General features: G+C 37.7%; 1 protein-coding gene across 1 annotated transcript; it reads left to right on the top strand.

The window, feature by feature from the left end:
* Window positions 1-121,624: 121,624 nt before the first annotated feature.
* Window positions 121,625-269,112, top strand: LOC128855463 (uncharacterized). The gene is made up of 4 exons (XM_054090388.1): window positions 121,625-122,511; window positions 176,679-176,776; window positions 234,721-237,848; window positions 263,781-269,112. Exons 3-4 carry the CDS (start codon window positions 236,556-236,558, stop codon window positions 268,638-268,640), a joined length of 6,153 nt encoding a protein of 2,050 aa, XP_053946363.1. The 5' UTR covers window positions 121,625-122,511; window positions 176,679-176,776; window positions 234,721-236,555; the 3' UTR covers window positions 268,641-269,112.
* Window positions 269,113-288,358: the final 19,246 nt, after the last annotated feature.

The following is a 288,358-nucleotide window of genomic DNA, read 5'->3' as shown; positions in this document are numbered from 1 at the left end:
TTGATTTGCTATAGAAGGGGTTCTTCAATCGGTGATCTCGGACACAGCACGTCGTTGCTGTTGGTGTTCGGCCTGAATATTCTATAGATGATGCAGAGGCCTTTATTGACGAAAGATTGCAGCCTCTGCGTGATGATGTTAGAGACCGCCGTGTTTCACTTTCGTACAACAATACTGACTTCACACATGAGCTGAATATTCGCAGTTTACAGCATCTGCAGATTTGCGAACTCCCCCATACATTAGCCCGAACGCCGCCCTTGCTTTTTTTAACCTGCAATTGACGTCTTCATCTACTCCGACGTCTACTGTGATAACACAATCGAAGTAGCGGAAGCTTTCAACAAACTCCACCGGACATCAGCCAATCATTGCACTTCTTGCTTTACTGTGATTTACTCTCATAGCCTTCGTCTTCGCGATGTTGACCTCCGATCCGACAGTACATGCCAGCGTGACTAGTCTATCCGCCTTCGCTTATATGCCCATGAGTTTGTGCGAGAGTCGACAGATGTCATCGGCGAAGTGCAGCTCGTCAATACGTCTGCTGAATATCCATATGATGCCTCTTTAGTGCAGAGTCAATCGGCTCATGACGTCGTCTAGGACGATGGCGAAGATAAAGAGCGACAGGAAACAACCTCGACTTACGACTGTGTTCGTGGTGTATGTCATAAAGAGCTCTGATGAGGCTCTGATTATCTTAGCGGCAACTCCGCGTCTACTCAGCGCCAGCCATTTTGGGTATCAGTTGATTGTGTCTATTGCCTTCTTAACGTCAACGAACTGCATAAAAAGGGGTGAGCGCCACTCAACTAGTTCTTCTACTATGATGCGAAGTTGGCTGACTTGGTCAATACACCTTGGGTGAGGTGAGGGCGAAACCCAGTTAGTCCGTCTCTTAAAGAGCGGTCAATACATTGGAGTCTGGTTTGAATAATCTTAACACCAGGAAGCATCAAAAAATCTGGAATATCGCTTTGAATGGCCGAAAAGTAAAGTTGCTTGGGTTAGCTGGCATCGTAGAGTTATCGAAAAAATGTTTCGGCTTTATATTGTATGAGCTCTTGGCTATGACAAAGCTCTGTTCAAAGTGGTGCCGCATTTGCTCACTTTCAAGACAAAGCACCGTGTCAGAAGTCAATCAAAACAATGACAAAACTATATGAATTGAGCTTCGAATTGTTCCCACATCCTCCGTATTCGCCAGATTAGGATTTCAGTGACGATTGGCTGTTCGCAGACCTAAAAAAATGCTCGTCGGTAAGAAATTTCGCGCAAATGAAGAGGTCATCCCTGAAACTGAGGGCTATTTTGGGGCAAAAGATAAATCGTTCTACAAACGTGGTGTTGATGGAAATAAGCGCTTTCTTTGTTTGTTAACCCAGGACTTTTCAGCACATTCGTTTTTGAAGTGAAGTTTTACTCTTGCCAATAATTTGATAAACAAAAATATTTGAATTGATTATATACCGGCCTCGGTAGTCTAGCGTAAGTGCACTAGCCTACCATCCCGGAGGATTCGAATCTCACGTAAAGCCCGATCTTCGCACTTTTCCAAACTTACATACTTTCGTAGTTTCTAAAACGAAAAAAAAACCCTATCCTTCCAATCCTTACTCCCGCACAAAAAGTCAGGGCATTACTTGCATTGAAGCTGCTAAAACACAAGAAAAGGACACAGCTACACATTGCATCTGTGGCGCCCGCAAGAGGAAGCGGGCAGCCGCGGTAATAGCGCAGACATACCAAATTTAGCGACGTCCTCAACCATCTGTGCGATCCTTCTGAGAAAAAAATGTGAAACACAGATGACGCTGCAAGTAGTAAGAAGGCGTTGGTCCTACGAGAGGTGGGTCTTGTCGAGACCCTATGCTCCCGCCTGGAATGAACAAGGAAAAAAAATATTTATTTATAGGCAAATTTAATTGAAGTAGCAACTCGGCCATCCTGCATACCTATAACTGCAACAGAGAGTTGTAAATAATAAAAACCGCTTTAAGAAACGGTACTTATATTATTTTTACACAGTTGAAGGCCTGCAATAAATTTTGTGCGTGCCATTTTTCAATCCTACTTCAGTCACGCTGCGGAGTGTTTTAAAACGAAATTAAGGAAAATTCTCCACTGACTGCCTTTGCTACTTCAACAATTTCTGTATCACTTTTGTATTGCGTTGTCAACTCATTTTGCTTGTTTAGGTGTTGGTGTGTATGTATGTATGTTTGTATGGCATGAGAAATAATGGCAAAACTAATGTAGCGCAAAAGGTAATGACATTGAATAAATCACACTAGATTAACTTGGATATCGCAGTGGGAGTCTACAAATGCTTGTACACCGTTAGCTGAAGGACCAACAGCGGAAACGGAAACCGTAGTCAGCAATAAACAGCGAGCAAATTAAAATATGCGGAAAGCTATGCAAAACTCACAAGGCTGAGCAAGGAAAGCAAAGGTTTGTGGATTTTCAAGAGGATCCCAAAATAAGGAGATCGAAAAATTTGTATTACGAAATGTTTACCTCTTCATGTACAAGAGGCAAAAATACTCAACAGCACCCAAAGGAGTGTTTGTTATGGGGAATTGTAGTTTATCATAAAGTTCTAAAAAGTTTTTGTACTACGAAGTTCTTCAAAATAGCTATCGGTAGTATTAAAAATAACTCTCGATATCTCGCGCCACCATCATTTATGACGATTTCCAAAGGGAAATGAAAAGAGACAAAATATGTATGTCGTTTTCATATTTTTATATTGTGAGCCCAAGGTGGGCTAGCAATGAACTACTAATTAGATAGTTGGGCTAATAAAAATGCATCGCGAACAGGTTCGAAGTATTTGAGATTGTTTTTTCTTTCTTCAAAGCCAAAATAAGGAAAATCTGTCTCTGCTTTCCAAGTATAGTACTTTTGTGAAAACAAAAGTTGTTTAAGGGGATAGGGGTAGTCAGAGGCCCGAAAAAATTATGATTTTCAATCATTTTTTTTCGTCAGTCAGTTGCTTTATTTTATAAAAATAAAAGCATAGCTTTACAGCGTCATGTTTCGGCTTGATTTTAGCAAAATTTCAAAAAAAAAAAAAATTAATAAATTTGAAAGTTATCGCTGATTGTGTGGAGCCCGTTTCTCCAAAAGTCCTTGCGGTGATCATCACAAGTCCTTGGAGACTCATTTAAAATCAATCGGACAAGAGAAACTAGTTTCATTAATAGATAATCTTGTGCCTGATCGAACCTTTTTTTCCAAATTAACAATATGGCGGCCTCAGGAACAATTTTTCAGATTTTCGAGAAAAAGACCGACAATTAATTGTTTAAAAAAAATCGAAATTTTTGATCAGGCACGAGGTTTTTATGCTTTCCAAAGAAGTATACATTTTATTGAAATCTACCAAGCGGGTTTTAAGTACAGTGACCACCCGTTCAAAAAACATAGTTTTGAGAAAAACCCATTTAAAGTTTTGCAATCTGATCGGAGAGAACAAGCGCCATTTGTTAATTGTTGAATAACTCGAAAAGTGCTTGTCAGATTAAAATTTTCACACAATATTTTTAAGATATTATATTTTAAGAAAATGCAAAGAAAATCCGAAAAATCCCTTAACTACTTAATGAGAAACCATCAAATTACCAAACTATTAACTTAAAATAAAACGTGTTTAGAATAATACAAACTTGTGTTTTAAATGATAAATATCGCAAAGCAATAAGTTTGGTAGCTATAAATACAGTAAAACCTCGCCCAACAGATCCCTCTGTTAGACGGACATCTCCATTGGGCGGACATTTTTTCGTATACCACGTTTTAATTATAAATTTCGGAACAAATTACTCTCTCTTAAGCGGACACTCTTTTTGCCGAAAGGGGACAGTCATTTTTTTCTTAAATTTACACGAAAACCTGTATTGAGCGGAGGAGAGCCTCTTATCAAAAGACATTAAAATTTCTTTTCATAACAAATCAAACAAAAATCTCTGTTCAATGGACATAAACTCTTCATGGGGGAGAAAGGGAGTTACCGAATAAGGCGAGATGTTTTTCCATACAAACATTTAGGTTGGTTTGTGATGGGTTTTTTGATAATTCAAGGGAGAGGAGATCAAACTTTAGTACGATAGAGAAAATTTTAATTATTAATACTTAAAAAGCAAATCTTGCAAACATAGGTTTTCCAGATAAAAAATATTTAATTCAGAACATTTGGTAAAATCCCATCACTGTATAGTGCTGATGAGACCGTCCCTTTCTTCGGGGTATCGCCAAACTCAACTGTGGAGGCAGCTACAGCCACTTATATGTATGAATGCACATTAGAGCGGGTAAATTTTGTTCGACATCGTTCTTAGCTTATTCGGATTCTACGAAAAATTTTACGAAAAAAAGCCCACAGAAACATAGCTCTAAAGTCAATTTTGTGACGCAAAATTTTAAAAGTAGCGATCTTCTCATTAGCGCATTAACAAAAAAACCCTTTAGTACTCGATATGTTATTGCACTGTGTGAGCTATTGTGAGCCACTGTTATGTTAATGCACTTTAAGCTGTTGAGCTATTTGAAAGAGAGAATTCAACTGTATATCGCTTCACTTATGTATTTACTCATATGTATGCATTCCGTTACCTTGGTGCATTATCCTTCACTTCGAATTACCAGAAAGCAGTCGTAGTCTACTATGCAGATCTCTCGCACTTAACAGTACTTACAGCATTAACATAGTTGCTGGTATGCAAAGCTGCCGCTTATGTGCTTAAACATTTTCTCTTTCATGTTTTCTTCATCTTTTCTCATGCTTTGTTGTTGCAATTTAAGCATTATTACACTTCATTGTAGCAGCTTCAGTTTTCGGCTGCACCTTTGCATTAAAATAATTCGCCTCTGCTGTTTCACTTTCGAGTAATTCGTTGTGCACCTAGTCCCACGCAGTTGTTCAACGAAATAAATTATAGCGGGCGTTGCTGCAGTGCTACGTAGCAAATTATTACTGTTTTCTATGCCTGTAGTATTAACGAAAATTTAGGGAGGAAAATTTGCAATGGCGTTCACAGGTCACAATGTTAAAACGCGAATCAAAATATAAAGTAAACTATTTAAATTTTTTCTTACACAAAGGAAGCATTTTCAAAATTTTAAAACACGAATGGAAAATAATAATTATTGCAATTCAAAAACTACGTCAATAAAAATGGCGTAGTTTTAACATTTGTGTATAGCAAAGCGATGCTTGTTAGCCAAGGAATATTTCAGCTATATAATTCAATTTTTAAATAACCTTTTCTTAAATTTAATTATAGTTTTTTTTTTAAAGCTTACTCGTTTTTTTGGACCCACATTTTTTTCAATCATAAATAAAATCCGGTCAAAAATAAAAGTTAAAATCTGATTCTTAATGGTTTTTTTGGAACAAAAATAAAAGTTAATATCTGACATGTTTTTGTGTCATAAACAAAAGTTAAAATTTCAGTTTGATTTTTTATTTGTGTTTTTATCAAACATAAAATTTAAAATCTGACTTTTATTTATTTTTATCAAAACTAAAATTTAAAGCTGATGTATGCAGCAGGAATCTGCATAAACCCCCCTTTAGTTTAAGTTATAGAAAATACTTTTTATTATTCCTACAGGCATTCTTTCTTTGTTATACCTACAGGCATTCCTTCTAAAATAACAGTAGAAACATCCGATCTCTGTAACCGTACCAAAAATTACCATGTACATACTTATAATATTGTATTTTTCGTTAAGCTAACAGTGCCTGCTTTGCAGATTTGATGCTATAAATAAGGTTGCGAAAATACATACATTGCACCCTCTTCTACTTGGTGCGTGAACAAATCCACACATTGTTTTTCACTCGGAAAAAATAATTAACAGGATTAAGAAAATACTTAATTCCTCAAAACAGCTGACTTTTATTTGTTTTTTTATCAACCAACCATTATTTGTTGTTTTTTTATTACCAAAAATAAAACTTAAAGTCGGTCGTATTTATAAAACCAGATTTTAAATTATTTTTGTTTTTTATAAAAAAAAGTTAAAGTTTGAGTTTTATTTTTTCTAACAAAGAGGAAAAGTTAAAATCTGACTTTTATTTGTTTTTTTTTATCAACCAACCATTATTTGTTGTTTTTTATTACCAAAAATAAAAGTTAAAGTTAAAGTTTAATTTTTATTTTTTCGGTCGTATTTATAAAACCAGATTTTAAATTATTTTTGTTTTTTATAAAAAAAAGTTAAAGTTTGAGTTTTATTTTTTTTTAACAAAGAGGAAAAGTTAAAATCTGACTTTTATTTGTTGTTTTTTAGTTTGGTCGTATATATAAAATCGGATTTGAAACTATTTTGGTTTTTTATTAAAAAAGTTAAAGTTTGACTTTTTTATTATTTTTTAGATAAGAATTACAAATTGAGTATTATTTTTCGGTCAAAATAAAAGTTAAAATTGTACTTTAATTTTGACGGTCGAATATATATAATCTGACTTTCGTGTTTTTGATCAAAAAGTCTTCTTCTTGCTTTTATTTATTATTAGCTTATTTTTTGATAAAAAATTAAAGTTAAATTTTTACCATTATTTTTTCGATTAAAAATATATATAAGGCGTTTTTCAATAGGTGCGTTTCAACTTTTTTCCGATAGGGAGGGCGAACGACGCAATATTTTTTATTTTTCGCTTGTCATTTGTAAACTTCATTAGTATACATTTCGTCATGGAACGCTACACACTTGAGCAACGATTGCAAATCGTGCAAATTTTTTATGAAAATTTATAAATTTTCCAAAAAATCATCTTCAGTGCTGAAGCTCACTTTTGGCTCAATGGCTTTGTCAACAAGCAAAATATGCGTTACTGGGCAAAAAGCAATCCACACGTGATTCATGAGGCACCGTTGCATCCCGAAAAAATCACTGTTTGGTGCGGTTTACATGCCGGCGGCGTAATTGGCCCATATTTTTTCGTTGACGAGAACGATCGCCACGTTACTGTGAATGGAAATCGATACCGCGACATGATAAACGATTATTTTTGGCCGCAATTGAATGGTATGGACTTAGACGACATGTGGCTTCAACAGGACGGGGCCACAAGCCACACAGCACACGCTACAATTGATTTGTTGAAGAGTAAGTTCGATGAGCGCATTATTTCCAGAAATGGACCGGTCGAATGGCCGCCGCGCTCATGTGATTTGACGCCTCTAGACTATTTTCTTTGGGGTTATGGGAAGTCATTGGTCTACAGTAACAAGCCGGCGACGATTTGTGAGCTCAGAGCCAATATTGAACGCGAAATTGCTGGAATTTCGGCCGATTTATGCAAAAGAGTGGTCGAAAATTGGGTTCAACGATTGGACTTCGTAAAACGTGCACGCGGTGGTCATGCAAAAGAAATCGAATTTCATACTTAAATGTATATGTTCAAACTCGATAATAAAAAAATTAGTTAAAAAAGTCAAACCGTTTGTGTTTTATTCAAAAAAAAAAAGTTGAAGCGCTCTTACTGAAAAACGCTTTACATATGTACATATTTGCATAACAAGTTTTGATACAAAAAACTACTCTAGTTTACAATCCCCTTTTGGGCTCATTTGAATCGATTTTACGCATCGGCGTTTTAACTTTTATTTATAACTAAAACAAAAAAATAAGAGCAAAATATTCACTTTTATTTTCGAACGAAAAAATCAAAGTCAGATTTTAAGATTTATATTGTATTTCACGGAGAAATTAAAAGCCAATTCTTTATTTTTACTTTTGATAAAAAAAAACAAAACCGGATTTTACATTATATTGGGTTGGCAACTAAGTAATTGCGGATTTCACTCACAGATGGCTTCAGTTTAATTTTTTGAGGTTTGCAGACGTAGTACAAATGTAAAACACATTTTGTTATTTGATAGTAGGCTATTCTGCTGTCAATCAATAAAAAAAGATTTTTGATGGGCTGCGTAGCATGGGTTCCTCACGAACTGCAAGAAATGCATTAACACCTGCGATTTGCTAAAGAAACTTAATGAAACGGATCCATTTTTAAAACGACTGATAACTGGCGATGCAAAATGGGTTATTTACAACGAAATCAAGTGGAAAATATCGTGGAGCAGGCCAGGTGAAGCAACTCAAAGAACATCAAAAGCTGATATTCACCAAGAGAAGCTTTTGTTATCAGTTTGGTGGGATTACAAAGGAATTGTCTACTATGAAAATTACACTGTTTGAAAATATTTTGAAAAATAAGAATCGAATGCCTACTCCTAACCAAATGCAAATAAAAATCGAATACCTAGCCCTAAATTCTAACCTTAATCAAGTGTGAAGCAGCCAAAAAAAAAATGCAACTGAAAAATTATATTGTTTGAAAATATATAGGAAAACTTCAATAGATTGGAAAAAAACTGATTTTTTCAATAAAATTCAAACTTGTAATTAACCCAAATAAATACCAGATTATTACTTACACATTTTTATCAGTCCAACTCCCCTCAAGCTAAATCAAATTTGAAATTGTAAGCAAAAATGTGTGCATGTGCTTGAAATTATGTTCGTTTTTTATTTTGATACACTCGCATTCCGCTTAAACTATAATTTGCCACAATTGTGAAGTATTTTTGCGGTTAATAATAATTTTATTTAAGGCATTACGGCGTTCATTATTTGCAAATCCATTGAGCTGTGTGTCATATCAACGGAATCCCTAAGTATTTTATGGCATACGCAGGCTCACGTTTGCCTATATACATACATACATACATATGTACGTTCCATAAAAACTCATGCAAATAAAAACACCTGCAGAATTGTCGTCTATTTTATGCAAGCAATTAATTTAAATTATTCACATTCAATTTTCGCGCGCTGCCTGTTGTTCCGTGGAATTTACAGCAACAGAATATTTTTAAGCGTTTTTCAGTTATTTTGACATATATCACAGTAACGGTATATACATATATGGATGGATGTTCTGTTCATTGTTCAAATAAGAAAAAAATACCAAAAAAAAAATATTTCTGTGTCAGCGCAATATAGCCACTGGTCGCATATGTATGTATGTATGTCGCTCTGAAAATGCATTAAATCTGTACACTATGTCAAAAAAGTAGTGGAAAGATGCTAATCTAAGAGCCTGTTAAAGAAATTGCGAAATTGAAACACAAAATTTTTTCTCTAGGTTAAGTTTAGGTTTGAGGAAACTTATTATCGTGACTGTATTGCTAGCCAAGAAGTCGAAAACTTTTATTGAGAAACCAATGTATTCACCTTAAATGGCTACGGCTGACATATTTTTTTCTTTCCAAAACTAAATTTACCACTTCGAGGCACCTGTTTTCATTCGATAAAAGAAAATTCGTTGAGAAATGATTTATTGATTTCTTTATTCGTTGGGCGTCCTCGGGCTCGGGTCATTAGACCATTCGTTAATAAAAAAGATTTTTGGGGGTGGCTGTCTTCCATGCGCACAGTGTGCTCTAACTATCGAAGCCTTTGGGATTTAATATATTTCACGACGTCTTCTCCCTGTAGCGTATTCGGTACGTTCCATCGTTGCAGCGTATGGGGCCAAACACCCTTCGGAGTACTTTTCGTTCGAAAACTTTTAACCTACTTTCGTCTTTGCTTGTCAATGTCCAGCATTCGCAGCCGTAGGACAGCACCGGTAGTATTATTGCCTGGTAGAGGCGGAATTTACATTCACGTGTGAGCAGCAATTTTGTGTGGGCGTATAATGCTTTGTTTGCTACCATTATTCTGTCTTGTATTGTGTCGTAACTACTGTTTTCATTTTTTATTATCACTCCCAAATATTTGAAGTGTTGAACACCTTCAAAAGTTAATGTCCCGATTTGGATGTTTTCAGGACTTCGTCTTTCTTCGCTGCGGGAGACCTTCAGATATTTAGTTTTGCCTTCATTTATTCTAAGGCCTACTGATTTTGCACGAAATTCAATATTACAGAAGGTTTCAATGAGTATATTTTGTTCCTTGCCACTATTGCGATATCATCCGCGACGCGATTGTTATTCCTGAGCGACTAAAAAGGTTTCCAAACTTTACTTCTTTTTTTATCGCATTGTGAAGAAGGAGATTAAATAAAGTGGTGGAAAGCGCGTCGTCTTGTTTTACGCCACAGGAGATTTCGAAGGGCCTTGACACTGCTTGTTGTACAACTACTTTTTGAATGGTGTTAGTTAGTGTTGCCCTAACCAGCTCAATAAGTTTGTCGCTGATACCCCAGTTGGAGAGCGCTTCTGGGATTTTGTCTCAAAGGCTTGATTGAAATCGATGAACAGGATGTGTACGTCTAAGTTGCATTCATAGCATTTTTCAAGATTTTGCTTTAACATAAAGATTTGATCTGTTGTTGATCGACATGGGCGAAATCCGCTTGGTATTCGCCCAGATTTCCGGAATGCTGCCTCGGTGCCATATTCTTAAAAAGAGGTGTAGCAGAACTTGAAGTCCGTTGTCGTGGAGGTACTTCAGCAGCTCTATGGGAATGCCATCTTCCCCAGGAGCCTTATTGTTACTCATATGAGTAATAGCTTTATCAAGTTCCATCAAAGTTGGTTCCGGCTCCGCCGCATTATTGTTGGGCGTAAAGTTTATGAGAGATGATGTGCTTGCTGTAACGGGGTTATATAGATCTGAATAGAATTCTTTCCACCGTTCGATAACGCTACTTTCTTCAGATAATATAACTCCGTTTTTATCCTTACAGATGTGCGACTGCTTTCTCTTGGCGCGGCATAATTTAGTGGTGACAATTCTCTCGGCTCTGTATGCCTCTTTACTTGCTCTGGTGGGCCTTCTTAGCATTCTTTGCCGAGCTTCATTTTTCTTAGCTATTGCCTAAGCGCATTCAGCGTCGAACCATTTATTGTTTTCTGTTTTAGTCAGCTTTCTTACGCTTTCAGTAGCGGCGTTAGTAAGAGAGAGTTTTATATTCTCCCACTCTGCATCGATATTTTCATTTTGAGCGTGCGGCTCATACTGGTGCAGAAATAAGTTTTGAAATATTTTGGGGTTTGTAGGGTATGCAAGTTGTCCTGTGTTCCATTTCCTGTTTCCCTTTTTCTTGCTTGTGCATGGTTATTATATTTTATTTTTACTAGAAAATGAACGCTATCAATATTTGCACTGCGGCATGAGTGCACGTCTGTTATTGAGGATTTCCACCGTCTCGATATTAAAACATGGATAGGTGATACAACAAATTTGAATGCAAAAAAAATTCGAAAATAAATTTGAACGCAAAAAGAATTTTTTTTCATTTATTTTTTTAAATTTAAATAAAAAAATTAGAATAAAAAATCAAATATAAAAACATAAAACAAAAATTAGAAATAAAAATTCATTATAAAAAAAATAGTAAAATTACAATAAAAAATTAAAATTTTTTTATTACTTATCAAAAATCAAAGTTTTTTTTTAATTTAAATTTTTTAATATTTTAACAATAACAATTAACAATAAAATTATTAAATAACCTAAAAACAAACCACCGGAGGCATTCGGATGGGTATAAAAGAAAAACAATTTTTTGTTTGGATGTATAAAATGTATTCGTTACCAGGTGTAAGAGTATTATTTTGAAAGCGACCCACCTTAAAGTGAAATAACAAATTTGAATGCACAAAAAAAATTTTTTTTATTAAAATGGAAAAAAAAAATTATAATAAAAAATTAAAATAAAAGAAAAAACTAGAATAAAACATAAATTCTATTTACATTATTTATAAACAATCGAAATTTTTTTACTCAAAAATTTGTTTTTTTTAATTTTAATTTTTTATTCTATTTTTATTTTAAGTCTAAGTAACAATAAAATTAATAAATAATCTAAAAAACCCAATGAAGGCTTTGGGATGGGTATAAAATAAAACCAATTTTTTGTTTCAATGTATAAAAAAATTTCAATTTTTTTAAAAGCGTAAATAACAACAATTTTATTAATAATCTAAAACCAACATCGGAGGCTTCCGGATGGGTAAAAAAGAATTTTTTTTGAATGCATAACAAAAATACAATTTTTTATTTAACTTTTTTTTATTTTTTTAAAGTCTAAACAACAAAAAGAATTATTAAATAATCTAACAACAGCCATCGGCGGTTTTCGGCTGAGTTTAAAAACCCAAAACAAAAGTTAACATTTTATTGAAAAATCGTATCAATACTTTCGTAACTTAGTGTCGATTGATTCTACATTAAAACAAAATCCGCACACTGGCATTAGCAGTGATAATACAGACCAAAGCGAAGTTTAGAAAGAGGGTCACCCTGTGGTGGTTTTGGATAAAACCACATCATTATCGGAAGCATTCAAAATGTTGACTGTCAGTTATACTCGTGCAATGAATGAATGCTTCATTATATATACACACACACACTCACCCATGCAGTCAGATTCATGTGCATTTGTGTGCGTGCGTGGACGTTAATAACCACATTTCGTTTTGTGTCCGTATCTATGTGGGATTTAACTTTAAACCGCAAAAGTGTCATCGTTAGCAACTGCAACTTTCACGCAGCTATCGTATACCCGCACACATATGTATGTATATAGGAGGGTGGGTCAAAAGGTTTGCCGAGTGAACAAATTGAAGAACGTAAGAGGGAGTTTCATTGGATACAACAATGGATCCAAAGTTATAATTAAACCGACCTTGAACTACATTCAGGCCTTGAACGACTATTTTACAGACCCTAGAGTGCGGTTTAGAAGCAACAAAGGCCTTGAGGTGTACATCGTGCCACCAAGGGTACCTACCCCAAGCATCAGTTTTAGGCACACTCCTATGGAACTTAATGTACGACGTTGTTCTAAGACTGGATATGTCCTTTAGAAACAAAGTTATTGGATTCGCGGTGGTAAGGGTTGCAAAACATATCCAAGAAATTAAGAGAATCGGTAGCGAATCGCCAAAAAGCAGTATCAAGGTCCGGCTGACGTCCATGAACCTGGAATTAGCTGGGCATAAAACTAATGTAGTCCTAATAAGCAGCAGGACGGCAGTGGAATTTATGAACGTAAATGTTAGGACAGTAACGATAAATTCAAACCTCGCTGTTCGATACCTAGAAGGGGTTCATTGCTTAACGTTTAGACTTTAAAAAGCACCTAGAATTTGCACAGTTCCACTATTGCAGAAGCTGCAAGAATGAGTAGGAGGAAGAGTCTGTCAGACATCTTCACTGTCACTGTCTTGTGTGCAATGTCACTGGGACTAGATATTTTGGCTCATGGATCTTGAATGATACTGATGAACTTAGGGATATATGTAAGCCACATCATTGGGTTTGCACTCAAGATAAAATGGTTTAACGAGGAGTAGCAGGTAAACTGGTATTGACATGTCACAATGGACCGGTAACGGCCTAAAAGAGTTTGTTTAAGGACCGAATGCCAGTTCTACCTACCTGCGCGCTTACCTACCTGGCATATGCTATAAAGAAGGCATCGAGAATGCAGTCAAGAATAATGCCACGCAACGATGACCCAAGCAGTAGCGAATAAATTGCTATATAGGAAAGTCAACTGGGTCCTTGTGTAGGCTGTAGCGATGCATTGAACCTAAATAGCTAGGCAAGAAAACTGAGCGCTTTGCGAACTGTGTGCGGCTTCCGTGCAATTTCTGATGTCACTTTTTCGTCATTGCTGAACATTATACGTTCCTCTAGACATTTTAGCAAAGAAATACTTTAAGGCTATCCGATCACGGTGGCAGAGCAAGGCATTCTTTTTGTTTTTACAGATTATTATGATTTATAGCTTTAGGCGTATTTCTGTGCAAGTTGATTGTGAAAATTTCTCATAGATACAAAATTATGGTAGAAAATTTAACTGCCAAACGAGAGTTTGATGCGCACAGGTAGCTGTCCTTCGTTTGAAACACTTGAAAATTTATACTCGTTTTTCTCGAAACTACTTTTTTGCCATGGTCTGCATGATAACTCATACAGTTTTTAATATTTGTTGGTACGGTTTTTTTTAAATATTCGAAAGTGTTTTCGCTATAGTCTGTCGAGCCGGATTATTGAATTTCAAAAAATTTTGTAATTTACGACAAAAGAAAAATTTTGCGTCATAAATGTCACACTTTAATTACATTTATAAAAATTTTTATTAAAAATATCAAAAATTCAACTTCATTTTACAACCATTTTTTAACTTTTTACAGATCCATCTAGATTTCAAGGAGAAATGAGCCGTTTTCTTTTAACCTTTACCGGTCACACGGGGTAAATAGTTACCCCAGGCTCAAGAAAAGTGGAATAACAGGTCTAATAATTTCAAAATTGATACAAGTAACGACATCTGTCAAGAGTGAACAAGTGTGAGATTTAACTCCATTACATAAGAACATATTTTGAACTTACGGCACTTGTTTGTTGTACTCTGCAGCTGTTCACAAGGCTCAAAAATTGATTGACTGGTATTTAATCTGTAGGCTTGTCATTCTGGCATGTGCTACAATGGGAACATTTTTTTTTAAATAACAAAATGGCGGACTTTTGAAAAAAAGTCATGTTTTTCGAGTGGAAATCAGACTATAGTATGGAAAGTTCGGGCTGAAAAGAAACAAAAGTAGCACCTACCAGAATGACAAGCCTACAGAATAATAATCAAGTTAACTTTTTCGTTTCAAAAGTCCTGAAGAGCCAAAGTCCCTTGACCAGCAACCTAACTTTTTTTTAAGACGTTTGCCTTGGCGCCACATTACTACAAAAAAATATGTAAAAAAAAAAAAAATTGTTTTTGTATACTATTTGTTGGCAATTACAACATACTACAAAATCAAAACGATCGCATTTTATTAACCTTAAAAAAAATCCTAAAAAATATCTATAAAATATGAGTCTACTTATACGCGTACGAGTTCACTCACATTTCAGCACCACCAAAAATAATCTGCGTGCCTGTTTGTTGCCGTTTGTGATCAAATGCCAAAAATGCGAAGTGCCAAAACAGCTAAATATGAAAATCGGAAAAGCCAACAATAACTGCAGCAAAAAACTGAGCAAAAGCTAAACTACACTCGCCTCGTTGTTGAGTGGCATTTGCCATACGAATCGAGTTCAAAACCATGCAGAAAATACGGCAAAACCAACTAAAGCAATCAATAGAAAACCGAAGCAGAATGCATGAAACGAGTTGATTAGAAATGAAATTGGAATGCAATTGAAGCCAGAAGTCAAAAGCTATGGTATACCAGAAGTTAAAGCTATCTAACAAAATGGTATAAAATTTTATGCTGCATAAAATGGCAAAAATTGCGTTACTGTTACAGTTGGCGAAGGCGCTGTGAACCGCAGCTTTGAAAAAAAAAATTAGGCAGCCAACGAGGAAAGAAGCTGTTGCAGAAAGCAAATGTGGAGATTGAATCCAAATGCATGTGTGGAAGGAGTGCTTTTTTAGATTTAAAACCTTCACGTTTTAGAATATTTCTCTGATATGAAATTATAATTTAAAACTAAATTTTATTCGAGTCACATGCAGCTTTTCGTTATGAGTTTTTCTTCTACAACTATGGATTTAATTTTACAATAATTTCCGGTTAAACATAACTCAAAGTTTTGCTAACTAAAAAAACAAAACAATAAATTTCGCTGAGTTGTTGCGTATTTTCCCTATTTAACGAACGCACAACATTATTTTTGTGAAAGAAAATTCTCAAAACCTCACAGAAAATTTGTTTGAAGTGAAACTTCTTTACGCGCGTCGGCCCGCTGAAGCGGCTATTCGAGTTATTGTGACTAAATTTAGAATCAAATTTACATTATTGGACATCAAACCACCAACACTGGTGTTAGTTATGCCTAATTTATATAGGTGTTTGTTGCAGGTGAAGTGACCCGTGAGGGCGCCTGTGAGAGTGCGAATGCTCTTTTTGTTTAACGTGAGGGCCATGTTAGCACTTTTAGCATTGAAACTTAAGAAGTGTGTTTAAGACCCTCTACTTTGTTCCAATGCTAATTTATTAGAGTTTTGGCCCAGTATTTGACTTTTTGTTTTAGGCTGTTTTTTGTTAAATCCGAACATGGGACTAGGTCCGCTGAAATTTACATCTGCCACTTTTTTGGCTTGAAAGTCTACCTTTTCGTTGCCGTCATATCCCTCTGGTCCTGGTACCCAAATTAATGAGACATTGTTTTTGGATGCCAGATTATTGAGTGACTTGTGGCATTCTAAGAGAGTTTTTTGAGTTGCAGGTATAGGTATCTAAAGCTTTTAGAACTGATTGGCTGTCCGAGAGTATTCTAATCTTTACCCTCTTGTAGTTTCTACGTTGCATGATGTTTGCTGCTTCCATTATTGCGCATAATTCCGCTTGGAAGATGGTGGTGTCCCGGGTGAGAGTGAATGATTTGAGGATTCTGGGCCCCACTACTCCTGCTCCTACACCATAAGGTGTTTTTGATCCATCAGTGTACCATTTTTGTGAATCATCATTCATCCATTTTGGGTTTGTTTCCCACTCGTTTCTCTCAGGAAAGGTAACTGTGTATCGTTTTGTGAAACAGAGGGTTGGGTCAATGTGGTCTGAAACTTGAGCCATGCTTATGGTGTTTTTGACTTTGTTTAGAATACTTAGGTGACCGGTGATTTTGCCTAATTTGAAATTTCTTTCATGTGTAGCATGAGTGCTTGCGTAGCTGCTTGCTCTTGGATTGCTATATATGAAGTGGTGGGAGATTAAGGAGTGCTTCCATGCCAGCTGTTGGGGTAGTTATCATAGCCCCTGTGATGCGTAGGCAAGCAAGCCTTTGTACTTTTCCCAGTTTGGTTACCGCTGTTTTTTGAATAGATTTGCTCCACCATACTAGTGCCCCATACAGTATGATTGGACTAACCATTTGGGGGTATATCCAGAGGGCCATACTAGGGCTGAGGGCCCAGGATCTCCCTAGCAATTGTTTGGTTGGCCACAAAGATTTCGTGGCTTTTTTTGTTATATTATTTATATGTGACTCCCAAGTGAGTTTTTTATCTAAGGTTAAACCTAGGACTAAAGGAAGAGGTAAAGTACTCTTCCTTTAGCTCTATCACTGTTTCATTTAGTTTCAATACAGGAAATTCCAACTTTCTTTTTCTTGTGAAGGGGATAATTGTGGTTTTGTTATCGACAGCCCTTCCTTTTTACACCATTTCCATGTTGTGTTCAAGGCATTTTGCATTATGTCTGTTACTGTCCTTTCATGATTGTCTTTTATTATAACAGATATGTCATCTGCATAGCCAATGGTTATAAATCCCTTATTGTTTAGGTGCTGCACGACCAGTAGGGACCATAGCAGTGGAGAAAGAACTCCTCCTTGCGGACATCCCTTTACTGTTGTTGGACTGTACTATCGATTTAAATAAAAATTTCATGCATTTTTCTGAATTATACGTGTCCTTTTTTCAAAAACACTTTCCTATAGCTCTTAAAAAATCACCCTTTATTTGTTATAAACTTCAATATGCCAAAAACGCCTGCTGAACGTGCACGAGAATACAGACCTCGGAAAAAATTTGTCGAAACAAGAAGCACAACGCAATCGAAAATGTAGAGCTCGACAGAAGGCTCGAAAGAAATACAGTCGCCACTATCGAAGACGAATCATCATTCACGAATTTCTTTGGGCCAAGTGAATTACCCATAGTCAATCCAGACAATCCACAACCCAGTAGCAGTTGAGACGATGGTAACATAGTGCATCAATATTTATCACAAACGAGTGGCCAAGCTGAGCAGGCTCAAGTTCCTGTTGGAAATACTAAGGGAAGAATAACTGTCGTTCAAGCCGACGTGCATCAGGCCAATTCAGCGCAAAGTCCAATGAGTCCGACCTCAACTACATCCACAAAAACGAGGAAATCAGTCGCTCAGCGGTGTCGTGAATATAGACAGCGCAAAAAAATGCTGGAAGATGCCAATACTATTGTCGTCCAAAGACCAGTTATTTCTCTAGTTATTGTGAATGTGTCTTTGATATTTCATATTAAATTCAAATAATTACAATGGCATGAAAGTTTCACTTCAAATATGGGCATACCTTTTTTTCAAAAATCAACGCGAAATTTGACCAACCTCTAATTGTAACAATATTAAATTAAAATTTAACTGTATTTACAGAATTTTTTTTGAAAGATTAGATTTTAGATTTTATAGAATTTTTTTAGAAATTCTGACTAAAAAGTTTGAAATTTTCATGAAATTTAGCTGAATTTTTTTTTATTTTGTGAAACTTCGTATGGTTGTGTGATTTTTGTAGAAGTATTTACAACAATTAAATACACACAAAATTGCCAAAACTTTGCAAAATAATGCTGTGCTATTTTTTTCAACACCCCTACTCATTCAGGCGTCACATGCAAGATCTCATTCTACACTCCGCCAAAGAAAACAAAATACCAAAAATAAACGTAATAAAGCACTACTATGAAATTTATCAAGCACAATCACTTCAGCCATTCATTAGCCATTTGAAATATTTAGAAATATCAATAGCACAAAACAAAAAAATTATAAAAATAAAATCAAATTTATCTATATTACTTAAAAGACTTTTTAAATTTTCTACTCTTAAAGTCACAAAAGCATCAATGATACACGCACGCAAGTCGTTGTCATCGCGTCTTCATGCGATACTTCAAAATATATGCCAGCCGAGTGTTAGCTGAGCTGCGTTGAGCTTCTGCTGAGATTTGAGTACTCGTACCTTGATTTGCGCACTTCATGCGGCACTTGAACGTCTGTTTGACACCGCCTTTTTTTCTCCAGCTCAAAAGCACTCGTGCTGCAACTTATGACATTGCAAGCTGCTAATTGCGCGCTTTTCATGGCCGGCAATGAAAACGCGTTGCAGGCGAACACACCAAAGAGATACACATACAAGTGCATGTACATATATATAGACGAGTAGTAGGTGAAAAATGGAAAGTGAGCGAAAGGCGAAGCGAAAGCTGCACTTTTTCGCATTTTGCATATTTAATTAATAAAAGCAATCGTAGAAATAGTGTGGGCTAAATGGAAACAAAAGAGAGAAAGAGCAATTTAGGTAAAATTGAAGCAAAATCTAAATTTGCTTAAGCATTTTGTGTTTATTTAGTATGTCGCCACTCGCGCAATAGCGCAAGTCATCTATGTCATTGTGGTGATATGCAGGTAATGAAATAACCAGACGACCTTTGACATTTTGAACTATTCTTAGGCAATGAAATGAGTTTATATCTAAACACAAAACTTTTAGTTTTCTTATCAAAGTAATTTTTTAAAGGACGTAAAAGCTTGAAAAGAATAAAATTTTTGTAAAAAATAGTTCGAAATGATAATGATTTGAATATAAAACGAAAACGTATATATACAGCCATTAAAGAAATTTTTATTTGTTCTTATTTTTTGCCATATACAAAAATTCGAGCATATCCTTTGCATGAAAGAAAAGATGTCACACTCCGCCAAAAAAAATTGTCAAAAATCAACGGTGTTTTATAGTCAATTGAAACTTGCACTTTATTGTGGGCTATAAAAGTGCATACCCAGAAAAAAACTTGCACTTTCAATGGGCTATAAAAGTGCATACCCACAAAAATTCTGTGAATTCTAGTTAAAAAATTCAAAGTTCTGATACAACTTTGAAAAAATTTTAAAGTTTGAAACCTTGGGTCTATGATTTTTGTTGTACAAAGTGGCGCAAAACTAATCAACCTATCGAAAGATATATTGGGTTGGGGAAAAAGAAAAGTCGTATTTGTCATCGAAATTTGACGCTTTATTTAACGTACTTAGAATTATCGGATTCAAGTCAAATATGCCCCGTTTTGTTCACAAACTTGTTGCCATTTAGAAGGCAACTTCATTATGCCCCCTTTATAAACCCCCCTCCCCCGCCCCTCCTTATTTGCAAAAAACTCAGACAACCAGTTTTCGCAAGCCTCTTTTGAGGCCGACTTGGTATCACCAAGGGCGTTTTGCATGGGCCGGAAGAGATGATAGTACCACTTATTTGGTACTAGGTACCAGGTCCGGACTATATGGTGGGTGCGATGGGACATCCCATCCGAGCTCCCGTAGCTTCTGGCGGGTCATCAAAGATGTGTGCGGACGAGCGTTGTCCTGGTGGAACACAACACCTTTCCTATTGACCAATTCTGGCCGCTTCTGGTCAATCGCCTGCTTCAAACGGTCAAGTTGCTCACAGCAGAGGGCCGAATTAAGGGTCTGGCCATAGTTGATCAGCTCATAGCGGATAATTCGCTTCTAATCCCACCAAACACACAACAAAACCTTCCTGGCGATGCTTTGGGCCGGTTCGCCGCTTCTCGACCACGATCTTTTTCGCTTGGCGTTGTCGTACGTGATCCTCTTTTCATCGCCAGTCACCATCCGCTTCAAAAATGGGTCAAGTTTGTTCCGTTTAGAGAATCGCAAGCGTTGATTCGGTCCAAGAGATTTTTTTGCGTCAACACGTGTGGCACCCAAACATCCAGATTTTTTTGGAATCCAATCTTCTGCAAATGGTTCCAAGCGGTCTTGTTGTCTACACCTAGTTTCTGACTAATCGAGCGAATTCTCACATGCCGGTCTCTTTGGATAATTTCAACAATTTTATCAGTCTCTACGACGATTGGCCTACCAGTACGGGGTGCATCTTCGACATCTACTACACCAGAACGAAATCGATCGAACCAACGATGTGCTGTGCGAATCGTTACAGTATCAGGCCCATAAACTTCACAAATTTTTGCCGCCGCCTTCGTTGCATTTTTACCTCTAAGGTAGTAAAAACGTAAAATATGACGCATTTTTTGCTTGGTGGACTCCATCTTTGACGCGCTATAACTTAAGACTGAAACGTACGATCTCAACACTGTCAAAGAGACACTTGTAATACAGATTGTCGTCTTGAAATCGCCGTTTAGTGTGACCCGATGCAATAAGTACAACGCAAGGTATGTTTAAATGTCGCGCTCAATTGACAAAATACGACATTAGTTTTTCCCCAACCCAATATAATTTTTGCAAATGGGTACCTAAGTGTACCTAATAGTGATTAATAGTAAATTACTATATCGGGTGTTATTTTAAAAGCTTGCGAACTTAAAATGATAATACAAAACCGAAATATTTTTGGTGGAACTTTTTTTTTATTATACTCTAAACGATAATTGCGAGGCATTTGATTTTTGAATATGATGTCCGGCATCTATCTGAATTCTTTGGTCCATTCAAGCAATGCAAGTTTTGACAAATTTTTCCAATAAATCCGAATAATAAATTTAAATGAGTCCAATCAGCGAAAATGCGAGGCGAACTATCGACAATTGGCTTCAATTCTTGCATGAGCTCTAATTTAAAGACACGTAAGCCAATATTTTTACGTAAAATATTGCACGTAGTCGGAGGACAAAGGCCAATAAGTTGAGAATTACAGCGAATCGACATTTCCGTGACTTCTTCAACACTTCGCTTTATGAACTTTGCGACCTGATTTTTTTTCGAAGTAAATTTCCAAAATTTGGAAACGCAAAAGGATTCTTGATGACTTGCCTAACTTTGCAGAACAGAAATATTAGGAGGTTAGGGGTAGTCAGCGGCTAGAAAAAATGATGATTTTCAATATTTTCTCTCGAACACTCCGGAGCGCCTGAGCGCTCTTTGTTAAATGTTGAATAACTCAAAAAGTATTTGTCAGATTGACTTCATATTTTCACACAGTATTTTTAAAATATTATACTTAAAAAAAAAATGCAAAAACAAAAATACAATTTTTTGAAAATTCTGACTACCCTTAACCCTTTAAAACAGTTTGCCATTCTCAGAGGTCAAAACATAGTTATCGATACCGATAGTTCTCATGCAGCAACATTAGCACTCGAAAGAACATTTTCCTGCTGGAAATTAAAAAATTCATTTTAATAGCTGTATATATCAGTTTATTCAAGCGCTCTTGAGGTGGACAGCTAAAAGATGGAGCGAAAAAATACTTTTAGACTAACAAGGGCTACATCTTTCTATATACTGGAAGAGCATCCCGAATTTCTGCCGTTTAACCGAGTTTCCTTACGACGTTATAGACATAGTGCAGCGAATAAAGATCCAATTAACAAGAAGAATAGAAGGACTTTATGTTGTTTAGCTGTTGATAAAATAAAAATCAAAAAGACCAAGGCAGTAAAGTTCTAATTTCATCATGCCACTTAAACTGTCATGCAAACTGAATAGTTTTTCTCTATTAAAAAAAAGTTTTGGGACAAACTTAAATAAAATAATATTAATAAAAAATAAAATTTTCTTTTTTGCAAAAACACGTTTTCTCAAACCCACTTCATGCTTCCATGTGTTGTAGAAGAAATGCCGCTAATTTGGGGAATGCCCCAAGAGGAGGATCCGAAGCTTTTGCTCAAAGCATATAGCCCAAAAATGAATCATCTAAGTTTGGCGGATGCCGGATAGCCGCAGAGACAATGGATCTATACTATTTTCAGCCTAAAAACAAAATACGCGTAGTGGATTGTCCATTGTGCCTATGGTCACCATATATCGTACCCATAGATTATTCCCCGTAATTAGTCACATCAAAGCTCGAAGCTCACTCCTCCTCTGCCTGAGAAGGAATGTTGCTTGCAACCTGTCAGGACTTTTCAGGAAACACTTGACTGTTTTGCAGGTGTAAGTACAGCACCAACGGTTCTCGTGAGACATCTTACTGAGCGTATTGAACAGTCGGGTTGTTTCCGCTGTAATTGATTCTAAAATTGGTTCGGGTCCAATTGAATACTCCAAAAAACCGCAGCTTGCCAATTCATCATCCAGTTTATTGCCTTGAACACTACAATGTCGCCTTGCGAAAAGTTTAGCCTAAGCTTACATTCCTATACAATTTTTGAAGGGGTGCGAGCGGTGTCTCAGCCATTTAGAGCGGCCTGGCTGTTAGTACAGATTCTGATTTTAATTTCTCGCCAGCTTTTGCTAATTATTCAGTCGCCTACTTAATGTATTGGAAAGGCTTCCGAGTGAAAGATTTATGAAATTACCTAAGTAGTAAGTAAGTAAGTAGTAAAGCATCTGAAGTTACTTTCCAACTAATATACTATCGCACTACAGCACCATTTTCAGTTTTGAAGCCGTGGGTTTAAAAAGTTCTACTTGTGGCCAATCCCCAATTTTATGCTTTGCATTCTTTATATTTCTTTAGTTTCCCTCATTTCGTCTGTTGGTGTTATTTTTTGGCCAGTTTTGAGCGCTCTCCATTACTTTTATTTAAAATATTGTATTTTTCAAAGGCGAATTGAAATTATTGAGATTAGCTGATAAACACTTTTCGCGACATTGTAGTTTGTCGCACGAAAAGTGTTTCATATCAGGAGCACACACCGAGATTTTTTTATTGCCTGACGAGGCGTTCACTATGAGAAACAACTTTTCCTTTAATTTAACTTTTCATGTCTACGATAGGCATCGAACCCAGTCTCAGTTGAATAGTAATCACGCACAAACTCTCACACGATTACAATGGTACCAAAATCATTAAAGCCGTACGTGAACAAATCACCTAACCAAGGTAGCTCCCAGCCATAAAACATTTGCTCAACCAGGCGTATGAGTAATCAATGTTGTTGCGCTTTTTATGAACAACTGGAAAGTGAGTGTGCGCGTGTTTTATGACAGCCACAATGAAGTCTTCTCAGCTTTACGTTATAAAAATCTTTAACTTACTTGCTCACATCTAATGTTTCACTCACATCTTTGTATGCAGAATAAAAAAAAATTATAATTTCTATAAGCAAGCGGGTAGACTGCCATGACAGGCCGCCGCACAAAACTATTAATGACAAAGGACAAATTATAAAAAAAACAACATATTCTCTTTTAAATCTTCAACTACACACATAAAATGTCAACACACTTGCAGATTTTCTTCTGCTTGCTCTTTTAATGAAATATAAAAAAATAACCTAAACGCAGTAAATACTCACACAAGCAATGCCTACACATGTATGTGCACATACGTGTATGTATATGTAAACGCACTTTTCCGCGCTTTTATTACGATCTGCCCCATTCGACAGGGAACTAAGAACAACAAAAACAAATTTTAAATAAAAACTGGCTGTAGGGATGAAAGGAAGTAAAACATTCTTGAGCGTAGTTTATGAAAAACATTTTATGTCAATGTCGTTTGCATACAAACAAACAAGCATTCAAACGTAAAGCTGGGCAACAACGTATACGAGTTTGTATTAGTACATCTGCGTCCTGGTTGATGTGTTAAACGCGTCTTGAATTATAAATTAAATCACATGCCATGCGTGTATGTGAATGTTGTATACATAAGTATACATATGTGTGTGTGTGTGTATGTGTGAATACATACTCGAATATGCTTCGTGCATATTTATGATACTTTAGCAAACGCATAGGGGTGTACCAAACACGCACTTATGTAGAGAACCCACTGCATATGAGCACATTAGGGTACCTTTGCCTTTTTTTCTTCTTTTTTTCTTTTTTCATCATAATAATAACACATATATATTTAAAAGGACGATAGCCTCAGCTTCTAGTTGCCTTACTCCTGCAATGTAATTACTTATAATTATATTTTACACAAATAAAAAATAAATAAATGAAGAAAATGCACAAGGCCGCGCCCGAAAAATTCTTAAAAATAAGTGTCATTTTTGATCCACCTGAAACTGGCACTTCAGTGAATTAATGTATTTAATGATCTATAAAACTGCACGCCGGAAATTTTTCTAAAAACTCTGAGTAGGAGCCTTGCAGTTTTTGCCGAATTCTACAAATTTTATACAAAGTTCGAAACTTTGCTTTTTATGGTAGTTGTTGCATCTATTTTAGTATGAACTATATTTTTATAAAAAAATAATTGAAATGTTATTTAAATAAATAAATATATAGTGAAAACTTATGGTGTTCACTTTCTTTTGAACCTGACTGTATAACTCTTGCTCTTTTCGGGTGTGATGGTTCGGGGAGTATAAAATCAGCAGCGGAATTTTCGCTGTTATCAATATCTGAGTCATACATGTTCCTCACTTTTGATTCCAATGCTCACTCTACTGTTCCATCTTCATATTCTTCATGAGCACGATCCTCAAACACGTGCTTACTCCACCAACAACTTTTTGTTATGTTATGTTTTGTTATGTTATGTTATGTTATGTTATGTTATGTTATGTTATGTTATGTTATGTTATGTTATGTTATGTTATGTTATGTTATGTTATGTTATGTTATGTTATGTTATGTTATGTTATGTTATGTTATGTTATGTTATGTTATGTTATGTTATGTTATGTTATGTTATGTTATGTTATGTTATGTTATGTTATGTTATGTTTTGTTATGTTATGTTATGTTATGTTATGTTATGTTATGTTATGTTATGTTATGTTATGTTATGTTATGTTATGTTATGTTATGTTATGTTATGTTATGTTATGTTATGTTATGTTATGTTATGTTATGTTATGTTATGTTATGTTATGTTATGTTATGTTATGTTATGTTATGTTATGTTATGTTATGTTATGTTATGTTATGTTATGTTATGTTATGTTATGTTATGTTATGTTATGTTATGTTATGTTATGTTATGTTATGTTATGTTATGTTATGTTATGTTATGTTATGTTATGTTATGTTATGTTATGTTATGTTATGTTATGTTATGTTATGTTATGTTATGTTATGTTATGTTATGTTATGTTATGTTATGTTATATGTTATGTTATGTTATGTTATGTTATGTTATGTTATGTTATGTTATGTTATGTTATGTTATGTTATGTTATGTTATGTTATGTTATGTTATGTTATGTTATGTTATGTTATGTTATGTTATGGTATGTTGTGTTATGTTATGTTGTGTTATGTTATGTTATGTTATGTTATGTTATGTTATGTTATGTTATGTTATGTTATGTTATGTTATGTTATGTTATGTTATGTTATGTTATGTTATGCTATGTTATGTTATGTTATGTTATGTTATGTTATGTTATGTTATGTTATGTTTGGGAAAAATATTTCGGAAACATTTTCAGATTTACGTTGGTTCGATAGAAAAATACTTCCAAAAAATGTTATACAAAAAATATTTGTTTTTTCAAAATGACCTCAAATGTTAGAAGCGGACATTGAGACTAACGGACCTACTTTTCTAAAAATTACATAAACGGAATGAAAACAATGAGATGTTTCATGCTATTATTGGCTTTTTTGGAATATAGATTTAATGAAGCCTTGAATAAAAAACTTATTTAAAGTTTTTTGGTATCATAACGCGGATGGCTTTATATGTTTTGCACGCTTTTTCAAAATATTTTCCTTGGAATTCAATACATCTCTGCACTCGCTAGCAGCAATTTTCTAAGCGGGTTTTTTCGACGGGTTGAGTCAAGAGGGAGAGGGGTGTTAGATCAGTGGGTTTTGAAGGGCATGTGAAAAGGTGGTTAGTGTCGTGCTGGGTGCCTTCACATTCCCATGACGGCCGGTTCTACGTTACCGGAATGACTCGGGTTTTTTCCGACCACGGGCTGCCGCCCCAGTAAACTAGCCCTGTCCAATGAATCGTTTAAGAATGATTTCTCTTCAGCTTTGGTTTGTTCTTGATTCTCCGAAAACTTCTGGCCAATAAATGGATTTGTACTACTCAGTATTGACTGTCTTGCGTTTATCTGCCCCAGGTGCTTCTTCCGCGAAGAACTTTTGTTAGATCAAACTGCATAGATTCAAGATTTGTCACCTGTTACGATGTCATAGACGTACTTTGCATCACTGCGGCTGTGTTTCTTCAACATTTTTTTACACCAATCGACACGAGTCTTGTTTGAATCAATTGCCAAATTATGCGGTATCCAATGAGAACAACGACTAGTTGACGACTAAATGTTTCTGCGAAACTGAAAGTATGCTGATCTCGCTATTGCCCAGAGATGCCTCTATCTCGCGTTATGTCACATGACGATCTTGCGCTATCAATTGACGATTGATCAATCCATTGTTTCTGGCAGAACAACCGTTTTTGGGCAACTTTTCCGAAATTCATACTGCAAGTATCGAGGACCACTTGGAACCGCTTGTACCAGCGTAGCGTTTGACAATGACTGAGTGTGATGATTCAACGCCAAAAGTCGGAGTAAGTTGATCAGTGCACTCTTGCCTTGCTAATCCACGCCGAAAATCGTAATACATCAGCACACGAAAATTTTTGCGAGTCAGTTTCATCTTTAGTTCCACAAACTCAATGAGAACGTACCAACTCAAGCTCGTAAGTGAAAACATTGTATGTAAGTTTATTCTCAAAAATGCCAAACTTTTCGATAAAAATATCGAATTACAGCTCATCAGACGTAGACTTAAAATGAGAAAAACTATAAAGCATAAAAAGCAACACTCATAAAATAGTATTTTCCTACCCTACTAACCTACTCAGTGCCAAAATTCTTATCGCTAATATCATTATTTCCGTTCTGTTGATGAAATTTCTAAACATTATTAATCACACTTTTTAAGCTTAAACCCCCCTCTACCATTGAGGTTATTAATTTTTTTTTTTTTTTGCTTTTGTAATATTGTTACAAACTAATTTGATTTATAATAAACTCTATTTCTCAGAACTGTGGAAATCAGGAATATTCTAAAAATCTTAGTATGCCCCACAGTGGACAACCGCTTCAACCTAACCTAACCAAAATCTTTTTTTGGAGGTACTTTCAAATTGTCCAACTCACATGGACTTTGACATTTTTCAGAAAATCTTAGCGGCAGTCTAAAAAATATAATAAATTATATAACCGCAATATGAAGAGTGATACACCCTAATGCACTGACATGTGTACATACATTGTATATGCTTATGGCTTTTATGTGTATGTGTCCGAGTATTGTTTGGAGTTTACTTGAGTACCTGTATGTTGACTCCACAAAATATGCATGTATAGGTGAATGTGTAAGTATATACTATACATACACACATACATATTAAACGTCGCAGTTCGAAGTGATGAATAGCACAGAGAACCCTGCAGGAGCGCAGATTTCTAGTTCTTGTATTCCGCAAATAGCAGTGTAATATTTTGCTCGTCAATAAGGCTCGTTTGTGGAAGAACGTGAAAACTTAAAAAATGAAATATGCGGTAAAAACGGTTTTTTATTTTTTAATTTGCTTTGTCTGTCTGAGTAAAGGTAAAGAAACACATTCCCATCTAAGGAGATATTATTAATAAATATCATACAGCTGAAGCTGACTGTCATTACTGCATACTTATCAAACAAACATGGGTTTTAAGTTATGACGTTCTTGCAGCAAAGAGCCATAGGGGACCTTATGCGGGTTTTTTCAATAACATAAATTTAAATGCTTGTGGCACTTTCGATTTATATAAAAAAGTGTATGACTAAATATAGTAACAGTAAAAGCATATCAAGAAACTATTAAATTCGGTCGGCTTTGAGCTCTATAAGCTCAGCATATACTTTACTTCAAATATCATGTCTAGCCATAGCAAAAATCGTAAACGCCTCAGATTTATAACTTTAAGGGTGTATGCTGGTCTACAAATTTGAAAAAATCAACTTTTTTTTGCATATTTCCAAAGTTAAGACCTTAAAAAATATGCTCTACAACTGATTTTTCAAAATTCGAATTGTTTTCGGAGATAGAGCAGATTTTACGCCGTGGCGTCTAAGCCGGCCGAGTGGAGCGAATCACACAATGAACGGCGGATGTTACCGGACGACTTGCGGACTCGTTCATTCCAGAAAATCTTTTGTATCCCACACAACCTTTATTTATTCTATACATATATATATACTTTATACCGCTATAATATATACTTGGAAATATATCGCCGATTAATCCAGAGCGAGTAGTAAATATTACGATCTAAGTTATTCTATTGGAATTACTGCTCAAACTTCAAACGCGATTTTCTCAAAACGACTTTTTTGAGATGGTCGTCATGATATCTCAAGTTCTACTTGACCGATCGCTTTGAGGTTTGATAAGAATTTTTTATTATACATCTGTATATCGCACCTGCCTCGGATTTCGAAAAATCTAAGTTTGAAGTATTTTTAAACATTTTGAAAACGTAAAAAAGAGAGTGAAAGAATTTTTTTTTCAAGTTGACGACATTTTGTGAATTATTTTTTTTTTTTCTTTGATATGGCGTAATCCGATAGCGACATCCCAACTAATGAAGAATTTTTTTAATTTGTTTGTTTTAGATCACTACAAGGGTTGGAATCATGTCAACCATGCATCACCGTTTTTTTATGTAGCCCCCACTCCGCCGGCCTGCAATTCCACGATTTTTTTATTTTTTTTTTTTTATACATTTTTTTCTATACCTACTTTTCCAATATTAATAAAAACCATAGAAAAATGGATGGTAAAAATGTTTTTCATTTTTTCTTTATCGTAGTTTTAAAAATACCTAAAATTAAGGCGTCTACACCAGAAGGTACAGCAACTTACGTGAAGCCAACTTATCATCCACTAACACTTTCGCTCGACAGTCGGCTCCATGCTATCGAAAAGTTCCAGATTTACATCTCGCCAAAAACTGTGAAATCAAATAACAACTATAACCTACTGCCAAGTACGAGGGCGGTTCAATAAGTACCAGTGTTTGATGACAGAGGGCATTCCTGAGGGCAGTTGGTGTTAACATCGTGTGCTGTCATCTATCAAACGAGGGCAAAACATATTTCAGACTGATTGATAGGTTAGTTTGGATTTGGCTGCTTTCGAGTAAGACGTGATTCGGGATTTCCGCTAAGATGCAAAAAGAGCGGCATCGTTCCGTAATTCGCTTTTTGTTTTTGGATGAGAAAAAATGCGACGAGATAAAAGCAAAGATGGATGCTATCTATAGGGAGGCCCGCTGGGTGCCGCGGTTGCTCAGAAGCAACAACAAGCGGATGCGGCTGTTAACTTCATAGCAGTTTGAAGCAATTTAAGCGAGATCCGAAGGAATATTTGCATCGAGTTGTCATCGTTAATGAAACCCGGATTCACTATTAGACAGCAGAAACTAAGCAACAATCAAGAAAATGGTTTTCAGCAGGTGAATCCACTCCAAAGTGGGTGAAGACAATCCCGTCAACCGGAAAGGTCATGACGATTGTCTGTGGGCTGCGAGGGACTTCATCCTCATGGAGTTTTTAGAAAAAGGAGATACGACCGCATTTGGCGAAGAAGAAGGTGCTGTTTCACCATGATAACGCACCAGCACATTCAAGCCAGAGTTCTCGTCGCCAAACTGCGTGAATTATGTTATGAATTGCAGCCGCACACCCCGTATTCACCCGATCTGGCTACCTGTGACTTTTACTTGTTCCCCAAATATGAAGAAATGGCTCGCGAGAAGAAAATTTAGTTCAAACGAGGAAGTCATCGCCGAGACAGAGATGTATTTTGGAGAGTTCGTCAAATACTATTTTTTGGAGGGGTTAAAAAAGTGGCCGGAGCGTTGGGTGAAGTACATCTTTCTAAAAAGGGTCTATGTTGAAAAATAAAACAGAAATTTTTGAAAAAATGGCTTTCGTATTTTCGGTAACCCCCACTGAAATTCTGTGGCAAATACTTTCGTATAACTTTTTAACTATGAACTGTTGTACTGAAACTGATTTTATGGGGATTTTAGACTTTTTTTAAAAAAGGGGTCAAAGTGACCCTGAAAAAGGAAGGTTAAAGGTTTGAAAATTATTTGCAAAATTGATGCTTGTAAATTTCTTTTGTCACTAATATTTACAATAAGGCTCTTTTTGTACGCTTTGTACATCTAAGGAAAGCTAATTGGGGAAAAATGGGGTTGGAACCCATAATAATGCATTGGCTTCTTACTGTCTTCTATGGCACTGTAATGTGGTTGATTGCCCTTGAGAAGAGTGTGGACATTAAAAGGGTTGACAAGGTTCAAAGGCTCGCATCTGTTCCCATACCCAGTGGAATCTCAACTACACCATCAAAAGCACTAAATTTCCTTCCGATAGATCTGCTGGTAAGATATAAATATCGCTCGCAGTGCGGCAATAAGGTGGAACTCTTTATGTAAGTAGTCAAACACGGGCTACAGCCACGTTAAAATCCTAGCAGCTTCCCAGATTAGTGGAGTATGCACTCCCGCCTACACTTGCCATTACAACTTTCACGGCCTTCCTTCCTTCGAGGGAAACGGGACGATGTACTACAAGGCGAGTCCATCCATGCATACATAGTTGGCTCAAAGCCCGAGGGCAGGGTGAACGCTGGTGTGTATTCTGAACATCTGGGAGTCTCCTTCAGTTTTGGGCTCCCCGACTACTCCAGAGTCTTTCAGGCTGAACTGTGTTCAATAATTAAAGTCGTGTCACTGGTAAAGAGTGCTGCGATCCTTGAAGATGGTATCTCCATTTTGATTGATATAGCCAGGCGGCACAAAGCAGTCGACAACTTCTAAGGTAACCATGAACTGCCGCACATCTCCTAACGAGATAGCTGAGCCTTTTGACTCAAAGGTCACAACACTCACAGATAACATGGGCTCCTGGTCATTGTGACATTGAGGTTAGGGCTGATGAAATAGCGAGACTCGGCTCCAATACGTACACAGTCTATGACATGGGCATGCCATTACAGACATGCAAGCTACTTACAGTCTGTGTCAGAAGAAAATAACCGTTGCTTTCTTGTAACTTCATGATATATTTCGTTCAGCTTTTTATTGCATAATAGTCCCACTCAAGGCTTACGACGCCGGTACTAACTCAGGTTACAGTAAACGCAACCAAACAAAAATGGCATTCGAAAGGGTCGAACTTATCTTACGCTGTGGCTGCAAAAGTAATTAAAAAATCAAAAAAGTTTGTTATGATGTGGAATCAGCAGTATAAATGGTACAAAAATGTTGATGACTTTTCCGTGCGCGACTTGAAGCGAGTGATGACAAAAAAGTAGGATAAAGTGATCTTCCAACTTTTTAGGCGAGACCCTTCTTTGCGACTTCACCAATCACGCACAATTCTTGCTAAAAAGGGAATAGATGTGAGTATTCGAATGACAACTGAAGGAGGCGAACATATCCTACCGTCCCACATCATCAGAACCACTGCTCTCAGAAGAACACATTGAGAAACAACAAAGCTAGAAAATGGCGTCATAGTTTTGAGCTGTCCTCCCCAGTCCCCAGACGCCAACCTCATTGAAAATGTGTGGGGAACTATAAAAACGCATCTTGCCGGAAGGGAAGTCCACGATTTAAAGCAACTCGTGCGTCAAGTTCGTAAAATCTAGCCCTGTTTGTCGGCAAGCTACGCAGAAAAGCTGGTTCACAGCATGTCGAGACGATGCCAGACTATACTCGACAACGATGAGGACTACGCGGTTTATTGAGTGATTGCGACTCGTGGTTTCATGTAAAAGAAATTTTCTTTCATGTAAAAAAAATTAAATATATATCTTTTATACTTCATGAATAATGGCGGTTACTTTTTTCTGACACAGACTGACATTTTTGAAAAGATTGTAAGAGCCGATAATGAGAGATGGCGTAATGAACCCACCTGCAGAATTGACCGAAAATTATGGATGATTCCCACTGCGCAAGGCACAGAACCTCTGCTAAACCAAAATAGGCATAGTCTTGGCTTAGTGATTTCCTACGCCTGGACGATCCGCCTGTAGGTATATGACTTCTGTAGAAGTTATGCAAATAAGGAAGAGCCAATCCTGCATCTTCTTTGCCATTGTCCTGCTCTACCCAGACGTAGATTTACCATTTTAGGTAGACAATTTTGTAATGAGATCTCATTGCTGTGGAAGTTAGCGATAAGAGAGATAAGGGTAAGTTCCCACACAATATCAGAATGGACTACGAGGATGAATGTGTCCCACAATGGACAACCGCTGCAACCTCTCTTAACATATACCGAGCCAGTCGATTAAAATTTACTCTGTTGAGCGATTAGAAGTCCAAAAATATAGGTTGTCAAAAAAGTCTTGCTGTATTTTTATTGAATTTTCAATTGTTCATAAAATTGGTTATAATAATGCGATTTAAGTCAAATATGCGCCGTTTTGTTCGATGACAAGTTCCCAACGAGATGCCAACTTCATAATGCCCCTCTTTTAGAAGCTCGCTTCCCTATTGTCAAAAAACTCGGAGAGCCAATTTTCACAGGACTCTCTTGTGGACAACTTCCGACTACCAAGCTCGTTCGCCATGGACAGAAATAGGTGATAATCACTTGGTGCGAGATCCGGACTATACGATGGATGCAAAAGAACCTCCCATCCGAGCTCCCGGAGCTTCTGGCCCGTCACCAAAGATGTGTGTGGCCTGGCGTTGTTCTGATGGAAGACAATTCGGCCTCTGTTGATCAAAGATGGCCTCTTCTGCATGAGTGCTGCATTCAAGCGGTCCAGTTGTTGGCAGTACAGGTCCGAATTGAGCGTTTGGCCATAGGGGAGCAGCTCATAGTGGATGATTCCCTGCCAATCCCACCAAACATACAGAAGAACCTTCCTGGCTGTCAATCCAGGCTTGGCCACCGTCTGGGTAGCTTCACCGCTTTTCGACCACGACCGTTTGCGCTTCACGTTGTCGTAAGTGACCCACTTTTCATCGCCAGTCACCATCCGCTTCAAAAAACGGGTCGATTTTGTTGCGCTTCAGAAGCGATTCGCATGCATCCATACGGGCAAAAATGTTGTTTTGCGTCAAGTCTTGTGGCACCCATACATCGAGCTTCTTTTTGAATCCAAGCTTCTTCAAATGGTTTATAACGGTTTGATGACTCATGCCCAGCTCTTGGCCGATGCTACGGCTGCTACTATGCCGGTCTTTTTCGATCAATTCAGCGATTTTATCGCAATTTTCGACGACAGGCCTTCCGGACCGTGTCGAAAACGTTGAAACCATCGTTGTGCGGTGGAAATGGAAACTGTATCGGGTCCATAAACTGCACAAATTTTATTGGCAGCATGAGATGCATTTTTGCCTTTATCGTAGCAGTACTGTAAAATATGCTGTATTTTCTCTTTATTTTGCTCCATGTTTGCGACACTATAACTCACGAACGGCTAAAAGCAAACAACAATTAATCAAACACGTGTTAGCACGTGAAAAGAGCTTTCCAAAAAGCTCTAGCGTGAACCGATGCGACGAATACAACTACGCGCTTGCAAAGACAAGCTTGCGGAAATACCGCAAGACTTTTTTGACAACCTTAAATTTTTCCATAACAAGTTTTCACAGTTATACCATTTTCGTATCCGATCCTAATTTCTTCTATAAAGTTCTTGATTAAAGCCCCAATTTATTTGTGGAATTTTTTAGTAACCATCTTTTGCGCGGCCGCCGTAGCCGATGCGTGATTACATTCGGAATTCAGAGAGAACGTAGGTTCCGAGTCTCGGTGAAACACCAAAATTAACAAAAAGTTTTTTTCTAATAGCGGTCGCTCTGCGGCAGGCAATAGTAAGCCTCCGAGTGTATTTCTGCCATGAAAAATATCCTCTAAAAAATATCTGCTTTTTAGAGTCGGCTTGAAACCGTAGGTTCCCCCATTTGTGGAACAGCATCAAGACACACGCCACAAATAGGATGAGGAGCTCGCCCGAACACCCAGCAAGGGTGTACGCCCCAATTATATACATTTTGTTTTGTGCTAAATATGTACGCCATGGCACTGTGACAGCTGTCAAACAACCAAAGTATTGCTCAAAAGGAAGCTCACACATGAAAGACCCTGCACATAAATATTTTATTAACCTTCTTCTTTCCTTCTAATATCAGTAATAACCACAAAAATTATTGTAGTCGTAAGAACCAATGATGTCATTAGGCGGTGATGTACCCTTCCCATGCCACCGCAAGTGTAGAGCACAAGAGCAAGACGACTAACAGCACGACGACGACGTCGACGACGATGACGACAACATTAATGATGCCAATGGCAAAGCGCAAATATTGAAGAGTAAGAGCCGAATGGCAATAAGGAAAAATGTATACGTTGGCGACATATTGTGGATGCAATTACTTTGCTGAAGGAGTGTGTGAGGCTACGAAACTCCGCTCACTTGGGCGAGTGTGTCTGTGTATGTGTTTGTGTGTGTGTGTGAAAGGTCACAACTATGTTTGTGTACTCATTGGCACATTGGCATCAAATTAATAAACTGCGTGCATTATTGTCTACACATGGCTGCCAGTATTAGTATGGCTGCGGACGTTGTTGTTGCCGGGGACGGCGACTCTATTCCGTGTGTGAGCTGGAAAATTAATAAAAGGTTCATTAAAAGCAAAGTAAAAATAATTAAATGCCTTTTATGTGGTGACTTCAGTATTTAAAAAGGAAATTATATAAGATTTTAATGGCATCATTTCGTGGCATATCGACATCATTTCGAGGAATTTCGAGGAAGGGAAACGGGCGAGGGGCATATCGCATATTCGAGGAAGTCAGCGAATCAGCTGAGGAAGTATGAATTTTTATCGCGGAAAAGATATAAGCTTTTTATGTTTAAATTTAATTTGCTGATATCGGCGGGTAGCGTAGAAGATAGAACAATGAGCTGTAAGATCTCTAAAGGGGCATAACGCAGTAGGTAGTGTAGGGAATTATAAACAAGCGGCTCCGGTGGATAGGTCAAGTTTTATGAATGCCTAGGAATATTCCAACTCTGAAAGTATTCGATTCGATGGTGGATACCTTATAACAATAAGCGGAGGAACCTGCAAAACTGGAGCAATACAAAATCGCATCCAGCTCATATGGGTACCGGCAGACAGGTGTTTAACTAGGAACAAACTAGCGGATATATTGGTTAGAGAAGCTTTGGCTTCGTTGGTAATAAGACCCGAGTCCTTCCTTGCCTTGAGACAATTCTGCATGAAGAAGTAGCTTGAAAGCGAACAGCTAAGATGATGAGACGTCAGCTGTCATCTAACTATGAGGCTACGCTAGATGAAGCCCCGTCAAAAGAAATTCAGACAACTCATATCCCTCTCTAAGAAGAGACTGCCCGTTCTGTCACTCCCTTCTGCAGACATCAAAGCTACGCTTAACAAACGGGTTAGTCTAACCTACAAACGAGCCTGGCAGGCTGAGAGAGGCTGCAGATGGACAAAACTGATGTTACCTGTCAAATGCGATCGACTGTCGATAATTCTCCTGCCCCGGGGACTCTAGGAGGCTGGTTGGACTGATGATGGGACACTTTCTATGGGCAAAGCACATGGAAGACGTAAGCATCTCAGACAGTGCAATCTGTCCAGCATGTGGAGAGGAGGATGAGGCGGCGAACCACTTTCTCTCTGTATGCCTGCCGGGTCTTCGCTCAAATCAGGCTTGAGGTCTTTACCACTGGTGTGTTAAGAAGCGACCACCTTGGCTTCTTGGCAGCACAAGACCTACTCAGATTTCTTCTTTCACATTTTATTATAGGGAGTGTAAGCTGTCGTTTAGTTTTGCGTTTATCAAGTACGGATACACAAACCTTTATTTTGTATCACAATACATTGACTCAAGTATCTGCTCCAGGAGTTGTTTCGAAAGTCGAGGGGGGTCGTGTTACTAACATTATATATATGTATAGTAGGTTGTCGGGGTCAGCTTTTATAGTACGACAGTTACACCAAACTACAAAGTTGTTTCTGGGAATTTCTGACTCAGAAAATAATAGTAAATAACATAACAAGTATAGTTGCGAGGTGTTTCTTAATGACCCTATCACAATCTCATCAGTGTATAGCCCACCAAAGCATGCTATCAAAAAACCAGAGCAGTATGAAAAGTAAATTAATTAATTTAATAGCCTTGGAAACAGGTTTCTAACTAGGAGATACTATATAGAGACCAAACACACTCATTGGGGATCCCGTCTCGTTACCTCAAAAGGTTTTCCAAGTATTGGCAGCCGTCACGAAATTGAACCTAATCACATTCTCCTCAGGCTCTCCAACTTATTGGCCCACTGACACAACTAAAATACCAAATCTCATCGGCTTTTGTGTAGCGAAAGGTGCTCCAGCTAGTGAAATAACCTGCAGTTCATGTTACGAACAATCCTCTAATCACCCTCTCTTATACTAAATAGATATTCAGCTGAATCACTTGCACACTGCTGCCTCCACAGCAGTAAAACCGACTGGACGCATATCCGAACTTTGAAGACATTACAAATGCTGCCGAGCATTTCAATAGACACAATTATTGATATACAGATATCTCTTGAGGTAAAAGAAAAATTCACAAACAATGACAAGCCAGGAAAATATTGCAAAGACGCAGACACGCTGAGGACAGGGAAAGCAACAAAAGGGCAAAAAAAAAAGGCCAACTCTAGTCAAATCATCCACTACAATGGAAATTAACAAATGAGCTAAAATAGATCTCGAAAAGACCAATACATTTGCTCGTCACTTAATCCCGAGTATTCTGCCCCCACGAACTTGAAACCTCTCCAAGAACTGTGAAAGATACTCCAGAGCACACGCACCAGATGGATGCACCCATAAATAAATCCTCGAAAAATAAATTCAAAGAAGTGATAAAAGACTTAAAAAAGAAGGCCCCTGGATATGACCTCATAACCGGAGAAGTACTGAAACAACTCTCGGCAGAAGGACTCACTTTCCTTAAGTATCTACATATATAATTCTATTACATTATCTGGTTTTTTCCTCCTCAATGGAAAGTAGCTCAAGTAAAAATAATCCTCAAACTAGGAAAAAGCGCTGAACAAGTCGAATTAGACCTATATAGACAATAGGGTGGGTCTATTGCCTCTAAAGTAATGGAGAGATTCCAAAGGAATGATGTAATCCCACACCACCAATTCGGTTTTAGGAACAAACACAGTACCATCCAACAAGCCCATAGACTTATAAACAGCATACACAAAGCATTTGAACAAGAAAAAATACAGGGTGGCTGATGAAAGCCGCTACCAAAAAAAAATTGAATAACTTTTTTTCTTTTTAAGTTATCTGTTCCATTTTTGCTTTAATTTGCAGATTGATCTTTAAAATTTATTAAAATGGATAACTGGGACACGCAAACAAGAATTTGGATAGTCCGCCGCTATCACGCACTGGAGTCCGTAGTTTTGGTACAGAGAGAGTACAGGCGGATGTTTGGCGGCGATCCCCCGAGCAGATGGGCCATAATGAGACTGGTGAATAATTTTGCTGAGCAAGGAACAGTCGCAAGAAGGCCTTATCATCGAAACCCACCAGTTCGGACGGAGGAAACGATCGCTGCTGTAGCTGCAGCTATACAAAGCAATCCAAGGGTTTCAACAAGAAGCTTATCTGCTCAACTTGGTGTCAGCCGACAGTCTTTGCAAACAATAATGCACAAAGATTTAGACTTATTTCCCTACAAAATTCAAATGGTTAACAAACTGAATGCAGCAGACTTGCCGATTCGCTTGGAATTTTGCCAGAAGATCCTGCAAATGGTGGAAGAAGACCAAAACATGTTAAACTGCCTTTTCATGTCTGATGAGGCCCATTTCGATTTAAACGGCAATGTGAACAAACAAAATTGTCGAATATGGAGTACTTCTAACCCACAGATACTCCACGAGAGGGAATTGCATCCTCTTCGCGTGACAGTGTGGTGTGCGGTTTCTTCACGCTGTATTATCGGGCCTTATTTTTTTGAAGAAAATGGTCACACCGTTACGGTTACTGGAGACCGTTATTTGAAAATGCTGAAAGAATTTTTCTATCCAGAACTACGCCGAAAGAGAATTCCTTTCAACTCTGTGTGGTTTCAACAAGATGGGGCAACGTCTGACATAGCCCAGACTGTTATGACAGAGTTGCGACGAAAATTTCCCAATAAACTGATTTCAAGAAACTCCGAATTTCGTTGGCCCCCCAGGTCGCCTGACCTTACTGCACCTGACTTTTTCTTGTGGGGTTTATGTAAACAAGAAGTTTATAAAACAAAGCCAACAAATTTGGATGAACTAAAACAATCCATTCGGGCAACAATTGCGGCTATTCCTGTCGCAACTCTCAAAGCAGCAATGAACAACTTTTTACTAAGATGCCGCACTTGTGTCAACGAGCATGGGGGCATTTAAATTCAATTATTTTTAAAACTATTAAGCTACATTTAATAAAATTTAATGACCTTCAACTTGAAAAAAAAAATAAATGAATTCCATACACTAAAAGTTATTTGAGTTTCTTAATGTAGCAAAATTCATCAGCCACCCTCTATATTGGAGATCTCCATCAAAAACTTACAGCAATATTTTGTTCTTGGCTTTTTTATTTTTGAAAAATGTGCTAACTCATATAATATTGTGGGTCCCTGAAACAAACATCACTGATTTGAGTTTTGACATGGGCAGAGCAGTCCGGATGTGATCCGTTTTGAATGGCTTATCGACCTTCCCGAAAATGCGTATACCTGATAAGCACTAATTCCCGAAACACCTCTTCTATTAATTTCTAATGTAAGCTAATTGTAATTTTCATGCGAAATATCACAATACATCGTTGCCCCATTGTTAATAATTAGGATTGTTCAGCGAAACAAGAAAGCAAAGCGAAAGAGAAAGAAACGTTAATACGAACGAAGGCTGTGGCCTCGTTTACAGAAGCGAGAGATATATCAGTCGAAAGAGAAGGCTTTAGTCTTAAAGACTGGCGATAGTTGGTACCTTAACACATACGCACTTCTTCTATAGCAGCGCCGGTTCAGCTTTTGTTATAGTCACACCTCAAAAGATTAAATCTAACTGACGCGCAATCGGGATTTTTCGACGAATTTTGTTCAAAAATCCCAGAGAAGGTAATTTTTTACCGATTTCAATCATTTTTTCTTAAATGCACGTAAATGATTTTGGAAGAGATTTTCTAGGATAGAATTTCAATTTCTTTTTATTACATCAAAATATAATACACCCTTGAGCAAGGGTACTTTTATAGTATAAAATTTAGAAAAACTTCAAAAACCAAAATCTTTTATGAGATACAAATTCGATTTGTCATTTTTCTACTGAAGCTCTAATTAATGGTAATACACACATTACGCCAAATATGCAAATTTCCAACTCCCTTTAATCCTCCCTTGAACAACTTTTTTAAAACCTTCAGTTGGACACCCGGGTTTGACCTTTTTTTCGTTCGAGGATTTCTTTTAAATGGTTATATCCAAAATTCGATAGAAAATTAAATTTCAGGAAGTTATCTACAAGCCCAAGTCGTTAGCTATAATAGAAATATGTTAAATTTATGTCCAAAGTTGAAAAAGTCCGGTCAGACCCAGGAGCCTAACGGAGGGTTAGAGGTGTAATCGTCCACTATCCCCATAAAAACTTAAAAGCGATTTTTTTTCAAGCACAAACCTAGAACACACAACTGAAGATTTTCAAAAAATTAGTACTATATAACTTTTTGGGATTAAAATAAAAAATAAATAAATAAATAATTGCCGCGTGCACTTCTGTTATGTGTTTGGCCGCGCTCCTCCTCCTTTTTATGGCGTGCGTCTCGATGTTGTTCCACAAATGGAACGATCTAAAGGTTTAAGCCGACTCCGAACGGCAAATGGTTTTTTTATGAGGCGCTTTTTCATGGCCGAAATATACGCGGAAGTTTGCCACTGCTTGCCGAAGTGCGACGGCTATTAGAAAAAATTGTTTCTATCATTTTACTGTTTCGTGCGCGGAGACTCAAATCTATGATACGCACTCCCGAATGGTAGTCACGCACCAATCCATTCGGTTACAGCGGTCACCGTTTTTGGAGTTGCTGAGTCCGAAATCGTTGTCCGTTTGTGTTTGGCAGGTCAATCCTATCTCTATGTCCATCAGACTTTATTCCGAGAGAATCAATAGCCTTGAGATCACATTTTCTTCGTTTCACATCTTGTAAAGTTCGATTTCGTGAGAGTATCTTACAAGTAGTATCTGTTCCGCTGTCTGACTCTTCCGCTGTCTGACTCTTCTCTGAGGGGGTGAAGTCTTCCCCTGACTGTCTAAACTGTAGACTGTAAAGATTTTGTATGACACTGAATGAATAACAGCGCCGACAGATTACACCTAGCAAATATGCACCAACAGCCGATTTACCCCCGGTCAGAAGAACTTTACAACTCTGCAGTTCAAAACTCACCCTCCAGTACTCGCTGATCCAACTTCAGAGAGTGGCACAATTGGCACAGAAGATGGCATTGTGGTACACCACTTGTAAAACCATTTTTTTTCATTCATCGAACCATTTGAATTTGATTTTTAATCTGCCTGTGTCGTCTATTTTCTTTTCCACCTTTTCTTTCATGTTAACCATCGAAAACTCTCCCAGTATTCGATGTTGTGAGAGCCCCTTGGGTTACTATTGACGTAATTCTGCAATTCTGCTTGTGTCTGCTAGTGTCTTTCTTAACAACTCAACAGATCTGGGTTTGTTTAAGGGATTAGGGTCAGTTTGAGGCCCGTAAAAATGATGATTTTAAATAATTCTTTTTTGCTAGTCGATTGCCTTATTTTACAAAAATAACAACATAGCTTTAATACAACATGTTTCGACATGACTTCAGCAAAATTTGCAACAAAAAAAAAAAAAAATTAATAATTGTAAAAGTTATCGCTGTTTGTGTGGAGCCCGTTTTTCCAGAAGTCCCTTGCGGTCATCATCACAAGTCCTTGGAGATGCATCTAAAATCAATCGGACAGGAGAAATTAGTTTTATTAATCTTGTGCCTGATCGAAGCTTTTTTTCACAATTAACCATATGGCGGTCTTAGGAAGTATTTTTTCAGATTATCGAGAAAAAGGCCGACAATTAATTGTTAAAAAAAATCGAAAAAAAATCCTTCTAACAGGCACGAATTTTTTATGTTTTTCAAAAGCAGTATACATTTTATTGAAATCTACCAAACGGTTTTTAAGTTACAGTGCTCACCAGTTCAAAAAACATAGTTTTGAGAAAAAGGCATTTAACCCTTTCGGTCCGAACGGGACTTATATGTCCCGGCACATGTTTGAAGATACCTAGCCTGGAAATTAAGCGAATTTAATGGACTTTATTTATCCCATTTCGTAGTTAATGCCATTTTTAACGGTATTGCCTTCCGTTATTTGAAGTTAAATGGTAAACACGTGTTCATTAGTCAAAAAACAAACGCAAAAGTGGACGCGAATTTTGCAAGTGGTAGGTTTTTTTGCGATTTTTCGTGGTTTCTTCAAAGTTTACTGAAAATATATTTATTTATTGTGCTAATGCTCTATCATTATACTGAGGTAAGTAAGTAAAAGCTTTTGTGTTATATAAAAAATTACTGGCATTTTTATCCTGGTGGGACGTATGTGTGCCATCAGTATTCTAGTTTGCTCCTTACCATAAGTAAAAACTAGGGGTGGGATTATTTTCGAATAATATTCGAATAAACATTATTCGAATAAAACGAATAATACTATTCGTTACAAATAATTCGAATAGTTCATTATTCGAATATCTTACTATTCGAATACCTCACTATTCGAAAACCGTCGAACGGCGACTTTTTACGTGCGAATTGCTGATCGAGCGACAAAATCGGAAGGGTTTTTTGCATCGGGTGGTGACTGGCGACGAAAAATGGATCCACTACGATAACCCAAAACGCAAAAAATCATGGGGTTTGCCCGGCCACGCATCAACGTCGACGGCCAAGCAGAATATTCACGGCAAGAAAATCATGCTCTGCATTTGGTGGGATCAGGTCGGCGTCGTATATTTTGAGCTGCTCCAACCGGGCGAAACAATCACGGGGGATCATTACCGACTGCAATTGATGCGTTTAAGCCGGGCATTGAAAGAAAAACGGCCGGAAACGGTAAAAAGGCACGACAAGGTTATTTTGCAACATGACAACGCTCGGCCGCATGCTGCTCAATCTGTCAAAAAAATACCTTGGAACGCTTGGCTGGGAAGTGTTACCCCACCCGCCGTATAGTCCAGACATAGCTCCCTCCGATTATCATTTGTTCCGGCATATGAGTCTCGATTTGGCGGACCAGCGGTTCTCCTCGTACGAGGCTACCAAAATATGGGTTGAGTCATGGATAGCCAAGCAGCGGCCAGAATTTTGGAGAAACGGCATCCGGAAATTGCCCGAAAGATGGGCGAAAGTTGTAGCTAGCGATGGCCAATACTTCGAATAAAATATTTTGTACCGTTTTTTCACAATAAAGCCCCAAATCTTCGAAAAAAACCTTTAAAACTAATTCAACCTCCAATAATTACAACTAAACATTGTTACAAGTAAAAATCAATAACAAAATTATAAATTCAAAAAAATAATATACAATAAAATTTTGCTTAGACTGACTTAAATTTAAATGGGTCTCTGAACTTGACAGTAAGCTATGGTTTTGCTTTGGAGTGAGGTATCATATGACAGAAAAAATGTATTTGGCGTGTGCCTTTATGTTTTGTTTTTCAAAAAAAAAAGAAAAAGAATTTTGTCATTGAAATTAAAGTGTTTATTTGACAACAATGGCATTGACATTGAAATGGTTTAAATAATTTAAGTTTGAGTTCATTTACCTATTAAAAATATATTTAAGGAATTCGAAAGAAGTTCGACAGTAAAGTGAAGGTACTCTACAAAAGTTTTGCTATCGATTCATGTATGCCCGAGCACCCTTTGTTCAATGTTGAATAACTCGAAAAGTATTTCTCGGATTCTTTACAAATTTTCACACAACATTTTTAAGATATTATACTTTAAGAAACTGCAAGAAAATCCATTTTTTGTTTTTTAATTCTGACTACCCTTAACCCCTTAATTATTTTGCATGTACTCGTATCTCTTAGTTTATCTGTCGAAGGTCTGCGTCTGGAATAGCGAGAAGATCTCCGTTTTGCGCACGGCTTGGAGACAACCTGATTCTGCCATTTCGAATTCGTTTAGGATGCCCTCTGTATTGCCAGTTCATCAGTTTTCGCATTTCCTTCTATGTTACTATGGCCAGGTACCCAGATGGCAGCGGTATCTGTCATTCTTGCAAAAGTATTAAGAGTGTGACTATAGCCTGAGATATGTTACCTTGTCAGCTACTTAGTTCCAGCTCAGTGTCCACTATTAATGATGATTTCAGGTTTTAGATTAAGGGGTAACACCACTGTAGAAATTTCAAAAAATTGATTTTTTTTTTTATAAGCTTAAAAAATTCTTTGAACCTTTTAAAATACAGAACAAAAAGTTTTATACGTTAAGGAAGTTTATTTCATAAATGTTTTAAGCTTTTAACCAAGCGTTAGTGACTGCTACCTAACGATTTCTCCAAATTTCCAAACTTTAAACGCGTTTTTCTCAAAACACGTTTTCTGAAATTGGCACGCAGCATAACTCAAACAATTTTAAATATTTCTAATCAGGTTTTTCACTACGTCTGTATAATAACCTTCTTAAGAGAAGAGCATAGGGATTTTCGATAGATTAATTTAAACGATTGTTATAATTATTTAAGTGCCGTTTTTTTAGTCCAAAATAGAGTATTTTCCTTCAAATGCTTGCTAATTCCACAAAAATAAATATTTTTTAAATTCCCTACTTGTTTCTCTAGCTATTCTTATCTAGATTAAGAAAAAAAATTTCCTTGTTCCAGATTAAAATTTGCACCCTCTGTGCCGCGGAGCTCCTTCAAGAGAAACCACATTACAAAAATGTCTCCAATGCCGCCATTTTGTAAAATTTTTCGATCAAACTTTGTAGTTTTGTATTTTAGTATATAAGTAATAACTTCCCAAATCAGAGTGATTGTTTTCCCTTTCCTCCTATACAAACAAATTCTTTAAAATTCGTGTTTATTTTACGCGTGTACAGTGGTGTTACCCCCTGGTCCTTTTTTTAATTGCTACTTACTTTGGAACGCTCTTTTTAAACATTATTTCCCGGAAAATTATTCATAAAACACGTAAATATGCAAATGAATAAAATTGTACGTTAAGGCAACACATACATAGGCATATGTATGTATGTATGTACTCTGATAGACACTGAATAAATACTTGCATATATTTAGCATACGGCGTTGCACTGCCCCTTCCGGCACATCGCATGCAATTTCCGTTTAAATGCAGTTCATTTCAAACGTTGTTTTGTACAATTTTCACTCGCTTATCACGCAATTCACGCCCCAGCTCAGCGACAATTTGCAACACACTAAACAAATATGCTGCCAAATGAGTGGTAATACTGTTGATTATGTGGCATAAACTAATCCAATATGTAAAACTAGTGTTTGCAGCGTGCAAACGCCCGTCTATCGGATGGCAAAAATCAAATCGAGTGTCGATGAAATTCAACAAAACTAACGAATCATAAATAAACACAAGGCAACTATAAACAACACTAATAAAATGACATTTGCACAGCAACACGGCAGCTAAGTTTTAATTGTTGCTTTTGGGCATTGCAGCGCAGGCAAAACGTTTGTGACAGCTTAGACAGATTGCGTAGTTATGTGATCTGATTGACTGACGGACTGACTGACTGACTAGCTGGCTGGCTCATGTGTTGGCAGATATTTTTGTGTAATTGGTTGGCCATTTATATAATATTTCCATGTAGTTCTGAGTATGAGCATTTGTACGTGTGCGTGCGTGTGTGTGCGTGTGGGTGAATACGCCAATACTGCTTTTGTCTATTATAAATATATATTGATAAGCAAAAAAAGCAAAAGCTGGGTAATATAGAGAATTGCATGCCATAAATGAATTCGTTAATTAAATTGGCTGGTTGGTTGACTTTGTATGAGCGCGCCTGAATATAGGCAATATGAAAGGCATACGTGTGCATTAGGGTTGCCAATATTAGCGCAAAATTTTGATCGCGGGATTTAGGAATTTTTTAAAGTAGTCTGAGATTAGGCAGCGATTCTCGTTGGCACATAACTTTTTAAGCCAAGATCACTAAACTTATCCTGCCACTAAACTATCACTAATAATTCGTCTTACAAAAAAAAAAAAAATTAAAAACAATCCAAACAAATGAGTTTAAGATTAGAAAAAGTATTACATTTTTTTTTTTAATTTATTTAAATTAAATTATATTATATTTTTTTTTAATTTATTTAAATTAAATTATATTTTTTTATATAGATGCTTTCCATTTCGATTTATCGGCAATTTTGTTTTTTGGCTCAAAATCGATTTTTTTTAATTATACAGTCGAACTTCCATATAGTGAATTCGCACGGGACCTGAAAATCACTTCACTATATAGAAACTTCATTATAAAGAAACATTGATTTTTTATGTAATTTTATTTAAAATAATCAGTGAGTTTGGTTTGAATTACAGTCTTCCATTTTTCATTATCAATAAAAGCTTCCAAATCATGTAGAGAGTTGAAAACATTAATCGGCACGTCACTCCTCATTTCCACAAAGGTTCTAATTACGTTAATGGATGAAGCAGCTTGTATCAACGTAGGTAATGCCTCCTCAGTTTCTGCCAATTCTTCAACGGTCAAATCGTGTTCATCGTTGTCTGAAATAATATTTACATATTAAATTTTTGTTTGACTATAAAAAGAGAAATGCTTACCAGGTTTAGCTGGAACTCCGCGACTTTCAAAAATGCTGTTGAGAATATCTTCTTCGGATGGGTTGTCCCAAGTCTGCACACCATTATCAACATTTTCGTAGTCATCAAACGATGCTTCGATATTTGCTACTTTTTTAAATGAAGACTGTAAATCAGCCAAATCTGATATTGAAAGAAGGTCCTCTTCATCCCAATGCTCAAATGGAATCTGCATAGCATCTTTTGAAAATCCAGCCTTTTTAAAACAGTTGGCAATTGTTTCTGGTTTAACATAGACATTCCATACATTGCTAAGATTTCGAACTGCTTGCAGCAAGTCTATGGCCACAACTGAATTTCCCTCATCCACTTGAGTCAATATATTCGTTAAAATTCGTTTTCTGTAATGTTGTTTCATGTTGTAGATAATGCCTTCGTCCATTGGTTGCAGTAACGAAGGCATGTTGGGAGGAAAATAAGCGAGATGAATGTTTCTCAACTTGTCTCTTACATCTTTAGGGTGGGCAGTGCAGTTATCAACAAAAAACAACACCTTTCTGTTTTGATCACAAAATTTTTTGTCGAGTTTTACAATCCATGCTTTTTTGTTAAACTCATAATCGACACCTAAAGATTTTATTCCCCTGAAGCACCTCGGATTTTTGGCCTTTCCGATTACCAGCAATTTTAGCTTTTCTGATCCAGTCATATTGCTTCCCACCAGGACAGTTATTCTCTCCTTGCTTTGCTTCCCACCAAAGCATTTTTCATTTTTGAATGCCAGTGTTTTAGTTGGCAAGCATTTGAAAAACAAAGCAGTCTCGTCGGCATTAAAATGTCGTTAATGTTGTAATTTTCAATTAATTTCGGTAAGACGTTCGTTACCCATTCATCATGGTTTTCTATGTTGGCGTCAGCACTTTTCCCACATAATGTCCTTTGAATAAAGCCATGCCGACTTTTGAACTTGTCTAACCAACCTGTACTTGCCTCAAATTCGTGGTGTCCTAGTGCTTCCGCAAAATCTTTAGCCTTTTGCTTCAATAATGGTCCAGATAAAGGGAGATTCTTACCACGTGCAACGAGTAACCATTTCAGCATTGCTTCGTCAATATCCTCAAAATGACAAGGTCGAAGTCTTTTGCGTTTGGTATTTACTGCCAAATCCTCCGCATTTTTTAAAATCACTTCCTTATTTTTTAAAATATTTGATAAAGTGCTGGGAAGAACTCCGAATTCATTGGCAATATCTTTTTTTTTTTTTCTTTCCTTCATTAACTTTGTTAATCATTAATAACTTTTTTTCAAGCGAAATGCTGCTTCGATGCGTCATTTTAACTTCAATCACTGAATAAAACTGTAATAGCTCAGCTCTTTCTGTTTTAATTTTGGGACTCCCCTCATTACAGTTTGCCCACATCTAACTGTAATTTTTTGCAACAGAAAACTTTTGAAAAAATCCACTATATGGAGACAAAAACTTAGGACGCTTGAATTTCCAGCTGTAAAATTTGTTCATTATATAGAAAACTTCACTATATAGAAATTCATTATCAGGAGACAAAAATACACCGAAAGTAGATCGAAAAAGCAGTGTCTTCGAAACCAGTTCATTATAAGGAGAGCTTCATTATATGGAAGTTCACTGTAGAGAAGTTCGACTGTATAAGAACATTTTTTTTAAATGCTCATAACTTAGTCAAAAATGAACCGATTTTAATAATTTTGGGTTCAAAATGATCGTCATTACTTGCACGAGCGACTTCATGTAGAAACAATTGCAAAAAACAAAAAGTGCGAAACAGGTTTTTTACTCAAAAATTCATTACTCAAAAACAACTCATTTTAGCTACTGGGCATTCCGCTCAATTGAAGTTTGAGATGTCCACTTAATTTGGAAAAAGTTAAACAAAAAAATACACTTTTTGAAATATTGAATTTCGAAAAAATTTAGAACTTTCTTTTTTCAAAATAAAAAAATTTCAACTACTTTTTTGCAATTGTTTCTACATGGTTGTGGTGTGACAGGAATATGTCGAATTCGAAAAACAGCAGGCGGGCGTAGTTCATTAGGCGAATGTTCAGTCATCCACAGTTAATGTAAAAAAAAATTCAACAGCGATGATGACATGATTTCGCCTACAATGAAGAGAATACGTTTACAAGTACTTTCATCGACCCCGAAAACTGTCAGTAATATCGATGAATCCTACACATCAACTAACCCAATTACTCGAGAATCATTTTTCGGATTATATACCAGGAATTTGGAGTACAAGCAACCCTACGCGAAGGTGTTCCCTGTGTTATAATAAACGTAAGGTCACGAAAGAAGCTCCTCATTTTTTTATTATTACAATATTAGTAGGCTACGGTGGTCTAGCGTAAGTGCACTAGCCTGCCATCCCAGAGCTTGTGGGTTCGAATCCCACGTAAAGCATGATTCTCGCACTTTTCCTAATTTACCTACTTTCCCTTTACCCAAAACAAAAAAAATATGACTCCTCAAACTCCATGACCCAAAAACTTATCCTTTCCCCATCCTTTACATCCTTAGTCTCACACAATAGCCAGCGCATTATTTGCATTGTAGCTGCCAAAAACAAGCAAAACTAAAGAAAAGCACACAGTTACATACTGCATCAAGTGGCGTCAGCACGAGGAAGCGGACGGCCGCGGTAATAGCGTAGACACGTCACTTAAGCGAAGTTCTCAACCATCTGCGCGATCCTTCTGCCAGAAAAATGTGACACACAGATGGCGCTCCAAAGCAGTAAGAAGGCGTTGTTCCTAAGCAACGACAAGTGGGCATTCCCACTACTTCGGACTCATAGCGACAGACTAATCACTTACCCTGTCAGAAGTCAAATAGATTAACGAAACCAACGCAAGACAAGTATTGTTGAGGCGCTATGCTCCCGAGAGGTGTTAAAAAGGGGGAAAAAATTAGTAATAAAATTTTCAATTTTATAGAATAAACCTACTTGTTTCATGCAGTTTTTTAACATCGACACTTACTCTCCGCTTGACGACTATACTCGTCATCGTTCGATTTTCGCAACACGAATTTGTGTACTTTTTGTAAACGGAGCGACACTGTTAGCTAGTTAAAATAAAACATGTAAAAATTTTGATGATTTCAGTTTTCGTTACCTTTATTCGAAATTCGGCTCAAATTACTTGTCAGAATACATAGATTAGTCTGTGCAATATCGGTGCAATTAGATCATGCCCTAGAGGGGCTCTCAATGCACTGGCACACGTTATTCCGATTGAGCAGCATATCAAGAAGATGGCAACCATGAGTGCATTTAGGTCAAATGAAGCGGCCGCTGCAGTGAGAAAACTTATGATCATATCAGTCTATTATTGCGACGAACTCAGTACACCTAGGCGAGAACTGATTACATCACTCCAACGGTGGCATTCAATAGCAAATTTGCCATTCTCTTTCCAGCTCAGGAGAAATGCAGTAATAAACTTTCACTAAATGACATCGACACTTCAGATGGTTCAAAAATGGATTGTGGCATTGGAGCAGGTTAATATTCTCATAAGCTTTGAATTGAATAAAAAATAGTTTAAAAAAACTAAAAAACACGCTTTTATTGCTAACACAGGCCGACAAAATTTAACCAACATTCAGACCCAGAAACCAGACTATATATTTCCGAAGGTTTATGATGCGCTGAATCCAAATCTGGCCTCAGAATTGCTCTGTTAGTTTGAGTTTTCGAGATATCCTAACCTAAAAGTGCAAAAAACCCCATTTTTGCCCATATTTGAGGTTATGTAGCCTTGCAGATGTTTTCTTTCACCAAAATTAAAGGATGGCATCTTTAAATACAATCCTTCTTTTTTCAAATGGCGTTTTGTTTGCTCAAATATCATTTTTTTTCGCAGAGATATCGCATTTTGAAATTTTCATGTTTCGAAATTTTCCTACACCTGAAAATCGATTAAGATAACATAGACATGATATATTCGATTACTAATTTTCTTGAATTGAGTCTTATTTTTCTTAAAATTTTGTCTCACACCATAAGTGTGCTGACTCACCACATCCCTACACTATCTAACCTTTGGGTACCGAGTCACACACAGCCCTAACCCCTAGAAACCACCCCTATCATACCGCGAGCAGGCTAACCCACATAACCCCAAGCAGGCTTTCCCACAAACTCCAAATTTACATACTATTAATCCATATATTTCAGGCCCTCAAACCCAAGAAAATTAGTAAGCGACTATATCATGTCTATGTTATCTTAATCGATTTTCAGGTGTAGGAAAATTTCGAAACATGAAAATTTCAAAATGCGATATCTCTGCGAAAAAAAATGATATTTGAGCAAACAAAACGCCATTTGAAAAAAGAAGGATTGTATTTAAAGATGCCATCCTTTAATTTTGGTGAAAGAAAACATCTGCAAGGCTACAAACCTAGGATATCTCGAAAACTCAAACTAATAAATTAATTTTAGTTATCAATCCGAATTTTGCATGGACAGAGAAGCAGATATTAGTTTAAATTATTTCGGATACTTTTCCTTGTAGACTAGTGTAATCGAACTAAAAAGTAGAAAATAAATTTTAATGACAAAGGGACCTATAATGAAGTAATAGCAAATCGAACGATCAGTCATAGTCAACTACCTCAGAACAGAATTATAACAAAAATGAAGATACAAATATAGTAATTCAAATTAGAGTTAAAAGCGTGGGATGCTTGATATAGTAAATATTACAATCATTCTATTGGCAACTACCTATGTACAGAAGGTTATGAAAGTGAAACAAAATGCATCCCACGCTTTTAACTCTAATTTGAATTACTCTATTTGTATCTTAATTTTTGTTATAATTCTGTTCTGAGGTAGTTGACTATGACTGATCGTTCGATTTGCTATTACTTCACTATAGGTCTCTTTGTCATTAAAATTTATTTTATACTTTTTAGTTCGATTGGCAATAAAAGCGTGTTTCTTAGTTTTTTTAAACTATTCTTTATTTTCTACTTTTTAGTTCCATTAGCAAAAAAGCGTATTTTTAAAATTTTTTATTATGAATGAAAATTATTGTTATCATTGCAGTCAGTGAATAAATGATTCGATATATTCGTGTTATATTTAATTTCTTTCTTATCGACTGTGAGTCTAAAGCTATGCAGTTATCGGCCGTGATAAAGAAGTAATCGGGATGAAGAACTTATTTCGTGGAGGGAGCCTGAGAAACTGATTTACAAGAATAAATAAAGATTTTTCATTTTACAACCAAATTCACCTTAGTTTTTGCCCACAGGTAAAAAAAGAAAATATTAATCCTGGCAATCCTTATAAGGATAATGGAAAACTTTTATCAAATTATTGTATTGTCATCGGTCCTTGATAGGTGTGCAAAGTTCCAAGTCGATCCGATATTTAGAAGCCAGTGAAAATTAAGCTCAAAGATTCCGTTACATACATACATACATACATACATACATACATACAACCCAAGCTAATAAAAGTGTGTTACAAATATGTACGTCTTCCTAATGCCTGCAGTGTCTTCCAGGTGGAAGTACTGACACTTGGGGAAACTTGTAGGTTACGAATCCCAGGCATCTCGTTTAAGTGCAATATCGCTAGTCTTTCTTTATTTCCTTCAAACAAATCATGAAAAGCTTTACCACATTGAACGAAAACCATAAATTCCCATAAAAACCAGTGATAACTGGCTTCTGGCCCATAGGTGAGCAAGCCGACAAAATAGGTATCCCTTACAATTCATACTGCCATAGTTGTAATCAACCGGAGATAGAGGAAACTATCTCACTTTCTCTGTGATTGCCCTGCCCTATGGAAGGCGAGGTTGTCAACCCTTAGCAAACCCCTTATCGAGAGCCTCGAGTTGGGACCGTTGAGATGTCAATGTTGAAGGTTGTTCAGCAGCGCTTTAAAATACAGCAGCAAACTTCTCAACAGAAAGTCCAGTTTTTGGACTGCCAGTCTTTTTTTTATCCTCAACAGAAGCAGTTTTTCGAAACTTTTGCATCCGCCTTTGAATTTTCGACTCGTTCTAATGATTAGTTCCACGAAAAAAATCGCGAATTTTGACGTAAAAAAAGTACCATCTAGGAATTATTCCCTACTGACATCTAGGAGTCACTTTTAAAATACCCTAATTGTATCCATAAGTTAATCAATTATATATTTGCCGTTGCTATTTACAACCTCTTCCCACCCTCGACTACTTTTTTGATGTCGTTCCTCTGAAAATCGCCTGGTCTGGTGTCAAAGAAGTTGTTGAGCCAGTTTTAAGGACCTCTTTGTTATCGAAGGTAACGCCCTTCATATCGTTTGTTAGGGAGCGGAAGAGATGGTAATCGGACGGTGCAAGTTACGGCGGGTGCTGAAGGACCTCCCATTCGAGCTCTTGGAGTACAGCTTTGACAACTTGTGGAACGTAGGGCCTGGCGTTTTCGTGAAGGAATATGGTTTGAGCATGTCGATCAAGTCTTTTCAGTCGAATAACCTGATTCACACGGTGTAGCCAGGCAATGTAGAGCTTCTTGTTGACCGTGGCATTCTTTTCGAGCATTTCTCAGTGCACAATGCCATCCCATTCCGACCAAACACATCTTTGGGTGAAGATCTGGCTTGACTCTCGACTTTGGTGTACTTCCTGGAGCCACTCACTCATTTCTTTGCTTCATATTGATGTATGGGCACCACTTCCCATCTCCCGTGACGATTCGGTACAAAAAGCGCTGTTTATGACCGCGTGGAGCTCGATAGCGGGCGAGATGCTGAGAACCAATTTCAGACTCCCAATTTTTCGGTAAAACCCATTGAATGAAGGTGATTGAAAATCGTTTTATCGCAGTTCATTTTTTCCACCAATTCACGACTGGTTTGGCGACCGTTCGCCTTCAAAAGTGATCTGAGATGTTCTTCATTGACTTCAAAAGGCCTTCCGCTTGTCGGTTTGTTTACTGCAGCTGTCTAATTCACAAGTGTTAAATACGATTGGACGTACGACGCCAGTTCCAAAAATTTAAATCCTCTGTAAGAGTGATAAATTTCGCGCCATTCTTTACTTATGTAAACTCATCTCTTTAGTGCATAAAGTTCAATTAATAAATGAAACCTAATTTCGTGGATATTGAAAAACTTTTATTGTAATACAATTTTGTAATAAACGCGTTTTTACTGCCTTCAATTCTATATCTGAAATGTTGCGGCACAAGCTTCCGCGATCTGAAAACCCGAATAATGGCATCCCTAGTACACACCGTCTGAACGGAGTTGCCTATTAGCGGCTTCAATAGCGGCAATCGCGCGAGTGTAACGTTGCATTCATTTGTGTTTTGTGTTTTATTTTTTTTTTGTGTTGTTGTTATTGTATATAAATATATTCGTGTGAGGGGCGGCGTACGTGTTTTGCATACATTTTATTTATCGCCATTTTTTACTTTTGCATACAATTTACGATATTTGCACACAACGAGGATAAAATCCAAACAGGGCCTATACAAGCAAACACATACAGGCATATGTATTTGTATTTATATCTGGACATGTGTGCAAGGGGCCATGTGCTTAGACAGGGTGCTTTTTAAGTGCCAATGCGATTGGGGCTGGCAGTAGGCAGCCATAGAGGGCGATAATTCATGCAATTAAGTTTGCCAAAACTATTTTGAAACTTTGAAAATATAATTAAAATCTGATTTGAAAGAATTGTTCAGTAATGAAAGAAATTAAGTTACTTTTTTGGTGTTAAAAGCGACAACAGATTTTTGCAGTGAAGCAGATTATCGCTGAATAACCGAGTTTCTGGCACCTATGCCTATCGGAAATAAAAGAAAAATTCAGAATTGAAAATTCGTTCCAAAACAGTTCAAAAAATTGATTTTTTTTCTAAACTGTGCCCTAATACCTTAAAAATTTCACCCTCAAAGCACAAAGATTGGCAAAATATCTGAAAAGTTATTTTGAATTTTTCCGCACCTCCTTTCTGTCCGATGCGTAAAGTTAAGCTAACCTTTAAGGCAGTTTTCTTGGAACTCCAACTTGCGAAAAAATTTTGACGGGCCAAATTTGACTAGTCAAAATATTTCTTTTTTTTTTCAATGCTCTTTTTTTGTTTTCTAAAAGTATAGCTTTTTGTCTAACGAAAACCATATAAATCCGATTTCAAACTTTACACAAAAATTAGGAATGTTGGACAAACGTTCACCGAAATTTAAACATTTTTATTCTTAACTAAAACAAAAAATTTTAATCTTAACTAAAGAAATGGGCTATTCATTCAGTTTTAGTATAATAAAGCGCAAGTCTGAAAATGTTGCAAAAACCCGGTCATTTTTTAGAATTTTGTTCCTTAACAGTATTGCGAATTTCCTCCATATAACAAATTCACAAAAATGAGCAACAACGTCAGGGGGAAAAAATATTAAAAGTCAACGGAAATTTCGAGCCACCAGAGACTTGCTCTTTATGTATTAAAATTCAATGGGATATAAAACTGTGTACCCCATTCTGATGAAAAATTTAGAAATTTTACGGAAAATTTTTCTTATTCTGATAAAACTTTTGTAAAGTCATTAACTATGGCGTTTGTTATAGAATGAGCTATGTTTTTATGGTACATGAACATAATTCTGATAAGTTGGGCAGACACATATCTCGAACAAATCGTCACGGAATAACGTGAAAATTTAACTGTTTATTTATTAACAATTTATAAAAAAAATTAAAAAAAAAACAAAATTATAAAAAAATTTTATAAAGCAAAATTTTATAAAGAAAATTTTGTACAAAAAAAATTTTATAAAGAAAATTTTATAAAACAAAATTATTGGATACTTCTTTTGACACAATAATTTTTAAAAAAATTGTATAAAAAAAATTAATGGCATAGTTCTTTTGATATTTTGATATTTTACCAAAAACAACAATTTTTATAAAAAGATAATTTTTATATATTAAAAAAAGTTTGATTAAAAAAATTTATAAAAAAATTAAAAAAAAGATTACAAAAAAATTGTATAACAAAAAATCTTACAAAGAAAATTAAAACAAAAATGTATAAAAAAATTTTATAAAAAGCATAATTGGATACTTCTTTTGATGCAGGAAATTAAAAAAAAAAATAAAATTTTTTTTAAAATTGTATAAAAAAAATTAATTGGATAGTTCTTTTGATTTAATTAAAAAAACAAAAATTATGAAAAAATTTTATAAAAAAAAAAATTTATAAAGAAAATTTTATAAAAAAATTTTATAAAAAACCTTTTATAAAAAAATGTTATAAAAAAAAAATTTGTATACTTCTTTTGATGATTGAATGATTCATGAAAAAATTTTTTAAAAAAATTGTATAAAAAAAAATTAATTTGATAGTTCTTTTGATACAGGATATTTTACAAAAACAAACAAATGTTATGAAAAGATAATTTTTATAAAAAGATGATTTTTATATGGGAGGTTGAATTAGTTTTAAAGGTTTTTTTCGAAGATTTGGGGCTTTATTGTGAAAAAACGGTACAAAATATTTTATTTGAAGTATTGGCCATCGCTAGCTACAACTTTCGCCCATCTTTCGGGCAATTTCCGGATGCCGTTTCTCCAAAATTCTGGCCGCTGCTTGGCTATCCATGACTCAACCCATATTTTGGTAGCCTCGTACGAGGAGAACCGCTGGTCCGCCAAATCGAGACTCATATGCCGGAACAAATGATAATCGGAGGGAGCTATGTCTGGACTATACGGCGGGTGGGGTAACACAGCCAAGCGTTCCAAGGTATTTTTTGACAGGTTGAGCAACATGCGGCCGAGCGTTGTCATGTTGCAAAATAACCTTGTCGTGCCTTTTTACCGTTTCCGGCCGTTTTTCTTCAATGCCCGGCTTAAACGCATCAATTGCAGTCGGTAACGATCCCCCGTGATTGTTTCGCCCGGTTGGAGCAGCTCAAAATATACGACGCCGACCTGATCCCACCAAATGCAGAGCATGATTTTCTTGCCGTGAATATTCTGCTTGGCCGTCGACGTTGATGCGTGGCCAAGCAAACCCCATGATTTTTTGCATTTTGGGTTATCGTAGTGGATCCATTTTTCGTCGCCAGTCACCACCCGATGCAAAAAACCCTTCCGATTTTGTCGCTCGATCAGCAATTCGCACGTAAAAAATCGCCGTTCGACGTCGCGCAGCTTCAACTCGTACGGGACCCAATGTCCTTGCTTTTGGATCATTCCCATCGCTTTTAGACGCTTGCAAACGGTTGATTTATCAACGCCCAATGATTCAGCAAGCTCTTCTTGGGTTTGGCACGAGTCCTCGTTTACCAATTCCCCCAATTCCGCGTCCTCGAACTTTTTGGGCTGGCCAAGACGCTCCTTGTCTTCGGTGTGAAAATCACCACTTTTGAGTCGTCGAAACCAGTACTCACATGTTGAAATCGACGGAGTATGGTCTGGGTAGGCCTCCTGCAGCAATTCACGGGCTTGGGCTGTATTTTTTTTCAAATTGAAGCAGAAAAGCAAAGCTTCCCGCAAATTGCGTTTCGACAGCACGAAAGTTGACATACTCGGAGCACGAAAACACTGCGTTGTTTATACTTCAGCGAAATGACAGATACTGATAAACAAAGCCTAGGGATGAGGCTTTGTCATGAATATATATTCAGTATTGCCTACGCGATAAAGTGATAAATAGCGCCATCTGTGTGTCACCTTTAAAACTAATTCAACCTCCAATAATAAACAAGTTTTTACAAAAAAATGTACTAAAAAATTTGTAAAAAAAATTGTATACAAAAATTAATTGGATAGTTCTTTTGATACATGTAATTTTACAACAAAAAATATGTGTTATAAAACGATGATTTCTATAAAAAGATAACTTTTGCAAAAAATTTAGTTTTATAAAAAAAACTTTCAGAAAACAAATTGTATAAAAAATTGATAACAAAAAATTTTATAAAAAAAATAATTGTGATTTCAGTTTCAATTTTCTTAAACGCGCTTCTTGTGCACAGATTACAATATCGAAAAATTAGACTTACTAGACTTCTATATAAATTCACATTTTTATTCGAAAAAAAAATGTTGTTCACCGTCGAAGAAAAACGCCATTTTCTTAAATATTAAAACAGAAAATTTAGTTTAATTTAAAATGTTAATTTAATATTAAAAGAAAGTATGAAGATTCGCCAATTTTAGAATTTTTTTCGCTGTATCTTTGAAAAATTGTTTCATATACGCAATTTTTTTTTTAAACCGCCGATTTTGCAAAAAAAGAATCGGCACATCAAAAAATTGATATATCGTAACCGAAAAACTTTCTTTATTCACCCTTGAAGAAAAACGATATTTTCTACTAAATTAAAACAAAAAAAAAAGAATAATAATAATTTGTGTCATTTACAATGAAGAACCACTTTAGGAGTTTTTATTTTTTTTCAGCAGGATAAACAATTTCACAAATGATGCTACCATTTTTCACCACTACAGAGTCCTAATCGTTCAAAAGAGTTCACCTACCCGTCACAGCCAATAGCAATGGCAATATCTTATCTGCATGTATAATTCTTGCATAATATGAAAAACACCTTAATCAATCAACAAATTGTTTATTACAACATTCCATTTCAATTCAAACGTTATTAAATATTTATAACATCGAGCTGGATGATGAAACGCACCCTGTACTTTTATATTCGCAATCGTATTCATATGCGCGCACGGAATTTTGATTTTCCAACGCAATTTTTGTCTCACTACTCCCAACAGTTTCCCCTTCTTCAGCCGCCTACAGTAATAAATATGCGCTGCTTTCAGGCGCACTGACAGTCGAGCATTTATTCGAGTGTTGAATTAAAAAAATGAGAAATCCAACATTTTTCACATTCCATCACACGCACCTACACACATCACTGTAGGTATCCGTTTGGAACTGTACGTACGCATGTACTCGTGCGTCCCTCTCTTTTCCTTTTTTAATAAATCCGTTTTTCCTATTTTTATTTTCACTGCTACGTCTTTGTGTGCTTTGAAGCTTTAAAGTGATTTATATAATTGCCGATAATAAAGTCGATGATTCACGACGTTGTTAAGCTGGTTTTCTTGCTATTGTTTTATTTTTTAAATTTTTATATTACATTTATTAGTAATTTTTTCAAGTTACTTTAATTTAATTTTCAGCACTCAGGCTCTCAATTGAACGGAAGTACAAATCTCGACCAGTCTGATTCAGATTCAGACAATATCTATACCAGGATATGATTCACTGGGGCATACCCAACCTGTCTAGAAGCCTGATTATTAGTTACTAATTTCCAAAAGCTACATTTTGACATTACCAAGTCATACGAAATTTAAATCTGCATTCATATTATAATACAAAATGACTATTCCTATATTGAAGAAGCCGAAATGCTCTGCATTTAATGGCTTAGGAAGGATGTGCTCAAGGAAGATCGCTTCCAATTTTTGCTGATATATAACTAATATATTTTCTGCTTATCTTTTTAATTGACACGATGACAGCATACGCGATTTTGGCCGAGTTTAACAAAGTGCGCCAGCCGTTTCTTTCTCGTGCTAACCGGCGCCAGTTGGGCACACAAAGTCAAGCAAAGTGCTTCTCCACCTGCTCTTTCCAACGCAGAGGAGGTCTTGCTCTTCCTTTGCTACCGCCATGGTACCGCATCGAATACTCTCAGAACTGGAGCGTTTGTATCCACTCATCATTCATAGGCATCGTCCACGCTTCATACGCCATCACATAAGTACTTTTATATAGGAAGATAATTGAATCATGTGAGTTCTTATTATAGTTCAAGGAATGCTTTGGAAAATATTTGTACATCAGTACTGGTGGGATTGAACGTTTCAATGCTAAACAGATTAATTGCAAATATCGGTGAGCCTGAACGGCAGCGAAGTACCTTCTGCTCAAATATGAACAAGACTTTATCAATAGAACGGTCCGCGGATGACATATGGCAAAAATAAATTTTTTGTTTTATGGTAGGACTGTTATAAGCTTACGTGGCAAATTTCAGCGTGATATGTCTCATAGTTTGTTTTCTGTGCTACTGTAAACAAGTCAAGCTCGAGTGTGTTCTTCGAATTTAACGATGGAAATTCAAGTTGAACAAAGAATTTGTTTGAAATTTTGTTATTCCAACAAAATTTCGGCTTCAGACGCTTAAAAAATGTTGCAGACAACCTATGGGGACTCTATCGCGTGCACGTGTTTTCCAGTGATACAAATCGTTCAAAGAAGGCCGTACATCAACCCAAAAAACCACGCCAAAGTCGCTCAAAAATTAAGGTTATGCTGACTGTTTTTTTCGATTACGAAGGTGTGGTGCACTCGGAGTTCCTTCCGCAAGGCCGATCGGTTAACGCTGAATATTATTTAGACGTTTTAAAGCGTTTGCGCGAGAATATTCGTCTTAAAAGGAAGGAATTGTGGACAACAAGTCATGGTTCTTGCATCACGATAATGCACCAGCTCACACATCACGTCTTGTTCGCGATTATTTGAACAAAAATAATGTTAATATCGTTCCGCAAGCACCGTATTCGCCTGATATGGCTCCATGTGACTTTTTCCTGTTTCCCAAGCTCAAGTTGCCGCTCCGTGGAAAACATTTTGAGACAATTGAAGTCATAAAAGAGAATTCGAAGAAGGAACTTAAATCCATACCGAAATCGGCCTTCCAGAAATGCTAATATATGATGATTGGAAAAAACGTTGGCATATGTGTATCGCCTTCAATGGTGATTACTTTGAAGGAGATAAAATAAAAATTGAACAATAATTAACCGTTTGTGTTTTATTAAATCAGTCTTGTTCATATTTGAGCAGAAGGTATGGGCAATTGTGCTAAACTGCAAAGCCAAGCGCAAACCACTGGAGGCTGTGCAACGAACAGCGGCAGTCAGAGTTGCCTCAGCCTACCGCACTGTCTCAGGCGCTGCAATTTTCGTGATCAGCGGTTAGATACCCATCGACCTCAAGGTCCGGAAATGAATGGATGCGTGGGACTCCAAAAAGAAAGACGTCATCACTAGCTTCCCAGAACGGAGACGCCAAACCATGCTGCGGTGGCAAAGCCGATGGGACACTGAACCGAGTGGCAGATGGACGGCGAAACTTATTCCATCAATTGACAAATGGGTCCAAAGGAACTTCGGAGAAGTGAACTACTTCTTAACTCAATTCTTCTCGGGGCATGGATACTTCCGGAGTTACCTATACCGCATGGGCAAGGTAACCGATTTCAAGTGCATGTACTGTAAAGCACCGAGCGATGACGCTGAACACACGTTTTTTAGTTGTGACAGATGGCGCGCGGGAAGAAATGCTCTGAGAGAGCAGACTGGCGACATCGCACCGAACAACATAATCAGGTAAATGCTCCAACGCGGGGACAGCTGGAACGCGATAAAGAAATACATCGAGAACGTACTACGAAAAAAAAAGATTGACCACGAGGCAGTGCAACAAAGTGAAGCCGCAAAGATAGAGACACAAGAAGGCGAGCCTATAGCATGAAAGCTGGCTACCAATACGATGGGCCCAGGCGTGGGTGAATAGAATTGGTCCTTTATGGATGCCGTTCTGGGCCCTGCCGATGTAATATAGAAAGCAGTTCCGGGAAGGGTGTCTCCCCAGAAGGAGAGAAGAGATCGTTTTCGTGGCCAGACCACACGACGCAGTAGACGACGATCGCTGTAAGTGCGAAGGCATTTTGAAATCTACCTCACCAAAAAAAAAAATCAGAAAAACGTTTGAATAACATAAGCAGCATATTCGCCCTTCATAACTTCCTATAAGTAATCCTAATTTTAGCATACTCATTTTTGCATACTTACTTCATTCATCTTTTTTTTTTAATCGACACGAATTTTTATAAAAAGATAATTTAAGTTTTTATAAAAAAATTATAAAAAAAAATTTATAAAAAAATTAAAAAAAAATTTATAAAAACATTTTATAAAAAACTTTTATAAAAAAAAAATATTTGGATACTTCTTTTGATGCAGGAAATTTTACACAAAAAAAAAATAATAATTTAAAAAAAAATTGTATAAAAAAATTAATTTGATAGTTCTTTTGATACAGGATATTTTACAAAAACAAAAAAAAACAATTTTTATAAAAAGATAATTTTTAATAAAAAGACAATTTTTTATAAAAAGATGATTTTTATAAAAAACAAATTTTTATAAAAACAATTTTTTTATTTAAATTTATAAAAAAAAAATTTTATACAAAAAAATTTAAAAAAAAAATTTTTTTTTTTTTAATCGACATAAGTACTTTTTCGTTTTCACCTCAGATTGCATGCTTTATTTGAAAGCGTTTGTACTTAAACTTTGTTTTGTTCTGAATTTAATATCTTCCTCTACTCTGCTCATAAATAGCTTCAATTCTTTAACGCAGCATAATAAGTTTTGCACAAAACGCCAACTGCAATTTGCTATTTAAATAACAGATTTAAAATTGTAATAAATGCTTATCATTTTGCCACGCACACACACATACACACATACATACACTCATCTACTCCTCAGCATGCGGAAGCAGCCAACAAAAGTCACGCCAACAGAAAGCAGAGCCAAGCAAACGGCACCAGTAGACAAACAGACTGAAAACGCCGTTGGACAGGCGGCCAAAATTATAAGCACATACATTCACACATACATGCCTACATACAAAGAAAGGTATAAAGATATAAGTAGCGGAAGCGAGAATCTGCGCAAAAATATAAACTCATCAGCATATTTCATATTTTACATAATTTAAAGGTAAAACGAAACGTGTACGAGAATGTTGGAAGCGACGAAAAATTGAAAGCGACTACGTTGAGTACTAAAATGGAGTACGCTAGAATTCGTGAGTGCTTCAATATTTGCATAAAAATTTAATAAATTACAAAAAAGAGCGACCTGCATATGTTGCTACATACGTTCATTCATGCACACACACACGCACACCCACACTTACATATATAATACATACACACGCTGGTAAATGACAAAGGCATTAAAACCCAACAGCAGCAACAACTGCCGTAATCACCACAGCAATGACTCGACTACTTGCATACGCTCAGGCGCAATCCAAGCGCTTATAATGTAGCAATAAAGACAGAACAGTATTGAATGCATACACACACACACAACCGCTCATTTTTGTGTATGTATGTATGCATATACGTGTATACGTATGCATGATTGGATGCACAAAAATTGTTAGAGTCAAGCTGGGTGAGCTAATTTGTGGCGCCACCATTGGAGCAACTGCTTTTACATGCACACACACACACATACGTCTTACTTGATTGAACAGAAAGTTATGTGTGTGTGAGTTTGTTTTCATTTAAATTTTTATTTTTTTTTTTATTTAAAAAATGTTGCTTTTGTTCGGCTTCGTAACACGTGCAAAGTGAGCGCTTAAAATAATTAAGAAAAATAAATAATTGGCGCGTACACTTCGGTTGGGTGTTTCGCTGAGCTCCTCCTCTTATTTGATACGCTCGTCTTGATGTTGTTCCACAAATGGGCATGTGAGCACTTAGTTTTCGAAAATAATACACAACACATAGAAACTCACATACCGTATTTTTTCGAAAATAAGACATCGTCCGAAAATAATCCCTAGTTAAATTAATAAAATAAAAATAATGTGACGAAAAGAATTTTTAAACGAATTGTTGTTGATTTATTAAGTATAAGTAATAATAAGTTTAGTTCTCCTAATACTCCAATTTCAGAGAAATGTTTCAAGCAAAATATTCCGAGAAATTAATTGTTTACCTCTACAATTCGTTTCAAATTCTTCAAATTTATCATAAAAGTACAACATAAGGCAACAGTTTACATTGAGCGACAATGCAGGTATAGAACGTTCATTCATTTCAGTCATATAAGTCTGATTATTTCCTCATACGTAGTTTTATTTAAAAATAAAGTGAATCACTTTTAACCCCAGTTAAAACGAGTTCAAAACGAAAAAGCTATTCCGTCGAGTACAAAAAGGGAATCGTTGAAGGCTGCAGGGGTGTAAATCTTATAGCATTCTGTAAAGAGAAGATGCTAAATCTCCATATGGTTCGTAAATGCCGTGCAGACTACGATTACCTGTGTCAACTGGTGGACTAAGGAATTGAAAAAACGCAGAATCTGATCAGGTCGGCAGCCGTCAGTTTCTGAGTTGGAAGATTGCAACTGGGAATGGATTGCAGGCAGGAGCAATGGCTTTAGTTGTGCGCAGGGCTGAGATTCAAATATTTGCCTTTGAAATAGCTATTGGTTGGACAACTTCCTTACACGACATGAACTGTCTCTAAGGAGACCAACATCATTGTTTAAGCTGGAAGACAATGAAGTTATTCAGCGTGCACTTGTGTTTGTTGATCGCTGATCGATTTTTCGAAATACTAACTCTCCAACATGGTTGCTATCGATGAGACCGCGGTATTCCTAGGCCAAAGAGCTCAAGCGACAGTTCACCACAAGGCTTCTTCGTCAATTTACGTTCCTTCTACGGGTTATGATAGTGCATGTGCTGCCTGTATTTTGGCGATTCGTCTAGATGGCAAGAAAGTATCGCCATTTTTAATCACTCTAAAGGTAAAAAAAGACCAGATTCAACGTGTTTCAGCAAATTAAGTCATTGAGAGTGAAAGAGCCTGGTGTTCCCAAGCAGTTATAAGAAAGTGTGATGATTTTATGCTGCCACCACTATTGAGGGGTCAGAATAGAGGTTTACTACTTTGGGATTCAGACAGTACTCACCGAAAACTCAGCCAGACATGAAAAACTTTCTTGCTGAGAGGAAGACTGATCAAATAAAGATTCCGGCAGGAATGACTGGTTACCTCCAGACACTTGACATTGCAATTAACAAGTCATTCAAGGATCAATGGCGGATGGAAATCAATGAATATATTGAAAACAGAATGGTGAAGTAATTTTGTAAAACCAAGCTTAAAAGAAGTTGTGAACTGGGTAAAAATGTATAGGACAAAATAATTGATAGTGATGTTTCCAATGCACTACGAACAGGCTACTTAGCGAAAAATTCTTCATTTAACGATAGCTATATCGCAAGACATGAGAGATTCGAAACAACAATTCAACAGGAAATGAATTTGGAAGAAAATCAAAATATGATTCAGAATTTTATTTATGACGATGTTCCAGATGAAGATGGCATGAATAATGAATTGAAGATGGCATGAATTGAATAATTGAATAAAATTAAATTTCTGTATTCTGTGTAAAATAAATATTAAATAAAAATATATAAATATTCTTTCGTTTTTGCCCTCCCCCGAAAATAAGCCCTAGCGCGTATTTTGGATCAAAAACGAAAGTAAGACAATATCTTATTTTCGGAAAAAGACGGTACCAACACTTGACCCATTCTTTTAGAAAAGGTGGTACAGACATTCTTCCCTATGCAAGACATACAGCCGAGCCCAACTCAGTTCCTCGTAGCAGACAGTCGTATAATAATCGATGAGGCAGAGGTGGTTTTGGCAACGGCAAGTTTCGGCATTGCGAAGGCAGCAGGACTTGACGGCATCTCGAATAAAGCGCTAAAGTTCGCTATTAAGCGCAATGCAAAGCTGTTTGCAGATCACCTTACGAAGTGTATTAATGAAAGTATCCTTCGCAAAGTGTAAAAGAAACAGCGACGATCCAAGCTCATATCGGCCATTCTGCATGATAGATACGAAGGGTAAGATCTTGAAGAATTTTATCTGTACGCGCCTGAAGCAACACCTGAAAATGAAACGGCCGGCCTTTCAGAAAACCAGTTCGGCTTCAGAAAGTATCGCTCAACTATTGATGCGGTTAAAAATGGTGAGAGGTGGTGGTTTGGCGACAAAACCTACTGTGAGGTCGTCACATTAGGAGCTAAAAATGCTTTCAATTCGCCATACTAGTCTGATATCATAAGAGTACTTGAAGAGGAAGGAACGCCGTCATACCTTCTGCGTGTTATACACAGTTATCTGTCGGAAAAAGTACTTCTATACGATACAAAGGCCTTAAGAGATATGCAATGGTAGCCAAAACAATTCCTCACATTCAGAGCATCTGCAGCGAGGCAACAGCAAAGGTGAGTAAATGGCTATCGGCCGCTAACTTCATAGGACAAAAAATAGAAGACATTCTCATTACCAAGCACTGATGGGTATAAAGTTACAACACAAGCGGCACTAAGATATCTGGGCTTTATTATCGATGCGCGATCCTAAAAAAGCATGCGGAAAGGCAGCCATGGTAACTAGGCGTCCTTAGAGTTGCCTGTGCTTTCAAGACATTGTCGTATGACGCGGTATGTGTTATATCGGGTATCAAGCCACCAAATATAATAGCCTCCGAACTGGGTAGGACCTAAACAGCCGACTAACGGCGGACGAGCGCAAGGAGGAAAGGCAAAGGAGCATGAATGAGTGGCAAATTGGCTGGACACATAACCTTATCCGAAACGTAAAGGCATGTATTGAGAGAAGACATGGTAACACGGATTACTACTTGGCACAATTCCTGACGGGAAATGCGAAGCCATGCAGCGGGGCTGAGATTAGCAAAACACAAAACGGAGGCAGTTCTAATCGCAAGTCGCAAAAAATGGAGCATATGAGGATTGGAGTGAGGCAGCAAAATATACCATCACAATCCGAGTTCCAACACTTAGACGTCATGAACGACAGCAGACTCAACTTTAAGGCTCATATCGAGTATGCGGTAATTAAATCTCAGAACATCCTTAATCTCTTGTAAGGGTCTTACCTAATATTGGTAGCCCCAAGTCTGTCGACGAAATCGCTGACGAACGAAGCTACCTAAGATCTCTTGCAGGCAAACCCAGTCTGGATAAATGTGGCAAAATTCATAAATAACAGAAGGGAAATATTAACTGTATTTACGCTTAGTGGTCTAAGGGCCTGCTGTGGTTACAGAACTAAAGGGTTTTTCAATAAGGGCGGGTAGATCTTGAAATGGAATAAAATGGCGTTTGCTGTGTGGCACGTAGCGCCGTCCTGCTGGAACCACATGTCGTCTAGGTCCATATGGTTCAATATGGGCCATAAGAAATTGGAAGGGCCACCACGTCTACCGAAAAATGGGTTCAATGCGCGCAACGTTTGCGTTAATGAACACTCATTTTGATAATAAAGTTTTATCATTTGAACGTGCTGTTCAATCGTGTAACTTGCCATGATGATTTGGCATAAACAACTGAATAATAAACAAAAGATTTGACAGATGTCACCAAAACGAAATGGCTGCCACAGGGCGCCAAAATCGACCCGCGCCAATTGAAAAACCTTTTATATCAGATGATGCGGCGTTTGTGATGGCAGGATGGATCTATAAACTTATTCCTGATCATCATCATCATCGTTTGGCGCTACAGCTCTGTGTGAGCTTTGGCCCGCTGCACAAAATGTCTTCATTCGACCTGGTCATTTGCTGTTTCCTTCCAGTTGTTGACCTTGAGTTTCGCCATATCGTGTTCTAGCTCGTCAATCCAACTTGATCTTGGTCTGTCTCTCGCTTTTGTTCCAATTTTTTTTTTTTTTGTTGAGCTTTCGTGGCCTCCATTCTCATAGTATGGGCTAGCGGTCTTAGCTTTTGAGCTGCGATTAACAGCACAACATTTTCCTCTCTTATAAGTTGGTCCAGTTCATAGTTTCATCTCATACGCCACTCCCAGTTGTCTTTGACTGCACCGAAGATTAGCCTCAACATTTTCCTCTCGAATACTTTGGAGTTTGTTTTTGCCTTTTTCACTTATTGTTTACGACTCCGACCCATAGCAAAGAGCTGGTCACACTGTAGACATATACAGCGAAATTTCGGAAGGTGCTGAACCGACCTTCGATTTAAAAACTGTAATAAGTGAGTAGAATTCCTTATGTTCATTGCATTGTCTGAGTTGCGTAGCTTAGTTTAAACCCCAAATACGTGAAAGATTTGACCGTTTCAAATTCATTCCGAGGCTTTTGTTTAGCTTTTATGGCATGCCTTCCTGACTTACGGACATGGTTAAGTCGGAGTTTTGGTGATGCAAGCTATCCCGTGACGCAGTTCGCAATCGACGTAGTCGAATTCATTGTGGAGTACGAAGAAAAGTGGGAGTATGCTAGCAGAATTCAAAAAGAGCTTAGATACAAATGAGAGAAAATGAGAGGCTATGGCTGGTAGAAATTTACGAGGTTTTAAACATAGCTAACCAACCTAGTGAAGTAATACGTTAAAGCAGATCCACAGATGCAGTGGTGGAGGGGACGGAGTTGAGGGCTTAGCACGTAGATTTCGCAATTTCAGGTTAGTAAGATACGACTAACTGTGCGTGGTCCCAAATAAGGGGCTCCCTTTAGCGGACAGTATGAATCGCCATCTATGTTGACGGTATCACACACAAATCCATATTTTGTGGCAAGTGGAATTGTATGTATGCGTGTAACGACGAGTGCCATAAAATACTTTGCAACCAAATTTAGTACTGCTGCTCGGCGGTTTGCTTGAGAGGCAAAGAATGCTTGTGACGAGTATTTAGCGCCACCGCTGTTGACTTCGCAACCGCATGCCCACTCGCTCACGCAATAATTGAGCACTAAGCGTCATGAAAAATTTTGATGAATGGAAAAGTTTTATATATTTTCTTTCATAATGTTGAGTTTTTGTTTTGCTTTTACTCTTCTTTTGTTGTTTTCTGAAGCAATTCAAAACACCAGCATGTTTACGCATTCATAGTGCATACTTCACGGCGCTGGAACGTTTATGTGCTTGCGTTGGCGTTGAAGTAGGCTTTGTGTGTGATTTGAATGTGCTTGGGCGCTTTTCATGTATTTTGTTTTTTTTTTGCCCCTCTTATTGGTATTGTCATAACAAACTTTTGGCAGCAACACATAGAATAACAGCAATTATAAGAAACAAGTCGTGACATGATTTTTGGCAGCAAATTCCAGAATAATACAGGAACAGGAAAACATAAAGTGAAGCATTTAAAAATCATAGAGAGAAATTATAATAAGTCGCAGAAAAAAGAGCGAAAATAAAAATGCTTGAGGCGAAACCGAGCTTTGCTTGTACATACTGAGGTGGTAGTGGGTTGATTGAAGAGGTTGATTGCTGTCGCATTTCATTAATTTTTAAATCGTATTACCACAAATTCGAATGGAATAGGTTTATAAAGCTGGCGGAACCGGTTTTTGAATTAAATGCAGGTACTAAAAAGCGAACGGACGCCGTAGACGAAGGAGTTGGTGCTTCACTACCATTCGAGAGTGCATTGGTTCGAAGCTCCGCGCATACAATAGCAAAATGATAGAAAACGTTTTTTTCTAATAGCTGTTGCTCTAGGCAGGTTATGGCGAACTTCCGAGTGTATTTCTGCCATGAAAAAGCTCTTCAAAAAAGAACCATTTGCCGTTCGGAGTCGGCTCTAAACTGTAGGTCCGTCCCTCCATTTGTGGAACAGTACGAAGACACACGCCACAAATAGGAGGAGGAGCTCGGCCAAATACCTAACAGAAGTGTATGCGCCAACTATTTATTTTTATTTATTTTTACCCGAAAATGGGCAAATGTGGAACAAAACTTTTTTTATTTTACTTTTTAAATTTTGCACTAAACATTACATTTTTCTCCTTACCAGCGTGCCCATGCTATTTAAGGCAATTTTTATTCATTGAAATTTTATTTTTATAACACTGTGCCACAATAAACTCCCAAGGCCTCCGTATTGACATCTCTATCCGCCACAAGTTGCCAAGATCTGTTTGTTTCTATTGGAGAGCCTAAACTACATAAATTTTGAATTCGGTTAATTCAGTTGCCTTTTTAAAGCCTTAACATCAAAATTTATTTTCAAATAAAAATGTGCTTAGTCGATGTCCATTTACCATGTAACCAAATAGTTTACTAATTACACTATGCAACACAATTTTTATGGCGGAATGATTTTAACTCTGACTGAAAGAGTTACCCATATTGTAAAATCTAAAAATAATTTTGCATTCTTTGGCCGAATTTCTTTGCTGTGCCATGTTCAATATGCATTAATTTGCCTAAGTTTATAGAAAAAATTTAAAAAGAGTTGAAATACATATCGGAGAGAAATTTGTTGTTAAGGACCATTGGGAAAATTTTACGAGCAATAATTTTGTAGAATTTTTTAACCCATTAGCTCTCGCACGAGGGGGTCGTTTTGGCCCCTTTTTTGGAGAGTGCCATTTTAATGGCATTTTGAAGGTCGCTAGTGGGTTAAAATATTTCACTAAGAGTTTCCTCAGTCAAAGCGAGGTTATTGCGTCTAAAGTTTCAGTATTTTTGTGTCATCGGTACAAAAATGAGTTTCGAACAAAGAGCTACTATCAAATTTTGTTTTAAAATCGGTAAAAAATTTACCGAATTGTGTATCTCGATGATTGTCTATCTCGTGCCAGAGTTCATGAGTGGTTTACACGTTTCAGAGCTGGTTGTGAGGACATAAATGACAATGAACAAAATCACCCAAAATCAGTAATCACCAAAAACTCCATCGAAATTGTTCGTAAATTTATCAAAAATTAACCGAAATCACCGTTGAAATTCATGGAATCGGAGTTGAATATCTCCAAAACATCGATTATTCGCATTTTAACTGATTATTTGAGCTAACGAAAGGTCTGATCACGTTTCATTTCGCACGAGTTAACTGAGGACCAAAAATTGCGCAGAATTCAACATTCGAAAGACCTCATTAAAGAGGCGAGAAAAGACTTCCTTTACAACATTGTAACTGGTGATGAAACGTGGTGTTTCCAATGTGAACCTGGAACTAAGCGTCACAGTGCCGAATGGTGGCTCGCCCAAAAAATCGCATTCGAGGAAGTCGAAAACCAAAACGATGCTCATTTGTTTTCACGATTCCAAGGGAATTGCCCACACGGAGTTCGTGCCAACGGGCCCAACCGTCAATGGAATTTTCTGTCTTGGCATTTTGAACCGTTTGTTGCATCGCTTTCGTCGAATATTCAGGGCGATACTGCAATCCGACGAATACTATGTTTTTTTTTTTTTTTGGAGATATCGATCCCGGCTGCAGCTAGCAGACTCAATTTTTGTAAAAGTTTCTCTTTTTAGGCAGTTAAAACCATAGCTCGCAAATGACAGTTGATCGTTTTTTCTTATATGCTCTGCTTCGTAACATAACCGAAAAGATTGTGCAGATACGATCTCGCTCTGAGCGGCTCTCTTTGTTTTGTTTTGAATCGGTTTGGGGCATTCGTGTGACGCTCTCAAATGAGTGTTGCGTAAAGAGTAATACGATTTTCGCTCACACAAAGACTCTCAGCAAAAGACAGTTTGACTAAAAAACTCAACAGAAATGATCTTTTCCTTCGTGTGCATGTAAATACATATATACATACATACATACATATAAATGTAAATGAGTATGAAAATAATAAAAAAAACAATGCAATCGGACGTTAAATAAAAATGTGAAAAAATGTTTTGTTTTTTAAGGGACAATATTTATTTTTATTTTGTTTTTAATAATATTTTTTTTTTTTAAGAACTAATAACGCGTGTTGCTAGAACAACCTGCGCGAGTGCTCTCAAATGTGACAACTTAAATCTGAGATCATTAAAAAACTTCAAAATATTGGCGTTTAATGGTAAACGACCATACCAATATTACGTCAAAACTTTCAATGTCAGCATAAATTTTTATAAGTTTTGCAGACACATTATCTTCTTTGATTTCTGTCACTGTCTGGACATCATCTAAATATGCCGACAAGAGCGTCTTCTCTTCAGCCGAGGATGCAGTCGAAAAAGTTGAAGATAATGATAAGTTTATATCTTCAGATGCAGGAGCTTGCACCGCTGGAACATTTTCTTTATTTTCTTCGACAATAAATCTAAAAAAATGATGAACTTTTTTATTTTCGTCCCTTCCCATTTCGCAAAAAATGCTCCGCATACATTGAATTCACAAACGCAATTAATAAGTATAATGCAAACAAAAAGAACGCAACAATCGCGTGTGTTTACCCATACATATGCAAAAGACAATTTGCTTCATTTAACTCAAGGAAACGATCAGTGTTTGATTTGAGCGAAAGGAAAACAGAAATAACTGTCTCGCTCAGAGCGCGAGCGAGCTAAGCCAGACGCGACAAAAACAATTTCTGTCTGAGTCTTTTTTATTGTGTGAGTGAAAGACACTTATTTGCAGACAACGAAAAAGTGTCAACAGTTATTTGCGAGCTAGGTTAAAACCAAGAATGATAGAAACAAGATTGCGCCCATCCGAGCGTACGTGACGTCACGTTTGCTGAGATGTGCAGTATTGCCAACCATTTGCTCTTCGCAGTAAATTTAGAGCTTTTTTATACCGAAAATGCGACAATTTTTAAGTTTGGTGTTTGTTTCTTTTTGTTTTTAATTTAAGGCTAGCGAAACTTTAGGTTAAAAAAAAACTGTATTATTATACAAAAGAAGTTTAAAAAAGGCCACTCTGAGAAGATTTTAGTGCTAATGAAAATTTTTTTACTCTTATAAAATTTGATAATTTGAAAGTGCAAATTTAATTTTTGGCTCCATTTAAGGCTATGCAAAAATATTAAATGCCCCTCTCTCAACTCTTCTTAAGATTGAAAACCTTTTTACACATTTTAAAAAGCCTTTGAATTTATTGAATGCGAATTGAAACCATAGAGGTGTAATCGTTTCTTCCGGTCATCAATCCTTAGTGAGACATAGAGCATCAAGAGGTGTATTCATAGTAAAAATAACCAACAAAATACCAGAAAATACTAAAGAAACCATACTGACATTTTTACAAAAAGAGTACCTTATCTAGTTACATAACTTCAAATATAGCAAAAAAGTCGTTTCCTTAACAAAAGAATTTTGCTTAACAAAAAAAAACTCATAAATTAAATTGTACATAAGCATAACACATTTATTTAAAAAAAACGCACATTCTACAGACAATTTGTCACGCATACTAAGTTCTTACTTAACACAATAAAAATTTCGTGTTTTATTTTCTTTAAATGGGCATTTAGTGCGTTCTTATATCCAAAGCTAGGCAACTCTGCAGTAGCGAGAGAGAGATTTGACTGCCGAAAGCAGAAGAACACCAACAACACCGGCAATCGCGGGCAATGCCACCAGATGTTAAAAAAAAGTAAAGCTAAATAAAACTGAGTGAATTATTTAAATAATTATTAAAAAATGTATATTTTACAAAATTATAAACATGACATTTTAATTAGAACAACTAGAAAAATGTCATGAAGAAAGAACTAAAACTCCGAGACAAAAAATAATAAAAATAACAAAAAAAAAAGCTAAATCAAGTTACGAAAATGGTAATCTGGCCATACTGGAGCTAAAATCACGTAACTAGTTGTCAAATTCGCTGAGCGCAAAGTAACGGGACCACGATGGGCGCCATCTCATTATTCTTTGCATCATGGGTTAAAACACATTATTAATATGAGCCAAATTGATCATATCCCAGCACTTTGCGTCACCTTAGCGAGCGTTGGGTTAGTGTGCAGTCGTGCAAAGTCGCGAGATCTTTCTGACCACTAGTAGAGCGCGAGCGCTCCAAGGAACTTCTAAGGCTAAAAAAACCGCAGTGATGGGTGTCGAATTTGGTGGGTGCCCTTCCCGATTATTGTCCGTTAGGTGTCCAGGCGGTGAGACTACCCTGCTCTCAACGAACTACGGTTCAGATATCTCGGTTATCACTTTTTTGCTAGATCTGTGGATATAGCAGCACCTCGCGAATTTCATCAGCACCTTGAAGCGGTGAACGGAAAGTAATTAGTCACCGTTTGATTGTCATCCTCCAATCCAAAGCCTCGTATTGATTCTTTGCCCTTACTCGGGTTTTGTGTTCCCCCTCTCCTCTTCCCCTATATGGCATCACAATGGATGAATTTGATTCTTTATCCAAGTGGGCCCTCTCTTGGGCAGCCATACTTCATCGCCACCTAACGAGTTCTAACTGGGTATGCCCAATAAACTCACCAACATATTTTTTTGCCGTCAACATAGGAATTACAAATAAACTTTCACATTTAAGAATCAAAATAAAGGTTCTCGCCGGCCACAAGAAATTTCAGAAATATTCCTAGTTGAAGTTTATGTACAAAGGTCGATACAGTTTCATAAACTAATTTTAGAGATGTAGATATTTTCTCCAATATAGACATTGGCGCGCCCATTTTTCAGAATGTAGCGTATTTACCTTCATTATACTAATTTTGAGCAAATTTTTCTTGACTAATTAAAGAGAAGACTGGCGGTGATAGTTGCCGATTCTGCCAATTTTCAGAATCACTCCATTTTAGATCCAAAGAGAAATGTGTACCAATTTTCTTTCAAATATCTCAAGCACCGCAGTTTAAACAGACCAAAAGCGCAAAAATGTAGACACAAATTGTGTGCGTATGTTGGTAACTCCGCCACTGCTGGGCACCACTGCTTTAAGCTCGCTTGTATATGTTTGCATGCACTACGCGTAATATACACCCACGCACGCACGCACGCACACACGCGCAACATCATCATTTCCTTTTTGTTATGCTTCCAACCAACCAAATGCATGAAAAGCCAGTTGCCTAAAAAAATTACTGTTTTTGTCATGCATGCCACCGCGCCAATGTCAAGTAATGAAAACCAACCGCCCGGTTAGTGGTGGAAGGGGAGCATAAGTACACAGGACAGGTATTCAAACTCACTCATATGTGTAGAATGACATGTTGTTTGGCCCTCAAGTACCCACTGCGAACGAATTTTCGGCGCTTTACAAGCGCATTAAATTCCACAAAAGGTAAGTACTTACTTTCCTTACTTTGCAACCTTTTCGGCAGATGGTTGTATTTGTTTTTTGTTTTTTTTTATGGTGTTTTTGTTATTTTTTTTTGCGTATTTTTTGCGTTTTATTTGTTTGACTCCAGCAGTTTTTGGTTGCATTAAAAATGAATGAAAAAGTGCACCCAAGGCGAGCTTTATTTTACAAAAGCAATTTTCAAGTTGATGGCCCCGCGTTTGCTCTGCAGCATGCGTCGAACTTTAATGTTGTTGCTTGTTTTTGTTGTTCTTCACTTAGGCATTCACATTTTTTCTTTTTCAGCCGACAATTTTAAATTGGGCTTACACCAAAACCTCCTATTTTAGTCTATTTCGTTTTATTTTTGCACAATTTTTTTTACTGTTAATTTCCTTTTTATCTGCAATTCGCTTTTATTTATTTCACCTTTTCACCCCTTTTTCATTTTTAGTTAAATACATTTTTTCCACGCACGCATTCTGCTCTTGTAATGAAATTTACCGCAAACAATTCCAGTGGAAAATAAATAAATACTTAATAGAGTGCAGAGACCACACCCAGGCTCTGTTACAATTGCTTCCCCTTTTTTTCTTTGTGTGGATATAACCACTGCAGCCGACCATCTCACTCTCCCATTTCGTGTTTATTCGTTTAGTCCTTGCCGCAGGTTATAATTTTAACGGAAATATTTAGTCAAAACTCACTTTGTTGCATTTGAAATTCTGTCTCCCGGACTAGATTGCGATATTTACACTAAAACCTGCTTGGGGTTAAGCTTTTAAAGGTAATAAATGGAACCAGAGAAAGCAATTTGAAGTTGCTCGTTTTTGTGCTTTTCTCAAAGCGTGAATGTGTGCGTGTGTGGGTGACTTGAGTTAAAAATGCATCGCATATACGACAGGCTGGTTGGGCAGGCAAACGAAACAAACAAAAAAAACGATATACAAATAAAAACACTACCCACTTGTACGTAAAGCATGTTTGGTTGCTGGGAAGAGATACATAGTTGCAAAGTGCAAGGTGGCGCAAAATTAATCACCAATTTTGTGTTTGAATAACTTTTTTACTTAATAAAAAAAATGTGTGATGGAAATTTTTATTTTGATCTTTACGACCTGCATTTCTTGCTAGCTCACAAGTGTCAAATATGATTGGCCTATATTGGGACGTTATTATCAAAAATTATAAATCGTTCGATAGGGTGAGTAATTTGGCGCCACCTTGTCCGTACATACTTCAACCACACACTCATAGGTTTAAATGAAATGCATGAAAAGCTATACATTATTAGGAATTATTTAGATATTTTTTTTTTTATATAAACATTCATGAGCTATTTGCACATCCAGAGAAATCTCATATAAAACTCTCTTCGAAAAAAATGCAATGGCTTATAATAAAAAGTATTCCGATATTTTTACTGTGAGATGGTAGATTTTCATGTAGATTTTAGAATAATGCAATGAATTTCAGAAAGCATCAAATGAGTTTTAGAATAGTCCGTTGAATTTTAGAATAGTCTAGCGTATTTTAGAAAGCGTCAATGGAATTTTAGAATAGTCTAACGTATTTTAGAAAGCGTCAATTGAATTCTAGAAATCATCAATTGAATTTCAGAAAGTATCAATTCAATTTTAAAATAGTCAATTCAATTTCAGAAAGCATAAATTGGATTTTAGAAAGCGTAAACTGAATTTTAGAAATCATCAACTGAATTTTAGAAGACATCAATTGAATTTTCGAATAGTCAGCTCAATTTCAGAAAGCATTAATTGATTTTTAGAATAGTCAGTTGAGGTTTAGAATAGTCTAAAGAAAGCGTCAGTTGAATTTTATTAAAGTCTAACGTATTTTAGAAAGCGTCAATTGAATTCTAGAAATCATCAATTGAATTTCAGAAAGTATCAATTCAATTTTAAAATAGTCAATTCAATTTCAGAAAGCAAAAATTGGATTTTAGAAAGCGTCAATTGAATTCTAGAAATCATCAATTGAATTTCAGAAAGAATCAATTGAATTTTAAAAGAGTCAATTCAATTTCAGAAAGCATAAATTGGATTTTAGAAAGCGTAAACTGAATTTTAGAAATCATCAACTGAATTTTAGAAAGTATCAATTGAATTTTAAAATAGTCAATTCAATTTCAAAAACATAAATTGGATTTTAAAATAGTAAATTAAATTCAAGAAAGAATGAATTGAATTTTAAAATTTTCATAAGCAAAATTTAATTGTTTTCCTAATATTTTGAGTCACGTAAACGTTTTTTTAAAACAATAAATGGATTGTAGAACAAAAATACGATTTATCTTCGAGAAATGCATAGGTCGCTCTAATCATTGTACGTGTGAAAAAAGAATGTTACTTTTGGAGGAGGAGTCATGTCCCAGATTTGGTCTGCTGTTCAACAAAAAACGCCAAAAGACAGATACCAAAGCTCTTTCGAAGACGGAGCTAAAACAAGAACTAACTTTGGCGCATGGCAACCGCTTTTATACCTACAAAAAAGATAAGATGTGAACTTAGTTTTAATGTGCACTTGCCAGCAATCAGAAAGAAGTTCATTGTATGGGAGTGTCCCGAGAAAGGTATCACGAGACGTAGATGCCAGAATAAAATTTGCTGTGCTGAAGAGCACTTGGAATGGCCAGTTCAAAAATGGCGGAACATCTTACGATCCGAAAACGCCGAATGCTTCTTTTAGCTACTGCGCTACAGGTCCAGTATATTGGGTAACAAAAAAGGTACGTAACAAAAAAGGTACGTGAAGATAAAAAAAGGCAACCATACTACCAAAATTCAAAACAATGACACAAAAAATATCAGGCAGTTGGCAAGAAATTGGCTGGTTTCAACAGGGGTTGAGGTCATGGACAGATGTCAAAGAAGCTGTACAGATAGAGGATCCTACAAATATTAAAGACATGTGAGAAAGCCGTGGAAGGTCATTCCCGTCGAGAGGTGTAAGCGTTGTAGGCTGGGCGATATGCCGCGTAGTTGCGCTGCTGTTGCGCGAAAAAAAGCCATGTTATGAAATACTCGAAATAAAACATATATTTTGTCTGATTTACAACCATTTATTATGAAATATTTTAGTACCACTCGTTAAATGGCTGAAATTTTGGAAAGTGCACTGGCTAAACTCAGTAGATGGGCTGCCAGTTGCGGTCTCAGAGTCAACTCTGACAAAACGGAGTTGATGCTATTCACCAGGAAATACAAGCCTCCACTTTTTAAGCTCCCAAGACTAAACAACCAGTGTCTTGGTGTAATACTTGGCCCCAAGCTCTACTGAAATCTGCACATAGAAAATCGAATGAATGAATGATATTATGATAATTTGATAAACTTTGATTAAAATTCTAATAAATGTACTCACAAAAAGTCAAAGGGACTGCCAGAGACGTTTACCCAAAGAAAAAACATGAACGCTTAACGACAGAAATTTGTATCTGCATTGTGATGCGGTGCTACTACTTTTGCGACTATAATTAACTCACCTGTAAATAAAGAATAAAAAAAAATTTTAATTAGATATTAAATATAAAACCTTAAAATAAAAGATGTGGGTAATAAAATGTAGCTAAAAATTAAAAAAAACAACATTAACACTCCCTTGAGAAGTAAACGAAGTTATTTCTAAAGGCAAACTCCATAAAAGCATTTTGCAGCAAAGCTGCCCATATACGGGCATACATATATACAAGTGTGCACATAGTAAACTCCAAATGTGTAGTTATTCAAGCGCAAAGAATGGGAGTCTTACCTAAGTCATTTCCGAATACAGCCACAAATAAAAATGTAACCTTTTCCGTTCAACCACACCCAAATGCGGCCATTCGCCACAAGCATTTTTCACTGGAAAATATTTCCACACATAATCAGCGGCTTGCGATACTCGTATTGCCTTTAGTCAAGGCACAAACAAAAATAGTGCAAATGATAAAAGGGCATAAGCAGCAACAAAAAGTAGCAAAGTAGTGCTTCAGCGGCAAGGAGTGGTATCTCGCGCGAAGGTGTCTGCGGGGCGATTTTGGATTGGTTTTTGAAAAATACAAAAAAGGCGAAGACAAAACACGAATAATAGTGAATCGAATAATAGTGGCGAAGTACAAAATGTGCAAGCAAGTAAACTGAATGAAGTCTGTGCACAATGCAAGGCGCCGCATCTAAATGCCCTGTACGCCAGAAGCGAGACTACAAATATTTGCAACAAGCACATCAGCGTAAAAGCAGCTCAGGCAGACAGGCTTAAATCGCAAAAATGCTCATGTACACAAACAATGCATACACGGCAGTTTGTTGGTGGCAATAATGTTGCATATACAATAGAAACTTTAGATTGGTGGCATAAACATCGAGCGAAAATGTGAATATTCTAAAGCATTAGCGTATGGATGGATGGATGAATGTGAGCGTTTCTGTAAGTATCTAAAGTGGAGTTAATGGCTATGCATTGTGGCAACACTCCAACTATACGCCCTCACCATTTCAGACGCTGCCACTCAACCGCATAAGCTGCATGCCACGCCTTTAAGTGGTTGCGCGCCAGGCTTTGTGTTGCATAGTTTTGGGGTGCCAAAAGGTGTACTTATCAGCATACAAACAAAGAGGAAATTAAGTACAGGAAACGCAAAGAAATATGCAAGGAAAGGGAAGGTAAGGAAGGCAAAAAAAGAAAGACAAAAGAAATGAATGAAAGTTAAAGCAAAGTAAAGGAACGGAAAGACAATAAATGAGAGGAAGCGGAAATAAAGTGAAAGAAAAGAAAATAGATGAAAGTAAGGGGAAATAAAATGAAAAAAAATAAAGAAAAGGAGATGAAAATAATAGAATAAAAAAGAAGAGAAATGAAAAGAAAGGAAGCAAACGATTAGAAAGGAAATCAAAGGAAGCAAAGGACAGGAGGCAATAGGAGAGGAACGGAAATAAGAGGAAAATAAAGGAAAGGAGAGGACATGAAACGATCGCAAAGGTAAGAACATTAAAGGGAAGAAAAGGAACGGAAAGATAATAGATGAAACAAAAGCAGGGGAAAGGAAAGGAAAGGAAAGGAAAGGAAAGGAAAGGAAAGGGCAGGAAAGGAAAGGAAAGGAAAGGAAAGGAAAGGAAAGGAAAGGAAAGGAAAGGAAAGGAAAGGAAAGGAAAGGAAAGGAAAGGAAAGGAAAGGAAAGGAAAGGAAAGGAAAGCAAAGGAAAGAAAAGAAAAGCAAAGAAAAGAAAAGAAAAGAAAAGAAAAGAAAAGAAAAGAAAAGAAAAGAAAAGAAAAGAAAAGAAAAGAAAAGAAAAGAAAAGAAAAGAAAAGAAAAGAAAAGAAAAGAAAAGAAAAGAAAAGAAAAGAAAAGAAAAGAAAAGAAAAGAAAAGAAAAGAAAAGAAAAGAAAAGAAAAGAAAAGAAAAGAAAAGAAAAGAAAAGAAAAGAAAAGAAAAGAAAAGAAAAGAAAAGAAAAGAAAAGAAAAGAAAAGAAAAGAAAAGAAAAGAAAAGAAAAGAAAAGAAAAGAAAAGAAAAGAAAAGGAAAGGAAAGGAAAGGAAAGGAAAGGAAAGGAGGAGAAAGGAAAGGAGGAGAAAGGAAAATAAAGGAATTCAAGGAATTGAAAGAAAAGAAATGAAGGAAAAATATAGGAATGCAAGGTATGGAAAGAAAAGGAATGAAAGGAGAAGCAACGAAAGAAAAAGAGAGGAAAGAAAACACCAGAAAGGTAGGAAAAGGAAAGGGAAGGAAAGGAAAGGAAAGGAAAGGAAAAAAAGAGAGGAAATGAGAGGAAGGCAAAGGAAGGAAAATGAAAATATAGGAATTCAAGGAATTGAAAGAAAATAAATGAAAGGAGAGGAAAGGAAAAAAAGTAAAGGAACGGAAAGAAAACGAAAGGAAAGAAAAGAAAAAAAGAAAAGGAAAAGAAAGGAAGGTAAGGAAAGAAAAAGAAGGAAAGGAAAGGAAAATATGGGAATGCAAGGAATGGAAAGAAAAGAACTGAAAGGAGAGGAAATGAGAATAAAAGAAAAGGAAAGAGACAAAAATGAATGAATGTGAAAAAAGGAAAAGAAAGAAGAGGACAATAGGCGAGAGAAGCAAAGGAAGGAAAAGAGAGGAAAGGTAGGAAAAGGAAACGAAAGAAAAGTGACCATACTTTATAGAGAAGTATTAACCAAAATGTACAGAAACAAGTTTTAATAGTAATATAAAGAGCTGAATAGACATCGATAGTGGCCCTTTTCGATATTTTCCAACTTTAGAAAGGAAAAGTTCGACACTTTTGATGCTATCGCTAAATCTTTTAAACGTCAATGTCAAATTACTTTGAAATCAAAAACAAAAGAAATAACGTGGAGATCAAACTTGTTTTATTGTGGGATCCCATCGGACTATTACCGCCCAGTTTTGCTGCAAATTTGCTCAGATTCCGAGATGTTGCCGGAATAGGAAAAATTTGTTCTCATCCTTGTTGAGATGAATTAGGAATTTCTCCATGCTTAGAGCCGATTGCACCGATTGAAAGATGAATTTAAAGGAATTGTCTTTTCAAATTGTTCACTTTTAAATGCAATGCAGTTTGCTTATACAAATTTTTGTTTCAAAGCGAAGAGTTTTGCGGCAATACAAGCGATGTGTATCTAATATATGCCATAAAACCCATAAAACAAGACCCTCTACTAGCGATAGTGAGTTAAAAAAGTAGAAACTTCGATACATCGATAATGCCATCGCTAGCAGCCATCTCTGGTAGTAAGAAATTGGTGGCTTTTACTTCGCTGAAAAAAGAGATTTCCAAGATATGGAAAGCAAATTGAAAAATAAATACCAAATCATACTTAAGCTTTCGCAGAAAGGGACCAAAAAAAGGATGACTCGAATATCGACTGTATGCAGCTCCTCAAATAATGGTTTAAAAATAATGATGAAATAAGAAGGCTGCAGTTGAAATTAAAGTGCTAGGTTTGATGGCTTCGAAAAGTTGGACTTACGGCTAAAAATCATTTTCTCACAATAAACGAAAAATCAAGGATTTAAGGTGAAAAATCATATTCTCACAATGAAAAAACGCAAGATGTATCCCATCAGACCACATTCATAGATATTCCTCCGCATGCCAGCAGATGCATTTTGTTTACTAAATAGACGACAAACAAAGTGTTTTGCGCCTCTTCATGAGTAAAAGAGTCAATCGACTGGAGCGAACTGAGTTATTTTTCGCTTAGTAAGCGCGTTAGTAATTCTCAATGGTCTTATAACATAGTTTGGGTGTGCTTTTACATATTAAAGTTAGGCTTTTACCCAAGAATAAGCGCTTCTTCTTCTTCTTGATTGACGCGATAACCGCTTCTCAGATTTTTAAGGCGCTTAAGAGACCGAAATATGAACGGCCAAGTCATGAGTTTCCATCAAGACAGTCTGCCAGCTCATTCCGCATTGATTGTCAAGAGGTTTCTAACCAGGTACAGCCCGAATTTTATATCGCGCGACTTTTATCTAAATACTGGAAGAAACCAGGATCCAAAAAAATTTGGTTTTTGGCTTATGAAGTGTCAATAATAGAGATAGTGGTAAGCTTACAGAAGCAAATGATGAGAGAAATATACCTCCAGCGCTAATATAAGCAATGGACGATTCGCATGGAGTATTTGCAGGAGTAGAGAAGAGTCGTTTATTCAGGGTGATAATACTTCTGCTCAAATATGAACGAGACTGATTAATTAAAACACAAACGGTTAATTATTGTTCAATTTTTATTTTATCTCCTTCAAAGTCATCAATGGAGGCGATACACATATGCCAACGTTTTTACCAATCATCATAGCATTTCTGGAAGGCCGATTTCGGTATGGATTTCAGTTCGTTCTTCGAATTCTCTTTTATGACTTCAATTGTCTCAAAATGTTTTCCACGGAGCAACTTGAGCTTGGGAAACAGGAAAAAGTCACATGGAGCCATATCAGGCGAATACGGTGCTTGTGGAACGATATTAACATTATTTTTGTTCAAATAATCGCGAACAAGACGTGATGTGTGAGCTGGTGCATTATCGTGATGCAAGAATCATGACTTGTTGTCCCACAATTCCTTCCTTTTAAGACGAATGTTCTCGCGCAAACGCTTTAAAACGTCTAAATAATATTCAGCGTTAACCGATCGGCCTTGCGGAAGGAACTCCGAGTGCACCACACCTTCGTAATCGAAAAAAACAGTCAGCATAACCTTGATTTTCGAGCAACTTTGGCGTGGTTTTTTGGGTTTCGGCTCCTCCGATGTACGGCCCTCTTTGAACGATTTGTACCACTGGAAAACACGTGCACGCGATAGAGTAGAGTCCCCATAGGTTGTCTGCAACATTTTTAAGGCGTCTGAAGCCGAAATTTTGTTGGAATAACAAAATTTCAAACAAATTCTTTGTTCAACTTGAATTTCTATCGTTAAATTCGAAGAACACACTCGAGCTTGACTTGTTTACAGTAGCACAGAAAACAAACTATGTGACATATCACGCTGAAATTTGCCATGTAAGCTTATAACAGTCCTACCAAAAAACAAAAAATTTATTTTTGCCATATGTCATCCGCGGACCGTTTTATTGATAACGTCTCGCTCATATTTGAGCAGAAGTAAGTAGAAAAAAGCTCCTCATAAAAATAATTGTCGTCAATTTCATGCGTTATGAAATCAAAATAATATTTTCGCTACGTAATAACCAACCGCCGTGTGCACACACACACACATATCCACACTTGTGCTCAAATAATTAGGAGAGTTTACAACAATATTTTTCATGCTAAATTTTTTGGTTAATCTTTCATAAAAATTTCAATATATGACAAAAGGCGTATAAATCAAAGTTACTGACTTTGAATGAAGTTCACAAAATTCCAATTAAAAACATGTTTATCAAAATTTTCAACTTTTTAATCATGATTTCTAAAACATTACCACGTATGCAATTTTGTGGCGAAGTCATTTTAGTCCAATGAAGTGTAGATGTAAGCTCGCTCAAAAATCACGTTGATTTCTGAATTTTTTTCTATTTTTTCTTGCATACGATGTGGAGAAGTTTCCCCCCATATAAATCACCTGTTTGGAAGCCTTACATATATACATACATATTCAGTTATGGATACCTCCTCCTCGGTCTAAGCTACCAAAGCTTTATTTAATTTTTTTTTTGCGTATTTTAGTCAGCCACTAAAACTAATACGAAAATTTTCAAGAGCAAAACACCAGATTAGTTTCTTTCAAGCACAAAGAAAATTAACAACTGATTTTATACTTTTTTACTCGATGCGGATATACAAACATTAAAGTTTATTACATTCATGACTGTATTATAAATATTTTTATTTCAATTATGAGCAGACTAACACAAAGAATAATTGGATTTTCGTACATGAAATTACGCTGTATACATACATATACCTATATGAGCGAGTATACATGCATAGCATATTTTAAGGCGCATTTATTATAGCTGTCATAAACACTCGAAAATGCTGCAGCGGATTAAAAGCATTCATAGTCATTTGCCGAATGTTTATGTGTGATGAGTATGTGTCTGCAAAGTTTCAAATTACTTCACCAAACACATATGCATACACACACTCACACACACACACACATGGATATGGAGAAAACTGAGCATGTGGCACTCCGCTTACGATGTTCATCTGAGTAAAGAGAGCAAACAGAGCCCACGATTGTACATACAATGAAAAGAGAAGCCGTATGATGCGAAAGCGCGACATTACGGTAATATCAGCAAAACAATACGCTCATATGTGCCTAAAAATATGTTAATCCTTTTGTATTTTGTTATAATGAATGGCACGAAACAATAAAGGTGGAAGCATTTCTTGCTTAATTTTTTTTTTTGTTTTTTGTTTTCCTTTAATGCTCGTAATAATGAAAAAGAGCTCCAAACAATGTGGCACTTTTGAGCACTTGGCGTTGATGCATAACAGCGTTGGTGCGCCCAAAAGACGTCAAAATGTGACAATGTGAAGGCACTTTTTTGTGTTTTTGTTTTTTGCATTTTATGGCTTGCCGCTTATCAGTGCGCTATATGCGTTGGAAATTATGATTGCGGTTGCAGGAAGTGTTGAATTGGCAGCTAAATAAGTGGAAAAGTTGTGTGTGAAAGATAGTCGAGTATTGTTGAGTGGCTGACGAACAATGGACGCATAACTGGGAGATTTAAAGTAAAAGTACTGGAGATTTACTGTTGACATAGATTTGGCACTGAACTGACGAAGTGGAAAGGGATACCTGGAATCTGATTCTAAGCAAAAAAAAAAATAAAAAAATTAAAAAAATAAATGACCGATCATACAAAATGAAAAAGTATGCACGAGGTAAAATTTTTAACGACATTGATGCTGTAAAGAATTTTCAAAGTAAATTTTTTTTGTTTTTCGAATTGGTATAACAATTGGCGGCCGCCGTAGCCGCATGGGTTGCTACGTAACTACCATTCGGAATTCACAGAGAGCACGTAGGTTCAAATCTCGGTGAAACACCAAAAATTAAAAAGAAACACATTTTTCTAATAGCGGTCGCCCTTCGGCAGGCAACCTCCGAGTGTATTTCTGCCATGAAAAAACTCCTCTCAAACAATATCTGTCGTTCGGAATCGGCTTGAAACTGTAGGTCCCTCAATTTGTGGAACAACAACAAGACACACACCACAAATAGGAGGAGAAGCACGGCCACACTCCCAAAAAGGGTGTACGCGCCAATTATATACATATATAACGGGTGATTTTTTAGCTATTATCTTTTTAAACAGTTGGTTTAAACAGCAAATCATTGAATTTTATCACTTTATTATTAATTTTTTTAATTTAATTTTTTACGAAAAATTGTGTTCAGCGACGAAGCTCATTTTTGAATCAATGGGTACGTAAATAAGCAGAATTGTCGATTTTGGAGTGAAGATCAGCCAGAAGAATTGGAAGAGCTACCAATATATCCAGAAAAGATCACAGTTACGTGCGGTTTATGGGCTGGAGGTATCATTGGACCGTACTTCTTCAAAGGTGCTGCGAATCGTAACGTAACTGTGAGTGGTGAGCGCTACCGTGAAATGATATCCAACTTTTTTTCCCCAAAATGAAAGAGCTTGACTTGCATGACATGTGGTTTCAGCAAGACGGTGCCACATGCCACACAGCACGCGTAACAATGGACTTTGAGAGGCGAGTTCGGTGAACATTTTATTTCACGTTCGGGACCTATCAATTGGCCACCCAGATCGTGCGATATAACGCCTTCAGATTATTTTTTGTGGGGTTATGGACGCTGAAAGCTAACGAGACAAAACAGCTAATGTGCTTTGAAAGAAGAGTGCTACGAAAGATCTATGGCCCGCTTAGACTAGCAGTTGGCACTTATCGTATTAGCTACAATGCCGAACTGGCAGATAGTTAAGAATGAAACTGTAATAAGATTTATTAAGTCTCAACCACTTAGATGGCTGGGACATGTGGCTAGAATGCCAAGGGAGTGATCAACGAGAAAGGCACTAGATCTTCGCCCAATTGAAGAAAGAAAAAGACGACTCTCGAGGAAAAGATGGCTAGAAGATGTGGAAGCTGATCTTAGGAAAATGCGCGTGCAATGTTGGAGGCAAGTGGCTGTAAATCGAGATCGATGGTAAGAAGCTGTGAAGGAAGCAATGGTTCCCAAAGGACTGTGACGCTAAGAAGAAGAAGCAGACAATTTTTAACGACATTGATGCTGTAAAAACAAATTTAATTTTTTTTCAAAATCGATATTTTTTAAGATATCTGTGTATCAGCCTTTAGCAGAAATGTCGAACGAAAACATAAACAAGCAGTTAGAGAACTAAGGATAACGTGAAAACTTAAACTATCAACTAACCGTGAATTATCAAATTAATTGTCATAGCAAAAACTAAACGTTTATGATAAAAATAAGAAAAATCATATGGAATAAAAAAAAGCAAACCACTCGGGCATTTAGTAAGATTTTTAAGGTTAACACAAAAAAAAAACAAAGAAAAAACGAGAAAAACGTAAGAAGAAGTAATAATTTTTATGCATGAGAGATAGTGCCTTAAAAAGTTTTAATTTTTATGAGAGAACCATTAATATGGGATGCTTTCTAAATTATCAAACAATTAGCCTAATAGAATTAAAATTATATTTTTAAATTTTGCAATTTTCCAAAAAATTTTTTATTAAAGTCAAAGCAAGCTCATAATTATTGGCTTTGCATGTCAACCACATACAACTCCATACAAGGCAATCACAACTCACATACAAGTGTATGTACGTATACCAGTGCAAAAGTACAATATACCAAATCAAAATTCACAACAAAAAACTGATTCCCAATCGTTCTGCTTACTCATCTTCCTGTAATAACAAAATTTTATTCATAAGCGCAGTCGCAGCCAACCGCATGCGAGATTTTGCATACGCATACAAGCATACGCCTCTTTGGCATACCAACTCACAAATACAAATACAGCTCTATAGATCTGCTCCACTTGTCGGCTATGTTCGTTCTATTCGTTATTGCCGAACAACAAAGTCGCTGCTGCTACAAGCTGCTGTTGCTATTGCATTTTGCTGTTACTGTTACATTCTGTTGTTACTGTCGGGTTCTGCTGTTGTTATTGCATTCTGTTCTTTCTTCTGCATTCTACTGTTACTGTTACATTCGCTGCAAACAAGAATCGCTTGCTGTTAACGAACACATAAATTTACACTCTACAAGAATTTCAAACGCACCTAAACAAGTTTTAAATTCAAAAATGCTGCTGTTTTACATTAGTTAGTTTCTTTAATATGAAATTGTGACAGACAAAATCTCATTTGCAGAAGCTTATTTTTTATCGAGTTGTTTTCATTTTGCGCTTCTCCTGAATGTAATTATTTACAATACCGACTTTTATACACACATCGTGCCATAAGAATCTTTTTCCATCCACTACCTTGGTAGGCGTGTCACTGTGTTGTGCATTGCGTTTTCTCTTTAATAGTTTCAAGGGATTCAAATTATACAATTCTTTAAAAATAAAATTTCATTTTAGACAAACAAAAACACGCTCGATCTATTCATTGAGGCAGTTGGCATAAAACTTGAATGTTGTACAGGTTGGGCCATATAGCTTTTGCTTTTTGAACCACCTATTTTTTTGAGAATGGTACACAAATGACATGTGAAATGCGTTCATAATTTACTTAAAGGTTTGACATTTACGAAATGGAACATACGCTTGAACAAAATTGGGAAATATTGAAACCCTATTTCCAAAGTGGTGAGTCTTCTACTCAAACTGTGAGAAATTTAAAAAAAAATTCCAAAAAAAAAGATTTGCCAACAAGACAGTTTGTGGATCAATTTGTTAATCGTGTTCGTGAAAGTGGATCGTTAATGGATAAAAGAACACGTGAACGTGCTCCTACAGTGCGTGCACCCGAGAACATTGCTGCTGTAGCCAAAAATGTGCGTGAACATCCAACAACCTCAACTCGTCATCGTTCTCAAGAATTGAACATTTCACGCACTTCTTTGAGGAGAATTTTGCATAAAGACCTCGGTATGAAGGCTTACAAAGTTCAATTGGTGCAAGAACTGAAGCCTAATGACCATCCAATGCGTTTTCGGTTCGCTCAATGGGCAAAAAATCGTTTGATCGAAGGTGAGCATTTTTACCGAAAAATCATCGTTTCTGATGAAGCTCATTTTCACATCGGTGGCTACGTTAATAAGCAAAATTGTCGGATTTGGGCTCAGAAAATCCACACGTTACTGTAGAGAAGCAAATGTATCCACAACGAGTCACTGTTTGGTGCGGTTTTTGGTCTGGCGGCATCATCGGGTCATTTTTTTTCGAAAATGAGCGAGAAGCCCCGGTTACAATATTCTCACGCATTCTTCGGAACACCATTGCGCACCGGTATTTTCAACTGTATTTTTAATAAAATTTGTTGGAAACATCAAGACGCGCACCACAAACAGGAGGAGGAGATTCACCTTCCTTTCTTTATTAGCAGGTGCGAACCTTTCGATTTTTTATGCAATACCACATCATTGTGATGACTGACCTGGCTGGTACTGCGGCCACCCAGCTAAATATTTGACAATTCTGCAATGGTTTCAGCTCTATTTCAGCAATAGTGCAAACAATCTGGTACACACTTAGCTGAAACATTTCTATATCTACAATATTGGCACACAAATAAAAACGTAGACGGAGTAGGGTCACAACTCCATGAAGACCTGAAGACTGGCATATCCATTTATATAATATAAATTCGGACATGAAGACGAACCAAACTGCAACTTTTGTGCAAATGTCGTTATTAAAGGCGCAGAACATTGTTTTTTTCTCTGTCCACAGTTTGAAACCGAAGAGATAGGCTTAAGAATTAAGGTAGGGAAATCAATTAAAGTTAACAACTTGGTTGATATTTTGCTTGAGTCAAAAGAAAATAAATTTTCATAGATAGGCCATAGGCCGCTCCCCCTCGACAAAGTACTACTTAACGGTAGTTCCATGTGTAAAGGGAAACGGAGAAGGGGTGGGTTTTGAGAGCGGCGAGCCGAAAGGCAAGTCCCACATCTCGGATTTTAATGTTTTGTTTCATCTCTACAACAAAAAGCAAAAAGCAAACTGGCCTTGCCAAAATTACTCATTACACGATAATCGAAGTTAGTGCACAAAAGATAACTTAAGGGGGGAGCCTGATATATAAGGTCAAAAAAATCAATTTTTTTTTTCATTTTAAGCGATTCCCAATATATTTCAGAATATTCACACAAAGTTACAGAGCCTAATTCTCAATATTTCCGTAGACACAAAACCAAAGGTAGGCGAGCGTTAGGTAGTTACGATGTGACCGGACAGCTATAGTACAAACTTTATCTTCTTTTCTCGACTTTTCATTTTTATGATTTCTTTGAATTGGCGTACATGAATGAAAAAAACACTAATGAACCTTTTGAAATGAATCATAGCTTGTTCCCTTCAGTATTAAATTCTCTTCTAGTTGAACTAACAAAATAGATAAAAAAAATGTTTCAAGATTTTTATACCAAGTTGAAGTGAATTTTTTTTTATAGAAAGGCATTTTTTTTTTAAACCTCCAAAAAGTTGAAATTTAGGAATTTTTCTCAGTTTTGTTAGTTCATCTAGAATAAAAAATCATGATAATTAGAAATCCATTTGAATGTTTTGCTTTAGATAATAGTTACGAGCTGTATCTTGTACGCCAGTTGGAAACTCCAGCGTTGCAGCGCTCTACTAATTTCTATGTTAAACATTTTGTTCAACTTATTTTAACCAGTACAAACATTTATTATACTTTTTAAATGTTCATTAAAAGATAGAAACAACTTTGCAGTGCTAAATTAATTTTTTCCTTAAAAAAAAAAATCGCAAAGAGATGCAATTTTTAGACCTCATAAACCAGGCTCCCCCCTTAAGAGGCGAGTAGTGCCACCTTGCTGAAAGTGCAGCTTTAAACCAATAAATTCTTCAATGTGTTGCCAAAAAAGTAAAGTTCCTATATTGCAGTTTTCATGCTTCAAGAAGGATGCCCGTTAATGTCATCGCCCTAGAAATTCCGGCAAACAGCTTTTCTACGACTACGAATGAAACTTTTTTTGGAGCGCTACTTATCTTGTTGCAGTAGATGCCGGGATTAAAATGCGCCTAGTCTGAAAATATGACCTTTTGAGCAAATCGCTGTCAGTTCCCGCTACACTGAAGTCATTTGCCTTCAATTTGTGTATGAATTGATGAACTGGAAATCGAATAAATTGGGGTTTTTATGCAGAATTCTACCCAGTCTACATGAATGCATGTAGAGCAGCTGAGCTTTCTTCAGGCGTTCGGCGCGCGGTTGAACAAACTGGAAGAATACCAGCCTAGCGTCAGTTTTTTGGAACAAAAGTTACTATTTATAAAATCCCTTGAAGCTTCATATCACCTAGTCAATAACTAAGAACTCTAACTAAAATTGAATTTTTCATCAAAGTTAACGCCCAGCGTCAGCAGACGTGAGTGCCTGATTATATATTAGCAGCGCCTAATAAACACGCGTTAATACCTCATTAACAGCACACAAAAAGTCTCGACGCCCCAAAATGTGTAAGTATACACATTACTAATGTGAACCCACACACACACAGACACACACAAACAAGTGAATCAGTAATCATATACGTATGTACTTATTTACGTGTAGATGTAAAAATTTAATGCTCCAGCTGGCGCAAAAATCTCTTAATGAATATGCTAATACGAGTGTATGCGTGTGAGTGTCACTGTACTCGGGCTGCCTGGCGGGCAAGTTAAGTGCTTATGTGCGCCTAATTTTATACATCATAATTCATTTTATTATTTTAATCAGACGCATGTCATCTACAAAGCCACTCTTCCACATGCCCACACGCGTAGCAAACACACACATTTATACTTATACAAAAACAAAAAAAAATATAAAACAGCTAAACAATAAGCAGACGGCCCTGTGTCAGCAGCACAAAAATTCACATTCATGATTTCACACACTTTTGCACTTATTTATTCCTTTTAATATAACTTTCCACAGCAAATGCGCACGCGGCCCTGTCACAGCTTAGCTGCCATGTCAGAAATTAAGAACTAAGCAGCACAGCAAGAAGAAGAGCTTAAAAAACACAACTCAAAAACTCAGCACTTGACGGTTACTCTGTTGTTGGTTATTCATACTTTAGAAATCCTACAATTTTTTATAAGTTGCTTTTCCGTGTTTTCTTTTACGTTTTTGTCTCTGTTGTTTTTTTTTTTTGTGCTTCGTTCTTTGCGTAGCTGCGCTTGTTGTAAATCATTTCAGAATTTTGCGTTTTTGCTACACTTTACTTTATAATTTCCACAAAATTAACCTTTAATAAGCTGAGCCGAGCAAGGTTGAGTGGGGGGAAGATTGAGACAATTGAGCGAGCGCAGCGCACAGCATTCAGTTTAAATCCAACAATGAAATGGATGAATGTAAGTATTTGTTTTTACTTGGTAAGCAAATTACCAGAAGCAGCGTGCAGAGCGAAAAGCTGGTAAAGAGGGAAGAGCGCATTTGTATTTACATGCAAAAGTTCTCAGGAAAAAATTAATACAAAGGGCACAAATAATACAAAAACGATTAAGAAACAGAAATGTCATTATTTACGGCAAGCTTTTCATTTCACTACGAAATATATTTTATGTTTTTAATTAAAAAATAAAATTAATGAGAGAAATATAATTCAGAAGAATATAACTGTTTTTTCCTTTTATAAAAAAAAAAAATTGAATTAATACCCGAAGTACCAGGTATATACCTTTTTTCTATTTCAAACGTTTATTTACACGAAATTTAATCTTCAAAATAATAGCCATTTTTCCCATCTCTCAGGCAATTTGTGGATGCCGCGCCAAAAAAATTGGCCGTCTTTGGCCGCAAACCAATCATCGAGCCATTTTTTGGCTTCTTCGCGAGAATTGAAACGCTACACGGAAAGTGCGTGGCCCATTGATGCAAACAAATGATAATCGGAAGGGGGCAAGTCCGGTGCGTAAGCCGCATGCACCAGCGGTTCCCAATCGTACGTCTCCACCTATTCCCGGGTCGCTCTTGTTCGATGTAGCGGTGCATTGTCATCAAGAAAAATTACTTTGTGACGCCGATCGGCATATTCTGGCAGTGTTCGGTGTATAGCGCTGTTCAAATCGGCCAATTGTCGTTGGCAGCGTGCACCGTCAACTGTTGCACCTGGTTTTAATAGATCGTACCAAATCATACCACGCTGATCCCAGAAAACACACAGCATTGCCTTACGGCCGAAACGATTTGGTTTGGCCGTTGTTTCTGGTTTGTGCCGGGCGGACCATACGATCGTTTACGCTTGGGATTGGAAAAATATACCGGGAGAGCAGCATTTCACAAGTGGTTTTCCGGTTCTCTTGCTGCCTTTAAATCAGTTCATGTGGCACCCATCTTGAGACCTTTAAAATCATGCCCATGTCTTTCAAACGCTTGGAAATAGTTTTTTTGGGTCACTCTCAACTGCTCTGCCATCATTTCTTGCGTTTGACCATCAGCTTCATCCAACAATGCTTGCAATTCGGCGTCCTCAAACTTTTTCGGTGACCGGCCACGGTCCTCGTTCTCCACGCTAAAATCACCACTTCGGAATTTTTCAAACCACCTGAAGCACTGGGCTCTACTTAGAGCAGGTCCACCATGAGCTTCTATAAGCATTTGATGAGCTTGAGAAGCGTTTTCCTTCAATTGATAACAGAAAATCAACGATATCCGCAAATCGTAGTTTGAAGGCACGAAATTCGACATTTTTAAGAGCGACAAAAATGCATTGTTGTATGAAACGTAATAAAAAGTATGAACTGAATATTGTTGACAGATGACAGGCGAAAAAAGCAAGACATTTGGGGAGGGTTAAAAATACTCCTAGCGACATCTATGGGCTAATAGCTGAAAGTCTCATTTCATAGGTATATACCTGGTAACTTACCAACCGAAGAGAGAAATGCAAGTCTATTAAACAGACGGAAAAACAGTAAATTTTTTTAACTTTCATATCAGGGCAGTTCAAACTTGATGCAGCGATTAATGCTGTGGATATGAAAATGGCAGTACCCTTAAAAAATTATTTATTATAAATATCTACGAAAGGTTAATGGATTTCAAATGTGCAGAGAATATCTGAATAAATGTGGCAACTGCGTAAATAACGGTGCTTTATTGGCGTCGCAGAGGTCGCGGAGGCCCAAAAAACACTTGGCGAAGGTCAATGTTGCGTGAACTATCAGATGCCGACATCTCATGGGACGGGTCGAAAACAACAGCACAGCACCGTGTACGATGGAAGAGTTTTGTCGAGGCCCTATGCTCCCGAGAGGAGTGAACAAGTAAAAAAAAAAAAAATGGCGTCCTTACGTGTTTCAGTGCAGCATTAAAATAGCAGTGGCTTTAGGTCTTTAAGGTTATGCAAGGAATTTTAATAAAATGTTCCACAAACAAAACTGTTGACGAAAGTACGTTTTTTTATTATTTATATATTTTGTTTAATTCTGCATGTGTTGTTTTTTTTTTTTTAATGGTGGGCCGAACGAAACACTGCAACACAGATGAACGAAAGCAGATTCTGAAATTGAGAGCAAAAGGGAGATCTTCCACAGAAATACAAAACATTCTTTCATTTTTAGGAAATATGATTTCAAATGCAATTAGATTTGTGGTAAAACCGGAAAAAAGAAGATCAAAACGAAAAACTGCCCTGCAAGACGATCGCACAGTTGTGAAGTGCTCCAAAGAGAATCCCATGAAGTCTGTCATACAAATTAAAAACAGAACTGAATTTAAATGTTTCTGGCATAACAGAACATAGAAAACTACGGGAAACCCGATGAGCAGCTCACAGCCCACGAAAAAAGCCACTCCTGACACCAAAACATAAGGCAAAATTTCTGGAGCTTGCATGAAAATATGATAGGTGGACAGCTGAGATGCGGCGTAATATTTTATGGACTCACGAGTTTAAAATAGTTTTGCATGGCGGCACAAGTTCACGACAATATGTTAGAGATCCACCTGGCACCTAAAGCCACAATACACTCTTAAAACCATTAAACAGAGAGGCTTAAAAGTAATATTTCTCATATTATGGCGCCTGCTCCTTACACAAACTTGATGACATAATGGACACCCATAATTATATGGAAACAATGTACAATGTTATGCTGCCCTGTTGCAGAGTGGAAGTGCCAACAAAATGGGTCCACCAGCTGGATAATGATCCTAAACACTCGAGTCGGAAGGAAGTATTGGTTTCGCGCAAATCAAGTCGAGCTTATGAAATGGCAAGTTCAGTCGCTCGACCTCAATTCTATAGAAAATCTGTGGGGAGGTTCAAAAGAAGCTGTACACAATTCCACACCGAGTAACAAGCAACAACTTGGGGAAGATGCGTAGCTGACGATTCCGCAGCAGCGATGTGAATAGCTGGTAGACTCAATGCCTCGTCGCTGTGCCGCCGTAAAAAATTTTGGGAAATTCAAATAAATATTAGTCACACTTTGTATATGCCAACTTTGCGAATGTAGTTTTTCATAAACTCTTTTATAAACTTAGTCAGAATGGTTTACTTATATGGCCACTGCTATTTTAAAGTCAACCCTGAATTTTTATCTTTTGTTAAAAAGGTTTAGTTTTTCGTTATATAACTGATTTATATATAATATATGTTCAATTAAAAAATAGAATAACATTTCAAAATAATAATAAAATCTTTATAATCACATCATAGATAATTTTTGTAGCGAAACTTCTTAGGCGTCGATGGACGAGCGAGAATGGAGAGTAAAATTTCAAGGCCATGCAACGCTTAGGGCATTTTCGTTCCGCCAAAGAGAAAAAAGATATAACGTAGAGGAAAAGGAGAGAGAGAGCTATACCTTATATATATCTTAGATACACTTTAGGCTATTTTTCCTAGTGGTTGCTAAAGACGTTGTTAGCAAAGTGCTAGCATTGGTTCCCACAAATGCAGAAGTCTATTAACTTGCAAGGAGAATATTTGGAAAAACAATACAACGATGTTTATTACTACTTTTGTGTATTTTCATTACTGAACCGCCAATTGTAAAAGACAACCCTCGTAGAATAAAATTAATTTCGTTTAAAAATTCACATGCCTTCATTTTTGCTCTTTTACTATTACATCAACCTGCGCAAATTTATTATTTTAGATCCACAACTCATGCGCCTTCTCATTCTCAAGGCATATTTATGAGCTGCAGCTAAGCGGCGATGGCATTTCAAGAAGCGCATCACAATAAAACGAAAAGGAATCAACGCCATATTGTAATGATTGCTATTTGTCACTAATAAAAGCAGCAGCAGCAAGAGCACTCCGCTGCTGTAATAAAAATTGATATACTTTTGCAGCAAACAGCACTCGCAAGAGTTTTCAAGGTATCTACTTTGCGTTCAAATAAATGGGTAGCCGGCAAATTCTTCACTTTCATGCCACAACTAACGACAGCAGGCCGTTAGTCACATGCGAATGTATTGGGTATAAATATGCAGAGCTTTTACACCCACATGCGCACTCACACCAGCGCTTGCTACTGCTATTTGCAACAGGCGAGTGGCGTTTAGAGTCGCGTACAGTTATCAGTTCGTCTGCCATGTGACGGCAGCTGTTTTCGGGCTACAGATGCTCTAACTAACTACTTACAACAACAAGCATGCTAACTGTATGCTGCTGTGACATATTGTGTATGATTGTTGTTGTTGTTTTTATTGTTGTGCCATTCCATTTCCGTTTCCGTTGCATTTGATGCGATGCGCGCGTTAGTGGGGAGCCTGCTGATGCCTGTTGTTACGGCTGCTGTGACACGTATCTGCAGTTTCCACTTCCCTTTCTCACACACACACACGCACACACACACACACATGCACACACACACACACCCAGGCACGTATTTGCACGTTCGTATTTTATATTTGAATGCAAATACAATATATTGCAGTTATTACATAAATTTATTTGTATTTGCTTAGTTGCGTGTATCGGTGATACGCTACGTAATCTGTGTGCCGCACTCACTGCAGCTGACTGGCTTCGACTATCTCTAACGGTTTGCCCCCTCGAGCTTGCAGCAAATGTGTGATACGAGGGCTAGAGGGTTCGAATTGAGGGTGTAAGTGCGCTTGTTGCATTCGTATTTGCTAACCGTTACAAATATCTGTTTGCTTGTATTTGGAGGCGAGGGATGCGGTAGTCCGCGATGTGTGGCATCAGTTGCAGCTGTCGCATAAATGAATCGATAGATGTAGATGTATTAGGGTGGAGCACACTCAGTTATAAGAAATAAACCAAAACAAAAAAAAAAAAAACATAGCAGAAACCGGTACTCTTTTTCCATCGGCATTCCAAAATGTGTCATATTTTAAGACCTCTGTCAAAATATTTCGAAAAACATTAAAGTTAAAGCGAGTGATTTGTAAATACCTGCACATATCGACTTTTTTTTTTAATAAATAAAATTAGTTTGAAAACATATTTGTGACAAAAAGCACCATTTAATAAATATTTTCTTGATATATCGCAAGCCTTCGCCAAATTATGGCACGAAGCGCTCCTCCTCAAGCTCAACTCTATGCTGCCAATACAATACAGCGAGGCACTCTTGTCGTATCTTAATGATAGGTACGAGGGTTGGCTTTTATATGTCGGGATTAGAGAATAAAAACAAATTTTAATTATCGGAAATCACTTCATTGTTTTTGAAAATATTCTCCATGAAGATCTATACACTTTTGCATGAGTTTGAACCAATTGTCGAAGCACTTTTGCCACTCTGAATGACGTCCCTGCAAAACATGCATTCTGAATGCCGCAACCGCTTCTTCAGGTGTCGAAAAACGTTGACCTCTCAGTTGGATGACCCATTAATTCGATGTTTTGGGTGCTCAAAAATGCAGTTGTTTGAGCCGATGTGTGTGATCCGTCTTTGGCGATTGGTTTTCCTAATTTCTTGGAAGACAACTGGTAAACAAATGGTTGTGTACCACTCAAAATTTACTGTTCTGCGTTGTTCTAGTGGTACGGTTGCGACATGTCCAGTTTTTGCCAAAAAACAGGCGACCATTTGCTTGGAAGTGCTTAGTGCGCGCACAACTTTTGTTGGATTTGGCTCATCTTGGAACACCCATACAGTCGACTGCTGTTTACTTTCGAGCTCATACGCGTAAATCCATGATTCATCACCTGTTACGATGTCATAGACGTGTTTCGAAGCCACGCGATCGTATTTTCTGAGCATTTCCTTCGACCAATCGACCGAGCCTTTTTTGAGCGATTGACAAATTGTGTGGCATCCAACGCGAACAAATTTTTTTGACAGTCAAACGTTTATGCAATATTGAATGTACGAGTATGCTGGTCCCACTAATGCCTAAGATTGTCTCAATCTCACGATAGGTCACATGACGATCTTGCAATATCAGTTCGCGCACAGCATCAATGGTTTTCGGAACAACAACTGATTTTGGACGACCTTCACGAAATTCGTCTTGGAGTGAACTACGACCACGATTGAATTCACCATACCATCGATAAACACTGGTCCTTGATGGAGCTTCATCGTCAAAAAATGAATTAAGTTCATCCATGCAATGTTGCTGAGTTAATCCACGTCGAAAGTTGTAAAAAATAATCGCACGAAAATGTTCACGATTTAATTCCATTTTTGGACCAAGATGAATCTTTTAAGTTACTGTAAACAACACAAACAGCGCTGGTATTTCCAAACGTTCTGAGTACGTAAAAGCCAAAAAATGTCAAACTCTGCGATACACCAGGATTGCCAAATCCCGAAATATAAAAGGCACCCCTCGTACTTTTGCGTAAAATACGAAAATGTCTCTAAAAAATTTAAAGGCAGGCGTTTACGGAGCAGCATTTTGAAATTTCTGCAATAACCCCTGCACGCGCACGACCTACCACCCGCAAATCAGTAAGTGATAGAAACATTTGCGAATGACACTGCCATACTTGCAGTCACAAAACACTATCGAAATCGCAATAATATCGAAAATCTGGGTATACCAACTGAGACTGTAGTAAAGAATCAATTTTCCACAGCTCACAAGCAACGACTATAAACTGATATGATTCATGCAGCCCCCAGCTAACTTCGGCTGAATTCTTCTCATCAAGGAGGACCTTCAAAATGCTCAACGGTAGAAGACCTAATGGAGAGCGAGTAGCTAATGAAAAAATAGCTCAATTATGAAAAGAAAAAATTGCTTATTATTATTTTTTATATAAACTAAGTGCAATTGTACAACGCTTTTAAAGATGAGTGCAAAGCGCTAATAAAAAAATGTTAAAAATAAATAAGGAAAGCAAATAAAAAAATAAATAAATAAATAACAAAAGAAAAAAAAACCAAAAAATGAAGAAAAGAAAAAAAAATTAAGAATAAATTAAAATAAAAAATTAAATAGAATAAAAAAAACCTCGAATATTGCAGAGTTTAATCTTAAAGGATCTGCATTGAAATGTTGAAAAATTTTAATTTAATCTTCTTTTTTGAAAGATTCAAACTAATGTTGGGTGGGGAAAAACTTTTTCGAGGTATGGTTCAGGTAATGAAGAAGTGGGAATATATGTTTCCATTATATGATAACTTAGAGGTCTAAATCGGTCAAAGTTTAGCTGAGCTACGAGTATTCAAGTATTCGGCGACCGCCTTAGCCGAACCCTTTAGCGCGTGAGGACCACTCGGTAGTGCTTAGTTTCGAAAATCACTGCAGATATGAAAAAAATCAAATGATAGTGAACATTTTTTCTAATCGATCATCCCTCATCAGGCAATGCCAAACTTCTTAGGATGTAAATAGCTGATATGAAAAAGCTACTCGCCTAAACCGATCTACCGTTCAGAAGCCACGTAAGACTGAAGGCCCCTCGATCAGCAAGACGAACATCTAAGAATGAAGCAATTGAATAGACTCAGCGAATAAAACAGTGCTTCCAAACACTGCCTACTAAGCAACAGGCATAACTTAAACAATCAAACAAAGTAATAAAAAATAATAAAATATTAACAAATAATAAAATAGTAATAAATAATCTTTCAAATCGAATATCCCAAAAACGAAAAGAAAAAACTTTAAGTAGTCTTTGAAATCGAATATCTTAAAAAAAGATGATTTTTTTGAAATTTGATGACCTAATTAATAATGCGCCTAAGTATCTCGGACGACTTTCGTGGTAATCCTCTATGGTAATCCTCCACACATATTCAAGCTTTCCTTAAACCTACAGTCTGTGTCAGAAAAAAGGGACGTGCTTATTAAAGCAGAATAAAAGATATATACTTAAACTTTTTAACTTGAAAGTATGTTATGTGGGGGATCTTCTTCATGCTTTGATCTAGCTTTTCTGCGTAGCTCGTCGACAAACAGGACTAGATTTTGCGAATTTGACGCACGAGTTGCTTTAAATCATAGACTGGCCTTCCGGCAAGATGAGTTTTTATAACTCACCACACATTTTCAATGGGTTTGGCGTCTGGGGACTGGGAAGGCCAGTCCATTACTGTGACGCTACTTTCTTGCTTTGTTGTTTCTCAATGTGTTTTTCGGAGAGCAGTGGTTTTGACGATGTGGGACAGTAGGATATGTTCGCCTCCTTCTGCTGACGTTCGATGGTGTTGATACTCACACCTATCCGTTTTTAGCAAGAACTGATCGTGATTGACGTAGTAGAAGGATCCGGCTTAAAAAGTTGGACGATCACCTTATCCAGCTTTTTTATCGTCACTCGCACAGCGCGGCTTGAGCTCGGAGAAGTCATCAACATTTTTGTACCATTTATACCGCTGACTCCACATCACAAAAAACGCTTTTTATTTTCTAATTACTTGTGCAGCCGCGGCGTAAGCTAATTTCGGCCTTTTCGATTGCGTGCATAAAAATACCGTCTCAAAACGCTTGGGGTACTTCTAACTCATTTTTGTTTAGTTGCGTTTGGGGGGAAAGTTTCGAACGATACTAACCTGAGTTAGCACTGGCGTCGAGGCCCTTGAGTGGGACTATTACGCAGTAAAAAGCAGAACGAAATATATTCTCAAGTTGCAAGAAAAAAACCGGTTCTTTTCTTCTTACACAGACTGTATATCCCCAATAAAAGTCACAGATAGCATATTTTTATTTTTTAATACTAAATTTTATGCTGACCTTTTACGCTTTTCTACAAAGAGGCGAAAAGTTAATCATCCTATCAAAAGATTTATAGTTTTTGCAACTGGCGTCGTACTCCAATCATATTTGACACTTGTGAACAAAACAGCTGTTGTATTCAAACAGACAAGCGATGGAGCGCGAGTTATGTATAAGGCTCTTTTAATAATAGAGCTAATGTTATTAACATGACAATAACACAATTGTGTTGTTAAACAAATGTTAAACAATATAAACGATGTTGAATATTAAGAAGTTAAATGTTAAGAACTGTTATCGGAAAAACAATGTTGGGGAACCTGAATCAAACAGTTCTAGTAACAACAAATAAACAAATAGTAAAAAGGAATGTTGGATGGAAAAATACCATTGCGACTGAGCTTTTAGGTGGCGTGATGCTTTTTGTTTAACTGTCCATAAAATGCAGCTTTGTTTTAGGTAATAAGCAATTTATTTTAGAAAGTACAGATGTGTCTCAAGTTGACGTTGAAGATTAAAGTCATGTTTTCTGCAAACTACTGTAATTCGCGTAAAGGTCCAAATAGTGACTTCCATCGCTCAAAACCTATTATTTTTTATTTAGTAAAAAGCTGTAAAAACCCCGATATTCGCAGGCATTTTTAAATCAGTTTACCTCACGTAAAGTAATATTTTTTCGAAATATTTTGATGACAGTCTTAGAATATAAATATTTTATACTTCCCGTGAGCAAATCGCTATGTTTGTTTTTTTTGTTTTTATTTGGTGAGGCATCCTAATGTGCTTACACATGCATACGCACATATACATGTACAATTTATTGTTAGAGTTCTTCTGCTGGATAGAAGTGCGCGGATGTGCGTGCGTTTCAAACAAACCCCTACTTAGAAAAAATGTATGCGTGCGACAATACACAATACAATTTTATACACAGCCGTTGGAAAATACTTAAGAACGTCACACGAACCTGAATACCCGTCGTCTTCATGGTTGAAATACCAGTCTGGCACTCCCCATGTAGCACCAAAGCATCGTTTTGATGCCATTATGAGACCTCGAACAGGCAGATATCTACAGCCAGCAAGAACTGTTGATATAATGGAGAAGATTGATTGGATTTAGGTTGGCGCACTGCCCCAGGCTGTCAAAGAAAGGAGCACCCAGTGACCTTAATCGTCCAGCTGCCAAACCCGGACACTTACAGAGAAAGCGCTCAACAGTTCATTCCCTAAAAGGTCCCCACAGCTTCTCCAAAGGTGGTTAAATGATAACTCAAGCTTAGTAAAATAATAATAAAATAACCTCATTTGTAGTAAAATCACAAGAAAATGCCTTACATACTGATTCCATGAGTTTCAACGATGATATCGGTTCATTTTTCATAAATTTGCGAAAAATTTCGATGGAGTTTTCAGTGATTACTGATTTTTGGGCGGCCCGTATGTTCATTGTCATTGCTGTCCTCACAACCATTTCTGAAACGTGTAAACTACTCATAAACTCTGGCACGAGATAGACAATCATCGCCATAAACTTTTTTTACCAATTCAAATATTCCGGTAAAGAATTTACCCATTTTAAAACAAAATTTGATATTAGCTCTTTGTTCGAAACTCATTTTTGTACCGATGACACAAATATACTAACACTTTAGATGGAATAACTTCGCTTCCACTGAACCGAATGTCAGCAAGCTTTCACTGGAAGTCAGCTAGGGATCATCAAAAACATTTTTATGACGCCAGTCTAGTTTATTTTGGACTTCATCTTGTAGTTTATGAATGTATGACAATGTTGAGCTATATTCAATTTTTCTTTAAGGAATATAAAAACTTTTGCTTTAATCACAAAAATTGAATACATGGTTTCATAGAGAAAAGACCTAGGTTAGGTTGAAGCGGTTTGTCCACCATGGGGCACACTCAGCCTCATAGCCCATTTTGATGCCGCATGAGTTTACTTTTCAAAAAATTTTATAAGATTCTTGATTCCAATAGAGCTGAGATCTTCCAATTCTACCCAAAATGGAGAGTCTACGTCTGTATACAGCAGGACAGTAAAAAGACTTGAGAATTATTACAAATTTTGATAATACAATATTAAGAACATATTATGATCAACCATTTTCTGAAGTGGTATGGACTATAAGGCGCAAAACTAAAAAAATAACCATATTTACGCATTTTAATGTAACTGTATCAAACATATTTACGCAAAAAAAACACCGTTTTGGCAGCATATTCAGTATTCATCTTTAGCATTTGCGGTTCTCGTTCTTAAGCATTTTTCCACGGCTGTATGCACGCATAAATGTAACACAGAAGCGCCAGCGGTGAAGTACGTGCAAGTATTTTTCATAGAGTATTTAATTAATATATATCTTTTATTTATTATTTATCAGCTGCAGATGACAGCCCGACCCTCAGCGGGTACTTTTCTGTGTGTGCACCTATGCAAGCAAACTATTGTCATATTAATAAGGTAACTAAACTTGAGTTGATGGAAGCACTAGGGGTGCAGATATAAGGGATCCCGAAATAATGTTGCATCAATGATGGGACCCCGAGATCTCAAAATAATATTGCAGGAATCCTGAAAAAATTTAATATATAAGTCAAAGAAGTAAACATTTTTTTAGTTTGGAAAATTACTTTTATTCAATTCAAAATAAAAAATGTGTGAAAATAATACAAAATTAAGAATCAATTTACTTTTTCTCGATATGACCACCTTTTGCCTTGACTATGGCCTTGAGACGGTCCAGAAATGAGTCACAAACTGCCCGAATATGACTTGCAGGAATTTTAGCCCACTCGCGGGCAATAGCGTTTTTCAGCGTCTCGAGACTGGTAAATCTTTTACTTCGTATCCCGCTCTCCAAATTGGCCCGAAAAGAATAATCAATCGGAATCGCGTCTGCTGAATTTGAGAGCCATTGTGTGGACGTTATCATGTTTAATAACAATAATAATTGTCGCGTACACTTCTGTTAGGTGTTTGGCCGAGCTCCTCCTCCTATTCGTGGTGTGCGTCTTGATGTTGTTCCACAAATGGAGGGACCTACAGTTTCAAGCCGACTCCGAGCGGCAGATATTTTTATGAGGCTTTTTCATGGCAGAAATATACTCGGAGGTTTGCCATTGCCTGCCGAGGGGCAACCGCTATTAGAAAAATGTTTTAATAATTTTGCTTTCACCGAGATTCGAACCAACGACCTCTCTGTGAATTCCGAATGGTAATCACGCACCAACCCATTCGGCTACGGCGGCCGCGTTATCATGTTTGGAACGTGGTTTTTTTAGCCATTCTTGGTTCACTCGAGCTTTGTGAGAGGGTGCCGAGCCCTGTTGAAACTTCCACGGTCTGCCCCTGAAATGTTTGTCTGCCCAGGTTTTGCCAGAATATTGGATTTTCTTCTATCAATTCTTCCTCACATTTACCACATTTTAATAAATTTAAAAAAACCTTTAAATTTACTGAATATGAATTAATGCCACTTAGATGTATTCATTGAAGAAAAAAACCAAATAATTCTGAAGAAACCATAACATCTTTCTTGAAAAAGGAGTAACTTATCTTGTTACATAACCTCAAATATAGCAACACGTGTAAAAAGAATTAGCAGAAGGCCTACTCTATGATCAAAAAGTACCGGGAAGGTGATGCTGACTGTTTTCTTCGACTGCCGAGGCGTAGTGCACTATGAGTACCTTCCACCGGGCCAAACAGTCAATAAAGAATATTATTTATCCGTTTTGAAGCGTTTGAGAGATGCTGTACGTCGTAAACGGCCGGATATGTGGGCAAACAAATCTTGGATTTTGTATGATGATAACGCGCCATCGCACCGAGCCGAAATTGTCCAGGATTATTTGACCAAACACCAAGTAAGTACCATCGAGCAAGCACCGTATTCACCTGATGTGGCCCCGTGTGACTTCTTTTTGTTTCCCAAGTTGAAGTTACCACTTCGTGGACGGAGATTTCAGTCGATAGAAGAGATCAAAGAGAATGCGATGAAGGAGCTCAGGGGCATCCCTTCGTCGGCGTACCAGGAGTGCTTGGAGGACGTTGGAACCTGTGTGTTGCTTCAGACGGGTCATACTTTGAAGGAGATGCAATAAATTTGCCTGAAATTTAACTCGGTTTTGTTTTATTAAATGATGGTTCCAGTGGTATACCAGCATAAGTGGCGAAAAATAGCAGGCTGAATTGGTTCAAAGTCAATTGTGTGCATGAAAAAACAACAAATTATATGTAGAAAAATTTTGCGCCTTTTAAAAAATGGTCTACCTTCACTAGCAGTCGCCCCGTGGCAGACAATAGCAAACGTCTTCTTCCAGCCAGAGCAGGTCGCTCACATCTTCTGCTGGCCGATTACTTGAAAACTCATTAACTAACCTCTTGCCTAGTCTGTAGAGTAGTTGCTGTTGTTATTGTTGTAGCAACATAAAAAACTACTGATAGTTCAACTAGTATCAACTATCAGACTCAACACAATGAGCCAATGGCCAAATTTTCTGCTTTGATGACACGAAGTACTTTGTTTTGACTTCGTTCCCCAACAGATCCATTTGCTTTGCTTCTTCCTCCAGGTGGAAAAGGCAGAACTAACACTGCGGAGGATGGTTCCATGTGTAGAAGTCCACGCAAGTGGGGAAAGTTACTGATCGCCAGTCACTTGGGAGTGGCCAGGACGATTCTTCTACATATGGTTGAAGCAGCTCACAACGTCCGGGATTAGCCCACGTATCCTCTGGGTAGCTTCCGAACACCCGTTCGGGAGGGAGCTAACGTGAGAAGGCGAAGCATCCCAGCATAGCTGGTTGTGCGCTGGGTTTGGGACCCGCCACTTAAAAAGTTCAGTTCTGCGGCTCGTACGATGCTCTCCAACATCAGGTTAAAGAAGTCACACGACAGCGAGTCACCCTGTCTGAAACCTCGTTTGGTATCAAACAGCTCAGAGAGGTCCTTCCCAATTCTGACGGCGCTGCTGGTGTTGAGCAACGTCATCTTACATAGCCGTATTAGTTTTGCGGGGATATCAAGTTCAGACATCGCGGCATACAGATAACTCCTTTTCGTGCTGTCGAATGCAGCTTTGAAGTCGATGAAAAGATGGTGTGTGTCGATTGTCCTTCCGTGGGCCTTTTCCAAGATTTGGCGTGTTGTAAATATTTGGTCGATGGTAGACTTTCCAGGTTTAAAGCCACACTGATAAGGTCCAATCAGCTGGTTGACGGTGGGCTTGAGCGTTTCACACAATACGCTCACTAGAACCTTATAGGCGATATTTAGTAGTCTAATCCCGCGGTAATTGGCACAAATTGCAGGATCCCCCTTCTTATGGATTGGGCAGAGCACACTTAAATTCCAATCGGCAGGCATGCTTTCATCCTACCATATTTGGCATTGAAGCTGATGCATGCACCTTACCAGCTCCTCGCCGCCAAGTTTGAATAGCTCAGCCGGCAGTCCATGGTCGGGTAGCGGAACGTCAATAACGTCGTCGTCGATTGGGGTATCGTGATCTTCACATTCTCTGTGACATGGGCAGTTATCACTATTTATCCTTAATTTAAGTATGCTCTCGAAGTCAGTCATCAGATATCCGCCTTTATTTTTGATCTGCCCATTAGCCTCACGTAAACAGTGAATCAGATGCACTGGCCAGTGTTAGTAAAAAATCGTTATATCATATCCCATATGAACCCGTCAGTATCATATTTATGAACAAATTTGAGATTTCGAATCCAATATTCATCTTCTTTTCTTAACTAAAATATTGCAGTACTCACCGAATTCTACGATGCAAAATAATCGAAAAATTTAACACTCATCCTTCAGTGATTAACGTTTAACGCTATCATCAAAATATGCCACATGTGGCATTCAACCAAATGTGTGGCATGAAATGATAGCAATAATGTGAAACATTCATATCAACGCACTATTGTGGCATGCAACAAGCAAGCAAAAGCTCCAACAAAAGCGCAATAAAATTTGAATAATGTCGGAAGTGGGGTAAAAGGGGCAAAAACATAAACGAAAAGTACATACCTTAAATTGTCTACACATATGCACACACACATACATTCAGCTGCAATCAATAGTTCAGGCTGGACTAACCATCGGCTGTAGCCTATTCATAGGCGCTTATTGATAAAAGTGGATGCAAAGCATTTTGAGTTACGTGGTACTTAACGAGCAACTACAAATGAGCAGCTATGCCACAAATGAAGCAAATATTCCTGTATGCCGGGTTGTACGTGTATTGGTGTGCTAAATAAAATATGCGTCTACACACAGGTATGCATTCAAATGTGAAGTTATATTCTGTGGAATAAATTCCACGATCAAGCAGGGGAAAATCATCGCATGCAGTATTTGCTTGATGATTTTTGATAATGAAGTCGCCTTTGCGTTCATATAAGAAGAGGCAAATTTTTACGGAAAACATACCAAATTTCAAGCTAAAATAGTTTAATAAAATAAAACATTTGAATAAAAGTTTCATTTATTGGACTCTCTGGGATGAGCTGAACGCACGGGCAGTGACCTCACACAGCCTAGAACTAGCCCCAAAGTGTTCCCAAGAGACAGAGTATGGGGGCGTAGGTTTCAGATTTTCCTCCTCAGGTCAAAAGTTTTTTGTTTGTTTAGCTTGATGCTGATTCTGTACTCTGCGATATCCATCGATGAAAATAGCGACGCAGAATCAAGGCGGCTTAGTCATAGAACTCTAATTATCCGCGCAAAGAGCAGTGCATTTAGCTGAATATATAATATATATATAATTGGAACGTATACCCTTTTTGGGTGTTTGGCCGAGCTCCTCCTCCTATTTGTGGTGTGCGTCTTGATGTTGTTCCACAAATGGGGGAACCTACAGTTTCAAGCCGACTCTGAACGCCAGATATTTTTATGAGGAGCTTTTTCATGGTAGAAATACACTCGGAGGTTTGCCATTGCCTGCCGAGGGGAGTCGACCGAATTTTGTTCATTGATCATCTACTCAAACGTTTGTCCGAAATGTTCGTGCTTTTGAACGATTTGTGTAGTAAAATCGATTTTTTTTTCAACTTTTTTAGTTATTTGACATTTTTATGTGGCGAAAAGTGAGAATAATCCAAACAAGCAGCGCTCTAAATATGCGCAAACTCTTGATATACTCGAGACAAATTTTCAAGTACGAATGTCGTTTGGAAAGTCTGACCACAATTAAAAACTACAACAAAAAAACTAAAACAAAAATTGTTTATGGCAAAGCTTTTCTATTTTTCCACACAGTATTCTTTTAAGCTTACACACTTTGCCCAATGCTATTTTAGTCTTTTGATTCCTTCCGAACAATAGGATTTATCCAAGTCTGAAAAATAGCCATTCGCTTCTACATTCATCTGCTCCTTCGAATAAAATCTTTTCCCTGGCTGCCATTTTTTCAAATTGGGCATCAAATAGTGGTCTGAGGGATCTGAGGAAGCGAAGCATGTGAAATGATATAAAATTCTATCTTCATTAGTTTTGCGAAGGCGTGCAATCTAAACACGAAATTTTTTTCGTCCATTTTTGAAAACAACTCAACTTCCTCGATTCAAGCGAATACCAAGCACAAGCCGTAGACCGATTTCGCTTAAACTTGGTGTGTGTTCTCTCAAGAGATGCTACTAACTAAACACAAACTCAATACGCGCCAAGTAATGCTAATCTTTGACTTTGTACACTCTTTTAAAACGACTCCCGTAGTTAGTATCGAACAGGCGTGCGGATACTCGTTGCTCATACGCCCCGGGCTGCTCGAAAATGTGCAAACAAAATCGAGAGTTCAACTTAGTATCACGAATTGAAGATTTTAAGCCGAGTCTTATATTTCTGCTGGATGTAATGCTGTAAGGCAGTGTGTCGTAGACACCCCAATAACCAGTCTATAATCTTTTCTTGGGGTTGTTAGCCGGTAGTTGGTCGTTTTATCGTTGCATGAACGCAGCATAATTTTGACTATACCTGTAAGTTCGACAGTTGGATGTTATGGGTAGGTATTTGTTTTCGAAATAATTACCATGCCTAGATCTGCTTTTAAACAGCTAAGAAAAATTAGTTTACAGAATCAAGAGGTACTGCATTCGAAAGAACTGAACAGCTGGAGTTCACTGGCGTTTAAGTTTCGATATTTACTGGCAACTAAGTATCAATATTTAAAGCCACATCTCGCTCATACAGCTATATTCGAAACTTCGGTAAGTTAGCTGTATGATGTCTTATTGTATGTATTATTCAAGAGTGCATAGGTTCGAATCTCCGTGCGTCAAACAGCAAAATGATAGTACAATTTTTTTCTAATAGCGGTCGCTCCTCGGCAGGCAATGGCAAACCTTTAAGTGTATTTCTGCCATGAGAAAGCTCCTCATAAAGTACCATTTGCCGTTTGGCGTCGGCTTGAAACTGTGGCTTCATTTGTAAAAAAATATTAAGACGCATGAAGCTTAAAAGGGAAGCTATCTTTGTCAAGGGCAAACTGCCTCCTGAGGCCGACTAGGTGGCTGTTCCCTTAACTGCGGCACTAAGCAGGCGGCGAGGTTAGGTTAAGGAAATTTTACGCGATAGGACACCTCGTCACAATTATTGAAACCTATTATGAAAATTGACGATCGTTAAGAGCAAGATATCGAAGAATTCAATGAGTAGACAATTCACAGGTTTGTGAAAAATTTTCCAGATGCTGCCTCCGTCGAATATAGAACAAAGACTGGCAAATCAAAAACTGCACTCCCTCTTGAAAATTTGTTTTATTTTGAGACAAATCTACCCACACCTTTGAAAGATCATTCCTAAGAGAGTTGCGGATGCGTGGCATATTGGTTGTTCATAAGAAAACTGAGCGTCTGCCTTTTGACTGATTCACTAAGTAAATCTTCCTAGTTGCTCCATAGTTCACGCTCGAACCGTCTGCATCAACCGTCTGGACAAATTTTGTTCCTTTCCCATGTGCTACGAATTATAAAAATATGAAACAGCGAGGAAGAGCCAAGCCTTTACTAAGCCTTTATGAAGAAATCTAGCTGCGGTATGCGCCACATCCAATGTAGAGCACCTGTTCGACTTTACATTCCGTGGAAATTTAGTTAGTCTCAAAAAAGTGTTACGAGCTCAGGAAGCAAATTCCTTTTTAGGTGAAGCATTTAAATTTTAAATAGAATATTTCTTAACAAAATTAATTGAGGGTTTAAGATAAAGGAAGAATTGCTCTCTCGAACACACTTTTACAAAATTCTTCATAAATATTCTGAATGCCTCAGTATTTTGAGCGAAGGTACCTCAGCTACACTTGAATATTTGGAAAACTCAAAGCAAGTCCGCATTATTAAATAGTAGAGTAATTTTTGTGGCACGATATATGTTGCTAAAATCAGTAACAGTAGCAATAGTAGTAGTGGTAGTAGTAGTAGTAGTAAAGGGTGAGTAGTGTGAAAAGTGTTCATCGCGCGCTCAAGCCAACTTACCGATGTTCAACGATTAAGCTCATTTTTGGCTTAATGGCTACGTCAAACACAAAATTGTCTTATTTGACCTAAAGAGCAGCCCGACGCAATTCAAGAACAGCCATAGCATCCATTGAAAACATATGCTTAGTGCGACCTATGGACTGGAGGAATCATCGGCTTCAAAGACAAGCCTGGTCCCAATGTAGCATTGAATGGCGAACGCTATCGCGCCATGATAAACGACGTTTTAATGCTGGAAATTCAAGCCAGTGATCTCCGGAGGATGGTTCCATATGCAGAAGTACACGCAAGTGGGAAAAGTTAGTAATCGCCATTCACTTGGGGGTGGCCAGGACGATTCTTCTCCATATGGTTCAAGCAGCTCACAACTCCCGGGATTAGTCCAAGTATCCTCTGGGTAGCTTCCAAACACCCGTTCGGGAGTGAGCTAAAGTGAGAAGGCGAAATATTCTAGGATAGCTGGTTGTGCGCTGGGTTTGGGACCCTATTGCGATCCTGCAATCTGTGCCAATTACCGCGGGATTAGTCCTGTAAATATCGCCTATAAGGTTCTAGCGAGCGTATTGTGTGAAAGGCTGAAGCCCACCGTCAAACAATTGATTGGACCTTATCAGTGTGGCTTTAGACCTGGAAAGTCCACCACCGACCAAATATTCACAATGCCACAAATCTTGGAAAAGACCCATGAAAGGAGACACACCCCATCTTTTCGTCGACTTCAAAGCTGCATTCGACAGTACGGAAAGGAGTTACCTGTATGCCGCGATGTCTGAATTTGTTGAACTCGGCCAAAATCGCGTAAGCGATTATCGCGCCAATTAAGAAGAAGAATCTCCGCAACATTTGACTCCCACAATATGACCATTGCGGCTACTTGCCATACAGTCTGTGAATGAATGGATTTACTGCGCCGTCGTTTCGCTGAGCAATTTATCTCTCGTCTCGGATCAGTGGATTGTCCACCAAGATCGTGTGATATCACAACTTTGGACTATTATTTGTGGGGGTATGAAAAGTAGAAATGCTTTGTGGATAAACCAGCTTCGATTGAGGTATTGGAAGCCAACATTACTAAAGTTATTCACGAGATACCGAACGAAGTTCATCAGCGAATTAATCAAAATTAGCGTTTAAGGATGGCTGCATTACGGCGCAGTTGCGGGCAACATTTGAAAGGGATAAGTAATAAAGATTACCCAACCAATTTGAATTTTTGTTTTAATTTTATTTCAATTTAAAATCCGATGCCTCAAAATTGATCACCCTTTAGTTGTAGTAGTAGTAGTTGCAGTAGTGGTAATACTGCCTGTTGTGGTCAGCAATTCCTGAAATTCTTTCGATACCAAAATCGCCAGTAGTCGAACAACATAAAATTGCCCCCCTCACAAAACCAACAATAGAAATCACTTAAAAATTACACATCGCATTGCCAAGTGCGTTGCATCAAACCACAATTTCATATCAGAACTGAAAATGTACTCCCACTTTCCGTCCGAGACGAACCTCACTTTTGTGCAATCACGAACGAGTCCACACATTCAGCCGCAACTGGATCACCGGACAATGCATCAACAAAGGCATCTCGATTATCGGTCGGTTGTTATTGATGTTACTGGCAGCAGTACTACGGGAGTGGCTGCAAGAATGGCAAAATGCATGCCTCTTTGGATATAGGGGCAAATGTCAGCGCAGCATTTGAACTAGACAAACATATTATGAAGCCTACCGGCAGGCGCAAGGAACAAACAGATTCGCCAGAAAAGTCAAACTAACAAATAAAGTGAGTGCAAACAATAGCCATCTATGTATGCACCCGTATAAGTTCACGCCTCTTACACACACACACACACATACATACATGCTTACCGCATATTGCACACACACACATACACATTTAGTAGATGCGAACATTAAAGTGTAGCTGCATGCACGATGACTTCCAGTCAACAGAGTCGATGATGAGTGATCAACCGCTGTTGATGGCGGCGACTGGCTGCTGACAACAAGTTGAATGTGATTTACCTGCTGGGCTGTACAGCAATTTCTGCTCGTACGCTGTCAACAACAGTTGCAAAATCATCAGCAGCAACAGTAGCAGCAATACGGAAAGTCAACAACCCGCAAATGCATTCGTATTTGTACAACAACAGCGTCATCAACCAATTGTCTTGGCTGCCAAAGCATCAGCCAGCACAAACACATGCATAAGCATACAAACACACACACTCACACATGCGTCTACGAATTTGTGCAATGCACTTGCACAATTGCTGCATGCAACACATTTTTAATTTATGCACATGCACACACGCACACACACAAGCGCATATTCATAGATATGAAAATTATTTTGTCTCTGACATTTGATATTCTACTATTGTCTGACTTTGCACTTGTTGTTGCTTGATTTGCTTGTTGGCTTAGAATTTTGCCATATCATTGCACTGTCTATCAATAGCATTATACACCGTTATGTTGCTTCTTTGATGTGGCGCTGCAATTGTGGTGCATTAATAGCATCAAACATTCGCACATATTCACACTTCTTCCTTCTCCCTCGCTTTCTCTGACTTTGATTCTAGTTGCAGCTGCTGTGGTTGTGTGCCTTTGTGGTTTTAGCGCATCAAATAATTATTCATTATGTGCAGATGTACAGAGAGGAGCGCAACAAAAGCGGTTTGTGCACCACAGTCAAGGGTATTTCAAAAGTGACGCCTCGATGCCAATAGTCAATACTTCAAATACGGTAATTTTTTTATTTAACACTTTCTGCTGATACTTTCTGCACACCTTTCCTAAAATCGTCGGTTAAGCACCCGGGACTGGCATTTTCGAGCACATTTTTTAGAACATTATATCCACAAATCGATAGAAATTCAAATTTAGGAAGCTACTTGGAAGCTAAAGTCGTGAGCTATAATAGAAATATCTTAAATTCATATCGAAAGTCTGGCCAGACCTGGGTGTCCAACGGAGGGTTAAAAGAAGACAGGTGTAACCATATTAAGCGAGCAATGACGTTTGCACCAACGAGAATTTTATTATTTCCTCTGCTCTTACGCTGTATTGAGGAGCTGGGAACACGCAACGAAGTGTTGGTAATACGTGAAGAGACTACATCTGCGCATTCAACAACTGCAGCAGCAGTATTTCGAGCCTACGAAAGAGGTGTTGTAACGGATTCAGGATGAGCGGGGTATACAGTACCGACTTCAGCGCCCTCAGTAGGCCTCAGTTTTAGTAATAACCTCTTCATTTGAGAGACATTTTTTACCCGCGAGTATTTTTTTTAGGTCTGCGGACAGCCAGTAGTCGCGGGGAACCAAATCTGGCGAATACGGAGGATGTGGGAGCAATTCGAAGTTCAATTAATGCCGATTTGCCATTGTTTTGGTTGGCTTGTGACACGGTGCGTTGTCTTGATGAATCAAAACAGTGAGCAAATGCGGCACTCACTTTGTATAGAGCTTTCTCATAGTCAAATGCTTATGCAATATAAAGACAAGACATTCTTTTGATATGTTTACGAGGACAGCTAACTCACGCAACTTCACTTTTCGATCATTCAAAACGATTTTCGTGGATTTTTTTTTATGTTGTCTGGTGATACCGCCTCATTTGGTCTTGTGCATCATCGGTGTATCTACGACCACGTTTGAAGTTAGCAAACCATCGTTTTATTGCTGTTTCTGATGGAGCGGAATTACCATAACACTTTTCAAGCCATTGCTTCGCTTCAACGGTATTTTTCCCCTTAGCAGTATGAAATTAAATGTTTTGTGAATAGCAAAAGTGGCGTAACTCTTAGCACAATAACTCACGAGCTAATGAATGGAATATCATGAAATTGCAGCTGTCTTTTTAAGCTGAGTACTAACTGGAAAAGAGGTGAATTCAATAAATCAAGTGCCATCAATATTTTCAGCCCAGGTGTTAAGTATCATACTAAACCCCTAATTCCGACCACTATAGCATTAATTTTGTCCTGCGGTACGGCCATTAGACATTGCTTCGCAGGGCGAAGCTGGACCAGTACGACTCTTCATTTACACATTAGTCTATTCTCCATTGTTTGGTTGTCTCTTTCCTATGCTGCGCTGCCATTCTTTCTTCGGCAGCCCTTGTAGCGCATTCGCAGATCAGTATTTCATTTCGGCCCTCACCAACTTCGATTGCATCACGTGCTTTACTATACTACATATCGTAACTCTTTCTTTTCTCTATCGTTTCTATAGTTGTCCTTTCGAACACATTTCTCGTGCAGGAAAAGAAGATATGTTCCGCATTTTCACTGCAACTACCGCAGAACGAACAGTCAATTGCACCATTAAGACCAAGTCTTTGAAAATACTATCTGAAGCAGCCATATCCCTTCTGGAATTGTATCAGGTAGAAATCCGTTTGGCCATGTCTGCACGCTACCGAAAAGTCTGTGGGTCTATTTCCCTTTGGTCCCAGCGATTTTCCTACTTATCCATGTTTTCTTCTTTGCGCTCATCGGCCGTAAGTCGCCTATTTAGGCTTTTGACTGTGTGTTTGACGTAGCCCTCTCGTGGGCGCAATCTTGTTTCTATCATTCTTGAGTAGAGTCGGTGTGCGGAGTGATCGGTCCTTGTTGACAGTGAAACTTACTTAGTGAGTTTTAAGTGTTGCTTTTTGATCCGAGAGCTGGCACAGCCAGATTGGTAGCTCTGCGAGCGTTGCTAAGTTCTTTGGCCTTCGCCTTTGGTCTTGTTGCAATTTTATTATCAGCAGCTTTAGTGTTTATGTTAGAATGAAGATTAGAAATTGAATTGATAACATCTTCAATATGATTTAGGTTGTCCATGAGTTCATAAATTTTTGATTGGCTTAGAGATAACATGCGATCATTGTAGATACTACACTCAGATTGATTATATTCATGCAGCTGGCGCTCAGATTAGAACATTTTATATGAGTTAATGAGAGACATACAAGGTGAAGTCTAAAATAAAAAAAGACTGAGCTAAAATAGAAACGACAGGAGATCTGATAACTTCGAGTTTATTTATTCAAACCAGTCCATCTTCGTTGGCTTAACGGCGAATGCTAAACAATGTTTGTTTTTCTGTAGAAATAATCATCTGAATGAGTCGAGAATTCAAAGATTGATAAAAAAGTTGCCAGAAACTGGTTATGTCGAGAATAGATACAACATCGATCTACGGTCTCAACAATTAGGTGGCGTTCATGAACCGACTGTTTGGCGGATTTGACCTGTAGACGTGCGCATGGTGAACATTTAGATGATACTATTTTTCACATATAGTTGTTAAGAACCCTATTTTGATACGCTTAAAAATAGTGAAAACTGAAAACATATAAATTTGTTAATTTAATACAACATCTCTGCGTGTCTTTTGAAAGACCCTTTTGAAAGACCCTAAATGAAAAATATGCACACTGTTTTTGTTAGTTGCGTTCAGTGCTGCTGCTGATGCATCTTTTTCTGCTTCGAATGCCACAAAATTCTGCAGCACCGTGTGAATGTACTACTGTTGTTTCAGTTCGCTGTTGTTTCAGTGTGCTAAACCGGTTGTTAGACCGAAAACGAGCTTGGTCTGTAGTCCGGTTTTGTCAGCTTTGAAAATAGTTACACAAGTCGGTACTTTACCAAGAGCACAATGTTTTTTTCTGAGGGTACCTCCTAATTTCTTCTATGGGCAAAACATGACAGAACATTGTTTTTGTTTTCAGTTTTGTAATATTTACCAACGCATTTACCGCACAATGCGTCGACTGGCGAATCGATCAAACCGCTAAAAGACGAAGCTCGCAGCGATCTCCACATACAAACAAGTCAGCATATGGGAGCGGTAGTATAAAGAATTACTTTCAGCTTCATATTCGCAAACTAGGCAGTTGTGTGGCTGCAAAAAGTCACCAAGAAAGACGCCATAGACCCACCGCTTGCCCGGATGAGATCATTGAAAACCACAAAGCTCCTGGACCGATGATATTAACCAAGCGCATTAATTATATAACGGCAAAGACCTTCCCTTTGTTGGGCTTTGTAAGACGCTGCGCTTCTATTGAGACCCACATAATTTTAACTTATTATTTCCGTCGATGATTCGGTCGCATTTGGAGTATGCGGTATTTACTTGGATATCACATAATCAGCTGGCAATAAATAATAAAATAGAAAGTGTTCAGAAAATTTGAATCTGAAATTCGCACTTTACTGTCTAAATTTTAGAGATCCCATGCCATCGTATTACGCTCACCTGATGCTCTTAAATCCTCCTCGTAAATCTCACATATCCGTAGGTAGGTAGGTTAGATGACAAGAGTACCATGGGTGCACTTCAAGTTGCACTCACGTGCCGTTTTGATGCCATAGTGTGGATCACTATCCGCAACAAAATTAGGGAAGAGAAAACCATCTACACCCACCCAGTGCTGTTGATGTAATAAAGGAGAGAAAAGGAAGCTAGGCAGCAAAATTTCCTCAAGCAATCCCCAAAGACCACGCTAAGGAATCTCAAGCGCCTAGCCGCCAGAGCCGGGCATTTGAAGAGAAAAATGCTCAGCACTATCTTTCCCTGCAAAATCCCCACAGCTTCTGCAATAGGGGTTGTACGGAATTCCAAGCTTCTCCGCATAAGTTCCGATCACCCAGTGACCAGTGAACACCGCAATAAGTTTGGAAATTGAATGGCGGGGAATTCCGATCACCTTAAGCGTCCTGTTTCTATCGTATTGAGGCCATAGTGTTTTCAAAATAGCACACGATGAGACAGACTTCCATCTGTCTTGCTCTGTTTTGAGAAAGCAATTGTGCAGTTTCCCTTTAACAACGGTCAAGAGGACACCGATGTATGAGAAGGGGAGAACTGAAACCGGTTCTGTCGACCCCTTCCTGGCAAGCTCATTGGCAATTTCACTTCCCTCTATATTCCTGTGCCCAGGAACCCAAATAAGGGAAATGTTTTCTGCACGTTCGAGACGTTTGAGCTCCTCCTTACAGGAGTTAAGCAGAAGAGAGCTGCAATACGGCGGCGACAGGGCCTTGATCGCAGCTTGAAATTTTAATGTCTCTCTCCCAACAGCGATCCCTAAACATTTTGCATGCTTGCAGGATTGCGAAGACCTCTGCCTGAAAAACGCTGCTCGTTTCCGGCAGTTTAAAGAAGACTGAAATATTGGCTGACTTACAGAAAACCCTTGCTCCCACTCCAGATTCCATCTTGCATTTGTCAGTGGAAAAAGCGGATATAGATCCGTACCGATCCGGATGAAGGTGAATCCAATCTTGCCTGCTCGGAAAGATAGCCCTAGCACAAGTGTCAGAGAAAAGGAACCGCGTTTGTTGAAAGTATGTACAAAACTACGACTTGCATTTACTCAATAAGCCGTGTAGGCTCCAACGTTGTCGAGTATAGCCTGGGATCTTCTCGACATGCTTTGAACTAGCTTTTCTGCGTAGCTCGTCGACAGAGGACTAGATATTGCGAACTTGACGCACGAGTTGCTTTAAATCGTGGACTAGCTTTGCGGCAAGATGCGTTCTCATAAATACCCACATATTTTCAATGGGGTTGGCGTCTAGGGACTGGGAAAGCCAGTTCATTACTATGACGCCATTTTCTTGTTTCCATAAAAATACAGCCTCGAAACGTGTCGTTTGCTTCCCATTCATTTTTGTTGCGTTTACGGAAAAGTTTCGAACGACACTAACCTGAGTCAGCACTGGCAAAACGAAATATATCTTGAAGTCGCAAGAAACAAATCGGTTATTTTCTTCTGACACAGACTGTAAGTATATGTTTTTACCTACGACGTTATTAAAAGTGTTGTTGCTTTCCCTTCCTTGCTAAAGCGGATTAGATTTAATGAGCGCTCCAATTTATAATACAATTAGAGAGTTTAAATCCCTAAGCAATGCTATGCCGCTTGATTTTTCTCTGTCAAAGGTATTTTTTCCACTCCAGAATTCCTACCTTTAAAGGGTTAGGGGAAGTCTGAGCCCCAAAAAAATTATCGTGTTCATTTCATTTGCGCACGAGACGGGTCGCCGGAAAATTCGTACCAAAACTGCTCAATTTCGACCAAAAGCAGCTTCGCATGAACATTGCTAACTGGACTAAGTTGGACTCTGTCCGCGACGACCCAAATTTGCTCCAGAGGGTCACAACTGGTGACGAATCGTGGAAACCAAAGCTCAATCATCTCAATGGAAGCTGCTGCACGAATCAAGACCGAAAAAACGCGTCAAGTTCGGTCGAATGTAAAAGTTTTGCTTACCGTTTTCTTCGATTGCAGGGGCGTTGGGCATAATGAGTTCTTGTCACTGAGTATAACGATAAATAAGGAATATTACCTGCAAGTTATGTGCAATTTGCGCAACGCAATCCGCCAGAAACGCCCGGATTTGTGGAAGAACAAAAATTGGCTCTTGCAACACGATAACCTGCCCCTGCTCACACATCGTTGCTTGTGCGCGACTTTTTGGCCAAAAACAACACAGCCACAGCCACCCTCCTGACTCCCCGAAACTGAAGAGGCCCATGAAAGGACGACGCTAAAGAAGGAGATAAAGAAGGCATCGAAGGAGCTGAACAAGATAAAAAAAATGATTTTTTGAAATGCTTCGAAGATTGGAAAAAACATTGGCACAGGTGCATAATATCTTATGGGGATTACTTTGAAGGGGACAAAATAGATTTTAATGAACAAATAAATAATTAAAAAAAAAAAACACAAAATCGCGATACTTTTTGAACACGCCTCGTACATCATGTTGCGACTTGACTTCAGCAAAATTAAAAAAAAAAATTAGTAATTGTAAAAGTTATCGCTGTTTGTGTGGAGGCCGTTTCTCCAGAAGTTCCTTGCGGGAATCATCGCAAGTCCTTGGAGATTCATCTAAAATCAATCGGACAAGAGAAATTAGTTTTATTAATAGATAATCTTGTGCCTGATCGAAGTTTTGTTTTTTGTTTTTTTTTTCAAAATTAACAATATGGCGGCCTCAGGAAATATTTTTCAGATTTTCGAGAAAAAAACCGAGAATAAATTGTTTAAAAAATATGGAGTATAAATTTTATTCAAATCTACAAAGCGGTTTTTGAGTCACAGTTATCACCAGTTCAAAAAACAGTTTTGAGAAAAATGCATTTAAAGTTTTGCTATCTGCTCCGGAGCGGCCCAGCTCTCTGAAGAACTCGAAAAGTATTGGTGGATTCAATTCAAATTTTCACACAATACTTTTAAGATGTTATATTTTAAGAAAATGCAAAAACAAAAACACCCGATTTTTGAAAATTCTGACTGACCCAAACCCCTAAATAGTTTTTATTTCAAATATTTTGAAACCTACGAATTATTTGTAATGGTTTCAAGTAATTTTGTATTCTTTACCGTCTTTAACGCTATTTAACTACAGACTTAATAAATAAATAAAAAAAAACATTTGACAAAAATAAATAAATTTCCTGCACAAATGTCCACGAAATTATACCCAATGATTTAAAATAATAATAATTTATACGATTTTTGTGTTGATCCTGAAAAAAAGTATCACTTTCTCAGTAAAATAAAAAAAGTTAATATATTAAATGCCAATAAAAAATTGTTTAAGCAAACACTTTTTAAACAGACTGTATATGTGAGTATGGATTGGAATTGATACAACATATTGGCGACACGTATTTATATGAATGAGAATAGTCTCCGGTGAATGGGGTTGAAAAACTCTTTAAAGAAATGCCATTTTATCTGGAAAGTTCAATTTCAAACTCCTCTTTTGTTACTTCCTTCCCCTTCAGTTCTGCAAAGCACACCTGCTGCATAGTAACTTCACTAATTAGCAACCAACAAACAAAATCTCACTACCAACTCCATTTAATACAAAATACATTTTGAAGTGCAAACCATTTTCCATGAATGCAGGTTATATTCAATGACCATACTTTAGTAAGAGGACATAGGAAACCACTTACCAGGATGAATAAACTCTGCAAAGCAGGTAGAAGTGAGCGATCAGCGCAATTGCGATACACAACTCAAAGTATTTGCAAACTTGCTAAATCCACAAGGGCTATTTAATAACTTACAATTGGAAAATGGAGAAGAGACAAAAGTTCAGCAGAGAAAGGAAGGCAAAAAGGATTCAGTACAAACTTTACATAGCTTAAGCTGTAAGCGTCAAAGGCTTCAATCATTATAGCTGAAACTTCAGAAAGAAAGGAGCGGTGAAAATAAAGAGAAGAAAGGCGGGAAAGAAAGTGAAGAAATGAGAAGAAAGGCAGGAAAGGAAGTAGAGGAATGTAGAGGGAAGGCAGGAAAGGAAGTGAAGGAATGAGAGGGAAGGCAGGAAAGGAAGTGAAGGAGTGAGAGGAAAGGCAGGAAAGGACGTGAAGGAATGAGAGGGAAGGCAGGAAGTGAATTACCAACAGCGAATCGAAGCGAAGTGCACCAAAAGGACAGAGACTGGAGGACTCGAATTAACGTGAATGAATTAATTACGTCTTAAACAAAAGTGAACTGCTTTTATAGTGAAAATGCAGCAATGATGATAATGAGAACAATTATTAAAGCAAATGAAATGAGTGGTATGTAAATAACACACATATACATACAAAGATATATACATATACACACATACGCGAATGACAGCACCCAAGCGCAGCAACACTCCGACTAATCAATAAGCAACACCGAAGGCAACTGCAACTAGCCAAGAAGGGAAACAATCAAAACTTTAAGCACCAACAACAAACCCTCGCATACATCTACAATACGTGAGCATGTGTGAGTATTCATCCTTTTTGATCCGCATGAAAGTCCAGCGCATACAATGCAAGCGCTTGCAGGCATTGCGAAGCAAGGGAGCCACGGCTAAATGTAATTTGACACCACACACACACACACACGCACACAGCTACACGCAAGGGCAAGAGAGTAGCGCAACGCATGTAAAAGAAAGGCGAATACACACACAACCAACCAACTTACGCGCACACAAACAGTGCTCATACTTGCGTAAACATTTTTCAAGGACTTCATGCTAACAGGTGAATGTGACGGCGAAAACGACCCGACCTGCTGACGATGCTGCTGCTGCTAGCACTTGCAACAACAAAAGCAAAAAAACAACAATCAACAACAACGCCAGCAGAACTAGCAGCAATAGCGACAAGGACAACAGCGAGAACGTCGACATGAGCGCTGGTGGCGACGTCAGCGACATTGATTTCGAATCTCAGCCAAAAAATAAGTAGCTCCACTAGCACAAAGTTAACAAGAAGAAACGGATGTAGCCAACAAAATAGGATAAAGCCAAAAAACTATAGCAGCAGCAGCTGCGGCAATAAATACAAAAAAGCAGCAACCGCTAGAGCTGTAGCATACTGCACGGCGCAGTACTCCGAAAGAGCGCACGATTTTATCCAGAATTCGGAAAAAAATTATCCGCCGAAAAGAGCGACCATTTAAGTGACACCGCGCGCGAGCGAGAGAAAGAGAGAGTGAGCGCGAGAAAGAGCGCGTGAGAGAAATCAATTGAGAGCAGGCATAGCAAGCAAGCAAGTAATGTAAACAAAAAATTCCTGTACAGCAAACAGCAAGCAAGGTATGGCATAGCTATAGGCGCGCAATAACCTGCTGTCCGAAAATGAGAAGCAGAGAGAGTGAGAGAGCAAAAGAGCGCACATACCATGAGTGCGCAATTCCAACTGAGCGACGCTGCAAGGACACTCAGCAAGACAATGCGTTTGCTTGGCAAGCAGCCCGGCTTAGCACGGCAGCAGCAGCAGCAGCACCAGCAGCAGCAAAGCAGTCAATGAAAGCAAGCACACCAGCCAGGGCACTGCTGAGGACTGACTTGGTGACTGTAAGCGCTGTGAATGCGCTATGCGAGCACAAAGAGCAGCAGCAGCTGTTTGTTTTCAGTTTTTTTCCGTTGTTGTTTTTCTCGAATTTGCTCAACCAACAGATATGCTTTGGTTGCGTGGTATTTAAAAGCATGTCCTAGACGCATCCCCAGCTCAGTACTGTGCAGAGTTTACGTCCGTACGGACGATCAGGAATATTGCAAAGAAAAATTTGAGAAAAAATACCCGGGTACTTAATGAAAAAAAAATACTCAACGCACGCACAAAAACAAAACGGTGCTGGTGCTGAAGCAAAGAGAAAGTTAACGCACGCAATAAAAAGTAAAAGAATTTATATGAAAAACGAGATTGTGAAAGTAGTGCGAAAAGTTGTTGTATCAAAATCGAATGTGCAGCAAATAACTGGCTAAAATTAAATCACTTTGTTAAAGCAGCACGCATCCGAAAAGTATGCATTGATGTTTCGTTGAATTTGGTGAAATACGCCAACAAAGTGGGGTGTAATAGATAATTACATTTGCTGTTCCTAGTGAAATTCTACTAATGAGCGTTCGCTAGTACTCTAGCCGGTGAAACTTTGTGGAGTGCCTGTCCAAGTGACTGACGTGACAGCAAGTGTTGCATACTTTTGGAGAGTCGCATAAGAAGTTCCCAACCTTTATTGGATTACTTGCGTTGAGTATCAAATTGTGAAAGGTGCAAAGGAAAGTTTAAAAGTTCTGAGCAGGATAATGAAATTTTAGAAGCTGGACGCTTTAAAGTGTACGCAATTCTTATATAACCGAAACATATAAATTTGAAATTAGAATTTTGCAACTGTTAGCAAATGACGCAGATAGTTGAGTTTTTGAACGTATGTGCGCCTAGAGTTATGCTATACAAAGAGTGCAATTAAATAAGTGTAAATTACAATCCATAGGCAACGTGGAAGTATTTGTTTTTGGAAATTGGAAAGTGATTGCAAAGTCAAGTTACGTGCAGAGCGACAAAAATTTAAGAGCGGATAGCAACGGATTTTTCAAGTAAAGGTAAGAAAAATTTAAGTACGGAGCTTTAATTATAAGAAGTAACACTTTGCAACGACAATAGTTTGATATAAAGGCCAATTTGTATACCACAAACAGCGATTTAGCGATAATAAATGTTAAGCGCCTAAAATTATGTATTACAATTTATTTATTTATTGCCCATAGGTAAAGCTATAATAATAACAAACACATTAAATTAGTTAAATTAATTAAATCGCACAATTAACCATTCAACTTTTTACTTAAAAAAAAAAATATTTTGAATGACGGAAATCTTTATTTTGACCCTTATGTGCTCCATTGCTTGTCTGTTTGTATGCTGCAGCTGTCTAGCTCACAAGTGTCAAATATGATTGCCGTAGGACGATATTTGCAAATATTATAAATCTTTCCATAATTGATTAATTTTGCGCCACCTGTTATTTAGCGAAAGGCAGGCACACAAAACAAACTCTTCAGCGCCTTAAATTATACTCGAAATATTTAAAAAGAGTCCAAGGCATTCGTTTGAAGTTTTGATCGCAGAGATAGGAGCCAGTAATAAATTGCAGTAATCGCATGACAATTTCAGCCGAAGACACAGCTCATTCAGCTTTTATAAAAAACAAAGATCTGCTAAAAATATGCTACAAATTTAAACTACACAAGCTCTTACTTTGTATGCACCTATTGCGGCCGCCGTAGCCGAATGCATTGGTGCGTGACCACCATTCAAGAGCGCGCAGATTCGAATCTAAGTGCATGAAACAGCAAAATAACAGACACATCTTTTCTAATAGCGAAGGATTTTCGGTAGGCAGTGGTAAGCCTATTGTATTTCTGCCATGAAAAGGATACTCGTAAAAAACGAGTTGCCTTTCGTAGTCGATTGTAGGTCCTTCCATTTGTTGAAAAACATGAAGACGCACACCACAATTAACAGGAGCAGCTCCGCCACACTCCTAACAGAGGTGTGGGCGCCAATTTTTTTTTTTTTTTTTTTTTGTGCGGCTTTAGTATCAACTCAATTAAAGTGGATCGCGTCCTCTTCGCGAGTGCATACAAACCACCGTTGGTCACTATAGCGAAAATAAATGGAGATCTTTCTCTGCCTCTCAAATAAAGCTAAATTTCCACGCTCAGCTGAAGTCAAAACACAACTCAATAATGCGCCACGATTTCTATAAGCCGCCATAAATGCAAACTACCATTGATTTAAGCGACCGATGGTGGCTGAGCTGCAGGTTGAAAGAGACATACCCGAGGGGTCATGAAATTCTGGGGTACTTACAATTTTGATGTGCAGCACAGATTACTTGGCTATGACCTCATTTTTGAGCACAATTACGGCACAAACCGTCTAAGAAGGAAAGTGTGGAGAAGCAGCTACTGTTTTTAATATCAATTGGTCTGTGGGAGAACAAGCAGCCAAAATGGGTATCCCTCACACAACATACTGTTACAGTTGTAAACAAGAAAAAGGAAACAATCTTCCACTTCCTCTGTGAATGCCCTGCCCTATGGAAGGACAGAATGTTAACCCTGGATAAACCGTTGTTTGAGAGTCTGGAACAGCTGTCTGGCTTAGCTGTCAGCAACCTGATAAGGTTCCTGAACCGCACAGACTGGATATAGTCATGCTGTAAATAACTGGTAAACGAGTTGGTAACGAGGATGTGGCAACAAAAAGGTGCGGAAGCGCTAGTTGGATTTTGGAAGAATCACCACTTAAACCAACCAGCCAACCAACCAACCAATCAACCAACCATAGCTACCTACGCAGATTGTTCTAAACTTTACGGTAGGATAGGAGGCAGCCGACTTCTAAGCCATTCCTTTCGATTATCCAATCCCTACAGCGCTTTTTAGCCTGAAATACAGGCCATTATGGAGTCAGTGAATAGAGTTCAGAACCTAATCTGGTGAAAAATATATCTTCATTGATAGTCAGGTGTAGATTTCGACTCTGTACTTTGCCACTTTTAAATCAAAGCTTGTGCTGAATTGTCACCTCACATTGGTACATGGGTTGCAGGGACTTGTAGGAAAACTGGTTGGAAAATGAGTATGCAGGCGAGGTACGTCTAAGTAGTTTATTTCTAGAAAAGAACGCTTCGGTAAAGCGTAAGCTATTTGTAAAACCTTATCCAGACAATTTCATTTTAGGGATGCTAGCGAAAGATGAAGACGGAGCGCAGCCTCGCATATTTCAAGGCAGACTTAGCTAAAACTATTATATATTGGAGACGAATATGAGTTATGAACTCTTTGATAATTGAGGACATACCTAGGCACATAGACCTTGGGTGTACATCTTGAAGGTTCTCACTGGGGACTGCTTGCTAGGCAAGCACACAGAAATGCGGCTTTTCGAAGACGTCACAGAAATCGTTGGAACGAAAAAATTATCTCTCACCATCTCTGTTGCTGATCTCTCATCATCACTGTGCAGGATCTTGTGACACCATCGGCTGGCAGGTATTGACTGAAAGAGACTTATGAGATTCACTAGGAAAAATCAGATTTTGTTATCACACAAAACCGCCATCTCTGGCCTAAGTATGCAGTTGACTTCAGAGACTGACATTTCATCTTAGCTTAATCCTAGACGTTTCTCACGATACTTGATTTAAAAAACATTTGAAATAAGCTAAAACAAAGTGTAGTTAAAAAAATAAAACAAAATAAAAAAAAAACATTTAACAAAAAAATTTTAAAATATTGAAAAAAAAATTAAAGAAAAAAATTTAAATAATATAAAAAAAAATTTAAAATAAATGGTGGTTAAGTTTCAAGGGCCGGAGTTAATTTTGAATAAAATACAATTTTTTTAGGAAATTATTGTCATTTCTCTTTATTATGATACCATCGGTATGGCTCAATTAGGCATGGAATAAAATATCGGTCAAATAGCCATCGCGGCCTCGGCGGCACACCTCCAAAGACCACCAAATGCAAATAGTTCCTTATCTAAAGGGTGGTTAAGTTTCAAGGGCCGGTGTTAATTTTGAATAAAATACAATTTTTTTAGGAAATTATTGTCATTTCTCTTTATTACGATAATATTGGTATGACTCAATTACGCATGGAACAAAATATCGGCCAAATCGCCGCCCCAGCCTCGGCGCGCCTCCATCCGATGGTCTAAATTTTCGGTGACGCTGAGGCATAATTGAGGTTCTATGCCGTTAATGTGCCTAATTATCTCGTCCTTTAGCTCTTGAATTGTTGCTGGCTTATCGACATACACCTTTTCTTTCAAATAACCCCAAAGAAAGAAGTCCAGCGGCGTCGTTGACGTTTAGGTGTGGTTCACATTCAACATCGGCCCTTGAAATTTAACCCCCCTTTATATAAAAAAATTAAAAAAACAAAAAAAATAAAAAAAAATAAATAAATAAAACATTTGTTTGCGCCCAACCTCCACGATACAAAAAGTACACCTAAAAGTACAATAGAATTGAAAAAAGGTGTTTAATAGTGCCCGAAAATTACCTCCATAGTTTCCGAATTTTCTAAAAGAATTTAATGTCCTCCTTCTTTCCTATTGAGCGGCAGCCGTTGACGAATGGGTTGGTGCGTGACTACTATTCGGAATTCAGAGTGAACGTAGGTTCGAATTTCCGTGAAGCACTAAAATGAAGAAAAAGTTTTTTCTAGTAGCGGTCGCCTCTCGGCAGGCAATGGCAAACCTCCGAGTGTATTTCTGCCACGAAGAAGCTCTTCATGAAAAAAAAATATGTTCCGTTCAGAGTCGGCTTGAAACTGTAGGTCGCTCCATTTGTGGAACAATATCAAGACGCACACCACAAATAGGAGGAGGAGCTCGGCCAAGCACCAAAAAGGGTGTAAGTGCCAATTATATATACACATTTTCCTCCATTTTTTGTACTGCATGGCAGGGTATCATCTCACCAAATGGAATACCCTATAATTTTATGCCGCCTTTCAACGCTGATGGTTTTCATTAGAATCGCTTAGTCTTTTGCCATTGTCTGCTAAGCAGCAGCCACTATTCGATCGAAAATGCATCGCTCTTCTATTCTACCAGTGGTTATCGAAAGTGCGGCCAAATGCCGGTATGTCACGCACAAACAATTTACAAAAACCTCAAATATTACGATAATTATACTACAGCGTTCAAATTAATTACTGAGTAAGCTACTTAGCTCATCTTGGAATACTTTTAAGAACAGCGACACTGAGCACATTGTCATTTGCTCCTACTTTTCTTCCAGAAGTTTCACATCCGAAATTTACAAAAATGTGCCATTTTTTCAACCCACAGAATCCATTCAGAAAATCTCCGCCTATTAAAGCAGTCGTATTTCCTTGATCAAATAAGCCTAGCATACTTTTAGGCATCCTCCGCGTGGTGCTAAATCGAAAACAAGCAGGACTAGAGGAAATACTTGTCCCTTTGACTGCACACTCGATCTGACTCTCTGCCAATTTCCGGTTGTCGAGCTGAGCAACAACACACACACACACATACATACACACATTCTTACCATCATTTTTTTCGCCTGCTTTGTTGCTTGGGGAAAATTACGTTTTTGGGTATTTTTTAGGGCAAAATGAAGCAAAAGTAAAGCAAGCCGGAAAAACGAAAATAGGAAAATTACGTAACAAGCACGACAATCACTAAATCCTTGTTGATAGTGCTAAAAAAAGAGCAGTAACCAACAAAATATTCCATCACAAAAATGCTCATATATGCGAGGCATACAAACAACCACACAAACACGCATACATAATTTAGGCTAGCGAGGCTGTTAGCAGCAAACCGCAATCACTTAAGCACCACAGCACAGTTTTAGGCTCTTGGTAGGAATAGAAAGTTTTCGGCTGCTGTTGAACCAATGCCACACAACACGCTCCAGGCGAGCTAGTCTAAATATATGCTCCTAACATTGCGTGTGTGTGTGTGTGTGTGTAGTATGCATGTATATGTGCATGTATAAAGTGCGCACGTACAGTTCAAGGCTCCGCAATAATACCGCCCGCTTTCAACTATGGTCTATGACAAAAACGTGACGTGTGTGACTGTGGCGCTGGTTTGTTGTCGACGACTACCGACACTTTCGCACATTGCGGTCGCCTAGAGGCATGTCTGCTTTCAGCGCGTTTTCGCCTATTTACTAACTACAATTTTTGACGGCCGTTTTTTCTGTCACACTTCTCCGTTCGTCATTGTTGTTGTGCACTCCATATGAAAAGCGTAGCATTGTATGTGTGTATGAGCTCCTGTGAAGTATTTTTGCAATTTCACAACTTGTTATGTGGCGTACATGGCATATATTTAGGCGTCTGCTACAGTTCAAACTCCTATAAACCTCTATGAATAACAGTTTATGTTGGCATAAATGATATTTTTATTTATGAAAAAATTGATGGAAAAGAGAGAGAGAGAGAGAGAGAGAGATGGCAAAAGCGTTCCACAAAGTCACGTCACACCCACAGGGCGAAATATATAGTGAATTTGGCAGGTTGTCCTCCCTTCCTCAAGTGTACTGAATAGTTGCAGGCATACAGTTTTTAAGCTTACACTGGATGTGATGTGCTTGTAAGGCTGTGTTATATTTTGTGAGGAACTATGAATAAAATGAGCTACAAAATCGCATACACTTTAGGCGCCTAGTAAGCGCTTATGTGGTAAAAAAAAGTAAGCATCAAAATATTGGCGTTCTAAATCAAGCTGCCCCAAAGTCTAGTCGCCGTTTAGCAAAAATCGCTGGCTTATTAAACTCCTCAATGGGAGATAGTAATCAAAATCAGGTATTACAATGGGCCTTAGCGCCACCGAGTGACTTGCCTCAGACAAGCAAACTTAAAATAAACTTAAACTCAAAAACTTGCTAACAAAAATGAATAAGCAATTTTTAATATTTTTTAAAACTTACGTAAACATTTGGTAGTCGAAAAAGTCTTTTCGTATTTCTAATCAAACTTCAACTCATTTTTTTTATATTTATAATAAACTTTATTAAACCAAAAAAAAAACTGCGACAAGTAATTTTCACAGACTTCTCTTGAAGCCAACTTTACTCCATTAAGGGAGTTCTGCATTGACCGAAACAAATGGTAGTCCGATGGTGCAAGGTCAGGGCTATATGGTGGATGCATCAAAACTTCCCAGCCAAGCTCTCCCAGTTTTTGCCGAGTCATCAAAGATGTGTGTGGCCTAGCGTTGTCCTGATGGAAGACGACGCCCTTTCTGCTGATCAGCTCTGACCGTTTTTTTTTCGATTGCTTGCTTAAATCTCATCAGTTGCTGACAGTAAAGTGTAAAATCACTCGTTAGAGCAGGCTGGAGCAGCTCATAGTGGATGATTCCTTTCCAATCCCACCAAACACACAGCATAACCATTCGAGGTGTCAATCCTGGCTTTGCGACCATTTGTTGAGCTCCACCACCCTTGCACCATGATCTTTTTCGCACATTATTGTCGTATTTGATCCACTTTTCGTCTCCTGTTACCATTCGGCTCAGAAATGGTTCGATTTCATTTCGTTTCAGCAAAGAATCGCAGATGTTAATTCGGTCCATTAAATTTTTCACACACAATTCATGTGGTACCCAAACATCGAGCTTTTTTTTGTAACCAGCCCTTTTTAAATTGTTCAAAACCGTTTGATGATGAATGTTTAGTGTCTTGGCGATGCCATGGCAGCTTATGTGACGGTCCTGGTCAATCTTTTTCATAATTTCATCGACTTTTTCAACGATAGGTCGACCGGAGCGAGGTGCATCTTTAACATCGAAATTTCCAGAACGGAAGCGAGCGAACCATTGCTGTGCTACACGAACTGATACAGCATCGTCTCCGTAAACTTCACAAATTTCATTGGTGGCTTCCGTGGCATTCTTCCCTTTTTTAAACAAAAATTTCAAAATATAGCGAATTTCTTCATTATTTTCACTCATTTTTGAACAGCTATAACTTTTTTTCAACTTCTCCGAATTTAATTTTTTTTGGTTAAATGAAGCTTAAAATGTCACCTTTCTAACACCATATGATATGATACAATGTGATTGGTAGCACTGGAGATAGATGACTCCAACGACATCTATTGACAAAATACGAAAAGACTTTTTCGACTACCCAATATATAGGGTGTTGTTTTAGCTACATGAGAACTATCGATACCGATTACTGTGATTTGGCAGCTGAGACTGGCAAACTGTGTTGACATTTCTATTCTGTAAAGTTTGAAAAGCCATCACGAATCATTTAACGCCAGAACAAAGCCTTCAAATTGTAGAAACATACTTCATTTTCATTAATAATATTTTGCTAAAATACAAATCTGTGCGTGAAGTTCATAGAGCGAAGTAGTGAAGAAGACGTCAAAATGTTGTCCTTCGACTACGTGCCAAATTTTGCCTAAGCATCTTGGCTTACGTCCTTGTAAAATACCGCTCGTAGTATATTATTAAATTAATAATTGATTAAAAATTGGAAATATTTAAGAAATAATTAGTATTTTATTATCTAAATAGAATGAATTTGTGCTTGTTTAAAAACGACTAAACTATTGCGTTGGAAACTAAGTAATTGCGGATTTTTCTTAGAAAATCAAAAGCAATTTTCGCATTTAACTAAATAACTTTATTCTGTGAGGTATTGCCCATTTTGATCAATGACCTTTTGCCAGCTTTCAGGCAGCATCATAAAACTTCTGGTTTTTATTAGCAAAAAACTGAATCAGATACGATTTGACATCATCATCATTATTGCAATTTTTACCACTCAAAGAGTTTTTTAAAGATCGAAACAAAAAGTAAACAGATGGTGCAAGCTCAGGACTATATGGTGGATGTGGCGAAAAATCCTCCAACCAAGCTGTAATACTTTTTACCGAGTGGCCAAAGATGTGTGTGACCTTGCACTGCCCTGATGGAATACAATACCTTTTCGATTTGTCAACTCGGGTCACTTTTCTTCAATTGGATTGCTTAATTTCGTTAGTTGTTCAATGCAGACATCAGAACTGATCGTTCGGTTGGGTGGTAAGAGTTCAAAGTAGACAATTCCTTTGTAATCCCACCAAACTGATAACAAAACCTTCTTTTGATGAATATTAACTTTTGATTTTCTTTGACTTGGTTCACCTGGCCTGCTCTAAGAACTTTTCCACTTGATTTCGTTGTAAACAACCCATTTTTCATCACGAGTTACCAGACGTTTTAAAAATGGATTATTTTCATTAAGTTTCTTTAGCAAATCGGAGCTGTTAATGCGTTGCTTTCAGTTCGTGAGGACTCCATCTATCGAGCTTTTGAACATAGCCCAGTTGTTTTAAGTGATTTTCAATGCATGTTTGTGACACATGAAGCTCCTCTGCAATCCCACGTGTTGTACTGTGGCGATCCGATTCGATTATTGCTTTGATTAGGGCGTCATTAACTTCAACTGGACGACCAGAGCGAAATTTGGCAAACCAATTTTGACACTGCCGCTCTTTTAAGGCTTCGTCACCATAAGCAGCACATAACTTTTTATGAGCTTGCGATGCAGTTTTCCCTTTGCTGAAGTAAAAAAGCAAAATATGACGAAAATGTTCCTTTTGATTTTCTATTTTTCAACGAACGCCAAACGAAAACTACCCAACCGATCAAAAAATTTTTTTTACTGATTGACTGCTGAATTGCCAACTATCCAATAACAAAATGTGTTTTACATTTGTACTACGTCTACAAACCTACAAATTCAACTCCAACAATATATGAGTTAAATCCGCAATTACCTAGTTGCCAACCCATTATTTATATTTTGGGTAATTAATTTTATAAATCAAAGAAATTTGGAACTAATATTATTTAGTGTTGGTTGCATTTATGCCAGCAGCCGTGGCTTTGCTGATTGGGCTCATTTAGATTTATTGCTCAGATGTAAAGGGAAAATTACTAAAAAATTGGACTGCTCGAATGGATCATATAACTCGTAGCCGCGGCGGACATTTACAAGATATCGTATTAAAAAAATTAATGTCATGAAATTATCTACCAGATGTTAAAAAAAAAACTTATTCCAACAATATTTTTGTTTATTTCATTATTTTAAGTTCTCAAGCTTTTAAAAAATTACCAGATAGAAAAATATGTTTTTTTTTTAATTTTTTTAAGTTTTTCAATTTAATTTAAAAAAAAAAAATTTAAAGAAAATTTTTTTTTAATTTAATTATTATTTTATTTAACTTTTTTTTAATATTTCATTAATCTTTTTAATTTTTTTTTTAATTAAAATTTTTTTTATAAATTTTTTTTTTTTAAATTTAAAAAATTTTGTTTCTAATTTTTAAAATTTAATAAAACTTTTTTTTTTTATTTAAGTTTTTAAAAAAATTTTTTTTTTTTAATTTTTTTTTTAATTATAATTTTTTAATTTTCAATTTATATTAAAAAAAATTCTAAATGAAAAAAAAATTTGTTTAATATTTAATTATTATTTTATTTAATCTTTTCCATGTAGAGTCAAAGTTGGATCTTTCGAGAACAATGCGCGAATCTTTTTTCGTATTTTTTTGAGACTTTGCTTGCACTTCCGCGATCAAGAAAATCATCAACGCTACCGACCTTTTTATAGCGACTTGTCCACTTGCTAACGAACTGCTTCGTTTTTCCCCTATATTTCGCAGCAGCAGTCCTTTTTCATGCAAACATAGAAAAATTGCCTCAGAGCGGGAGGCGTAAACAGCACTCATTTCGAAAAACCACTCAATTGAAGACTAAATTTGACAGACAGCTGACTTTTTACAAAAAGCACGAAGTGAAAAAGCACGTGTAACAGTGACCACAATTAAGTAACCGACTGTAAGAGAGTTTTTTGAATAAATAAAACTATGACGTCATGGCCGTAAAATTGGCAAATCACACCACCTTAGCACTGTATAAGGCAAAAAGTTACAAATTTTGTTAAAACATCAAACAAAGCCAAACAAAACGAACAAGTCAGAAAGCAAAGCTCTTCAACAATGGAACAAATCGTAGAAGCAAAGGTTTTCTTCTGTTATTTTTTCTAATTTTTACCATGAATGGGACTTTAAATAAAAATCATATAGAGGAAGTAAAACACGCAAATGTCTTTGTGAATTTTCAAGCAATAAAATCGTATAATTGGCGCTTACACCGTTTTTGGTTGTATGGTCGAGCTACTCCTCCGATTTGTGGTGTGCGTCTTCATGTTGTTCCACAAATGGAGGGGCCTACAGTTTCAACCCGACTCCGAACGGCAGTTATTTTTATTAGGAGCTTTTTCACTCTTTCTATGATTTGATGTTTCATCCATCGCATGATCGGCGTGGCCAATAGCTGAATTTCAGAAACTATGCGAACGAGAAATTTAATCTGCTGTAAATTCATTCCGTTAGTGGCTGTGTGGCACGTGGCGCCGTTCGTTTGAAACTACATTTCAATGGCATTAAGTTTTTAACATCTCTCGATAGCTCAGTCTATGACCCGTAAGGGCATTTCTGGTCAAATTTTCCCAAAAAAAAAAGGTCAAATCACACCGTCAGACCAGAGCTCATAGCTGTGCTGTCTTCACTTGAACCACCCGACGCGCTGGTGCTGCATTTCATTTCATTTCAGTTCATTTAAAAAACAAAACTAAAGGCGTTAAATTTGCGTAAAACAAACGAAAACGCAAAATACGCCCACTTCACATGCGAGTGCCAAAAAAATGCAGGCACATGCAAAAGAAGTAAATAAATAAGAGCGACAGGCAAACTATCGAAGAAGAGCTTCCGAACAAATTAAAACAAATGAAAATGCGAATTAAGACAAACTCAGTGCAAGTATAAGCAGAAACTCTGCCGACTTGCTTAATTAACAACAGCGAAAGTTGCAGCTAACGAAAAATTGACAAACAAAAATTCAAGTAAACGAAAAACAAAGAAAAAAAATTAAAAACAGTGTTCCAAAAAATTCAAGCAGACAACGCACTTGGCGACAGCATCAAGTGCCCGTCCATTGCAACAATTTGGCGATGTGAAGCAGTCGGTCGCCAGTGGCGCTCTGCATTTGCGCGTCTCACCAGCCAGCCGCTGGATTGTGTTAATTAGGTAATTTTTGCTTTCATTATTTTTGGGAAATTTTTTCGTGCATCTACCGTGTGGAAAGAGGCGTGTGCTACTTGTAGCAATAGCTTGGCTTAATTTTTTTTTTTCGTCTTTTTTTCCTTCGCCTTTTTTTTTGTAAATAACGTCACAATTCGGCATTAAAATACATGAGACGTTGGCTAAGAGCGCGAAGAGGCGGAGACTGCATTAATCTCATGCAAATTTGTTGTATTCTTCTTCGTGCTCACGACTTTTTCCCCTCATTAATTTTTTTTTTTTTTTTTTGATTTTTTTCTTCCTTTTTTTCGCTTTTATTTGAATTTTAATTGAAAAGCAATTTTTGTATGCGCCTGCACTGCGTAAAATAAATTCCTACAAAATAAACCAAAATATTATAATTAGAAATGTATTTAAAAGGCAAAGCAATTATACTTATCTTCTTCTATTTTGTTTAGTTGATTCGTGCCTGTGTTTGGTCTCTCGATGGTTTTTCAAATATGTAGTCTGCATGTGCGCCCATGAATTTGGGAAAATTCGGGTAGGGGTAGAATTTTAGTTGGCCAAATTTTTAATTACACCTCAGCGTTGAGTTTCACCATTAAAATGCGATTAATTGGAAGTTTGCTTGCGAAATTGCCTTTTAACTCAAATGGGGTGGGGTTAGGTGATAAACAAAATGCGATGAGACTGGACTGATTGGTCTGTTGTCTGGATATGGTTTGAATGTTGTCACTAAGGTCGCAGTTCTTCAGCAGTTGTGGTACTGCCCTCTATAAGCTTTGTATGCAACTAATATACATTTTTTCATTTTTTTTTTCATTTGCTTCCATAAAATATTACACCTGCCGTGAGACAATAAGTAATTTGAAGCGGCAATAAGAAGGTAAAATGGAAGGAAGCGTGATATTGAAGAGCCGTTTGAAGAAGAGATCATTTAAGAAAATAAACAAAGTATTGGCAACTTTTATGAAACATAACTTTACAATTAGACTACATGTAAATATGCAAGTTTTGTTGGTGTCTTTGACTATATTTCACCACATTTGGCAGACTTCTCATCATCGGATTTGGTGGTGCCTTAGTTATGATCCTAAGTATTTAAGGTTCCACTTTTTGCAGTTCGATTTAGAAGCAGTGCGCCAAACCTCTATCCCATATTTTCAAATCGGTGCGATTTGCCGATGCCGCTAATCTCTTCGCTGTGTTATTTTCCAATTCCCATTTTGCATCGCCCTCTGACAGTGAGGAAACGGTTTTCTTCGATATACAACCATTTATTGACTTTGCAAGCTAATATTGTCCACTGAAGATGTCTTTAGAGGCATTACTCATCTTAAATCTTCTTCAAACACTGATGTTGATCGCTTGTCTGCGGTGTTACTCAAGCAGTGTGATTCTTTACTCTACCCTCTGTTGTTAATCTATAACAAATCGCTAGGTTGGTATGGTTGCCCAGGGAGTGAGCACACTTGGACGAAGAAGGATTCGTCCTTTGTGATACCATTGTCAAGGAAGTGAGGTGAAGGGAAGGATCGATGAGGTGCAGGGAGAGGGCGGGGAGAGGTGGTGACGGAATGGTTAGGAGCGTGCGGATTACGAACGATAACTATGTTTGCGTCAACCGCTTTGTGCTGCTGATGAAACTCATCAGATTTTTAATGTCAGCGCCAGCTATATCAGCAGGCGTGGCAAAGAAGTAAGAGCCAAGATGCCTGAATCTTAGCCCCGCTAGAGCAGGGCAGCTAAAGAGAAGGTGCTGAGATGATTCCACCTCATCCTCCATATATGCAGTACAAAAAGGACTCGAGGTGATTCCAAGTCTCACAGCATGCATTTCTCGCGCATTGTGTCCTATGAGAGAACCCACTAGATTGGAGAGCTGATATTTTGTCAGCCTCAGAAGCTCGCCCGATCGCCTTCGGTCCACACGTGGCCAAAAGGATTTCGCGACCTTACACGTTTGTGTATTTTGAGTCTGATGGGGAGCTTCTCGCAGATGACTCCTCCGCCAACGTTTCCTTCCAACTTCGAGCCGTCCGTGAACAAGTTCACCAGGCCCTGCCCCCAAGTGTAGCCCTCCGTCCACTCTTCCCTTGACGGAATATAAGTGGAGAAGGTTCCGGTTGGACTAAACGAGGATATACACTGATCCGTTGACAGAGGAATGAACTCAAAGTTTCTGAGGATGCTTGAGTGCCCATAAGTGAGGTTGAGCTTATAGTTCCAGCCCCTTAGTCTGATTGCGGTACGCGTAGCGGCAATTCTGCCTGCGATGTCTACAGGTACCACATTTAACATTGCGTTGAGCGCCAGAGTAGGAGTCGTTCGAAGCACCCCACTGATTGCAATGAGTGCCGACCTCTGAACTCTCTCCAGCTTCTTCACCAATGTAGTCCTCTCTAGTGAGTTCCACCAGACTATGACTCCATATAATAAGATAGGCTTTACAATTGTATTATATAGCCAGAAAACAACTCTAGGCGAGAAGCCCCATCTTTCAACAAATCGCTAACATTGCGTGCTTTTATTGATGCCTGGAAATTGGCTTTCATTTTACCGATTTTCAAGAGTGCCAATAAAAACGATATAAGTACCGCCGCTGCAAAGCTTTTTGAATGGAGCAGTATGGCTTCATTCCGGGCCGCTCAAGAGTGTCTAATTTAAATGATGTTGGATGTTTGTATAGCTGCCTTCCAATCAGGGCACCAGGTTAACACCGTTTATACCGACTTCTCTAAGGATTTGGTCGGGTTTTCCATATAATACTAATAAAAAAATTAGCCTGCATTGGCTTCCACTCAGCCTTCTTAAGATGGATCTCAACTTACTTGCAGAATCGCCATTCTTTGGTCGTCGTCGACCATGTTAGGTCTCTTCTTTTCGTTGTTTGTTTAAAAGAAAATAAAAGGTGGGAAACTGTTCGCCAGTGCGAAAACTGTGAAGTGGCTATAAGCATCCCACATTTCAGATATTACTATACTGCACAAAATTGCTAATAAATAATGCTTAGATATGCATTTTTTTTACTTTTATACAATTTTACACTTTCAAAAAAAAGAAGCTCGCTGATACGGAGCTATTTTCATATTTCCATATGATGCAAATAGGTTAAGTGGGCAGAAGTGGTCCATAAGGCAAAAATCATTTTGGCTTTATAAGTAAGCTAAGATTAATCCCATTTTGGCTTGGCAGAGATTCTGTGCATTTAACATTGAAAGTCGTTCATAATTCTCAGACTATTCTGTAGGAGGATTCGTTACGCCGTCATTCGTTCGCTATTCTTAAACTAAGTAGCTCGCCTGTTTGTAAGGTTATACCCATGTCATTCATTGCCTATGTGAAAGCTTAGAAAGTTTGGTGTGAAGTCGCGCTAGTTCATCAGCCTTAAAGTTCCTCGGATGTTGCATATTATATACGGGCCAACTCGCTAGGATATGTGCGACATTTCATGGCTACCTTGCATTCGACTGATTTGTGAGGTTACTAGTAGGTTTTAACACAGTTTTGTACGTTTTCTAGGTTATTCTAACTATGTTTTCGAAGAAGTTAGGTTAGGTTTTTGTCGTAGTCGGTATAGAATAGCCAACTTATTTAGACAATCGACAAAGGTGCGTTGTGATACCATTGTGTGAGACGGATTTATTCATCTTGGAACCATTAGGACGCTCAAAAGAGTATTTTCCTAGTAACTTTGACCTACTCCCAGCCAAGGCTGGACAACTACAAAGGAAGTGTGCTACTGTTTCTACTTTTTCCTCGTCTCTACAACTGCTGCAGTATTCATGAGAAATGAATACTCCTAGCCTAGAAGAGTGCCTACCTACTAGCCAATGAGCGGTGACACAAGCCATGACCTTCGAGATATTCTGTCTTGAGAGGTAGATATATTTTACTGATCTTTTCGCATTTATTTGCGGACAAATTAGCCAGGTTGTAACACTAATATTCGTCTCTCTCCACGACCTATTGGCCTCGTGGAGAATATCATTTTTTAGCTTTAATTTTGAATTAACAAGAAATATATCTTCCTGATACTTTATGAGCCACAAACAGAAATAATAAAAATATTTACTAAATTATATTATTATTTTAAATAAATGTATGTAGGAGGTCAACTAATATAGAAAATTCGTATTGGCTTACCGTCCAAAGTAATTTCAAGTAGTGAAAAGCGTGACTGCCACACCAGAAAGGCGCTCCCAATTTCAACTAAAAGCGTTTAACCATCTACGTATACAAATTTTATGACGCCTGTTGCGATGTTGAATTCATTTGTGAAATACGTACAGAATTTTAAAAGCAAATAAACAGTTCATCTCATTTTGAAAATACCACTTCGATATTCAATACATTCCCGTATGTGTGCAAACCACACTCTGGCCCACAAGTGGCCAAACACAAATAGTTGCAATATTTATGCGTTACAAAATGTACTCTCGAAATTTCTAGATATCGATAGGCTATTTTAACTTTGAAATTCACTAAAATTCATTTGCTAGTTTTGTGTTGATTTTCTATTCCGTTCTATTGCTATAACTCTCTCTCTCTCTCTCTCTCTGAGCTAGCCAATGCACTACACACAAAGCAAAATCATAACAGGAAATTAATTAAAAACCAACAGTTTACATACAAGTGCAATAATAGTTGCATCTTTAAATTTGTGAGGAGTGTGCCACGTATACGCACGCATACACACACACACAAACACGCTGAAAACATTTATCTAACTTATATGCAAACTAATTTCGTTTATTAAAACAACCTCAGGCTGAAAATTGGCAGCTGAAAATCGAAATTCACAGCCAAAAGGAGGGAGAAGCAACAATAACAAAAGAGCAGCAAAGAAGAAGAAGAAGAAGAGAAAAATCGCACATGCATGAAAACGAATGAAAATAAATACTGATATATGTACCATAAGTGCAAGCAAGTGCAGGCAAAAGCTGAGTGCAAATTGAGTGGGGCACGCACTTCCTCGCACATAGAAAAAATGTAGTGTGCATTTAGGGGATTAAAGTTCAAGATTCAAAGAACAATGAGATTGAGCATACATTTTTAAATGTTCAATTAAAATCGATTGCAAGCAATAAAACCGTTTACAAAGTTAAAGTGGAAACAATAGAAATACAGTTGTGCGCACAATAATAGCAGCGCGACGTAATGAAACATTTTGAGTTTCTATTTAATTTTTTTATTTAATATTTTTGTTTTTATTTTATTATAAAATTTTAGTTTGCGCTAGATGAAACAACCATACAATTTAAAGCTTAAAACTTTCAAAGAGGTTTTGGAAAATTCACCAACTTTGGCAGCAAAATTTCAAACTTTTTAAACAAAATTTAAAAAAAATGTTCATAAAAATTTTATTTTTTGGCCAGATTTTTTAGAAAATGTTCGAGTACGCATAGAAAAAATGGGAGCTGGAAGTGGCTCAAAATTTTGACTGATTTTTGACAATTTGTGTTTTGAAGTGAAACTTTTTAGACGTCGATGGACGAGCGGGAATTGTGAGTAAAATTTCAAGGCCATGCAACGTTTTGGGCATTTTCGTTCTGCGAGAGAGAAGAAAGACATAACGTAAAGGAAAAGGAAAGAGAGAGCTATACCTCATATTTATCTTAAATACACTTTACTACACATACTTTTCCTGAGCTTTTCCTTGTGGGAGCTAATGTCGAAAGAGAAATAACACTGCCTGCTTTTTGGCGCTTGTTTGTTGGTACAAACTTGTAGGAAATACATTTCCTTGATGCCTACTGTTTAGGGTTTTTTTCGTCCAAATTTTTTTGGCATTTTTTTTTTTGGTGTCTACTTTTTGGCGCTTATTTCCGTTTCCTGTCTATTTGTATTCTCTGCAAATGTTGTGAATTTATTTAGATATATATTCTTTCTCTCTCTCGCTCTCTCATTCTCAATCGGGTTTCATTTCTGTTTGTACTACGCTACACGCACTTTTTTTTGCGAGCGGTCTTTTGCATTTTCCCCATATAAAAGAAATTCGATCATAGACCAATGCGAATTTTGTGCTGCTTTCAACTGAAAAAATATTCATTATACAGGGTGGGCCAAATAAGGCCTACTAATGTTAAACACAAATAACTTTTGCAATAATCATTTATTTTGGCCAATTGATTTTATACATTGAATATATTTTATGGAAATTATGTATGAAATATTACATCAGACAAATGTCCACCAACTTTGTGTTATGCAGATTATGCCATATTAATTGCGGACTCTGCAGACAAAGATTACTACATAAGTTTGTAGTTACAGCCAACCAGTTTAATATGGAGGTCTCCAGAGAAAAAACAAAAAGTTTAGTATGTAGTTGCCAAGACTGCGATCAGATGCAAACTTGAAATAGAAAGGACGATGATAGAGCAAGTTATGATATTTAAATACCTGGGGATAGAAATATCCAGTAACCGCGACATTATTAAGGAAGCCAGAGAGAGTTGTATGCAGGGCGCACGTATTGCAGGTTGCATTAGGGATGTTATATGGTGGAAGAAATATATGACCACTGAAAGCAAGACGCGTATATACAAGACTGTAATAAGACCAATCCTGACCAATGGAGCCTAAGCACGAGCTGAAAACGCAAAAACAAAACAGCTACTGCGTACAGCTGAAATACAAGTTCTACGATCCATCGTAGGAAAAACACGTCTTGACTGCCTTAGAAACGAGATCATTCGTGACGAAACTGGCGTTAATGTCGTAGTGAAGTTTATAAGAACAAGAGACGAGCTTGAAATGAACACGTTTCTAGAGCTAGTGACGACAGAATTATCCGAATAGCGACGGACTATATACCATGTGGAAAGCGCGGACCTGGAAGACCACCACCAGAGATGGAGCGAAAGCTGGATTTCGACATCAGCGGAAAGACAATAACATTTCGTCATTTTGAATTTTAATAATACTTTGTAATTTATAACTATGTAATTGTGTAAAAAAAAAAACAGGTGAAAACCCATGATTCAATGATAAAAGGTTTGCTCAGTAAACAGCTTTCTCGTTCTCTCTTGACAAATCGGCTCCCTTAGCAAGTCACTGGGTTGCTGGCTCTAAAAATTTTGAGTAAAAGGGGAGGAAAAGTAAGATTTGTAGAAATGGTTTACTTACGAGCAACAAATCGCTAAAGAGTTTTCAACTGTATATTCAGGGTTATGGTAGTATGACATGAAATACATACCGCTTAAGTCAGGACATGATGGAGTAATTGAGGCAATCCGAGATCAATGAGTGGAGAATTTACAAAGCTTTATTTCTTATGATGTGGTGATTTAGACAGAGTTCATGTTTTGCAAAAAGCTAGCATTACCCAAAGAGTTAAGACAGGGAGAATAATTGGATAGTTCCGACGCAATCGATAACATTTCAGACCTCATTATAAAACAGTTGTGATTGACTGAACTTGTTTCCAATGAGCCCACCTTCCCATGGATGGACTAAGTGTCCAGAGGAGGCTTAGCAAAGCACAGTACCAGCATGAAAAAGCTCCCCACAAAACTGTAGGTCGTTCCATTTATGGAATAACATCAAGACGCGCGTTACAAATAGGAGGAGGATCTCGGCCAAACATTCAACAGAATTGTACGTGCCAATTATTTATTTTTTTTAATTTTTTTATTTTATTATTTTCATATTGGGGAAACATCGCTACTCCGCGATCGGTTTTAAATTTAGTTCAAAAAAATAAAATATTGTTTTAAGTGAAATAATTTCTTGATTTAATATTAGACTTGGCGTATATTAGGCTAATAACTTCTATTTGTACCATTATTTACATCTAAATATCAATTAAAATTTATTTTTTAAACCGTTCGCAGTTTCTTTCAATTTAAGTAAGAAAATACTTTTTTGCTACTATTTACTTTACCAAAAAGGATTTAATATTTTCCAGTTCATTCACCTTCTTAAATACAACCTTTTGTAAGGGAGTGTCAAAAATCGAATGTCAGTAGTGAGCAAACCTCTAGTAATTGAATCATGGTGAAAACCTATAATAAAAGAAGAAGAAGAAGAATAAGTCGGCCGCTGTCAAATCTGGCGAGCGAGGTGGTCAAGGGAAATCTGAATTTATGGTTATCAGACGTTCACACAAAAAGAGAAAAAGAAATATGTCAAAAAATAAAAAAGTTATTTGTGCTTAACATTAGTAGGGTCCATCCTGTACATCAAAATTGAATTACACAACTGGTTAGTCATAATTTTTCTAAAAATTCTAGCTAAAAAGTTAAATTTTGATGAAAGTGATGAATTAAGAGGTTTTTGTTGTAGTATGAATGAATGGACAAGCAACTGAAATAATATTAGTCATACATCAAAATTGAATGGGCTACAAAACTGCATACTCAAAATTTTTCCAAAAAATTCTGACTAAAAATTAATTCTTGAGGAAAACTTTTAAAATTATTTTAAATTTTAATAAAGTTTGAAACTTTGATTGTTTTGTTGTAGTACTAATGAAGGGAAAATCAAATGCAAAAATATTAATTATGCATCAAAATTGAATGGGCTACGCAACTGCATACCTAAAATTTTTCTAAGAAATTCTGCCTAAAAAAATTTAATTTTCATGAGAATTTATTCAATTTTTTACAAAGTTTGAAACTTTGAATTACATGGTTTTTGTTGTAGTATGAACTGTATTTTTACAAAAAATAAAATAAATAAATAGTGAAGGTTATGAATATTGCAAAGTACATCGCGCTACCATTACTGTGAACGCATGTGTGTGTGTGCCTTTATGCAGTGGCATGGAACTCGAAGGGAATGATTAACTTTCCTGCATAAATAAGGCATGTAAATTTTCTCAATCAAAACAATATTTACTTTCTCAATTAATACATAACTCACACATATTTTAGCTTGTTTACGCTTCGAAATTGAGATCTTCGGAATTCTTCAAATTCTGTTTTATGAAGAAAATATTTCCTTTTATGATATTTGCAGCCACGGCTTCATTTATTAGAATTTCGGAAGCGTTTATTTGTTAAATTTAAAAGCGTAAATTGGTTTGTACTACAAACAGGTGTAAGCAAATGGGCAAAAGGATTATTTGGATTCTGAATGCATGCAGAGCTACTCAAAATAAATATAAATATTCGTTTACAAATTCATTGTTATAAAATACAAATAAAAATTATATTGGCACTAAATTATTTAGGTACATCAGAGCAGGTAAATGCATATGTGTGTATGCATATGATATGTATGAATACAGTAGGTATATTTCAGGTTTTGTATGCATTTCTTTCACCATATCTCAAGTTTGAACACGAAGTAATGCAAATAGCATTAACAAAACACAAATAAGTAAACAGCAACAAATTAAAAAAAAAAATTCAAAAAATTTTTTATTAATGTTTATATTTAAAAAAAAATATTTATTAACTTTATTTTTTATTAATTTTTTTATTTAAAAAAATATTTATTAACTCTTTTTTTTTTAATTTTTATATTTAAAAAAATATTTTTTATCAATTTTTATGTTTAAATTATTTATTATTTGTTAACTTTAGTTTTTATTAATTTTTATATTTAAAAAATTATTTTTTATTAATTTTCATATATAAAAAAAATTATTTTTATTAACTTTTATATTTGAAAAATATTTTTATTAATTTTTATATTTAAAAAAATATTTTTTATTAATTTTTATATATAGAAAAATATTTTGATTAATTTTTATATATAAAAAAAAATTTTTATTAATTTATATGTTTAAAAAATATTTTTTTATAATTTTTATGTTAAAAAAAATATTTTTTATTAATTTTTAAGTTGAAAAAAATATTTATTAAGTTTAGTTTTTATTAATTTGTATATTTAAAAAAGTATTTTTTATTAATTTGTATATTTAAAAAAAATATTTTTTATTAATTTTATATTTAAAAAAGTATTTTTTATTAATTTTTCTATTTAAATATTTTTAATTTTTAATATTTAAAAAATATTTTTATTAATCTTTAAGTATTGTTTTTTTAAGTATATTTAATCCTGAAAAACCCAAGAAATCCTTAAAATTTATAAGGGGTCCCCGTGGTCTAGAGCTTGAAAATTTATGGTATTTTTAGGAATTTTTTTACAATAAAAAAAATGAAAAACGACATTAAATTTTTTAAGTTTTTTTAACTTCTTTTACATATAAAAATGAAAAAAAATGTAAAATTTGAATAATTTTACACATGGCGCTGTAGTTGATCCTGCCGAAAAATTTAACCTGGACGGTGTTGTCTCTTCTAATGGTGATTTCGTTTTTTTTTTTTGGCTCTTCTAATGGTGATTTTTTAAGAGCTATAGGAAAGTTTTTCAAAAAACACACGTAAAATTCACAAAAAATGCATGAAATTTTTATTTAAATCGATAGTAAAGTCCATATAATTTAATGTTTGAAGATCATTTCATGCAAATGTTGACCGCGACTGCGCTTCAAATGGTCCATCCCTTTAGTCCAATTTTGGCATACTCTTTCAAATGTTTCGGCGGGATCTCACATATAAATGCTTTAGTGTTGTCTTCCAATGCGTTAATTGAAGCAGGCGTGTCTGAATAGACATGGGCTTTAACATAGCCCCACAAAAAATAATCTAAAGACGTTACATCGCACGATCTGGGTAGCAGGTCCCGAACGTGAAATAATATGTTCACCGAACTCGCCTATCAACAAGTCCATTGTTACGCTGAAACCACATGTCATGCAAGTTAAGCTCTTGAATTTTGGGCAAAAAAAAGTAGGATGTCGTTTCACGGCAGCGCTCACCATTCACAGTTACGTTACGATTCGCAGCATCTTTGAAGAAGTACGGTCCAATGATACCTCCAGCCCATAAACCGCACCAAACTGTGACCTTTTCTGGATACATTGGTAGCGCTTGCAATTCTTCTGGCTGATCTTCACTCCAAAATCGACAATTCTGCTTATTTACGTACCCATTGATCCAAAAATGAGCTTCGTCGCTGAACACAATTTTTCGATAAAAAGTGGATCTTCGGCCAACTTTCCAAGAGCCCTTTCACCAAAAATTCTGCGTTGTGGTAGGTCGTTCGGCTTCAATTCTTGCACCAGCTGTATTTCGAAAGGCTTCACACCTAAATCCTTTCGCAAAATTTTCCACGTTGTTGAGTAACAGAGGCCCAATTACTGCGAACGGCGAACGGCGACGAATCGATAATTGATGTTGATCATTAACACTGGCCGATACAGCTGCGATATTTTCTTCAGTTCGCACTCTACGTAAGCGTGTTGGTGGTTTGATGTCCAATAATGTAAATTTGGTTCTAAATTTAGTCACAATAGCTCGAATAGCCGCTTCAGTGGGTCGATTAAACTGGCCATAAAATGGAAGAAGCGCGCGATAAACTTTCTTAACAGAACACGCATTTTTATAATAAAATTCAATGATATGCAAGCGTTGTTCGTTTGTAAGACGATTCAGGGTTAAATTATAGACCAAACTGAAGATGTTTGACAGTGAAACAAAACACGAAACGTGCGTCAGCTGTTTAAATCAGCTGTTTAAAAAGATAATAGCTAAAAAATCATCCGTTAGCACCTGAAACGATTTTTCGGTAAACCTCTGACTTTCTAGAGATTTATTTGTAATTCCAATTAGAATTTTCATTTTCCAATTGAATAGTTTTGTAGCTCACTTTCCTTTTACTGCTCACTTTGCCAACAAAACATAACGAATTTCAAATTTTCAAAAATTTGTATATATTCACCACAATTTAGAGAATAAAATTAAATTTTGAACATCGAAAATTGTATGCCTGTTGCTTATTCCTTTTCGCGCTACGTGAAGTCGCTAAAGTGCGTCGTTAAAACAATGACGCTGGATCATCTGGCAGTCAATAAAGTCAACTTTCATTGCAATGTTGCCAATTTTCAGTCAGTGCAATTTCGCGTACTTGAGCTCCGGATTGCGTTTCATTCCAGCCAATAGTGCTGCTCATATGCTTCAAATCATTTTTGAGCTTTAATGGCATAAATGGAAATTTCCAATACAGTTAAGGACCCTGTCTGGCTTTATATTCTTTGTAAATAGTTATATAAATGCACAAATGCCCTTTACAAATATACGATTTTATCGACTGCGTGCGGCGATACACAATTCAATTGTGTTGATGAAAATTCACTTCTAAAATATGCAAAATACAATCGGTTTGGTCTCATAAAAGACTCACGGAAAATCAATGCTAAATATGCACAAACAATTTTATAACACACATAGACACTTGAGGGCAGAAGTTCTCCCAGCAGGAAATAACTGAATTACATAAATAAGTTTCTAAATATTATTTTTTTCCAATCTAGGTACTCCATATAGGTTTTCATCAGCGAATAGAGTTAAGGGCGTCGCTAATTTTTATTACTTTTTTCTCTATTGAGTTCCTGTTTGAAAACACACTCGTTTTGAATTTCGAAATCCGCTCGCAACACCAACAAAATGCCAACGCAAAAAAAATTGTATTTGACTTCTACTGCGGCTATTTTTCCGCCTTATTTATGAGACACAGCACTTCGAAACTCACACCAATCTTTGCTAACGTCTTCGTTCTGCGCTCAACTTGGGTTAGATTGTTTTGCTCTTTCGGAACGCTTTGCTCAGTCAATAGAATATAGAAAAACACAAAAGATAAAATAAAACAAAGTTTTGACGCATAGCAAAGATTTCGATAAATCATACAAGGTGGCGCAAAATTAATCATCTACTTTTGCTTTTGAATAACTTTTTTTACAATGCTTCATGCTGAGTCAGTGATGAAAATTGGCTTATCAAATCTTGGGTGTGGCAAAAAGCGCAACTTGGAAGTAGCAATGTTTACCAATAAAGAAGCTGAACACCAATTCATTGCAGTACTGCCGCCACTTACGAATTGTATGCGGTCTTCCATCTTCACTCATGTGGCATTTTGACCAGAAATTCCTCAATCAAAGTCTCAATGTAAATCAAGCAGTAAATTGAAGACAACAAACCACTGCATTTATGCAAACACATACACGTTTATACACATTCACACATACATACAAATACATTAGGATGGCCCGAAACAAACATTTTTTTCTTGATATTACGTCCTACAAATTTACTTTTCTATGAGACAAGAATTTTTTTTTGGAATTTTTCATTTTAATTATTGGCTGTACAACTAATTAATTTCGTATTTTTTTGTTAAAAAAACCATTTATTTAAGTATAAAAGTGAAAATATATTTTATTCAAAATATTGTCCATCGGAAGTGGCAACTTCTCCCCATCTTTCAGGCAATTTATGGATTCCATCCCAAAAAAACTTCTCATCTTTTGCGCCAAGAAAGTCATCAAGCCATTTTTTAATACCTTCAACATTGGTGAACCGTATTCCAGAAAGGTGATTCTGCATCGTCCGAAACAAGTGGTAATCAGAAGGAGTTATGTCTGGGCTATAAGGCGGGTGAGGTAGAATTTCCCATCCGGCATTTTCCAAATAACTTTTGACCGGTACTGCAACATGTGGCTGAGCATTGTCATGATGGAAAATCAATTTTTCGTATCTGGTCGCCCATTCTGGCCGTTTCTCGGCTTTTGCTTGCTTCAGACGTATCAATTGTTGCCTGTATAGCTCTCCCGTGATCGTCTGGCCCGATTTTAACAGCTCATAGTACAGCTAACCCTTCTGATCCCACCAAAGAAAGAGCATTACCTTCAAACCATGAATATTCGGCGTTGGTGTCGATTTGGCTGGTTGGCCAGGCTTCACATATTATCTTTTGCGCCTTGGGTTGTCGTAATCCACTTTTCATCGCCAGTGACAATACGATGCAAAAACGATTTCTTTTTGTGGCGATTAAACAGCATTTCAGACATGTAAAATCGTCTCTCAACGTCTCTCGGCTTCGACTCGTGTGGCACCCAATATCCTTGTTTGTGATGTATCCAGCTGCTTTTAAACGTTTAGAAATGGATTGTTGAGTAACTTCCAATGTTTTTCCAAGTTCTTTTTGAGTTTGACATTGATCTTGATCGAGTAATGCCTCCAATTCTTCGTCTTCAAACTTTTTTGATGGACCTGATCGCTCTTTGTTTTCTGTGTCAAAATTACCACCTTAAAATCGTGCAAACCACTGCTGACATACTCTAACCTCTGACGCATATTCAAGATAAGCTTCTGAGAGTAAACGATGTGCTTCTGTTGCACTTTTCTTTAAATTGATGAACTAAAGCAAACCTCCCCGCAAATGCTGTTTTGTTGGAACGTAATTTGACATTTTGACTGTAATAAAAAAAAATGTGTGTGTTTACTAATAATCCCTGTGACATATCAAATTTACTTGATTTTTTGGCGTGATTTAACATAGAATAGCTATCACTGTCAAAATATTGACTACATAAATAGATATGAGGTTAGTAACAAATACGAAATTAATTAGTTGGACACCCGATAATATTTACTCGCACCGCCAACCCTTTGAAAATAACCTTTGAATTCCTATAGAAAAAATGCGCTTTCATCGAGATTTCGTATAAAATATTTACAGATCGCAATGAGAGGCAACTCTTTTATTTTCCTTTCACAAATGCATAAAAATTTTACGCTTATTAAAAAAAAACACATGTTAGCCTTTTTGGGATCCTTGGAAGCCTTCAAAATTATAACACGAATTTGAAAAAATAATTAAAAAAATAGTATTTGTTTTTTTTTTCATAACAGGCATAACTTTTGTTTTCGTCTTGTATCTATACGGTTTTTTAGCGTTTTTAGAAACCTGAGAAACCCTCGAACTTATAAAACAAATTTCAAAAATTTAAAAAACAAATATTTTTTTTTTTATTTTTTCTTTTCAGGTATATATTTTATTTTTTATAAAATGGTTTTAGACCATAGAACAAATTTAGCATTAAAAAAAATGCTTATAGATTTTTTCCGAACCCTCGAACTTATAAAAAAAATTTTAAATAATAAAAACAAATTTTTTTTTTCTGTTCAGATATATATTTTTTTTTACAAAATGTGTTTAGACCATAGAACAAATTTAGCTAAGAAAAAGAATTTTTTGTATAGTTTTTCCGAGCCCTCGAACCTAAATTAAAAAAAAACAAAATATTTTTTTTTTTATTTTTTCTTTTCAGGTATATGTGACCTGGTCTACGAAAAGGTACCTTACGTGCGAAAACAAGTTTTCGAGAAAACAGCAGTTAAAGTTTAAACTTCTAAAAACCCTTGTAACTTTTTTAAATATTAATATTTTTCAATCCGGTTTGGCTTATTTTCTTCAGCATAGATCACAGTATCAATAAAATCACAGAAGCAGTGAAAAACATTTTTTTATATACAAATAAATAAGAAAAAGTTAATGAAAATCGCAGAAATCGTTTTAAAATAAAATAATAAAAATAAGTTAGCTTTTGTATTTTCGTATTTGTACTTTTCTTTTTTTTTTTACTTTTAACAAACTTTTAAACAAATTATGACTTTCTGGTTTTCACCATTTTCCTTCCACACACTATTCGAATCAACAAAAAAGTGAAAAATGATTTTTTGACACGTAAGGTACCTTTTTTATAGACCAGGTCACATATATATTTTTTTTGTTTTTTTTTTTATAAAATCTTTTTTAGACTATAGAACAAATTTAGCATTAAGAAAAGGATTTATAAAACAAATTCCAAAAATGAACAACAAAGAAAATATTTATTTGGTCGTTTTCTTTTCAGGTATATATTTTTTTTTTTTTTTTTATAAAATGTTTTAGACCATAGAACAAATTTAGATTTAGAAAAAATTATATTTTGTTAATTTTATTCCGAGCCACTCTAATGTATTTTTATTTTTGTTTTAATTAAATTTAAAATATTTTAATGTGTCGTACCTATAAAACTATTCGTACCCTTTTTACGACCCTGGCACCCTGCCTTAAAATTATAAAACAAATTTCAAGAATTGAATAAAAATATTTATTTTATTGGGTTTTATTTCAGGCTTTTTTTGTTTTTTGTTTTGTAACAAATAAGTTTTTGCCATAAAACAAATTTAGTGCACGCTTCAGAAAGACATTAAAAAATATTTTTTTCGGATCACCCTTATGTTTTTTTAAATATTTTTTATTTAGTTTTAACAATTTTAATTTTTATTTTTTGTACCTTTAAAATTTGTTTAGCTCTTTAGGACCCTGAAAAACCCTTAAAATTATAAAACAAATTTCAAAAATTTAATAAAAAAATATTTATTTGGTTTTTTATATTTTTAGCATTTTTTTTGTTCGTTTTTTGTATAAATTTTTTTTAGCCAAAGAACTAATTTAGCAATAAGAAAAATTTGTTTGTATATTTTTTTTCCGGATCCCCCCTAATGAGCTATAAAAAACTATAAAACTGGTTTTTAGCGACCCTTATAATAATTATATAACAAATTTCAAAAATTGAAAAATAAAATATTTTTTTTTTGTTTTCTATTTCAGGCATTTTCTTTGTTTTTTTGTATAACATTTCTTTAGGCGATAAAATAAATTCAGCACTGAGAAAATATTTTTCTCTTATATATTTTTCGAACCTACCTAATCTATTTTTAATTTTTTTTTTTTGTTTATTTAACTTAAACAATTTTAATTGTTTTTTTTTAAGAGAGAAAACCCCAAAATTCTAAAACAACTTTTATAAATTAAATACAAAAAATATTTATATGGTACTTTTCGTTTCAGGCATTGATTTTTTATTTTTATTTTTTATTTTAATTTTTTATTGCAACTAGTTCATAAATATTTCCAAATGAATAACAAGCAACTTAATTATGATAACATTACACAATTTTCACTCCACATGACATAAAGCATTTCTATGGAGGTATGAGATTGCTAGGTTTAGTGCGTCTGAGCCTTCGTATTAATCCGTTGGTTTCAATTAAATTAAGTGCTTCTTCATTGATGTGGTTTATTAGTCTTTCTTTCTGGGCAACTGCAATCTTTGCGATTTCAGTGTTGACGGAGTTTATTTTAAGGTCGCGCTGTCGGAACTTCTGCAGTACCATGGTGCTTTGACAATGCACCTAAGAACCTTATTTTGGAAGTGTTGGATTTGGTTTTTCGTACTTTGACTGGCGCACCGCCATAGCTGCGCACCATAACTTCACACTGGCCTTAGTATCTGCGTGTAAATTAATAGCTTGTTTTCTATCGTGAGAGCTGATCTGCTACCCATGAGCCATTGCATGTTTTTAAGTTTCATGTCCAATTCTCGCCTCTTTTTCTTGACATGCTCTTTCCATCGAAGTTTGCAGTCAAGTGTCATACCTAGGTACTTCGCATAGTTTGAGTATGGGACCTGTTGATCATCTATGTATAGTCGTATATGTTGCATTTTAGTGTTTGTGAAAATTACGTGTACAGATCTTGTTTGGTTAAGCTTAATTTTCCATGTATTAGTCCACTGGCAGATCTTATTTAACGCGGTTTGTAATGTGGCTGTCGATTCGTTTTCAGTCTCACCAACTGCAATCAAGGCGGTGTCATCTGCAAACGTTGCTGTGACGTAATGAGGATCCGACGTTAGGTCATGTGAGAAGATAAGGTACAGCAGAGGCCCAAGAATGCTGTCTTGAGGTACTCCTGCATTTATTTGTCGAAGACTTGAATAAGCATCATCTTGCTTGACTCGAAAATAGCGATCTGATAAGTACGACTCCAAGATTTCGTAGTATTGCTTAGGAAGTATTAATTTTAGTTTAAAAAGCAAACTTGTGTAACAAACTTTATCGAATGCCTTTGCCACATCAAGGAAAACGCCAGAGCATACTTTTTTTATTTTCGAGTGCTTTTTCTATTTCGTGCGTGATCCTGTGTACCTGGTCGGTTGTAGAATGTTTACTTCGAAAACCAAACTGATGTGTTGGAATTATGTTTTTTTCGTTATATTATTTTATTGAGTCTTTTAATCAACAGCTTTTCAAACAGCTTTGAGATCACTGGTAGGAGTGATATAGGTCAATACGATGATTTTTTTTTTATGAAATGTTATTAGGCCATAGAACAAATAAGAACATTTGTTTATAATATATTATATTTTTCCCGAACCACTCTAGTATTTTTCTTTTTTAACATTTTTTATTAGCTGTTTTGAGACCCTGACCAACCCTTACAATTACAAAACAAGTTTCAAAAATTTAATAAAAATATTTTGCGTATTTATTATTTATAAATATTTATCTGGTTTTTTATTTCAGGCATTTTAGGGCATAGAACTAACTTAGCATTCTGGAAACAATTTTTTTTTCGGACCACCCTAATGCATATATATGTATATGTATATGTGTATATGCACATGCATATGCTTCACTTATATGTCAGTTATATAACAAATATATAAATTGCGTCTCAGCTGTGGCGCAGGGCGCAGTTCTCGCATACTCCTACACATACACACGCACACTCGTCCACTTAGTCGACAAACTTGAATCGTTTGGCTGCCGAATTGTTTGATGTGGTTTCGTTTAGCATACTTTTGGGGAACAGCGCCCGCACTTTCGCTAGATACACAAATTTGTATGCAAATATACGGAGGAGTGTGTTTTTAGGTTCCTTGCCACAAATTGCATGCTTCGCTTTTGATTGCCACATGAGTCGCAAACTGTTGCCAATGTAGCAGCAAAACAACCGAACAACCACAACACTAACACAATATACTCACAACATATATGCACACACGCATATATACACGCGCATGCAAAACACACACACCCATATACAGCTAACAAGACCAACAAAAGGAATGCGCTGCAATAGTTAGCCCATTGCTTGTGTGGCGGAGATAGGGAAATGTTATTGCTGCTGATAATAATGTTGCGATTACTGGTTACATTTCCAACATTCTGTTGCCTTTATTATGCTCATTGACATTGCTTTGGCTGCCTTTTGGCTTTGTTGTTTGTTCTGCATGGAGTTTGCCGAGTCAAATTACAATTTCACTTTAAATATTCATGTTTAGCGGGCACACGTACATACACTCACACACACATCTACACAGAAACAAACAAACAAACAAAGCGAATGGTACATTTACAATAATATTAATACTTGTAAGTACGAAGCAACCCGCCCTCTCATAACCCTCTTGTGTCAGTTATGTAAATTTTGTATAAACACCTGAAAGCGCCCGCAAAGTATGCTATGTTTTTATGCAACATTTTTAATGGAAATTCCCTTTGGTGGTTGCTCAGCAATGCAAATGTGTTTGAAATGACTTTTTGAAAGGCTTAAATGTGTAAATGAAAGCAGCGATGGAGAAAAGGGAATGAAAGGAGAAGCAGTGAAAAGAAATGGAATAAAAGAATATGTAATGAAAATATAACAAATTTAATCAAATGCAGGAGGGAGTGTGAAAAACTAAAAGAGATGCACCAAAAATAACCCAAATTTATATCTCTATGCGCTTTTTTTGCCGCAAATCTACCAATAATGTTACAATGAAGCTGGAAGAGAGGGGTCACAATTATAGAATGGCAGAACTACAAAGATGCCAAATAGAACAGCGCTTTCACATTCGGTGTAGATTCGTGCAATTTCGGAGAGTCATGCAATTTTTGTGCTCAATCAGTTACAATAGCCCCTGCAGGCTTCATGGATAACATCCTCCATTATTTTGTCACTCGTCTTTCAACTAAGCTGCCTTTTCCAATGCCGCACAAAAAGTTGAAGTGAGCTAAATTGCGCCTGTGTTCAGACAGCAGATACTAAATAGTTAGTAAAAGTGAAAAATTATTGCTTTTCATACAAATTTCCAAGTTTATATTTACCCACTTCAAACCAGTTTATACAGGGAGGCATATCGAGCGTGAGGACTTTCAACTATCGTTTTTTTTTTTAGAGGGGTGCAGTAACTCTGTCTGGTCTGGGTATTGGTTGGTCTGCATCGTTGAACCTATTTTTATTTTCTTATTTTTTCTTTTAAAAAAGATGACTGTAATTTTAATTTCAAAACAATGAGAAATGCCAACTTTAAGATTTTGCTTTTTGCTGCGAGATCAGAATTAAAGCAAAGCCCAGATAAGCATGCAGGAATATTACACCAGCTACTCCTTGAAATAGGTTTGCCATTTTTTGGCTGTAGTTTTTAATTTCAGTGGAACGTCCGCAGCTACGTTTATGATTAGCCATTTACACAACGGGCCGCCTTTGCTCCAAGAAGAGTCACACAATGGGCTTAAGAATACTTAACTGAAGATGAGAATTTTTACAGAAAATTCATTTTTTTATTTTATATGTCGCAAGTTTTAGTTCGATTTACCTACTAAAAATTCCTAGCAGTCACTTTTCCTTTATAAACATATTTTCTCTACATATATTACAAAATTTTATATAATTTCTATATTTATTTCTTTTATGTTTTTTAAAAATAATTTTTTTGTATGTATATTATATAAATTTTTTTTTCTGTATGTATATACATTTTTTTATATGTGTCAAATTTTAATTCAATTTACCCATAAAAAATTGCAAGCCGTCACTTTTCCTGCATAAATTTCTTTTTTTATATTAAGAGTTTTATCTATGTAAACATTTTTTTTTTTAAATGTTGCAAGTTTTAGTTCGATTTACCTTTAAGAGAATTCTAAGCAAGAATTTTTCCTGTATGAATATAAAAATTTTTTTATATAAATTTAAAATTTTTCTATAATTTTTTTTTTAATATTTTTTTATAAATAATTTTTTTATGTAAAGAATTTTTTTTATATAATTTTCGTTTTTACATGTCGCAAGTTTTAGTTCGATTTATATATAAAAAATTCCAAGCAGTCACTTTTTTTATATAAATTTCTTTTTTTATATAAAGAGTTTTATTTATGTAAAAAATTTTTTTTAAATGTTGCAAGTTTTAATTCGATTTACCTTTAAGAGAATTCTAAGCAAGAACTTTTTCTGTATGAACATAAAAAATTTTTTATATAAATTTAAAATTTGTATATAATTTTTTTTTTATATTTTTTATAAATACTTTTTTATGTAAAGAATTTTTTTACATAACTTTCTTTTTTATATGTTGCAAATTTTAGATCGATTTACCTGTAAACAAATTCTAAGCAAGCACGTTTCCTGTATAAGTATAAAAAAATTTCATGTAATTTTTTTTTTTTTTGAAATTTATTAAAAATATATTTTTTTTTTTTAATATAAAGAATTTTTTTATATAATTTTCTTTTTTATATGTTGCAAATTTTAGTTCGATTTACCAATAAAAAAATTTCCAAGCAAGAAATTTTTCTGCATAAATTTCTTTTCTTTATATTAAGAGTTTTATTAATGTAAACAATTTTTTTTTTTTCTAAAAGTAGTTCGATTTACCTGCACATAAATTCTTAGCAAGAACTTCTCCTGTATAATCATAAAAAATGTACAATATTAAAAAAGAATTTTGTTTATATGACTTTCTTTTTTAAATGTTGCAAATTTTAGATCGGTTTACCTATAAAAAATATCCCAAGCATTCGCTTTCCCTGTATACATTCCTTTTTTTTTTTTTTTTTGTGAATAAAGAATTTTATTATATAAAATTTTACTTTGATATGTGGCAAGCACTCGAACTAAAGATTTACCTAACGGTCACTTTTTCTGCTACAATACACCAAAATTACATATAAATTGCGTTGTAGCAGCATTTTGTAATTCTTTAAATAAAAATTAGATATTGAAATAATTATTTTTTTGCATGAATATATCTGCCTCAAAGAACAAAATTGTCAACACCGCATGCGAAAACAATTATAAAAAATCAACGCGATTTTTAACAGACTTTAATCTTTCACTTTATTATACTAAAATTAAATGGGCTATCAAACTGTGTACCCAGGAGTCTTCTAAAAAATCTGATAAATCTGATAAATTTAATTTTGACTTTCGTACAAAGTTTGGAACATTGGTTTTTAAGATTAATACAATATTATAAATAAATGAATGATGCGTGACTACCATTCGGGAGTGAGTTGGTTCGAATCTTCGTGCATGAAAATCAAAGAATGGAAAAAGTTTTTCGTAATAGCGGCCGTTACTCGGCAGGCAATGGCAAGCCTCCGAGAGCATTTCTGCCATGAAAAAGCTCCTCATCAAAAAAATGATTTGCCGTTCGGAGTCGGCTTAAAACTTTAGGTCCCTCCATTTGTGGAACAACGTCAAGACGCATATAACAAATAAGAGAAAAAGAAGCTCGGCTAAAGACTTAACAAAAGTATACACGCCAGCCAATTATTTATTATTTTTTTATTACAAATGAATTAAATTTTTATAAAAAATTAACGAAAAAACGTGCAAGCGATGATCACATTAGCCACACCCATCTTACTGAGACTCTCCAAGTGAAAGTAAAGAAATATTTTGATCTACTGAGATACAGGGTTGCCCATATTCGACGGACCCACGTGTTTTTTGGGCCCATTCCAATCGACGAGGCTTGTCCGCAGGCAACAATCTTTGCGTCAATTGAATCTTATACGGGAATAAATGCAAATCAATACGGATAATTCATTGTAAAGTGGTCCGAGCAATGCCCAACTGCTGAGAACGGTGATTTTGGGATGTCCTTGGCGACGCCTTGGTCGGTTTTGATTTGGCCTCCTTGGATTAGAAAGAGCATGACCAGTGGAAAACCTTTCGTACAAACGTTTAATGGTGTTCTTAGAAGGCGCACTTTTCACATTATTTAATTTTTATACGCACGTTGAGTTTTCACAATTGACTTCTTTTGTTCTCGCGTGGCGTGTACTGTTCTATGGTAAAAATCTGCTTGGACTGACGCTTCCAACACGGTATGTCATTAAGCGATCTGACGTCTCTGTTAAAAGATACAGCGTTGCCAGATGGGTCCGTCGAATATTGGCAATCCATACATTTTTTGCACTCTCAATCGGAAGTACATATGTAGGTTCGAAAAAACCAAAGAAGGAAAAAGATTTTTCCAACCTCGGCAGACAATAACACGCCCCCAAATGTATTTCTGCCCTGAAAAAGCTCCTCATACAAAACCATCTGCCGCTCAGAGCCGGTTGAAAACTGCAGATCTCTCCATTTGTGGAGCAACCTTGTGGTAATTTCTGCATATCTAACAAAAAAAAAATTTTTTTTTTTTTTTGGATTATGACACTATATGTACTATCTACAACTGGAATAAATTTCTGTCCAATAAGTAAATTATTCCAGGTGTTATTTTGTTACAAAATGTTATGCCCCCATTGAAATACCCTTTATATACACAAACGCGTGTAAGCTCAGAGCGCATTGAGCGCAATGAGACGCACTGCTAGTCCATTTGTATTGCGACATGAAAAAGCAATCAACGAACCACAACACTGACAAGGTGACAACCAACCACATCCACCTCACCACCTATGGGCGAAGCCAGCTGCGCCGGTTGTTTGGCTGCTCTAAAAGGCATGCCATATATAACAAATAGCAATTAGTTCTAATTTTAGTACTAATTAACAGTGGAATGCAATAATGAAATCACTACATAAGACTACACTACACTAGACTGAAAAGGTCATTGGCTACAATCTTAGATGATAAGAGCGACCACAACAAACAGCAGGGGAAATTGCAAAACAGCAGAGGTGGGTTGAAGGTAAAGTATAGGAGAGCAAATGAAATATACAAATATAGGCAGAGGACGGCTAGCACACAATAAAATATATGCGTCTGCTGCACCAAGCAGCCACACGCACATCTGCATACAAACCGAATTTAAATCAAGTACCAATTAAGCGAAAGAAACGAATGAGAGTGACTTAAATAACGAGAGCGCCGCTTAACGAAGCGCTTAAGTATCGAATAACTAGAAGCTAAACAATGCCAACACTACCCCACACATACATTTGCGCACGATCGTATAACTCGTAAATAAATGCAAACACAATGCAATCTGCACTAAAATCTCCGACAGACGCAACTAATGGCGCCCGACTGCAGCAATGCGTATTCGGCTCGTATGTACTCGTATGAGTAGCCAGCCAGGGGTGGCGAAATAAATTAAGATAAAAATGTCTTTTGTACAAGTACACTATTTGTATGCAATTTTCGTAATTCAACATATGTGCACACATACATACGTGTGTGCGCTTGTGCGCCACATTAGAACGATAAACATAAAAAGCCATAACCATCAAGTAAACTCTAATAGACATTTACATCAGCCGTTGAAGCGAACAAAGCAGATTGTGTTGGCTTTTGATGTCCCCACACATTCCACTTTTCACTATCTACCATACAACACTTCCTCCTCCAACAGTTCGCCTGCATGGACTAGTGGTAGAAGTCAGCAGCGTATATTAGTGTCGAAAAATTCACATAAATTCCAAAGTTTGTTGCTCTGTTTGTTTTGTTATAAGTGCCATAATGCATTTCCACCCTCAAAAACAAAGCGACCGGCATCGCTTTTCCCTTACGAAAAGTGGTAGTGTGGCATGCAGAACGTAAAAGTATGTGTCACTGTGCTGCTCATATGTTCTTTGACTTGCAGGACCGTCACTATGCATTCCATAGAAATGTGCACACGTACAAATTTAATCCTTAAATGCTATGCTATTTTGCTTTTTTTCATTTTTATCTTTTTTTTGTGTGGCTTGAAACTACAAAACCAACACCCTTAATATTTTTTTTTTTTTGTTTTTGGTTTGGTATTTTCTTAATAGCAACTACAAAACGTACGTCTTGCATACGTAATTGAAGAATTTAGCAACAGCACTGAGGGGAAGAAAAATTAAAGCAAGTGTGGAGAAGGGGATTATCGACAAGCAATAAGTGAGCAAACAACAGCTACCAAGCGAGCGTTGGGTGCGGAGTATGGGTGTGAAGCGTTACGAATATCCCTCACCACTACCTGAGCGATATAGTTTAGCTTAAGTCTTGCCCAAAGCGAGAGAGACGATGAGAACGACTTTTTTTTTTGTTTTCACTCCACTACCAATGCAGTGAACCAATTCAACCAGCCGTATGCCATGGATTTTTGGTTAAATTAAATTTACGATCTCATGAAATTTTGTTGACTTACGAAACGTAAGTGAGTGATGTGAGCGATGGCGGCAGCGATAGTAGCAAGCACGAATTCAGTTGGAGTGATGAAGGGGAGAAAGAGACGCCAGTAAATGAGCAGTTAACAAAGGATAAAGTCATTGTGTAGTGTGTGACAAGCAGATACGCATACACATAACCATGCAAATATATTTGCCTGAAAGCTCATCATTTGCTCGTATAAATGACTTCTCACTCCACTCCAAATTCTTTAAGTTAGTGCTATTGCTTTTGCTTCTCAAATACAAATATTTTAAGAAATTGAAATGATATAAGAGAGGTAAGTTTTGGGAAATTATTCTACGCAACGATATGTGGTGTTAAATTATAGACATTTTTATTCGACTCAAGTGTGAATGATGACTACTTTATTGATGTGATCTAGCGACAGCATTGACTTTTGTCGAGCCTTGCTTTGTAGAAAAGCAGCACGCGTGACTTAGGCTTTCCTTGATTCATATTTTAGCTAAATTTTTTATTGTTAAATCTTTGGGCTATAAGCATCAATAATGCCCTTTTTTTGGATCCGAAATAGTACCTTGCCAGCACAATTATTCTTGAAAAATAGCTGGATATCAAAAGGATCCACGTAATCCAGAAACCTACATATGTGTTAGTTAGATATACAATAAGAACGCAAGGCTTGTATTCCCCCTCGATTTTTCTCCCGATGGATTTCTATTAAAAAGATGGCGTAAAGATCGTGGTAGTAAGAGAAACACTCTGTAGCTAGGATTCTTAAGCTCACAAAACTCACTACAGCAAACACAAGAAAAATATACGAAATGAGATTAGATACGAAACGGTGGACAGCTAATATCTGTGCACGTTACGTAGGCTGTGGTCTTGAAGGTTAAAGTGGCGGCGATCGAGAATGTCCTTTTGAAGGGTGGTTAAGTTTCAAGGGCCGGTGTTGATTTTGAATAAAATACAATATATTGACGTAATAACGTCTTATAATTCGATGTTGCCGGCTGCACGCACTAAAAAATGCGTCGTTATCTTGCTCATGCGGTGTTAAGTTGCTTGAAGTGCATGTTATATTATGTTATGTTATGTTATGTTATGTTATGTTATGTTATGTTATGTTATGTTATGTTATGTTATGTTATGTTATGTTTGTTATGTTATGTTATGTTATGTTATGTTATGTTATGATATGTTATGTTATGTTATGTTATGTTATGTTATGTTATGTTATGTTATGTTATGTTATGTTATGTTATGTTACCATTCCAAGAGTATTTTCTTATGACGTTGTCACGTTAAACTATCTTCAGTAAACCGACTTTACAGACAACCTCTTTTTTAGTAAATTATGGTCATTTCTCTTTATTATGATAATATTGGTATGGCTCAATTACGCATGGAACAAAATAACGACCATATGGCCGCCACGGCCTTGGCGGCACACCTCCATCCGATGGTCCAAATTTTCGATGACGCTGAGGCATAACTGAGGTTCTATGCCATTAATGTGCCAAATTATCTCATCCTTTAGCTCTTGAATTGTTGCTGGATTATCGACGTACACCATCAAATAACCCCAAAGAAAGAAGTCCAACGGTGTCGTTGACGTTTAGGTGTGGTTCACATTCAACACGGGCCCTTGAAATTTAACCACCCTTTATAATAATAAACAACAACAAAAAATAAAAAACAAAACGAAAAAAGAATACTATCCTGTCTGACCAGTTTTGAAACTTAAGGAATTGTTTTCCCAACGCATGGCTATATGAAATGGCTGAGTTTCGACCCACGGAAGTGAAGGTTTTTTTTGCTGGTCAAATTAGGTTTTCATATTTTTGACCAAGTTTAAGTTATCAATATGAAATAAAATTTCAGAAAAAAATTTTTCGCAAAACAAAATGAGCCCAATTTTTTTTTTAACAAGCTTAACAAAGCACGCTAGTCGTTTCTTCCTCGTGCTTACCGGCGCCAGTTGGACACACCAAGTGTCCTGATCTTTCCAACGCAGAGGAGACCTTTCTCTTCCTCTGCTGCTGATTCAAACAGCTCACAACTTCCGGGACTCCCCTAAGTATCCTCTGGATAGCTTTCGAACAACCGATTGAGAGTGAGCTAATGCGAGAAAGCAAAACAACCCAGGTTATCTGATTGTGCGCTGGGTTTGAGACCCGCCACGTAAACGGGCTGGTAGAATGAATTTTACCTTGTGATAAAAAATTTGTGCTTTCGGTGGATCTCTCACAATTTAAAAGTCACTGGAGGTTCGAAAATTATGCGGATCAACGTGGAGAATATTTTGAAAAAAAAAAAAAATAGAAATAAAATAAAAAAATGAATGTTAATTTCTTTCACTTTGTTTAGAACAGAAACACAAATAGCAACCCTCGTACTATATTAGAAGAAAAATATCTAAAGCAAACCTCGTAGCAGACACTCCACACGCACACTGGAGGCACCGTCAAATCTCTGCGCGCATTCCCGCCAAGGAGAAACTTTTAATAAAAACCATCTGCCACTTCCATTAAAGCATAAGGCAACATGAAAATACACACCAAAAATTGAAGCAGAAATTCGATCATAAAATGGTAAAATTCCATCAAAGAATTGATTAAAAATTTTAAATGCTTCGTAGATAGCCAATATCAACTACTGCTCCTGCTTCTCCTGCAATGTCATACGAATATCGCCGCTTATCCCATTAACTTGCGCTCATTTATGTTTGTTGTTGCCGCTTATATCTGTTTTAAGTGTTTGTTTTTGTTTTATGTTTAGTAACAATAACTTCAATTTTCTATGGCAAACAGATCAAAGCATACTGAAGGGCACACAAAGAAACATAGGAACTGTTAGTTAGTAGCTTCCGCTATTTCTAAACACACACACACACACACACACGATTACACGCACACACATAAGTACTGACTTTCGAGCGGAGACAGCAGTTCAAGGACTTGCTGATTGTAATTCTTGCCCCCACTCGGCAGCACAAAAGCTGCCACGTTCCGCCGTGCAAACGGCTATTACATACACCACAACATATTTCTCTGTCAGTGTGTGCGTTTTCCAAATATGCATCTTCAAGTGTATGTAAGTAACTGAACGAATATTTGTAGTTGAAAAAATTTGCATATTTATGAAGAACAATTGGCTTTCCTCAGGCCAGCGGCAGTCAAGTGAAGAGGAAAAGACAGACAAACAGTCGGTGCTTTGTTGGTTGGCTTTGAAACAATTTGCCTAGCATAGCCTAGATATAAAATTTAGAGTGCCTGTAAAAGAGAGTAGGAGGACATCAAAAAACAGGAAAAATAAAAATAAAAAAATAAAAACAAAGAGTAGCCGCTTTATAAAATAACGAAATATATAAAATAAAGGGGAGAGAGAATAAGAAACAACCAGCAGTAGATAATAGCACGCAGCACTCAGCGGAGCTGAGAGGGGAGATGTGACTGAAGCTGGGGAAGTGAAGTGCTTCCTTGTGCACAATAAGTACAGAGGATATTCAGATTTCAGCATAAAACGGGTAATCTCTGCAGGCTGATTTGCAAAACGTAAGCAGCAGTGGCAATAACAGCGGCAAGTGTGGAAGCAGCACAAGTGGCTTCAGGAATGTCAAACGCAACAACGGGACAGTACCAGCCGTAGCAGTAGCAGCAGAATTAACAGTACCTAGTGATTGAAGTGGGCAATTGAAAGCTGCAATTTTACAAAATAGTGCCATGTTGAAGTGGTAGTAGAAATTTGATATATTTAAATCCGTAGTAAAGGGTGTTTAGTTGGTTGTTTGGATAAAGTGGTGATTTATACAGAATTCAACCAGCGCTTCCGCACCATTTTGTTGCCACTTTCACGTTACCAACTTGTTTAATATTTATTTACAGCATGACTATATCCAGTCTGTGTGGCTTAAGAACCTTATTAGGCTGTTGGCGTCTAAGCCAGACAGTTGTTCGAAACCCTCAAACTTACTGTCCCTCCATAGGGCAGGGCATTCACAAAGGAAATGGAAGATTGTTTCCTTTTCTCTGCATGCTCTCCGATAGTCCAGAAGCCAATTATGACTGCCGGGAGTCTCCAGGCGTCGCGTCGTTTCATGTTTATCAATGTCGACGACTGCTTGAGGTTATAGGTGGGCCAACACATTTTGCTAATTTTGCATTTCGTCTGGACTCCCTATCTACAATCTGCAATTCGGAAGTATTTTAGGCAAATTGTGCTCTTGATTGCACCTAATGCAGTGAATACCAATTCTGCAAGAGCGGCATTTAATATACAGGGGGTTTCAAGCGCGGTTTTTTATACTTGTTTTCGTTTGACAGTTGACACAGTTCGGTGGCGATGCTTTTGATGGATGTTAAATGGAAAATTTCCAATTTAATAAAATTAGGTAAATTTCGCTCGAACACCGAAAAAAAAAAAAATTAAACTTTCGCTGGGAAAATGTTGCAGAAAAACTCTTTTTCACACTTGGAGCTTATTTCCTTTTTAACGATTGGGTCAAAAAAACAAAATCAACATATTTTATACTAAACGTTAAAGCGTACGCCAAAGAAAACACTAAATATATGTCAGCTATCATTCCTGATAAGTGAAAATTAGGGAGAGTGGTCCTACTGCTGAAGCCTCCAAAACCCGCTAACCAAGGGGAGTCTTATCGTCCGATAACTGTGCTTTCCCCAGTAGTGAAGACTCTTGAGGGTCATCCACTCCCACTCTATACGAAACATCTGACCCCAGCCTCACACCAGCATGGTCATCGTCATTAAAACTCAGATAAACCGCAGGCTCAGCCAAAACCGCCCTTGCGAGAGGACTATCCTAGTAGCATTAGACCTAAAAAATACTTTCGATACAGTCAGCCACGCCACGCTACTAGATAACATTTTACAGTCGACACTCCCGCCAGGGCTGAAGAGGTGGACCGCGAACTACCGGAGTGGTCGTCATTCGTCGGTGATATTCCGAGACCAAACATCTAAACAGAGGAAAATGCAGCAAGACGTATCGCAGAGTGGTGTCTTTTCACCCTTGCTTTTCAACTTCTATATCGCTAAACTCCCCCAGCCACCAGAGGGAGTCTCCCTGGTCTCATACGCCGACGACTGCATGATAATGGTGTCAGGCAATAACATTGATGGCCTATGCTCGCCAACTTTTCTCGCTTCTTCACTGCGAGGAATTTACAACTCTCCTCCACTAAATCCACGGCTACCCTTTTCACCACCTGGTCAAAGGAGGTCAAGCTACAACTCAAAGTGAAAGTCGATGATACACCAATTCCGACGGTTAACAACCCCAATATTTTGGGAGTTACCTTTTTTTTCAGCTTGCTCTCCTTCTCAGCGCATACAACCGCTATTGCCACCAAAGAACAGAATCGCAACAAGGTTCTCAAGTCGCTCACCGGCAGCACTTGGGGCAAAGACAAGGAAATGTTGCTGTCGACTTTTAACGCAACAGGCCGACCGGTTCTAAACTATGCTGCGCCTGTCTGGTCACCTGGAACCAGTGATTCGCAGTGGACGAAGCTTTAGACCTGCCAAAACACTGCTTTGAGGACCGTGACAGGCTGAATTCTGATGTCACCTATACAACATCTGCTTAACGAGGCCCAAATGCTGCCTATTAAGGACCACAACAAACTGCTCAGTAAGCAGTTTCTGCTAGGGCGTCACCACAGGCCTCACCCATGCAGACACCTGCTTGAGCCTGAGCCACCTCCCAGGCACATCAGGAGGCATTTCCTTAATTACGCGGTCGATATCTTAGACAAAATAAACAGACAGTTACTTGATCGGGCAGTGTACAGACAGGCCATAAACGACATTCATCGGGAGACTCTCACCACCTTCTTAACCTCCCGACCCCCAAATGCCGTCATCGCAGTCCAACCCGGGTTTGGCAGCTAGACGAGTAAAGTCACTGAATGCTCCTTGGCTCGACAGCCTAAGGCAGTGCGTCAACCTAAATCCCATCAACCTTCCCCGTTACATCAAAAGCTCAGGCTGGCTGTAGATCTCTGCTCGTTGAAGATCTCATAATTGTATCAAAACGGTGCTTTAGTGTTACTTGGGGAGTGCCAGACTAGTACGTAAACCATTTCACTTACCTACCTCCCTCAAAGTTAATATTCGGCCCAAAATTGCCGAGATAGTGTCTCAATTATACACTGTAGACCCTCAACAGATAATGAATTCCTATACACAAAAGTGACAAATTGAAACACCCTGTATTGTATAAATCTGTGAATTTCTTCCGTCGCCTTTACTTGCCGCCGTCTTTCTTCATGTTGTATCGCTGGATGTCTGCTTGCTCCTGCAGTCGGTGCTTAGGCAAATTGCTAGTAAAATGCAGTGAATAAATTTTAGGAATAGAATTTGATGCGTATTACTAGCCAACGAAATTCAGGCCAAGTGCCGCTGTTGAGCGATGCCAAAGTACAATGCATTGTTGACTGCAGAAGCAGGGCAAATTTCCTTCTATTTCGTTTTTCGAGTTATTCAGCTCAAGCCATTATTGTTAAGTTTTAAATTAGTATACGCATGCCACACTAAAAAAAAAAATTGGTCTACATGCGTAAGAGTACAAGCAGCTGAAGGAGGAACTTAGAATGGAAATGAGATTAAATTAAATTATATGCAAATTTTTACTTTGAAGGATATTAAATGAAAAAATTTACAGTGAGCCTGTTGAGAGCGACCACCAGCAGAGTGCTTTGCAGCAGAAATGTCACAGGCGAATGTTTATAATTTTTTTTGTAATTTATTAGAAAAAAAATACATGACTGCGTTGCATTTCGATTGCCAATTTTACTTTTGTTTTACTAACCAAATGATCGTTAACCAAGATTAGGAAAGTGTACAGTTTCAGAAATTTTTGCGAAAACATTGAGCATACCAACAAAGTTTCTACCCTCTTGGCTGTATTTTCAGCTTTTCCTCTCAACTGCAGCATCAATGCCAAGTGTTGGTTGACTTCATTTGTTCAATTCTCAGCTTGCGGCTATTTAAGAGTGTCATTGCAGTGCAAAATCCAAGCACGCAAAAGTAATTTAATTCGCACTCTATCATTTCTCTCTCGCCCTCTTTCACTCCCTTTCACTGATTACTTCATGCCCGTTACTTTTTATGCACTATAAAGTTTGCTCACTCAAACCCTCTATGTGCGTGCTCTCACCTAACAGTCGCACAAGTCTAATCCGCAATTATTAATTTAACCATCAGCATTAAATCTGCGCTCACACTGTCAGCGCTTTGGTTCTCTCTCATCACATCGCTGCAGTATGAAATTATGCTCTAGCTTTCAGTGTGAAATTATTACGGCGCGAAATTCCACTTAAACTGTCGCAAAATTACTCACATAAAGCTAAAGTTTTTAATCCCTGCGGTATTATCGTACATAGTTGTGTTTGTGTGGCGATGCGCTGCGAATTTATTGTTATTGTTTAACTCTACTCCATTTACTAAGTATATTGCAATAATAAGCTGAAACGGGTATTAGTAAATCTGCTATTACGGGATTTTGGCAGAAAATTATTTTTCCTCAGACATAAACACGTTTCAGTATGCAATGAGATATCCTTGATTTTGCTGACTGCTCATGTGGGTAGAAATTAATGCGTATATTTGTTAGTGGTTGCAGTGTCTCTCACATGTATTCTGCAAAATTTTTGCAACATTTCTAAAAGCTACAAAAAATGTGTCAATCATCTTACAAGTACCCTGCAAGGAAAACCCAAACAAGTAGGTGGGCATTCTGGTACAAATATTGTTATTTAATGGAATAAGTCAGAGTACACGGTAGCCCATATTCGACGGACCCATCTGGCACCCCTGTATCTTTTGGCAGAGACATCAGATCGCTTAATGACATCCCGAGTTGGAAGCGTCAGTCCAAGCAGATTTTTACCATGGAACAGTACACGCCACGCGAGCGCTCCCAAATTGTAGAAATTTACATTCAACAAAAGAAGTCAATTGTGAAAACTCAACGTTCGTATAAAAAATTAAATAATGTGAAAAGTGCGCCTTCTAAGAACACCATTAAACGTTTGTACGAAAGGTTTTCCACTGGTGATGCTCTTTCTAACCCAAAGAGGCCAAATCAAAACCGACCAAGGCGATCGGATGAGAATATTGCTCTTGTACGGGTCAGTGTTGAGACGTCGCCAAGGACATCCCAAAATCGCCGTTCTGAGCCGTTGCGCATTGCTCGGACCACTTTACAACGAATTATCCGAATTGATTTGCATTTATTCCCGTATAAGATTCAATTGACGCAAAGATTGTTGCCTGCGGACTTAAAAAAAACTCATGGGTCCGTCGAATATGGGCAACCCAGTAGTTCCTCATTGATAAGAAAAAAATTGTATATTACTAGGAGTAAGATGGTTAACTTGACTGCAAATCAGCTGATTATTTTTTATATGAGAAGGTTGAAAATGCGTCTATTGAATAAAAAAACGGTTTTTCCAAACAAGTGCCAGTGTCGAAAAATTCTTGCAGCAACCGGACAACTTCTCTATTACAGCTCTGGCTGGCTGTATATATCTGCTTGTTGGAGGTCTCATAATGGCATCAAAACGAGGTTTTAGTGCTACCTAGAGAGTGCCAGAGTGGTACTTCAACCTTTTCACCCGACCTACCTACTGGACACATAAAATGTTAATATCTACAGGGGTTGATTGAAAAGTAATGAGCATTATTTTTTTCAAGCAGTTTTATTAAACCTTTTGGCTTATACAACTAATATTATTCAAAATAGGACACTTGAGCGTCAATACACCGCTGATAGCGGTCCTTCCACTGCAGGAAACATTTTTTAAACTCATCTGCCGGAATCGCGTTCAATTCGGCAGTCACAGTTTTTTGGATCGCCTCGATGGAGCCGAAATGCCTCCCCTTCAGCTTTCTTTTCAGGCGCGGGAACAAGGAGAAGTCCGGAGGGGACAGGTCTGGGCTGTAGGGAGGGTGGGGAAGCACCGGAACCCTCATATTGGCCAATGCAGAGGTGCAGAGGAAGGTGGTGTGCCCCGGCATGATGAAGGGTCCAATTGTTGACGAGGTCGGACCGAACCCGGACGACGCGGTTATTTAGCAGAAGGAGCTCTTCTTTGTAAAATGGCGCGTTTACAGTGCTTCCTAGAGGTACAAACTCCTTGTGGACGATGCCTCGAGAGTCAAAAAAGATGATCAGCACGTTGCTTCAACGATCGCTGCATTGTCGCCACTGCAAAATCCTAACACACTTTTAAAACAGCTTTCACGCGCCGAGCGATGTTGACTGCACCGCTGTTGCCAGCGAACTGGAACCGGTTTCTAGTGGAAGGGGAAGGTGCAACAATCATTTTCCCCCACCAGCCGATTCGGTTGATCGCTTGGCAGACGCTCCGCGCGGGAAGGTTCACTACTTTTCAATCAAACCCTGTAGGCATTCATTTTACCCGTATCGGAATGGGTTGGTGAGTGACTACCATTCGAATATCCATGAAACACGAAAACAGTTTTTTCGAATAGCAGTCACCCCTCGTCAGCCAAGAGCAAACTTCCGAATATGGATACTTGCCGTAATACTAATATTTTTTGCGCACTACTAAGAACTTTCATTGCGACCTATGAATCCTAGCGGGCAAAAGGTACAAGAGAAACTATACAGTTGTTACAGAAATGGCAGATAAGAGAGAATATAGGAAGTTGACAGGTGTATTCCTGCCATTAAAAGGCGCTCCTTAAAAAATAAAATTCAGAGCCGGCTTAAAACTGTGGGTCCCTGCATTTGCGGAACAATCTTAACTAGAGCTAGTGTAACCTGCTTCGAGCATCTAGTGCATCCTTTCATTTTCAGCTTCCCGACTACTGCAGTGTCTTTCAGGTTGAACTAATGGGAATAATTACAAGTAAAATGCGACGCTATACCTATGATAGAAAAAAAAATCCGAGAAAATTGTAAGAACAGCGAATGAAACGTGGTGTAACGAGGCCAAGTGCAGAATCGCCCGACTACCAACGCTCAACGCGCAAAATCTCGGCTAAACCAAAGTCAGCATAGTCTTAGCACACTGAGCGGAGGATGGGCATGCAGGCACATGACTTCTGCAGAAGTTGTCTAAATGAGGAAGACAGACAGAGACGATCTCGTACCTTCTGTGTCATGGCTCTGCTCTATCCAGACGCAGATTCACGATTATTGCAATAATAATTTTAGTATCTGTAGTGTGCCCAATGGCCGACAATTCGACTTAAAAGAACTTTTGGATCTACTACATATTAAAGAAGTAGTTAATACTAGTCTTCTTCTACTACTACAATTAAATGTATTACGTCAAGTTCTATTTATTTAACTTAGATGTTGCTTACCTCAGGTTGGGAATCGGTTGAAAGTCAAATTCTTCCTTTCATTCGGATTCATTTGATCTCGATGAAAGATCTGTGGTCTTGTCTTTGCCAGTGCAACACAGTTGCATTAGATATGCTCTCGACAATTTTGTAATGAGTTGGAAGATCTCAGTATTGTGAAAATTAGGGATCTTCATAAATTTTACAAAAGTTCACACTGGTTTTAGGAAAGATGAGGAAAAGTTCCCACGCGTCATCACAATGAGCTATAAACCTGAGTGTGTCCCAGTGTGAACAATAACTACAGCCTAAACTAACCTAACCTATCATGAACTGATATTTTGCTGATGCATGGCCGAAAAATTGACATTTCATGGGGCAACGCCATGTTAAAAATACCACCAGCTAACATGGAAACAGATAGCACATGAATTAGTCAAGCTGAAAAGTGAACTGGTAGTATTCTGGTTCACAACTAGTACTTTTTCCTGCAGGGTATGTACTGAAGGTTCATACAACTATTCCACATATCGTTAGTCAGGCTCACAGAGTAACGCAATACTGCTGGCGTTACTCTGTGAGCTGACATTAAAATCTATTTTAATTGAAGTTTTATAGTAGGATTAAAAATTTAATTGCGGGATAGTAAAATGTTAAAAATATTTGAAAAAGAAACTGCAACTTCAAATATGAATATATAATACTAGTTGTGCTGGGTCATGCCCGATGTGGTTGATACGTTTCTGAAATGTTTCATTTTGAAATGTTTGTGCGTAAAATATATTTTTTGTTGTTATGTTCTTGGTTTGTGCAGATACAAGCAACAACTAGGAAGCTGTAGAATATTCGACATTTAATTGTCGATATGAGAATTCAGCCGTGTTTTGATCTAAACCGTGTAACCAGTGTAGCCAGATTTCCCAAAAAATATTTAAATAAAAAACAATAATAATAATTTCCAGAAACAAATTGTTTTTCAATTCCAAAAAACTTGAATTAAAAACAAAAATGTTTTTCCAATTAAAAAAACAAAAAATTATTTAAATTCCCTAAAAAAAATTTTACTTTCTTAAGTAATTTTTAATTTCTTAGGTACAATTTTTTTTTAATGGAAAATTTTATATTTATACAAAACAATGTTCCCGTTTACAACAGAATTTTGAAAAGAATTTAAATTCTTACAAAAACGTGTTTCAAAATTAAAAAAAAAAGAAAAAAACTGTGAATTTCCAACACAAATTGTAAATTATCAAAAAAAACTTTCACTTTTAAGAAAAAAAAACTTCGAAATCGAAAAATTGTGACTAGTATAGCAATTTTCATGTGGGTATTTACCATAGTTAGTGTTTCAATTATTTGTTTGTATATCTTTACCACTCACTTCGTTTCCACTTTTCTCACTTTACGCTTTTTGGTGAAAAAAACTAAATATCTATTTTGCCTGCACTATTTTCAACATTTTCTGCCTCTTTTCTTGGCATCGGCTGACATTTTTCTTACACTCCATTACTTTGCATTTTTATTTACAATATTTATTCACTTTTTTTTGTTGTAAGCTTGGCGGCTTTGCTTACTCAGTTACCCAGCGCACGTTTTCTGCGCATAGTTTTCTGAATGTCTCTACGCCCAGCCCCCTCAGCAAAGTATTCGATGATTTGCCCACAACGTCAGTCTAACAAGCAAATAACGGTTTTGCTGCTGCTGTGCTAACACATTTATACACACACACATTTCAACTCTGCACCGCATGGAAAATCTTTATTGCTGGTGTCATGTTGTAATTCCACTTTTGTGTGACAACATCAGAGCAAACAAACAACCAACAAACCACACACACACTTACATTTACATATACACGTATAAGGAAATATACGTGCGTAAGTGTGTGTATCTGGGCGAGAGTTTGCTGTATGCGTCGGAATGTCTTGTCGCCCACTCCCTCTTCGCCACCCTTTTCGGTGGCTGGTGTTTCGATTTTCTTCCTGTTTCGGTAAACTTAAGTTCGCACGTGTACATGCATATGTTTGTGTGTGTTTGTATTGTGTAAGCCCATCTGTGTGCGCTTGCTCATTGGATTATTGTACATCAAATGCGAACAAATATTGCAAAAGTAGGCCACCCAGTGCACTAAATACGCACCCAGCTACAAGCACTTGCGTAAGCACACAGTACTCCGAAGAAATATGGGTATACAAAAGTGTGTGTGTGAGAGTGTGTCCTTGTATGCGGGTGGCATGGCAGGTTTTTGCAAATTGACAGCGAAAGTTGGGCAACTGAATTAAAGTCGTTTTAAGTTTCACTGCATCTGACATTTACAACAAAATAACAACAATAGCAAAGCAATAAAGCAGTGCGTACACAAAATATTGCAAAGCAACATGCTGAGGAAAACCAACAACAAATATGCACACACACAAAATATTTGAATGCTGCAAGCGAATTTTATTTCTCATTGAAAGTATTTAAGATTTCGGGGAAAAAAATTAAATGGTGACACGATTTAGAAGCAAAATCTGAGATTTTACGAACTCTCCCAAATTCGAATTTCTTTATTTAGTATGATAGCAAAAGGTATTAGCACGAAAGGAACTTTGCACTCCGACTTTAAGGCCCTCGCCTCACTTGAAATGGTGTTTTTTGGGCGTTGCTTTAAAAGCTTTGACCCATTTTCTTTTGGATTTTAAAGGTTCGAAAAAAAATAAAATTTGTTTTCCCCGAATGATCGTAGTTCACACGATAACGACGTCGATTCTACGTCATTTAAATTTGATTTTATCAAAATCAGCTATATCTGTGTCCATTGTCCATGTGAAAACCATTTTTTGAAGGCTGAATATTTTTTATGAGGAGCTTTTTCAGCTGACACTCGGAAGTTTATCATTGCCTGCCCTTATTAAAAAAAAACTTTTTCTTTATTTTAGTGTTTCATCGAGTACCCAAAACTAATAAAAATTTGAATCGAATATATGAATGCTTATGCGTTTCATGTGTGTGTGTTTTTTTTTATGGAGGTGGCACAAAGCATTGTAAGCCAAAAAGTGTGAGACCAGCCTTTCGGCTCGCCCACTTCCTGTCATGAGGGCAGGCTACGCTCCCTTGCTATCTTGCGTTTTGTCATCCGTTCTGAAGTAGCCTTTTTTTTGTAGATTTCAGGATACTCTGTTGCCAATAGATTGATTAGGATTAGTCTTGCTATAACCATAACGGCGTCACCGATTTCATACACTTCACATATGAGCTGTACTTTGTGACTTCCGCCTATGCTGGAGCTGCGTACAGCAAAATCGATGAGACCACAGTATTAAGTAGTCTCCTGCTGTTTTGCCCAGGGCCACTAATAGTCATCATTAGTCGCTTTAGCGCAGTTACTGCTTCTGCTGCCCTGCTGTTCGCATACGCCAGGTGCTCCTTGAAATTAAGCCTACGGTCAATTAATACGCCCAGGTACTTAATGAATGGCTTCGATCCTCCTATGTCATGATCGCCCACCATTATATTGGCCGACTCCACAATCTTCCTGCTGCTAATGAATGCTACTTCAGTTTTATGTTCCGCAAGAGTTAGACCACTGTTGCACAACCATTCCTTTACCATGCCGTCAGCTTGGTTATATGTGCCTTCGGCTTGACGGAGTGCTTTAGCCACGACCACAACAGCTATGTCGCCAGCAAATCCAATGATTGGCGACCCTAGAGGTAGATTGAGGCGAAAAACTCTATCGTACATGACGTTCCAAAGCAAGGGTCCCAGGACTGAGGTTTGTGGAACTCTGCCAGTTATTTTGTGCTCTTTTACACCAGCATCGGTTTTATAGCGCAGGGTTCTGTCGGAAAGGTAACTGGCGACAATCCTACGAATGTACCTTGGAATGTTGAAATTATCAAGCGCGATCAGAGTTTTGCTCTAATTCGCCGTATTGAAGGCGTCCAGTGTCGCAATTAGGCAATACTCCTTGCTACCGTATAGCCATCGAGTACCTTCAATTGCCTTCCGCGCAATGGTTTTGACTGCAGACATAGGACCTGTTGTAGAACGGGCTTTCCGGAATCCAAATTGTCGGGCTGATAGACCGCCTTAATCTTCTATAGCAGCCTCCAGGCGAACTGCTATGTGCCTGTGAGCGCGTGTGTAATTTTTGACTTGATAACGTTCGATGTACATTCGATATAGCCGGCTGCACGCACCAAAAAATGTGTCGTTATCTTGCTCATGCGTCGTTACCTTGCTTGAACTGCATGTTATGTTATGTTATGTTATATAATGTGATGTTATGCTATGTTATGTTATGTTATGTTATGTAATGTTATGTTATGTTATGTTATGTTATGTTATATTATGTTATCTTATGTTATGTTATGTTATGTTATGTTATGTTATGGTATGTTATGTTATGTTATGTTATGGTATGTTATGTTATGTTATGTTATGTTATGTTATGTTATGTTATGTTATGTTATGTTATGTTATGTTATGTTATGTTATGTTATGTTATGTTATGTTATGTTATGTTATGTTATGTTATGTTATGTTATGTTATGTTATGTTATGTTATGTTATGTTATGTTATGTTATGTTATGTTATGTTATGTTATGTTATGTTATGTTATGTTATGTTATGTTATGTTATGTTATGTTATGTTATGTTATGTTATGTTATGTTATGTTATGTTATGTTATGTTATGTTATGTTATGTTATGTTATGTTATGTTATGTTATGTTATGTTATGTTATGTTATGTTATGTTATGTTATGTTATGTTATGTTATGTTATGTTATGTTATGTTATGTTATGTTGTGTTGTGTTGTGTTGTGTTGTGTTATGTTATATTATGTTGTGTTATATATTATATGTTATATTAAAATTTTCTTTTGAAAAATGCAACCATTCTATCAGTATTTTCTTATGACGTTGTCACCTTAAACTATCGTCAGTAAACCGACAGACAACCTCTTTTTTATCATTGCATTAGTACCCCACCTATGATCAACTCTATCATTCACATTACTTAATCAAATATTTCAAAAATCATAAATCCAAAACATATGCCACCCCCTTTTCTTTTCAAACACAATAACACTAATTGCATAAAATTGTATTGTTCCGCCTTTATTAGAATTCCGCTTCACTACTTTTTTACTTTGACTGCTGTCAACATCTTTTCTCTTTTTCTTTTTGTTTGATTTCTTATGCCGCACAACAATAGCACCTCGTTAGCAGACAGATACCCATAAGCGAAAAAACTGGCCAATAAATGCGCGCTTATTAGTCACCAAAATCACGTACCACAGGCAGGACTCACTGCATAGCCCACTCATTACCTCTACGAATATCCTTACTGCACTCACTTCCCCTTCAGTTCTCATGCGCTGGACCGTTTCTTCTTTCGCTACTTTCACATTTTTCATGCATAATTTCTTCTTTTTTTTTGTTATTTTTTATACATTTTTTCGATTGTTGAATGTCTTTGAATGCTGATACTGATTACTGCTGGCGTTTTTATTTGTGGTTATGCTCCATTTTGTGTTGGAATTGTTATTCTCATTATTGTTGTCAGGTTATATTATATTTTTTGTGCGATGCGTGGAAATTAAATCACCAATTAATGCGGTTGTGTAGGTGGGACTAAGTTTGTAAACAGGCGGCATAAGCTACGCACGTGAATTTATTGATTTGTGGCGCTGTAATTTAAATGCCATAATGTGTGTGTATGAGTGTGTGTGTGTGTGTGTATGTATGTGCTTGGCTGCTGGCTGGGGTATGTGTTTTGTGCTGGTTTTGCGTGCATGTGGCCTGAATTAATTGAGTTGGTGGCTTTTTGGTTTTACTTTAATTTGTGTTATAAACATTTATTGAACATAAACATAAGTTTTAGCATATTTTATGGAAAAATATTATTGAATTGTAAGGGGGGGAAATATTGAAATTAGAAATGCAGAGCATTTAAATGTTCATTAACGGTAACAGCTGGTGGTAAACAAGGATGATAGATTACAAGGTTTGGCCATCCGAAGTTAAATTGTGAGAGCAACTTCAGCTGTCCCGTCATAGGGATTTCAACAGCACAATTGTCAAAGCTCATTTCACGCGATCTTAGACACATCAATCGTTGTTCAGACGGCAACATGAGCAGGCACTGTACTGATTTTTTTCACAAACAGAACTTAATTTTTTTCACAAATATACCCCTATCATAACCCATGTGACGTCAGCCAATCACCTGATTTCTTTAAATTCTCTGAGATCCGGTTTACAGTCTTATCTGGGCCACACCTCTAACCTCCGTGTAACCTATGGTTCAGGCGGCAATGCAGTAACATAAATAGTGGCTGCATTGACTTTTCTTATATCACCAACACAATCTCAGTTTAGTCGTAAAACAAACCACCGTCCCAAGTGACGTCAGCAAATCAACTTCTGGCTTCTTTTAACCAGGTTTGGTTATTAGCAATAGTGAACAGCAAAATAGTGCGAGGAACTTCAAAACTTCGACTGTCACGTCACAGGTTCCACGGCAGCCGTGGTTAGCCCACTCGTTCCACACATATTCGAACACTCGTCCAGTCAGTCGTTGTTCAAACGGAAAGGAAGTTAAGAAATAGAAAAGGAAATTGAAGATTCCAAAGGTTTTTGGTAGCAGATGCCTTAAATTATACAAATAAACATGAAACTCGTGGACGAAAGCCCAAAACATCCCCTCAAGATGATCGAAATATATTATTTCACCGAAAAAGTTATGCATTTGCATCAGGCAAGGCCACCCGTGACGACCTTAGTTTGCCAGTTCATGCCGAAACTGTGTGTAGACATTTGGTGCAACATAAATTATTCGCAAGTAGCCCGCGAAAAGTACCGCTATAGACGAAAAAGCACGTGAGATCCAGTACAGAGTTTGTAGAAGAGCAGAAGTCCTTCTTTTTCGCTTACGCGATTTTGGCGTGTTTAACAAAACGCACCAGTCGCTTCTTTCCCATGCTAACCGGCGAATGAACTTTCCAACGTAGAGGAGATCTTCCTCTTCCTTTGCTACCACCAGCTGGTATCGCATCGAATACTTTCAGAGCCGATGTTCTAGCACGTGAGTAAAAGGCGATATATAATATATTGTGGTTAGATGAGAAAAAAATGGAATTATTGGGCAGTACAGCCTACAGAAAATATTTTCGGCGCCCACCGAACACGGAACATAATTCTCGATTCACCACGAAAACGGCGGCAAACTTGGTGGCGCTGAAGTCATGGAGTTTTAAAGTTATCAATAATTTTGCAGCACATTTAGCAAAGCGCAGCTCATTTGTTAGAAGAGAAAACTGCGCTTGAAGAGTGTGACTTTTATTCGTCTAGAAATGATTTTTCTATTCAATGGTCTACTCTATTTAAAGCAATACTTTTCGACAGGAGTGATTCTCAGTTATTTCTCATAGCTGGCACCTCAAAGTGAAGGAATGATTTCTGCGATTGCATGCTCAGAAGATAGCTCCCTAAAATCGCGTTTAGTAGGAAATATTTGTGAGAGTTTCCCTCCAATTGGGATACATCTGGTATGGTGCAACCTCAGCATACTTATACGTCGTCAATCAAATTTGTATGTTTAGGTGCATATCAAATTCAGTTACAGCGCCTTAACATTGCATATAAGAAGTGATATTTTGGAGCTATGTAGTCAATGTGATTGTTATTTTTAATGAGATAAGATAAGATATTTTTTATACTTTTACATAGTTTATTTAATTATAGATCATATTTTGTATGACTTTGTATACTTATGACTATTTTTTCTGCATTACAGTTGGCCTGGGGCGAAACAAGTCTGATTGGTTGCGGCTTTTCTGAATACAAAGACACAACCAAGTAAAACAAGCTGTGTGTCTGTTATTATGGACCTCGGTAAGTTTCTAATAATTTACAATACAAGGAAAGAACCGAACGTAGGAAAGAATGTCTGATAGGTGTAGAATATAAAACTTATGGCAGAGTATCCCAAAGCTTTAGTAATCTTATAAACTGTGATCAATGGGCAGGTTTCTTTTTAAATCGTTTCGTTCGTAATTAGCCGCAATAAGCTACTGATGAATTACACCAGATGTGTGATATTTAGACCCGCTATATCCGTAGGTGTAGCGAAAAAATGAGAGTCCAATCGTCTTTACTAGACGAGAGCAGAGAAGCTGAGAAGAACGTGTTGAGATGATACCACCTCGTCCCCAAGACAGCTTCTGCAGAACGGACTTGAAGCAATCCCAAGTCGCACCGCATGAACACATAACGGACAATGTCCGGTAAGGATGCCCACCAAATGCGACAGCTGGGGCTTTGTTAGCCTTAGGAGTTCCCTAGAGCGTCCACGATCTACTCGTGGCCCAAAGGATCTCGCGACCTTGCACGCTTGCGCACTAGCCCAGCGCTCGCTGAGATGACTCGAGGCCCATCTTTCCAGGAGTATACCACGGGTTCTTAAGGGAACCCCAATCCTTAAGAGCACCCAAACCGTCTTCCAAGTTCCCTGTCTAGCCAGTTCATCAGCCCAACAGTTTCCCTCTATGCCGCTGTGCCCGGAAACCCAAATGAGCCTGATGACGAAGTATTCGGATGCAATCGAGAGAGAAGCCAGACATTCCCCGACCAATCTCGAACGCACAAACAGCAAGCCCAAGGCCCTAATTGCCGCTTGGCTATCCGAGTAAATATTTACTTCCTTAACGGTAATTACCGAGGTAAGCAACCAATTTACTGCTTCCCTTATTGCGGATGCCTCCGCTTGGAAAACACTACAGTGGTCCGAATGGAAAGCTCCTTACAGAATACTCCCCCATCATCGAGGACCCAGTATGCCTGGCATGCTTGGAGGAAGCGGATAGCACTGAGCACTTCCTCTGTCAGTGTCCTGCCTTTGCTAGAGCGCGACTACGAGTATTGGGTTCCGATGTCATGAGAATGAGTAATATTCGTTCTCTAAAACTGAAAACCCTTTGCAGAACTTTAAATACAATGGGCTTTTAACCTGAGTGTTTTAGGAGCCATCAAATCTCCTGGTGCTCCTTGGCTCGACCTTTTCAAATTTCAAATTTCAAAATACTCCCACCAAACCTTCCGTTCAACCTCGAGCCGTGCGCTCGGACCTAGCGTGGGTGTACGGGGATCCCGCGTCATGGGGATGAACTCAAAACTTTTAAGAATGCTGGAGTGTCTGTAACTTAAGTCTAGCTTATGGCCCGAACACCTTAATCTGATTGCAGCGCGTGCAGCCGTAGTTTTTCCTACACTGTCCACAGGTGCCACATTCAGCATAGCGTTAAGCGCTGGAACAGTAGTGGTACGGAGCGCCCCATTGATTCCAATGAGGGCAGACCCTTGTATTGTCTCCAGCTTCTTAACTGATACCATCCTTTCTAGCGAGTTCCACCAGACAAGGACTCCGTACAGCAAGATTGGTTTTATAATCGTGTTAAAAAGCCAAAAATTCACTTTTTTTGATGCCTGTTAGAGTTGTGATTCAGCACGATTAGATGGTTTTTGTAGCTGATCATTAATAATCATTTTATGCAAAGTATGGCAGCGCAATCGCTATAGGACCAAAAGTACTGGGAATAACCTGAACGATTGTACAAAAAAGCATGCAACCAGCGCAGTCCTTGAAATGAAGCAAAAATATTTCACATGACTTCAGTGATCTCCAAATTATTGCTTTTCTTTATTTGACGACCCTTCGAATGCGATTAGAAGTCATCTTCACTTATTCTTAGCTGTGCCTGGGCGACTCATTGAGTACTAGCAGCAGATCTACTGGCAGCAGCTGTACCGATTTGAATATAAATCGAAAATTATGGGGATTTTATTATGAAATTTGTAGCGAGTACTGAGCACAATTTCAGCTATTCTTAATGATATTAGCACCGTCTTCAAGGTCAGCCTTATACGGGTTCCAGGGCATAGAGATATTATCATATTAAATAAATTGCAAGGCCGATGAGCTTGCCAGATAGGGTAATACTCTTAAACTGCTTGAAAACAGAGACAATATTGGAATTCCTATAGTAACTTGGAAATTAAGGATAAAAAAAATATTCGCCAGGAGGCCAATGGGTCATGGAAAGAAGAAAATAATTGTATTAAAACCCGGTTAATGAGAAAATATCAGAAGAGTTGCTAAACCTCTCGAAGGTCGTGGCTTGTTTCGCCGGTCATTGGCTATTAGATAGACACTCTTCTAGCCTAGGAGTATTTCATGAATTCCTCTGAAATTGTCCAGCCTTAGATAAAAGTAGAGCAAGGTTGTTGGGAAAATACCATTTTGACTCTCTTTCGGAAGTATCCGGTGTTGGGATAAAACCTATCCTACGCTTGGTAAGAGAGTCTAAATGGTTCCATGATAAATAAGATGTAGAGTGTCGTGTTACGCAGTGGTACCACCACGGACCTACATGGTCTAAGTGAGTTAGCTACTCTAAGCCAACTGCCACAAAAGCCTAACCTAAACCTAACTTAGCACTTAGATATATTAAATATTTCAGTGATGATTTTTCTGCCTAAGCTATTAGCTTAATGTTTCGTTCAAGAGGGAGTATTTTTAAAATAATGCAATATTCATAATATTAGCCAAGAGCGTTTTTCAAAATGGGACAAACAAATTTTTTTTTCAAATTTTTTTAAACAATTTTTAACGAAAAATCTAAATTTTTTCCAATTTTTTAATTTTTTTTTTTCAAAAGCATATTTTATTTGAAAAACTTAAACAAATTACAAAATGTTAAAATTAGCATTTCCATTCATAGGAGCAAGCAAAGTTGCGAAGCTATAAACTCGGAGCGGAGATCAGTTAATAAGATAGCGAAAAAAACTTTAGATTGCTAAATTTTCAAAACATTTTACGTGAATCGCCATTACTCTTGGCCATAAGCTAAATACTGGCATCACTGATTGAAAAGTCAGCTGGTCAAAAATTTGGCTGGTGAACAACTTAGAAAGCGACAAAGAAAAAGTTGCTAGAAGACCATGCAAAGCAATGCCCTTAAAGGAGAAAACAAAAAAACCTAAAAAAAAAAAACAACCGAACCCGGAAAATTTGAATGCCAGCAGTGCGCGAACGAAAGCACAACTTTTATTTATAAACTTGTAGCAACAAATATGAAATGCAGCTAGGCAGGCGAAAAGCAACTTTGTGACACACGCCCCTTCCTGCGTGCTATTCATTTTCATGTAAAATCGTCAACCAATGTCAACGTAATCATCAGCAACATCAATATCAGCTATCATTTCATACTTGTACAATAAGTATTTGCCTACTTCAAGGCGCCCAGGCCAAGTTGGCACAAGTGATACGTGAGTAGAAAAGCAGCTGGTGGACTGGGCGACGCGGCTGCTGCTGCTGCTGTGGCGAAAACATACGCCTCGCTAAATAGTAGAATGCCGAAAAATTTTACGTCAATTGCTGTCATGCGCCTAAAAGTAGGTTGTGTAAAATTGTTATAGCTATTAAGTAGTTAAAAGTTTTAAAGAGAATTTCATTTTTATTTTTATGAGCAAATAAAACCACTTTCAAAAGAATGGGCATGCAGCAGGTCTGCTGTGACTTAAATTATGTTGCTGTTAAATTTAAAATGCCGTTTGACGTTGCGTTGGCAATTTGCGTTGCAGTGCAGAGTTGAAAAAAGCAAATACAATAAAAACAATAGCATAAATTCAGGCTGTGCAGCATGTGCTTCTAGAAATATGGCTACTTAACTAGCGAAGCGTTGGAAATTAAGCAAAAAAATAAATAAATAAAATAAAAGTGGAATATAAAATACAAAATAAAAGAATTAAGTTATGTGCGGCGTTGAAATGGCAGTGAATATCGAGTGCCATTGCTTGCTTTTACGCGCTCAGCTCACAACGTGCCCGCACTACGGTATTTCTGGTGTTATGCACAGCAATTTTCGCTTGCTAGAGCTGACTGGCACACGAGTTTGTGAGCAGTCCTTCTGCTTACTCATTTTCGCACATTTATGGCGCTGAAAAGCAAAAATATCCGTTCAGCAATTTGGCGCGCATGATGTGCGTTATTTTTTTTTTCTATCCGCTGCACCCTTTTGCGCCCGCTCAAGAGGCCTTCATTCTATAGGCGATTTTTTCAGCAAAAATGCATTAAATAAATTCCATAAAGCCTTAGTATCCTTAACAGCCCAGCTCAGCACATTTAAGCGTCAACTTGAGAATCACTTTCGCTGCCCACCAAAACTGGCGAGCACAGAATTATATTTATGAAAAAAGAAAGAAATATTTTTATGTATAAAAAAACAATAGAAACGTGAACCGACGAAAGGGGTACAAAATGCGCGCGATCTTTGTAATTTTCCATATGCCCAACTCGCTCTCTCTCCTGGCAACTGCTTGGTGTATGTCGTAAAAATTTAATATCTGCCGGTGCGCTTGGTTGACTCAAAAATAAAAATAAAGCAAGCAAGCACAGTAGCAAAAAATTCCATTTTCATCGTTTACGAGCTAACGCGCTCAGTTGTGAAATTGTATTGCCGGTCGGCCTGCATGCTGTGCGCCTAAAAATATGCACAAGTCCTGCGAGTACGCAAAGTGGTAAATGTGCGTAAATGCAAATGAGGCTTATTAGTGACAAGTGGCCTCAACATGGCAGGATGCGAGGCAACAGCAGTGAACTAAATGGTTGCAGAGCGAAAAAATGTTGGCGCAGAAGGACTTCTGTGCTACTGGTTATGTGCGTGCGTGGCAGCGTCGCTTTTAATTTGAAACAATGTCACAGCATTGACAGTCCACAGCGATTGAGTGCAGGCGCCACGCAGCTGTTGAAAATTTTATGATTTTATTAAATTTAACAACGCAAAATTCGCACATAAACATAAAAGCTCGCCAAAATTTATGATTATACATTTTCGGTTTTTTTTTTTCGGCAAACTAAACTATTAAAGTACCAAATTTTAGTGGTGTAAAAACTACTTAAAATATGAATAGTAAAATATAAAATTACGCTGGGCGGACGGAAGGAGCAGTTCTAATTAAATCGAACAGCTTGTGGTGATTGCTTAGAGACCCGGGCTATGTCATAAAATGGACCCAGCATAGGTTACCAGATCAGGATTTATATCTCGTAAAAAGCGCCAAAAAATTACAAGAAATGTGTATACCGTTACAATCATGTATCGTTACTGGTGATCAAAAATGGGTCCTTTGCAATAATCCTGTTCGCACACGTCAATGGTTAGATAAAGATGAAACACCAGAACCGACCCCTAGAGATGGCATTCACGCCAAGAAGATTTTCCTGTCTGTTTGGTGGAATATGGCCGGTATTGTTTATTATGAACTTCTGGAACCAAACCAGACGATAACTGCTGATTATTATTCCCATCAGTTATCAAACCTGAACGAGGCATTTAAAAAAAATCGACCGTCTTTGAATAGACGCAGAGTTTTGTTTCACCACGCCAACGCAAGAGCTCATACCGCAAGGCAAACATTAGGCGAGCTGAACGAGCTCGGATGGGAGCTAATGCCGCATCCATCATAGTCTCCGGATATTGCACCTTGTGATTATCAATAGGTGACTTGGACTTTAATCCCATATGAGTAACAAGAAGTACTCCTCAAAAGAAGCTATAAAAAGGGATATCGAAGCGTATTTTGGCTCCAAGGACAAACAATTTTTGGCCAGGGAATTAAAAATTTGCCTAAACATTGGGAAGACATTGTAAATAACACCGCGTTACACACATTCTGTCCTATGAACCAAATATACTTTTTTTTTTTTGTATTTTATAACTTTAAACGAGCAATTCTTGTATGCATATCTGTATAGCCACACGATCTCAGGATTAGCTTAACGGATTTGAATGAAATTGGGCCCACAGATAGTGTATCACATTTCTAGACTTTTCACCTAGGTGTTGCCATTGACAATGCTTCACAGGGTTGCCACTTGTTCGAAATTAAAAAAAAAAAATTGCATGAGATATGCCGATGTGGGTATCAAAAAAAAGGTATTTCACTCCGCATTACAATAGAGATATAAAACCCCGAAGTTTTTTATTAATTTTATTATTTTAAAATTAAAAATTGTTACATTAAAAATTTTAATGCTTTTAAAGAAACTTAGGCCTTTTATTTTTGCGTTTGTTGCGGCTGTTATTTTAAAATCAGCCACTATATTCCACTGCTTAAAGCGTGATGCAAAGAGTTCGGCTGTTCTCTTTGACAAATTTCCTTCTCGTACAAGGTCATTGAAGTCGACTTGCGTTATTAAATGCGGCACTGCAGTCCCAAGTTCACTGGGTGTTGGTACAAATTCCGATACTTCTGGTTCCCCGCATCTCGCATTCGATGCAAGAAATGTTGATAGCATTGTTGGTGCTACTGTTGGTTCTCCATCCCTTAATTCGGGAACATCATCAAAAATCTCCATTGAAGCCACTATACGTTCTTCTGGTGAGTACAGAACCGCTGGAATAACCGATTCTACATTAGCGTAGCGAATTTTGTTGCGGCGAAAGTATTGGTACCCTTTAGTTTGAGTAAAAGTTACACCAAAGTAGCACAGTTCAGTGCAGTGCTCCGTACGGGGTAGCCAAATTGTTGGTACAGAGTACTTTATTGTTGACCTTCCATCAGTAAACTTGCATAAATTTCTATAGCAATAGTCGCACACGACTTCCGGAGTATACCACAAGTAAGGAACATAAGCAGTCTTGAATATTTTCTGAAACGAATTAACCACTGTTTTCGTAATATTTTTAAAATTTTTACTTAGTGCGAATAAGCCACAAACGTAACAAAAGTTATTTCGAGTCGGGCACTGCATTTTTCGAAGGTGAAATATACAGAAAGACGTTTTCGCGCAACAGAACTTAAAACAATTGTCAAAGTATTCGTCTCCTGTACTTCCGGAACTGTAACAAACACACAAACGGCACAGCGTGTGTTGTATGAAACAATAAATGAAAGGTTAATAAGTTGTTTAAAAATTTGGAGTCCCTTCAAGTTATACCGAAAATTCAGAAAAAAAATTTTTTTTAGAAAAAAAAATTCAAGAAAATCTGAGAATTGAAAAAAATTTTTTTTTTTATTTTTACATAATAAAAACATTTCCACGAGTCTGCTTGCAGAAATTCAGCGCGATTGGATCACGGAAAAAGGGTTAAAAATTGATCCAAAGTTTTTCACACAGGCGGACTACGAGCTCTACATTTTATACATAAAAAAAAAAAATTCTGACGAGTACATGAAAATCGCCGATACACGTGCATTTTTATTTTTTCTACCCTTTCCGAAAAAGTATATTTGGTTCATAGGACAGAAAAAAAGTTCGTTTTTGTAACGCAGTGTAAAGAAGGAAAATATATAATTGATTAATAAATGCTTTAAACATCTTTTTTTTTATTAATTTTAAAACCACCTTTAAAAAACGCACGAACTTATGGACTGACCTGACAATAAGATCAAAACTGCCACCTACCTGACTGTTTTTGTGAATTCCTGGTATTCCTTTCAATGGCCCTCTGACATTAATTTTCCAAGCTATTATTGCCAAGCAACCTAAAATTTGTCTACATTGTCTTAATTCGAATGCTTCAAGTACTTGAAACTGGCCTGTCCACTTCAGCGACTAAGCGCATTTCCTTGTCTTGCTAAATACGGATTTTATTTTTGTCTTTGCTCCACTCCCTCCATCTGAAGCATTTATTACGCACTCAAAAAATTTCTTCTCACACTATCACCCATCCGTCCTCTTCACTCATCTCTATTCGCGTCCTCTTCACTCATCTTTATTCTCGTCCTTTTCACTTATCTCTATTTTCGCCCGCTTTTTCCACTGTCATTGTTTGAGTGACGCTTTGACTACCAGCGTAATGCGGAAGTATCATCTGTCAGACATTCAAACTACTTCAATGTTTTTTTTTGTTTTTCTGTTAGATTTTTTGCACTTACACCTGATTCTTACTTAATTTTGTGTATCGAAATTCTATTCAACTCGCCTCTACTTTAAGTAGTTGTGTGCTCAGTCAAGACGAAGCCGTAAGTCTTTAAGCTGTTTTGTTGTCCTGCCAGTTAAGCGGCAGGTTCGTAAAAGCTGCTGTAAGAGGGGCTGAATAGTAAATATTCAAGGCAGTGATTTCTTATATAAAATATTTTTTTCAAGAAATTGGAACAGCACAGCAACGTTACTACGAGGGTGTCACTCTAAATAAGCGTTTGATTCAATATTTGCTTCTGGAATTGGCACTCAATTACTTAACGGCAGGTCATTTCTTCATATTCGAAGAATGCCAAACAGTTGCAAAGAGCGAAATTGGAAGAATATGCCGGCTGAGGAAGGAAATTCTTAACCGAAGTGATACAACTTTATTATTGCAAGTGCTTTGTTTTTTCGGAAGTCAGCTTCTTCCCACACCAAATGCAATCGTTTTTGCTTCAAATCAGCGTCGAACTGAAACAAAAGTTCTTATAATATGCACCAGTACCTACTCATTTTACCTTTTCAAGGTAGGCAAAGTAAAGGCGCACGGCATCCTAAACATGTGGTTCTACGACCTGGTTTGCCAGCAGACAAATCTTGGCTTTCTGCGGTTGCGGTTCACTAAGAGAAGTCAACTGTTCCTTTGTATATTTGCATTTGAGCCAAAGTGACTCCTAGCTCGCGCAAAGCTTTTTCATACCCAAATATTATATTTGTGCAAAACTGAAATTAGTACGAGGGATGTTATTTACATACTTGTATATCTCCAGCCTAACAATGCAAAAATTAGCAAAATATGGCTGAAAAATAATTTACTGTTACTCAAAATATTCGATTTCAAATAAACGATTTTTTACTCAAATTATTCTGCATGATCACCACTACATTTCTGCATTCATTTCAACCAGTTTTCACGGCACTTTGTCTAGGGGGGTTCCAGCTGGTTTTTCAAATGTGTGGCAGCCAACGCGAACACATATTTTTTACCACAAAGTAGCAAAATCTTCTTACGCTCAATATACTAATGCCCAAGGGGTCACCTAGCCACGATCTTGCTCCATCATTTCGTGCACGGCATCGATATTTTCTGATGTCCAAATACATATAAAAAAACTTCCGTTAAAATATTAAAAAAAAAAATTGTACTAAGAAACATATAATATATAAAAAAATATTTTTGAAAATAAAAAAAAAAATTTCTGGAAAGTACTGACCTACAGAAAAAAACTTATATATTAATAATTTGGTTTGTATTTTTTGTTATATAATAAAATACTTTTTCAAATAAAATATATTTTTTTAATTTATTATTCTTATTTTATTACATTGACGCCAAAATTGATTACAAAAAAATATATTAAAAAACATATATAAAAAAATACTTTTACAAATATGACAAAAAAAATTGTTTCTGAATTTCCTGACTTACAGAAAAAAACTTGTATCTTAATAATTTTGCTAAACTTTTTTATTATATGAAAAAATTAAATCAAATTTTTGTTTTAGTTTATTATTTTTATTTTATTACATTGATGCCTGTTAAAATATTTAAAAACTACATTAAAAAAATTATATAAAAAATATTTTGCAAATATAAAAAAAAAATCTGACTATCCTGACTTACAGAAAATAACTTATATTTTATTAATTTTTTTTTATATTTTTGTTATATAAAAAAAATTCAAATAAAATATTTTGTTTTTTATTAAAAAATTGAAATAAAAAAAATTGTTTTATTTATTTTTTAAACACATTTTCTTATTATAATAATAATAAAAAAAATGTTTATATTGAATTGGTGGCGACTTCAACGCAAAGCACACACATTGGGGATCCAGATTAACAACAACTAAAGGAAAGGAGTTATTATGTGCAATAAACCAGTATAATTGCGAAACTTTTTCATCAGGGAGTCCAACATAATGGCCCTCAGATCAAAACAAAGTTCCAGACTTAATAGACTTTTTCATAGTAAAAAATATCAGTTGCAACTATCTACAAGTAGAAGAAAGCGCTGATTTAAACTCTGATGATAAAATCCCCTTGACTTCCTTTAAAGAGGTAAAGGACACTATTAAAAATAAAATAGATAGCAAAAAAGCACCCAGTTATGACTTTATAACAGGGAAAATATTAAAAGAATTGCCCAATAATGCTATTGTCAAATTGACACATTTGATTAATGCTGCATTTCGTTTAGAATATGTACCGCAACAATGGAAAATAGCGGAAGTTATTATGCTTCCAAACCCAGGAAAGCCACCACACGATGTGACATCATGCCGACCAATATCGTTGTTACCAATTTTATCTAAGCTTTTTGAAAAAATCTTGCTAAAAGGATTAAAACCATTGTTAGATACAAAACGCCTTGTATCAAACCATCAATTTGGTTTTCGAAATGAGTGCACCGTATTACTCATGTAATTGAAAAATCACTGGAAGAAAAACAAATCTGTTCTGCGGTATTCCTGGATGTATCGCAAGCTTTTGATAAAGTATGGCATGAGGGACTAATCCATAAACTTCAAGCAGTTCTACCAATCCAGTACTCAAACATTTTAAAATCCTACTTAACGAGCAGATACTTTAGAATAAAGCAAGCAGATGTCTATTCAGAACTGAAAGATATTAATGCACGTGTCCCGCAAGGCAGTGTACTCGGGCAGTTTTGTATCTCTTGTATACTAACGATATAAGTACCCACATGCAGCAATACAACAACTGCAACATTTGCCGATGATACTGCAGTATGAGCAACTGATGAAAAACACTTAGAAGTTACAAGTATCAGTAAATGCAATTCAAAATTGGACCAAAAAATGGCGTGTCAAGTTAAACGAAACCAAAATACTTTTATACAACCAAATACTGAAACCAGTGTGGTCATGTGGCATACAGCTCTGGGGCTGCACCAGTGAAAGCAACAAAAACATCATTCAACGATTCCAAAATAAAGTATTACGCGACATCGTTAGAGCGCCATGGGACATTCGTAATTGCAATCTACATAAGGATCTTAATATAGACACCATTACGGATATCATAAAAAAATTCGCAAATAAACATAAAGAGAGGCTTCAGCAGCACATCAATGATGAAGCAGCCAAACTACTTATAACTGATGACCTCACGAGAAGATTAAAAAGGACGAAACCGCATGATCTCTTTTCATAAAATTTTGTCTTTACTTGAGATGTTTTAATTTAATTAAATATATGTAAAATGAATTGCATATTAGTTCTGTTAACTAGATTAGTAATAAAATAAAAAAATAAATAAAAAAATATTGAATTGTTTTAAATTTTGTTTTTTTTTTGTTTCATCGAATGAATTTTGTCGATATCTAACCAGATCAAAATTTCAATGCAATCGGCGGTCGCTTTCGAGGATATACACTTTTTTTCTATTTTTTTTTTTAATAAATTCCCCCAAAAATAAATTTGTTAGAGCTAAATCTTCGTAAAAACTAATTTTATATTGACAGTGTTCACCGAAAATAACAAACACAAAAAAACAAAAAAAATTCTCATTCCTCAAACCCAAAACCTTATTTACTCCTATCCTTACTCCCGCACAATAGTCCGCGCATTACTGGCATTGTGGCAGCTAAAACAAACAGTTGCACAGTGGCGTCTGCAAGAGGAAGCGGGCAACCGCGGTGTGTCTAAATTTAGCGCAGTCCTCAACCATCTGTGCGATCCTTCTGCCATAAAAATTTGAAACACAGATGGCGCTCAAGCGGTGAAAGAAGGCGTTGTTTCTAAGCAACGATAGGTGGGCATTTCCAACACTTAGAACTGGTAGCGGCAGACTAATCACCTATCCTCTCAGAAATCAAATGGATTAACGAAACCAACGCAAGACAAGTCTTGTGAAGGCCCTATGCTCCAGACAGGATTGAACAAAGAAAAAAAAAATTCACCGTAATAAAATAATCTTCCTAAAAAATCTTTCTTCCGAATGGAAAGCACTTCAATAATTGAATTCTCTCAATACGCTTAAGGTAGTTAAAAAAGGTGAAAGTGCAAATCTAGTAAAAAGTTAGAAATGCAAAACGGAAATATTTTCATTATGCAGACAGAAGCCGGAATTTATTTAGATTTCCTCTAAGTGAGTTTTGCAATTTCCCTAAATCTTTTGAACAGCCAAAAAACAACTTGGATAATCAAAAAGGGTTAAATTTCCAAAAATATCTCAATTAAATCATATTAGTTTTGCGCACTAATTGCCCAGGTTTCGAAAATAAGCAAACCATCATAAAACAAATCTGTGAAGTGACTATTCACCATTGCAATTAAACAAATTGCTGGCAAAAACATTTGTCTCGAGACTGCAACTGCAAGTGATTACGCCACCAAGCAGAACGCAATGAAACAGTGGGTGGAATGCCAGGAGGTGCGAGTTTACGCGCAAAGTGACATTGGCTGTAGCGAACGACAAATTTAAACTCCTAAAACTATGCAAACAAAACGTGCAAATCTAATTCCATAACACTTGCATTTGTTGACATCAAATCAACAACGGCAGCAGCAAAACTTTGCAGCCGGTAGCCGAGAAAACCGACCGAACAATTGCACGAACACAGCGCAGGATAGGAAGCGGAAACACAAGTGACGCAGAGAAGGAAGCGTGAGCATGAACGAGTATGTGTGTGTGTGTGTGTGAGAGAGAGAGAGAGAGAGAGAGAGAGAGAGAGAGATAGAAGGGCAGAGAGCGGTAGAGGGAGGGTAGTGCGTGAAAGTTTGTGAAATTTTGGCTTAACTTAATTTGAATGCGAATTGTTTGTGCGTAGGCGACAAGTTGGCGGTTGGGGTAGTGCGGGCGACAAGCGACAATTGACAGATGATCGCAAAAGCAAGCACAAACAAATGCCAACAATTTCCCATTATTTTCAATAGTGCAGCGGCGAGTGTGTGCGGTGCGTTCACGAAGTTTTGCCAAAGTTTGCATTGTTGACAATTTTCACAATTTTTAGGCAAACACATTTTGATGGCCACTTCTACAAAACTAAAAGAAGCAACACCAAAAACAGCTACAACACACAAATGAAACCAAAGTAAAAGCTTGCTGAACAAATATTTGAATTTGCACAAATTTTGTGGCAATTGAGAAATAAATTGAAAGCGAAGCCGAAGCCACTTTTTTGAAGTGGCGTATTTGCACTACGAAATTTAGTTATATACAAAAATGTTGCTACTGAATGAGAAATGTGCTTGTGTGTGTGTGTGTGTATGTGTGTATATCTGTATTTGTCCGCATACCACATGGCGACACTCATAAAATTCATATTTCGAAAACATAAATAGACAAGTAAGCCAAAAAGTGAGAAAGGAAAAAGGGTCCCACACAAAAAGGTAACGCAAAATATTTAGTTGCCAACAGCGCAATTTTTTGGGTATAATAACATTTTTCTCGTATTTTTTATACAGTTAATTTTCTGACCAACCACTGACGTTTTGCTGATGAGGGCCACAGATCAATGGCTGTTGGTGAATGGATTGTGCACAAAATTGAGGTCGTAAGTCACTTATGCTTATGATGAGCTAACCTGCTGTGCCGCATTTTGGGCAACACAGGCGAAGGACAACAAGTGGCTAAATACACAATTACAAATCTACATGCATGGGATGTTGTTATTGGCAAATACATTTATGTAGATTCATAATGTATTTGTGTCCTACTTATACTAGAGCCCACAAAAAAAATTGGGTTCCGAAAAAATCCCTATTCACATTCGAACAGCTTCACTCACCCACAGACTCAATGTCCAACGCCGGCAGCCAATTTAGCAAATTATTAGAAAATCATTGAGGCACTTGTGGTTAGGTTGCCGTAGTACGAGGGCTGCTCCACATAAATATCCATAATAAGCGCCTATAAAGCGCAAAGTGTTGCTAGAGGCAATCTGGTATCTTCATTCTAAAATTTGACCCAGACCCAACGTACCGAGAGCATTGAAATAAGCGAGCACTATTCCTGTTATTTAAAGGGACTCGAAAATGCATCTAAGCAAAAAATAAAATGAAACTAAATCGTGAAAATTTTCATGGTGCACCAACTCGGAAGCAGTTAGGTTGGGTTAGGTTAGAAAAAATGGCTTCCATTGCGAGGGGCCTCCTTCCCCAAATATTTGAAATCTGTCCGTTGTGATACCATACAGAAGGAGGGGAGTCGAAGCGAGAAGGTAAGGAACCAGATAGATGGAAAAAGAAGAAGTGGCTTTAGATTAGAAGATAACGACCAGCAGTAGCGATTTACGTTCGTATTAACCCCTTCAAGTTACTGATGAATTTCACCAGATGTTTGATATATAAACCCGCAATATCCGCAGGTGTGAGCCTAGATAACTAAGTCTTTGCCCGACGAGAGCAGGACAGCTGAGAAGAAGGTGCTTAGATGATTCCACGTCATCCTCCCGACAGGTTCTGCAGAACGGACCTGAAGCAATCCCAAGCCACACCGCATAGACACCTAACAAACAATACCTACCGAATTCGAAAGCTGCGGCTTTATTCGCCTTAGATGTTCCCTCAAGCGCCCTCGACCGCCTCAATCTACGCGTGGGCATCTCATTTTGCGATGAAACAGTCTCCAGGCTGGGCCCACTGCCTTGCCCACTCATCAGCTCAGCAGTTTTCTTCTATACCGCTGTAACCGGGCACCCAAATGAGCCTCATATTGAAGTATTGGGATGCAATCGAGAAGAAGTCAGACATTCTTCGACTAATTTCGAACGCACAAACAACGAGCCCAAGGCCCTATTTGCTGTGTGACTGTAGGAGTAGTTATTTACATCCTTTACTCGGAAGCGGTACATCAGTCAAGTTAATTCGACTTTTGGCGATGACTCCCCACAAAACACTGCTTTAACAGATTCGACTGTGGCCATCCTTTACTCAAGGAGAAAATCCACGAAGACCGAGCAGCCCTCGTACAGTCACAAAAGCAGGACACAAATGAAAAAGTGCTAGCTGCACGTCCAAAAATAAGCTACAAGTTGACAGGCAGAAGTGACCCGACCAACTAATATTGATTACACACACACACACACGCACAAATTAAAAGCACTATACCTAAGTACAGCAGCATTTCAGAGATCCATTTATGTTGGTTGTTTTAATACATAACAGATGGCATCTCAGGACTAGCGAAAAGAAAATGCAGACTTATTTTTATCGATTGCTTCATGGGAATATACATTAGTTTGTCTTTATTTTACGGTCACAGCAATATGACGGCCACCAATTTGACTTAATAAGGGAGCAAGCGATGTCCCACTTCTTTACAGGCGGATCTGAAAATACCAACGAACAGTAGGTACCGCTGTATTTTATTCGACGTTTGGTCTTTATGGTTGTACGAGCTCCTAGGTCAGATTAGGCTATACTCTCTGGCCAAATTTTGGTCCATAGCGATACCAGATCAGAGTCCTTTTTTAGCAAAGATGCACATCACTTAAGATGCGCGTACTGTTCGCGAATTTTAGGAGTCGCTCAAGCTCCACTCCAGGGGAAGATTCTTTCAAAACGGAGAGCACCCTGGCAGCATAGTGTCATTTTCAAGAGAGCTGGACAGCAGCATAGAAGATGCTTCAGGGTTTCTCCCGAGATGTATGAACGCAATGATACATTCTTCCTCCGGCTGACGGTCTTCCCACCGCTATAAACGCAGCTGACCATCATTATTATATAATATTTTCATATGTGTCCAAAATTATGTAAACAAATTTTAATTGGCATAAAGCAGTTTTACTTTTTAATTTATTTTACAAGTTCGCCTGTTCAGCTGACGTATTTCCCCCCCTCTACGGCGCATCTAATTTTTTTTTATTCTACTAAATGTCAAAAATACACAAAAAAAATTCAACCGGTATTAAATGAGTTGTTAAAAAATTGTTTTCGACTCGTTTCGCAGCATCCTACGCACGTACCCACCGGTACTGGACCAGCTAGCTGACGGTTGGTTTCGTCATCCATTGGATGGCGCCTGCTTTCAGTATTAAAATCAGTCGGCATGAAATGATGAGGACAAAATGACCCCTGGCTCCCGGACTATAATGCGAAAAAGTGCATTACCATATGCAACAATGACTGAAAGATGCAAAGGAATGTTGGCGAAAGCTAGCACCTACTAGGAGTAATCACAGTCCTATCGACAGTCAGATGATTCCAGCTACTTTTAAGCAGATATCCTTACCATAGAGAAGCCAATTATACTTTTGATGGCACCAAACGGCTGAATTAATATTCTTTAAAATCTTTTTTTCTACAACAGTTTTCTTCTTCTTGATTGGCGCCATAACCGCTTAAGCAATTTTGGTCGAGTTTAACGAAGCCTGCCAGTCGTTTCCTCATTCGACATTAGTTGGACAATCAAAGGAACCCAAATCCTTCTCCACCAAATTTTTCTAACGCAGAGGCGAATTCCACTTCCTCATGCAACTCATTGCGCCATCACCTTCGATGTTTGCCGTCCTCAAAGTGCAAAGGTCTAAAAAATTTTCCGCAGAATATTTAACTTCACTCCAATACTCCAAGTGACGTCTCATCGAGTGTTGTCATCGTCCAAGTTTTGCACCATACGATAGGACGGGCATGATGAGAGCCTTGTTGAGTGTTATTTTTGTTCGTCGAGAGAGAACTTTACTACTCAGTTGCCTACTTAGTCCGAAGTAGCACTTGTTGGCAAGAGAGATTCTCCGTTGGATTTCTGGCTGACATTGTTATCGGTGTTCCTGCTAGTTCCTTGACAAACGAAGTCTCCTACAACCTCGAAATCAAAGCTGTCAACAGTAACATGGGTGCCGTTACGCGTCGTACGCCGACTGTTTAGTTGAACCATTCGCTTTGCTTCTTTATACAGTTTGGAAAATGCAGAACTGAAGAAGATGCTGAAATGTCGATTCGTTCTCTACTAGTTTGCCCTCGTCATTCGACCACGTTGAAAGTTGTATGTAAGCATCTTAGGTTACCTGCCTATAAATTACAGCTCGTGCAAGAATTGAAGCCAAACGACCATCTTTTGCGTCACATTTTTGTTGATTGGACTCATTTAGATTTAGTATTTGGATTTATAGGAAAAATTATTAGGTGTGCAACTAAGTTCTCGCTGTTTTGTTGATAAAAATACAACTTCCGAATTCTGAAAAAATGGTTACAAGTGAATCATTGAAAGTATTGACCTTCGCTGGCTACTACTTTTTCCCATGTTTCTGGTAGATCTCGTATACCGTCGCGGTAAAACTGTTCATCTTTTGAAGTTATCCACGGATGAAGCCATTTTTTAATGTCCTCATTTGAATGGAACTGCTGGTCAGCTAGACCCCGTCCCATCAATCGGAGCAGGTGACAATATCTGGCACAATATCTGGAGAATATGATGGGTGGGGTAGGATTTTCCATTTCATTTCGGGTTTGGCAACGTGAGGCCGAGCGTCGTCATGCTCTAGAATCACTTGTAAATGCCCCTCCGCGGATTGCGGCCGCTTTTCGCGCAGTTCTCGGCTCAATCGCATTAATTGAAGTCATCAATTCCGGTCCCAGTGATTGTTTCGCTTGGTTTTAACAGTTCATAATAAATAGCACCAACTTGGTCGAGGCGACGGCGTAGAAGCATGACCGGGCAGTTCCCATTACTTTCTTTTCTTTGGATTGTTTTAATTAAGCCATTCTTCATCATCACGATGCGATGAAGAAAACCCTTCCTTTTTTGCCGCTGGAGCAGTTATTCACAGGCGAAAAAACGACGTTCAATATCCCTTGGTTTTAACTCATCCCCTGTTTCTGAGCATGCAATCGCTTGGAAATGGATTGGCGGGTAACTCCAAATACTGAAGCAAGCTCTTCTTACGTTTGGCACGGATCCTTATTGAGCCATGTCCCCAATTCCGCGACTTCGAAAGTTTTTGGCCTTCCTTCACGCGGACTGTCGTCAACACTAAAATCACCGTCTTTGAAGCGACGGAACCAATCTCGGCACGTTGTTTTTATTTCACTTAAAGCAGCATCTCCATAAACTTTTTGTAACTCTCGATGCGCTTCAGCCGCCTTTTTTTTCGAATGAAAGTGGAAAATCAACACTTCCCGCAAATGACGATTATTCGCCACAAAATCAAACATTTTCACAAGACCAAAAGTATATGATACCAAAACAAAATCACTAATGTGTCGAAGCAGTTTGTTTACCATATATATAAGCTTGGTTTATGATGTTTAGGTTATGTTAGAATCGATTAGCACACACTGCTGGCGGCATCTATTGACAAACAGCGGGAACGAATGTCGTAAGCCGTAAGCTGAAATCGTAGCCGCGGCGAAGGTAGGCGATTATCATATTCAGAATATAAATGCCATGAAATTATCTACCAGATTATAATAAAAAAATTCTTTCCAAAATTATTTCTATTTCTGTATTAACATTTTAAGTTCTCAAGCTCTTAAAAAACACCCGATCGCATAAGACGTGAACCTTGTAAACAGATTTCGGAAGTGGATGATGTAGTTAAAAAAATTATAGTTGTTGAGTAAAATGTTTCAATATTTTAGACTCTTCTTGTCTGTTCGTAAATGAAAATATTCAGAAATCTATGACATCGGAACAAAGGCAGCTTTTATATGGTGTGACCTACTTTAATCAATTACAACCAAATGAAATTCTCATTTACTACTTTAAATGAATCATGCGTTGAAAATTTCACGAAGAAGCCACACCACCGTGTGGTGCAAGGCGGCTTTCTCATAATACCGTACCTTTCCAGGCGCCTTTCAAACACCAATCCTATAGAGAGCTCAGAAGTGTTATTCGAAATATCGAGTTGAGGCTGTTACAAGTGAAATATCTATTTTTTGGGTTTTTAAAAAATAAAAATTAACTGAATATAAAAACTATTGAAAATACTATAAATACTATTAAAATAGTATAGCGTCATTATTCTCGGCAGCATCAAGAAAACTAACACAGTGCAATTTATTACAAAAATATATTTAAATGAATGAAGTAGGAAAATATACAAAAATATGTGTATTAAATAAAATAAGAACTGAGAGTTAACAAAAAATTAGTTTTGAAATGCTCCTTCAATCTGCCTGTCACACAAATAAGTTTCAAAAAGGAGTCCCCTGCACATGCACAGTGGGCGTATCAAGCCTGTGTAGTGGTAATTCAATGTATGTGTAACCTTATATCTATTTTCAAGTATTCATGTACGAGTACATAAGCCGAAGAACTTCATGTGACGCAGCTAATCATATAAGCATAACAGCAAGCAATTTCCTCTGCGTGCGTTAGTGATGTAAGTCAGATGATAAAGTGTGAGTGATGAGCGCCAAAGCGCAGATTTTGCTAGAGTGCCGGTTCGAAGGCATGTAATACATATGCATGAGTATGTATGAGTGTCAGTTGAATTGTGAATAATCTTATTTCTCAAATTTGATTTGATTATTGAGCAAAAATTACTTTGTAAGGCATATTGCGCCGCAGTTGATGGTGCAGCTCGGTGGAAGAAGTAGAAAACTTAATAAAACAATATGGAAATGACGCGTCAAGAATTTGGAAGAATTGGGGAAATACTGTATTCCTTGTGAAGCTCAAAGGCAGCAATTGATTTAATTTAAGATTTTATAAAATTTATTTAATATAATATTGGCAATTTGCATGCGCTACAAGTGATGGATAAAAATATTCTAAGCTTATTTGGTAGGTAGTCAATCGTTAAGTCAGGGGCTACTCAGTGGAGGCAAATATAGTTCAGTCAGGTTTACAACTAAACTTTAAGTTGAAGCAAAATTCTATCTACGTATCAGCAATTGGCAAATATTAAAATTTTGGATTGTATACACAATTTTTTAAGGCAAATCGCTATGCTTGTCATGTACCTTTTGTTATGAAGTTTGATATTTTCCTGTAAATAGGTAGCTTACAATTCAATGCCGCCTACGTACGGTTGGTTTTTATGAGAAGTTTTTAGGGCGTAAAAGAAATAAGCACAATTTTAGCTAAATATGCCCTAAAATGTTTACCGCATTGGCTTTTCACAAGAAATATAGAAAGCATTTCATACAAAACTGTAAGGAAGTGGTTTCAAATTAATTTAGTCATTTGTGATAACACATGGGCTGAAAAGTCTCGGGCCCTTTATTGAAAATTAGGTTTAGTAAAAGTTTGAAAATGAATGCCGGCATACGGAAATGGATATTTGAATTTCATCGAAGGCAATGTAGATAAATGGTTGTGATGAATACCTTTAAGATAAACCAGCACGTAAGTGGTGCTAACTAGGGGATCCGGAGCAGCTTCGACTTTTGCCAAGCCGCATGAGGTGCGAGAGCGGCTTTTTATAACACCCCAAAGGCCATCAAAACTCCTCCTCAATCCCCGGATCTCCATATAATAGAGAACTTTCCACTATACCTTGTAGCCAAAGGGACGGCAATCCGTGCAGCTCTAAGACTTCCTAATCTATTCCATCTCAAAGAAGGCAATCTTACAGGGCATGTAAGGATTTCGGGTTCAATTCTGAACTCTCCGTGCCAGACAGTTCACGACAAGATGAAAAGGAAACTAGAATCTCCAAAAAATTCAAAGTAATCATTAGTGACAGCTCAGCGTTGAGAAACAATGAAATATCCTTAAAACAGGGCGCACAGCTGTGGTTTACTGATGAGTTCAAAATGGAGGAAGGTAGTGCCGGCGCTGGAATTGTCGGACCACATTTCAAAAAAACAACATCAATCGGAAAAACCACTTCCATTTTCCAGGCGGTGGTACACGCCTTAGAGCCAGAGAATGTCTACGTAGAGGCACGCGCGGTGCCAATATTAAAATTCTCTCTGAGAGTCAAGCAGCTCTAAAATCGCTGGATAGCTTCTCATTACAATCAAGTTTGGTCTGGGAATGTGTTAAAATCCTTACCACCCTAGCATCAAGAAACTCTGTTACCTTGGTGTGGGTTCCAGGATATGAAGGGCATGAAGGGAATGAAATTCGGGACACTTTAGCGAAAAAGGGGGTAAACACTCCCTTCATAGGTCCTGAACTATTCTGCGAGGTAAATAACAGCTTCAAAAGTGTCTTTCTACGTGAGCAGGAACAACGAGGCCTAATCGACTACTGGAGAGCTTAATCGGGCATGCGGCAGTCGAAGAGAGTCATAGATCCAGAACGGATAAAGGCAGAAGCAATCATTAACCTAAGCAGAAAGGACATTCAACTTTACACTGAACTACTAATAGGACACTGTAAGCTTAATTGCCACATGAAAAGGATAAGTGCGATAGCGAGCGATTCTTGTAGACTCTGCAAAGAGGCACAAGAAACAGCAGAACACGTTCTACGCGACTGCCCAGCAGTACTAAATTACCTGGGAAATAGGGCTAGAGATCCAACCCCCTTGGAAGAAATTAAGTAGTTTTAGGATTTATTAATAGTAGGCCACATGGCTGCACAATAGATCTATTCAGGTCGCAGTGCACAAACAGCCAATCAATAATAATAATAATAATAGAGAACTTGTGGAAAATTTTAGAAATATATATAAGAGAAGATACTGAAACATACAGGAAATCAGAAAAAATATAAGAGAGCATACAAAAGAAACAAAGAATCCAATAAAGAAATTTTTTGTGATTTCTCAAGAATGGGCAAAACTTAGTCGTGCGTATAGCAAATCACCTGGTCAATTTGCCTGAACAATGTAGTTGAAGTACAATAAAATGGCCAGCCAATTAAATATTAATTTTGCACGACTTAAATTTTTGATATTAATTTTTATTATTGCATGATTTTTACTCTGAGTTTTAAACATGAATTATCTGTGCTCAATTACTCTCACCGGCTGTAATCTTCCCAGCTCGGCCACCATAGCCATTCGGATTTCGAAAACTTTAGGCATTAAACACTCCGTAATCGCGGAATCAAGGCTTGAATTTTTATCCATTTTAAAAAAGTTATCTCTCAAGGTGGAACGAGGGATCTCGGGAGTACTTTAAAAATATTTCATTAAATGCTTAAATGCGCTCAGTTTTTTGGCGTATTTAGCTAAACTAAAAAAGTGATGTCCGAAGGTGGATTCTGAGATGTGAGGATTACTTTAAGAATATTTTGAAATCCAGGTAGGCTGATATTTTTACATACCACACCAAATGATAGAAAAAAATTTGTCTAAAACGGTCCCCAGACAATGACAAGCCCGGAGTGTATTTCTGCCGTGAACGTCAGCACTACATAAAACTTTTTGGCCGTACGGAGGCGGCGTAAAACTTTAGGTCTCCCCCCATTTGTGGAAAAGCGTCAGGGCGCACAACAGAAATAACACAGGAGGTGAAGGTGCTAGCGCAAATACACAATTTTAATACGCGTCAGAGCCAATTATACAGGGTGAACGATATGAAATGTTACCTATTCAAAACACCATAACTTTTTTGTGTGAAATTAGTTTTTATTGATTTCCAAGACAAAATTGTTCTAAAATGATTACAATTTTAACATTTATTCACTTTAGCTCGATATGACCACCTTTTGCCTGGACTATAGCCTTCAAACGGTCAAAAAATGAGTTGCATGCTGCACGAATGTGATCTTGAGGTATTTTGGCCCATTCTCGTATAATCGCTTTTTTCAGCGCATCCATACTGGCATTTCTTTTAGTCCTCACCTTGCTCTCGATAATGGACCAGATGGAATAGTCCATCGGATTTGCGTCTGGCGAATTCGAAAGCCATTGTGTGGACGAAATGAAGTGTGGAACATGATTTTTTAACCATTCTTGGTTCACACGAGCTTTACGAGACGGTGCCGAGTCCTGTTGGAACGTCCGTGGTCTACCACCGCAATGTTTGCGTGTCCACGGCTCTAAAGCAGCTTCTAAAACATTTTCCCGATAATAAGTCACATTCACTTTAACACCAGGCTCGATAAAAGGCTCGATTGGAGAGCGTCCATCAGCGGTCACTGCGGCCCAAGCCATTACTTGCGATGGGAAATTGCTTCGAATGGGCATACGTGGGCTCCAATTCTCGTATAAGCGTTCGGTTAAGTAAACACGATCGTTTTGAGTGTTTATGAACTGCTCAATTGGGAAATTTTTTTCATCAGAAAACACAATGTTAGGAAATTCGCCACGCTAGTACAAGCGCAACAACTCCTTTGCTCTTTCGCACCGAACTTTTTTTTTTTTTGTTTTTTGCTGGGGTGAAAGATCGTGTGCTTTTTGAAACTTGTAAGCCTTGACCTTGAGCTCATTTTTCAATATGCGTCGAATGCTGTCTTGCGATATTTTCAGTTCTTTGGCCATTTTTCTTCCACTCCGACGTGGATTTCGTTGAAGTCGAGTCTTCACTTTCCGAACCATTTCTGGCGTTGTTGCGGTTTTTTTTGGTCCACCTCCATAGCGTTTTGCAATGCTACCAGTATCATTGTAACGTTTTATAGTGCAATACACAATCATTTTATTCACTTTGAGGTGACTGAGATCACGAACAATGGCTGGTTGTGATTTTCCAGCCAAATATAACGCGTTTGAATTCCATCACAGAAAAAAAAAATTCAACAAAACTGAGACGCAAATGCTTTTGATGGCTTATAAACAATATATTGAACTGTCATTAGAACAATTTTGACGTTGATGCCATGAGCTGTTTTACAGATACAAGCAGTGTGAAGTTGGCAACACTTCATATCGTTCACCCTATAATATATAGAAAATAGGTAAATATTAATTTAGATAAATAAAAAATATACAAAAAAAAAATCAACTTGAGCTTTCCTATTTACTTTGGTCCATATGACTAAAATGTCAGATGGGCATGAGTCTCACTGTCCTACACTCTGCTTCACTGTATTTTGCTTTGGGGCTGTAAATAGTTTTACTTAAAACCTCTGATATGTATGCCTGTATGTTTGTATGTATTTGTGCTTGAACGCATGTTCATATGTGGAGCTGTAGTAGTTTTCTTGTTTTTGTTTTTTTTTCTGTTTGTTTTTCTTTAGTGCGGATTGTGTCGCATTCCAATAAAAATACCTCGAGCGTAGCTAAATGTGAATTTATGTGGGTAATCCAAAATGTTTGTGTGTGTGTGTGTGTGTGTGTGTTTACGCGTGTATGACTAGCCACAAGCGAGGTTAAATTGCAAAAGCAGTACCAGGAAATAAAAATCAAAAATGCAAATGACAGCAAGCGAGACTATGCGACTCACATAAAAATCCATATAAAAAAGCTTGCGAAGGCTTTTCATAAAACTTAAGCAAATACATAAACTCATATGCTCGAATACAGCACAAATGTAGGTGCATACATACATATATACATAAATACAGTTATTTGGCTTTATCTGCGATCCTTTTGCTCACTACTTTTCTATTCACTTTCATTTGCTACAATTTCCAGTCATTACACATTTCACTCGTTTGTTTATTTTGCATTTACACACAACCGACCGTACATTTGAATGTGAGTGTGTATTTGTGTTTTCTCTTGATTTTTTCTCTTTTTTTCTTTCTATTTTTGTGCGCAAAAGACATCAGGCAAGTTTGCAAGTGAATTGTTTATTTGTTTACGGCTTTTATACGCAGCTTGGCTTAGTTTTAGCGAAAGGCCATTTACAAATTTCAACTTCCCTTCATGATTCGCTTTCTTCCGCTCCGAGTGATATGTGCTAAGGGTTTTATGTTTACACAAAGGGATTTATCAAATGCAAGAAAAATATTCGTCAACACAACCCACGCAACTAAGTATTAGCATCTCTATCAAACTATCAAATAAGCAGTCTCATATATTTTTGCGCAAACAATTCAAAACAGAGAAAAGAGGCCTACATATTTTCAGGCTTTTAAGACTACTTTAACGCTGCTCGCCGCACTAGTAAGGGGTCGCTTGTGGCTGACTGCAAACTACTAATAGAGTGGTGCTCAAGTTTGCACAGCCCCAACCGAACGAGGCTTTTTACAAGATTGAAAAACTTTTTCAATAATAGATTTGATTTCACATTTTTTGACACACACACACACTTGCTGGTGTAGCTTGAACTCACACGCCATTTTTTTTTTATCCATATCACAAAAACTTTGTAGTGAAAAGCAGAAGAGCGCAACAAACATTTTGGCACATGAATTGTTGGGTAATCAGGGTATTCAAGGTTGCAATAGTTCGAGTCTGACTAGAAATATATTACTTATGATATCATCATCATCATCATTCCGTAGTCTCCGTTGCGGAACATAGAACCAAAGTAAAATTTTTCCATTTTGTGCGATTCCCGGATATATCTTTTACTAGATTAGATTAGATGTATGGGGGGTTGGACAAGTCCAAGCACTCAGTCAGGAAACCATTGTACTACACCCGTATAGATATCAGTAGAAAGAATAGAGATAGGAAAGATCAAGAGTTTGAGGTCACTCTTTCACAAATCTCTTGGATTTATCGATGAATCTTAAGAGATCCCGAAGAGGAAGAGTATGAACCTTATCCATACTCAGTACATCGCAACCCAATATCCCACGCCTTATTCTGGAAAACGCCCGACAGCTATAGAGAAAATACTCTTCAGTGGCCTCATGCTCAAGACAGGATAGGCATAGCGGGCTATCGATGACCACCATGGCAGCCATATGCTGACCACAAACGTTGTGCCCTGTAATTACACCCACCAGCACTCTCAGGTCCTTCCTGCTAAGTTTTAGGAGAAAGCTCACTATTTTCCTGTTTGGTTCTTTCACAAAGCACTTGGCCACTCTGCACGAGTTCAACCCAAATCAACGTCCTCTATGGGTAGACCTCATGAAGTCGTCAATCCATAGTTGAACCGATGCAGAATTGACACCTAGAAAGGCCTAGTGGCATACTTGCAGATCCTTCATAAGCCAATTTATCAGCTAACTCGTTCCCTGTAATACCACAATGTCCAGGTATTTGAAAAATTCGATCCAAACTCATTTAGTTTTTTGATTTTTTTATAATTTATATGGAAATTATGACATTAATAAACAAAACAATTTTTTGTTTTTTGTATTTAAGTCACTGACGCCGATGCTACAATGCCCACCGATTGAGAAACCCCGCTGCGACCTTCCTGGAAGAATTGAGTGTACATCTGCCATTTTAAATGATTAAAATAAAAAAGAGGTTGTCTGTAAAGTCGGTTTACTGAAGATAGTTTAACGTGACAACGTCATAAGAAAATACTGATGGAATGGTTGCATTTTTCAAAAGAAAATTTTAGTATAACACATATAACACAACATATTATAACATAACATAACATAACATAACATAACATAACATAACATAACATAACATAACATAACATAACATAACATAGCATAACATAGCATAACTTAGCATAACATAACATAACATAACATAACATAACATAACATAACATAACATAACATAACATAACATAGCATAACATAACATAACATAACATAACATAACATAACATAACATAACATAACATAACATAACATAACATAACATAACATAACATAACATAACATAACATAACATAACATAACATAACATAACATAACATAGCATAACATAACATAACATAACATAACATAATATAATATAATATAACATAACATAACATAACATAACATAACATAACATAACATAACATAACATAACATAACATAACATAACATAACATAACATAACATAACATAACATAACATAACATAACATAACATAACATAACATAACATAACATGCAGTTCAAGCAAGGTAACGCCGCATGAGCAAGATAGCGACGCATTTTTTGGTGCGTGCAGCCGGCTACATCGAATTATAAGACGTTATCACGTCAAAAACAAATGATATATTATTTTAATCTATACTAATATTATAAAGAGGAAAACTTTGTTTGTTTGTTTGTTTGGTTGTAATGAATAGGCTCAAAAACTACTCGACCGATTTTAAAAATTCTTTCACCATTCGAAAGCTACATCCTCCACGAGTAACATGGATTATATTTTATTTTGGAAATAGGGCTCGAGATATAGGTCAAAACGTGGACCCGGGTAACCTTCGGATGTGTATGTACAATATGGGTATCAAATGGAAGCTGTTGGTGAATGCTTTAGTCCAGAGTATTTTTCATGCCGCTCCGTGACTAGGGTCTCGAGATAGAGACCAAAACGTGGACCCTAGAATGTGTTTGTACAATATGGATATCAAATTGAAGCTGTTGGTGAATGCTTCAGTACAGAGTATTTTTCATGCCGCTCCGTGACTGGGGTTTCGAGATATAGGTCAAAACGTGGACCCGGGTAACCTTTGGTTGTGTATGTACAATATGGGTATCAAATGAAAGCTGTTGATAAGTGCTTTAATACGGGGTAATTTTCATACCTATTGATGACTAGGGTCTGGAAATATATGCCAAAACGTGGACCCGCCGTGTCTTTGCACCGAACTAAACCAAACTTACATACATTGTTAAGAAGGTATTGAAGATGGTTTCCGTATAGTTTGGATACCTATTGGTAGATAGGGTCTCGAGATATAGGTCAAAACGTGGACCCGGGTAACCTTCGGATGTGTATGTACAATATGGGTATCAAATGGAAGCTGTTGGTGAATGCTTTAGTTCAGAGTATTTCCATCCGCTCCGTGACTAGGGTCTCGAGATAGAGACCAAAACGTGGACCCTAGAATGTGTTTGTACAATATGGATATCAAATGAAAGCTGTTGATAAGTGCTTTAATACGGGGTAATTTTCATACCTATTGATGACTAGGGTCTCGAAATATATGCCAAAACATGGACCCGCCGTGTCTTTGCACCGAATTAAACCAAACTTATGCACATTGTTAAGTAAGTATTGAAAATGGGTTTCGTAAAGTTTGGTTGTAATTCGGAGCACTGGCAACGGGTACAGCGTTCTTTTGAACCAGCCATAATGTCGCTTACTTTTTTAACGCTTGGGGCGGAACTGAACTGTCAAATTGACAGTGTGAGTTACAATGTGTCAATATTTCTTTCTGATTTCGATGCCATAAGGAAAAAACGTAAGTGCAACATGTAAAAATTGTTGTGAATTGTTTTGGAGTGGATTTTGGAACAGTGAATAATTTCTTACGAAATTTGAGAATTTAATGTGAAATCCGAATGAAATTATGTGTTCGTGGAAAAAAATTTTTTTTTCGTTTTTTTTTTTTTACAAATATAAATGGATAATGGTTAAAAAAGCTCCAATGCTTAATAAAGCATATAAATTTAAACGAAAAATTCATAGATGATCAGGAAAAAAGACGATTGTTTATTCATATGCGTTGATTTGAAATTTAAAAACAATCTTCTTTTTTCCTGATTTTCAATTTATGTTTTATATTTACTCAAAAATAAATAGAAAGACAAAAAATATTGTTTATGCCAAAGCGCTTGAATAAAGAATAAAGAAATAAATAATATGAAAATCATATATTTTCTGTTCTAAACCATATCTATTCTATTTTAGTGTGCCCAGCGAAAGGGGCCGGGTTTGCTAGTGTATAGATAAACTGTATGCCAATTAAAAAAATATATTGACATCTTCATTTTAAATAATTTTAATGAAAATCAGCGAAAATATGACCGTTTCAGGTATCTGTCCCCTTAAGAATTCGCAAATAAAGAAGATATTACATATGGCTTTCAGATAATGAATTTGTACTCACATTAAAAAAGGTATGTCACAAAGTGAGTTCCGGGATTACATTAAAGACATCCCGAAATCTGGCAATCAAAATTGACTACTAATATTGGCAACCCTAGTCCATATGCTACTCGTATATGTACATATGTGCATACCAATACACACATTTACATACATCCGTGCGAGAATATAAGAGAATAAATTCAAAATATAAGCGAAATCGCTTGAAAATTTCTTTCACATTTCTTTTACCATTGCGCTGTCAGGGGAGCTTCGGAGAAATCAAAAGTTTACGTATCAAATGAAAACATTTATGGTTGCACCCCTTTTCATTTATTTTCTTATTTTGTGTTTCACTTTACTTTTATTTTTGTACGCCTTCTACCTACAGCATTATGATAAAGCTCTCCTTGCTGCGATGTTATTGTTGTTGTGGTTGCTGCAAAAAAACACTTTTTTTATTTAGGTCAACATTTAAGTAAATCTCAAGGGTCTGCCACCCACCACCACTATCGGAACGTGAATAGGGTTGCCCTCACCATTAAGCCCCACATTACAGTTAGGGAAATCGAAGTGCAAAATATTTAAAAAGGTGGAAATGCTAGTAGAAAGCGATATGTATGGCACTTTCACAGCCAGCATATGGCAAGGTGGTATGACTTGCAGCAATAAAAGCAGCAACAAGTTAAAAGAAAACAATAAGCAAACGTATTTTTTTCGGAAAAGGAGTAAAATTGCAGAATGTTTTGTGACTCGTCAGTTATGACAGAAGAGAATAAAGTTTTGATTGAGAAAGTTTGGAAAGCGATAAGAATAGAAAGAAAAGTTAAATGAGGAAAAAGAAAAATCGAAAAACACTTTTGAACTTTGTCAGAGAGATGTTTAAAAATGATACACACAAATGGCGCAAAAAGTCAAAAGTTAAAATAAAAATAAAAATAAATCTATTATAACGTAGAGCATTCGATTAAATGGTAACTACAATGGCAATGAAGAAAAATTGGCCATCACAGGAAGCGTGCGTAACTACCTCAGCTATGATGCGTACGATGCGTAGCAGCCAGGCTAAGGAATCCGTCTCGACCGAATGTTCACGCTGCGAAGGTTAGGCTATGTATTTAGTAGGACCAAGTTGGTATTATTTATTATGAACTGTTAAAACCAAGCGAAACCATCACTGGGGATCGGAATATGCGGAGAGGCATGAAAAAGTGATTCTACAGCATGACAAACCCGTTAAAACCTACCTACAAACACTGAAATGGGAAATCCCAGCCCACCCGCCACATTCTCCAGATATTGCGCCGTCCGATTATCACCTGTTCCGATCGATGGCGCATGGTCTAGCTGACCAGCAGTTCCATTCATATGAAGACATCAAAAAATGGCTTGATCCGTGGATAGCCTCAAAAGACGAACAGTTTTATCGCGACGGTATACGAGATCTACCAGAAAGATGGGAAAAAGTAGTAGCCAGCGATGGGCAGTACTTTCAACGATTCACTTGTAAACATTTTTTCCGAATAAAGTTGTATTTTTATCGACAAAACAGCGCGAACTTAGTTGCGCACCACTGCCTTGCGGGTTCCAATCAAATGCTTGCCTGCATATTTCTGTGGGATCGTTTCGAAGAGTATGGACAATCCACCTCCACTTCCGCTTTATTTTAGTCTGGATGGGTTACTGCTAACAAGTCGTCCAAAGCGCTCTGTTGCTGATTTTTCTGAGCCACCAAATCCGCAGTTAACGTCTTAAACATTTGTTGCCTTGTTCAGCAGAGCAAACGTGCTACGAGCTTTTGCGATTCTGCTTTGTATAATATGTCGTCTGCTGCACCTCCATCGGTAGAAATTACACTTTCCGGTTAGGTGAAGTTGTTGACGTTTTGAATGCTAAAATTCATAGCGCTAAAGCTGCTGCCTGGACGCGAGACATTTACTTGAAGCGATTTAGGTTTGTCCCCATTAATCTTCAACCCAACTTTCTTTTATTCTTCTGCATCTTGGCAAGTTTCAACTGGTTCCAAAATTGCGTTTATTTTTGACAATTTTTTCTGCTGAAGCTGTTGTGTATTTTCTTCCATATAACAAACATTTGGAGTAGGCGTTAAATGGAGAAAATGCACAAGACCGCGTCGTAAAAAAAATTCTCAAAAATCTGTGTGACTTCTCATCTACTTGAAACTTGCACTTTATTAGACCAAAATTCAATGAGCTATAAAACTGCCTACTTGAAAATCTGTCAGAAATTCTGAGCAAATTTGCCGCTACTCGTACACTTCCGCAACTCCGAATGGTAGTCTTGTACCAACACATACGGCTTCGGCAGTGAAAAATAAATGGAAAGTAAAAAAAAACTATTCATCGTACTTTACATTTTCAACTAAAATGAAGTGATTTTATTATCTTATGGACACAAGGGAGTGATGCGTGTTAAATACGGCAAATACCTCACTTTCTTATACTTTATTCGTAACGATGAAAGAACAAATTTCTCTGTAGACGTTGGGCAATTATCTCGCCAGTGGATTGATTATATCTACGATAATATTAGGAATACTATTATTAGAGTGCTTTTAGACCTGTTAAATCTGTTATCTACTTACAAACGTTCGAAAGGATACCCTTTCTTGTCTTTGAAAGAACTTATCTGTGTCAAAGGAGGTTTAACATAAACCAGGGCGATTCTTCTTTGCGATATTTCGCCATCCTGATGTGGGCGAAGGAGTTGCGGATTGCGCAACTGTATCACACAGAAAGCAGAGCAGTAGTCTATAAGAGCTTATAACTGCTTATATATGCCCTTGCTTGTAATTCAAGGAGCTTTAACTTTCAGATAATAATAGTCTGCTCTTTCCAGATATACCATATATTAGATTATCTCAGCTTTCAAGACTGAAGCAGCATAAAATACTTCTAAAAGTACAGCCTACTTTGGGCTCAGTCAAAACCACTCTCTAATTAATCTATTTATCAAACCTGTATTATTTTATGGCACGGAAGCTTATGCCATGGCAATATTCAATGGGGCAGTCCTTAAAGTATTCGAAAGAGCATCAAATGATTCGGAGAAAAGAAAAAAGACTGTTATGAGTCAGCGTTGCCGTGTAACAAAAATCATTGAGGGGAGCCTGACTATCACAGACTTTAAGGTATTCCAAGTATGATTTGCTGAAAGACCGCGGAGGATCAATCAAAATTATTCAATTTGGAGTTAGGTAAATTGCTCAGATGGAAGCTGCTTTTCGGAAGCATAGCATAAAGAAAATACTAAAATAAAAACTGCAACTAAACCCAGAAACAACACACATCTGAGTTTAAAAAATGAATTTTAACAGCACAAAATTTGAACTAAAGTGGTAATGTTTTTATATTGAGTTAAATTTTTCTTTTTTTTCAAGCACAATCTTATTCAAGCTTTTCTGGTTTTTATTAGCTTTAATAGGGAAGCTATGAAAATTTTAATTTTTTTTTCGAATTGACTTGAAAACCTTTTTTTCTTTTTTAATTTCTTAATTCCCGTTGAAGAAAAAAATTAATGAAAAGAAATTTAACCAAAAACCGCAAACTGATCTTTGTTATGTAATAATAAGAAACATATTTATGCGCTTGTCTAAATTATCACAGTAAATATTTTAAAAATGAATTGCATATTCCTAAATGATCCTGAAGGGCAAGGCCTACGGTGTCAGTTAACTTACCAAATATCTGTAAAACAAGTCAGGCAGATGCAATATTTTTTGGTAGCAATAAAAAAAAATTATTTTAAAATACTAAAAAAGCGACAAGCGCGAAATTTGAATATTACATTATCTTATTTCATATTTTTATATTTTAATTTTCAATTTAGATTCCGTTTGAAATTAGCTTTTAATTGTTAGTATTCACAATTTTAAAATTTTAAAATGTTGGTCTAAAGCAAAAACTCAAATTAAAATTAATTTAAAAAATTTTTTTATTTTTTTTTTTTTTTATTTTATTTTTTTTTTTTTAATGGAATTTTAATTTATTGCTTAATTTTAAAATTATGAAAATTCCAGCAGACTTCAAAACAATTACTTGAAGAATTTTAAAAATTACAAAACTAATAAAAATTGCTTAACTCCTGGTTTAAATTAAATTTTAAAATTCTAATTTTAATTTTAAAATTTTCAAGTGAGTCTAGCAAAATTTTTAAGTTACATTATCATATTTCGGAATTTTTATTTGTTATTTAATTTTATTTTTTTTTTATGTCAAATCTCAATTCTGAATTTATTTCTTAGTTTTAAAATTATGAAAATTTCAAGCAGACTCGACAAATTTTAATTATTAAATTATTTGACTCCCGATTCGAATTAAATTCTAAAATTTTGAATTTTAATTTAAACAATGTGACTAGACTTTTAAATACTATTAAAATACTTTAATACGAGACTATTTGAATATCTGGTTTTTTTTTTAATTTTTAATATAATTTAGATTTTAAGATTTCATTCTAAAAATGCCAAAATTTAAATATTAAAAAGGCAAATTCAACAAAAAGGATCCTCGAACAGGACAAAAAAAATACCAGCCCTGGGTGCCCATGAGAAGATTTTAAAGAAAGTATCCAATGGAGGGCTAAATGAGTGCGTAATTTTGAATTCCGAAATTTAAAAATTTCAGTGAATTAATTTCAACAAATTTAAGTTGCATCAGCTTTTTTGAATATCGCCTTTCCGATTTAATTTGGTTGTGTTTTTAATTTTTATTTATGTCTCTTTAATTTAAAAATTATGAAATAAGTAAGTTTTAAAATTGCATAATCACTTTGAGTAGTTTGGATTCTAAGTTAAAATTTAGCTTAAATTGAGTCTCAAGTATTCACTATTTCAAAATCTGAACTTTAAATGCAAATTTCATCCAACGCAAAATTAAAACTTGAAGTAAAGGCTTTTCCTTTTTTAACTTTTTATTTCGGGTTATTGTTTAAAAATCTTTAATCTTAAAACTAACAAAATTCAAATATTTAAATATCTAAATCAAGGTATTGGGATTGTTTTTAATTAATATTTGAAATTTAAATTTCAATTTTGGAATTTAAATTTCATTTTGTAATTAAAATTTAATTTCAAATTTTAAAAATTTTGAGTTTAATTTCAAATTCAAGTTGAATCAAACCAAATATAAATCTGAAAAAAGGCATTTCTTTTTTTAATTTTTCATTGTTAATTTGAGTTATCGTTTAAGATTAATCTCTACAATAGCTTAGCTTTTAATTTTCTAAATTTTTTTTAATTTTAAAATAAAAATTTTTTTAAATTAAAATTAAAAATTAAAAAAAAAACAAATAAATATTCAAATTAAGTAAGATAGCGATTTTAAATTTGAATTTGAAAATTAAATTTAATTTTGGAATTAAAATTTAATTTTCTAAATTTCAATTTAATTTTCTAAATTTTAATTTAATTTTCTAAATTTTAATTTAATTTTCTAAATTTTAATTTAGAACTAATTTTGGAATTATAATTTAATTTTCTAAATTTAAATTTAGTCTCAAATTTTCAAAATTTTCACTTTAATTTCAAATTCAAGCAAACTCGAATATAAGTACCATCCATGAGCATATTTACAGTTAAAATATTTTTTATTTTGCATTTGTTTAGTTTGAGTTTGCTTTTCAGACTCATATTTAACTTGTAATTTTTAATTTTGGAATTCTAAAAGTAGCAAGGATTCAAGTGCAAACTCTTCAAATTGCATCATCACCTTGAATATTACTGAAATTGTTTATGGCCTACCTTTTGGCACTCGAGTGCTCATTCAATATGGTTGCCTTTGCATGCAATCAAGTTGCTAAATATTTAATATCAAATGCAGCACTTACACTTCATTACAAAATTTTCAATTTAGCTGGAAATGCAAGCGCACACACCCCATCTCACTAGCACATATAAAATGCGCACAAACATATGCTGCATATGCGTCTATGTGCATGTGTGTGTGTGTTCTGTGGTATTAAAGACTTGCAGTTAGGAATGTGCCCATACGTGCGTTGCATATTTCAAGGAGCACACTGAAGCAATAAGACAGAGAGGAGCAAATTGAATGCATTCACTTTCGCAGCAGAAACACAAATTTAATGCATGTACGTATGTGCGTATGTATGTAGCCTTAGTAGAGCTGCACCTGCAACTGCCGCCATAACACCGACAGAAATTTCACTGACATTCCTCTAAGCCAGTGCGCCAATGTCATAGCAACTCACAACAATTGGTACTTCTACATCTACACACTGGCGGGCAGGCAGGCAGGCAGGCATCTGCTTGAGAGAAGGGTGGTGGTCTCATGCCAGCATTCCACACGCCAGCTAACTCAAATTGGGTTTTCGGTTAGTCAGTTGAGCTCGCTTTTGTGCTGCTGTGTTGCCACATTCATAGACACTCATATGTATGTGTGTAGTTGTGAGCTGATATCTTCTTCTTCTTCGTTTATTTACACTTTTGCAATTTCTTCAATCACCTTCTTCTACGCCATGCACTGCCTTGTGCGAGTGTACCGCAATGATAGTTTATTAAAATTTTAAAATTTGCTCGGGTCGCCCGCAATGCAATGCTCGCTTTTGATGGCCTCATTTCATTCACTCACCCATTCACCCAGTTACCTAGTGACTTGCAGTCTGTGGCATGCCATGTCAAAGTACTCGTGTGTGATATTAAGAATATTGAAAGTTACTGGTAGCTGTAACGAGTGTTTTTTTATGGCATAGGAATTGGAAAATAATTCAACTTTTTTAGCTGGAAAATTTAATAGAAAATTAATCCAAGCGAATTTTTTTGGCATGGACCAGTCACATAGGAGTAACGTAAATACGAAGAGTCAGTACGAAGGAGTGGCCTACCTATAGACATCGCAGGCAGAATTGCCGCTGCTCGTACCGCAATCAGACTGAGGGGCTTGGGCTATAAGCTCAATCTCACATATGGGCACTCAAGCATCCTCAGCAACTTTGAGTTCATCCCCTCGTCGACGGATCAGTGTGTGCCCTCGCTAAGTCCAAGCGGAACTTTCTCCACCCCTATTCCACCAAGGGAGGAGTGGAGCGGGGGCAACACTTGGGGACAGGGCCTCGTTAACCTATTCACGGATGGCTCGAAGCTGGACGGTAGGGTTGGAGGAGGAGTATTCTGCAAAGAGCTCCCCATCAAACTCAAATTCAGGCTACCGGATCACTGCAGTGTGTTCCAAGCAGAGGTGGCCGCAATTAAAGAAGCAGCTGACTGGCTACTTACTAGCGTAATAACTGTTAAGAAGGTAAATATTTACTCCGATAGCCAAGCGGCTATTACTGCCCTAGGCTCTATTATGGTGCATTCGAAGCTGGTCAGGGAATGCCTAGTCTCCCTCTCGATTGCATCAGAATTCTTCGACATAAAGATAATTTGGGTACCTGGTCACAGTGACATTGCAGGAAACTGCGAAGCCGCAGAGCTGGCCAGACAAGGGACCTGTGAGGTAATGTGCCCACGAAAGGAGAGGATCGGGATCCCCTTGACAACCTGCGCTCTACTCCTGGAAGGATGGGCTCTGCACCAACTCAGCGAGCGCTGGGCAAGTACACGTACTTGTAGGGTCGCGAAGTCCTTCTGGGCACGTTTGGATAGGAGGCGTTCGAGAGATATCCTGGGGATGACAAAATGTCATCTCTCAAATTTCGTGGGCATCCTCACGGGGCACTGTCCGCGAGGTATACATGCCGTGAGACTCGGAATTACTTCGAGTCCTTTTTGCGCCAGCTGTATGGAGAATGAGGTGGAATCATCTCAGCACCTGCTCCTTAGCTGCCCAGCTTTCGCGGGACTAAGATTCAAGCATCTTGGTTCTCACTTCTTTTCTGCGCCTGCTGATATAGCAGGTGTTGATAACAAAAATCTTATGAACTTCATCAGCAGCATAAAGAGGTTAACACAACCGCAGACTAGTCACCGTTCGTAGTCCACAAACACTCACCATTCCCCATCCCTTCCCTTTCTCCCCTTTCTTCCTTCACCCTCTTGCAATGGTATCACAAAGGATGAACCAAACTTTTTTCGTCCAAGTGGGCCCTACTCTCTGGGCAACCATCATTACCTAACCTAACCTGTATTGAGACCTTTGTAGTTTAAGGATGATTATTCAGAAGGCAATTTCCCTAGCTAGCATACCAATCAGGGATCTCATTGTAAAAATTCTTTCGAACTTCTGTTTGATTTTCTGATAACTCATTGAGCAAATGCCAAACGCTTTTATTCCGACATCAGTTGGGTAGGATTGGTATGCATTTGATAAGTCGCACAATCTCTTGATCCATGTCCTCTCTGATGGACATAGGACCTCTACAAAACGTGCCCAACAGTCACGATACTTCACGATGACTTTGACTTCTTTTAAAGATTTCCCTGCAGTCTTAATTTCTTTTTCGATAGTTCTCTTCCAAGTGCACCGAGAGCGTCCTTTTTTTCCACCGCCTTGCTGGTTCTAACCGAGTGCTTGGCGGCATATTTCTGTGGGATCGTTTCGAAGAGTGTGACCAGTCCACCTCCACTTCTTCTGCTTTATTTCAGTCTGGACGGGTAACTGCATACAATTCGTCCAAAACTCTCTGTTGCTGATTGTTCTGGGCCACCAAATCCGCAATAAACGTCTTAAACATTTGTTGACAAAAACTTGCTGCTTATTTGCGAGTGAATCTGTCATGAGCCAAGTCTCACAGCCACACAAAAGTACTGATTTTACTGATTTTAAATTTGAGTTGAAAATACGCAGCTTTCGATGTAGAATTCCATGTTTTGTTCAGCTCAGCAAACGCGCTACGAGCTTTTGCGATTCTGCTTTATATGTCGTCTGCTGCACCTTCGTCCGTAGAAAATACACTTCCCGGGTAGGTGAAGTTGTTCACGTTTTGAATGCTAAAATTCATAGCGCTAAAGCTACTGCTTGGACGCGCGACATTTACTTTAAGCGATTTAGCGATTAAGCGATTTCCTCATGAATCTTCAACCCAACTTTCTTTGATTCTTCTGCTTCTTCTGCATCTTGGCACTAGGCAGATGTCATCAGCATAATCTAGGCAATCAAGGAGTTCGCTGAAGTTTCATTGTATGCCTCTCCGGCATCTGTCTACAGATCTTGAAAGCACGTCGTAGATCTTGAAAGCAAAGCATCGAGCATGATTAGGAACAGCATAGGAGAGAAATCCGGCAACCCTGCCGAACACCAAATAAAGAGCCAAAGATGGACGATAGAGTTCCATTACGTTGAACCCTGCATTTGATGCTGTCGTACTGGGTCTTAATTAGCTGGATGATTTTCGACGCAATGCTTCGACGATATAGGGCGTCCAAGATGCATCCGCTATAAATGCTGACGCCACAAGCTATGACAACCTGGAGGTCGGCCCATATATTTTTCACAAAGTGGAAAGTTTTAATTGCTTGAATGTAAACCTTAGCAACGCTGCAGACCCCTTAATCGACGTGAATGATAGACTGCAAGGTGCTAATGGAAATTATTTTGCTCCCCTGAAACTTCTCAATAATTAATTACTATCGAAATCGTGATAGCTACAAATCTACAGGACGTTAATAAGACCAGTAGCAACATATGGCTGCGAGGCATGGGTGCTGACATCCAACATAAAGAGCTACATTCTACGCTTTGAGCAAAAACCCTAGAACGATTATTTGGATCAGTAAGGGAAGCTGATCTGATGGAAACAGATACAATCATGAGCGCGAACAGCTGATATCAGATGAAGGCATGGTGAGTTTCGCTAAAGCTCAGCGGCTGAGGTGGTTTGGGCACCTACTCAGGATGGATGACAGCGGGGTTGCAAAAAAGACCTTCAACTCTCTTATTAGGAGCAGTAAAAAGCGTGGACCCAAATCGGTCAAAATGGCGCTGGCGGTAATCGCGCCAATCAAGAAGAAAATGCGTGGAAAACCGCCGAGAAGATGGACAGACGATGTTGGTGCTGATTTACACCATATAAAAGCTAGGAGAAGCGAGGCGATAAACCAAGTCACGATTCTGAAAGAGGCGCTGGCTCACTCCGAGCTGTAATTCCTATGATGATGATGATTTATCGCTGAGGTATCAGGCCTTTGATAAATAGAAAGTAGCTGCTCGAAAGCCCAGCACCGTCGACAAAAAAAAATGCCACAAATCAACGGTATTCCTTAGTCACTTGATACTTGGGCTTTGTAACATAGAAATTAATGGGCTATAAAACAGCATACACAGAAATATTCTAAAATTTCTAGTTAAAAGATACTCGTACACAGAGTTAACTGCAGAGAAACATCAAAAAAATGTGTTTACTTGAACAGCTGATCTGTCTGGCAGATCGATGATTGTGTGGGTCTAAAAAGCACCCTTATCTTTGCGTCAAAATGTGCGCGTGTTGACTACTAATTTGTAGTGTTTGCCTGTACGGTTTGTGAATGCCGTAGACGTCATTTAAATAGCAAATTTGATGCTGCTACAGTCGCTGTTTGTATTCGAAATGCAAATTAAAAACTTTCGTTTTTCTTTCACATGGGGAAATTAGTGGCAAAAAAGCGCTTGTTATATATTTTTGATAAATTTCATGTGTGTGACATAAATATTCAGCTTAAATCATTTACGTGAAATGCTAATAAAACTCATTTTGTAAGCGTTGAAAATTGGGAACGGCATGCCAACAAAACAGCTTTGCTACTTTGTACTAGAAAAAGTGCTGTAAAAACTCGCTGAATGCTTGTAAACCTTCACATCGCGACGGTATTATTGTTGATAATGCTGTTGTTATAGTACTAATTTACAAATCCCTGTTAAGCGCAGTGAATTCTCAGTCAATTTCTCCTAATTGTAGGCTCCGGAAACATGCAGTTTCAATGGCGTCGGTCCAGAGGAAGGTGGCTGTTAGATGAGTGGGTTTAAGGCAACATATGAATAGATGGTTAGTGTTAGAGCTGTGCGAAACATCGATGTAGTATCGATACATCGATGTTTCTCCTTTCGTAAAAAACATCGATGTTTTTTCTCCGATGTTCGATGTTTTTGCCAGTTTTTCCATCACTGAGAAAAAAACGCAGTAAAAGCTAGAGCGTTATTTTTGGAGTTATTGGTGTTGGCAGGCAGTGGTTATAATGCATACATATCTTAGAGCTTCAAATGGGCAAGGTATGTACATATATATATTAACTGATGCCTTCTTTACAAGTTAACCTCTGTGTTTTGTCTCATTTGTATGTAGGTTGTAGTGCGGCAACCATTGAAGAAAAAGAGCAAGAGGAAGAGCCGCAAGCCAAAAAGGCGCGATATGGTCAGTCCAATGTGTGGAATTTTTTTAATAAGTCCTCGGATGGCAAGACTGCCAAATGTTTAAAATGTGGTAAAATTTATCAAACCAGCGGAAACACCACCAACATGGCGGGACATTTAAAGCGGGTACACCCAACGTTAACGGTGAGTGAGTTGCCAAAGGCTTCAGGACATATGGCGGCTTATTTGGATAAAAAATATGAAACCCGATACGAATTGCCTTCACGATCAACATTGCTTTCAACATGTTATAATAATTTATTCATGAACATGAGAATGAAACTGAAAAGCATTTTGCAAGAAGTGGAATATTGCGCTGTGACAACCGACTGTTGGACATCTCGAGCCAACGAGGCTTATTTGACCGTAACTTGCCATTTTATAGATCCAGAATTTAAACTTCGCACAGCAGTACTTTCGACTAGTAAGTTACAGAATGAGAAAAATCATTCTGCAGAAAACATTGCGAACTCTCTATGTGCAGTGCTAATTGAATGGGAAGTTATGGACAAAGTTGCAGCCATTGTTACCGATAGCGCAAGAACAATGATAAAAGCATGTGAGATATTGCAAAAAAGACATGTGCCATGCTTTGCGCATGTTATTAATTTAATAGTTCAACAATGCCTGAATCAAGAGAAAATAAAAGTTATTATGGGGAAATGCAAAAGTATTGTGGGATTTTTTAAGAAAAGCACAGTAGCTTACGCCAAGTTTAAAGAAGCTCAAAATACAGAGAAGCCATACAGTTTAAAGCAAGAATGTCCTACAAGATGGAATAGCGCATTTCATATGATTGAAAGAATTCTTAAAACAAATGATGCTATAAGCAGTGTTCTTCTTTCAACCCCAAAGGGACTTGCCCCGTTTTCGGCTGACGAAATTTTAATTTTAAAAGACATAAAAATTTTATTGCAACCTTTTGAATGTGCAACATTGCAAACTTCTTCGCGAACGTTGGTCACGGTATCATTAATAATTCCTATAACTTGCGGACTTCTGCATAATTTGCAATTGTTAAAAAATGACCTAAAAACAGTTGAAGGTCGCGAAAGCTGAAATTGCTTATTGGAGGGCATATCGTCCAGACTACTGCAATATGAAATTCGCAATGTTCCTCGAGTGGCAACTTTGCTAGATCCTCGGTTTAAAAAAGAAGCGTTTCACTCACCATTTAACATCACTGAGGCTCAAAAACTCTTGGAAAACGAGCTTTCTTTTTTCAACGCACAGAAGTCTCGCCCTTGCGACGAACCACGCCTGCCAACATCAACCTCCACATCGCAGACATCCCTTTTTCAATTTTTGGAAAAAAACAAAAGTTTGAAACATAAAACTAATACAGTGGATTCCATATTGTCAATTCGTCAATATTTTAATCTAGACAATTTGGAATCAAACTCCAACCCTTTAGATTATTGGAAGGTTGTATTTTACTTGTCAATTCCAGCGTTTAAATATGTGTATTAATTAAATTTTATTATTACAGATCTCATCAGATAAATCATTTCAGCATTGCTGCAAAAAATATTTCTGCGTTCCAGCAACTTCGACAGAAAGCGAACGTATGTTCAGTAAGGCTGGAATCGTTGTAAGCGAAAAAAGAAGTTCGCTTCAGTTTAAACATGTTGACATGCTACTTTTTATCAATCGGAACAAGTGGATCTCTGAACAGCAATGATTGTTTTATAGTTTTAAGTTTGAAAAAGATTGAATTATGCTTTATAGTATTAAGTTTGAAAGATTTAATTTCTGCTTTATAGTATTAAGTTTAAAAGATTGAATTTCTGTTTTATAGTATTAAGTTGAATGATTGAACTTCTGTTTTATAGTTTTAAGTTTGGAAAAAGGATGTTATCCTTAATAAAGATATATATATATTATTATATAGAGAATCAAAAAATGTACTATATTACTTCGATGTAGTATCGATACATCGATGTTTTTTTCTGAAAAACATCGAAACATCGATGTGGTCAAACATCGATGTTTCAACAGCTCTAGTTAGTGTCGTGCGGAGTCCACTTGCATGCCGTAGTAACATCGAGCCTGGATAAGTAGAAGTTTAACCTACTACAAGATCAGAGCGCGTCAGAGTAGCGCAGGTCTTGAAATTAAAATTTGAAAAAGGCTGGCCAAGAAGCACCGGTAGAGAATGGTACCTTTTAAAACTTCCTCTTCTTCTTCTTGATGGGCGCGCTAACTATTTACGTGATCTTGGCCGAGTTTAACAAAGCGCGCCAGTCGTTTATTTCTCGCCTTTTTCACACAGGCCAGTTAGAAACACCAATCGAAGCCACGTCCTTCTCTACCTGATCTTTCCAACGTAGAGGGGGCTTTCCTCTTCCTCTGTTACCAACAGCTCGTACCGCATCGAATACTTTCAGAGCCGGAGCGTTTGTTTCCCTTCGGACGTCATGACCCAACCAACGCAGTCGCTGAATCTTTATTCGCTGCGTTATGACTATGATGTCGTAAGTCCAAAGGTCCAAAAATCTTGCACAGATTCTTTCTCCCGAACACTTCAAGTCACCCTAAGCTTCTGCGCCATGCGATAGGACGAGCCTTATAAAGTGTTAGTTTTGTTCTTCGATAGAGGACTTTACTACTCAATTGCCTACTTAGTCCAAAGTAGCACTTGTTGGTAAGAGAGATTCTCCATTGGATTTCCAGGCTGACATTATTATCGGTGTTAATGCTGGTTCCTAAATATACGAAGTCTTTTACAACCTCGAAATCAAAACTATCAACAGTGACGTGAGTGCCAATACACGAGCGCACCGACTGCTTGTTTGATGATGGAAGGTTGTTCGTTTCGTCCTCCTTCACGACCAGACCCATTCGATTTGCTTCTTTACTCCTAAACCACCTAGGCTAAAAAGTCCATTAGATTCAAAGCACTGCAAAGTAAAATTGTTGATAGTCAAAGGGAAAGGAGAGAAGTGGCAGAGAGAAAGAGATAGGATAGAATAGAGACATAAATAGAGATAGTTAACCCTGTGAGAGTTTTTCAGATTCTTTGGCAAATCTGTAGATATCCTCCAGCTTTAGAGAAGGAATAATACTCATTCGCACGACATCGGAACGCAAAATTCGTAGCCTTACTCTAGCAAAGGCAGGACACTCACAGAGAAAGTGCTCATTGCTATCCGTCTTCTCCAAGCACGACAGGCACATCGGGTTCTCAATGATTCCAATGGTGATCATATGCTGAGTTGTGTCCTGTAATACACCGACTATGGGTTGTGTCTGGCAATAATACCGACCATCAACCGAACGTCTTTTCTACCAAGCTTTAGAAGAAAGTTCGACAGTTTTCTGTTCGGGTTTGTCACAAAACACTTTGCAGCTCTGCAGCGTTCTAGACCGCACCATCGCTCTTTATGTGAATTCCATACATAATCGCTGATCCAGTTTATGACTCGTGTAGAACTGGTTCCGGTTATTGGTTCTGGTCCCTGTGGGATAGCCATTGATCCACGGTTGGCCAATTCATCGAAAACTTCATATCCTTACGCGGGTCTTGCGAGTCAGTTGAAAGATGTTATCATCTGCAATGGGAGGTGGTTGGGCTCTGATAACGACATTCGGCGAACGGCACTTCAGAAAGGTGGTAAGGCACTCCCGGTGAATAGCCTTAATAGCCTACCTGTACACTAGTAGGTTCAGTGCTTGTGGTGTATAGTGTTTGCTCTAACCAATCAAGTCATTTTGATGCGTCCTGACGTATCTATGAGGTGACTCGGCCCACAGCAGGTGTCTTCCAAGAAGGACATACGATATCTCTCCCCGCAGGAGCTGCTTGCTGAGCATAAAACTTTAACAATCCACGAGCCTGGCCATAGTCCACCCATTGCTATATGAAAATTTTATAGAAATGAGCTTCAAATGCATTTGTTTACCATTTTTTAATCATCCATGCCCACACACAGATTCGTTCTGCTTTTGTTGTTGGGTAAATAAAACTGACATTGACGTAAATTCCAAAGCCGCTCGTGCCATTCAGCCAGTCAGTATGCTAGTCAGCACATGGGTTAGCTAGGGCAGGAGCCTGCCGGCGGAGAAAACAGCAAAAGAAGAAAGCACTCGACACAACATGCCAATGACGAAAGGATACACAAATGCAAATGGCTTTACGAATACCTGGTGTCGTGCTCAACAATAGCAGAGCTTTGCTTATGGCATATCCACCGCAGATGCATAATACGTCCACCCTTAAGACAAACCGCCACACAATGGCCAACGTTGCGATTCCAGATACAACAAAAGAATGCAAACATGAGCAGAGAAGAAGGCGAAGCAATGCTGCCCTGTTTGTTGTTGGTGCATGCCTGTGCTGCTGGTCCAACAAGGCGACTACTGGAACGACAAAGTGACATCGTCAAATAGTTAGGACGCTTGGCTACCGGCATTGAACAACGGAGATGGCGAGCCTGCGGCTGCAATGCAATGTAATGCCAACCAAATGAAATGCAATGCAATGAACTGTACGGCGTATGTGCAACATGACATTACTGTGGCTATGACTGCAGAGCTCAGCTGTTTTTCGAAATTCGCCATTTTTCAGTTAACTTTATTTCGCTCGCTCACTTACTTTTATTCTGCCATACTTTGGACTTGTTCGCTTTCAATGTGTAAGCAGCCGCTAGTGCGACGAAGGGTTGAGTGCAGAAGCTTAGCCATGCAAGAAATTGCTGGTGAAAACGCGTAAGCGTTCGTATTCGCGTTGTTATTTAAATTTACGGCACCAAAAGGATTTTCACAGCCTTAAGTGCTACAATAAAAAGAGTGGAAATGAGAACGATAGTGGAAATAATGGAAGGCAAAAGAGGCGCAAGGAAGCACAAAGAAATAACAGTTAATAAATAGAGCAACGAGGAAAACGAAGCAAAACGAACGAGAGAAAATGGTGATTGTGAGCTGCCATTTGGGATCACATGAAAAATGCCACAACTTGAGTGAAATATTTGCTTCGAAAATTTAATGAAAGATTGGTGAAAGCCGCTATGGTTTGCAAAATTTAATGGAGGAGTGGTGGAATATAAGTGGTGAATTAATAAAAGCCGCTATGGGTTTAAAGGAGTGGAAGTAAAAAAAAGTTACTTGTGGAATGAAGATCAAATAAAGGGTCATAGCGAGCGATTTCGTATTAGTTTGCCTCGAATCCTAATCTGCTGAACGTAGTTTCTAAAAAAATAAATGATTATAAAGCACATCACTATTAATACACACCCACACGATTCCTTCTCGTATATGCGCCTTTGTGCAATTTTATACAGAAATTTTTTTTTTCATAGAAATATAGTTCATACTACAAAAAAAGCCCACGTTTCAAATTTTACACTAAACTTTAAGAAAAGTTGAGAAAACTTTTCCATCAAATTTTTGAAATGAAACTTCTTAGGCGTCAATGGACGAGCGAGAATGGAGCGTAAAATTTCAAGGCCACGCAACGTTTTGGGCATTTTCGTTTCGCGAGAGAGAAAAAAGATATAACGTAGAGGAAAAGGAGAGAGAGAGCTATACCTTAGGTTAGGTTAGGTTGGTATGGTTGTTCAGGGAGTGGGCACACTTGGACGAAGAAAGATTCGTCCTTTTCGTTATGAAGGAGGCGAGGTGAAAGGGAAAGACCGATGGGATGCAGGGAGAGGGCGGGGAGAGGTGGTGCTGGGATGGTTAGGAGCGTGCGGATTACGAACGATGACTATGTTTACGCCAACCGCTGTGCTGCTGATGAAATTCATCAGATGTTTAATGTCAGCGCCAGCTACATCAGCAGGCGTGGCAAAGAAGTAAGAACCAAGATGCCTGGATCTTGGCCCCGCCAGAGCAGGGCAACTAAGGAGAAGGTGCTGAGATGATTCCATCTCATCCTCCATACATCCAGCGCAAAAAGGTCTCGAAGTGATTCCAAGTATCACAGCATACATTCCTCGCGCATTGTGTCCTGTGAGAGAACCCACTAGATTAGAGAGCTGATATTTTGTCAGCCTCAGAAGCTCGCCCGAGCGCCTCTGGTCCACACGTGGTCAAAAGGATTTCGCGACCTTACACGTTTGTGTATTTGCCCAGAGCTCGCTGAGTTGGCGCGATGCCCATCTTTTCAGAAGCAGACCGCAGGTGGTCAGGGGGATCCCAATTCTCTCCCTTCGCGGGGAAATCACCTCACATGTCCCTTGTTTGGCCAGCTCATCCGCCTCACAGTTTCCCACAATGTCGCTGTGACCGGGAACCCAGATGAGGCTGACGTCAAAGAATTCGGACGCAGTCGAAAGTGAGGTCAAGCATTCCTAGACCAATTCCGAATGCAGCGTCATAGACCCGACGGTCCTTATTGCCGCTTGGCTGTCGGAGTAGATATTTACTTTCTTGACCGTTAGTACGCACTTGAGCAGCCAATCAGCTGCCTCCTTGATTGCGGCTACCTCTGCCAGGAACACACTGCAGTGGTCCGGTAACCTGAATTTGAGTCTGATGGGGAGCCCCTCGCAAAAAACTCCTCCGCCGACGTTTCCTTCCAACTTCGATCCATCCGTGAACAAGTTCACCAGGCCCTGCCCCCAAGTGTAGCCCTCCGTCCACTCTTCCCTTGTCGGGATGTGAGTGGAGAATGTTCCGGTTGGACTAAATGAGGGTATACACTGATCTGTTGACAAAGGGATGAACTCGAAGTTTCTAAGGATGCTTGAGTGCCCATAAGTGAGGTTGAGCTTATAGCTCCAGCCTCTCAGTCTGATTGCGGTACGTGTAGTGGCAATTCTGCCTGCGAAGTCTACGGGTTCCACATTTAACATTGCGTTGAGCGCCAGAGTGGGAGTCGTTCGAAGCGCCCCACTGATTCCAATGAGGAGCTATACCTTATATACATATATCTTAGATACACTTTCGGCTATTTTTCCTGAGTTTTCCCTTGTGGTTGCTAACTTCTAGTGAGAAATAACACTGCCTACTTTTTGGCGATTGTTTGTTGGTACAAACTTGTAGGAAATATATTTTTGGTGCCTACTGTTTGGGGCGTTTTTTGGTCCCTATTTTTGGAGTTTTTTTTCGGTGGCTACTTTTTGGCGCTTATTTCCGTTTCCTGGCTAGTGATTGTGCGTACTATAAAGTGCTATCTATTCCGGCGTCGGATTTGTTGCCTTACGGTAATTTGTGCCGATGCTGCGGTCCTGGAATCGCTGCGTTTGTGCGGGTGATAAACGCTCGGAATAGTGCGCGTTGTTGCCACGGTTTGTGTCCTGCGTTTACCTACACCGGTCGACCCTTCTCGGTTTTTTGTAAATTTTGTCTATTTTGTCTATTTGTATTCTCGGCAAATGTTGTGAATTCAGTTAGATATATATTCTTTCTCTCTCTCTCTCTCTCTTTCTTTGTCTGCCTTGAAAATTTCCCTTCTGGTATGTGTGCTCCGCTACACGCACTTTTTTTAAACTTTCCTGGGTATACAGTTTTATAGCCCATTGAATTTTAGTATAACAAAGTGCAAAATATAATTTTATAAATTTCGCAATAAAATTTATTTTGGAAACCCTGATATCTTGCGAGTATATGCAGCGATTCAAGTTGATCTTTATCTCTACCATTCCAACAGAAACAAAAATGTATTTAAACCATTAAAAACTTAGTTTGCTTTCCCATCACCTCGTTCCGCTTTTTATTGCGAAAACTAGAAGCACTTCACGCTTTTGTCAAAAGAATAATGAATTGCTGAAAGGTTTACATAAGCACTGGCGTCCATTAAACAAACAACTAAATACAATTCAGTTCATACACATCCATCAATTTTGAGGCAGCCAGCAGTAAAGTGCTTATTGTGCCTAGAAGTATGCTACGCCACTTGCCTGGCAACCTCATAAATTTAACCGAAAGTGGAGCGAACGTTTTAAGCGCTACATCGCTGCTTTATACCTTTATATTCAACCTTATGCGAAGATATTTTATATTTACAATAGCAATAGTTGGCCTACGCAGCAAATGCTGGGCACTTATTGTACATTCTACATATTCCATATATTCTATAGTTTTAGGTCAGTGCAGCTACGCGCGTACCACAAGAATTTTTTTGCAAGTTTTTAAAAAAAATTGAGTTTAACCCTCTAGTGCACAAATCTAAACTGCTGGAAATTGAAAATTCTAAAAAAACTTGTTTCTGCGTAATTTTGACTTGAGAGTCACAACTTCTTCAGATCAAATTTTTAATATCAAAAGACGCCTGAGTCCATAGAATGCATGTAGGCATGCAAGTGGAAATGGATATGTAAATCATAATGCGCTGAGTTGAATTTAATTCTATAGTTGATAGTTACTTATTGAATATTCTTATTGGTAAAAGAAAACACAATGAAAATATATAAAATAAATAGAGGTAAATAACTGAAACTGCACTGCAACAGAAGCGGGTGTCATACTTATTGCAATCGGACTCAGTTTATAATTTATTGCAACACTTAACATTTATTTTACCATCTTTTTTGGGTATCCGGCCTAGTACATAACCTACTAGGACATACCACTGAATATTGAGCTCGTTGACCAGATGTACCCGGTTGCTTTAGTGCTTTTAGTACAGTATATGGGACTCTAATTGGTTCTTTTTGGCAGTGCTGCCAGAACTTATTTTATTTGCACTTGCTTTTCTCAGATTTCGTTCTTTTGTCATTCAAAGAAAGCGAGATTCATTTATCCTTTGTTCCACAAGGCTGCCCACAAAACACGACAAAAAAGAAATCAAAAATGTGTTTTGTTTTTAACTAACTCATATTAAATTATAAAAGTAAATACTTAAATAAAGTCAAAAGGAAAATTTTACAACAGCAAACAAAAAACAACATAAAAGCCCCGATAGTTTGTTTTTACCAGGTGGCTCAAAATTAATCACCCTATCGAAAGTTAACATAAACTTAAACACAGGTTCGCTCTATTTGAGATTATGAATTTTCTGTAAGTTTTTAAACTTTGACCTTCTTCAAATAGAAAAAACATAAATAAATTTTAAAATACATAACGTATCATCCATCCTATTAGAAGATTTATTTATTTATTATTTCTGCAGTATACAAACAGGCAACCAATGGCCAGCGCAAAGGTCAAAGTAAAGATTTTCAACACTGACATTTTTTATTTTTCATTTAGTAAAACAATTAATATTAAAACTATTTTTTTAATTTAAAAAAAGTTATAAAATTTTTTTTTTTTCATTTAAAAAGTTATTTAAAAAAATGAATGATTAAATTTGCGCCACCTTGTATTATTTATAGAACTAATTTTTTTTCATTTAGTAAAACAGTAATGAAAAAGAAAATGGATGATTAATTTTGCGCCTTTTTGTATTATATATCGAACTCATTTTTTTTCATTTAGGAAAAAAGTTATTAAAAAAATTGATGATTTATTTTGAGCCACCTTGTATTATGTATCGAACTCATTTTTCTTCATTAAAAAAAAAATTGATTTAAAAAAAAGCGGATGATTAAATTTGCGCCACCTTATTTTATTTATAGAACTCATTTTTTTCATTTAGTAAAAAAGTAATGAAAAAGAAAATGGATAATAAATTTTGCGCCTTTTTGTACTATTTATCGAACTCATTTTTTTTTTTTTTCATTTAATAAAAAAGTTATTAAAAAATTGATGATTAATTTTGAGCCACCTTGTTTTATGTATCAGACTCATTTTTTTACTTGGTACAAATGCATTATTTTTAGAACTCATTGTTTTCATTTAGTAAAAAAGTAATGAAAAAGAAAACTTGTTATTCATTTTGCCACTTTGTATAATTTATCGAACTAATTTTTTTTTTTTTTCATTTAGTAAAAAAGTTATTAAAAAAATTGATGATTATTTTTGCGCCATTTTGCATTATTTATAGAACTCATTTTTCTCATTAGTAAAAAAGTAATGAAAAAGAAAATGGAAGATTAGTTTTGTTCCACTTTGTATTATTTATCGAACTAATTTTTTTACTTGGTACAAAAGTTATAAAAAAAAGGATGTTTAATTTTACGCCACCTTCTACTATTTATAGAATCCATTCTTTTATTTAGCAAAAACGGTATTCAAAAACAAAACTACAATAGATGATTAATTTTGCGCCACCTTCTATTATTTATAGAATCAATTCTTTTATTTAGTAAAAAAAAGTTATTAAAAGAAAACTTGGATGATTCATATTGCGCCACCTTATATTTTCGATGGATGCTAACACTTAACAATAACTAGCAGGTTGCTTAAATTGATCTCCTTTTTTATTAAAAATGCACATAACGCCCGTTTAAACTGTTTACCCAGAGTCATCCCTGTGCACTAGAGGGTTAAGTAAGGCACATTTTGAAGTAGTAGCTCAATTTTATTGAGTCATAACCACCATTACATTTTTATGTGCCTGCGCATGCATATATCACTCATGCAGATGTTTATGTAAACCAGGTTAAAATGTCATTTTATAGCCAAAACAATATTTACCACAGCGACTGCCTCTTCTGCTGCTGCTGCTACCGAGAGTATGTCAAGCAGTGCTTTGTTGTAGGCAACTTCTGCCAACAAACGCCTTTCAATACGCCTTTGACTTTCTTCTTTGATTTCCTTTCTTGCCTGGCTGTTCATTTCTATGTCGCATTGCTTTTCGATAAGCACTCTACCGCGAACATATACATACATGCATGCATGCATGTGTATGCGCGTGTGTGCGAACACATTGAATAATGGCCTAAATTTATTGCCATTTTGTGTAAAATTTGAGATGCTGCAAACGCAAATAGTATGCGGAAACAAAAAAAAACACACATTGCTCCGCAGCCGCCGAGCAGCGCGTGTGTGGATACTATCTGGCATCTGAAATGAAGTGAGGCCGAACATGCTTTTTCCTTATCGCACAGCCCATTTAACGACCTACATATGTAAATGTGTGTATGTATGTGTGCGCGCGCATCAAACAACCCACCAACACACTTTCACACTTTTCTCAGCATATGAGAAAACAGTGCCTTAATATTCACCTGCCCCGCCGACGCTACTGATGATGCCAACAACACCCAACGCCACTACCCCGTACTCTCACTCTCTCACCTTTGTATGGCGATCCACTTCATTCTCGCTGCGGCATCATTTTTTGCCCCTTTGGCGGCCTTTTATTATTTATTTACGAGTTTCGTGCATTTTTTATAGCCGTGAACATATGTAAATGGGTGTTTCGTATATCACACACACTCGCATATTTGTGTATATGTAAGTACGTACCTGTAAAGAAAAAAAATGAAATACAGAAAAATGTTAGAAAATGTTTATACAAGCAAAAATAAAGAAAAAAAACACAACATAAAAGAGGCAAAGAAAAAATGGAAAAATCTGTATAAGCAAAAAATTTAATTTAAAAAGTGAAAGTATCGGATAGAGATGAATTAGCTTTCCGCAACACACAACCAATGGCACATTTCCATACTATAGACGCCTTGCCGTTGCTTTCCTTGTCTTTCCATTTCCTTACAAAATAAAAAATTCCTACAAAAAGGGTAGCTTCAGTTATGCACCACAAAAGTGACCCGAAAGTATGCCAACGCTACGCTTTATCTCTCATTTGTTATAGCCGCTTTGCCATCCGTTGCTCGATGATGCTACTCGTCGTTCTCTCCTTACCCTTTCTGCCCTATTTGGCAAACAGTATGATGAAAAGATTTAGATAAATTATGCATTGCGCATAATTGAAAGTGGTGGCGTTCCTCTGCCAATGCACTGGTGTTTTGCAAAAATTAAGCTTGGTAAGCCTTTAGGTCTTTCGTACTCAATTAAGATAATTTTGTGCTTTTTAGAGCGGCTAGGCAGATTTAATTTTTCGATTAGAATTACCGAGAAAATTAGTTTAGAATACGAATAAATTTTTAAATTTTTTATTTCTATATTTGCTTGATGTACAGCGGTAGGCATAGACAAGGACAAGCGCTTAAACGCGCTCGTTGTAGATGAATAAGTTTAAGAGAGACTAGCATGCGATTGCCTCATACGATTAAAAAGTCAGAAACAGAAAAGAAGCATTAAATTATGGCGAACCCCAGAATGTGCTTTTGCCAAGAGAAATTTCCCGTTAAAACCGCCTTTCTGAGACAGCATAAAACTGCAGGTCGCTCCATTTGTAAGATAATTGGAAGGCGCATCCCAACAATTGTAAAAGAAACTCAAACCAATCGAAGGACATGGTGGAAGATGAAATGGTTTAAGTGCCAGTCTGACACTCCTCAAGTAGCACTAAAGCGCGGTGTTGATAACCAAAGTTCATACTCACAGTAAAATTTTGATATTAACAAAAAAAAACATGGCTTCTACATAATGCGTTAAAACTGTTTGATTGACCTCTACAATCCTTTGATTTGTACACCATAGAGCATTTTTAGGCAATTTTAAAAAGTAAATTTTTTTCTAAGAGGAAGCAACGCCTACGAGGCCAAATATCTTGGAATAACTCTTAATGCTAAACTGAGCTGGAAGGCGCATGTCAAGAAGCAGAGTGAAGATTTGGAGGTGAAATTAAAACACTTTCTCTTTCACTCTATTCTGTCAACTCAAGAGAAAGACTTCTCAAACTACGCACGCATCTCAGACTACAGTGGCCTGCAAAGAAACCAGTTAAAAGTCTTAAGGCTGCCCGTGCTGAGCGCAAGTAGCTTATCAGAAGCTCCTCTCTCCGGAGTTAGTAATTGTTTTGCTTGCCGCGGACCGATAGAAGTCCGCCAGTGTTCAGCGAATTTATTCTTCTTCCACTCTATAAAAAATTCGCTGATGTGGTATTTTGTAGGTCCACAGAAAGGTTAAGACCAATAAGAGTCCTACTTTCTTTGCCTTTTTTAGCTAAACGAGGAGCCATTTCATTTTCCTCATGTCCAGGAATCCAATCTAATATGCAACACTGTGTTGAAGTTCCCTAACGTTTTAAGAAGGTGCAGGCAGTCATTTACCATTTTCCAGGCGATTACAGTGGGTAGAAGTGCTTTCAAAGCCGCCTGACTGTCGGAAAGTTTGTAAATCGATGGCATGCCTGGAAGGTTGTTGGGTAAAACCCCACTTGAAACGATGTTTTTAATTTAGGCGGATTGGTTCCCGCCCCTGTTCTACCATCATCTAATTTCGAGCCATCAGTAAACCATATCTGGCAGCCAGGTTTGAAGTTGAAATGGAATTATTTCTCCTGGCCATTCGCTCTTTAATAAGAACTTGAAAGTTCCTAAAGGGAATGCATTTGGCTGATGGTGAATCAATCCTATGAAGAATAGGATTATGTCGAAAGTCTTCTAAGATTTTTAATAGTTCTTTCATACCCTCACTTGCTTAGTCGAAATTTTCATTTGCGGCGGTTATAAGTTTTACGATAAAACAATATTTTCAAAAATATTATGAATCATAAAAACTTAGTTAAGTGTTTTCTGCGTGAACAATTGCGTTATACATTTTGCTTTAACGGCATTTCAGTGCTATGAGCAAAAATTGTCGCGGAAAACGTAATTTTTAAGCTTTTACTGAGGATCCCCAGCCTTTATTGGGACCCTAAGATGTTAGGACTTTCATAGTTAGAGTAATGAGCCCTTGCTCTTTCTAATGAGTGCTAAACCGCCGTCCCCCTTCGTCTACCATCTAAACACATTGTGGTGGGAATGGCATACATCCGCATGGTATGCGTTACATTGAAAAATGCAAGAGACCACCAAAAAAAAAATTGTTAAAAATGAAAGCTAGTTTTGAAGCGCTTCAAACTTGCACTAACACAAATATAATAGGCTTTAAAACAGCATACGCACAATTTTTTTACAAATTCTGTTTAAAAACTTATGAATTTTGAAAAAAAAAGTCCGTGTAGCACAAGTGAAACTTTCAAGGGAGACAAAGAAAGAGGGAGAGACCCGCGAGAATGAGAGAGGGAGAGAGAGAGAGAGAGAGATAAAGAAAGAAAGAATATATCTTCTTCTTCTTAATTGGCGCTATAACCGCTTACGCGATTTTGGCCGAGTTTAACAAAGCGCGCCAGTCGTTTCTTTCTCGTGCTAACCGGCGCCAGTTGGACACACCAAGTGAAGCCAAGTCCTTCTCCACCTGATCTTTCCAACGCAGAGGAGGCCGCCCTCTTCCTCTGCTACCACCAGCTGGTACCGCATCGAATACTTTCAAAGCCGGAGCGTTTGTATCCATTCGGACGACATGACCCAGCCAACGAAGCCGCTGGATCTTTATTCGCTGCGCTATGTCTATGTCGTCGTAAAGCTCATACAGCTCATCGTTCCATCGTCTGCGATATTCGCCGTTGCCAACGTGCAAAGGTCCAAAAATCTTACGCAGAATCTTTCTCTCGAACACTCCAAGCGTCGCTTCATCGGATGTTGTCATCGTCCAAGCTTCTGCGCCATACGTTAGGACGGGCATGATGAGAGTCTTGTAGAGTGTTAGTTTTGTTCGTCGAGAGAGGACTTTACTACTCAATTGCCTACTTAGTCCAAAGTAGCACTTGTTGGCAAGAGAGATTCTACGTTGGATTTCAAGGCTGACATTGTTATCGGTGTTAATGCTGGTTCCTAAATAGACGAAGTCTTTTACAACCTCAAAATTATAACTGTCAACAGTGACGTGGGTGCCGATACGCGAGTGCGCCGACTGTTTGTTTGAAGACAGGAGGTACTTCGTTTTGTCCTCGTTCACCACCAGACCCATTCGCTTTGCCTCTTTATCCAGTTTGGAGAAGGCAGAACTAACAGCGCGGTTGTTAAGGCCGATGATGTCAATATCACCGGCATACGCCAGCAATTGTACGCTCTTATAAAAAATTGTGCCTGAGCGATTAAGTTCTGCGGCTCGCACGATGCTCTCCAACATCAGGTTAAAGAAGTCACACGACAGGGAGTCACCCTGTCTGAAACCTCGTTTGGTATCAAACGGCTCGGAGAGGTCTTTTCCAATTCTGACGGCGCTGTTGGTGTTGAGCAACGTCATCTTACATAGCCGTATTAGTTTTGCGGGGATACCAAATTCAGACATCGCGGCATACAGGTAACTCCTTTCCGTACTGTCGAATGCAGCTTTGAAGTCGACGAAAAGATGGTGTGTGTCGATTCTCCTTTCATGGGTCTTTTCCAAGATTTGGCGTATTGTGAATATTTGGTCGATGGTAGACTTTCCAGGTCTGAAGCCACACTGATAAGGTCCAATCAGTTGGTTGACGGTGGGCTTCAGCCTTTCACACAATACGCTCGCTAGAACCTTATAGGCGATATTTAGAAGACTAATCCCGCGGTAATTGGCACAAATTGCAGGATCGCCCTTCTTATGGATTGGGCAGAGCACACTTAAATTCCAATCGGTAGGCATGCTTTCATCCGACCATATTTTGCATAGGAGCTGATGCATGCACCTTACCAGCTCCTCGCCGCCATGTCTGAATAGCTCAGCCGGCAGTCCGTCGGCGCCCGCGGCTTTGTTGTTCTTTAGCCGCATTATCGCTATTCTCACCTCGTCATAGTCCGGTAGCGGAACGACAATTCCGTCGTCAACGATTGGGGTATCGGGATCTTCACTTTCTCGGTGACATGCGCAGCTGTCACTGTTTAATAGGTTCGAGAAGTGTTCCCTCCATAATTTAAGATTGCTCTGTACGTCGGTCACCAGTTCGCCGTCTTTGTTCTTACAGGAAAACGCCCCGGTCTTAAAACCTTCTGTAAGCCGCCGAACTTTCTGGTAGAATTTTCGGGCGTTGTTCCTGTTGGCCAGCATCTCAAGCTCTTCGCACTCACGTATTTCGGCCTCTCGTTTCTTCTGTCGGATAATACGTCTTTCTTCCTTTTTCAGCTCTCTGTAGCGATCCCACATGGCTCGCGTTGCGCCCGATCGCAGCGTGGCTCTATAGGCGGCATCCTTTCTTTCTGCGGCAGCATGACATTCCTCGTCGTACCAATTGTTTTTTCGGGCTCGCCGGAATCCGATTTCTTCTTCGGCGGCGGTACGTAGAGAACGAGAAATGTTGCTCCATTGTTCGTGGATGCCGGTTTGTTGGGCAGTACTCTCTGAGAGCAGGAGTGAGAGTCGAGTGGCGAATCTTCTGGCTGTCTGTTGTGATTGCAGCTTTTCGATGTCGAACATTCTTTGCGCAGGTAGATGTACGTTTTTTGCTGCACAGAGGCGGGTGCGCAGTTTGGCTGCAACAAGGTAGTGATCCGAGTCGATGTTGGGTCCTCGGATCGTACGTACATCTAATACACTAGAAGCGTGTCTTCCATCTATCACAACATGATCGATCTGGTTTCGCGTTTTTCGATCAGGAGACAGCCAGGTGGCTTGGTGAATCTTCTTATGCTGGAATCTGGTGCTGCAGACTACCATGTTTCGGGCCCCGGCGAAGTCGATCAGCCTCTGTCCGTTACCGGATGTTTCGTTGTGCAGGCTGAATTTTCCGACTGTGGGACCAAAAATTCCCTCCTTGCCCACCCTGGCGTTGAAGTCGCCAAGCACGATTTTTATGTCGTGGCGGGGGCAGCGCTCATAGGAACGTTCCAGGCGCTCATAGAAAGAATCTTTGGTCGCATCGTCCTTCTCTTCCGTCGGGGCGTGGGCGCAAATTAGCGATATGTTAAAAAAACGCGCTTTGATGCGGATTGTTGCGAGACGCTCGTCCACCGGAGTGAGGCACTAGTTCTTCAAAATTGTCGGCCATTTGGGAAACCTCTGCTTATAAATTACTTAGTAAAGGCTTTTTACTTTTTTTTCTAATAGCGGCTGAGCAGGCAATGGCATACCACCGAATGTATTTCTGCCATAAAAAATCATAAACTGTATGAAGGGACCATTTGTGGAAGAACATGAAGACGCGCTCGGCCGAAAAGAGTATAAACTCCAATTATGAAGGGTTTTCCAATAGCAGGTGTTACTTATCGCTATCGAGAGATGATTAACGATTTTTTATGGTCGGAATTGGATGGTATTGATCTGGACAACGTTTATTTTCAACAAGACGGCGCTACATGTCACACAAGCGCCGAAACCATTGATCTTTTACGAGAAAAGTTTCCGGACCGTGTTATCGATCGAAGAGGTGATCGCAATTGGCCACTGAGATCTTGTGATTTAACTCCTTGTGACTTTTTTCTTTGAGGCCACGTGAAAGAGGAGGTCTACGCCAACAACCCAGGGTCGATTCAAGACCTCAAAGATGGAATTCGTGAGGCTATCGGGGACATAGGGCAGCCACTTTGCAATTCGGTTATGGAAAATTTAATGTAAAGGATATTGTGCTGTAAGCCTGGTCGTGGTGATCATTTGCCTGATGTTATCTTCCACTATTAACGGCATGCCCTACTCTTTATAATGAAATAAACATCCGATCATTTATATCAAAAAATAGCACTTTTCTTTGAATATCAAAATAACAACTCTTATTAGAAAACTGTTTATATACAGGCCTTTTATATGCAATTATAAGTTAAAAAATACTTAAATTTGCACGATCTAACATAGAAATAAAAAAATAAATAAATAAAAAATTGTTTTTACAACTTCAATTTGCTTATAGAGGCAGAATGAAACGACCTCGCTTAACTTACTAGTGCTAGAAACGCCCAACTCCCTCTCTCTACTTCTCTTATTCCGTTCTTTTTTTTATAGAGTAAGAGTAGAAAGCCGCTTTTGCGAACATAAAAACTACGAACAAGTGCGACTGACACTTCAGACTCTCTCTAAAAAGTATACAGGCTGCTGCTGAGGTAAGCAAAAGTAATACAAAAAACAATTTCGGAAGGAGGTGATATACGCACATACATACATACACGCATGTGAATGTATAAAATAGAGAAAGCAGCAATTTTTATTTAACTTTCAATTTTACAATTATGCGCCAGGTGCTCGCTTGGCGAACTTTTCTCGCACTCACCACTACTAATTAAAGCAATTTATTTGAAATTTCATTACAGACTCCGCTTAAGGGATAACCAGCCAATGCGGGTGCAGAGTAGAGGGTAAGCGCTGCTCTATTTAAAATAAAAGAAAAACAACAACAACAACAAAGAGTAAGCTTCCATACGCACATAAAAAGTGTAATGTGATGGTACATTTGCAGCAGACACCGAAAAAAAGCAACAACAAGCGCCATTGTAACACGTCGTAATGATGCTGCTTTATGGCGCAACGAGCAGGGGTGCTAACAACAAACACAATAACAACAGCAGTTGCAGTAAATGTAGATGGTGCCAGATAACAAGCAACATTAAAAACCAGTAACAAGCACTTGACATTTTTAAAATGTAATCAAGCGTCAACAAGCAAAACGCGCCTGCTACTAACATTTTTCATGACATACATTCAGGCGCACATACAATTTTCGTTTTTCCGTTTGCGCATTTTACGAGCGTTTGGCGTAAGCAAATTAACAATAAAATAAAGGAGAGATAAAAAATCAGAAACGAAAATACAAAAACAACAACAAAAAAGCAAAAACAACAAAAAAGCAAAAACAACAAACAAACAAATAAGCAAATGAACAGCTGAACAGCTGCCGCATAACAAGCAAGAAATGTGAAAATGCAAATAAAATTTAAATAGATATCAACACAAGTGGACGTGAGTGAGTGAGCGCCTAAAAGTAGATGCTACTTGGCAAGTAGACAAACCGATTAGGCGAACTAATTCAATTTATTTTTTTCTCGTCACGAATCTGTGTAGAATAACTGTACGTAAGAGCGTCAGTGGACAGAGTGAAAAAGTATTGAAGAAGAAAGGAGTTCGGAAATCGGGGGATAGGCAAGTGGTAGTGCAAATGAATGCCGGCCTCTCGAAGCGGAATTTCGTTAACTAAAAGCGTGTATAGACCAAAATATCGCTTACGCGAAAAATAGCAAGCAAAGGAAAAAAATGTTTAGTAATTCGTAGTGCAACTCAAGAAGTGAAACGGTGGTACGTGACATAAATTTAAAAAACAGAAAGGGAATGTGCCTTTGAATGAGCTACGCGTCGGAATTCCCACTTCACCTGACTGCCAAACTAAACAATAATAAGTGACCGAGTGAACACGGAAAGAGTAATGAGGGAGTGCAGAAGAAAAATTAACGGTAAAACGGGTTGTTTGTGAATTTTAATGATTGTGAAGTTTAACATTCGTAAAGGATTATTGCATACTTTTCAACGTAGTAATAAAAAAATTAATTCAAAGTAGTGTAACATACCTGTAGGATAGTTAAAACACGCTTGGAACGCGTAAATTACACAAAAAGTGAGGAGAGCAAGTGATAAAATGCAATACTTTGGAAAATGTAGCATACTTTTGGGAAAGTAAATGAAAACAAAAGTGATTAAAGTATAAATATCGCGCAAAATAGAAAAAGAAAGCATACTTGCAGGAGTGCCAGCAATAAAAAAATTTGCGAAAAATTTGCAAAAAATCTGCTAAAAGAAATATTGCATATTTGCGAGTGAACACAAAGAAATATAGTACAATATAAATGTAGCATACTTTGCTACTGCGCTAAGTGCCAACAAAGTAAATGATTGCCAAATATATTGCACACATTTACCTACATAAATAAATAGCGGCTTACAGAAAAAATTCTACGCACATCCTTAAGCGTGCGAGTGATACAAATTTCTCAGAAACGAGGCAAGGCAAAGCAAAAAAAAAAACAAAAACATTATTAACAAAAAAACTCAAACAAGTAACTGTATTTATCAACAAACACAAATACATAAGCAAACAAGATATAATAAATCACAATTTTAAATAGGGAAAGTCACCACACCTTACTTTCCGCAGCAAATGCCCGCGAGCAGTAAAATGCGTCGAAAAGTATGCCCCTATGGGCGAACCAGTCTTCCGCGTCCGAGCAGCGCACACATAGCGAGCATGCAGCTGCTCCTCATAAGCACCATTCTAATGGTCATCGCTGACGGCATCTCAGCTGCCTCACAACTAAAGCTGCTCATAAACGACGATGAGCTGCTGCTGCAGCCGCCACAGCCTGTGCAAGTTGAGGCACTCGAGCGGCATGAGGGACATGAGGCGGCGGATGATCCCGACGAACGATTTAATCTGTATCGCAGCGAGCTGAAGCGACTCTCCTATGAGACCATACATCGCATTTTGCGTGACGAAAACGAGCCAATCTATCGGCGTGAGGATGCCGAATTGCGCTACTATCAGAAGCGTTTCTACCAACCGACACACGAAGTAGTGCGTCGAGCGGCTCCAGTCGCGCAAGTGCGAGAGGAAATCGAACAAACGCCGATGTTGATAAAACCCGCAGAAAACACTCTCAAACTTACGCACGCACAGCTGTTGAATTTCGATGCTACTCGCGACTATCACGGCAATCGGACCATCATTCAAACACTCGATTTGAGCAACAACCAACTGCAGACGGTGAATTTGAGCGCTTTCACGGCACTGCAGCAAGTGGAGCTCGCCAACAATTCACTCACTGCAATACCTCTCAGCGCGAACGCGAGCAGCGCGATTACGACACTCAATCTGAACGGTAATCAAATTGCGCATGCGGAGGCGATAAGCAACCCGAATCTACGCGAATTGCATTTGAGTGGCAATCGAATCACCCGACTAGCGCATCTCAATCTATCGATGTTGAGCGCACTCGAAACACTCGATCTGTCGTGCAATCGCATTGCCGAACTGGAGACGGCCTTCTTTCCACAGCGCATGCACAATCTGAGGCATTTGAATCTGGCTTACAATCGCTTGGGCACCATTTATCGGGAGACTTTTTACAATTTGCTCAGCTTGAATACGCTGCTCTTGAGTCACAACAACATCAGTGACATTGATTATGAGACCTTTTTGGCGTTGCCGAATCTGCAATATCTGGATTTGTCCTACAATCAGTTACGCGGCGAAGCTATACGCGCTCTGCAGGGTATACCGGATTTGGTGCGCCTCTCGATCGCCTACAACCCAGAAGTTGGCGCAGCTATGCAGGAATTTGTTGCTTCGTGGAGTTTGAAGGAGTTGGATGCGAGCGGTACTGGATTGTGTCAGATACCGGCGGCATTGGCGCAATCGGTGAGGACGCTTAAGCTGACCGACAACTGGCTGAAGGTGAGTACGGGGCAATGGGGTAAAATGCATAGAATACGAGTAGTGTGGACATTTTTTTTTTAAAGCTGGTACTTTTGTATAGGAAAAGTGGGATTACCTTTAGAAAAACGATTCATACTAATTTGTAAAAGCCTGCATTTCCTACGCGAGTTTTACGAATTGAATCACATACAGAGAGAATATCAAGCTAAAAGCGCGCATCTAAGAAACTGACTGGAGTGCGCCATTAAAACAAGCATCAGCCTGTTGCAACCAGGGAGCGTCATGCCAATGTCGTCCTTGATAAATTTGAACCAAAATTACCTATGTAAATTTTTTTGAAATATCTGTAGCCGAGAGGCTCCTAGCGAATCAGTAAACGAAAGCCGCAGGAGGACTAAAAACGCTTAACGAACTCTCATGCACGACATAGCTCAATAATCCGCAACAATATGGCCAATATGGGCTATATGGGTACGGGTTTTAAAGGGGAAAGAGGTTCAAGATCACTTTCGAAAAAGAGGGATGGAGCTGAATCTCCTGCAGCTCCAAACGGAATACACTTAACTTTTATCAGGACGGTTCTAAAATGACCAGATTACTGCAGTATATTCGAGGCGGAGGTTTTCGCAGTTCCAAAGGCAGCAGATCTAGCTTGTGTTACCACTAGAGCCAACTCCAAGGCTAACTTTTACGTAGATAGTCCGGCAGCCATGAAATCGTTTAGTATAACGTACAAGACTATTCCTCGAAGCAGGGAGGCAGTAGAATGCAAAGGAGGCAGCACAGAGTAAGCTGGCCATAAGGGCATTGAAGGGTACGAGATAAAAGACGTTATAGCGAAAAATGGAGTCCGTCTATCTTCGAAACTTGTCAACGAAATTCCAAAGCTAATACGCACATTATACGACGAACTAGACGAAAACGTGATCAGAGACTTTAAGACAAGATGGGAGAGCTGGTCCACTTGCAGGAATACTAAGATCATATGAAAGCATGACTGCTGATGAACTTCGCTATAAATTAATTTGTAAAAAGATCGGCTTCGGCTTAAATTTATTAAAAGTAATTTGCACATCAGATGCTCTACATTTACATTTGTTAAGAGCTTCAGCACAAACATATATAGGGATAAATTCTGACCAAACAGTACTACAGCCTATTGATTACACCTTATTAGGCTATGAAAAAAAAGATGGTAAATTGTATCCACGACAATTGACGAAGCGACCATTACCGCAATTGTTAATTCAACCCTGCAAATGTACATCTAACTGTCAAACAAAGGCTTGTTCTTGCAAAAAGTTACAACTAAATTGTATTTCGTTGTGCAAATATATTAATAATAGCTGCCAAAATAAAAAAGATTAATTATTTGTATTTTTTTGTATGACTTATGTTAAAATCTTCTTTTTCCTATTAAATCATTTTTTATCAAAAATATGTGTTTTATTTTTTACTTTTTTTTATTGACTAACTAAAATTATCTTTAATCATAAGAAATAATTGAATTTTATCACTAAAACAATGGACCATCAAATCTCCCGGCAACATCTAGAATCATAATCTGCAAACTTTTCTGAACTCAAAACTATTTATAGAATGCGGTCCTCACATTTTGCACACTCAACTCCATACAGTACCCCGCCTTATAGAGTGATCAAGGAAGGTAGGTATATAGGTTTGGCAGCCGCATCGCACATAGAGACAACCATGCCACTTAGGCCACGGAATGGGTCCGTTGTGAGCCGCGGAGGCTGGCTACATTTCCCTCTCCATATTAAACCGTAAAAGATTGTTGATGCCTAAAGTGTATAGATTATCTATATTCGTTAAGAGGTGAGATTTTAAAAATCGGTTTCTGTTTCTGGCTAGAGCCGGGCATGTGCAAAAAAGGCTTTGAATTGTTTCCAATTCCTCCTCATTTCTGCAGCTACGACAGAAATCATGCGTGTAAACGCCTAATCTCCTTGCATGATTTCCTGTGAGACAAGGTCCTGTGAGGGCGCCTACTAAGGTCCTGATTTGAAGTCTACTCAGTTTTATAAAACTCTTGGACAGACGTAAATTTAGCCTTGGCCATGTTTGCCTAGCAATTTTGCAGGTGTTAGCGCTAATCCATCTCTGATTTGCAGATGGACACAATCAACACAAATATTAGCGTTAGAAGTGGTGCACTTTATTATATTAATATATAATTATATTAAATTAAATATTTTTTTTTAAACGGATTAAAATTTTTTAATTTTTCCTTTATTCAAAAATAATTTTAATAAATTTCAAAACTAGTCAAAATATTGGCTGGTTGGTTAAAGTGTTGATTCATCCATAATCGACCTAGCGCTTCCGCACCATTTTATAAGTTTCTTTTTTCACGAGCTGTATATTCAAAGCATTCTCAAAGTCATTTAAATTTACTTACTGTATAGGGGGAAGGCTCAAATCTTTGCACAAGATAAAGATAAAGAATATTTCTTGTATCATTAGCAAGTGGAATCTGCTTCCTATCAGCATGTAACTTAAAAAATGTAGGCTTAGCTCGAAAAAGTACACGAACACTCTTGGCATTGAACACAGAAATAGAAAACTAGCCATGGAAAACTCTAAGCCATGGAAAGTGGAGTAGAGTTGGCGTTACTCATAAGCTCCATTTTTTATCGCCGACCGATCCTTTCATAATAAAAAAAATGCATACAAAAAAATTAAAATATTTCCAGTTGTCTAACCTAAACAATTAAAAATTTTAATTAATTTTTAGCAAAATAGCCAAAACTGCCTCAATTAACGCAAAACAACTGAAATTACAACGCCTACTTTTGACACGAGAGTAACCAAATTCTGCAAAAAAACTTAGCAAATAAAAGCAAAAATTCGACAATTTTAATTTTGTTAAAATTTTATTTTTCAATTTTAGTGTCCAACCCAAACCCAAAAATGCCCCCCTACGAGCAATTGGATAGCTTTTTGCGTTAACTGTTCGTGACAGCATCAGCACCACCGCATCAGCAGCTATGAATATTGTGCGATTCAGCAGTTCTTTGCTTTTTTTCTCAAATTTTCGCTTTAATGATTTTGTTTTTTTTTTTTACAATTTCATTGAAATTCCGACGAAAATTTTGCTATAAAAACGTGGTACTTTCTCAAATTTTCGCTTTAATGATTTTGTTTTTTTTTTACAATTTCATTGAAATTCCGACGAAAATTTTGCTATAAAAACGTGGAACTTTCTATTTTTTCCGCTTTTTCCTTCATTAATGTGCATAAAAGTGCGGGTTTGCACACCAAAATCGATAAATGAACGAATGAGCAAATGAATGAATGAATGGCTGAATGAGCGCACATCCATCAAAAGCGTTTTTATTGTGCGTGAGCGTGTGCGCGTGTGAGTGTAGCCAGTGGAGCGCGCAATTTCGGCGCTTTTACAGCAATTAACAGGATGTTAACACACAAATATAAGCAGAAGCACAAACATGAGAGGAGAGAAAAAACACAAACAGAGCGAGCACCGAATTTATTCCAACAAAAAACCAGAAAGCAAAAAACAAAAAAACATCTGCAAAAGTGAATTCAGAACGACCAGTTGTTGTGCATGGGAGAAGGAGAGTTGCAAAGTTTTGGAAGGCGCACATATGGATGTTTCACGCATGAATTCACGCACAGCCACTTGCAAATGTACGAGTACATACATATATACTCACATATGTGTGTATGTGCATGAGGAGATACCTAATAAAGCGCAACACATTTGCAGAAGACTAACAGAAATTTGTTTCGTTTTCGCCGATTGAATTCCCATAAAAAGCTAGTAAAGATGTGAAAAAATAAATAAATCACCCCATTGAGAGCTGAAAGTGGACAACTGTTTTTTTGGGCAAATATTCTTTTTAAGCTATTTGAAGATATTTCGGCCGACTATTTTATTTTTTATTTTTTTTTTTTAGTTTTAATTTTTTTTCGGCGCTCAGTATTTTCAGATAATGACATTTTTCACACGATTTCATATGACTTATTTAAGGTGGATAGAGGCATGTTTAAAATATTAGTTTGAGGAAAAAGAAATCCTTCATTTTTGTGTAAAATTTTGGCACGAATGGTTTAAAACTGTTTTATGGTCGGTCTTTAGCTCCTGGGCGATGCTGCGACTACTAATATGCCGGCCAATTTCGATAATTCCTGTAATTTTATCGACATTTTTGAGGGCGGGCCTGGCTGTGCGAGGTGAATTTTTAACATCGAAAATGCCTCGACGAAACCAAAATTTCACGAAATTAGCTGTTGCAGTTTCGGCACCAAAAACACCATTCATAATTTCATGGTTGGCTGTAGATATCTGCCTGTTGGAGGTCTCATAATGGTATCAAAACGCCGCTTTAGTGCTACTTGAGGAGTGCCAGGTGCACTTCAACCATTTCACCTAACTACCTACGTAGGTTGGCGCACTACCCCAGGCTGTGGAAGGAAGGCGCACCCAGTGAACTTAATCGTCTAGCTGCCAAACCCAGACATTTAGATGTTGCTCAATAGACTTCTTCGCTGAAACGTCCCCATAGCTTCCGCAATAGCAGTTAAATAGTAAATCTAGATCAGAAAAGTGTTATCTGGCACACGCAAGAGTGGGTGATCTCCCCCTTACAGGAGTTGACTGGAGTTTGGATCTGCACCATCTGCGTCGTCGAAGCCTTTTTCGCGACTTGTCTATCGGACAAGATGTTGATATCTCCCTCGCTGCCACATTCCCTTAGCATTTTGCATGCCTGCAGGAACAAAGCAAAGACTTCTGCCTAAAAAACTCCCTAACAGTATTCGTAGATAAATTGGCTGAGAGGAGATTGAAATTGGAGTTTACTTTGAAGGAAATAAAATAAATTCGTTTTATTGTCAAATTTAAGCTTCATTTAGAACAAAAGTGAGCACTGCCCGTGATCTGACTTTAACAACTATTTTAACTATGTTGTTATCCTTTAGAGATTTTCGAAAATTCCACTTTTTCTTCTTCTCCTTCTTCTCATAGCAATAATCTCGCTTCAGTAACTCTAAAACAGCTGCTATTGTCCTATCGCTCGAACACACTAATCCACATCTAAAGTGAAATTCGCTGAAGCATCGTTATTTAATATTTAATGGCTATCGAGTTAAATGCGAAATAATTGCTTGTATATCTTTTATGGCTTACAAGCTAAACAAAGCATTAAGTTGCTCATTATTTTTACGCTTAATTTTATATGCATTCCTGGATGGTAAAATGTAAGAATTCGTTCATCACTCGGACGTAGACATGACGCCGATGACGCCAGTGTCTGTTTACCCAAAGTCAATACAAACAAGCCAGCCAAGACCAGACGAGTTGAGTAGAGCTGAGACTCATTAAACAATTTACAACAAAAACAACGTCGAGCGATAAGCAGAGGAAATGAGTAAAATGAGAATGTATAAAACAAAAGGAAAAAAATAGAGAAGGAAGCACATGAGAAAGCCTGAGCCTGAAAGCGAAAATCATAAAAAAAAACACCCAAAAAAAAAAAAATGGAAGCACGATGCCTAGTTTGCCTTTACGGCAGTTTAAAGTATGGCTGATTTTCACGTTGACTGCGATTTAATGGCAAAGAACAAAAAATCAGGTTTTGAGTTATTTCTTTTTCTTTTGTACTGCAATTTCTCTAGAGGGAAATATGGTAGGATTAAACTGGTGATTTTAGGATGATGACTGGTTCGCATTCCTTCTATTTTCTATACAAGCAACTGATGAAATTTACACAAGGGCACAACCAATGCTGACATACATAAGTGGGCTTAAGAAACTTAAGCAAGAATTGAGCGAATATACTTATAAGCACCCCGAAATTATTATAATGACTGCACATATCAACAAGTTTTGACTATTTATTTAATTATTTATTTTTGAATATATTTAAAAAATTAAGTTCACTCTAGCACAAAGATCATAAAAATCCAAGTTTCAAACATTTTGTGAGGTAAAAATTAAGTGGGAGCATCACCTAGAATTTTTTTGGATTAATGTTGTTTGACGCAATTTTCTTATTGCCCGATGTTCATTATTTGCAATCAATTTTATAATCAAATTATATTTTTCCGTTAAAAACTAAGTGGCAACATCATAAGGTGGTAGAATCTCCCAAAAATATTTTTGAATTATCGTTCTCTCAAGCAACTTTTAATTGTTCGCAATATTCCAGTATTTGAAATGAATTGTAGAATAAATTTATATTTTTTTGTAAAAAGTCGGATGGCATATTTTTGAATTAACGTTTTCTCAAGCACCTTTTGTTTGTTGCCCGTATTCGAATATTTGAAATCAGTTTCATAGTTAGTTTATATTTTTCTATTAAAAAGTATGTGGCAACACCATTCAAAAACATTTTTGAATTAACGTTTTCTCAAGCAACTTTTGTATGTTACCCCTATTTTAATATTTGAATAAAATTTTGCCATTAATTTAAATTTTTCCGGTAAAAATTAAGTGGCAACATTACCTAAAATAATTTTTGGATGAATATTCTTTGACGCATTTTTTTTATTGCTCATTTTTCATTATTTGAAGTTATTTTTATAATCAAATTATATTTTTCCGTTAAAAATTAGGTGGCAACACTCACTTAATACTTTCATGAAGATTTCAAAATTTTAACAGAATTTAGTTTGCATTGTATTATTGCTTGTAAAACCATAAGTTATCTGAAATCCTCTGAAATCACTCACTCAAAATGGTTTTTACGAATCTTTTAGTCATATAGGATTTTTCGATGCAGACATGGCATTATTTTTGATCAGTGTAATCGGAGAGATTTCGCCGCTTTCAATGATCCGGAGTAATTAATGAAAAATTCAATACAATTTGAATTAATGGTCAAGCATTTGCGGCCATTTCGGTATTTCTCTATTGAAAAATCAGTTAAAAAATTAATTTTTTCAGAAGTATTTAACTTTCGACTCAGGCGGTCATTGCTTGTGACCAAAGAATAGTCTTTTTCGAAATTAGTATTAAATTTGTTAGGTAGGTTAGGTTCGGTCATGGTGGTAGTCGGTCCGTATGACCAACACACTTAGACTTTACAGGTCCCTTGTGATACCACTGTGCTGCACGGGAACCCCATTTACTTTTCTTCGTGGAACCATTTTGTGGCTCTTATGAAACGTAGAATTGATTCCAACCCCACGCCAGACAGTTCCATAAGAGAATTGAAAAAGTGTTTACCTCGACAACCTGCTCTGATTTTAGCTAAGACTGGAAGGAAGTGCTCAGCTGGTCCTCACCTTCTACAATATTCATGTGAAAATACTCCCAAGTCTCAAGGAATGTCTGCCACATAGCCAGAGGCCAGTGACACAAACCACGACCTACTAGATATCATCTCTTCAGAGGCTAAGCAATTCCTATGTCCTTTTCTTGTTTATCTGCGGCCATAGTAGTCTAGCTGTGACGCATGTATGTGCATCTTCCCATGACCTAGGCCTCTTGGATAATTTTGTTTTTCATTATTAATTTACTTGTGGCCATAGGTATTCCAATCGTACTTTTATCACTGAGCAGTACCTTTCTTGGCTAGATTATCGGCTTTACAGTTTCCCTCAATATCCCTGTGCCCCTTAACCCAAATAAGGCTGACCTTCATTTAGGATTGCCCGGCATTCCGGTGCAACCTTTGATCTTAGTATGGCCGCATTCATTGATTTAATGGCCGCCTGCCTATTTGAGAATATATTCATAGTCGTTTTTGTTACGGCATGCGTATTTAGATATGTGGTCACTTCTTTTATAGCTAGAACCTCTGCCTAATAGACGCTGCAGTAGTCTGGTAGTTGAACGGATAGTTCCGGTCTTAATTCCTTCGAAAATACTCCATAGCCAACCCTAGCGACTAGCTTGGAACCATTTGTATAAAAATTTAATTTCCCTTCTTCTCCATGGCCTTGGTGTCTGCCACTCCCTTCTTGACGGTAGGTAGACCGAAAGTTATTTTACATTCGGCAGTTTAAAAGTGAGTTAAAAATGGAGAGAGAAAAATCAAACATTTTTAAAAAGCGAAAAATGAAGCTTTATTTTTTTGTTTTTTGTAACTCCATTAATTAAATGCATAAAATAACATTCAGTAAGTTGAAAAGATAACCTCTGTAAGAACTCCCAATAAAGCCCATTATTTAATGTCTGCATTTTAAATCTTTATGACTGGTCAGTGGCATATAAGTTTTAAGTCTGCGTGCGACGTTGGTCTGGGTGTGATAGGGTTGACGGGCGAGGATTTGGATGGTTATATCTGCTGTTGCCAAGATTTCATTTTGAAGCTGAGTTCCAGATTTGCATTCCATATGTACATATCGATTTCAATACTAGTTTATAAAGAGTGGTTAAGTTTCAAGGGCCGGTGTTGATTTTAAATAAAATACAATTTTTTCTGGAAATTATTGTCATTTCTCTTGATTATGATAATATTAGTGTGGCTCAATTACGTATGGAATAAAATATCGGTCAAGTGGCCGCCGCGGCTTCGGCGGCACACCTTCATCCGATGGTCCAAATTTTCGATGAGGCTGAGGCATAATTGAGGTTCTATGCCGTTAAAGTGCCGAATTATCTCATCCTTCAGCTCTTGAATTGTTGCTGGCTAATCGATGTACATCGATGTGTGACAAGTGGCACCGTCCAGTTGAAACCACATATCGTCCACATCCATATCTTCCAATTCGGGCCATAAAAAGTTCGTTATCATCTCACAATAGCGAACACTATTCACAGTAACTGCCTGACCGGCCTCATTTTGGAAAAAATACGGCCCAATGATGCCGCCGGCCCATTGGGTGCATTGGTTTTTCGGCAATCACTCTTGGATTATCATTCGCCCAAATGCGGCAATTCTGCTTATTGACGAATCCACTGAGGTGAAAATGTGCCTCATCACTGAAGATGATTTTCTTCAAAAATTGGTCATTCACTGTTGCCTTTTCCAGCCAACATTCTGACCATTGACGCGATTATGTAACTTTCCATGGTTCAAATTGAGTTAGTCGAAATTTGAAAAATGTCAAATGAAATGCACAAAAAAACTTGACGTTTAGGTGTGGTTCACATTCAACAACGGCCCTTGAAATTTAACCACCCTTTATATGAGCATATTTTTTACCAGCAAAAGCTCTAATTTTTGGCCTAGCAGCCAATAAAGGGAACGAAGATTTATTCTAACCAGCTTCCGCTTTTAAAATATGTAAGCATGTCTATGAGTAGCAAATTCGCAACTCAGACCACGGCCACAATAGTCAAGAGTGTACAGCACTGGCTTACCAATTTTCAAGTTTAGTACATAAAAACCATGGCGAGCATGAATTTCGCGTCTGGAAGAACAAGCGAAAGACCGTCAAACGTGTACTTTATTACAGTAAAATTTAATGAGATTTTAATTTGCATGAATTTTTGAACAAAGTTGGAACTTTGATTTATACTAGTAAACGCAAGAAATATTCGCCACGCGAAATTACATCTTAGGAAAATAAATGAATCTGTGCAACTAAGAACAGCAACTGAGTGGAATGAAGCAGTGTTGCGATTTATAACAGCGAAGTTTCACTTGAAAATCGATTGATCAATGCCAGATACTTGTTTTAGTGGCCTTATGTTTATTTAGTGGTGAAACGTCTACTCTTACTTTGAAGTCAAAAGCCAAACTAGTCCGAAAAAATACTAGTTTGCTACTAGAACTGCCTGAATGGAATCGAACTAGTCCAATAAAGACCAAATTTGTACCGATTACAAAACGATTTATTTATGAATATTTTATTTGAATATCAAATATTTTATTTAATTAAATTTATTATTTTAATAAATTTTTTTTTTTTGTATGTTGTGAGCCACTAAAGTGGGTACAAATTCAATTACTTTAAAGATTTAGTTTGCAATTGACTACATCGTCGATTCAGCCACAACAACTTAATTGACATTTTTGGGCAAGTTAAAAAAATGTGTCTTCAATCCTTTGCTTTAGATTAACAAGTAATGAAAAATGCTTTTATTGCATCTTTCATTTGATACTAATTATAAAATATTTATATATTTATTCTTCTTCTTCAGCAACACTATTTTCCTTATTCACTCCTCTCTGACAGGGTAGGTGATTAGCCTGCCTTCATCAATACTTAGAAAATGTAAGACTAATCTTATTAGCAAATCTAAGGCTGCTACATCAAGATGTGAAATATTTTAAATTATACTTATAAGCAAGTTGTTATTTTGTATTCATAAGCCTACTTTATTTTTTAGTTCCCTATTCTAGTCCCATTTCAGTGGTTTTGGTCCATAATTGGATTAGCGTTTTTGTGTATATTTTGCACTATTACGAGCCTGAATAACTCGTGGGACATCCCCTTGACAAAAGTACCAGTTGCTTGTATGGAAAAAAGACAGTTGGCTGACTATTTGAGTCTGCAACTTATTACACTATTATACTCAGTTCACAACTAACAATGGTTGATCAGATGGGAGATACTTTTTCCAATAGGGTTTTGTTGGCAGATCACGCATGACTACTGTAAAACTAAATATATAATCTTTTTCAGTATTCATAGATATTTTGGTATGGAAAGCCTTATGCTTCAACAACATTTACAAATCATTGAAAGGTAGTACGAAATCGACGCTCTAAAAAGTGTTCATCACGCGCTGAGTCCAACTTATGGTGTCCTGCGATGAGTCCCATTTTTGGCTTAATGGCTACGTCAATATGAAAAACTGCCATATTTGGGCTGAAGAGCAAATCTAAGCCATACAAGAACAACCATTAGAACTAGTAAAAACTATCGTTTGGTGCGGCCTATGGGCTGGAGCAATTATCAGCCCATATTTCTTCAATATTCTTCAAAGACGAGGCTGGCGCCAATGTAGCAGTGAATGGCTAGAGCTATCGCGCCATGATAAACGACTTTTTGATGTCGGAAATTCAAGCCCGTGATCTCCGCAACATGCAATCCGTAGTCCCAACAAGACGGTGCTACTTGTCATACAGCCCGTGAAACAATGAATTTACTGCGCCGTCGTATCGTTGAGCAATTTATCTCTCGTCTCGCACCAGCGGATTGTCCACCAAGATCGTGTGATATCACTTCTCTTAACTTTTATTTCTGGGGGTATGTAAAGTCGAATTGCTTTGTGGATAATCAGGCTTCGATGGAGGCATTGGAAGTCAACATTACTAAAGTTATCCACGAGATAACGAACGAAGTCCTCCAGCGAGCCATTCAAAATTGGTGTCTACGGATGGCCGAATTACGGCGCAGTTGCGGGCAACATTCGCAAGGGATTGGTTGGTTGGTTTAAGGGTGACCCCGCATCGGAGTACCACATAGACCGCAAGTAGGGTCCGTTGTGTTGCCCTAGAGCTCATTATTTTGAATGATTTCCCCACCTAACCGAGATTTTTATTGTAGATTTTGATCAAAGATATTAATTCGTTTCGAAAATTTGATGAGAGATTCGATTTTCAGGTTCGAGAGTACTGAAAGATTGTCAATTGTTGGAGAGCCTAGAAGAGCGAGTCGACTTCTGGCTAGACCCGGACAACTGCACAGCAAATGTCTGCTCGATACTTCCTCATCTTCGTCCTCGCAGTATCTGCACAGGTCGTTCTGAGGAACCCCGAGCCGACGTGCGTGAGTGCCCAAAAGGCAGTGGCCGGTGATAAGAGATGTTATATGCCTTAGTTCGTGTTTCGAAAGACTTATAAGGGTTTTTGTCTGTTTCAGATTGTAGGATGGCCAGATTTGTCTGGTCGTAACGCAAGTAGTTTCCACTCGCCACCTCCGATCAGCAATGCTGTGAAATTCTCGATCAATGAGTAATTTACATGTTGAGAGCGGAATGTGGATTGTGGGTAAGTCACTAACATTTGATTGCGCAGCTCCAGCTCTTGCGAGTTCATCAGCTTTGCAGTTACCTTCGAATCCACTGTGACCCGGTATCCAGATAACTTGGACAGAATTCTGAACACTTATCTCGTTAAGAGATAAGAGACAGGATCGAACCACATCTGAGTGGGTATAAGAGGAGCTGAGTGCTCGAACGGCCGCTTGACTGTCGGTGAAAAAACGGATATCCTCTAGTGATATTCTATTTTCTAAGAGAGTTTTCGCAGCATACCAGATAGCGCATACTTCCGCTTGGAATACGCTACAGTAGTCGGGTAATCTAAATGATAGATTGATGTGAGGGGATTTGGAAAAGATTCCAAATCCCACTTTGCCGTCTTGTTTTGAACCATCTGTATATATATTCAGAGGGCCATTGATTTCGGCTAGATTTGTCTTCCATTCTTCCCTAGTTGGGAGTGAACAGGAGAATAGCAAGGGTGGTGATGGAAGACTTACATGATAGTCTATGTCGGGAGAGATAACAGTGTTCCTGTTCAGTATGGCTGAATGGCCAAGATACTTATTCCATTTCGATATAGCATTCATGCGTGTCGCTGCTTTCGCTGCAATCGCTTTGCCAGCCAGATCGATAGGGAACAAGTGAAGCAACGTATTTAGAGCCTTAGTAGGTGTTGTACTTAAGCATCCTGTTATCAGGAGGCAGGCTGTTCTTTGGACTCGATCAATTGTGGCTACTCTGCATCGTTTTTCGAGTGCTGTCCACCATACAACCACACCGTAGAAGAGTATCGGTTTGATGATCGAGGTGTATATCCAATAAATGATCCGAGGTGAAAAACCCCAGGTTTTGCCTATAGCTTTCTTACAAGTATAGAGAGCTATGAAAGCTTTTTTACATCTGTTTTCGATGTTCAATTTCCAACTCAACTTCCTATCTAGAATAACTCCTAGATATTTAGCTGAATCAGATAGGAGTAATGATTCCCCTTTTAAAGTTATTGTTTGCAGTGGAGGAGATTCTTGTTTCCTATTGAAGAGAACAAGATCTGTCTTTGCTGGATTCGCATTTAGTCCGCATTCGGTGCACCATTTTGACAGAGTATTGATTGAGCGTTGCATGAGCTCAGTGAGGGTATTCAGGTGTTTGCCTGACACGCAGAGTGCAATATCATCTGCATAGGCTACAACCTTGCAGCCTGCTTTTTCGAGATTTCGAAGCAAACTGTTTACAGCGAGATTCCAGAGAAGGGGTGAAAGTTCTCCGCCTTGAGGAGTGCCTTTGACGGCGTACATTCTCATGCGGCTTAACCCAAGCTCTGAAGTGATTATTCTATTTTGGAGCATTTGTTCGATCATCTTTCGGATGGAGTAATTAATACCCAATTTGGCAATTTCAGACAAAATAGCGTTGGGTTCAATATTATTGAAAGCACCTTCTATGTCCATAAATGCGACAAGAGAGTACTCCTTATTGTGAAGGGAAGTTTCCACTGTTTGCATCAGTGAATGAAGTGCCGTTTCAGTCGATTTCCCTTTAGTGTAGGCATGTTGTGCCTCAGAGATCAACTTAGTATCAAGTTGGGTTTTGATTTGCTCATCTAAGACTTTTTCAAAAGCCTTTAAGCAAAAAGAGGTTAGGCTAATGGGCCTGAAGTCGTTTGGTTTGCAGTGTGAAGGCTTCCCCGTTTTCGGAATGAATACTACCTTCGATTTCTTCCAAATTGTCGGGAGGTAAGAGAGATTTAAACACTTGTTAAAGATCCTTGTTAACCAAGGCAGTAGAACTTCCAGTCCTTCTTGAAGTTCTGCTGGAATGATGTTGTCAGGACCTGGTGATTTAAATTTTTTAATCGCAAGGGATTAACTTTAAAAAAATAAATGTCTTGAATGGTTCTACACAAAAATAATAAAGATTTGAATTTTCGTTGTTTTATTTCAATTGAAAATCCGATACCTCTAAGTTGATCACCATTTACATTGGACTACAGGGTAATGGAAAATATTGTTTTCAAAATCCCGCTGATGTTTATTCTCCTTGAGCAATATTTGAGGGCATTTAGTCTAAAGCTGATCAAAGAATTTCGCACCGGATGTTGCCTTCTAAAGCTTAAGTTATTTTTGGCTCATTTCCACAAACTTTATCTTTAAGATGATATCACAGAGAATAGTTCAAGGGCGTTAAATTGGGTGATCTTTGCTGTTAAATGGTCAAATTGCAAGAAAATATCGTAAAATTGTAGGTGGCGACCTCACTAAAAGCTTGATTTGTATGAAAGGTAGGCGTAATAAGACGACGATTACGCTCATTTTTCGTGTATAATTTTGGTCAAAAAGGTGGGGTATGCAATATTGAAGCCACACAATAATTCTTTGTATTTTTTGGCAGGTGTCATACCTTTTATCTGACGTAACGTCGTAACGGTATAACAAGCGATTTTTTTCGAGCACATTTGCCTGCTTTAAACAACTTTATGTCGATTAACAAAACCCTACTAGTTCTGAACCAGACAATTTTTTCACGTGGTTGAAATTTCCCCCACAGCGTAGCGGTACTTGTGGTGGTGGTGTAGTTGATCTGACTATGGTTTAATTGGTCGCTCGTTAATAGCAAATGTGAGGATGTTTGTAAAGAAACGTCGTACTTCAAAGCCGCTTTTCAAAACAAACATCAAATGTGATTTTGTGCCTTTGAAAATATTTATAGGCAGCGAACATACACACACACATACACACGCAGACATAAATTAGTATATGAGTTGCATAAGTTAATACCAGCAAAAACAAACCAAAAACAAAAAAGAAAACGAAAAACACAAACAATCACTGCACTGCCGACAAATCACAGAGCCAGCAGGCAAATAGCACTGGAAGATGTAAAAGAAAAACAGCAACAAAGCCGCCAACAGATAAGCTCGCACTGCTCGTAGACATGAATGTGTGCCTGAGTCGCTGACTGCCTGCCGGCCTATCCGCCTGCTGCCCCCACACTGCGCCTCTACTCCCTCCTTTCATCCTATTTCAGCCCTGTACGCAGACGCCTCACACTACGCCTAGAAGTAGGCATGTTTTTACGATTATCACACAGTTCTTCCTGCTCTTAGCCACTGCTGCCAATGCTGCCGCCGCCAGCTTTTCATTGTTATTATTGTTAGGGTTTTGACGATTATCCTTGATTGCGTTGTTTTGTTTTCATTGCGTTGCTTTTTGTTTGTGTTACTCTTGGCGCTGTCTGTGAATATATATATATATATATATGTATATACATTGTACGTGTGTGTGTGTATATAAATTTTATGTATGTACATTAGGGCGGTCCAATTTGTATGGTAAGATTTTTTTCGACAACGTTCTTAGGATGATCAGAAAAAATACATGAAATTGTAAGAAAAGAATTAAAAAAAAAGTGTCCCGAATTTGAAAAGAAGCTATTTTTAATTAATTCGTTATTAATTTAAGTTGCCGTTTGTTTTTTTAACTTTTTTATAAAATAAAAACAGAAATATTTTCAGTAATGGAAATCTTTATTTTGTAATTTACGTGATCCATTGCTTGTCTGTTTGTTTGTTGCAGCTGTCCATAGTAGTTCACAAGCGTCAAATATAATTGACGTACGACGCCATTTGCGAAAATTATATATGTTTCAATAGGGTGATTCATTATGTATGAAGACATATATTTACAAAAATATTGTGAATAAATAAATATAAATATTATTATTATTATTTTTTTTTGTTTGTTTTGTTACTTTCATTTATTTATACAATAAAAAAATGCTTGCAGTCGCAATTTCCTTTACAATTAAAACATTACTTTGACTTTATGTTGTAGTGTCATACATTAAATAAAAAATATACAGTCGGCGTCAAAATATAGGGTAAGCCACATGCTGATAAGTTCTTCTATACAGAAAAATTTAGAGTAGACTTTAAATGGAATAAATGCACAAGACCACGACCGACAAAAATTCTCAAAAATCAGTGCGATTTTTATTGTACTTAAAATTTGCACTTTATTGTATCGAGATTCAATGATCTATATAACTACATACCCGAAATTTTGCTAAAAATCCTGAGTAAAAAGTTTGAAATTTTGAAGAAAATTTGCCGATTTTTGACGAATTTTATACAAAGTTTGAAACTATGCTTTACATGGAAGTTTTTGTAGTATGAAATATATTTTTATAAAAGAAATTATAAAATATATAATAAATAGTGAAAACTTATGAATATGTGGGATACACATTTTTTGAGGCTAACTGTACACATTTTTATTTAATGGATGGCGCTACAACACAAAGTCAAAGTAATTCTTTAAAATTGTAATAGAAAGTGCAGACGTATGTACTTTTTTCGTACGTAGATCAAACTACAGACTACCATTCGGAATTCAGAGAGAACGAAGGTTCGAATCTTGAAAGAAAGACCAAAATGAAGAAAAAGTTTTTTTAAGAGCTCTCGCCCCTTTACAGGTAATGGCAAACCACCGAGTGTATTTCTGCTATGAAAAAGCTTCTCATAAAAAAATATCTGGCGTTCGGAGCCGGCTTGAAACCGTAGGACCCTCCATTTGTGGAACAACATCAACACGCACACCACAAATAGGTGAAGAGCTCCACCAACTACCAAAAAAAGGGTGTGCGCGCCAATTACATAAAACTTAAATAAATAAAAAAAAATTAATAATAAAAAAAAAAAAATAATAATAAAAAAAAAAATAATAATAATAAAAAAAAAAATAAAAATAAAAAGTGCGTGTAGTGTAGTACACATAACAGAAGTGAAACTTTCAAGGCCGACAAAGAAAGAGGCAGAGACTGAGAGAGAGAGAGAGAGAAACCCGAGAGAGAATGAGAGAGAGAGAGAGAGAGAGAGAAAGAGAGAGAAAGAATATATATCTCAATAAATTCACAACATTTGAAGAGAATACAAATAGACAAAATTTACAAAAAACGGAGAAGGGTCGACCGGTGTAGGTAAACGCCGGACACAAACCGTGGCAACAACGCGCACTACTCCGAGCGTTTATCACCTGCACAAACGCAGCGATTTCAGGACCGCAGCAACAACACAAATTACCGCACGGCAATACCAATAAATCCGATGCCGGAATGGATAGCACTTTCTAGTACGCACTAGCACTAGCCAGGAAATGGAAATAAGAGACAAAAAGTAGGCGCCAAAAAAATTGGGACCAAAAACCGCCCCAAACAGTAGGCACCAAGGAAATATAACGGAAAAAGTAGGTACCAAAAATATATTTCCTACAAGTTTGCACCAACAAACAAGCGCCAAAAAGTAGGCAGCGTTATTTCTCACTAGAAGTTAGCAACCACAAGAAAAAACTCAGGAAAAATAGCTTAAAGTGTATCTAAGATATAACAGGTGGCGCTAAAGTAATCTTCCTATCAGAAAATGCTATAAATTTTGCGATTGGCCCCTAATGTCAGTTCTGTTTTGACATTTGTGTAGTAAACACATGCGAAATACACGTTAATAAAACAATTTTACGCTATACTGCTCCGGAACGCGGAATATTGCTGGCTATTTATTGGACCAATAATCGGTCGGTGACTTTGGCACAACGTGAATTTCGTCGCAGATTTCCTCGCCGTCCAACGCCTACTGGTGAAAAACTGCGACGTTTAGCCGCTCGCCTCGAAGAGACTGGCACAACACGAGATGCTGCCAGGCGTGGCAGACCCCGGTCATGGAAGCGCCGTCGACATCGACCAAACGACGTGCCACGCAAATAGGTATCAGTCGACGGTCTTTACAGCGAATTTTGGTACAAGATTTGAAGATGTTTCCGTACAAAGTGCAGACGGTGCATCAGCTGTTAGCTGTTGACCGCCAATCGCGTCTAATATACGCTCAAGCCATCCTTAATCACCACCAAGAGGAAGATGATTTTTCATCAAAAATAATCATGAGTGATGAGGCCCATTTCCATCTTAGCGTGTACGTAAATAAGCAAAATTTACGCTCCTGGGGCACTGAAAATCCGCGTGTAACCCACGAAGAGCCATTGCACCCGCTCAAAGTCACTGTATGGTGTGCTGTTTTCGCTGGAGGAGTCATCGGACCTTTTTTCTTCGAAGACGTCGCGGGCCAAACGGTTACTGTGAATGGTGAGCGCTACAGAGTAATGATCAACGAGTTCTTTTTGCCGCAACTTAATGAATTGGGATTGGAAAACATGTGGTTCCAACAGGACGGTGCAACGGCACACACTGCACGTGCCACAACCGATATGCTGAAGGATGCATTTCCCGGGCGCCTAATCTCCCGTTTTGGCGATTTGCACTGGCCAGCAAGATCGCCTGATTTGACCGCTCCAGACTTCTTTTTGTGGGGCTTTTTGAAGTCGCGGGTTTATGTCAACAAGCCTCAGACTCTTGCAGCTCTTAAAGACAATATCCGTCAAGAATGTGAGGACCTATCGCCGGAAGTTTTGGCCAAAGTGATGGAAATGCCATAAAAAGGGCTCAAATGGCAATCAACTGTGGCGGCGGCCATTTGATGTAAAAAAAATTAAAAGACCAAATAAAAATAATCCACAAGAAGAATCAAAGTTTTTCATTTTTTTTTTTTAATTACAGCCAAAAAACATCGCAAGGTTACTTTTGCGCCACCTTGTATATAAGGTATAGCGCTCTCTCTCCTTTTTCTCTACTTTATATCTTTTTTCTCTCTCGCGGAACGCAGGTGCCCCAAAACGTTGCATGGCCTTGAAATTTTACTTTACATTTTCGCTCATCCATCGACGCCTAAAAAGTTTCACTTCAATAAATAATAAAAAGCCTCCGATGCTAGCGCTGCACTACTTTCAGTTTGTATAATAATTTTATTGTTATGTAAACCTTTATAAAATATGAAAAAAAAAAATTATAAAAAATATATAAAAAATCAAACTAAAAGTTCCAGAAAATTAAAAAAAAATATGCATTCTTAACATTCAACGCCTACTTGCGGTCCTTTAAATCGACATTAAAATAGACATTAAATATTAATTCTTCGTACAAAAAATTCCCCAGTACAAGTTTGTATAAAAAAATTCCATTCGCAATACTTTATAAAAAAAAAAATTTATCTTCATATTAACTTCAAATTTATTAAAGTTTACGGCTTTGAAAATTTGGAGTACCCCAAATGACTTTTAGAGCTGTGCTTTAATGGAATTGTTTTTATAATTCTATATAGAATCCAAATCTATCTATGTACAATGAACAAAAAGTTGAAAAAAAAAATCACCCACCCTAATGTGCCGATATTTACTTGCATGCATTTGTGTGTTCATCCTTATTATCCTTATTCCAATTATACGGAATTATAAATGCCTGCCAGCCACCGTCACACTACTACAGCCAGCCCTGAATGTTGTGCCTGTGGTCCAAGGCTCAGTCGTTGATTCGTTCATTCACTTATTCGCTTGTTAGGCAGTTAAATGGCAACGGGTGAAAAGATTTTCTCATTTACACTCTTCCACTCACTCTTCCGTTGCTTCCAGCTGTTAGCTTTGTTTAGCTATCTTTTGTTGCCGCCACTGCTGCTGCTGCTGCTTTATTCTTGTTATTTCAGCCTTTCTAAGAGCTTTTCGCTGTTGTGGCAAGTTTACACTTCGTGCCTCAGTGGCAGCTGAGGTGTTGTATTAAAAATTGTTGCCCCATGGATGGCGTAGATAATGTTAGCTGCAGTGATTAAAATTTTTGCGAAATCACTTCAAATTCAAGTGGGTTGTTTTTGTTTTTGCAGTGAACAAATTGTGCATAAATTAAAAATTTGCTATTTTATACTGCCTGCTGCTATATCTTGTGTACATATTTTTGATGTTATAGCAACAGCAAAGTTTAGCAAAAGATTTATAGCTGATGAGTCAGCTTAATAGTGAAGGGGTTAGGCCACTGTAGGCGGCGGAAAAAATAAGCATATTTGTGATTTCTTTTTTTTTTGTTTAGCGGAAGAAAGAAAAAAGTGTAAATCCTGATGAAGATACTTTATTCTATGGATGCACTAAATGTCGGCAAGTGTGAAGCTGATTTTTCACAAGTAATATAAAGGAAATTTGCAGCTGCGACTATGCCTTTTCTTTGAAGGGTGCGCGACCGAAGCAACTGCACCTACAATTTTTAATTTAGGATGAACAAAAAATGTTTTTGATTATTTGGGTGACGAGCTCGAGAAGCGCATACAGCCTTAGCCAAAAGTATTAGACTCCCCACTAAAACACAAATTTGTCACTAGGGTATTTTTTTTTTTTTTTTTTTTATTGACAATTGTATTTATAGTTAACTATAAAATACAAAAAAAAAGCTATAGCTATGGCTACTGCGGCCTTAAGCTAATATACTGGGTGTGTATATATGTGTATGTAGGGTGTTAGCTAAATTTCATTTAAGATATTACAATATTTTAAATAGTTTATAAGTTTAATAATGTTCTCTGTAGAATTGTTTAAAAGTAGATCAGTAGGTTTTGTGTTGTTTAGTGATTTTCTGTGGTTTGTAAAATGTGTGCAGTCGTCTAGGATGTGTTTGATGTTTGGAGCTGAGGTATTGCAGTATTTGCAGATATTTAGGTCTTTTTTTATTAAATATTCGTGTGTTAGTCGTGTGTGCCCAAGTCGTAGTCTAATTATTTTTGTTATTTCCCTTCTAGTTATGTTAGTATTATGTGTAAATGTGTGTTCATTGATCGCTTGCTTCTTTGGGTTAACAAATTTGTACCAGCTTGTTGTTTGTTCGAATGTGGAGTGTTGTGTATTTTTGAATATTTTTGTTATATGTTTTTTAATATCTGTGTGTAGGAGGTTCAGAGACATAGTTAGGGGGCGGTTTTGTGCTTCTTTTGCTGCTAAATCTGCTAGTTCGTTGCCCTTGATTTTAGCGTGTCCTGGTATCCATATGAGTTCGATTTTATTTTTGAATTTTAGTAAGCAGTTTCTTATGTAGTCTGTATAATAATTAATATTGTTTATATTTTTTATCATTTCTAATGAGGCTAAGGAATCGGAACAAATTGCAAATTTTCCAGGTGTTTGGCTAGCATATTGTACTGCTTCAAATATGGCTATCGTTTCTGCAGCAAAATTTGTGCTGTAATAAGGTAAAACCTTGCTAATTAATATTCTGTCATTGTATATAACGCTGAAGCTTGTTTGGTTTGCGCTCTTTGAACCGTCTGTGAAAATTAGTTTGAACTTTTTTTTTATAAGTTTGTTGGTTAATTCTGAGAAGAGGGTATTTAAACTTTGATTAGAACAATAAATTTGACTCGTATTGCTGGAAAAGCCATGGCCACTTGGTGCGTACAGTTTAAAAATTTGCATTTTTAAAAGTATTCATAAAATATTTTGGCATTTTAAATTTGGTAGTCAATGTGTGAATAATCTTTAGTGCTAAATTATCAAGCAGCTATACAGTCTGTGTCAGAAGAAAAGAACCGGTTTTTTTCGTATAACTTCAAGATATATTTCGTTCTGCTTTTTGCAGCGTAATAGTCCCACTCAGGGGCTTCGAAGCCAGTACCAGCTCAGGTGAGTGTCGTTCGAAACTTTCCCGTAAACGCAACCAAACAAAAATGAGTGAGAAGTACGCGAAGCGTTTCGAGGCACGCATTCGAAAAGGCCGAAATTATCGTACGCCGGCTGCAAAAGTAATTAAAAATTCAAAGAAGTTTGTTGTGAAGTGGAATCGGCGGTATAAGGGGTACAAAAATGTTGATGACTTTTCCGAGCGCGGCTTGAAGCGAGTGACGACAAAAAAGCAAGATAAAGTGATCGTCTAACTTTTTAAGCGGGACCCTTCTTTGCGACTACGGCAAGTACGATCAGTTCTTGCTAAAAAGGGAATAGATGTGCGTATCAACACCATCGAACGTCATGTGAGTATCAACACCTACCGTCCCACATCGTCAAAACCACTGCTCTCAGAAAAACAGATTGAGAAACAACAAAACAAGAAAATGGCGTCACAGTATTGGACTGGCCTTCCCAGTCCCCAGGCACCAACCCCCTTGAAAATGTGTGAGGGACTATGAAAATGCATCTTGCCGGAAGGCCCGTCCATGATTTAAAGCAACTCGTGCGTCAAGTTCGCAAAATCTAGTCCTGTTTATCGAAGAGCTACGCAGAAAAGCTGGTTCAAAGCATGCCGCAAGAATGCCAGGCTATACTCGACAACGATGAAGACCACACGGTTCATTGAGTAATTGCGACTCGTAGTTTTGTACATACTTTCATGTAAAAAAATGTTTAAATATATATCTTTTATACTTTATGAAAAATCACGGTTCTTTTCTTCTGACACAGGCTGTAAACAATTTGTTTTTTATTTAAATGCCTAAAAGAAGCGAACTTTGTTATGGCAAAAGATTGAGAATCCAAGCTTTAATTGAGGGAAAGAGGTCTCAGGTTGAGATTGCCATTTTTTTTATATATATAGAAAAATGTGATTTAAAAAAGAATCGAAAAAACAATTTTCAAAATCGATCGTTTTTCAAAAAAAATCGTTTTGTTTGTAATCTATCGAAACCGAGAAAACCGTTCAAACCGACACAACAACTTGACCAAAAACTTCCCATAATATATTCAGAAAACTCAATATACAAAGACCCTCAAAAGTGTTATTATCGCTTTCAAAGTACTTCACATCAACTGCAACGCACTTCCCCCAGCCTCTGATCCAGTTCTCGAAACACTTCTGGAAGTCTACTTGCGGTATAGCCGTTGTCAGTCTTTCGATTACTTCTTTCCGGCAGTTAGAAAGCCGAAGTAGTTTCCCGTAGTGGTTTCAAGCAGAAAAAAATCGTAGGGAGCTAAATTAGGTGAATTCGATGGCTGATGGATGGATTCGTTTCGCTCTTGGTCAGAAATTCACGGACAATGAAGGCACTGCTCGATGTTGCATTTTGATGGAATAAAATCCGCGAGTTCTTCGTCATCTTTCACAGCATTACAACGCGGGCTTTCTACACAATGCTCCCTACACAATGTTCCTCCAAAGCGTTCGGTTTTGCACTTTTGCTGTAGTAGTTACGTATTTCCAAATCCTTGACACCGTTTTCCACTGCGTCTATCCATCGCTTCCTCGGTCTGCCTTTGCGCCCATTAGCTTTCCTGACAAGGCTCTCTTCACGGCACAGTCAGCAGGCATATGGGTAACATGACTCAGCCATCTTATGCGCTGCGCTTTAACAAAACGCACAACTGTCTCGTTCCGAGTGAGCTCATTAAGTTCGGAGTTGTACCGTATTCGATAGGTACCGTCATTCACTATTGTTGAGCCAAAAATCTGTCTTAGAGTTTTTCTTTCCATGCTAGCAATCAGCGCGCAGTCAGCAACTGTAAGCGCCCATACCGCACATCCATACGTTAGGATAGGGCGTACAAGATTAGATTAAATTATATTTGTGGGGGGTTGGACAAGTCCAAGTACTCAGTCAGGAGACCATTGTACTACACCCGGATAGATTTCAGTAGAAAGAATAGAGAGATAGGAAAGATAAAATGTGGGTGATAAGACGGAAAAATTAGTTTGAGGTCACTCTGCCACAAATCTCTTGGATTTATTAATGAATCTTAGGAGATCCGGAAGAGGAAGAGTATGAACTCTTGCCATACTCAGTATATCGCACCCCAACATCCCAAGTCTGATGCTGGAAAACGCCGGACCCTAAAGAGAAAATGATCTGCAGTGTCGTCATCCTCAAAACAGGATTGGCATATCGAGCTGTCGACCACCCCCATGGCAGCCATATGCTGACCACGGACGTTGATTACATCCACCAGTACTCTCAGATACTTTTGGCTGAGTTTAATGAGAAAGGTTGCTTACAAAGGTCTTGGGCATAGTTAGCTTTGTAGTTTTAGACTTGAACAAGTTAATGTGGGCATAATACGTTTTTTGGCGGCGTTGATGCGATCCCTGACTGCAGAGTGGTTTTCCCACAAATCCTTTCTTTTTTGGCAAATACCTCATATAAACGACTCATATCGCCTAAACAATGGTCTTTGTTAACTGTCTGACCTTCTGACAACAATTCGTGGTAGTGCTCACCGTTGTAATTCCTAAAACCCGTCGGCATCGTTTGCTTTTCTAACTAAAAATGACCTGGTTTTTCGGTCTTGGTTAGTTCAGAGCTCTGTACTCACTCGTTTGTTGTCTGGATTTCGTGTCGTACTCATAAATCCACATCTCCTTTCCAGTAATGATGCGTTTGATGAATATTGGGTTGAATTCAGCTTTGGAAATCATGGCTTTGGCGATATCAACGCGGTCTTTTTTTGAACCGAAGTTCTGGATTTTAGCTCCTTTGGGCCAACTTTGCAGCAACACGACACAAACCCAAGTCGTTAACTGCAGTGTCCTAAATAAAACCATAAGCAATGTTCAAGTCCTGTGCCAGCTCTCGGGTGGTTAATTTGGGGTTATTGGCAGTTTTTCTCTCACTTCATTGAAGTTTTCGATGTCGACGACCTGCCACAGCGTTCGTCATTCTCGATGGACTCACGAGCTCTTCTTAAGCGTTCATGCAAATCGTAAGTGACTGTTTTCTTTGGGGTATAATTACCGTAAAATTTTCCTAATATTTCTAAGGTTTTCGAACCATTGAATTCATTTCTAATGCAAACTTAAATACCAACTCTTTGTTGTAAATTCAAACTCATTTTTAAAGTAATTAAGTTTTATTTTTTGACTATAACTTTTGGCTATTTTTTTATTAAATTTAGCTGCTTGATAGGTTTATGGATTTACGGTTTTTCACTAAGTGCTTCTAACTTCACATCCTTAGGAAACAAAAACTTTGTATGGAAACTGTTCTGCAAATTTCAAAAAAAAAACAGCGAGTACGTCTCTCTATTTAATAAGTTGCTGTGAGCATTTAAGAAATATTGAATCTTCCAGGCTGAACTTAAAAGGAATTTGGTTTGTGGTTTCAAAGTTAAGGCTCACGGAACATATCACTTCGATGAGAGGTGCCACGACCCTTTAGTTTTAAATATCCACGTGAAGTTTCAATATGACGAGACTTATGGGTTCGGCCGGCGTAACCGAATGGGTTGGTGCGTGACTACCATTCGGGAGTGCGTAGATTCGAATCTCCGTGCATGAACATCAAATGATAGAAAAAGTTTTTTCTAATAGCGATCGACCCTCGGCAGGCAATGGCAAGCCTCCGAGTGTATTTCTGCCATGAAAAAGATTCTCATAAAAAATATTTGCCGTTCGGAGTCGGTTTGAAACTGTAGGTCGCTCCATTTGTGGAACAACATCAAGACGCACGCCACAGATAGGAGGGGGAGCTCGGTCAAACACTTAACAGAAGTGTAGCTTCTACTGCAAGCACTAGGAGGCATTGCAGACAATCAATTCACTTTGCACTACTTTCCTAGCTATTCTTTTAGTTCTTCTGTAGTTCTTAGGTAGTCTGCGTGTTTGTGGCACAAAAACGAAGAGTTCCATAACTTTTCGAGAGCCTGGGAACCGACTTTTCCGATTTGTTACCGCCTCTGCATCTGCTCAGTGCCATATACCGGCTAGCCATGATGAGAAATTTATGAAGTGTACTTTTTTCGTTGAGTGGTGACTTCTTAGCTCAATTGTTGGCAAGCGAGATTCTGAGTTGGACTTTAAGACTGAAATTCTGAATTGGACTTCAAGACTCAGATTATGAGTTAGACTTCAGGACTGAGATTCTGACTTGGACTTCACGACTCAGATTCTGAGTTAGACTACAGGACTGAGATTAAAGTTTATTGGTGACATCTACACTAATAAAAGAGAGTTTTGTGTACTTTCTTTAATCCAGTAACTCTATAAAAAGTTTGCTCAAAGTTTTTGTTAAAAGGATATTTAGGTTTGTTAAATGTTTGAAAAGATCTGATAATAATGAAATATAATATTAATTTTCTTGCCTGAAACTGCAATTTTTTTATTTCCCACAATTTTTCCAATTTGCCTTGTAATCACTTTGTTTAATTGATTATCAACTTGCACATATTTAATTCAATTAACTTCTTTCTTTCTAATTCTCACTAATGCCATTGCAATATCTAATTGTCTATTTGCCGTTTGCCCCATTACAGATTATCAACTGTGGTGACTTGGATAGCTATCCGTTGTTGCAGTACCTCGACCTTTCTCATAGTCGCATCGAAGATATCGAAGACGATGCGCTCGGCCGGCTGGAGATACTTGAAACACTCTTCCTCGACCACAATCAGTTGCACAAAGTGCCCATCAGCTTGCCCACCTCCCTGGAGCATCTCTTTCTGCAGCAGAACGAAATCATGGACATACAAGCACAAACCTTCCAAGGACTTAACAATCTGCAAACGCTCGATCTCTCCGGCAATAAACTGCTTTATTTGCCAGCGCTGCCTTTGCCCAAACTGCTGACGCTCAATTTACGCGCGGCCGGCTTACGGGGTGTCAGCCAAGCAATGGTGCATACGTTGCCCCGTTTGCGTGACCTGCTGCTCGATGAGAATCCAATTAAGTGCAGCGATTTGTTGAGCATCGCCGAGTGGGCGAGTCCGTGTAGGATAGTGGAGCGCAGCAGTGGCGGCAATGGCTATAACAATACCGAATTGGAGAGCTTTAATATTGAGGGCAACAGTATTATGGGCGACTTGGGAGATGAAGAGCAGCAGCGTGGCGATAATCGGATTGGCAATGGCAAGAGTGGAGGCGAACAAATGATTGCTATGAGTGCAATAGCAGACAAACTGGGTCAGCGGCAAGTGCCAGTGCAACGGGTCGGAGATGCGGCGCTCGTGAATAGGGAGTCGACAGAGGAAGAGTTATCGTTGGACATAGCAAAAAGAATCAAACTGAAACAAAAGTTTGTGCGGATGCACAATTTTTTCGAAAAGTTTAAGAGTAATTGCGGCATGCATGGAAAAGCGGCGGCTGCAGAGCAGACGGCGGAAGCCGTCAAACCCACATGCACCATAGAGTTGGATAGCAGCAGCAGTGAGCAAGAAGAGCGCGCTGAACTGGTAGCAGCAGATCCTAATACCGAAACACGCGAGACAACTTTCAATTTGCCAAACGAGAAGCGAACGCAAAGCGAAAAATCAAACATCGAAATGGCAAAGTTATCAAGTATGCAACAAGGGGATATGGATGGAAAGAATATGAGAAGCGTAGTAGAGAACAATGAAGATGGCGTAGCGCGTAGGGAGACCAAGAAGGAAGTGGAGGGCATTGGGGCTGAGATCAAACTTTTCAAGTTTAATCAAAAGAATTTTACGGCTGAAATGGTAGGAAATACAGAGCCAATTACACCAACAAAAACTACAGCAACAACGCTTGCAAAGTTAGCAGCGGAAGCAACGTTTGATTACAAGGCAAACGCCACAAAAGCGCCAGCAACAACATTTAGCCGTGTAAGCGAGAAAGCAAAGTCAGCACAGCCAACTGGGGGGCCAACTGGGCCAGCGCAGGGCAAAGCAGTTGCAGCAACAACAAACAGACAAATGATAAAATTTACCACGATAGCAACGCCAACCAAAGCGCCGTTAGCAGCAAAAACTTTGCGGCAAGTTGCAACAGGAAGCGGTGCGGCAGCCACAGCCAATTCATTGAGGCAACAAATCAGAGCGGCAACAACTGTTGCCACAAAATATGCAGCAGCAGAGACAACTGCGCCAGCATCCACAAAATCGATAGTAGTTACAACAAAATGGCCAACAACAACAACAAACCGCACTAAAGCCGATGCACCTAAAACTATGCTTGCAAACTCAACGGTGCACGAGCGACTTAGTGCAACGGCAACAACAACTACAATAAACAGCATTGTTGTAAGTAATAGAGAGCAGCGGCGAGAAGAACAAATAGCAAATGAAACAGCAACAACAACACGCTCGATAAATGCTAAGTTGGCAGCCAAGTCATCATTAAATAATACCAAAGAGATTTCCGCATATCAGCAGCAGCAGCAAAGCACGGAGAATGCGCCAGATATAAGCCAGGGCAACGAAGCAACAACGGCAGCTACAACAAGAACAACAACAAATGCTGATGCTGCAACTTTATTGCAAATAACAAAGTACGAAGCAGCAAAATATGCTAGCACAGCAGGAGCTATCGGGCAACTGGCACAGACAATATCGGTGGCGCATAAAACAGACAGCAACTATTACATGACAGCAACAACATCAACAGCAACACAAGCAAACTCTGAAATATTACCCATAGCAGCAACTTTCTTTCAAATAAAACGAGCTCAAGTACAGCCAAGCGCCGAAATGGCTACTCGAGTAACTAATGCAACATTTAATGTTGCTGCAACAAAGTTGATAGGCAAATCGAAAACAACAAGGCAGGAGATGACGGTTAGTCCCGAACCAGCATATCCGAGTGAGCATGCAAAGGGTGAGGGGAAAACACTGAAGGAAGCAGCGGCGGTGAAGGCAAAAAATGTGACAACAACTATAAAAGAATCAGCACAACTGTCAGAGGCAACAATGCAGTCTCATTCACTGGTTCAACAGAGAGTAGATAACAATTTAACTCGAAATGACAGCGACAATGACGGCTATAAAGTGCAGTCAAACAAACAACAGCAACACCCGCGCGCGGTAGAGGTAGCAGAAGCACAAGGAGTGACAGCAACAGCGCCAGCAAAACAATTGGCAGGGCCAAAGGCAACACAATTTTGGCAGCAACATAATTTTAAACGAGCAAATCCGTATCCAAACGACATTTCCGGTCAACGGCGACAAAACGGGGCGAGCCACCAGTGGCAGCAGACAGAAGATGAAGCCACCAGCACCACCACCACCGCCGAGCACACAATAGACACAACAGAAGCAATAGTAACAACAACTACAACCACAACTACACACGCGCCACCGCATAAGCATGAGCCGCTACAGCTGCACATACGAAATCGACATTTAATTGGAACACCGTTGCTCATGCACCGTGGCCAAAATATGCTGGTGGAGGCGGCGGAGGTGCTCAGGCTAACGACTGTGACAGAAAAGCCAACAGCAACAACACACCACGTGACTACCACGAGTACTTCGAAAGCAACAAACGCAATATTGCAGAACGGCACTGCTTTGGCTAAAAGCCAAGCAACGGAAGCAGAACATCAAAAGTACAGTCACCCCAACGCGGAGATGGAGGCAAAGGTCCATTTGCAGTTTAGTACAAAGTCTACAAATAGCAATAACTTCTCTAACTCAGAACGCGCAGAAGCGGAAGCAATAAAGGTTGAGACAAATGTGACGCCAGAGCATAGAATTGGCAGCGACGACCATCAACGCCAAAACCAGCACTTCGATAGTCGGGCAGATAAGAAAATGTTGGCAGGAAATGTAGTAGCCGCAACAACAACACAAATAGAGGTGAAAACCACAGCTGCCACTGCAACCACAACCGCAACGGACAACATAAACACAGAACAACATAAAGCAACAGCCAGCGAGGTGAGCAGGATGAATAATGCGGAACGCAAAGCGTTGCCAAGGAAGCATGACGAGATTTCAGCAGGTGGCGGGGGGAGGCACAAACCCACGTTAATTATGAAGAAAATGACCATACAGACAAAACATGCACAGCACACGCCAACAACACAGCAACAACAACTACAACACTACACACTCAATACCCCACGTGAAAATGAGTCTGTGTTGCGCGGACGCAGCAGCGAGGCGGTGACAGGTGGCGCGCACGCACTTCTAGGCAAAATTTCGAGCGCGGCTAACGTTTTGCTTGATAATGGCAGCACGCACGACGTGCATGCAGGCACCGAACACGCCGAACGGGCGCACAACATGCCTAAGCATAAGCACAGCACTGTAAATACGCCCATCAAAAGCGATAGCCGCGACGATTTGCTGACCGCAATGGAGAGCGAGCAGTTTGATGAGCAAGTGGCGCAGGAGAAACTGGATGCACCCACAGCACAGCACTCGATTAGCAGCCCGCGCCGCGAACACACACATGCACAGGAACACGAACAAGAGCGCACCGTTTCACGCTCGCAAACGCAAAGGTGGTTGGATGTGCGCAAGGTTGGACCCGGCACCGCGCATCCGGGCGTGGTCATTTTGCTCTCCTTCTCGCTACTCGCCATACTGTTGGTCGGCCTGATGCACGTCTATCGCTGTGATATATTGCCATGGCGTCGCCACTTGCTGGCACATCAGCAACGGCCGCATCATCAGCGCCAATTCAATGCCGCCACCGATGATGACGCGCACAGCTTCTTACATTATCACAACAATGGCGGTGGTGAACAGCAGCAGCAGCAGCAGCAGCAGCAGCAACAGTGGCCGCAACAACCGCCACGCTGGCATCATGGCGCGCGCGCCCTGGCACCCTACAGCTCACCGCTGCACAATTTGCACGTACGCGAATTGCAAAAAACTTCCGCTGTAGAACTCGAGGCAGCAGCGCGCGTTACACGCAACTATTACGACGTAAGACCGTATGCGAAAACCGCTGCGGCGACGCGTCGCAACGGCAGTACTGCTAGCAGTACTAGCGGAGAGACTTCACGCAATAGCAGCAGTAGCCTCAGCAGTGCACATTCCTCCTCGACTGCGGATGACGCTTTCTATGTAGAAATGGTGGCAGAGTGTGGTCACTTAGCTGGCTGCGGCAGTGCGAACGATGCGCTACACTGTGACATGTTGCCCATGGAGTTGTTGGCGGTGGCGTCGTCAAGCAACCGAAATGACGAAAAAGATGCAGATACAGCAGTGCATGAGACTGTGAGTCGGCGGTTGGGTGGCGCGGAGGTGGACGAAGCCGACGGTGCGGGTGCAGCGATAGGCGCTAAAGCCGGCAAGCAGGCAACAAAGGCGCGCGAGTATAGTGGCAGCAGCGCGCTGATGGCCGGTGGTTATCGAAGTAAAATGCGCTCAAATTCTGCAGCTTATGTAGCACCACCAACGTCTTCTACGCGCAAATTTGATTTGTGGTGACAATCGATGTTCCAGCGCCAATATGCGCCATTTGAATAAATGTCATCAAATAGCGGTTAACGGAGGCGGTGAACTGACAGCAAGTCGGCGAAAAGTCGAAGACGAAAAAGCGAAATACAATATGACAGGGGACAAGGGACAGCTTATGAATGGCAGTGCGAGGCAACAGCGGAATAAAGCATGATGAGTGTGTAATTTTAATTGTGTAAGTAAGTGAAAGTATCCAATAAGGAAGATAAGCAAATATTTAAGCAAATAAGTAAGTTAATATGTTAGCCAATGTGTTAGGGATAGGGCGTTGTATAGAAATTAGTATAGGCAAGACCTTAAGAATTAGACGAGTTAAGCAATTAATGCAGAGAGAATAGCAGATCCAAAGCTACATACAGATGATAAATGCATATGTTTCAAGAAAAAAAAAAAAATAATAATTTAGACATGAATTCGAAAATTTTCCAAAAAAAAATTAAAACCAGAAAACAAAAAAGTTGAAGATGACTCTGGATCCATTAATCATATGAAAAAAACAAAAAAAGTGCTAAAATCCATTAGAAGCCTTCACTTATAGGCTCGTGGTCAAGCACAATATGCTACAAGAGAGGGCGCACTTCACTATGCTGGCCTGATAAAAGATACTCAAACAAATGACTCTGACAAAATAAAACTAATAAGAAAACAAGGTTTAGGCGACCTGTTAATGGTGAGAGGACCAGGAAATAATATCTCCAATAGAGGAATTTAAAGGTATACTTCCAAATTTTTTTTCGGCAGGTAAAAATATTAAGCCTCTATCTATCTTCTTCACAAATGGGACTGATGTCCCTTTAGAATTGACCCTCAAACACAAACTAACCTCCAATCAATCAATAAACAAATTATAATAAAAAAATTTAATAATAAAAAAAATATACAAAAAAATAATAATAAAAAAATAATAATAAAAAAAGAATAATAAAAAAATAGTAAAAAAATAATAATAAAAAGAATAATACAATAATAAAAAAATAATAGTAATAAACAAAGAAGAATAAGAAAAAAAAGTTAATAATAATAATAAAATAAAATAAAAAAATAATAAAAAATAATTACAACAGAAAAAGAAGAATAATAGAAAAGTGCAATAATAAAAAAAGGATTATAATAAAAAAATTATAATAATAGAAAAACAAATAATAAAAAAATAGTAAAAAAATAATAACAAAAAGAATAAAAGTAATAAAAAAATAATAATAAAGAATAGTAAAATAATAGTAAAAAAAATAATAATAAAAAAATAATTAGTAATAATAATAAAATAAAATAAAAAAATAATAAAAAATAATTATAATAAAAAAAGAAGGACTATAAAAAAAAAATAATAATAAAAAAGAAGAATAATACAAAAATAATAAAAAAGTCTAATAATAATAAATAAATAAAAAAATATTTCCAAAATCCACCCGTTTGTTACAAATTTTTTAAATTATATTTGATGCCGTTACACAACTATTTTATTTTATTTTAATTTAATTTATTTGTATTTAATTCCATTCAATTTCCTCGAAGCGCGCAAAACTGTAGTGGCAAGGGGTAACGGGTTGATATGTTAAAAAGAAATTATTCTCTCAAAATATTTCTCAGATGCTGTTTCAATTTATTTCCTCGTCGTTCTTTGGAATTAGGCATTCCACAAACGTCATTACACCGTATTTTGCATAAGATTTGGGTCTTAAGGCTTATAAAGTCCAGTTAACACAAGAACTCAAGCCGGCCGATCATCAACAACGTCGTGTCTTTGCTGATTGGGTCATTGAGATGCATGAAAATGATGCGGAATACCATCGAAAAATCATCTTGAGTGATGAGGCCCATTTCCACCTCGGTGGCTTCGTCAACAAGCAAAAATGTCGGATCTGGCGCTCAGAAAATCCAAGAGTTATTGTTGAAAAGCGTCTCTATTCTCAACGTGTAACTGTTTGGTGCGGTTTATGGTCCAGCGGAGTTATTGGACCTTGCTTTTTCGAAAATGAAGCAGGAGCAACAGTTACGGCGAATAGATTGAGCTATCAAGAGATGATTAAGGATTTTTTATGGCCGAAATTGGATGGTATTGATCTGGACAACGTTTATTTTCAACAGGACGGCGCTACGTGCCACACAAGCAACGAAACCATTGATCTCTTACGGGTATAACACCTCTTATTGAAAACCCTTTAGTAGTGGTCCACCTTATACTATTACCCGAAGTGTCAGTGTGGTAGGCTAACGCAGACAAAACTACAGAAAAGTATAGATTCGCCAAAGTGAAAAGAACGGTGCGCATTCTTATTAAGAAAACTTTCCTCGCAAAACCTAAAAAGGGTTTTGAGAACTTATTTAAATTCTGATTGGAACTTTGGAACACTTATAAGGAAACCCCAAGCAGGCAGGCCACTCAAAGCCGTTTTATACTTTCATCCACGAGTTCCCTTTTGGAGCGAAAAGCAAGATTAGCAAAACTTGTTAACTCTGCAGTCATCTAGAATAACGACTGAAAATTAGATCAAACAGTAGGAAGAGTTATGCAAGCGAAAGGTTCTATCTTGCTGCATAAAGATTTCATCTAGCGATCCACTGAGTGAATCTTTCAATTTTCAATCAATCAGTCGCCTGTCATTAAGCCACGCGACTGCTGCACACTGTTACCTAAAATTGCGAAGCTATTACTTCGAATATAGTAAATGTATCTCTATACTTGCATAGACTACATAATTAGTGGGGTGCTAGGCCATAGAGCTATGCCAGGTTAACGCGTAGCAGAGGAATTGCCGAACAAGTGAACAAAAGAACACCAAACAAGAGCAGTAGGTCCACAGAATCCACTTGTAGTACAGTACGACAAACTGGTCTAAAATTAATACGATAAGATCTGGTCTTAAAGCGCTATCTCCTTAATCAGGCGGAGGTTTGTTCTGATAACTTCGAGTTTATTTATTCAAAATAGTACCCTCTGGCCTCGATACACTGTTTTGCGCGACCTAACAGCTTTTCGAAAGAGTGTTTCAGATCATTGACCGGAATTCGGAATGTCCTTCAGGATGACGTTACAAGCCTTTTGTATGGCCTCTACGGACGCAAAACGAATGAGTAGAAGTCGGAGGAAACCATATCAGGCGAATACGGTGTGTGATTGATCGTTAAAATAGGATTTCTAGTCAAAAATTCAGTCACAAGAGTGGATCGAAGAGATGGTGCATTATCATACAATAAACGCCGGCTTCCTCCACTCTTCAAAACACCAAAACAGAAAATTGTGGGCAATTACCTCGGAATCGTAAAAACAAATGATTTTTGACTTCTACAAAAGCGAGTTTTTGAGTGGTGGCTCGTCTGGACCTTCCATTAGGCACTTTGACGCTGAGTTTCAGGTTCATGTTGGAAACATCATTGTTGGAAATGTCATCACCCTTTACAACGTTTTAAAGAAAATTCTAGTCTTTTCTCGCCTCTTTAATCAGGTCTTTCGAATGATGAGTTCTGAGCAATTTTTGGTCCTCAGTTAACTCGTGCAGAATGAAACATGCACAGACCTTTCGTAAACCCAAATGATCAGTTAAAATGCGATAAATCGAAGTTTTGGAGATACTCAATTCCGATTCTATGAATCTCAACGATAATTTCGTTTAATTTTTGATAAATTTACGAACAATTTCGATGAATTTTTCGGGCATTACTGATTTTGGGCGGCTTTAGCCCATATGTTTATTGTCATTTATGTCCCCACAACCATCTCTGAAACGTGTAAACCACTCACGAACTCTGGCACGAGATACACAATCTTCGCCGTAAACTTTTTTCATCAATTCAAATGAGTTGGTAAACGTTTTACCAATTTTAAAACAAAATTTGATGTTAGTGCTTTGTTCGAAACTCATTTTGGAACCGATGACACAAAAATACTGACACTTTAGACCCAATAACTTCGCTTCCACTGAACCGAATGTCATCTAGCTTTCACTGGAAGTGAGATAGTGAGGCGGACACAATTCTGCTGTCGAATCCCCTATGACCTAGCAGACAGTTATTCTCACAATTTTGCTTCGGATGGCCAAACCTTTGCCAACCTTGGTCCTGTGTCGTTTTTTTGCAGTAAAATGCACAATTCCCCTACCCCCTTTTCGTTTCATGAGATAAGTGAGATAAGTAGCTTTTTATTTAAGAAGCTGATGTTAGGCAATCCGACCGCCGCATTTCTTTTTATATGCAGAATTTAATTTATAATAAAATTAAAAACGTAAATATTCTCTCTCAATAGATTTTGATTTAGAATCCCATGGAAGTTACAATTAAGCTATTGGGAAATCTCATTCACCGCTTTTATAAAGAAGCAAATTACTTACTGGCAACATATGATAGTTCTCTGAGTGGTGGTCCAAATGTTAGTTTTAACTATACGTACCCTACTTCTTGCGTTGTGACTACTTAGATTGAAAGCAGTATAGATTGTAGTTCTACGGCTAGTACATAAATGGAGCAGATGTTCGACAAATTATATTTCCCAGACTATCTCGCAGCACTCATTTGCTCTAACATAACCACTCGAACAACACTCTCTTAGCGAAGAAGCTAACAGATAAAGCACCTAACCAGCCTTCAAACAGACCAATCAAATAAATCAAAACAGCCACCAACTGATCAAACGCTAACGTCATAAAATCAAACTTCATAGGGAGGAATTTACTGAGGCCGCACATAAATAAAACTAAGTACAAATGACACAAAAAATGACGTGTAGAACACTCAGCAACAGCGCACTCGTAAAGGACAACGACTAGGCAAAAAAAAAATGTGTTATAAAACAGCAACACTTCAATAGTCTGCAGCACAATTTTCCATACTTCATATTTCTTTGAGCTGCCGAGCCGCATCCACCACACAAACAAACAAACCACCAACGGAAACAGTCACCAAACGTTTGACACATAAAACTGTCTTTGGCACAGCAGCAGAAGTACACATTTTCTTATGTGCCGGTTTGGACATCTGATTTATAGTTTGGTATGCGCTTCACGTACAGCAACAATTTGTCATAAAGTTTAGCTGTTTTTTTTTTTTTTTTGCTTTTTTGTTCAATTGCATTTGTCGTCGTCTACTTTCACTTGCTCCATCCCCAGCTTCTTTTATTCGAATCTCACTTTTATGCCCAGAGCCATTGCTTTTCCATGTTTTGGTACCTTCTTGGCATATCTTCCACCCCCGAGCAATTTATATGTCGTTATAAGTGTGTTTTTTGTCTGTTTTTCTGATTTCTTGCGTTTTATTATAGTGTCGGATTTGTCATTTATGGGTCATTTTGGGGAGCTTAGTCATAAGCGATTCATTTGCAGTTTAAATCATTCGAGCATTACGCCGGGATTTTGATAGACTTTTAGGAAAACTGTTTTCTAAGTGGCCCGAACGTAAATAACGGCAATTATTTTATTACACACGCAATTGTAATAGCAAGCTTTTATGTATATATGGATGTGTGTGTGTATGTGTGTATGTATGTGTATACAGAGGTAGCTGGGATTATATCGGAATAATGCTGGAAAGGCATGTGCCTCATGATGAGCTCCTCCATGTCAAGTGAGAAATTTTTTTTTTTCGAAAATTATGGTGCGCATATTTTTGAAGTGAAATCTCTTAAGTTCTTTATAAAATAAAGAAATAAAAAATTTTAATTATTTTACATATAAATTTTTTTTAATTTCTTTTTAAAATTATTATTTTTCTTTAAATAGAAAATTTGTTTGCATCTTACTTTTTTAAAACTTTATTTTATAATTAGGAAAAAATATATACCTTGAAAAAATATATATTTTACAAATAATTATTTATTGAAAATTTTACGAAAACTACTTTTTTTGGTCACTTTTGAAAAGCACTTCAGAAATTTGCACACACATTCGCATCCCACGGAGATATTATACTGAGTGAGAATAAGATTGATCTGAAAATAACTACAGGATAAAGCCTACCACAAACGGAAATTGGCACTTAAGCCAGCTTAAATAAATTTAAATATTTTTTTTTTTTTAATTTATTTTAATTTTCATTTTCCCTAAAGTTCCAAGTGGAGCTCGAACTTTGAATTAAAGCAAAAATATAAAGGGTTTGCGCGATATCCTCACAATTGATTTATTGTTTTATTGCCTTTGTGTTAAATATAAGCTCGAGTAAATGACAGCCGCTGCGTTGCTTTTCGCTGGTTTATGCATTCTAGCGGAGCACTTTCGGTTGACATCTTCGCATTAATGGGGCTCGCTTTCATGAAGAAGGTGCATTATGTTGAACTCCAGCATGGCATTCGTCTACGATTTACTTGCACAGACTAAAGATTTTACGTAGCTCCACAGAAAACAGTCGAGCGGTGTTAAGTGACACGATCTCCGTGACGAGTGAATGTAATCGCCACACGCGTTGTTGAAGCCTTAAAATATCTTAATCAATTAATTCAACGCTTCATGTGCAGTACAGGAGCTAGCGCCATTATATTGTGAGATCCAAACCATCTTTGATTGATTACAAAAAGCTTATTACCCTCATCCAACAGCTGCCGGCTTTGCCAGCAAGCGCATATTTAAAAAAAAAAAATAATGGCGGTTCGAAATGACTGCATTTTCTCGGCGCGTGCTTGTAGAGACACCTGGTAAATCTTTCGTCAGCAATTTTACTTGTTCTCGCCGCCACTTAAACAGAATGAACTTCCTTGAAGTTGCATAAAAAATTTTAAAAATCTCTATGCGCCGTAGCGTCGTGTAGCACTCCATAGTTAAATGCCAAGACTAAATAAATAGTCGCTTTAAATACGACAGCTATAGTTTTACAACTTACAGTTCGAGTGCATCCATTGAAAATCCCCATATAAAAGGTGGCGCAAATTTCATCACCCTATTTGAAGATTTATAATTTTTGCAAGAGTCATCGCACGCCAATCATATTTGACACCTTTGAACTAGACAGTTGCAGAATACAAGCAGAAAAACAGACAAGCAATGGAGCGCGTGAAGTTCAAAGTGAAGTATTCTATCATTCAAAAGAATTTTTTTTTTACTTAGTAAAAAAGTTACTCAAAACCAAATTGGATAATTAATTTAGCAGGATCATTCAAAATATGTTTTTTTTAGTAAACAAGTTGAAAAAAAAACAATTGGATGACTAATGTTGCTCCATCACTCAAAATAATTTTTTTTTATTTAGTAAAAAAGTTGATGATTAATTTTGCGCCATCACTCAAAATAATTTGGATGACTAATTTTGCGTCATCACTCAAAATATTGTTTTTTTGTATTTAGTAAAAAAGCTACAAAAAATCACATTGGATGATTAATTTTGCCCCATCACTCAAAAATTTTTCTTTTTATTTAGTAAAAAAAGTGGATGAATAATTTAGCGGCATCTTTCAAACTAATTTTTTTTTTGCTCCATCACTCAAAATAATTTTTTTTTTAGTAAAAAAGTTATAAAACAGTTGGATGATTAATTTTGCGCCATCACTCAAAATATTTTTTTGTTTTTTTTGTATTTAGTAAAAAAGCTACAAAATACCACATTGGATGATTCATTTTGCGCCATCATTCAAAAAAAAATTTTTGATTTAGTAAAAAAGTAGATGATGAATTTTGTGCCATCGCTCAAAATAATTTTTTTATTTAGTAAAAAAAGTGGATGATTAATTTTTCGCCATCACTCCAAATAATTTTTTTATTTAGTAAAAAAAGTGGATGATTAATTTTGTGCCATCACTTAAAATAATTTTTTGTTTTTATTTAGTAAAAAAGTTATTCAAAAACAAAATTGGATGTTTAATTTTGCGCCATCACTCAAAATAATTTTTTTTATTTAGTAAAAAAGTGGATGATTAATTTTGTGCCATCACTCAAAATAATTTTTTGTTTTTATTTAGTAAAAAAATTATTCAAAAACAACTTGTAGGATTAATTTTGTGCCATCACTCAAAATATTTTTTTTATTTAGTAAAAAAAATGGATGATTAATTTTGCGCCACCACTCAAAATATTTTTTTTTATTTATTACAAAACTTATTCTAAAATCAAATAGGTAAAACAGTTATTCAAAAAAAAATTGGATGATTAATTTTGTGCCATCACTCAAATAATTTTTTTTTATTTAGTAAAAAAGTGGATGATTAATTTTGTGCCATCACTTAAAAAATATGTTTTTTGTATTTAGCAAAAAAGTGATTAAGAAACAAATTGGATGATTAATTTTGTGCCATCCCTCAAAATATTTTTTTTATTTATTACATAACTTATTGTAAAATCAAATTGGATGTTTAATTTTGCGCCATCACTCAAAATAACTTTTTTTAGTAAAAAAGTTATTCAAAACCAAATTGGATGATTAATTTTGCGCCACTTTCCATAATACCTTTTTTTTGTAACAGAGTTCGTGCGGCGCAAATCTGTTCCCTCAGCAGAAAATTTCAAATACAAACACTTTGCTCTGCTAATATTTCCAACTTTTGCCGTTTCGATCATACGAAAGAATCCCTTTTGAAGTAAACTTAACTTCTTTAGCAATTAATTATCGTTTGCAGGAATTCCATTCAGCCCACACAACAAAGAGATGCGCAGCAATAAATTAGATTGGCTTTACTACTTTTTCGTCCGCTCCTCCACATCTTATTACTCGTTCGATAATTATTAACCCATTTGGGCATTTAGTGTGAAAGTAAACGCCAAGTAATCCATAAAAATTCCACACACCCACCCACACACACACACATATGCATGTGTACGTAAGCTCAAATATATTTTTAATAGCTTTACTGGTCAACGAATTTAAGCACAAAATATTTTTCAGGCGCTTAGGAGAAAAAAGCAGAAGGCAAGCAGCACACAAATTAACACATACATACACACAATTAAGAGAAGTGATAGCAAAATGAATGTGTAGAGGTAGAAAGGCAAGTAGCAATTACAATTACATTAGTGCGACTGATAAAAAGTTTCTCGCACAGCTACTCGACAATGATCCGTTGAGGAAAAAAGTGTGTAGGGTAGCGTAATGTAAAGAGGTGGAAGGGGGCCCTATCTAACCACCAGTAATAAATTCTTTGCTCGACGATGGACACACTGCGGTTGTGGTTAAGTAAGGCATCTTGCGTTTTCTACTTTATTTTCTTAGTTCGCTTTCTTGTGGTTTTGTAATAAAGATTTCCGAAAATAGCCAACCAACCAATTCAGATGCCAACAACAACTACAATGACGGCAAATGCTACTAGCCACCACCCACTACCCACTAGCCAGAGTAGTTGAAAGGAAATACGAAGGCGTTCGTGCATTGTATCCCTAATTTTCGTAAACCTTTATTTAGCCACGAGTAGAACAATTCACAAAACACGCACACAGCCATGCAGGCACACAGGCTCACAGCAATAAATATATGTGTAAGTAGTTATACTCGTGCTTAAGTCTAACAATAATGCCTCTTTATGCAGCCTCCAACCCTGCCACTCATTACAACAATTAAAGCAACGCCCCCCTACAAGAAAGTGGGCGAGAATTCGTTGTGCAAAAGAAAAACAAAAAAGTGATGAAAGTCGCTGGTAGTTTGAGCAGCTAAGCTGCACTACAACAAAACATTGACCATTACTTAGTTGGCGGTACTGCCGACAAATACAAATCTTAATTAAGCAGCTTACAAACTTTTCGCCTGTGCTGAACTGGACGACAACCACGAGCATGCCGGGCCAGTCAGTCGCAGGCCTTTCGTGTGTATTTGTGTATTTCTTGCCTGACTTTGCGTTAACTTCAACCACTCTCTATCTTTTTGTTTTCTTGATTTTCCGTTTGTTGCCTGTCATACATTTCTCACTATGCTTTCAAGCTGCCACACAGTAGGCGTTAAGCCGTGCACTCGATTGCCCCACAAGCAAACTACAACATACCCTTACACCCCAGACACAATTGCAGCGAGGAAGTTTGTAGAGTTTCAGGATATTTATTTATATATATACTTTTTTTTCGTTGTTGCTGTTTGGTGTGGACAAAAGTATGCCAGAGCCTGTTACGCCCGTTACGCATACCAGGAAGTGATATGCCTTAGATGAAATTGCTGATGTCAAACTTAATGAGGGTTTACATAGCAATTGTACAAATTTGTAATATCTTCTTTTGAGCCACCACCAACTGCAAGCAGAGCAGAAATAAAGTACGCATAAGTTTCAACGATAGCAGCAACTAAAGCAAGTAATGTAGTGTGCTTACAGGCGCTCCAAATGCACTAAAATTTGCTTTTATGCCAGTGCTTAAGAGTTGATGTGCGCGCATAAAGTTAATTTCATGTAATGTAATATTCATTGCGAACGTAGTTAATATTCAATGAGTTGTCTCCTTGCATGGAAGTAAAATTAAGAAATTCGATCGTAAAAAATTAAGTCATAGCTTAAGCAAAGCAGAAGATCCTGGCTTATAGTAGGATGCTAAAAAAAATGGATGAATTTTTCTGTTTTATATCAAGAGGATTTTTTAGCAACTTGAAACTTGCAATCCATTATAATAAAATCTAATAAGCTCAGTGGCATAGAGTATGCCAAAAATCTAGCTAGAAACTCTCATCAAAAACCGTGGAGTTGGAGTGAAAAGTTAATGGAATTTTTCTAATTTTTTTAAGAAGTTTGCAGTTCGAATTTATTTGGGTTTTCGTTAGACAACGAGCTATACTTTTGTAGAAAAATATTTTTTAAAACAAAAAACAAACAAAATATTGTAAATATTTTTTTCCTTGTTCACTCAACTCGGAAGCATAAGGCCTCGACAAGACTCAGTCTTGTGTTGGCTTCGTTAATCTACAGGGCTGTTAATATTCGACGGACCCATCTGGCAACCCTGTATCTTTTGACAGAGACGTCAGATCGCTTAATGACATACCGCGTTGAAAGCGTCAGTCCAAGCAGATTTTTATCATGGAACAGTACACGCCACGCGAGCGCTCCCAAATTGTTGAAATTTACATTCAACAAAAGAAGTCAATTGTGAAAACTCAACGTGCTTGCGATGATGCTCTTTCTAATCCAAAGAGGCCAAATCAAAAGCGACCAAGGCGATCGGATGAGAATATTGCTCTTGTACGGGCCAGTGGTGAGACGTCGCCAAGGACATCCCCAAATCGCCGTTCTCAGCAGTTGGGTAGTGCAAGGACCACTTTTCAACGAATTATCCGCATTGATTTGCATTTATTCCCATATAAGATTCAATTGACGCAAAGATTGTTGCCTGCGGACAAGCCTCGTCGATTGGTATCTGTCAAAAAATACAGGGTTGCCAGATGGGACCGTCAAATATGGGCAACCCTGTATTTTGCTTTCTGGCAGCGTAGCTGATTATCCTGCCGCTAGCAGTCCTAAATAGTGGGACTGCCCACCTGTCGTTGCTGCTAACTGTATAGAGCGCCATCTGTGCTTCACATTTTTCTGGCAGAAGGATCGCACAGATGGTTGAAAGCTTCGCTAAATTTTGGTGTCTCTGTGCTATTACCGCGATTGCCCGCTTCCTGGTGCCACTGATGCAATGTGTAACTGTGTCTTTTTCTTTGTTTTTTGCTTGTTTTAGCAGCTGTCGCAATGCAAGTAATGCGCTGACTTTTTGTGCGGCAGTAAGGATTGGAAGGATAAGGTATTTGGGGTTGAGAAAAGCATTTTTTTTATATTTTTTTTACAAACTAGGAAAAAGGGTAAGTTTGGAAAAGTGCGCGGATCGTGCTTAACGTGCGATTCGAACCCACAACTTCTGGGATGCCAGGCTAAAGCACGTACGCTAGACTACCGAGGCTGCTACTCGGCTAAATTTATCATGATTTTTGCACTTTTCTCAACTCACTTAGCTGCACACCTTGGCTCCAGCCACAAAAATGCACACAATGCAAATCAGAATTCAAACAACTCTTAATATTTTCGTTGCTGTTTCAATGGCAGGACACACTGCCTTAAAATTGTCCTGTATACCGCTTGTGAGATAATTCTTAGCCGGGCTGTTGTTGTTTTTGGAGCAGAATTCCATACATACATATATGGGAAATGGTGCTGAAGTGACAGTCCTTGGCTGTATATAAATCCGGATGGTTCCGGTTACGTAGGACCGACTGCCGTGGAAACGACCGGAATGTTTGCTCTTATGGTTTGGCCAGAAGTAGCTACCACAAAGGTACCCTCCTACTAGCACTTACACGGATGGATTGTAAGCTATTAGTGGTGATAGTTATAAGGCACTGCCTTGCACTATCTCACATTCTTAGTTTTGCATACCATTTTTGCGCAAATGATTTAAAATGGTTTTACGGTCAATCTTACGCGATACTGGGCGATACTACGACTACTAACACTTCGGTCAACTTCGATTATTTCGACGTACCCGAGATTGCACGTCATTAGCTGTTGCTGTCAGACAGTATCCGATTAGAACCACCACCAATATCGAGACCGTCGTAGCCAAATGAGTTTGTGGGTAGTTACCATTCGGTAGCTTAAGTGACGCATACTTCGCTAAAGAAAAAAGTAACGAATTCAGAACTGCAATCGCTATGGACTAAACTGGTCTGCGCGAGGCTTCGTTCAGCCAGTATAACCCAACCTAACCCCACCATTCGGTGGATCTCGATTACGAAACCCACCATTGGCATGAAATACACACAATAACACAAAATTGTCAGCCTAATACCGATCGGCCTCGACAGGCAATGGCGAACCTTCACGTGCAGTTCTGCAATAAAAAAGTTACTCATAAAAATCGCAACATCTTCCATTCAGGGGTTGCATAAAACTTTACGTCTTCCCCTCTTGTGGCACAACAACAAGACGTACATCACAAACAGGAGTAGGAGCTCGACCAAACACACAATAAAGTGGGAGAACTATTTACGCATATATGGATACAACAGCGATACCTTAGATTTATTGGAGGTTTTTCCCTCGAGCTCATGCTCTTCTGTGCCCACATCGACACCTTAAAATATGTTAAGACTAACAAGATAGATTCCCAAAAAAATTATATCGAGATCTGAGTTTTGGTGAGCACCAGAAGTTTACTCAACCACCTCCGATTCAACCGAGGTTAGGGGGATTTTACAATCTAAGGGGTTTGTCCGGCGATCACCTAAGGTGATCTCCTAAGATCTGGTTATTCACGAGCAGAACACAATTGAGTGCATGAACCTCATCCACACCATCTTTCCTCGAAAAAATCCAATGCGAGGGTTAGATTATATTTGGACCAGTTAAAGTTGGACCAGTCCAAGCACTCAGTCCGGAGACCGTTGTTCTACACCCAAATAGATTTCAGTAGAAAGAATAGAGAGATAGGAAAGATAAAATGTGGATGGTTAGACGGAAAAATTAGTTTGAGGTCACTCTGCCACAAATCTCTTGGAATCATCGATGAATCTTAAGATATCCGGCAGAGGAAGAGTATGAACTTTATTGCAACCCAATATCCCACGTCTGATTCTGGAAAAAGCCAGACAGCTACAGAGAAAATGCTCGGCAGTGTCGTCATCCTCAGTACAGGATATGAATATCGGGTTGTCGACAATCCCCACCGCAGCCATTGCTGACCAAAGACGTTGTGCCCTGTGATTACACCCACCAGTACTCTCAGGTCCTTTCTGCTGAGTTTTAGGAGAAAGTTCGCTATCTCCTTGTTTGGTTCTTTCACAAAGCACTTGGCTACTCTGCACGAGTTCAACCCAGAGCAACGTCCTCTGATGAAGTCGTCAATCCATAGTTGAATCGATGCGGAATTGACACCTATAAAGAGTTCAAAGCCTAGTGGCATACTTGCAGATCCTTCATAAGCCAATTTATCAGCTAAATCGAGGGTACTATTTAACCAGCTAATCGGTGATACAGCTCCCTGCAATGTCACTGAGGTATTAGGCCTCGTGATCGAAAGAGAGATTCTGTAGATCTCTGTCGAGCAGGGGATTGCAAAATGTGACAAAAAGAAAATCTGTAAAATTGCTATTGAAGTTGATGCAGTTCGATTTCTTATACCAGCAGGTGCTAAGAAGACAAAATAGTTGTGCAAGCATAAATCTCAAAAATTATCCACGTTTCCAACCTAAGTACTTAGAACTACAATCTTTTCGCGCTGAAGTCCAGTGAGTGGTGTCGTAGCGAGTTTGTATCTAAGAGAAATCAATGCGAGGAATTAAAGCTGACTTCTAACATACGTAGAAGCTGCACGCATGGGCGTAATAATGGAAACTGAAGTTGTTGCCGCCCTCTCGCCCTATACCTGCATACCCTACATTGACTTAAATTATGTATTCTTTTCAGAAGATTCAGCGCTTGAGTACTAAGACCTGCCTCCGCCTTCACTTGAATACTGAGAGTTGGCTATGTCACGAGCCCCGAAATTGCTTTACTAGAACTAAAACCGGGCTGAGGTCAATTGGTCTGATGATGGAGATGTTGCACGCAGGTCGCCGGCACGCGATGAGATGAGTGCTGGTACATACATACAGCCACGAGGAAGCACAAGTAAACAAATTTCAGGTCAAAGATGCCCGATACCACAATATTTTATTGTTGCGTGTTGTGCATGGCAACTGCAAATAATCAATAAATCCTCTGGCTGATAAAATTGGAGCGTTTCACAAGAAATTGCTATTGTGGGGGGGGGGAAATAGAACAGAGTGGAAAAATAGAAGGGAATACTAAGTGTTTACTGTTTTTTTTAAGGCTTCTTGCAAGAAAAATATACTCGAGATCTGGAGTACTATTAAACACCAATTTCGATAAAAATGTGCACGAGTATCTCGGTCAATACAACTGTATACAGGAGTCATTGCAATCGGTCCCATCCTCATCTGCGCTTTCGAGCAGAAAATGTTGAGAAGAAGCTACATTTAGAGCCATCTTGTCAAAGCCTAAAGCCTAAGTCAAAGCTACGATTCGACATAAGTAAGTAGGTAGATGGCTAGGTAGAAGTGGCAGTCGGTCTTTAAACTAACTCACTTACAGGGTTTGAGCCTTATTTTTTTAAGCAGTTTTTGGCTTATACAACTAATATTCTTCAAAATAGGACCCTTGAGCGTCAATACAGCGCTGGTAGCGGTCCATCCACTGCAGGAAACTTTTTTTAAACTCATCCGTCGGAATCGCGTTCAATTTGGCTGTCACAGTTTTTGGATCGCCTCGATGGTGTCGAAACGGCTGCCCTTCAGCTTTCTTTTCCGGCGCGGGAACAAGAAGAAGTCCAGAGGGGACAGGTCTGTGTGCGACGGCGCATTGTCGTGATGAAGTGTCCAATTATAATTGTCAATAATTATTGACGAGGTCGGGCTGAACCCGGGCGACGTGGTTTTTCAGCCGAAGGAGCACTTCTTTGTAAAATGCCGCGTTTACAGTACTTCCTGGAGATACAAACTCCTTGTGGACGATGCCTCGAGAGTCGAAAAAGATCGAACGATCGTTGCATTTTCGCAACTGCAAAATTCTAACACTTTAAAAACAGCTTTCACTCGCGGAGCGATATTGACTGCACCGCCAGCGAACTGGGACCGGTTTCTAGTCCAACGATCATTTTCCCCCACCAGCTGATTCGGTTGATCGCGTGGCAGGCGCTCCGCGCGGGAAGGCTCATTACTTTTCAATAAAATCCTGTAGATCATTGCCGATCTTTTGGTACCACAGCAGCAGTTTATCTGCTGCTACCCGTTAAACGAGAGCCGAATGGAAGAATAGGAAGGCGCACAAATTTTCCAAATCACTTCGACATCCTGACTATGCCAGCGTGTTCCAGGCAGAACTATTAGGTATCGGGGAAGCATGTAAATCATTAAAACTCTGCAAAGAAATTGGAGCAAGAGTTAGCCATCTTTTCAGACAATCAAGCAGGTCTTAAATTCCACTTCCACTTCATTCAAACTAGTCTTATAGTCTAGAGAGTAACTAGAATTGCTTGGTCATTGACTTCAAATTACTCTGATATGGGTGCCCGCTCATAGGAATATAGAGAATAGTGATAAAGCAGATGAGCAGCACGAGAAGCTTCGGACAGAGGCGGTGGCAGTTGCTTCCAAATTCAACATAATAAAAGCATACATTGCTTCACACTACTACGCTACTAAGCCCAAAGAAGGTGGAAGCAATTAACTACGTGCAATACAGCAAGGAAAACATGACCGCCATACAACATCGAGCGGACGAACTACTTTAAGGATGCGCTTGTCCAAGCATCTGAAGTGGCACTGCAACGCTTGCAGTTCACGGGAAAGTAGGGAATCATGCAGCCAGTCTCAACCCCCCTTTCAATTCCATCTGCAGAAGCGGTCAGGCGGAGAGGTTGTTTGATTCTGCAAGGAGGAAGAGACTTCACTCTCCCAGAGAGCCTTTCTTGCAGCAAATTAATGAAATCTCAGACATAGAGATGAAAAGTTGGCTGTTATCTCAAACATAGAGATGGAAAGTTGGCTGTTATACTTGAATCTTACGAAATGGATCTGAAAAAAATACCACCACCAGCAACAACAAGACATCACAGGAGAATAGTGGTAGTAAACCGGCACCAGTCGCCAATTAGGATTATTTCAGTAGAAAAACTCAAACACTGCAACAACAACAACTGCATTTAAAATCGAATTCAAAGAATTCGAGATCACGAAGAGTTGAGTTCACGAAGAGCGCGAGTAATAGGATCATTCCAGGCCTAACTTTTTCTGAAGCTTTTCAAATAGAACCGTTATTTATTACGTAAAGACCTGGCAGGTACCGAAAAGTTAATTATTTCTAAAAGCGAGAAACATTCCCGCTGGATAATATTAAACAAAAATCGATACATCGACAAAATCGATAAATCGGCAAAATCGATAAATCGACTAAATCGATCTTCTACTTTCCAGATTTTGCAAATGATTTTCTATTATTTGCCATTATTAAATTATTAAAGCTCCACAAATGATAGGTCCCCGTAGTTATGGTAAGAGTACCCCAAGTACACTACAAGTAGCTCTTACGTACCGTTTTGATACCATAACCTGCGAAAAAAAGGGAAGAAAAAACCTTCTACAGCCATCCAGTGCTATTGATGTAGTTAAGGAGAGAAAAGGGATCTAGGCTACAGAATTTCCTCAAGCCATCCCCAAAGGGCAAGCTAAGGAATCTCAAGCGCCTAGCCGCCAGAGTCGGACAATTGCAGAGAAAGTGCTCAACAGTCTCTCTCTCCGCAGGATCTCCACAGCTTCTGCAATAGGGGTTGTACGGAAGTTCAAGCTTCTCCGCATGAGTGCCGATCACCGCAATGAGTTTGGAAATTCAATGGCAGGGGATTCCCATCACCTTAAGCGTTCTGTTTCTGTCGTATTGAGGCCTTAGTGTTTTCGATATAGCACACGATGAGACAGACCTCCATATGTCTTGCGCTTTTTTTAGAAAAAATTGTGTAGTTTCCCTTTAACAACGGTCAAGGGGACACCGATGTCTGAGAAGAGTGCAACTGAAACCGGTTGTGTCGACCTTGACAAGCTCATCGGCAATTTCATTTTCCTCTATATGCCATCTCCAAATGGCAGATGATTTTTTTGGTGAGGAAATTTTTCATGGCAGAAACTTAATCGGGGGTTTGCCGAATCTTTTTATTTTTTCCTTTTTTCGTGTCTTTTTCTCCTATACCAAAATCAAACCAATTTTTATACTTTGAAAGCAATTGCATTTTAAATCTTTTTTTGGAAATAAACGCATCAAGCAACGTTTTTTCAACTTAATCAAAATAAGCAAGAATCACAACATGGCAACCCTGTTTTAAGCGCACAAGTTCTTATAACGGCAACACACACCTTCACACACCCACACACACATTAAATGATATAACTCACACACATTTGCGTCGCCTTGCCGACACTATTAACTTCTCTTTATGAACGTGCATACTTTAAGGCGTTAAACAGTTCACTTAGCACTCGAAACACACTCGACACAGGGGTCAACGCAGTCAAATGATAATAAACTTGTATATGCCAGTAATTATTTTTGCTGCTAAATTGCGTTTCCTTCGATAGTTAACAAAAGCACACACACGCACTCACACACAAACACATCCACTCGTATACATGCACAAAAAATATGGTATGCGTGGGAGTGTGTTAGCTGCGGCTGCGGCTGGTATGCTGGTATGATGTTATTATTTTTCTTTGTTTGCAACATAATAGTTGCCTACGCATGCAGTTGTTGTTGCTGGCGATAAAATTAACAATTTACGCAGAAAATAAAGTGATTACGCTGACCCAAAGTGACCCAGAGTGACCCACAATCGAGCAAAAAGTTCCAGGGGAGGGGCAATGGCGCAAATAAAATAAGGTGAAGTGGTGCTGATTATGAAGCAATTAAGTTGTGTGATAGCGAAGGGTAAAAGTTGCGAACAGCTTGCACGGGAGGCAATGAAGAATTTGCTGATGTCAGTGAGGCCAGCGATGGGTTGGAGAAGAAAGTGGGCAAACATTTTAAATTAACAACTGACCATTTTCAGTTTACAAAACCATAAGTGTGTGAATGAAAAGCATGCTTTGCACACACACACATACACACACAAGTTTTTCTATGACTTATTAAAAATTTATTTTGCATAATAAAGAGGACTTAGCAAAATAATTGGAGCAGCCAGCAGAGTTTGACCAGATAGTAATTTATGGGAAATATGCATAAGCAAAACAGAAGACAGCAACAACGCATAATGGAGATGGAAAAAGATTTTTTTTGTTATTAGTATTTTTTTTTTTTTTTTGTTTTTTCATAGTTTCCACCACAGCCAGAAGAAAATGGCAAAAAACTACAACGGGTTAAGTTTGTGAAATGCAATTTTAATGAATTCAAAAGCTGTACAAAATAATTATTATTTCTTAGGTTTAGTAGCCGTATCTACCCCATATTTTCCGGGTATAAATTCTGAAAATAAATGTTTAAAACACATATTTGTTCATATGTCATACAGCTACAATGAATTCCATTCAGCTACAACTGACAATAAATGAATGTGACAGGACGAACACAGAATCATCTCAAAGACTTGCAGCTTTGGGTATTTGTATTAGATAATTACAGGGTGTCGTGTCAAGAAACCAGGTTAATTTTGGTAAATTAAGAACAATGAACAAAGATGAGTACATTTTTTTCTTGATTTGTGGCTGGATAACGAAAAGTACAATGACTCAAATAAGTGTGTGAATAGCTGATAGCCGCAGTAAGATAAATGAATAGCTTCAAAAAGTGAATGAAATAATTTTGAATCATATGAATCGAAAATCTGCCTAAGGGGTTCTGGTGGTCTAGAGCTCGAAAATTTAGGGTATTTTCAGAATTTTTATTTTACACTAAAAAAAAATTAAAAACCATATTTAATATTTATTATTTTTTAGGCTTTTTATTTAACTTTTTTTATATACAAAAATGAAAAACAAAATTCTTTTTTAATTTTAATAATTTTAAAAATGGCATTAAAGTGGACCCTCCCGAAAAATTGAATCTGGACGGTGTTGTCCATTTTGACTCTTATACAATATTTAACTGAAACACAAAAACATTATTATTCAGTATGACTGTTGCTATGTCCCGCTACCAGCATAAAAAAAAAATTTACAAAATGGCGCGGACTTGAATTTGACACCCTAAAAATCGGGTTTTTTCAGTTTTTCAAAAAGAAATTCAAAAAAATATGAAATAATTGAAATAAAAATATGATTCTAGTATGGCCAATAGCCAATGA

The sequence above is a fragment of the Anastrepha ludens genome, chromosome 2 (genome assembly GCF_028408465.1).
Source record: "Anastrepha ludens isolate Willacy chromosome 2, idAnaLude1.1, whole genome shotgun sequence".
Taxonomy (NCBI): Eukaryota; Metazoa; Arthropoda; class Insecta; order Diptera; family Tephritidae; genus Anastrepha; species Anastrepha ludens.
Note: the sequence above shows the minus strand (reverse complement) of the source record. Positions and strands in the feature narration are given on the sequence as shown.

Bases quoted from the DNA above. Each gene is read 5' to 3' on its own strand.
- LOC128855463 (XM_054090388.1), top strand. From the start codon at position 236,556: ATGCCCGCGAGCAGTAAAATGCGTCGAAAAGTATGCCCCTATGGGCGA. The intron at 237,849-263,780 runs GTGAGTACGGGG...GCCCCATTACAG, and splicing joins TGACCGACAACTGGCTGAAG to ATTATCAACTGTGGTGACTT.